Source organism: Pristiophorus japonicus, chromosome 11 (genome assembly GCF_044704955.1).
Source record: "Pristiophorus japonicus isolate sPriJap1 chromosome 11, sPriJap1.hap1, whole genome shotgun sequence".
Taxonomy (NCBI): Eukaryota; Metazoa; Chordata; class Chondrichthyes; family Pristiophoridae; genus Pristiophorus; species Pristiophorus japonicus.
The window spans coordinates 189,230,134-189,489,225 of NC_091987.1; the positions used below are offsets into that span (position 1 = coordinate 189,230,134).

At 43.6% G+C, this 259,092-nt stretch overlaps 3 protein-coding genes across 4 annotated transcripts; 2 read left to right on the top strand and 1 right to left on the bottom strand.

Moving 5' to 3' along the window:
- Positions 1–38,802: 38,802 nt before the first annotated feature.
- lim2.1 (lens intrinsic membrane protein 2.1) lies at positions 38,803–46,518 on the top strand. Its single transcript, XM_070893115.1, has 5 exons — positions 38,803–38,850; positions 39,115–39,289; positions 44,131–44,280; positions 44,389–44,523; positions 46,457–46,518. Exons 2-5 carry the CDS (start codon positions 39,115–39,117, stop codon positions 46,516–46,518), a joined length of 522 nt encoding a protein of 173 aa, XP_070749216.1. The 5' UTR covers positions 38,803–38,850.
- Positions 46,519–65,073: 18,555 nt separating this feature from the next.
- On the top strand, positions 65,074–70,396 carry bsx (brain-specific homeobox). The gene is made up of 3 exons (XM_070893116.1): positions 65,074–65,335; positions 68,459–68,649; positions 70,139–70,396. The coding sequence occupies exons 1-3, from the start codon at positions 65,074–65,076 to the stop codon at positions 70,394–70,396; spliced, it is 711 nt and encodes a 236-aa protein (XP_070749217.1).
- Positions 70,397–117,683: 47,287 nt separating this feature from the next.
- jhy (junctional cadherin complex regulator) lies at positions 117,684–236,214 on the bottom strand. 2 transcript variants are annotated; one of them, XM_070894365.1, is made up of 10 exons: positions 236,177–236,214; positions 225,515–226,058; positions 194,864–195,944; positions 141,735–141,851; positions 139,375–140,210; positions 130,585–130,876; positions 123,562–123,652; positions 121,435–121,571; positions 119,935–120,016; positions 117,684–118,577 (listed from the first exon to the last, which is right to left on the bottom strand). In XM_070894365.1, the coding sequence occupies exons 2-10, from the start codon at positions 225,880–225,882 to the stop codon at positions 118,534–118,536; spliced, it is 3,048 nt and encodes a 1,015-aa protein (XP_070750466.1). In that variant the 5' UTR covers positions 225,883–226,058; positions 236,177–236,214; the 3' UTR covers positions 117,684–118,533. The 2 variants fall into 2 exon arrangements, with proteins under 2 accessions (XP_070750466.1, XP_070750465.1); XM_070894364.1 differs by having other exon boundaries at positions 117,684–120,016.
- Between the last annotated feature and the right edge of the window lie 22,878 nt (positions 236,215–259,092).

Genomic DNA, 259,092 nt, shown 5'->3' on the forward strand with positions numbered 1-259,092 from the left:
TGTGCTCAACTCGCTGGAGTGGGACTTGAACCAACAACCTTCTGACTCGGAGGCAAGACTGAGCCACAGCTGACACAAGTACAAGTATAGCATGAGTACATTTGTTCTCTCTTTTACCAATTCTCTTTTTAGAAATTTGGAATAAAGTTACGGGCAATGTAAATTTCAAGGATGGCTTATTCAATTCCTTACTTTGGCTGTGTTAATAATTCATCAATCATCATCACCATAGGTAGTCCTTTGAAACAAGGATGACCTGCTTCTACGCCAAAAAAGGATGAGTTCACAGGTATTTCTATGAAGGACCTAATATTCCAGGTCCTGAAGGGTGGAAGACGCCTGAGCGTGGATTTTTTTAACGTGGGGTGGCCGTTGCACACCAACCACCACACGGGCTTGACAGAGCTCGGTCTTGGTCCAGTGACAAGGATTAACCAAGATGACTGGACACCTGCTTTGCTGCACGGACTGAGCGTGCACACATATCGCAGTGTGGGCTGGCCCATGCTGCCCCTGGGCCCTCACCTCTTCTGGTCCGGACTCACGCCTCTCCTGGGCTCCGATTACGTCCCTCTAACTATCAATAACTAAGTTTGCAGCTGCTGTAGATTGTGCCCTACTTATATGGTTTTGTTGGCTTTTGTGGGATATATTAATCTTTAAAGAAAAAAGCTTAAATCTAGCAAAAAGGGTTTCTAACGGCAACAGCTCAGACACTCGATATGAACTAGACCTCTTTGGGTCAGTGCGGAGTTCTGGCCCAGAAGTTCAGTTGTTCTACTGTCCAGAGTCAATGCCCATTTTCTCTGATGTTCAGGTTGGGCTGTTTTGTGTTCTTTCAGAAACTGGAGGTGACAAATTTTCTACAGGGCTGCAAACATGTGATTTGACAGACTCAATAAAGTAACATCAGAAACGACGAAGAGAAAACATGTCGCCTCAATATGCAGCTCCTCCTCTTTTGCCACTGATTTCCTCATTTTCTATTGAGCTGGATTGAGAACTGGCTGGCAAGACTCAGGCAAAAAGTAGTAATTGATGGATTTGGATCTGTTTGGAGACCAGTCACCAGTGATGCCCCACAGGGATCGTTGTTGGGACCATTGCTGTTCACGATTTTCATCAATGATCTTGATGTAGGTGTTGGGGGGACACGAGCTGCAAATTTGCAAATGATACTAAAATCTGTGCAAGTGTTAGAACTGTAGATGCTGCTCATCTAATTCAAGTGGATCTTAATGTTTCAGGAAATTGGACTCATGACTGGCAAATGATGTTTAACTTGGATAAGTGCAGTGTTATGTGTGCAGGTAGGGTGAGTGTTCAAAATTGATAGAGCCTTCAGGGAAAAGCATTAAAGAGATGGAGAAAGAATTCTAGGAGATACATCTCTAAAGTTAGATGAGCAATGCCTTGAAATAATAGCACGAGCAAATAGGATGTTGGGGTGCACTCAGAGGACAATTAAGAACAAGACAAAGCATTCTATTTTGTTCTTGTGCAAGACCTCGGTCAGGATTCACTTAGAAGACTGACTCCAGTTTTGTTCTCCTCACATGATGGGTGATATTGAGGCTTTGGAAAGGGTGCAGAGGAGGGCCATTAGACCAATTCCCAGTAAAACTGCATCTTAGTTACCAAGATAGGCTAAAAAATTGCAACTCTGCACATTAGGGAAGTGTAGTCTTAGGGGTAATCTGATTGAGGTTTATAAGGTGAGCAAGGGGAAAGATTATGTTCTAGTTGACAGTTTCTTCCAACTAAATAGGTTAGCAAGGACCAAGGGTTACAGTTTTAAGTTGTATAAGGCCAGATCTAAGTTAGATGTCAGGAGGTGGTTCTTTTCCCAGAGAATAGTGGGCTTCTTGAACAGACTGACATCTCGTGCGTTGGATGCTGACTCGCTAATTTCTTCAAGGGAGAGCTGGACCTGCTTCATTACCTTTTACAAAAGATAGGTACTTCAGGGAATTCAGGACCAGAGTGAACTAGTTTTGATCGCTTATATGGGTCAGAGAGGAATTTCCCAGATTTTTTTCACCCAAATTGGCATGAGTTTTTAATCTGTTTTTTTGCCTCTCCCAAGAGATCAAATGGTTTCAGGTGTGGTGGGAAGTGGCTATATGTGATACACAAGCTACCAATTGTGTGGGACAGGCTGGATGGACCAGAGGGTCTTTATCTGTCCGTCATTGTTCGTATTCTTCCACCCTTCAAAACTACTATCATCGCCCTTGTCTCAAAGAGCACATTCTTGATTCCATCTTCTCTAACTATTAGCTTTTCTCTAACCTCAATTGCTCTTTCAGATCCTCAAACATGTTATTACCATGTAACTCCATGCTCTGCTCTCCGACCACTGTTGGTTTAAATCCCTTTAGTCCAGGTTCCAACCTGCCTGTAATGGTATTGCTCTGGTCAGTGTCAGCAATGACATACTTTGTGACTATGACCAAAGTGCACCATCCCTCCTTGTCCTTGTCAACTTCTCCATAGTGCTTGACATGGTCAACCATTCCAACCTCCTCGGCAGTCTCTCTTCTGTGGTCAGCCTCTAAGGCACTGCCCTCAGCTGATTCAATCTGCCTAACGTAGCCAGCACGTCTCCTGTGCATTGGCTTCTCCACTAGCACCCACGAGGTTGCTTTGGGAGTGATCCAAGGATGCAGTTTTGACCTCCTCCTATTCGTTATCTGTATGCTGTCCCTTGATGATAGGTATGGAGCCAACTACCATATGTATGCCAATGACAGCCAGTTTTGGCACCATACTTGCCTGCATGCCTGTCGCTGTGCTGTCTGATTGTTAGTGCAACATCAAACCATAGATGAACCAAAGCTTTTTCCAACTTAACGTTGGTAAGACTGAAGCCTTCCTGTTCATCTTCTGCCAAAAATTCTGCACTTAACTCCTGTTGTTGAGAAAAAAGGAAATATCGAGAAACATTTTTTGAGTTAACATATGCCGCCTTCCCAAAGTTTGCATTGGAAGAACTGATACCTGATAGATCAAAGCATTAAAGTAACGTGCAGAGTGGGAGAGAATAGTGTGCCACGATACCAGTGAATTTTAGATTAAACATCCATGTTTCACCATTTGACATTACAAAGTTGAAGACTAAGACTTGGTAAAAGTACTGAAGCCAATTAATTCAGCAGCAAAGTACTGTACCTCAAAATATACTCAGTTTAGCAAAGCTCCATTAATAACAATCTAGAATACTAACTCAAAATAAGCCATTAATCTTAGGGCTAGACTTTTTGTTATAGGCACAAAAACATACAGACAAAACAAAGTAATTTTAGATTTTAAAACTTTATTTGAAAATACATTTGGCAAATGCAGCATAGTCAAAGTGTAGTTCAATTGCAAGTTGTTTGACCTAGAATCCGGAAGTATAGGCTAAGCTGAAAATAAAAGAAAAAGAAAAGCAATAGAGTATAAAATGTTTTGAGATAAGTATGTCTACTGACTAACTCACATTTTCTTTTTGTTCCCTTTTTTCCGGCTTCTATTGGCCTCCACATCTCTGCCTAATGCATCTAATGGACCTGCTCCTTCACTTTGATCTTCAGGATGGTTACTGTTGAAAAAAAAATTGTCCATCTGGTAACAGAGGCCCAACAACACAGGCATGAAAGAGAGAAGGAGCTCCTTAATTATTTGACAGAGCAAAATGTTCATTTCCCTTTCTGAATTAAACCAACATATAGAGTTCTGCCCACTTGACGGTGACCTCAAATCACGGTGAGTCTCTCATTGCACCATCTGGTTCATTCCCGCTTTTAATTGAAAAACTCTCAGATTAACTGTTTTGGTGTTAAATTTTCTTTGATTAGAGTTGTACACCTTCAATTAAATACTGTGCAATTTTTACAATATAAATAATAAAAGAGCATTCCTTAGGGGGAATGGGTGATGCAGTACATTAGATTTGGGCTTTGAGCCTCTGGGAACGCAGTTCAAAACTAGTTGAATCCGATGGGTTGAAAGTTTCCTCTTCCATTGGCTAGGATTTTCTCATTCACTCTATACAGTCTATAAGCTGATGGGTCCAATTTCATCATAGTCAGTCATCTTGGTGTTAAGTAAGATTGGGGTAGATCCTGCCATTGTGCGATAGTGAAAATGGGTGACAACGAATCGGCAGCACGTTTTACATCGCTCCTGATTTTTATTTCAATTGAAGTAATATTACACATAGAAAACACACTGGGCCTGAAAAAAATCGACAGATTTACGTAATGGTTCCAGAGGTCCAGGTAACTCAGGGGCGCAAACGGTTCACAAGCCCCAGCCCAACCAATGAACGAAGGTGGATCTCATTCATACTTATGGGGATTCCATATGTACAGAACACCCATAAGTATGAATGGGAATACCCTCAAAAATACATATACACTTTAAATATATATATTTTTAAATCACATATTTAAAATTAATCAAAAGGGCATTTAATTAAATATGTAAGACAAAACTTTAAGTTACATTTTTTTTCCATATTTTAAAGGTCTAAAAATAAACTTACCTTATTTCACAGGTTTATAAATGTATAAAATTGTTAAAAAAAATGTATTTTTCTGTCCTTTAAAAGTCGTACACTGGTAAAAGCAAGCCTTACGCCTCTATTTACCAGGCGTAAGAATTTCACAGCCATTCGCTAGGCAGAAGTTAGCCCAATTCTCCGCCTGCAGAGGCCCTTTTCCTGGGATTCGCAAGTTCTGGATTTTAGCGCATGCGCTTCACATGCCTATAGCCGGAATGTGTGTGGCCCCTACAGGCCCATGCGCACCTCGTACACACCCGTAGGGGCTGCGCATTATGGCCCAAAGTTCAGAGGTGCAGCAGTCGCCCAGTTTGAAGTCTGTGATGGCTTAAACACATAAGAGGTAGCAGAATAGGCTGCATTTTCAGTATACAAAATATCTATGTGTAGATATACACAATAGTACTTGTGAAGATATTTTTGGATTGCTTAGTTCGCCCATTGCCTGCTAACATTCGATTTGTGGATCCACTAGGAGTGTGGATCAGAAAGCTCATTGCCCACTTATTTTTCTAGTTCAAACCAAGAGGCAACTATATCCAAGTGTCTGCAGCCACCACTTGATGTGTGATTTGGTAATCATACAATGAACAGGCTATGAAGCCAGCAATGTGCAGCTAAATAAAACTGACTTTGTGTGTGCCTTGGGGTGGGGCGGTGGCGGGGGTAGTAGATAGCTCTCAGCGGTATTTGTAAAAGTCCTGTGCTCAATTTAATGCACTTGTTAACACATGTAATTCAGATGGATCAACAAATCCATTAAAATAGCACACACAGGAATATTGTATGAATAAAGTATCTGTAACAAATATAGCTGAAAGCAATCTGACTCCACATGTGTACACTGCAGACACACACTATGCAAGGATGAAACAGGAGAAATGACCATTGAGTTGGAACCTCCCAACAGACTATATACAACTAACATTGTCACGAAATCTCCTTATCATCCGAAAAGATTTCAGACCAAAGAGAAGAAAACTCAAAAATGTCATCCTGATTCTCTGAATAGCAATCAGGCAAAAACTCCAAGATATCAATATAATTTACAATCTGCATCATTCAAACCAACAGTATCTCATACCAACCTTAACTTTTATCGAGCTAGCAATAATAAGATTATATTGATAGATATTTGCAAAGTTGCTTATAGATCTACCAAACTATGTTTGAATGCGTTCATGTCCAGGACTAACGATACAAAGTTCATCAAGTCATGCAGCTAGAACTTACTCTGTGCAATAATACAGGAATACTTAATATATTTTGAATAGATTAACTCCACCATTTAAAATAGTGGCCAGAGCAATGTGATTTGAACATATTCAGCATCCATCCGCTATTATTTCCAATTGTATTTTCTAGCTTCTCATTTTTATACAGAACCCTTATAGACAGAGGAGTAAGGAGGCTTCATTTCAATCATGCTAAGGAAGATGAAACAACAACAACTTGTATTTATATAGCATCTTTAACGTAGTAAAACGTCCCAAGGTGCTTCACAGGAGTATTATAAGACAAAATGTTTGACACCAAGCCACATAAGGAGATATTAGAGTAGATAACTAAAAGCTTGGTCAAAGAGGTAGATTTTAATGAGCAACTTAAAGGAGGAAAGAGAGGTAGAGAGGCGGAGGAGTTTAGGTAGGGAATTCTAGAGCTTAGTTCCTAGGCAACAGAAGGCACTGCCACAATGGTTGAGTGATTATAATCAGAGATGCTCAAGAGGGCAGAATTAGATGAGCTCAGAAATCTCGGGGGCTGGAGGAAATTACAGAGATAGGGAGGGGTGAGGCCATAGAGAGATTTGAAAACAAGGATGAGAATTTTGAAATCGAGGCGGTGCTTAACCGGGAACCAAGGGGTGATGGGTGAGCGGGATTTGGTGCGAGTTAGGAGAAAGGACAATTTGCTAATCTATTCAGAACACCAAAGGGCAAAAAACGTTAGTGGGAGTTGTGTACAGACCTCCAAACAGCAGTAGTGATGTTGGGGAGGGCATCAAACAGGAAATTAGGGGTGCATGCAATAAAGGTGCAGCAGTGATAATGGGTGACTTTAATATGCACATGGATTGGGCTAACCAAACTGGAAGCAATACAGTGGAGGAGGATTTCCTGGAGTGCATAAGGGATGGTTTTCTAGACCAATATGTCGAGGAACCAACTAGGGGGGAGACCATCTTAGACTGGGTGTTGTGTAATGAGAGAGGATTAATTAGCAATCTGGTTGTGCGAGGCCCCTTGGGGAAGAGTGACCATAATATGGTGGAATTGTGCATTAGGATGGGGAATGAAACAGTTAATTCAGAGACCATGGTCCAGAACTTAATGAAGGCTAACTTTGAAGGTATGAGGCGTGAATTGGCTAGGATAGATTGGCGAATGATACTTAAGGGGTTGACTGTGGATAGGCAATGGCAGACATTTAGAGACCGCATGGATGAACTACACCTATTGTACATTCCTGTCTGGCGTAAAAATAAAAAAGGGAAGGTGGCTCAACCGTGGCTATCAAGGGAAATCAGGGATAGTATTAAAGCCAAGGAAGTGGCATACAAATTGGCCAGAAATAGCAGCGAACCCGGGGACTGGGAGAAATTTAGAACTCAGCAGAGGAGGGCAGGGAAAATGGAGTACGAGAAGAAGCTTGCAGGGAACATTAAGACGGATTGCAAAAGTTTCTATAGATATGTAAAGAGAGAAAGGTTAGTAAAGACAAACCTTGCAGTCAGAATCAGGGGAAGTCATAACGGGGAACAAAGAAATGGCGGACCAATTGAACAAATACTTTGGTTCGGTATTCACTAAGGAGGACACAAACAACCTTCCGGATATAAAAGGGGTCAGAGGGTCCAGTAAGGAGGAGGAACTGAGGGAAATCCTTATTAGTCGGGAAATTGCGTTGGGGAAATTAATGGGATTGAAGGCCGATAAATCCCCAGGGCCTGATGGACTGCATCCCAGAGTACTTAAGGAGGTGGCCTTGGAAATAACGGATGCATTGACAGTCATTTTCCAACATTCCATTGACTCTGGATCAATTCCTATCGAGTGGAGGGTAGCCAATGTAACCCCACTTTTTAAAAAAGGAGGGGGAGAGAAAACAGGGAATTATAGACCGGTCAGCCTGACCTCAGTAGTGGGTAAAATGATGGAATCAATTATTAAGGATATCATAGCAGCGCATTTGGAAAGAGGTGACATGATAGGTCCAAGTCAGCATGGATTTGTGAAAGGGAAATCATGCTTGACAAATCTTCTGGAATTTTTTGAGGATGTTTCCAGTAGAGTGGACAAGGGAGAACCAGTTGATGTGGTATATTTGGACTTTCAGAAGGCTTTCGACTTGGGTCCCACACAAGAGATTAATGTGCAAAGTTAAAGCACATGGGATTGGGGGTAGTGTGCTGACATGGATTGAGAACTGGTTGTCAGACAGGAAGCAAAGAGTAGGAGTAAATGGGGACTTTCAGAATGGCAGGCAGTGACTAGTGGGGTACCGCAAAGTTCTGTGCTGGGGCCCCAGCTGTTTACACTGTACATTAATGATTTAGACGAGGGGATTAAATGTAGTACCTCCAAATTTGCGGATGACACTAAGTTGGGTGGCAGTGTGAGCTGCGAGGAGGATGCTCTGAGGCTGCAGAGTGACTTGGATAGGTTAGGTGAGTGGGCAAATGCATGGCAGAGGAAGTATAATGTGGATAAATGTGAGGTTATCCACTTTGGTGGTAAAAACAGAGAGATAGACTATTATCTGAATGGTGACAGATTAGGAAAAGGGGAGGTGCAACAAGACCTGGGTGTCATGGTACATCAGTCATTGAAGTTGGCATGCAGTTACAGCAGGTGGTTAAGAAAGCAAATGGCATGTTGGCCTTCATAGCGAGGGGATTTGAGTACAGGGGCAGGGAGGTGTTGCTACCGTTGTACAGGGCCTTGGTGAGGCCACATCTGGAGTATTGTGTACAGTTTTGGTCTCCTAACCTGAGGAAGGACATTCTTGCTATTGAGGGAGTGCAGCGAAGGTTCACCAGACTGATTCCCGGGATGGCGGGACTGACCTATCAAGAAAGACTGGATCAACTGGGCTTGTATTCACTGGAGTTCAGAAGAATGAGAGGGGACCTCATCGAAACATTTAAAATTCTAATGGGTTTAGACAGATTAGATGCAGGAAGAATGTTCCCAATGTTGGGGAAGTCCAGAACCAGAGGTCACAGTCTAAGGATAAGGGGTAAGCCATTTAGGACCGAGATGAGGAGAAACTTCTTCACCCAGAGAGTGGTGAACCTGTGGAATTCTCTACCACAGAAAGGCCAATTCACTAAATATATTCAAAAAGGAGTTAGATGTAGTCCTTACTACTAGGGGGATCAAGGGGTATGGCGAGAAAGCAGGAATGGGGTACTGAAGTTGCATGTTCAGCCATGAACTCATTGAATGGTGGTGCAGACTAGAAGGGCCGAATGGCCTACTCCCGCACCTATTTTCTATGTTTCTATGTTTCTATTGTACCACTCAGTTCCCTTTGCAGTGACTATTTTATTGTATAAAATCATAATATACTGTGTGAAAAATGACAATCCATTATATTATGTGTTTGCTGTTATATTTCAGTGCCTATGTTTGAAAATAGATATTGAGGAATTTGTAGCTTAACTGCTGCAAAGTGTGGAAATATACCAATAATGGAAGACTAGTGAATCTCCTTAACTGAAGTTGGATGTTCAGCCATGAACTCATTGAATGGCGGTGCAGGCTAGAAGGGCCGAATGGCCTACTCCTGCACCTATTTTCTATGTTTCTATGTTTCTAAACTAGTATGATGCACAAGAATATAGTCCACTATCCAGGTTAATGCAATGTTGCAGTCAGTTATTCCAATTAATTAATACTAGGATCTTATTTTACAACCTTTTCCCAATGTTGAGTTTGGTGACCGAGAACTGGAAAGAAAATCTGCATTGTTTCTTGTTTTTGCTGACACTATGTTTGGAATCTGTTCATCCCTGAGTATGAGTTTGGCTGAGATTAGGGATAGCTCAAAATCACCATTGTATTAAGGATTAACAGATATTTACTGTGTCATTCACACTGGTTTCAGTCAGGTAGATAATCACTTGGTCGTCATTTGGTGATAAGGGCCACTACGATGGTTTGGGTGGGGAAAGTGGGAAATGATGGGGAGGCTTCGAGAAGGGGCAAGGTGTTGCCACCCACGAGCCAAGTTTCACTCAAAGTGAGGATGTGAATGCAATCATCCACAATAAGGTTGTCGATGGCAAGTGCCTTGCTCATGTGTGAATGGAGGGAAATGTGGTCGGGCCAGTGATTGTTTAACTATGAAGTGGTTTCTGAGGTTAGCCCCCAGTGCACCAGGTGTCAGTCTCAAGTGCTTGCAGTATGATATCCTGATACTAATTCAGGTCTAACGTAGATTCCTTCTCCGGTTCAGTGGCGTCAGTCGTCCTGTAAACAGTCTGTGGGGCAGATTTTCGGCTCCTCACCGCTCCGTTTTGCGCCCCGGAGCGGTGAAAATGGTAGCGGTGAGGTGGCAGTCAGCGTCCAGCGCCCCGCAACGACCCTCGGGTCCGGTTTTGCGGTGGCGGGTAGCAGTACCGCCCGGAAGAGCAGCGCAACGCTCCTGGTTGTGACACCGTCATGAGTTGTGACTCTTGCCCGACCCGTATGCCACAAAGCGCGTCCCACAGTGAACGTCTGGGAAATCAGGCAGTCCAATGATACCGACAGCGGAGAGGTAAGGAATGGACTCCTAAGGTAAGTGTGATTGTTTTTTCTTTAATTTTTGGAGGGATTTGAGTTGTGGTGGTGTGGTCAATGTTTTGGGAATGTTTCTGCGGCTTTTGTTTTAGGTTTCCACCACCAGCACCCCCACCCCCCCCCCCCCCCCCCCCACCGCCAGCCCCCAACCCCCACCCCCAGGTGTCTCTTGGAGCGCTCCTGGCCCGGCTCCTTAGCTCAGGAATTTCCCTCCCTAACGCCCCAAGAGAGGTGTACAACGCCTACCTTCGCGCTGCGACCCCTGAATCAGAGCCCAGCTGCCCAATGTAACTTACTGAGGCGCAAACTGTTCCCGTGCGCAAACTTTACCGCACCATCACCACTACCGCCCCAAAAGAATCAAAGCCGAAAATACAGCCCATATATATGTGTTTTACTTTTATGGGCGTTGACCCATGCTGCCTTACGTTTACATGCTCAATAACTTAACCATCAATCATGTCCCCTTGTGACCTTCAGAAAGAGGTGGAATGAGCAAACATTTGGTGAGACTATGCTTGATATGAATTGCTTATTCGCAGTAAGGTGAACATGATCAGAATCACTTCATTCAATCTTTACAATTTATCTTCACCAAATGATACAAAATAAAGAAGACGCCACACTACCCCTCATCAGTAGACCGTCTTACATTAATTAATTAAGATAGCTTCTAAAGACTGTCCAGCATTTTTACTGTCTGTAAAAGCCCTCGCATCTTTCCCTTTAACAAAGCTGACTGGCTTCACAGCCTTTTGGGTTTTTTTTGCTGTCTTCTCTGAATATGGCAGCCGATCTAAAGAGGGGAGTTTCAGGGTAATTTGAACCTAACCCACCCAGTGGGAAAAGAGCAAATTCAGGTTGGCCTGTTTACACCCCACTCGATTTAACTCTCCGTTAAAGTCAATGGAGAACAAGGGTGGTAAAACGGGCAACCAAACCCGAACCTGTCCAGTTCCCATTCAGTTGCCTAAGTTTCTTGCTGCTGTTGGGTGAGGTCTGTAGATATACTGCTGGTGGACTGAACCGCCCTGCACTCATGGCCAGAACACAACTGGCAGCATCTCGCACGCAGTGTCTTGTAAAATGGCTCTCAGTGCCTCCAGTGGTATTCTTTATTGATGAAGCAGCAGAGGCCGAGCGATCTCCATGCTCAGCGCCGTGCTATGGGTCACATAGCATTAACCCCATTTTGGGTTAAGACTGTCGGAACATTTTTAACTCCCAGGAAGCCAACGGGAGCAGACAGCAAGCTCCCCGAGCGAGAGTGTGAGTCGGAGGCCAGGCAGACTTTAACTGCCGAGCCTCATTTGGATCCCGCCAGTCAGTTGCCAGTGGAAAGCCGCAGTTGGTTGGCGGAGAAGAATGAAAATCAGGTAGCCCAGAGGCTACCTGCCGGCATTAATAGAAACCCCATGACAGCAAGGTAGGTACGGGAAGGGGACTGTTGCCAGGGTCCCACACACTAGGGGTAAGGAGAGCCTGGGGCCCAGAAGAGTACTCCTGCTCCTTCAGGCCACACTGAGGTTTGTTATTTTAAGCTTACCCTACCGGGCCTAACTGGCTTACTGACAAATTTATCCGTCAAGTTAGCCACAGTGGGCACCGGTCATGAGAAACCAATTTCCCATCCGCTATCTAAAACAAACGTCATTAAAACCGCAGATTGGAGGGAAATGGAGCCATTCCATTTTAACTGCTCCCCACGTCCGTTCCCACCGACTGAAGAGATCACGCAGGTTTGCGGTGTCATGTAATCATTTCATCCCCCCATCCTAATGGGATTACTGTCATGTAATCCCTTTGCAGGTGTTCATTATCATCTGTTTAATCAATGACTGCTTCATTTAGCCCCGTGTATGTTTATTGTTGTTTTATCTGCCACGAGAGGATTAAATGATCTTACACTGTGCGATGAGCGCGTTCCATGTTTACTTGAATGTGCAATCTTAATTGGTTCATGAAAGCGAATACAAAGGAATAATGAATAATTATAGTTTTAATACCTCGGCAGCATGAATAAAATACATAACATTTGACAATAATTTATCACTTAAATTGTATTTTCTGGTCTTCCCTCTGAAACAATGGTTGAAAGCATGTTATTTCATACAACTCAATTTACAAATGCAATTAGTGGCATTATATTTAATGTTATTTTCAGTCATCTCCTGTCAATACATCTTTGAAGGCTGAAGAAGTTGGCACTAATTAGTTTAATAAAATAATGCAACATGTGATGGTTAATAAGTGATGTGGCTCATTGTACTGTCCTGGAGCCTAAGATACTACTGAGAGACATGACAAGGGCTCTTGTCAGCCTTTGATGCAGAAATAAGCTAGATTTCCCATACAAAGCCCTGTGTTCATCATTTTGAAAAGATGCTAAATTTCATTATAGAGTTGAAGCCAGACGGAAACATGTTATTCAGTGAAAGGTATATCAAATGAGTTACGACTGACAGCATTTTGTTGCAGTTTCTACTTTTTTAGCCAGAATATTTAAATACAGGCTTAAATGTAACATTTACTTGGTCATGAGTAAGGACTTGCAATATATAGCACACACAGTGTAAAAAACACTACTGATTGTAGTGCATTCAGAGACTGCACCTGTATTATGGCATCAGGGGTGGCAGCATACACATATTATTTGTCAACACCTAAGATTTTCCCAGTAGTGTACGTACAGTTCATATCTTTTCTACAAGGACTGTTATGCATCATGTGACCTCTCCTGTATAACTGCAGTTAGTATACTTACCCTGTGCAAATAGCAATGGTTATGTATATCTAAACCCATAATAATTTTCATATTGTGTATGCTATATATTGGCCCGGATTTTGCGGGGTCAATGACAGCGTGCACTAAGTGTACACCATCCGCTATCTAAAACCAAAATCAAGGCCCCTTGTACAAGGCCCCGCAAGTTCCGGGTTTCCGCATGTGCTGCATATGTGCGAAAATCCGGAACTTACAATCTGTCAAAGTTTGCCTTGACAAATCATAGGAATCCATCCAAAAATCACTTTCGCTGGTGCAGAGTTGAGCTATTTGCCCAGCAAATGCCCATGAAACCCTTATGCCTAGTAAAAGCAGGCATAGGGCCTGTTTTCACCAATGTAAGGGTTAATATAAATGTTAAATTAAAAATTAAAAATCTTCCACAAACATTTTAAATTAGTTTATATAAATTTTGCCCAGATTAAAATGTTTGAAATTATTTTTCAAAAATGCTTCATTAAAGGGACTTTTAATTACATTTGAAAATGGGAAAATTAATTTTTATTCCAGTTGTGTAAATTATTTAATTATTTAGGGATTCCTCATATGCTTATGGGAATTCCGTTCGTAAATGGAATGCCCACAAGCATAAGAGGAATGCTCCTTACTGATAGAAGGACCTGGCCCACGTGATCTCAGGGACATTTGCGAACCACCTGCATCCCTGAGAACTGTGGACTTTTTACGCAGGTGTACAACCGGCCCAGGACCAGAGGTCTCCCAAGCCCGGGGGCCAGCAGGTAAGTTCTGATTTTTTTTGTTGGGTCGGAGGCATATTCCCCTGACTGCACATTCTGGTCAAATATCTACACAACTTCTGCAGGCATCAGAGATACAATAACATTAATACCAGAATCTTTTTACTTCCAGAATAACTTGCCTGCTCTCAAGTAACAAATTATCTAATATAACTATCAAAACTGACCTTAGTTTACTGCATAAATCAATGAATGCCAACACCAATGGCTCAGTCGATACTGAGCATATCTTGAGCATCCCCGATTTTAATCGCTCCACTGTCGGTGGCCATGCGTTTACCTGCCATGGTCCTAAGCTCTGGAATTCACTTCCGAAACCTCTCTGCCTCTCTACCTCTTAAGATGCTCCTCCTTTAAGACACTCCTGAAAACCTACCTCTTTGACCAAGCTTTTGGTCATCTGCGCTAATATCTCCTTAGGTGGCTCAGTGTCAAATTTTGTTTTACAATGCTCCTGTGAAGCACCGTGGGATGTTTTAGTACATTAAAGGAGTTAAAGAAATACAAGTTGTTCTTGTTGACATTCACATCGGAAGGTCCCAGGTTCAATTCCCGTGCCTGCTCAGTTAGTTGATGCAGCAATTGGGAAGCTACAATTGGCCTCAGGATCCTGGGGCTAGGGGGGGAAATAAACTGGGGCTCCTGCTCCTGTCACCTGGCTAATCATGCAGGGGCTCCTCCTGGAACTCCATGTACATGGACATTGGATGAGGACAGGATGGACTTAGTGCTGATGCTTCCTATGGATAAATAACTTGTGGATTTTAAGGTTTAGAAATTGGATCACACTGTGCCTGTTTTTCAGGTGTGAAACGGCCACCTCCCTTTCAGTTAGATTATGGCTGATCTGTACCCCAACTCCATTTACCTTCCTTTGCTCCATATCTGTTGATACCCTTACCTAACAAAAATCTTCCGATCTCCATCTTGAAAATTTCAATTTTTTAAAATTTATTCATTCATGGGATATGGGATGTCGCTAGCAATGCCAGCCTTTATTACCCATCCCTAATTGCCCTTGAGTGGTTTGCTAGGCCATTTCAGAGGGCATTTAAGAGTCAACCACATTGCTGTGGGTCTGGAGTCACATATCGGCCAGACCGGGTAAGGACGGCATCTTTCCTTCCCTAAAGGACATTAGTGAACCAGATGGGTTTTACAACAATCCGGAAGTTTCTTGAACACCAATTAACTAAGCAGCCACAGCCTTTCAGGGAACACGTTCCAGATTTCTTCCACCCTTTGAGTGAACAAGTGCTTCCTCATTTTATTCTTAAATGGCCGAGATCTAATGTTAGGATTATGACCCCCTTATTCTGGATTCCCCAGAGGAAATACTTTCTCTGCATCTACTCGATAAAATCCCTTTATCATTTTAAACACATCAATTAGATCACCCCTCAACCTTTTAAACTCAAGGGAAGGCAAACCATGTTTATACAAACTGTTCTCATAATTTAACCTTTTAAGCCAATATCACTGTGCACAATGTTAGATCAGGCATCCAGGAAGTGAGGTCACAATTATCTGGTGTGCACAAATCTCACCATGAACAATGCCATGGGAGATTTATAAGTTATCTATCTAACATATTCAAGAAATCAAATTTTAAAGTGTCAAAGGTAAAAGAAAAGGAAAAAACAAACACCATCATTTCTTTCTGGTTTCTTCTGACCCGGAGCTGAAAAGTTTCTGAAATTTACAAGCATCTGGCAATCTGTTATCCTCTCTCACCAAAAGCAATTAACCTGCAATTGACCTAAGGATGTGCCTTTTAACAATTTAACTTTGTGACCTGCGTGGTAGTTGGTACATCAGCAGAATAAAACATTAGAATAGTACAGCACAGAAGGAGGCCATTCAGCCCATCGAGTCTGCACTTGCACTTTCGAAAAGCATACCAGTTAGTCCCACTCTCCCGTTCTTTCCCCATATCCCTGAAATTCTTCCTCCTTAAAGTACTTATTCAATTCTCTTTTGAAAGCTATGATTGAATCTGTCTCCACCATACTATTAGGCAGTGCATTCCAAACTGTAACCCCTCGTTGCATAAAACATTTTTCCTTACGTCACCTCTGCTTCTTTTACCAATCACCTTAAATCTGTGCCAGTGGTTATCGACCGTTCCGCCATTAGAAACAGTTTCTCCTTATTTATTCTGTCTGAACCATCATGAACAGCATAACATCCTGGCCATTGTACCCTGATGCCTCAATTTATAAAACATAATGGACTAGAATTTCCTAACAACCCGCCAGCACCCGATTGCTGCCCAAAAGACCGCTAAGGTTCCCAAGATTATGCCGGCGAAAACTTCCCAAAAAAAAAGAAAAAAATCCACCCAGCAAAAAAAATGGGAGTTTCACCCCGATTCTCAGCGAAAAAGTGAAATTTAGGCGGTTCTTAAATAAAATGGGCGATAAATAAAACATTCACTAAATATTTACCCCGAGGCTGTGGGTTGGGAGGAGAAAAACACGAAAAATATTTTTTCAAACAACAGAACATAAAAAAATCATAAAAACATTCTCAAGCCCCTTTTAACCTACATCACCACAACTGAATTTTCAAATAATGAGTAAAATACCAATTACGAACCTTTGTCTTGCAGAGCTTCTCACCTACCGCCCAGCCCCGCTGATTCCTGTGGGCATTTTGTTTTTATACTCACCTGTCGGTCACCACTGAGCCAAATATCACGCCAGGACGATCCGAGGACGGTGCACGCCGCCGGCCCGCTCCCCAGCGGTACCTCGAAATTGCCGACGTAACTCAGCTGGGGAATTTCTCGCCGACTTGGTTATCGCCCAAAATGGCCAATACCGCCCAGAAACCGGGAGGTAAGGCAATGCAATTTCTAGCCCAGTATCCTTTATGCCTTATTAACTACTTTGTTAACCTGTCTTGCCACCTTCAAAGATTTGTGCACAAGCACCCCAGGTCTATCCTCTTCTTGCAACCCCTTTAAAATTGTACATTGTATAAGAACATAAGAACATAAGAAATAGGAGCAGGTGTAGCCCATTTGGCCCCTCGAGCCTGCTCCACCATTCAATAAGATCATGGCTGATCTAATCCTGGCCTCAACTCCACTTTCCCTGCCTGCTCCCCATAACCCTTGGACCCCTTATCATTCAAAAGTCTGTCTATCTCCACCTTAAACATATTCAAAGACCCAGCCTCCACAGTTCCCGGGGGTAGAGAATTCCAAAGATTCACGACCCTCCGAGAGAAGAAATTCCTCCTCATTTCTGTCTTAAATGGGCGACCCCTTATTCTGAAACTATGCCCCCTAGTTCTAGATTCCCCCATGAGGGGAACATCCTCTCTGCATCTACCCTGTCAAGCCCCGTCAGAATCTTATTTGTTTCAATGAAATCGCCTCTCATTCTTCTCAACTCCAATAAGTGTCGGCTGAACCTTCCTTCATATGATAACCCCTTCATCTTAGGAATCAACCTCGTGAACCTTCTCTGAACTACCTCCAATGGAAGTATATCCTTCCTTAAATAAGGAGACCAAAACTGTGCATGTTTGCATGGCATAACAATCCTGTTGTTCTAAAAGAGAGCAGTTCTCACTTACCACGAGAATCATCATAAGAGATCTGTTAAGTCTTTATAAACGTAGTGTCATAGGGCCCAAATTTCCCCATGAGTTGCACCGTTTTTTTGGGTGTAACTTGATTTTTCTGGTGTATTTTTTTAGTTGCAAATATGGCCATTTAATTTGCGCCAGTGTAAGTGAGTTAGTTAGGTTTTTTGTTAGATCAGATTTTTTTTCAAAAGGAGGCGTTCCCAGCCACTTACACCATTGATGCCAATTTGGCCAGAAAAAAGTTGGACTAAATTAACTTAGGACAGTGTATGTGTCCACTTTTGTTCGCAGAGAAAGACCTTACTTACAGTAATGGAATCGGCGCAAGTAACTACATTTAAAGCACCACCAAGCACCAAACAAAGCACAAAAAGTAATGAGCAATTAATTAACAAATAAGATAGAAGAACATAAGAACATAAGAATTAGGAACAGGAGTAGGCCATCTAGCCCCTCGAGCCTGCTCCGCAATTCAACAAGATCATGGCTGATCTGGCCGTGGACTCAGCTCCACTTACCCGCCCGCTCCCCATAACCCTTAATTCCCTTATTGGTGTAAAATCTATCTATCTGTGATTTGAATACATTCAATGAGCTAGCCTCAACTGCTTCCTTGGGCAGAGAATTCCACAGATTCACAACTCTCTGGGAGAAGAAATTCCTTCTCAACTCGGTTTTAAATTGGCTCCCCCATATTTTGAGGCTGTGCCCCCTAGTTCTAGTTTCCCCGACCAGTGGAAACAACCTCTCTACCTCTATCTTGTCTATCCCTTTCATTATTTTAAATGTTTCTGTAAGATCACCCCTTATCCTTCTGAACTCCAACGAGTAAAGACCCAGTCTACTCAATCTATCATCTTAAGGTAACCCCCTCATCTCCGGAATACGCCTAGTGAATCGTCTCTGTACCCTCTCCAAAGCTAGTATATCCTTCCTTAAGAAAGGTGACCAAAACTGCATGCAGTACTCCAGGTGCGGCCTCACCAATACCCTATAAAGTTGCAGCAGGACCTCCCTGCTTTTGTACTCTATCCCTCTCGCAATGAAGGCCAACATTCCATTCGCCTTCCTGATTACCTGCTGCACCTGCAAACTAACTTTTTGGGATTCATGCACAAGGACCCCCAGGTCCCTCTGCACCGCAGCATGTTGTAATTTCTCCCCATTCAAATAATATTCCCTTTTACTGTTTTTTTTTCCAAGGTGGATGACCTCACACTTTCCGACATTGTATTCCATCTGCCAAACCTTAGCCCATTCGCTTAACCTATCTAAATCTATTTGCAGCCTCCCTGTGTCCTCTACACAACCCGCTTTCCCACTAATCTTTGTGTCATCTGCAAATTTTGTTACACTACACTCTGTCCCCTCTTCCAGGTCATCTATGCATAATGTAAACAGTTGTGGTCCCAGCACCGATCCCTGTGGCACATCACTAACCACCAATTTCCAACCCGAAAAAGACCCATTTATCCCGACCCTCTGCTTTCTGTTAGCTAGCCAATTCTCTATCCATGCAAATACATTTCCTCTGACTCCACGTACCTTTAACTTCTGCAGTAACCTTTTGTGTGGCACCTTATCGAATGCCTTTTGGAAATCTAAATACACCACATCCATCGGTACACCTCTATCCACCATGCTCGTTATATCCTCACAGAATTCCAGTAAATTAAACATGATTTCCCCTTCATGAATCCATGTTGCGTCTGCTTGATTGCACTATTCCTATCTAGATGTCCCGCTATTTCTTCCTTAATGATAGCTTCAAGCATTTTCCCCACTACAGATGTTAAACTAACCGGCCTATAGTTACCTGCCTTTTGTCTGCCCCCTTTTTTAAACAGAGGCGTTACATTAGCTGCTTTCCAATCCGCTGGTACCTGCCTAGAGTCCAGAGAATTTTGGTAGATTATAACGAATGCATCTGCTATAACTTTCGCCATCTCTTTTAATACCCTAGTATGCATTTCATCAGGATCAGGGGACTTGTCTACCTTGAGTCCCATTAGCCTGTCCAGCACTACCCCCTTGTGATAGTGATTGTCTCAAGGTCCTCCCTTCCCACATTCCCGTGACCAGCAATTTTTGGCATGGAACCCTGCCCCTAAAGCACCAAGACCAAAGTAATAAGCAATCAATAAATAACACATAAAAAAATAGAAGGAATCCTGCACCTAAAGCACCAAAATCAATCAGTAAATAACAAATAAAAAAATAGACGTTCTACCTTAGGGAACGCAGCGGGCCACCGATAAGGGAGCCCATTCGGTCAGGGCTAGGAGGGGAGAGAGGGGGGGGGAGGGAGGGAGAGGAGAAGAGGGGGAGAGGAGAGGGTCGGAAGGGGGGGAGAGGAGTGGGGAGGTGGAAGTACCCTCTTGCGAAGCATGTCTCAACTGATGTCCGGCATGGCATCAAACACCCGCATGAATCCCAGGTTCATCTGGTCGAGAGTTACAAACCCAGACCCCCAGAAACTCTTCAGGAGTTTTACAATCAGGTCAGAGGTGTCGCCACTGGTGGATTCAAGAACCATCACCACGGACCCCTCCCAGGCCAAAATTCCATCTTGATTTTCTTAAAGTGTTTCTAATCTGTAAATCCCCTAATCCAAGGCTGAAAGGAATCAAATCATCTTTTGACATGAAGGGAAGAAAATAATCAGGTGACACAGCCTGCAGAGCACATTCTGGCCGCCGATAAGGAAGCCCATTCGGCCAGGGCTAAGGATGGCGTGCTTTGGCCCCTCCCACACAGCCTGCAGCGCTCGTTTGCAGAAACGGCCTGCCAGGAGCTACTGCACATGCGCACAGACTCTAGCGTGCATATAGAGAGGTCCCGGCACTATTTTCAGCGCCGGAACCTGGCTCCGCCCCCAATCCATTGGGCCATGCTGCGCCACGATGGAGGAGAGACTGGGGAGTGGCCAGAATACGGAGGTCTTTTTTCGGCGCGCTTGGAGGTGGACAAAAGCGGCGCAGCTCGAATGAGGGCGCCAGAAAAACCGGTGAGGGAAATTTCCATATTAGGCCCATATTTCCCAAAATTGTTAAACTAAAATCTTTGCAGAAGTATAAACTCAGAGCAGTGTGACTGGGTGGAAGCCTGAGTGGAGAAGGAGATAGAAATAGTTAAAGGCACCACTTGGTGGGGAGTGAGACAAATGGCTTTTCTTTACTCATGGTTTTCTAACAACAGAAATGCAATGTAATTGTGCGATGTGTTATTCTGCTGCTAAGGGGTGGAGATGACTAAATTAGAGCACAGTTGAATGAAGAGGAAATGCAGTGAGATGATCAGCCATGCAGTGACATGCCATGGAGTCAGAAAGTCTTTCTTTCAGTATCAAGGCCAGAAAACTTAGCTGAAAGCTGAGTGCCATATTTGAAATAATTTCAGCACAGCAGTTCTCCAATATTATAATTGAAATAGAGTCAATTTGGAGCAGCTCTCAAGACCCCATTCGCAAGTCTGTAGTGAGGTTGATGGATTAATTCCTAACACCATGCCAGTAATGTTTAAAGCTGGTGTTCTCATTCTAACCACGGAAAGTATTCAACATCTTGTCGTCATCACATGCTTCTATCTAATCAACACAACCCATCCTATACTACAAAGACAGCATGGAAGCTTTCCATACATTGTTGAGATGTTGGAATTACAGTGTAAAATGGTCATTTTTCATGAGTGGAGGACTGGGCATGACACTGATTGTGGTTCGTGCCAATCCTCTTTTTGACTTCCCCAGCTCAGACTTTGTGCTGTGCTTTACAAATTCACAACAGTGCAATGCACTTAACACGGCACCACCTACTGCTTTACTTTTCACTTCGTTAATTGATTGACAGTGCCAGTGTTGAGGCTATAGGGAATGAGAGCACTGATAATGGCTCTGAAAACTGTGAAGAACAGCAACATAATGGGAGTAATCACTGACGCTCTCCGCACTCCTTCCCGTGTGTGCTATTTATACAATTCCACAAAGAATAAAATTTAATGTGCCTGAAATTCAGTAACACTGGAAAGCTGGTGCTCCACTCATCTTTTTGGGGCCATGAGCAGCAACAATTTTTTGTGGCTCGGCCACCCCATATTCAGCTCCAAAAGTGAACAAATGGATTCCAGCGCTAATGAACCCTTCCAAAGTGGATTTTTCAATGGTGTGGTTGTCTTAATTTGAGCGTTACCACCACTAAGAAATTCAACATGCTGGTAATGGTTTCTAATGAGCCAACTGCTCCCTGGCCTTTTTAAATGGTTTTCAGCAGGGCCCTAAGGGCCTCCTTAGGTTGGAAGGATGGCTGGTGTAAGAGGTTCAGTGATATGGAGCTGGAGATACTGATGGACAGTGTGAGGGACAGAAGAAGAATACTTCCTGACGTGGGGAGACCTGGCAGTACATACTGCATGGAGAGAGATTGCAGGGGAGGTGTCATGCACCTCCATATATATGAGGACGCATCCTCCCAGGAGGGTGTTGGCAAGTCTGTACCCGGCCCTTTCAGGGTGGCGATGGGTCGACTCCTGCTAGCTCTGGGATGACGGGGATCCTCTTCCTCCTCCTCTTCCTGCGCCTCCTCCTCCTCCCCCCTTCCTCCTCCTCAGGTGGTACTGCTGGCTCGACATCCAGCGGCTGTCCCCTCATGATGACCAGGTTGTGCAGCATGCAGCAGACCACGACAATGATGGAGACTCGTTGAGGAGAGTACTGCAAGGTGCCGCCAGAGTGGTCCAGGCACCGGAACCTCTACTTCAGGATGCCTATGCACTGCTCAATGATGCACCTGGTGGCACATGAGCGTCATTGTATGCATGCCCTGGCGCTATCCTGCGGTTCCGCAGTGGAATGAGCAGCCAAGTGGACAGGGGATATCCCTTGTTCCCAAGCAGCCAACCGCAATCCTGATTTGGGCCGGTGAAGACAGCGGGCACACTGGTCTGGCGCAGAATGAACAAATCATGGCTGCTGCCTCCCTTGCCCGTTGCCTCTCTGCACGGTGCTGACAGCGATGCCTTCTCCTGCGTGCTGCCCTGCTTCTGAGCATGTGTACCAACACTCTCCCTCCCAACACTCCTCCCATCCTCAGGGTGAATCCTGACAAGAAGGTCTCTGCAGCCCACAGGACTCCACTAAATAGTCAGACCTGAAAATTGTACAAAAGTATGTGCAAACCTCTGAGCAGCACTCAGCAGGTTGAATGGAGCCAAAACAATTAATAAAACTATATGAAAAGATAAATACAGTGGATGATATAATCTGACATTAAAAACACTAATAATTAATAAAATTGTATGAAAAGATAAATACAGCGGATGCTGGAATCTAAAATAAAAATACAAAAATTAATAAAACTATTTCCCTACCAAAGGGCCCCGATCGCGGCAACACTCCAGCAGTGTCCCGTTCGAGCACCGTATTGAATACCTCACGGGAGCACTGCCGAGAAAAGTCTTACCTTTTTGCAGCAGAAAATCCCTGTCCTAGCCGCTTTTCAGTGGCCTGCACGCTGCAGAGCTCACCACTGGAAAGTTACTTCTACAGCGGCTTCACCCTGCCGTTCCTGGCGGAAGTGCGCACCGCTCAAATCCCCCACCCCCCACCTCCCCCCCGCAACCCAAGCTGAATATGATTGTAGCACCAACTTTTTAAATGATTGGCTGCCCTGTTGTTACAAGCGCTAAAATGTACCTAGGGAAAATAGCAAGATCACGCCTTCAACAATGCACGTAACCATGTTCCTAAATCGAAACCTAGGCACCATTAATTCCTACTTAGTAGACCCGGCAGTAAGTTCTAGGCTTAGGTAGTATTCCATAGAATCATAGAATCCTGGAAAAATTAGAACAGAGAAGGAGGCCATTCAGCCCATCGTGTCCGTGCTGATCGAAAAAGAACTGCCCAGCCTAATCCCACCTTCCAGCACTAGGTCCGTAGCCCTGTAGATTACGGTTCTTTAAATGCATATCCAAGTACTTTTTGTGATGAGGGTTTCTGCCTCTACCACCCTTTCAGGCAGTGACTTCCAGCCCACACCACCCTCTGGGTGAAGACATTTTTCCTCATCTCTCCTCTAATCCTTCTACCAACTACTTTAAATCTATGCCCCCTGGTTATTGACCCCTCTGCTAAGGGAAATAGGTCCTTCCTATCCATTCTATCTAGGCCCCTCATAATTTTATACATGTCAATAAGATCTCCCCTCAGCCTTTCTGTTCCAAGGAAAACAACCCCAGCCTATCCAATCTTTCCTCAAAGCTAAAGTTTTCCAGTCCAGGCAACATCCTCGTAAATCTCCTGTGTACCCTTTCCAGTGCATTCACGTCCTTTCTGTAATGTGTTGACCAGAACTGCAATAGGGAAGCAGAGAGCAACTTGCATGAGAATCAGTCCAGCCGCTATTGTCCGCTACCCAGCACCTGGATCAAAATTAAATGCAGAAAATAGATCTCCCACAATTAGGGAAATGTCACTTTCCTTTAACTCTGAGTATGTAATTCACGTGCACAAGTCAAATTGAATTGCATAGCGTAATGTTGCACAGATTATCTGCTTCTGTTTTATATGGTGTTTACAAAACCTTTTTGCCTTTGTGTAATGGTAATTGATATTTTTCAGTATCCAATACCGGCTCCTTTCTCGGGGACTACAGCCACAGTAGGAATCAACTGTATGCAGTAAATAGCTTTTTGTGCAGATTCTGATATATGCAGGCTCTCTTGTTCGTGCCTCATCTGCATACCTATTCAGCTGACAATTACTGTCCATTTGTCTCTTTACTGAAATAAGAAACAAGGACATCTGTGCCCAATTACTGATGGTGTTATCAAAACATGCCAAAGTGCACATAATTTGTCCAATTTGCTGCTTATTTATGTAATTAATAGCCATCTTTATGACTTTCACTTCCAGCAAACTTTACCCGTGGAACTGCACAAACCGATTGCTGTGCATTGTGCAAGCACCTTACCAAAACATTCTCAAACTAATTACTATGCTGTGTAATCCCTGAATTAAATTCAATGCCAATATTTTTACTTATTTACGTGTTTTGTCAAATTAATACATTAAACTTGCACTGGAGATTTAAAGATGAGTGATTATTGTTCAGTGTGCCTGACAGTGACAAGATACAGAGAAACAGCAGTGCTAAACGTGATAATTCCAGTTAAACGGAGAATATTGAAAGAGCAAAATGTTGCCATTTAATAAACTGTTTGATTTTTTAATGTCCAGAATACATTATTTTACTGACAATAGGGCTGTCAGTTGAAGTGAGACTCATTCACTTTGATTACTTATATCACCGACTGTATTTCTCCAAATCTCAATCTAAAAACAAAAACAGCTCCATTTATTTAAATGGTTTTCCAATATCTTACACTTTTTAATCATTAATTGCACTCCAAACATTTCATAAATGTTAATAGTTCTGCTCTGTCAATCACGGCTCAGTGGATAGCACACTTGCCTCTGAGTCAGAAGGTTGTGAGGTCAGGTTCCACTCCATAGGCTTGAGCACATAATCTAGGCTGACAATCCAGTGTAGTAGTGAGGAAGGGCTGCACTGTAGGAGCTGGGGCTGAAATTCAGCCTCCCGGAAAGGCCTCTTACCGCCAGAAAGCGGCGGCCGCCAGCAAAATTCACCTCGGGGGGTGGGGGGGGGGTTTCCGCCGGACCCCACTTCCACCTCACTGCTGCCGACCCCTCCTAAGTGCGTCATCAAAGCACGCACTTCCGATCTCCCGCACCTCCATACAAATTCACCTGCAAAAATCTTCGTCCCGCCGAGCGGTGCCCCCGACAGCTTTTTCCATCAGTGCGCTGTGCTTTCAGTGTGTGTGGCATGGCTGTGCGGCGCTCAGTCAAGGGGAGGTCACACTGCCGCGGCCCCCATGTTTTTTTTGTCAGCCGACTGCCAGGTCGGGCCAACAATTATGCCCCTAGGTTCAGCCAGGCCGCCGACAGGCAGCCTAGCACACCCACTTGGAGAAACCCTCCCTAGTAGCCCAGTAGGCCGAAGTTTAAAAGTGGTGAGGGCTCTCCCCTTTAATTGAAGGGGAGAGACATGGTGACGCACACACGTAATGACGTGATCAGCGCCAGGCTGATGACTGACCGCGGAGGAGACGCAGTCCCGCCTCCACTTCCGCCCCTCTAGAGTGCTCACCGAAGCACTTCCGCCCCCATTATGACCGGCTTTCGGACAGCTCCAACAAAATTGCCAAAGCACTGAATTTCACGAGAGGCCACCTCATCCACAGCGGTGGAAAAAACACGTCATAAGCGGTAGGTGCGATCCGTTTCGGGCAAACCTGAATTTCGACCTTAATGTCTTTCAGATGAGATGTTCAATCGAGGCCCCATCTGCCCTTTCAGGATAAAGAGCAGGGGAGTTCTCCCCAGTATCCTGGCCAATATTTATCCCTCAACCATCGTTATTAAAGTGGATTATCTGGTCATTATCACATTGCTATTTGTAGGATATTGCTGTGTTCAAATTGGCTGTCATGTCTCCTGCATTGCAACAATGACTACATTTCACATGTAATTGCCTGTAACGTACTTTGTGATGTTCTGAGGTTGTGAAAGCACTATATACTTACAAGTATTTCTAATTTACTGCACACTGATCAATGCAGAAGTAATAGCATCTGGCTATTCCTGTGCTGCTCCATTCTCCTCACGATGCCCACAGAGATCTCAGAATCTTCCCCTTGTAGGTGTTTGTAAACATTCCCCAGGCAAGTGGAAGACAGCAATGATTACAGCATGGAGTTTGGATCTCAAAGCATTTATGAGCAGTGTGAGTATTCAAGGGAAATGCTGCTACTGTGTGTTATGTATGTAATAACTCGATAAACTGAATACTGTAAGCTAACACAGGTACAAACCTGGCTCTGTTTTATTCAGACCCAAAGTGCTTACATTATATGATGGCTTGCTTTTTATACCTGGGCCACGCACACGTGCGTACAGCCCAATGACCTCTGACACTGGCGCCACCTGGTGGGTAGTAACCCCAAGCATACATACATGACAATATCCCCCTTTAAGATATTAGTAACAGTCTTTTTACAAATTGAGATGGTCCGGGGCTTTCCGCTCCCAATTTGATCATCTCAGTTCAACTCCAGCCTTGTGCGAGCATTCTGAGTCTGTTATGACTGGAGGCTGGGAAGTCAATCTGATGGGAGTGGCAATGACCATGTCAGGAATTGAAAGTCCAGATTCATTGATGACAGCGGAGTCCTCTGATGACTGAGGGTAGGTTGGTTGGTCACTGATCGTATCTTCCTCAGACTGTTCCGGTTCATCCGGGTGCCGCAGCTTTATCTGATCCACATGTTTCCTGCATGTTTGCCCATTCTTGAGCTTGACGATAAACACTCTGTTACCCTCCTTGGCCGTAACTGTACCGGCGATCCACTTGGGCCCTTGACCATAATTTAGTACATACACAGGATCGTTAACAGAAATGTCGCGTGACACAGCAGCGCGATCATGATACCACTGCTGACTTTGATATCTGTATTCAACATGATCGTTCAAGTCAGGGTGGACAAGAGAGAGCCTGGTCTTGAGACCTCTCTTCCTCAATAGTTCAGCAGGGGATCCCCTGTAAGCATGTGGGGTCTTGACCTGTAACGAAACAATATGCATGACAAGTGAGTCTGCTGTGTAACTTAAATTACACGTTTCATACTCTGCTTGATGGTTTGGACAGCATGCTCTGCTTGACCATTTGATGCGGGTTTGAATGGTGCTGACCTTACATGTTTGATGTCATTGAGTTTCATGAAGTCTTGAAACTTCAGACTAGTGAAGCAAGATCTGTTGTCACTTACAACGATGTCGGGCAGACCATGAGTGGCAAGCATGACACGAAGGCTCTCAATTGTAGCTGTGGATGTACTGGATGACATGATTATACACTCTATCCACTTGGAATATGCATCCACCACCTAACAAGATCTTTCCCAGGAAGGAACCTGCAAAGTCGATGTGGATCCTGGACCATGGTTTAGAAGGCCATGACTACCGACTCAGTGGTGATTCCGCTGGTGCTTTACTTAGCTGCATGCAAGTGTTGCACTGATGCACACATGATTCCAGATCAGAGTCAATTCCAGGCCACCATACATGAGACCTGGCTATGGCTTTCATCATGACAATACCGGGATGAGTGCTATGTAGATCATGTACAAATTTCTCTCTGCCTTTCTGAGGCATAACAACACGGTTACCCCACAGTAACCAATCTGACTGAATGGATAGTTTGTCTTTGTGACGGTTTTAAGGTTTGGTCTCCTCACACATTTGCTTGGGTATGGTAGACTAATCACCAGTAAGGACACAATGTTTCACAACCGATAATATCGGGTCCTGGCTGGTCCAGGTCTTAACTTGTTGAGCCGTGACAGGGGTTCCTTCACTTTCAAAAGCATCCATAACTAACAGTAGGTCTGCAGGTTGTGGCGTCTCCAACTCCATTGTGGGCAACGGCAGATGGCTCAGTACATCGGCACAATTCTCGGTGCCAAGTCTATGGCGAATAACATAATCATAGGCAGATAATGTCAGCGCCCACCTCTGGATGCGGGATGATGCATTTGTATTGATACCTTTGTTTTCCGAAAACAATGAAACGAGTGGCTTGTGATCTGTTTCCAGTTCAAACCAAAGACCAAACAGGTACTGATGCATCTTTTTAACCCCATACACACAGGCTAATGCTTCTTTTCTGCCATGCTGTAGGCTCTTTCCGCCTTTGACAAACTTTTAGAAGCATACGCAACAGGTTCAAGTTTACCCGACTCATTAGCTTGTTGGAGCACGCAGCCAACTCCATATGACGAAGCATCACAGGCCAATACTAGACGCTTACACAGATTATAATGTACCAGCAGCTTGTTAAAGCAAAGCAGATTAGTAGCTTTCTCAAAAGCTCTATCTTGAGATGCATCCGAAACCCAGTTGTCGCCTTTTCTTAGCAGCATGTGCAGTGGCTCTAATGAAGTGCTCAATCTAGGTAGAAAATTACCAAAGTGGTTGAGTAGACCCAGGAACAAATGCAGCTCCATCACATTCTGGGGCTTGGGTGCATTTTTGATGGCCTTGGTTTTCGAGTCCGTAGGCCTGATGCCGTCAGCAGCAATTTTCCTCCCCAGGAATTCGACTTCCGGTGCCATGAAGACGCACTTCGAATGTTTCAGTATGAGTCCCACTTTATCCAAACAATGTAGAACCTCTTCTAGGTTGTTCAGATGTTCGGAGGTGTCACGATCGTGACCAGGATGTCATCTTGGACCACGATGGTTCGAGGGACGGACTTCAGTAGACTCTCCATGTTCCTCCGAAATATGGATGCAGCCGAGCGAATTCCGAAAGGACACCTGTTGTAGATAAAGAGTCCTTTATGAGTGTTGATGCACGTAAGTTTCTTCAACGTCTCGACCAGCTCCTGTGTCATGTAGACTGATGTCAGATCCAGGTTAGTGAACACCTTCCCCCGGCTAGCGTTGAAAACAGGTCATCAGCCTTCAGTAACGGGTATTGATCCTGTTTTGAAACTCGGTTGATCGTAACCTTGTAGTCTCCACAAATTCTGACAGTGCCATCACTCTTCAACAAAGGAACAATGGGATTGGCCCATTCGTTAAATTCGACCGGTGATATGACCCCTTCAAGCTAGAATCTGTCCAGTTCGATTTCAACCTTCTCCCTCATCATGTACGGAACCACCCAAGCTTTATGATGGATGGGTCTTGCATCTGAGTCCACGTGGATCTGCATCTTGGCTCCCGTGAAATTGCTGATGCCTGGTTCAAACAGTGAGGGGAACTTACTCAGCACTTGAGCACATGGAGTATCATCCGACGACGACAACGCTTTGATATCGTTCCAATTCCATTTGATTTTTTCTAGCCAATTCCTGCCTAACAGGGTTGGACCATTTCCTGGAACAATCCATAACGATAAATCACGAACCGCACTATCATACGACACCTTGACTATTGCACTGCCAATCACCGTTATGAGTTCTTCAGTGTACATACGCAAATTGGCATTGACTGGACTCAGCTTAGGCCTCACAGCCTTAGTATCCCAGCTTGTCGAATGTCCTCTGGCTCATTATTGATTGACTCGCACCCGTGTCCAATTCCATCGTTACCGGCACACCGTTAAGTTTCACATTAATCATTATCGGTTGGCTCTTTGTTAGGAACGAATACACTTCCTCCTCTGATATCTCGGATTGCATATCCGGATCCGTACTATACTGATCCATCCTCCACGTGGTGTGTCGCAGCACGCTTGCTCAGTTGCGGACACATACGCTGGTGATGCCCCCGTCTCGATCAGCCTTTACAAATTTACTGTTTAAACCAACACTGATGAGGCCGATGATTGCCCCCACAACGCCAACACGGTGAAATCGGATTCTTTCCTGTTGGTGGACTTTGAGCATCCACAGGTTTCGCATACGCAGTTGAGTAGGCCTGCCATATGCAGCTCTGCAAAACGATGATACAATCTTGTTTACAGTACTTGCCCAGTTCCAATTTTTCGATGATATCTGATTTAAGTTTTTGTCCGTCATCATGCATGCCTGGGCAATCATGATGGCCTTGCTCAAATCCAGCATCTCCGCCGCCAGTATCTTACACTGGATCACCTCGTGGTTGATGCCGATTACAAAGAAGTCCCGCAGCATGTCGCCCAATGCTTTTTCGAACTTACACGGTCCAGCTAAACTTCTTAGGTCAGCAACGAATTCTGACACATCCTGGCCCTCAGAACGAACATGCATGTAGAATCGATATCATGAGATGATGATGCCGTCTTCTGGTTTGAGATGGTCATGTACAAGAGCGCACAATTCCTCGTAGTCCTTGTCCATTGGATTTGCAGGTGAGAGAAGATTCTTTATGAGTCCATAGATTTTCGGACCGCAAACCGTGAGGAAGACCACCCTGTGCCGAACTGCATCAGTGGGTTCCTCCATTTTGTTGGCCACGAAATACTAGTCCAGGCCAGCGACAAAATATGCCCAGTCCTCTCCCTCCACGAATCTCTCCAGAATTCCAATTTTGCTCATTTTTGCATGTGAAGTTAATTTCTTAAGTTACCTCGTCGCCAAATGTTATGTATGTAATAACTCGATAAACTGAATACTGTAAACTAACACAGGTGCAAACCTGGCTCTGCTTTATTAGGGCCCAAAGTGATTACATTACATGTTGGCTTACCTTTTATACCTGGGCCACACACACGCCTCCGACAGTGGCGCCACCTGGTGGCTAGTAACCCCAAGCACAAATACATGACATTGTGGCTATTACCTGCCTAAGTGAGGTCTCTTCTGCAGATGCAAATAACCATACAACATAAACTCCATGTTGTAACAGTCTCTTATGGAGCATGAAGGTCCTTATTGCTGTACAGCAGAGAGACAGCAGGGTCTTTCTCTCCAAAGTGTTCACTTTTCATTACCCAAAATGAGGTTTCTCTCAGGATTTGCAAATCAAATAAACTCTCTTTCTCTCCTCTCCCCAAGTAGGATCTCTTTATTTTTCCATCAGCCCAACGGAACGCTTTCTCTCACACTGCCCGTTTCCCCATATATCAAATAGGACATTAAACTGAGGTCTTTCAGTTGCATGTAAAATATCCTATGGCAGGAGGGATCTCCTAATGTCCTGGCCAACATTTATCCCTTTAACAACATCACTAAAACAGATTCTTGATCATTTATCTCACTGCCAATTGTGGGGCCTTGCTATATGCAGCATTTCCCTACAACAGTTATCTTATTGGCTTTGAAGTGCTTTGGGATATGTTGAGTACATGAAAGGTGCTATATAAATCCAAGTTCATTCTTTCTTCTTTCTCTCTCTCCCTCAGTGGACTCTCTCTCACTATACTTTCTATCCTCAACCTCAAGAAGAGGTCTCTCCTTGTCACTCCTCTTCTCCCTCTCATTCCTCTTCTCCCTTTCATTCCTCCACTCTCTCTCTACCTCTATTCCTCGGGCCACAGAAGAAATAAATATGTAAAGTTTATGTGTGAAGAAAGATGGCCATTCCTTCTTGTATACGTTGGAGGAGCAGCTGTCTGATAGCTCTTAGGAACTGTGATCTTTTACTTCAGAGACAGATTACTGCACATATATCTTTGCTTTGTTTATATTTGGGTCATTACATCAGGCCTCGGAACAGGGAAGAATCAGCTAGCCAGACAGAGATTGTGAAGTAGAATTTATTTACATAGAATGTGATTGTGAAGTTATTTTAATTATTCACCAATTAGAAAGGAGTAAAACACATTGTGGGAGAAATTGGCCTCCCGTTAGCGCTTCGGGGCGGGGTGGGGGGGTGGGGGTGTAACAGGGAGAAAATCGGCTTGCGACTGGACACGGCAAATTGAGCAACGTCCGCGAAATTCACTGCCGTTTTTGCGCTGGCACTAAGATTTAGCGCCTCTGCCCCTCATTGATCATGATGTCATCCGGTGCACAGCACCCCTTTACCACCCCGGATCAGAAATTCCCTCTCACCCCCTGTCTGAGTGCCTGCCGGTAACAGCGGCAGGTAGAGGAGGCGGCATGCAGTCGGATGGCCCTTGGGGGAACGGTATTTAAAGGTGTCAGCATCCAGCTTGTTTTTAAATCGGCAAAGAATGCTGCCTTGTCAGGTTGGGATAGGTGAGATTTAAAAGTGCCACACTTCCATCCTTTAATGGGGGCTGTACTGGCATTGGACCTCGTCCTCCAGTGTCAACAGAGGCAGAGAGAAAGATTGCAAACTGTGGCAAGAGGGAGGAGGGCCAACAAGGCTCTCAACAGGAGGCCTTACCCTCCCAGCGTATTCTGGCAGCAGTTCTACATCAATTCCACTGAGGAACAGTATCTTAGAAGGCTCCTCTTCACCAAGGGTGTGGTCACAGAGCTCTGCCACCTCCTGCAACCAGACCTGCAGCCTCAGAGCAGGGTGACCCCGGCTCTCTCAGTGGCAGTCAAGGTCACCATCGCGCTCAATTTCTTCCAGTGTGCAACAGGAAACAGGTCTAGCATATCGCAGTTCGTCATCCATTGCTGCATCCGCAAGGTCACAGATGCTCTCTACAGAAGAAGAAGGAACCACATTTTCTTCCCCATGACCAGAGAAAAGCAGCATAAATGTGCATGGGGCTTTGCCAGGAGAGCGGGCTTCCCCTTGGACAGGGCGCCATTGACTGCATCCCACTTCGCTTTGCGGACACCGCATAACAATCCTGAGGTAAACTGTAACCACAAAGGCTACCACTCACTTAATGTGCAGTTGGTGTGCGACCACACATGCCGAATTCTCACCGGCAATGCCCGTTATCCTGCCCGATGCCTTCATCCTGCGCCAGACCGGTATGCCTGCTCTGATCCAGCCACCCCATCAGGCTCTGGTTGGCTGCTGGGAAACAAGGGCTATCCCTCTCTACCTGGCTCATGATTCCTTTCCACAACCCCAACACCCGTGCCCAGCACTCATATAATGACAGCTGTACGGCTGCCAGGAACATCATTGAGCAGACCATCAGAGCGCTCAAGCAACAGGTCCATCATTAGGACCCTCATAATTTTATACAGCTCAATTAAATCTCCCCTCAGTCTCCTCTGTTCCAAGGAAAACAACCCCAGCCTATCCAATCTTTCCTCATGGTTAAAGTTTTCCAGTCCTGGCAACATCTTTGTAAATCTCCTCTGCACCTTTTGTAGTCCAATCACATCCTTTCTGCAATGTGGTGACCAGAATTGCACACAGTGCTCAAGCTAACTAATGTTGTATACAGTTCTAGCATAACTTCCCTGCTCTTGTATTCTATGCCTCGGCTAATAAAGGAAAGTATTCCGCATGCCTTTTGAACTATCTTATCAACCTGTCCTGCTACCTTTAAGGATCTGTGGACGTATATTCCAAGGTCCCTCTGTTCCTCCACACCTCTCAGAATCCTCCCATTTACTGTGTATTCCCTTGCCTTGTTGCTCCTCCCCAAATGCATTACCTCACACCTTTCCAGATTGAATTTAATTTGCCACTTTTCTGCCCAAATACCCAGTTCATCGATATCTACCTTCAGTCTGGAGCTTGCCTCCTCACAAAAATTGGTCGTGTGGTTGTCAGCATCATCTGCAAATTTCTTTATCATTCTCCCTACATTTAAGTCTAAGGGACCGAAATTCATCACCACACCACCCGTTGCCTCTGACTGCCGCCCACTGCCACCAACATTGCTCTTCTTGATCCGCCCAGTGCCACTTTGGAGATGGCCTGGAGCGGGCGGGAGGGGAGAGCTGCCAGGAACCGCCCGCTGACATCAGCAGACGGCCGAGTGACGCAACTGACCTTCGGCCCACCAAGCTCCCTTATTCCTGCGGGCTGGAGTCAATGGGACTTGGTGGCAGACCAGGGGTAGACCGCTGCGAGGAGGCTGGTCTGTCCCTGGAGGTGAGTATGAAGAAGCTGATAAAAAGGTAAGTGAACATTTTTTTTTTATTTCCACAGCATGGGGACCCCTGGAGGTCTTCTGATAGTTTTTTTATTTTTTACTGCTGCATTTTTTTTTTCCAGGTCTTCGACTCTCCGTGGGCCAGGCTCCATCCTCGGCAGCACTTGAGCGACAAGCGCCTCTGCCACCGAGAATGAGACATCCCGCCCGCTGCCACCCAGATTGGTGGCATGCATTATCCAGTTGCCGCCCATCTACCTTCGAGGGACCTCGGCCATGAATATCCCGCCGAAAGTACCGTCCGGTACCTCGGTGGCCATTGGCGGCACTTTGATGATGATGATGATGATTTGGGTGGTACTTGGGCGGGCAGAGGCCTTGATGAAAATTGGCCTCTCAATCATTAATATATACTACAAAAAGTAAGGGACCGAGTGCTGACCTCTGTGGAACCCCACTGGAAACAACCTTCCAGTCACAAAAACTCTCCTCAACCATTACCCTTTGCTTCCTGCCACTGAGCCAATTTTGGATTCAATTTGCCACTCTCCCATGGATCCCATGGGCTTTTACCATTTTGATCAGCCTACCATGTGGGATCTTGTCAAAAAGCCTTGCTAAAATCCATGTAAATTACATCAATCGACCCTCCTAGTTACCTCCTCAAAGAACTCAATCATATTAGTCAGACTCGATCTTCCCTTAACAAAGGCTGACTATCCTTACTTAATCTCTGGCTTTCTAAATGAAGGTTTATACTGTCCCTCAGAGTTGATTCCAGTAATTTGCCCACCACCGAGGTTAAAATAACTGGCCTGTAATTGCTCAGTTTAGCCCTTCCTCCCTTTTTAAACAATGGTACAACGTTAGCAGTTCTCCAATCCTCTGGCACAATTGTAGCCAGAGAGGATTAAAAAAATGATGGTCAGAGCCTCCACAATTTCCTCCCTTGCTTCTTTTAGTAGCCTCGGATATATTTCGTCCGATCCTGGCGATTTATCTATTTTCAAGGTTGCTAAACGCCTTAAAACTTCCACTCTTACAATGTTCATCAATATTTCAGTATCTTCCTCCTGAACTTCAATGTCGGCACGGTCCCCTCTTTTGTTATGCCGACGGAGGGGGATGATGCTGGAAAATCCCATGAGCTCAGCTCTGTGAGAAGTCAGCGAGCATAATGTTCACCACGCTCTGGACTTATTGCTTTCGTGCTGGAAAATATAACCTATCATTTTCACATTAAATAAACACAATCTGTTGAGTGAAACGGTTTCACGAGGCATTACAAAATGGCACCAAGGGCATTATTTCCAAAGCATACACCCGCTTCTATCTGCAATTAGACAATGATCCAGTTTGAATGGAAACTTTCCTCATCATCAGCTGATTTAACGCACATGGCCCAAATTTTCAATGGCTATGTATGTTCAGCAAATTCCTGCCTTTTCACAAACCCAGCTCCAGCTAATCGCCTGTTTTTATGGCCACTTATTGTAGCCAACAAATCGTTTCATGTGATGCATTTCTTTCTGTCTTTTTTGTTTTAGCTCCACTGACCAAACTCTGCTGAGGAGTTACCCTGCAAATCTGCCTGCTCTGGGTTTGTGGGATGTGGCTGGGCTGCAGCAGATTTGTCTCAGAGACCAGAGCAACACAAACAGCAGAAGGCGAAAGGTAGGAGTTTCTCATCCATTTTCTCATTAAATTGGTGACAGAGAATATTTAGATTTTTTTTAAAAACTCTAGTGTCAAATTTTAATTTTCCAATTACATTTTAAAAAATCAAGCATTTAGAGGCAAAGCAAAAGTTTGATGAAAATAGATTTTTAATCTGGGTTCCATCATATGATTTAAAAGTGAATGTAAGAGAGTATTGCTTCTGTCTGCTACACTCAACACCACTGTGAAAACTCAAATGTGGCACTGAGGCAAGGTACATATAACACATAGTAATAGTACGGCAAGAATAGCTATAACTGCAATTTGGAATATAAGTTCAACATTAATTGTATGAATCTGATCGCTAACTCTGTACGTACATTACTGCTAAGTAGAAGTATTTTTTAAAAGTATTCACTCCAGATCCTGTCTCACTTGGAGTCTGTTCTATTCAGTGTACAATATAAGGAAATGTATTTCTAAGTTTGTAACAACTCCACAATCAGCTTTATGAAGACTGATCTGTTAGTGTCAGGCCTTTGCATGACGTTTCAGTCTTACATTGTCCTATTTTTGAAACATTTTCTGAACAGCATTTTTAAAAAATAGTGCAGCATATTTGCTAGCTCCTGCTTTTCACATTACAGTTCTGATAAATTATTTTCCAAGTGTTTTTGTATTATATTTAACAAACGTGCTCTATACCAATGAAGAAAAAGGGGTGAAAAGGAACAATTCTATTTTAATGAAAGTCACTTAGATTGTAATACTTCAGTTAATCTACTTGATTCCATAGTTACAATATTATTTTAAACTGTTAGAATGACACTATATCTATGCTATTACCTTTTTATGTTTGACATTTGTTTCTCAAATGCAATTGTTTTGTCATTTGTCAATTTGTAACTAAGCTGTTTAAATTGTTATGTCTACCTTTGATTTTTTGTGTGAAATGTGATTTTACCCCATTATTTTATACCCTAAACAGTGTATTATTTATAACTTGGCTTCTAGAGGAACAGAATGTTGTTTTAAAACTGTAAAATAAAATCCACCATACCTGGTGACAAAACAATCTTTGAGACAATGGGAAGGAAAGAGGTTTCCTCTGCCCGCAATGTAGCAAAACCATAAACCTTATAAACAGATTTACTATTACATAACAGAGGAAATCTCCTAGCAATATTTAATGTGATAATGTTTTATGAAAAGATTACTTAAAGCACAATTTTAAAGAAAATAGGCATTAAAAAGACATTTATAAATAGAGTTTCAGCCAGCAAGTTAAATCATAGAAACATAGAAACATAGAAAATAGGTGCAGGAGTAGGCCATTCGGCCCTTCGAGCCTGCACCACCATTCAATAAGATCATGGCTGATCATTACCTCAGTACCCCTTTCCTGCTTGCTCTCCATACCCCTGGAAATCATATTGATGGGACTATCAATATACTGGGAGTATCAGAATGTTTCCTCTATTTAGATAATTTATTTGTCATTTAGTTTTGAATCTGTTCCACATACTCAGATATCCTTGAGGATATGTTTTATGTGTTTGCTCCAGGATATTGATTGCTTTCAAATTTTATGAATGTACTATTCTCAGCAGGGCTGAAAAAATACTATGCGTTATTTTATCAGAAAAAAAGGACAATATTCATATTTATGTCCCAACGAATTATGGATCAAAATACCACCATGAGCATTACCATCATCTCCACTATCACTATCATCAACAATATACACATCACTTTCAACATAACCATCATTACACCCGCATCTCCACCATCAATACCACCATCTCCACCTTCAATACCACTAACTGCACCTTCAATACCATCATCTCCACCATCAATATCATCATCACCACCATCAATACAAATAGCACACACACATCTCCACCATCAATACCACTATCTGAACCATCATCATTAGCAAAACCGCATCGCCACAATCAATACTACCATCTAAACCATCCATACCACCATCTTCACCATCAATACCACCATCTCCACCATCAATACAACCATCTCCACCATCAATAACATCACCTCCACCATCAATACCACCATCAATACCACCATCTTCACCATCAACACCACCACCTTCACCATTAATATCGGCATCTCCACATTCACGACCATCACCACATCCACATCACCACCATAAATCTCCATCATCAGCACACCCACATTTTCACAACACTACCACTATCTCTGCCAGCACTATTTGCACCATCTCCACCACTACCCTAGCATGACCACCATTGCTATGTCTCCATTACTTACACTAATACTTGATATTCTGCAAACATATTATTCTCCTTTGGCTGTCTGCTCTCCACAAAGGCAGCACTAATATCGCTGAAAAAGACAATTTATTAGGTCGCATTAAATTGATTTGTGCCATATATTATGATATATGTTTATTTTAACATCACCATAATACAGCAACATTCACCACCCCCCACCCCACCACCACCAAACCCCTTCCTTGATGTGAAAAAGGAATTTCTGTCAATGTTGGGTCCATAAGATCAGGCTTGGTTGTGATACCCTCCATGGTTGAGTAGTCTGCTAATGCTCATCTGCCAGGTTCTTGCGTAAAAAGTGATCCATTAGGCAAGTTACCAGAAGGTTCTTGGTGTTCACAAGACCATGCCGGGTATAAAGCACCATCTCCAGGAGAGGAAATAAAAGATCTCCAAGAATGCAGAATGTTTGTTTCCCCTGTGGGGTACCAGGAATTTGGGGCAGAACCAATTCAGACTGGGATTCCATCCCGTTTGCAGCAGCCCTTTAAATTCCACTGGGGGGATGGTGAGTGGATTTTCTGCCTGCATTCCAGAGAGGCTCACCAGGAATTATACCCTTTATTCCCTTAAAAGGCCTCAGCAGAACTCTCTCTGAGTTCTGCCGAGAGCAAACCCAAACCTTTACAATGGAAGGGTAATCGATACATTGGGAGCAAAAAATATGAAAAAGATTTGTGTCAATCCATTCCACGGTCTCCATTCTGCCATTGGAGAATAGGAATGCTCAGATATTCTGGCCAATGGTTCATGGTGGTGCTTCTGAAGCACTCTTATGGACATGATGCACCCACGCCAGCCACCTGAATGACCCCGCCCCTGCAATTTGGGAAAGGGTGTGTGGCCACACACTGGGTCCACTCTGCCACACTTGCACCAGTGGAGCAGGCCTCATGAATTTTAGGACCAATACGCCCTTTGAAAGTTGCAGAAAGCAATCAGTATACGAAGGGTTAACACTTGCTATGTTCTCCGCTCCAACTGTCGGCAAAGGAGGATATTATTCTATGAAATCTGGAGAAACAACATTTTTCTTCACAATCATGCACCAAACACCCAAAAAGAATTTGCTTTATGTACAGTTGTTGCTGTTTATAGAAATTGAATTAACTCAAAGTATCTAAAATGAATAATAATCTGTACCTTCCTTGTGCATTTCCTTTTATAGATTGCATCTCCAATAACAAGATGTACAGTTTTATGGGAGGAGGCTTGTTCTGTGCCGGTGTGGGCAATATCCTACTAGTTGTTTCCACGGCAACTGATTACTGGATGCAGTACCGCCATTCTGGCAGTTTTATGCACCAGGGACTATGGAGATATTGCTTGCCAGCAAAATGCTATCTACACACTGACAGTGTTGGTAAGGAGATTGAAAGCAGGCATGAATGGAGTTCATAGTATAGCGAATGAAGACAACAATTTAGAAATTTAATTAATCCAATTCACAAACTTTATTGAGGATTTGAGTATAAGTAGAATAATCGTTCAAGATCATTAGCCGATATTAGGGATTTTGTTTATATATAAAAATGGCAGTTAGGGTGCAGAGGTACTTTTTCCCTCTCAAACAAAGGCAGGAAATTGTTAGACGGCAATTGTTCCTGTGATGTAAGATGACACAATCGTAGCTTCCCTGACGGTTTAGTTAGTAAAGGCTCCATGTGAGGGTCAACTCCAAGGCTGTGCTGAGTGAGCTGATCACAGATGAGGCAGTAATTGGGGTTATTGTTTTAAATGATTTCAAAGACTGAGTAGGAGGTGTACTTAGAGAGAGAGAGAGAGAGAGAGAGAGAAAGCACACACACGCACAGAGGGAACACGATAGGAACATAGAGAGAGGGCTAGAAAATACCATCTGGTTCATCAGGCCCACTGCCTCAGTCATGGTGCCACCGCATAGAGATTGTACTCAATAGGTATACAGAGAGATGAAAAACATACAGAAAAAGTAGTTGAAGACAAGCAGAAAGATACAGAGAAAACAAAGAAAGTGTGAGAAGAATACAGAGACGGGGGTAGACAAATAGAGTGCAAGATGAGAAAAAGAGGGGAAGGCAGAACAATTTCAAGAGAGAAAGCCAACACATGAGGAGAGACAATTAAAAATCATTTTTCTCTCACGAGCAACACCCCAAGAGATTAATTTGCGTGATAAATATTTATATCTGTAAATGCATGGTGTCCTTTTTCCAGGTATCCCAACATTCAAACCTCAATTCTCAAGTCACAGACACTGGCAATGAAAGCAAAGTCAGTTGTTTGTTCTGGTCCACATGAAACAAACATATCTGCACAGAAACAAAATTAAATCGTGGTGGGGACATATCGGGGAATAATTTGGATGTGACTCTTCATCAGAAATGGGCTCCACCCAAAATATTATTCTTTCCTGTTCAGATACTGACCAACCGTTTCCAGCATTTCTTGATTTTCAGCAATTGTGGACTTTTTATTCTCAATATATCTGTGCAGTCCTGACCGTTCACATTTTCAGTCTGCCCTTTGCATTTCGAACAATGAACAGTGCTTTGAATAAAAAGGTGTATGTTGAAATATTGAGAACTGTCCCACTATTCAGTATTGTGTTAACATGTGTCTTTATTTCAACAGAATGGAGTAATTCTAGTGTAGATTGTAACAGCTTCAATAGACAAAGAACGTACAAAAGAAAAATTCACATGAATATTCACTGCTCTGCCTTTAGCAGATAACAATCAATTTACCTAATTTTATAATTTACCTTATTTAATATGTGTATTAACAGAATATTTCCACTAATGAATCAGAGTAAATTAATATTTACCCTCATTAATGGTATTCCAAATCATTAAATCATTTTTGCTGTAATTTCTCACCATGTTATGTTTATGTCCTAGATTAGAACATAAGAATTAGGAGCAGGAGGAGGCCATAAGGCCCTTCAAGCCTGCATCGTCATTCAAAAAGATCATGGCTGATCACCGACCTCAACTTTACTTTCCTGCCCGATCCCCATATCCCTTGATTCCCCTAGACTCCAAAAATCTATTTATCTCAGCCTTGACTGTAGTTGATTCAGCATCCACAGCCCTTTGGGGTAGAGAATTCCAAAGATTTACAACCCTCTGAGTGAAGAAATTCCTTCTAATCTCAGTTATAAAAGCAGAGAAGTCCTGCGACAAATGTACAGGGTATTGGTGAGGACACATCTAGAGTACTGCATACAGTTTTGGTCTCCGTATTTAAGGAAGGATATACTTGTATTGGAGGCTGTTCAGAGAAGGTTCACGAGGTTCATTCCGGAGATGAGGGGGTTGACTTATGAAAATGGGTTGAGTAGGTTGGGCTTATTCTCACTGGAGTTCAGAAGAATGAGAGGTGATCTTATCGAAGAATATGAGATGATGAGAGGGCTCGACAAGGTGGATACAGAGAGGACATACCCTTATGCTGAGACTGTGCCCCCTCGTTCTAGACTCTCCAGCCAGGGGAAACAACCCTGTCAATCCCACTCAGTGTCTGATATATTTCCTTGAGATCACCTCTCATTCTTCTGAACGTCAGAGAGTATAGGCCCAATCTACTCAATCTTTCCTCATAGGACAACCCTCTCATTCCAGGGATCAATCTAGTGAATCATTGTTGCACCATCTCTAACGCATCTATGTCCTTTAGACAATAACCTTCTCTGGAATGGTGCTTGGTGTAATCAGGGACTTTTAACTTTCCATCAAAATAAAGGCAGCAAATTAAAGCCCTGGTGTTATCAGGGATGTCTCACTTGCACTGTTTATCCTGTGAGAGGCACACAATACTAACAGTATGGTAACATTTCTAATCTGGACTACAATGGTCATCAGCTCACATAAGAAAATAAGAACATAAGAAATAGGAGCAGGAGTAGGCCATCTGGCCCCTCGAGCCTGCTCCACCATTTATTAAGATCATGGCTGATCTGATCATGGACTAAGCTTCACTTCCCTGACCGCTCCCCATAACCCTTTATTCCCTTACTCAAAAATCTGTCTTCCGCCTTAAATATATTCAATGACCCAGCCTCCACAGCTCTCTGGGGCAGATAATTCCATTGATTTACAACCCTCTGAGAGAAGAAATTCCTCCTCATCTCAGTTTTAAATGAGCGGCCCTTATTCTGAGGGTATGTCCTCTCTGTATCCACCTTGTCGCGCCCTCTCGTCATCTTATATTCTTCGATAAGATCACCTCTCATTCTTCTGAACTCCAGTGAGAATAAGCCCAACCTACTCAACCCATTTTCATAAGTCAACCCCCTCATCTCCGGAATGAACCTCGTGAACCTTCTCTGAACAGCCTCCAATACAAGTATATCCTTCCTTAAATACGGAGACCAAAACTGTATGCAGTACTCTAGATGTGTCCTCACCAATACCCTGTACATTTGTCGCAGGACTTCTCTGCTTTTATAATCTATCCTCCTTGCAATAAAGGCCAACATTCCATTTGCCTTCCTGATTACTTGCTGTACCTGCATACTAACGTTTTGTGTTTCATACACAAGGACCCCCAGGTCTCTCTGTACTGCAGTACTTTGCAATTTTTCTCCATTTAAATTATAATTTGCTTTTCTATTTTTCTGCCAAGGTGGATAACCTCACATTTTCCCACATTATACTCCATCTGTAAAATATTTGTCCTTTCACTTAGCCTGTCTTTGCAGATTTTGTGTGTCCTCCTCACAATTTGCTTTCCTACCCATCTTTGTATCATCAGCAAACTTGGCTACATTACACTCGGTCCCTTCATCCAAATCATTAATATAGATTGTAAATAGTTGAGGACACAGCACCGATCCTTGCGGCACCCCACTAGTCATTGTTTGCCAACTGGAAAATGACCCATTTATCCCAACTTTCTGTATTCTCTTAGTTAGCCAATCCTCTATCCATGCGAATATATTACCCACAACCCCGTGAACTTTCATCTTGTGCAGTAACCTTTTATGTGGCACCTTATCGAATGCCTTCTAGAAATCCAAATACACCACATCCACTGATTCCCCCTTATCCACCCTACCTGTTACATCCTCAAAGAACTCCATCAAATTAGTCAAACATGATTTCCCTTCCATAAAACCATGTTGACTCTGCTTGATTGAATTATGCTTTTCCAAATGCCCCGCTATTGTTTCCTTAATAATGGACTCCAGCATTTTCCCAACAACAGATGTTAGGCTAACTGGGCTATAGTTTCCTGCTTGTTGTCTGCCTTCTTTTGCAAATAGGGGCATTACATTTGTGATTTTCCAATCCGCTGGGACTGTCCCAGAATCCAGGGAATTTTGATAGATTACAACCAATGTATCCACTATCTCTACAGCCACTTCTCTCAAGACCAGAGGATGTAAGCCATCAGGTCCAGGGGACTTGTCTGCCTTTAGTCCCATTTTGAGGGGAGAAAAAAACAACCCAATTTATTTGAAACTATTCAGTAGGTTTATAACCAGCCTGTCTTTATGGCTTAATATAATACTTTGGGGTGACAATTGGGTTGGAGACTACTTAGGGTGCTAATGGCGACGAGGCGGTAAATGTTGCACGGGAAACGGTTTGCGTCTGCAGCCACAAAATTCAGCAGCTGGGCCCTGAGTGTGGAGCGGAATGCTAAAGGAGACATTCCACACCTCTGTTAGGGTGTTAGACTGGCTGAGCAACTGAAATTCCGGAGCTAAAGAGCTAGTCTCGGAGCAACCTGAGAGCGGCTTCCCTGGAAAAAAAATCCACAAAAAAATCCACAAAAATCATTCCAATTCCTTGCTCTCCTCACATGCAGATAAATCGCAAAAATAAAAAAAAAAACAATCACACGTACCTCATGTAATCATTTCTTCCCTTACCATAGCTGGAACAGCTCGGACCGCTCGCTTTCCCAGGCGGTCCCACTATGGCACGCTATGGAGCGCTACAGGGTCAGTGCGAAACAAAAATCATAGTGCTGTCTAAACCAGGGTCGTTGCACACTTGCTTGACGCTCCTGAGTGTTACTGGTTAGCGCAACGACCCCTTTAGCGCCCCTGTTCCAACTCTTTCCAGGGGCACTAAGCGACAGAATTTCTGTCCCTTTGTCTATTTCTCAGTTTTCCTATATTGTCTTTTGCCACTAGTTAGAGCAGAATTTAAATTGATTTTGTTCTGATGTATAACGATAAGTAACTAATGCTTTGTTTCTCCTGACCTGTTCCAGCATACTGGGATGCCACACGAGCATTCATGATCCTATCCCTATTGGCATGCTTCATTGGCTTAATTATTGGCATCATGGCATTTATGCATTACTCATCCTTCAACAAATTTGATAAAACGTTCGCCGCAGGCATCTTGTACTTTATCTCATGTAAGTAATGTGAATGCTTTCAAACATCACAGAGGCCGTGACACCATTCATTTTTTCCAATATGTCTTAACTTTTATTCTTAATATACATATTCTTTTTATTTTGCAGGTTTGTTTGTGTTGATTGCCATGGCTATTTATACAGCGGTCACAGTAAACTATTATGGTAAGCGGTATGGCAATTGGCGCTTCTCCTGGTCCTATATCGTTGGTTGGGTGTCCGTGGTGCTCACCTTCTTTGCAGGTAAGACATTATCTTAAAAAAAGAGATGAATTCCTTTACGGTCTATACGGTCTCTCTCTGCCTGCGCTCCTCTTATTCTGCTCTCTTGAGCACCTCTGATTATAATCGCTCAACCATTGGTGGCCATGCCTTCTGTTGCCTAGGCCCCAAGCACTGGAACTCTCTGCCTAAACCTCCCCGCCTCTCAACCTCTCTTTCCTCCTTCAACACGCTCCTTAAAACCTATCTCTTTGACCAAGCTTTTGGTCACCTGCGCTAATTTCTACTTATGCAGCTCGGTGTTAATTTTTTAAATCTCATAATACTCCTGTGAAGCGCCTTGGGATGTTTGACTATGTTAAAGATAAATATTTGTTGTTGTTGTTGTCTCTGGACAATTGGCATTACAATGGATTATCAAAAGCTAATTTCCCCACTCTCCTGAAAGTGCTGGGGCACAATTCCACATTACACCTATATCCTAGTACAATTTTTTTTCATGCGTGAGCTGTCATGGTGAGCATTTGCAAATTATTTTACCTGTTAGGGGATATCACATAATCGTCTTCTCACCAAAATTTCTCTGCAGACAGACACACACGCACACACATAGATCACTGGAGAGCCATCAGGAGCAGAAGCCCTGCCCGATTTTTCTCTCCCAAGCCCAGGGACACTGAGATCAATTATGCCAACCTAGTTGAGATCAATTAACCTGACAAAATCCAGGGATTGAAGCTGGAGCCTTCCTGATGTGTATGGCTCACAATGTGTTGGACATATAATGAACCATCAGGCGAGCTTCAACAGTGAACTTTTTAGACAAAAGATTCTCAGCATCAGATCTTTTTCAAAACATATATAAAGAAATATTAATTCTAATTTAATTTTTCTCCCCTCTTCTACTACTTTTTAAAATATACTTTGTTAAACAGTAGGGCGCTGATGAGTACAGTGGCAATAACATATAAAAAATAAACTATTTCCACTGGTTGGGGAGCCCAGAACTAGAGGGAATAGTCGAAAAATTAGAGCCAGGCCTTTCAGGAGTGAAATTAAGAAACACACAAAGGTTGGTAGAAGTTTGGAGCTCTCTTCTGCAAATGGCAATTGATGCTAGATCAATTGTTAATTTTAAATCTGAGACTGATAGATTTTTGTTAACCAAAGGTATTAAGGGATATGGGGCAAAGATGAATATGTGGAGTTAGATCACAGATCAGCCATGATCTCATTCAATGGCAGAACTGGCTCGAGGGGCTCAATGGCCTACTCCTGTTCCTATGTTCCTATAAAAAGGGATGAGGGGCGGTGACAGGACAATCTGTTGCTTTCTATCTTGAAAATCTGATTGGCCAACAGGAAGAGCTGTGAAAATATGTTAAATCCTTGCATATTCATCTCTGCTTTACTTTTTTAGTAAAACTGAAATGCAATAAGACCATTCCTTCCTCAATGGAGCAGTTAGGCCGCCACTGCAATGGATGTGAAGGCTGTGTTAATTTCACCCAATATGATTGACAGAGACCTGGCAAGAACACAAGAAAGAACGGAATGATCTTACAGTTAGCTTATGATCTATAACTTCCTTCCTTTCAGTCATCAGACGTCCTTTTACAGGGATACCTGGCTTCTTTTACACACTGTGCAACTCTCTTCAGTGCTCCAATGCCTGCTTTTATCAGGCATCTTCTATGCACATTATAAGCCAGCTCGTTCTCTGAAGGATATTAATGATCACTTTCAGATTCATTGAATTCAGTTTCACAACTTGCTGTGGTGAACTCATAACCTCTGCGTTGCTGGTCTTGCATCATAACCACTTGGCTACCGTACATGTACATGTTGTAATTGTACATGTTTTTGGTTCATTATTGTGTCATTTTGCAATTGATCGCTCTGCTATGCTGATTTGTTGAAAGAACACAAATATATTATTTCATTTCTTTCCTAGGTATCTTCTACATGTGTGCCTATCGTATGCATGAGAGTCCACAAAGCTCAAATTCTCGCTAGACTACATCTAAAGAAATTGAATTATATAACTGACCATCATTATGCAAGGAGTCCCATATTATGAAGTGGTATTTTTTCATTCTCCTTAGAAAGTTAGTTTGAAATTGAAACAAATCGTAGCTATGTTTTCAGGACTTGGTTGTAGATTTTCTAATTACAGCATCAGAGAAATAAAGTTTTAAAAAGGCACGAAAATGTTCTCAAGTACTTTCAGGAATGTTGTGTGAATTTCTCCACAAAGTAATAAAATAATGGAGAGACAGTTATCCAGTTTCCAGTGTTATGTACAAGTAAAGAATCTATTTATTAGCTTATTTTGATGTATTGGAAATGGCAAAACCTGAAACTAAACTGAATTCATTGCACTCACTTTATTTTACTTAATAAATGTTCCTTGAACAACTACTAACGATAAGCAAACCTAAACTCCTACTGCAGTGTCATTAAATAATCTTTGTGGAGGTTTTTTAAAATATAATCATTCTAAAGATGCAGGCAAGCTGGCAAGGTCGGCATTTATTGCCCATTCCTAGTTGCCCTGCAAAGATGGTGTAGCGGTTTGACACAACTGAGTGGCTCACCAGGCCACTTCAGATGGCAGTTAAAAGTCAATCATATTGGCATAGGGCTGGAATCACATATAGGCCAGACCAGGTAAGGACGACAGATTTACTTCCCTCAAGGACATTTGCGAACCAGTTGGATTTTATTGACAATCTGACAGTTTCATGGTCACTTTTACTGATACCAGCTTTTTTTCTTAAATGCATTTTTTTTTAATTCAAATTCTCAAACTGCCATGGTGGGACATGTACTCACGTCCTCTGGATTTTTTGTCCAGGCCTCTGATTTACAATGTGCCGACTCAGACCACTGCCTCCTGCTCTGCAGTGTGCACCTGAGCTAGTTTTCCCTTACAGGTGACAGAATAATAGAGATGACTACATTTTATGTCTTAAAATGCAGGATTCCGTTACAAATTATATCTGAATTTAGTTCACGTCACTTGAATTCAGAAAAACAAGTCCAGTATCCAAAATAATTTTCCGTAATGTAAAATTTGAAAGGACCAAGCCACTTCCCTTTTGCTACCATTGTATAAAATTTCTGCAGACTCCAAACTACCTTCCACTTTATAGAATTCCATCCATTTAATTGAATTTCAATGAGCCCAACTGCTTCCAGTCCATTCCCATTATATAGATATCCATGGGGACCAAAGCTCCTGCTATTCACTCCTACTGTATAGCATTGCAGTGGACTAAGCCATTCTCATTCACTCTCGTGAATAGAATTCCTGATTCATTTCAATACAGAATCCTGATCTAAGCATAAAATGTTCCCTGATTATCAAAATGTTAATGCTCAGCAGATTAAATCCATTGCCTCACTGTTTTCTATATGTGTTTGTGTTAAGCAGTTTCTGTTACATTTGTTTTGGTTGAATGGCTAAACAACTAGCTGAGCTGTGATTAAAAACAAAGATCTGCAAATAGACTGTTTCCTAGATTTGCTTTTGTTGTACTGGCTGCCTGCGGACTATGCTGTCAGAAATTTTCCCAGTATTGGTGCAGTATAACTGAGGCTTGAGGCTGTAAGAACACTGGGGTCGATCCCCCGACAATATTCATCAGGGGGACCAGAATAGCTCACCACAGACCTGTCCCAGAGCACTGCAGAGGAAAGCACAGCACGCCTACTATCTGAGGAGAAACATTACATACTTCTGTGTAAACACTGGAAGAGTATCAATGCTTCAATATAGTCTGTGAAGTAATTTAATGCTGATAGTAAACAATTTCCTGTTATTAAGTGAAGCCCAGCTAATGTTAACATATTGATCCAGATTTTGTGGTGGTAATGTCAGCAAAACTATAAGCGTTCGCTGTCATTACCACTCTGAAACTGGCCCCAAATTCAGGGTTTAGTGCGAGCGCAGATAAATGCGGTCAGTCATTCCTTGCTCCACCACAAAAATCCCCAGAGCCCGCAATCAATTCAAATCACTTGCACTAACGAAAACATCCCCTTTTACGATGGAATATCACTGTTAAAAAACCCGAAATTATTAAGCCTTGTTAAAGAGGTATAACTGGGTTTTTAACGGTGTACTGACTGCTAAACACCCGTTCTGGTCCTGAAACACTAATTTTATATTTGTGGAGTTTGTGGAATTTTTCCATTAATATGATTAAGAATTACAAGTTTTTAATATTTTTTTAATATGTTTATGATATTTCAGCTTCTCCCTTAATCCTTTGTGTATGCCGCAATCTTTCTTTCCCTTTCTGTAAAATCTATTAAAAGTAAATTATAATCTGTGCATTTTACTTCCTGGTTTGCTGTCTGTGAGAATTCGTCAATGTGACTGGCTGCTTAGCCAACTCGATTACATCACTGCTGCGGGACGCTGGTGATCCGTTTGATTTCACCCCAGATAGGGAGAGCTGAAATCAACACCCCAGAGATTGCTTGATCTTTGTGGGCTGACTGCAAATTCCAGGCCAATGTAATACTTACACTTAAATGTATTATTGTGCGTACAATGATTTAGATCCTGCCAATTTTAAAAGTATCAGTTTCCTTCAGTGTAATCGCTGATATCGAACCTTATGATGATGTCAACTGTGGCGTGGTAGGTGCAGTTACATCAAGTAGTCAAGAACATATAAGAACATAAGAATATAAGAAATAGGAACAGGAGTAGGCCATATGGCCCCGTGAGCCTGCTCTGCCATTCAATATGATCATGGCTGATCTGATCATGGATTCAGCTCCACTTCCCCACCCGCTCCCCATAACATAGAAACATAGAAAATAGATGCAGGAGTCGGCCATTCAGCCCATTCAACCCTTTACCCCCTTATCATTCAAGAAACTGTCTATTTCTGTCCTAAATTTATTCAATGTCCCATCTTCTACAGCTCTCTGAGGCAGCAAATTCCACAGATTTACAACCCTCAGAGAAGAAATTCCTCCTCATCTCTGTTTTAAATGGGCGGCCCCTTATTCTAAGATCATGCCCTCTAGTTCTAGCGCCCCCTCATCAGTGGAAATATCCTCTCTGCACCACCTTGTCAAGCCCCCTCATAATCTTATACGTTTTGATAAGATTACCTCTCATTCTTCTGAATTCCAATGAGTAGAGGCCCAACCTACTCAACCTTTCCTCATAAATCAACCCCTCATCCCCGTAATCAACCTAGTGAACCTTCTCTGAACTGCCTCCAAAGCAAGTATATCTTTTCGTAAATATGGAAACCAAAACTGCACGCAGTATTCCAGGTGTGGCCTCACTAATATCTTGTATAGCTGTAGCAAGACTTCCCTGCTTTTATACTCCATCCCCTTTGCAATAAAGGCCAAGATACTATTGGCCTTCCTGATCACTTGCTGTACCTACATACTATCCTTTTGTGTTTCATGCACAAGTACCCACAGGATCGCTGTACTGCAGCACTTTGCAATCTTTCTCCATTTTAATAAAAACTTGCTCTTTGATTTTTTTCCGCCAAAGTGCTTGACCTCACACTTTCCAACATTATACTCCATCTGCAAAATTTTTGCCCACTCACTGGATATCTCTATATCCAGCTCAATTCTTGATACTGTGGGCACATTCGAGTTATTGTGAACTTCAGTCAGTGTTGTATGCTAGTTCTGTTGCTGAAATTACAGGGCTTCATCAAAATTAATCGGATTAGTTTAAGTAAGACAATTGAAAGGGATCAAGGTAGGCACCATTTATGAAGCCATATACACAAATATAAAGCCCAATCCATTTTTCCATAAATTGATGAATGGTGGGCTTGCCTGAGACCCTTAAGCTAACATAGGTCACATATTAGAATTGTCAACTTGCTTTTCCTTCGCAGCGAGTAGGCATCGTCTGGGATTTGATTTGAACATACACTTGTTCTACAAACTAATTTGCCATTAGAGGCAGAGAAATCATAAATGATAAAATCGTTCTCTGCTCATTTCTAACAAATATCTAAATAGTGAAATAATTATATAAAAGTTTGTGCAAAAAGAATTACAGAAAATATATTTACGTCTCATTCTAACATAAGATCTCATGTTTGTCTCGTATTGAAATACAAAATGACTGCAAAAAGTGGGGAGCAGCGCCCTCTAGCACGATCCTTGTGCTATGACAATACTGGATGAATTGGCGAGGTCCGCCTCACAGACCATCTGGTTATTTGTTTCTTAACATTATGCCAAATAGCATAGGAGACAGCTATAACAAGGTCAGGTGCCCTAATAACTTAACCCTGATGTTTTCAGAATGCAAAGAAAAACTACAAGACAGTTTTACCATAGGAGCATAATGTCGTTATATATACCATATGAAATTTCTATGTAATCTATTGAAAAATGAGTGGGCAAAAATTTTGCAGATGGAGTATAATGTTGGAAAGTGTGAGGTCAAGCACTTTGGAGTAGTGCTGTTACCAAAGGCATGAAAGTGATTTTTCATAAATCTATCTTTCTCTAAATAATATGAATGTCATAAAAATAAAGTTATGAACTTAACTTTTAAGAACATCAGAAGTCACTTGGTTCATTCAAAACTCTGATGGTCTAGCGATACATCACAGACCTGGAGGACTATCTATAAAGCTACTGGATTATGGAAAACCCTTGACAATAATTCTTTCAAAGCTACTACACAGGAACAAGACATGGTGGATTCAAATGGAAACAATAATGACATTGTGGCCTCATGACAGCACCTCCAAAACCTGTGATCTCTATCAACTAGAAGGACAAGGGCAACAGGCACATGGGAACACGACCACCAGCAAGTTCCTCTCCATGTCACACTCCATCCTGACTTGGCAATATATCACCATTCCTTCATCGTCGCTGAGTCAAAACCCTGGAACTCCCTCCCAAACAACACTGTGGGAGTTCCTTCATCACAAGGACTGCAGAGGTTCAAGAAGGCAGCTCAGAACCACCTTCTCAAGGATAATTCAAGGTGGGCAATAAATGCTAGCCTTGCCAGCAATGCCCACATTCCATGAATAATAAGAAGTAACACACACAGATTCTGAAGAATGCTTTCAGCTTCACATGTTTTCCTTAAACTGATCAATGCAACTCCACTAGAAGATTATTGTCCTCATCGGTTCCTGGCAGCACTGCTAAATACTGTGGCTCCCTCAATGGCTCAGTGAGTTTATTCAGTGAGTAAGTGAGACATACAGATTAGGAGGCCAGCAGGTGCCTGTGGAACCAGGTGATAAAAAGCAATCAACTTCTTCAGGGAATGAATAGCAGGGCGAGAAGCAGTATAAAACAGGTCTTCTAAAAATGTTATTTAATCTAGTAGATATAGTTAGAGAGTCAAACATGTCCAGACGCCTAGTTTGATGTCAGGCAAGATGAGTTTGAATACCAGAGGAATGAGTTGGACAGGTCAAATGACCTTGTCTCATCTTTCATTTTTACTTATTTTCTAAAATTACACATGTCCTACGTTCCCAAATTCAAAGCTGCATTCCTAATGGCCATGGATCAGAGCACAAAACTGTACATAATTTAGCACTAAGGGCTACAAGAAGAGCTGCTGTGGGAAATAGATAGGTAAGTGTCATACTGGTGAAGTAGGGGCGGTGCTCTACCTAGGTTAAAGTCTACTGCTGGATCAGGGCATGAATGATACAGCAAATAATGGCTAACTGCTTGGGTATCAGTTTGGCTCAGTGATAATATTCTTTGAGTCAGAAGGTCGATGGTTCAAGCCTGCGCTTGAACACATAATTTAGACTGACACTTCAGTGCAATCTTCAGACGAGATATTAAACTATGGTTGTGTTTGCCTGCTCAGTGATGGAAAAATCCCATTGTACAATTTTTTAAAAATTCGTTCCGGGATGTGGACGTCACTGGCAAGGCCAGCAGTTATTGCTCATCCCTAATTTCCCTTGAGCCGCCTTCTTGAACCACTGCAGTCCATGTGGTGAAGGTACTCCCACAGTGCTGTTAGGGAGGGAGTTCCAGGATTTTGACCCAGCAACAATGAAGGAACAGTGATATATGACCTGTGACCTTTATCGACCAGAAGAACAAGGGCAACAGGTACATGGGAACACGACCACCGGCAAGTTCCTCTCCAAGTCACACGCCATCCTGATTTGGAAGTAAATCGCCGTTCCTTCATCATCACTGAGTCAAAACCCTGGAGCTCCCTCCCTAACAGCGCATTGGGAGTTCCTTCACCACAAGGACTGCAGCATTCAAGAAAGCAGCTCACCACCACCTTCTCAAGGGCAATTAGCGATGGGCAATAAATGCTGGCCTTGCCAATGACACCCACATCCTGGAATGAATAAAAATAAAAGATTAGTTGGCTATTTTTCTCATTTGCTGCTTGTGGAACCTTGTCATGGAGAGTTGGCTGTGCATTGGTATCTCTTGAGGATGTGAAAGGTGCTATATTAATGCAAATTCTTTCTTAATCCAACAGTTGAAGTTCTGCATAGTCAGTCTGAGTTCCAGGTGAAGACATGGACCGGGAGAAAATTTCACAAGCAGGAGAAACACTGAATGATCCTGAACTGCTGGGTATATGTCACAGACTTATTGGATTGATGCAGGTCGTTGAGGTCTAACTGTAGGACTTACTTTATTCCTGGCATAAAAATGAAGGCAAGTCTTAAACTCTTGCAATAGAAAAGGCAATATGCATGACCTTGGACTGTACTCTATTCCACTACACTACAGTACGCGGACGACGCTTGCGTCTGTGCAAATTCAGAGGCTGAACTCGAAGTCATCGGCAACATCTTCACCAAGACGTATGAAAGCATGGGTCTCTTCTCAATCTTCCTCACTGCAATGCTCCACCTCACATTCAACTAGCTCCCTGCTGGAGTGGAACTAAACTACAGAATCAGTGGGAACCTGTTCAACCTTCATCGTCTCCAAGCCAGATCCAAGACCATCCCAACCTCTGTCGTCAAGCTACAGTACGCGGACGATGCATGTGTCTGTGCACATTCAGAGACTGAACTCCAAGTCATAGTCAACATCTTCACTGAGGCATACGAAAGCATGGGCCTCACATTAAACATCCGTAAGACAAAGGTCCTCCACCAACCTAATTCCACCACACAGCACTGCCCCCCCCCAGTCATCAAGATCCAGGGCGCGGCTCTGGACAACGTGGACCACTTTCCATACCTTGGGAGCCTATTATCAGCAAGGGCAGACATCGATGACGAGGTTCAACACCGCCTCCAGTGAACCAGTGCAGCCTTCGGCTGCCTGAGGAAGAGTGTGTTCGAAGATCAGGCCATCAAATCTGGCACCAAGCTTAAGGTCTATAGGGCTGTAGTGATATCCGCCCTCCTGTATGGCTCGGAGATGTGAACCATATATAGTAGATATCTCAAATCACTGGAGAAATATCACCAACGATTTCTCCGCAAGATCTTGCAAATAACCTGAGAGGACAGATGCATCAATGTCAATGTTCTCGATCAGGTCAACATCCCCAGCAACAAAACACTGACCACACTCGACCAGCTCCGTTGAGCGAGCCACATTGTTCACATGCCCAACACGAGACTCCCAAAGCAAATGCTCTACTTGGAACTCCTACGCGGCAAGCGAGCCCCAGGTGTGCAGAGGAAATGTTTAAAGGACACCCTCAAAGCCTCCTTGAACAGCACTCCATCAGTGCTACACTGAAGGGTCGGCCTGGATTATGTGCTCAACTATCCTTGAGATTAGGATAAAAATTTAGAGAACAGAGATTCTCCTCTCCCCATACTTTAAACAGTTACCTGTCTACATGCATGCAGGATTCACAAAGCTCTCTCCTAACCAGGAGGCAGGAGCCGAGCACTGTTGAATAAGGTTCTACTTGGCTGTCAGCTCTAGCTCAGTGGGTAGCACCCTCATCTCTGAGTCAGAAGGTTGTGGTTTAAGCCCCACTCCAGGAACTTGAGCACATAAAAAAAATTTAGGCTGACACTCCAGTGCAGTGCTAAGCACGTGCTGCACTGTCGGAAGTGCTATCTTTCGGATGAGACGTTAAATGTCTGCTCTCTCAGGTGGACGTTAAAGACTTGAAATAAGCATCTTTTGTTGCATAATTTAGGTAAAGATTAAGAGCGAAATCAAAATCAATCTTCTGCCAAAGAAAAACCCGAAAGAGGGAGAGGGGGAGATATTCCTGATGTCCACTGTGACTGTTCAGGCCACGCTTGGTGTAGTTAGCCCACATCCCACTAACTCATTTATTGATGTTGGAATTTCTGAAGTTTGGCCTTTGGAAGAGAAGGAGCTATGGAACGGCAAATTTCATCCCATAACGAATAAAATAAAGTTAATTTGGGCAGACACACTTGGGATTTACCAAATCTAACCTTTCTTACACCCACTCCACAGGTCTGTCACTCACTCACTTCCTTCCTTGTCTATCCCACTCTGCACTCAGCGTTTCTAGAGGAGGGTACAGCTCACATCCTTCGTATTATAGCATAACCCACTTTGTCTCACTGCAGAGATTCGAAACCATTAGAAATATTTTCATTGACTTTACGTTTTCCTAGTTTCTGACCCTTTTTTAAGGCAATAGTTTTACGCGAATCACCCTATAGTACACCTGGAGAGTTTAAAATGCGTTGTCTAATTTCTCTTCGCAGTAACAACATTATTGCAATCGTGTAGAATCCCCGAGAAGTGTCGGTGTCGCTTCTGATTTTCCTGTAGCTGGGATGTGGGACTGGGCAGCTCCAGATCAATCCCTTTCTCATGTTGTGTAAATCGTTCTTGAGGGGAAACAGTCCGAATATTTTGAGGGATTAAAAATGTGGTGTTACGCAGAACTGGTGACTATAACTGGAAATAATCTTTGTTGTTAAGATCTGGACAGAAAATCATGTCCTGCCTTTATACCGATTAAAAATAGATATTTCTTTAAATACTCAATTAGTTCGGTTTCAAGTTGGGTCTGTTGTTCGGGACAACACGGTAATATCGTGGATAGAATGCAATGCATGTAAAAGTATGGAACATTAAATAGAATTCGATCGTTAAAGTAGAATTCCAATAAGGTAGATTAGATCACGCATATCTATGATAATAAACTAGCAATTCAGATGTTATTTTCGTTAAGAGCACATTTAAAACAATAAATGAGTGTCTAAGGGTTAGGGTTAGGGTTCGGGTTAGAATAAATTAGTAAAATAAATGATTAAACCGCTGTTTAAGTATCAATTCTTTAAAATTAAGAACATAAACGTGCATACTGACAACATTCACAGAGACTCAGGATGTGTACACAGCACCTGCGATACTATACAGGAAAATATTGCCATTTAGATATGACAGACAATACTGGTAAAGCTGATTAGCATTTATAACTGTGATAAAATGGCCTTCTTGCCTGCTTTGCAAATTACAACCGTTTAAAGTAACATAGGTGACACACGTTTGAAGAGCAACATTTTTAAAGCAAAATACATAAATTGATTGTTTAATCTGTAATCTTAAACCGTTATCATGCAAGGTGGGTGTACTTCACACTTCAGATACACCCTGGGGCGCGCATACACAGACTCACACATATACACACTCACTTACACACACAGACTCACCCACCCACACACACACACACACACACACACTCTCTCTCACACACACACACACATATACACATACACACTTACACAGACACACAGACTCACACACACAGACTCACCCACTCACACACACACACACAGACTCACCCACACTCTCACACACACTCATACACATATACACTTACAGACACACACACAAACACACACACACTTACACATACACAAACACTCACACTCACACATACTCACGCATAAACATAGACACACTTACACAGACACACACACAAACACAAATACTCATATACACACACACATACTCACACTCACACATACTCACGCATAAACATAGACACACTTACACAGACACACACACAAACACAAATACTCATATACACACACACATACTCACACTCACACACTGTTACTAGTCTGTGCCAAACGACCCAGTACAGTTTTTGTTGCCTTCGATTTCTTGAAACATAGGTGACGTGAAATTCTGATACATTTTCCGATCAACAAAGTCGTATTCATTCGATCAAATGTTTAATATGTTTCTCAATGAGAAATGCGGCCGGGTATTCGGTTAGTTTCAGTCCATTTGCATTGATTGGTTGCGATCAATAATGTTAGTTCACATGACTCAACAAGTAATCATTTCATGTTTACTTCTCTTATTATTCCCGTCCCTCCCTCTTGTGTTCTGCTTGCAGATGTCTGGTGATCTGTTCGAAATCCCCCTGGAGCTGCATTTATTTCTCAGCCTCTTTATCTGTCCCGAAAACCCCTCTTCTCGGAGTTAAAGTGCTCGAGTAATGACACAAACCCCACTCTGAGCACAACCGAGATGTGGATTGGCAATTCTTTGCCTGACCATGTTTCATGCTGAGTGCGGCCTTGGTCTGCTGTGCGCCGCTGTCTGAGTTGTGGCAAAGCTTGACAAGTCACAATAGGGAACACCAGCCCAGCTTTGTTTCCTCCTTAATCCAATACCTGGTAACTGGGCATTTCTATTCATTTAAGAGAAACAAAAACACACACACACACTCATGGCCTTGTGAATCATTTTAACTGTTAATTCTGTGTTGGCAATATTCTGTTCATAGGTTGTAGGTACATTAATGTAATCCGGATCACACAATTGCACAAAAACAATGTATGAAGTACGTTTTAATTGTATCTATACCCTGTTATAAAGTAGTTCATGTTCATAAGTTTTCTAATTGTATTCAGCAGTACAATAAGTAATTTATAGAAAAAAATAAAATTAACCAAACATTTTTCCATTGATATATAAATATATGCAAGTATACACACCCATTTATACACACACACAATATATATATATATATATGTGTGTGAATATATATATATATATATATATGTGTGTGTGTATATATACTCATTTACGTGTGTGTGTTATGGTATACGCAGACGACGCCTGCGTCTGCGCATATTCTGAGGCTGAATTCCAGGATACAGTGGATGTATTTACTGAGGCATATGAAAGCATGGGCCTTACGCTAAATATCCGTAAGAAAAAGGTCCTCCACCAGCCTGTCCTCACCGCATAGCACTGCCCCCCAATCATCAAGATCCACGGCGCGGCCTTCGACAACGTGGACCGTTTCCCATCCCTCGGGAGCCTCTTGATAACAAAAGCAGACATTGATGCGGAGATTCAACACTGCCTTCAGTGCGCCAGTGCAGCCTTCAGCCGCCTGAGGAACAGAGTGTTCGAAGACCAGACCCTCAAATCTACCACGAAGCTCATGGTCTACAGGGCTGAAGTAATACCCAGCCTCCTGTATGGCTCAGAGGCATGGACGATGTACAGAAGACACCTCAAGTCGCTGGAGATATATTACCAATGACGTCTCCGCAAGATCCTGCAAATCCCCTGGGAGGACAGACACACCAACATCAGTGTCCTCGTCCAGGCTAACAACCCCAACATTGAAGCGCTGACCACACTCGATCAGCTTCGCTGGGCAGGCCACATAGTTTGCATGCCAGACATGAGACTCCCAAATCAAGTGCTCTATGTGGAGCTCCTTCACAGCAAATGAGCCAAAGGTGGGCAGTGGAAGCATTACAAAGACACCCTCAAAGCCTCCCTGATAAAGTGCGACATCACCACTGACACCTGGGAGTCCCTGGCCAAAGACCGCCTTAAGTGGAGAAAGTGCATCCGGGAGGGTGCTGAGCACTTTGAGTCTCATCGCCGAGAGCGTGCAGAGGTCAAGCGCAGGCAGCGGAAGGAGCGTGCGGCAAACCAATCCCACCCACCCCTTTCCTCAACGACTGTCTGTCCCACCTGTGACAGAGTCTGTGGCTCTCGTATTGGACTGTTCAGCCACCAAAGAACTCATTCAGGAATGGAAGCAAGTCTTCCTCGATTCCGCGGGACTGCCTATGATTATGATATATATATATATATATTAAATGCAGTTTGCAGTAAATGCAGCATGTAGTATATATATATATATACTGCTGGAGTTAAGTCTAATACATATTCCTATAACATTAACTATCAGAATTTCCTCCTAAATTCATTTAGAAAACGAAGTATATACAGTGGCTGGAAATGATACTTGTGAGGTTTTCAGATTCTAATCACCTGTGGAAAACAAGATGATAAATGACTTTCTTCAGCTTTGTAACCGATTGGGGTTTAAATAACAAAACATGATGTACACATGCTATCCTCTCGAGATTCAAATGTCAAATATAAGTATGTATAATACGCCAATAGATGCGGGAGCAGGGGAGAGATAGGATCCTCTCCTTTATTGAATGCACGCTGAATTCTTATAATAAAACTTCCTATTTTATAACGTGTGTCGCACGTGTTCATAAACTCGTCCGAAAGTCACGTTGAGTGCTTGCTAAATGAGGTATTTGTGCAATGTTGCAAGTGTAACATTTCGGCCAACAGTGAATGAACATGCTGCATTGACTGTACGCAGCAGTCTGCAAACACTGCTCAAGCTCCGGTGGTGAGCTCTTGGTTCTGCCGCTGACACGTGGCACTATCCTCTTTCGCTGTAAATACCGGGAGGTGGCACGGAATTATAAACAGGCAGCAACAGTATTATTCAGAAATGTTATTCGTTATCGGGCCGATTACATTCTGACAAGGGTTTAATCCTGGCCTTTTAATAATGACGGAGCCCATCTTACCGCAAGTGAAGAATTCGCCCTTCACAGGGAAATGTGGCAATTAGAGGTTGAAGGGATCGCGGTGCCACTTCAAGTTCAATTTAGAATGCCATTCGGTTACTGCCTTTTCTTTGACTCCTAATCGTGTTTTCAGAAGTTACAGATGGTCGCGACCTCCCCCATTGTTGTTTATAACCCTGTTTGCTCCGATTGCGTGCAGATATCTTTTCAGCTAAATCCGTTGCAATTAGTATCGTTGCACAAAGTACATGTTTTTGATTTTCGAAGTGTGGACTCTGAACAGCTGTGAGTCTTGCAGTGCCTCCTACACTGTGTCAAATGGCAGACTAGATTATTTACAGGGGGCTTGTGGAAAACAAAACATTGACTTCAAAAGGAAGTGAGAACCTTAGATTTTTTTCTTCCAAGTTACAAAACGCACAGAAGAGATATTAAATAATAGGGCGACCCGGTGAGTTTACGGCAATGCTGCTAACAGAGAATTTACAAATTCGATGAACTGAAGAATTGAAAGGGATGTATATTATTTCATCTGATATACTATAATCGATTTAGTGCCACTTTTTTGCAAAGCTAAAAGCAGCACTACCATCTAAATGGCCCAGGTACATTGCAAAAACACCTTATAATAACTGGGTTGTGTCCGTTTCACAATATACAATAAGTATGTGAGCATGTAAGTATTGTAACGATTCTGTACGAAAACGCAGATCTATATTCCGAGTGACTGCGATGAAGGAATCAGTCCTGATTGTGGCTGCAATAGACATATACCGAGTTGTCACTAATCTCAGAAGCTGCTTAGAAGCATGTGAGGCTCCAGAGAAAAGGAGATGTGCTCTGAAAGCTCAATAACAGGCCTTCCACTTTATGAGATGGGCAATAAAGCGGCTTAGCTCTTGTTCTCTGCTCTGACGGCATCGACAAGTTGTACATTAGGACAATTTCATCGCCATTAATTCATTTACCTTCCCAATTGCCTCTAACAGCAACTAGTTACCGTGTGTGTTTTTTAAATCAGTCTCGCCGTATTGTATTTATGCTCAGGTCTGCCTGTGTAAAAAAAATGCTTGCATTTATATAGCGCCTTTCATGACCACCGCTTTCTAGCCAATGAAGTGCTTTTGGAGAGTAGCCGCTGTCGTAATGTAGGAAAGGCCAATTTGCACACAAACAGCAATGTGATAATGACCAGATAATCTCTTTTTGTTATGTTGATTGAGGGATAGGGGGATAACTCGCCTGCTCTTCTTCGAAAAAGTACCGTGGGATCTTTTACATCCACCTGAGAGGACAGACGGGGCCTCGGTTTAACGTCTCATCCGAAAGACGACACCTCCGACAGCGTTGCACTTCCTCAGCACTGCACTGGAGTGTCAGCCTAGCTTTTTGTGGATAGTGGGACTCGAACCCACAACTTCTAACTCAGAGGCGAGTGTGCTACCCATTGAGCCACAGCTGACTGTGTACAGAATAATAACAGTCTGGTCTGGCAGGAACATGAAAGGACAGAGAGAAAATGACACATATATGCATTTATATGTATATCTGTGTGTGTGTGAGGTGTGAGAAATTAATTTCTCCTGCCTGCCTGATGTGACAGGGACACAATTTATTCTGGTTCACCTGAATTTCAGACCTGGTGAAGTATTTTCTCCAACCTCCACTCACACAAAACAACATCCAAAACTTGCCTGCGCTGTACTTGCTGCCAACTTGGCGTGTATTTATTAAAATATTCTTGTTTGCCAGCACTGTGGTCTCTTAAACCTTCATCATTTCTCCTTGGCCCCGGCTCATACATATGGAAACCGTGACTCGCACTTGGCGAAGTAATGTTCTTTTAACGCTAATTGATTCCAGAAATTAATTTCTCCGAGCTGCCTGATCGGATGGAACGGCTGTCCCCATGCCCAAGGATTAGCTCTCCCCTCTCTAACATCTTCCCTAATTATCTAATAGCATGGGCTGCGAGAATTCTGCCTCTGTTCAATCACTTTCCGCATTAATAAGAAATGATTGAAACTGTGATGGCAACTCGATTTCAACAAATTAGCGCGGGCACTGGGAGACGGAACACAAGTAGCTTCTTGTAATTTTCCCGAGTTTAATGTCAATAATTACACCAATTTGATGGGAAATGAACTGAAATTATCTGCCGCTCTATTTAGTCCTGCGGTGAAGGAGGAAAACATGAATGCGAGAGACAGAAGAGTAAATAGAATAGATGTGAGAGGAAGGTGAAATAAATCATTGAGGTTAAAGGTTAAGTTTTTGATGAAAATATAAATTCATAATTTTCTCATCGCTTCAATGGAAACCACGTATAATTGCACGGATCTAATATCCATCTAAATATGTATTGAGCAGCATAGGATTAAGAGGTAGAAACACATATTCAGGGAAATTAAACGGAGCAAGGTCTAATGAATAGGATAGAAAAGACAACAGATATCTTGGAGCAAAATAAGGCACTTCAAGTTAAATGTAAGACATCACAAGGCATGCGGGTAACATAGCACAGATATATTTGAACTGTGTGGGTCTCATGTGTGCAGCACTGCAACCAAGGAGGAGGCGGAGAACGGGTAAAATAAAAATAGTTACATCATTCAGAATGATTTCCTCTAAATACAGAATTAGACTTTTATGATCCATGTTAAGAATTTATATATTAAATATCGTTCTGAAAAACTAAATGTGTTTTACTCGACACACTTACAGCCCAGATCATTGGTAAAAGTTTTAATAAATGAGAAGTTATGTTAAAATCTGCGAAATGTCTCAATTGATTTGCCTCACGTTCTTAGATAGAGGTCCGAACGATTCCTGCTTCTAATTAGTTTATCGTCTTGAAAGTGTCCGAAGATAATGTGGCCCAGATACACTCCTTTTGACATTAAATGTGAATTCACCTATTAAAACTTTAATTATAAGACTCAGAAAGTTCCTCGCAGGCTTACACGTCCCTTTTGTGTCGATGTGACAAGATTTCAGATGCACATCGCGAGCAAAGCAACAGCAGAAGTGAACAAACCAGGTTGGTTGATCTGCCTCCCCCCACCACCAACAACTAAGGGTGTTTACAAGCCTGCAACGCTCAGCCTATAGATCACAGTTACCCTGCTCGCGATATCTTGCACTGTGTGGCAAAAAGACTCCAGCTCCCGTTCCACTCCTGGGATGCTTATTTGTTTAATGCTAGCAAAAATCGTAAATTAATGCGAGCTCTCTCCTAATATTAAATTAATTCAAGTGTAGTTCCTACATTACAACAGTGACTATTCTTCAAAAAGTACCTCATTGGCCGTAAAGCGCTTCAGGGCGTTTGGAGGTCGTGAAAGGTGCTATATAAATGCAAGTCTTTCTTGCTTTCTAACTTTAAAGTATGCAGGTGACCCAATGCACTATCCGAGCATATTTAAGCTTAGCGTCGCAGTAGGCTGAAGTTATACTGCACCCGGTGTGAAGCTTAAGTGGTATGATGCTACCTGCTAGAATTCACTTCCTGTCACTTGTGTTCAGTACAGTCAGGATGGGCGCACTCAAGTTGATGCACATTGTAAACTAACCGAAGGTTACATTGAACTGTACAGAGGATTGAAGTCATTGAGTCCACCTAGGGCAAACTTTATACCGACATACGAAAATTGTGGGCAGAAGACCAACTGGTCCATCAAACCTGCCACACACTACTAGTCACTTGTTCCCTTCCCCCCAGCAGCCGTGTAATCTCCTGGGAGAGGCAAAAAAATAGGGCTAATAAAGCAGTAACACTAGGAAATTCCTCTCTGACCCCCTCGGCCAATGTAAACCAGTCCAGGAGACAATTCTATAGAATTCTAGGATCCCACAATCACAAGGTCCAACACCTCCCCTAGCTATGCAAACATACAAAGCACGTAAATATGCAAGAACTGTGAAACCATCTTTAGGATATATTCTCACACTGTCTAGACTTTACACAGACACAGAATAGCTGCAGTCTAGTGTAAAGCCATATCAAATATGGCCACAGATAGTCCATTAAAACAGGAATAGGCTAGGAAGGAAACTGGACATAAATGCAAATATCCAAAGCCTTTATCATTAAGGAGGACTTGGCAAAACTGAGATCTTCTGGCTGTGAGGCTGTACAGATAAGTAATTTAATCATAACTGCCTGAATCGGATCACGATTATTACACCTTCCCTCACACAGCCCCGCCAGGTGACAAGTAGAATGATATGCTCAAACACTTCTTACCTGCAGATGTTGCATATCATGATCGTTAACAAGCGGATCGTTTTAACACATGCAAAGTATTGAACTACATTTAGTAAATGCCGATCACCAGTATTGCGGGTTTAAATAACATTGTTACTCCTGCAAATGATTGCATTCGTCAGCAGTACTAACACAAGGACAATTCGCATCCACATATTAACATGTTACATCATAAATGGAACGAATTATTTTATGATTGTTACATTCTGGTGTAGTCAGCCACTATCTTCTGTAATGCCCATGCACCGTACAACGCAAAACGCCCAAATATGACAAGTGTTGCAATCCCATGTTTTTAATTATCTAGGGATTTAATTGGAAACAATTTTAACAAAGACAAATAGCTCTTCAATCTGAACAAAAAAGCAGAGAACTACAGAAGCTGGAAATCATAAACAGAAAACGCTCAATAGGTCAGCATCTGTAGAGGGAACAGACTAAAAAAAGAAAGACGTGCATTTATCTAGCATTTTCACGACCACCGGACATCCCAAAGCACTTTACAGCCAATGTAGTACTTTTTGAAGTGTAGTCACTGTTGTAATGTAGGAAACGCGGTAGCCAAGTTGCGCACAGCAAGCTCCCGCAAACAACAATGTGATTGTGACCAGATAATCTGTTTTAGTGATGTTGATCGAGTGTTAAATATTGGCCAGGACACCGGGATAACTCCCCTGCTCTTCTTCAAATTAGTGCCATGGGATCTTTCACGTCCACTTGAGAGAGCAGAGGGACCTCGGTTTAACATCTCATTCGAAAGGCAGCACCTCACAGTGCAGCACTCCCTCAGCACTGCACTGGAGTGAGAGTCAGCCTAGGTTTCTGTGCTCAAGTCCCTGGACCTGGCCTTGAACCCACAAGCTTCTCACTCAGAGGCGAGGGTGTTACCCACTGAGGAAGTTAGCCTGTCAGATGTGTACTGCCAGGAATGCCTATCCTCTCCACAGATGCTGAGTGACCTGCTGAGTTTACCCAGGGGTTTGTGTTCCCTCTTAAACTTGCCCCTGTTTGCCGGAGCACAGGTAGACTTGGAAGGTTTGAGCAGGTACACAACGGGCAGGAGGTATTTCTTATGGCTGGAGGGCGGAGCTCATTTTAGAAATTGACGACAGACGCAATTTAGTTCAGGAAAACAAATGCCTTTTAAAAAAAGCGATTAAAGCGTTCAAAGTGTATCTCACTGAAATGGCCCCTTTCAGCACTTGGGTCAGTTCCCGACAACCAGCGCTACCTGCGCCACCATCTCCAGCCAGCTCGCTGATTGAGTCCCAGCCTCCGCCCTGCCGCTTCCCCATTGGCTGATCGCAGTCCTATTTCATGCTGAAGTGCAGATCTTTTACTTCGGTAAATAGTCTCCCAACCTCCAACAAACCTGTGGCATCTAAAATAAGACATTCCGCAGAGTCTCGGCAATAAGAGATTGTTGGAGGACTTTCGGTAACAACAAGAAAACAAACGAAAGAAAGAAAACCCCTTTGGACTGAGAGCACCCAGCGAAGTGGAGAGATGAACCTGAATTTCACGTCCCCGTTACATCAAGTGTCTGCCCAGCGGCCAACCTCCTTCTTCATCGAAGATATTTTACTGCACAAACCCAAGCCTCTGAGGGAAGCCCCTCCCGTTTCTTTTGCCAGTTCCTTGGCATCCAGAGTGCCATTGCTCGAGTATGGATACCCTATAATGCCAACCCCAACCATACTGGCACCTCACCCTCATCACCCACTCCACAAGCCGGAGCACCATCACCCTTACTTCCTCACCTCCCCTGGTAAGTCTACCTGTCGGTTACTGCATGAGAACTGGACAGCGAAAGGCAGCACCTATGGGCGCTAGGAAAAGGAACGCGATTTGAACTTAAATGGGCATTTCTCAGTGTGCGCATAACGACATCTGTACTGAATCTGTGGAGACCGCCGCGTTAAGAGGGAGTACTCATATTTCCAAATTTCACATTTCTAAATATTTTCAAAGGTTTAATCGAGTACATTATACTATTTAATAATTCTCGCACCATGCAAACTTTTCACAAATGTGCTCGAGACATCAGAAATCTGCGCAATTTAGGAATATATGAATTCGTGAAACAATGCAATTTAATAAACGCTTTGGACACTTCATGTAGCAATAAAACGCTCAGGCCCAGAAACAGGGCGCAGTAACTGGTGCTGGTCCATTGCACAATTGCGGCTGCGATTCCTGTCAGGGACAATACACAGAAATAATGCGCCATATAAGGAAATAGGGGATCTTAGTTATACACAAAACTTTTATTTCGAACTAGGAGACAAAGATGAATTTGTTTTTTTTAAAAGGACGCCTGTTTCAAAGTGGAATTGTTGCTAAAGTTTGTTATCTGTTGTACAGTTTGAAAGTAATCTGATCCCAGACAAATACAATGCTGACGGTATGTATAAATATAATTGACAGCGATTAAATCTCTTTCATTTTATGAATGAAAGCTCGCATACAGACACGTTTGTTTACACAGACGCGAGGGGCACGACATTCAAGATTTTAAAGTGCTTTAATCACCGTTTTAAAATCCCTTGTCTTGTGGTGTAAAGAAATCGCAAGGCAATGGTCTCTGCAATATTTTAAGACAATTAATTTTAAATATTTCAAATGTATTTCAAATGAAATGGCTATATTTGCAGTTGTTTGAATGGCCCCTGTGTATTTCTGTTTAGAAAGCTTCTCTCAGATTGTTCTATTTTGCTTCAAACTTCAATAATAACTGGAATTTTTGCCACGCGCCTTTTTCCTTGATTACTTCGCAACATTGAACTGTTTTTTTTGAGAGTTAGGGAGAATCCAGCTTCCCCTGAACCCGACATTCAGCTCTCCAAACACCCTGTTCCCCGGACTCTAGATAAAACAATCACCGCTGTATTCGGGTAAGATGAACGCGGACATCGGATAAACTGCATCCTTTCGCCAGGGTGGAATCGAAAATCTATGTCCCAAACTTCGTTCTGAAGCCAAACTCTTGTTTTTATTCTATATAAAGTTAATATTAGCGTGTTTGCTACAAGCATTGAAACTATCTAAACTGAACGATATATTTAAAATATTACTATTCAAAAGAGAAACAAAATCACATATTATAATTTATATTTTATAATCTGAAATATAGCTCCCACAAATTGTGTTTTTTTTCATTGAATTTTAAATGTCATATTCATACCAATATTAGCTTTGCTTATTTAATTACTACTAACTATACCGGACTTAGACCACAGGCCATGCAGCAAATCATGTCAATACTTTGAAAGAGATATCTAGGGGACTGCAGAGTGCAAAATACCTGTAGTATTATTCAGCTGGCGAGAGTGAGTCTGTACAAGAGCAAACACTGATGGGTGCATCTATTAGTAGACTATTTTTTAACTGAAGTGCAATAATTCCTATAATATTCCTGCACATTGAGGGAGTTAGTAACCATAAATATGCAGATTAACGCACTAACTAACGCGAACTGTTAAGGGAGGGAACGTAATGGGACACGCACTCACCTCCGCTACCATAAATTGACTTCCAGTCTTTAGTGAAATAGAGTTTGACCTATTCTGGAATCTAGGGTGTATTTCAAAGGGATTCTCCGGTTCTCATTTGTGTTTTATTTTAACACTGAATTTTGTACGGCACGAAGACTGCTCGAAGCACAAAAACCCACAATAACATTTCATAACGGCAACCAATGAGCAACTATGATTCTAGGAGAGACATGAAAGAAAACAGCAATTGTTCAAAATATAGCTATTAGTGCTATGTCTGTTTATAATTTAACTGACCAGCTACTAACTTGTAACAAAACCAATCTTTAATAAAACGATATACACTATTCGAAACTTCGTAAAAAGTGTTACAGACGGTGGGACTTAGTGGGCAGGTTGAGGAGAGATATCGATATCTGTTTACCAAAGTTATTATGAGAATTTAATTTTACCACATCACGCTTCATTATTTGAAAAAAAAACTAAATAACACTAAATAATTAGACACGAGTTCAACTCTAGCCAACAGCTCTACTACTCATTGCAATAGCCAGTAGTGCCCTGTTCTACAGGGCTAACACAGCGGGTCTTACAGATAAAACACGCGTTTTATTTCACTGACATACAAAACCCACAAACACTCCAAGATGGACGCCAAGTGGTTCAAAAAAATCAGTGAATGTGGAAAATGAACCCGGAGCGTTTTACTGGCGATGGTTTGGTAATTCTTTAAACAACAAACAGATAATGCCTCTAATTGGCTAGCGAGTTAATAAACCGAAGTAACAGAACCGGCGAATCCATCTGAAATACATCTTAGTTTCTAGAATAGGCCAAATTCTATTTCACTAAAGGCTGGAAGTCAATTTATGATAGCGGGGGCGAGTGCGTTTCCCAGTCACGCTCCCCCCCTTAACCGTTCGCACTAGTTAGTGGGATTACTAACTCCCTCAATTGTGCTACTTTTCAAATGTATCATTGTCTTGTAACAGAAAGGTATTTTAGCAGAAATTATTAGACAAGTAAAGGGTCAAATATTGTCAGATACACGTTATCTCCTTGTTGCTTTCGTTTGATTTAAAGCCTAATTTAATAGTCATTGTTGTTATTGTCTTGTTCTAAAGATATTTATAAAATCTGTGCAGAAAGAATATTTAAAAGGTGACAGCATTCCTGGGGGCTGTTGCAGGATTTGTTGCCGCCCATGGTGATGTAGTGAGTGGCAAATTTCAGAATATCTTGCGAATCTTGGAGCAGGACAGTCACAATAGGCCATAAGACTCTTGTGAGCCAAGTGAGTCAGGGTTAAATAGTTACATAAGGAATCTTTTACTGTGCCGAACACTGATTTGGGAAGGATATTCATAGCGAAGTATTGTCTCTTTGTTTATCAGTAGGTATGCATGTGCCCGCTCTCTTCCAACACCCGCCTGAGCTCCCAGGCAAGCACTGCCGGCGGCGCAAAGCCAGGACCGTCTTCTCCGACTCGCAGCTCTCAGGGCTGGAGAAACGCTTCGAGATTCAGCGCTACCTGTCCACCCCGGAGAGAGTGGAACTGGCGTCGGCGCTCAGCCTCTCAGAGACACAGGTACAGCCGGCGGGAGGGAGGGAGATGGAGGAGGCGAACGAAAGGATATAATGCAGCCCTCCAGACAACCGAATTCCACTTTCCCCCAATACAAACATGTCTTTAAGACTGCTATCAAAAATAATCTCAAAACACACATACACTGATTCCATCTGAGAGAAGTCAAACCAATTGAGATCTTTAAATACAAATCAACTGAGATAAAAACTGGTGGGAAGAAATTCGACCAAATATTCCTTGAGAATTTGGCCTCAGTACAATGAGGGGAGATATCAGTGAGCTGCTGGCTGCTGGTTCAATGTTAAGGCATGTTTCTTACTGTTGAGAGCGATTTCCAGACCCGGGATGGGCCGGGTACTTCTATCAGACAGAGCCCCGGCCCTGATCACTCACACGGCCTGGTAACCAGAAACACATTTAGAAAAGTTGTGTGGCCCCGAATGGAGTCCAATTCAGACAAGTTTTAATCCAGCCCTTTGTATTTTCCCCCCAGAAGTCAGAAGGCATAAACCCCACTTCTCCATTGGATTCTCCTTGGCTCCACACGATACCAATTCACAAATTGCTGCTCTCAATATAAGCCCCCACTCCCCCGCAAAACAAATACACAGAAACACCGTCACTGAAACTTGGGAGTACCCACACTTTTAAATTCCTCGTCGATATGTCCGGAAACTAAACCTAATTCTCAGAACGGGGGTGCTTTAAAATGTAACCTGTAGATTATGAAGCGATTATTCATGAAAATAGTGATAATTTATAAAGTAACGGCACATTATGGGATTTGAATGGAAATGACTGCGGTGAAAGTGGACTGGTAATCGATTTTTGAGATTGTCCTGATCGAAATATGTCTTTACATGTTCAACGGTTCGTTCACTACACATATTTTCACAGTTACTTTCAAAATTCTGAAATTAAATACTATGGGACTTTATACTCACATCTTTTCAGGAATATCTGACGCTGGGAATTTTAATCTCGAATTTTGAGTTATACATATTTAATATTACATGTATACCTTAATATTCATTGTGACGAGAAATCCACACTGAATGCAATCGGACAGTGAAATGCTTCCTGCAGTTTTTTAACCCACAATATCTTATATTTGCCAGCTAAAGGTTTCAGTCGCTGAGCATCTAGTGCGTTTCTTAACATGTGTAATTAAATGTTTGTTGCAAGACATTTAATATAATTCAATATTAAACAGAAATAAATCAAGTTAAATATTTCTACAAATATTGAAAGGAAAAACATTGGATTTGGTTATGAAAAATAATGTTGGAAACAAGAAGCAGTTCTATTTAAAGAATTTCTAAAATGTTTCTGCATCCCAAACTCTGTCCAATGTAATCGCTGCTAATTCCTCCCCTTCAACTGCGGAACCAATCCACATTCTCGACCAGGAGTAACATCTAAACTCACTGGGTCAATACTGATCCCGTCTCCTCCTATAATTTGAGCTTCTTGCTGGTTTGTTTTCCAGGTCAAAACGTGGTTTCAGAATCGAAGAATGAAACATAAAAAGCAGCTAAGGAAGACTCGGGATGATCACGGTCAGAAAAACTCACCCACCGATGACCAGCGTCTCGACTCTAGCGTCAGTGAGACGGAATTAAACCAGAAAAGTTCATCAGAGATGAAATCCTTAAGCAGCCAGAACGCATTTCTTTTAGAGGACCATGAAGATGATGTGGACATTATTGAAGATGACGATATTTGTACTGCTGATCATATAGTGTAAAATAAGATTCAAACTTAAGATCACGAAATAAATACTACATCGCCAAGAACTACTGTCCACATGGAAAGTACTGTGAAACTGCTGAGGTTGTGAGGGGTCTGGGAGGATCAATGCTGCAACACCGACCTGATGTGACGATCCCTGAACCATGTACTTCTGATAGTCTGTAAATCTGATGTTCTTTTCTGTATATAGTTAATTAACGCAAATCTAATATTTATTTCAAGTTTATTGTTGCAAATAAATTCGGCTGGAATGATGGCTGATTTTATCTGTACTATATTAACAGCTGTTAGTTTTTTGGGGGATAATTTTGTAGCACTTGTATTGTAGAACGTCTGCATCTTGTCAACATTTTAAATTATATTCATGTTAATAAAATATTAATTTACACGAAGTTAAAATGTAATTAATAACTCCTATATTAAAAGTTTTGCCGTCCAAAGAACCACAATGATAATATTTCCAACCATGTATTCGGTTTTAAAGGTGTGGATTTCAATGTTTTATACCTGTCTGTCCTTGAAGGGAATTTCAGTTCCATATTCTCAACCGATTTCCCCACCAAAACAAATAATTTATGTAAATACGATTTAATTAAAAAAAACACAATGCTAAGATTTTAAGCTAGAACAAATAAATGCAGTGTTGGATTTGTACATGTAGTCTGCATTTATTAATTTCACATTTCAATACAACTTTGCTTATTAATAATACAAATGATTTGACACGATACTGTATGTTATTTATTGTGTTTTCGGCATAAGTTGTGTAACTAGATAGCTTAATCCACCAACTAGACATTCAAACAGGGAGAAAAATCTAGTTTGTGTTATTCTCTCTATATTATATACTGTATATGGTATTTTCTATATAATATATGGTATATGTAATCTGTATAATATTTAGTGTATATGCTAGTCTAGTATACTGTATGTGTTATCCTATGTATAATATATACTGTATTTAATATTCTCTACATAACATATACAGTGTTGTACTCTATACTATATATACTGTGTGCGTGTTATTTGCCAAGAATCCACTGAAGAATACAAGGCTGTGCCTTAATACTTATTTGATACTTATAATCAGGTTGAATATAATCAACCATTTTGTCCACATAATGTCTCCCTGCACTCAGTTCCCTGATAGTATTGGTAAAGTTACTCCAAACACAATATTCAAACTGTGACTAAACAGCACACACTTCTTATAACAAGGAAACAGCCAAGCAGCCATTTAAAGGCAATAATACTGTACAGGCTTCAGAAGATGCGTTTAAATGCATTAAGCTTCATACTCAGTTGACTGATATCAATAGAAACCTTAATGGAATTAAATTACTGCATTTTAACATCACTCTTTGGAATCTATGATATCAAACTCAATTGCACTTCATTGAATGTGAAGCACTTTGGGACATCTGGAGGTCCTGAAAGATGTTATATAAATGCAATGTTATTCTTTTCTTTAACAATGACTATCATATACATGAACCCTGATTACAAATAATCATCAATTGAAACAAACCACATTACATCCATTTCCAAAATATCTGTTCCTTCACCTTGATCTGTTTATAAGATAAGGACCAGCATTCAATTTCAAGATAGGTTGTTCATCATTTCAGGCAAATTTCCATATATTTTGATAAGTGTGCATGCATGAAAAGGTAACATTGAATATACAATTATCGTAAACAAATAGTGAGCTATTCCACTCTTCTAAGCTCTAAAGTGATCTTCAGTTAAATCCTACTTACAAAATTGTAGTTTCTAAAGAAAATTTATGGTTGCATGACAATTACTCTTTAGTCAGGATTCTGATGGAATGGCAGTGAATTGGAGCGGTGTATTGGACATCTATACGAGAATGATGTATGCCTTTATCCAGTCTCCATTGTAAAATGATGGTGATATAAATTAAGAGCGACAGGAAAACAATTCATTGAGTATGGAACAGCCTTAACAGCTTTTCATTTGTACAGCCTACTTAAACACCATATGTCTTAATGATAATCATATTCTATTGTCAGCTGTGGCTCAGTGAGTAGCACACTCACCTCTAAGTCAGCAGATTGTGGGTTCAAGTCCCACTGTAGACTGGCATTCCAGTACAGTGCTGTGGGAGCATTGTACTGTTGGAGGTGCTTTCTTTTGGATGGTATGTTAAACTAAGGCCCCACCTGCTCTCTCAGGGGAATGTAAATTATCCCATGGTAATATTTCAAAGAAGAGCAAGGAACTTATCTCTGGTGTCCTGGTCAATATTTCTGCCTCAATCAACATAACAAAAGCAGATTATCTGGTCATTATCACATTGCTCTTTGTGGGAGCTTGCTGTGCACAAATTGGCTGCCACGTTGCCCACATTACAATAGTGACTACACTCCAAAAGTTCTTCATTGGCTGTAAAACGCTTTGAGACGTCTGGTGGTCGTGAAAGGCGCCATATAAATGCAAGTCTTTTTTTTACTCTGCAAATTTATCCACCTAGCTTTTTGATGTGGAACTACAATAGAACATCAATATGACATAAATTTTTAATTTCTTCACAAAATAGCAATAAATAATCGAATTAGTAATTTTATATTACTGCTATATATATTCCTTTTGGGATAGAAATGTTGCCACATGACCCAGTTCTGTAAGTACCTGCCTCCACAGCCATGAGCCCAAATCCAAGAGCTGCATTTAAGGTAATCTGTTGATGTCAGGAAACTGGACCAAGTTCATCACTTTCACAAATGGCCGCATTAGCCGAACACAGTACAAATCTGTCTGTCTCTCTCTCTCTCTCTCTCACACATACACACACATTTCATCTCTCATAACTTAAAATGGTAAAAGGATTCAATAGGGTAGATAGAGAAAATATTTCTTCTGGTGGTGGTATCAAGAATCAAGGGACAAAATATTAAAATTAGAGCCAGGCCATTTGGGAGCAAAATCAGGCGGCACCTCTTCACACAAAGGGCAGTATAAATCTGGAACTCATCTAGGGGAGGACGAAAACCCCATATTTTACCCAGAAGGAAAAGTGCTGTGGGATCTGTCTGTGCTACAATAAAACAGCAGGCCAGTGTCCTGGAAGGAACAGGGAACCCAGAACCAGATGTGGATTGAAACCGAGATGGTGTGGCCTTGGCAGAGCAGTGATTGGATGGGGGAGGACACCGGAGGGCCAATGGTGGGACAGAGTCAGCCCAAAGCAAGGGACTCCAAGCCAATGGAAGTGCTCTTGATCGAAAACTCGGGACTGACTCATCACCGATGCCGGGCTATTGTCTCCCCCACGTTTACACTATGGAGGGATATTATGCAGGCCTTAAGAAAACTAGGGAACCCAAAACAAACCGAGGGCCTACACAATGGCTACATGAGGCCCACACCCTGCCAACCCAATTAACACCTACTCAACCCTTGATTAGGTTAACATAAGAGATGGCCAGTGGAAAAACCCCGCGAAATCCAACACTGCTGCATTTTTCAAAAATCACAAGCCCACCAGTGGGAAGGATTTATTTCAGCACGAAAGTCTGGCTGGCTAACTGGATATAAGAAGGGGTTTCTGCGCCAACAAGTGGTTCCGTTCTCGTGTTCCAGCAAGCAGTCAGCCTTTCGACACAGAAGGAAGACCAGTGTCCGAAGCCACCGAAGACGGAAAAAGCAAACCACCATCCCGAGACGGCATCAGTTCAGCCTCCTTTCACTACTGGAGACTGAACCTTTTCTTTTTCCACAAGGATCTTCCCCTGAGAGCTGGACTCAGGTAGACGCAACAACAACCAAGTTTCCAAGAAAATCACAACCAAAAAAGTAACTTCAAGATCCTGAAGATAGCAAAAAGAGAACCCGAAACCGCATTTTGACCTGGAAAGACTGTAAAGGCTGTGGTGAGTATAATCTCTGGTCCCCAGAACTCCCAATACAGTTAGGTCAGGAAGATGGGAGGTTGGACATTGCGCTGCTGTTAAACTTGTGTAAAAATTTTCATTGTGTCCATTTAGTGGGATTTAGGGGGATTGTTTTGTTGGTGTATTGCTGTTTGTCAAATAAATTGGAAGCTTAAAGTTCCTCTTGGAATCGCCTTGTCTCAGTTCTGTTGTATTACATCTCCTGATCGTGAGTCTTGGGTCAGAACAGTGTAAGGGAAGCCAGGAGTGCTTCGAAAATGCTCAGTGCCACAGGCTAAGGAAGAAAGGGGTTAGGAGTGTTTGACACTCACAGATGCCTCACAGGCTAGTCATAAGCTGTAGGGATGCACAAATCTCAAAAGCCCCTTCATAAGCTGTGGCCAGTCTCTCCAGGAGTGCTCTTGCAGCACTCAGGGTACCTCACAGGTCAGGCATAAGCTGTGAGGGCAGAAGCCCAGAGAGAGACACACAAGGCACAACACTCCCCAGAACCCTCTATAGAACATGGCGACCGCGGCAGGACACAAGCAAACAGGAGATGTCAATATAACAGATGAGGTGATAAGAGAGGAAACTAAAATGGAGGAGAGAATTTCCTCATACATTTTTGGCAAGGTGAACCTCACCAAACATTGGGTGCAAGCCCTCACATGGACAGAGTGCCCAGTGGATGCTACTGCTCAGTGAACAGCAGGGAAGGACCACAACCGCAGGGTGGAAAAGGTCATCTGGCTTATCTGTCTCACCCGCCAAGTCTGAAAGCTCGACAGCGAGTGAAGGACTTGGAACAGAGTCTTCAGAAATCAGAGGAGCTCTCTGCTATCTGGGCTGCGTTTGGGGACAACCTGCTGGCCGAATTAGCTGAGGAGCAGCAAAGGAAGAGGCAGTTGGAGGAGATTTTCCGAAATAGCCAGGACTATCTTCAGTGTCAGGTCACTGAGGCCAAGGGTAGTGAGGGGTCCCTCCAGGAATGGAACTCTCGGTACGCCCAGAAAATTAGGGAACTGGAGAATAAATTAAAAGACGTGCAGGCAGCTTATAAGTTGGCCAGTAACAGTGAGTTTCAAAAGGCAGATCACAGTCCCTGCCAGGAGAGGATTAAAACTCTCACCCACGCTCTATCCCAGCCAAAGGGGATGGTCGCCCTGATAGGACCTAGAGGGTCCACAGGAGACAAAGGAGAGTATTGGGGGGTAGAGGAGAATCCAAAGGCAAGGGACGCCTGACCACCTCCTGAGGCACCGATGGTTTGTCCGGTGGGGTACCAGGAGGAGCGGGGCACGCAGGTAGTAACATACCCAGGGCTGGGGCAGGACCAATATGTCCTGTTTGGCAGTAGGGATGTGGGGTGCCTGCCGAGGGTCAGTTAAGGGCGGGATCAGGCGGCCAGGTACTGTCTGCTGCACCGGGTATGGTGGGACAGCCGGAGGTGGAGGGACCAGCGCAGAAAGATCCTGAACCGGGGCAGATGTGCCCGGTCAGGTAGTGCAAGTACGGTCCTCCACAGGCAGGTGGCCAAGGTCGGGGAGCGTGGGAGAGTGACTTTATTATTCCCCATGGAGTTCAATCACTCAGGGCCATGGTGGCCCATTTGGCCAAACTCACTCGCACTGGGGATCCGTCTATCCACTTCATGGAGGTGGTGCAGGCAGGGAAAATTAATGGGTGCAACGAGGAAGAGACAGCCAAGCTGCTGCTCTTCTCTCTTGACAGCAAATTGTACCAGGCCCTCCCGGCAGAATGCCGGAGGGGGCAGCGCACATTTGCTGAGGTCCAGAGGGCCGTCCTTGAAGCTATCGGCTTCGAAATGGGTCGAAAGGACAAGGTAGCTTGCAGGGGAAACCCTGCAGGCATTTGCGGACAGGCTGTGGGTGGTATACCACGCAGCCTATGGGGAGCTCCTCGACCGGGCAAATCTTTCCCCAGTGCAGACCGGCCGCTGGCTGAGGATGCTGGTGGCGAACTGCTTGCCCTGGCTCAAGGCCAGGGCAGAGCTGTGGTTCTATTCCCGGGACCTCAACCTGACCGAGGAAGCAGTGGTCAGGCAACTGGCACTGAACCAACAAAATGGAGGAGGGGAGGAGGAGAAAACCTCCAAAGGTTGGGTAAATGAAGTAAAACCCAACTCAATTCCCAAAAGGGAATGGCACCAGGAGGGTGGCCGCTCGTCTGATAAGGAGGGAGTGTGCTAAGGGTGTGGGAAAGCTGGGCATTTTAAAAGGGATTGCAGGAGCCCAGCAAAGAGATATGCGGGGAGAACTCCTTCAGGAGCTGCCCAGAGTGGGGGAGGTGGAGGGAGCTCCTCATCATCCCGTGACGAGATAGTAGCTGCAGTGAGGACACCGCTGGAGGGGACTGGGAAGGTAGCCACGGCAACAGGCAGGGAAGCACCAGCAACCCTGCCAGTACAGAGGCCGTGACTAGCCCAGACACAGCCTGCATACCTGTGCCCACTAGAATACGACCCCTGGGGACGACCCTGGGTCAAGATGGAGGTTGAATGTGTACTGGATACTTACCTTCTGGACACCGGCGCTTCCAGCACCATAGTCCATTCGGAGGACCCTACAACCTCACCTCTATCAAAAACGGGGTGCCGTATCAACTAGGTGGGTTCACAGGAAATGAGAAGGCTGGGTTTTTCTCAGTCCCGCTCGCAGTTTGTTTAGGAGCACTCCAAACACAATGGAAGTGCAACCTGATGAACTGGGAACAGGTGGGAAAAGAGATCTTGGGGGTCGTTTTCAACATCGCTCGCCAGATCCTAGTAGACTTGAGGAATCACAGTCTATGGGGCACAGTGGACATGGGAGCAGAGGGAGAAGTCATGGTTATTGATAAGAAACAGGGAAAAGGGACTCTGTACTGTGAAGCCAAAAACGCTCAACTGTGTGCCACAGGCTAGGGAAGAAAGGAGTTAGGAGTGTTTGACACTCACAAGTGCCTCACAGGCTAGTCATAAGCTGTGGGGACGCACGAGTCTCAAAACCCCCTTCATAAGCTGTGGGCACAGTCTCTCCAGGGGTGCTCTTGCAGCACTAAGGGTACCTCACAGGCCAGGCATAAGCTGTGAGGGCAGAAGCCCAGAGAGAGACACCCAAGGCACAACACTCCCCAGAACCACCTACACTCTCTCCCAAGAGGTTTTGGATGCTGGGACCGTTGGAGCTCTCATGACTGAGATCGATAGATTTTTGTTTGGTAAAGGTATCAAGGGATATAGAATTACGGTGGGTAAATGGAGTTGAGGTACATATCATCAATGATTTAATTGCATGGCGGAGTAGGCTCTCAGGGCTGAATGGCCTGCTCCTGTTCCAATGTCCCTATGTTCACCTGCTTGGTTAATGGCATGAATTAATGACACAATTTCCCAGGCAACAAAGTACACAATACAATAAGACATGCAATTTGAAATATGCTGCAATGATAAAATACATTAGAAGCAGGCAGCATACTGTGTAGTACAGTTTAACCTTATAATTGGGAACATATTGGACTGTCCAGATAGTTACTTAATAAGGCTTGAGTTCCATTATTGGTTTTCAATGGAGCTTTAGCTGGGGCTAAATAAAAGGCTTTACAGAGTAAGACATTTTTAATAACCGAGTTCACTATAAGTAGATTTAAAAAGCACTATCCTCATCAAAAATTATTTGGCCAAACCTTTTACTGTGATGAAATTAATTACACTGAAATGCATTACGGTATCCTCATGAGATAAATGGTGCACATAATACAAAACATTTGGGGGAAGAATACACGTGTTAAGTTACTTAAGCTGTATGTTTTCTGCTAAAGTAAAATGAACAATTTCCAAACTTCTATAATTTAAATTTTTTAATAAGTAATTCTCTTTTCTGAAGTGCATAACATAATAAGGCCCTGATACAGTGTTGAGGGTATGGGTTCAAATCCACTCCCAAATGATCAGCCATGATCTTATTGAATGGTGGTGCACGCTTAAAGGGCCGAATGGCCTACTCCTGCATCTATTTTCTATGTTTCTATGACACAAGTTCTATCTGTCCATTGGCTACAAGGCCCTAGTTTAAGTTTTGGTAATTTCATTCTAGTTTTTCCTGGGTGTTGGTCCAAAGCACAAAACTGCCCATGATTTAGCATCGATGGGCAATTTCAATCATAAAGGAAAATGGAGAAACTTACATTAGTGCTTAGGCATATTACTGGGGGAATGAATTTCTCTCTGCTTCTAATTGTAAAGCATGATTTTATCATTGTGTGTTCTTGGCACAGAGCCTTGCTTTATTCAAATTAATGGCTGGAGAATCATGGGGAGTATGTCCATTCATAATATCAGCCCTCTAGTATACACCTAACCTGGAAAATACTCAATGCTGACACTGAGGGCAAAAAACAGAAAAACTTCATCTCCATCACTAACATCTCTTGCCTTCGTGAACATAAAAAGCCTTAAAAAATATATCAAATGAGGTGTTGGATCTTTCAAAATCTCTCTGGTATAGCTGATATGCTCAATGTATCTCCTCAGAGGAGGAAAGCCTATTCCCAACCACAGATTGTCGTGCTAAGACCAATGTCAAAAATAAAGAACGGTTGTGCTCACAGTAACGTCCATGTGACAATACACAGGACATTGGGGGCAAAATTGCCCTGCACCCTAATTGAGGGTGGTTAGCTTCTGGGGCTGGGACTTATAGCGCCCAGTGTGGAAGTCCTGCCCCTGCCATGGAATTGCCCTTACTGCCCCTCAAAGGAAGTGGAGCGCAATCTCCCAGGCTGCACTTCCTTTGGGAGTGGTAACCGGGGCGCAGAAGGAAGTGCTACACAGATACTTTGCGTAGCACTGATGCACTTCAGCGCCCCTCCCCTTCGATTAAAGGGGAGGGCCACTGCACACTCTGCAAGGCCTCTGATGGCCTCCACTAGACTACCAGGGCAGTGTGTGACCGGGCCAGCAGCCCAACACCAGCCGGGCTGCGGGATGGCACACGCTAGGGTCTCCATCGTTGAGCCGACCCAAGAGTCGGCCGACAAAAATTATGGCGCCGGGGGCGCTGGCACCGTCCCCTTTAAGCACCACCCGAAAGGGGTTGGCACAGTGCGGTGAGGGGTCGCTCCGCGCTGGCCCGGGGCACTAACTGCGGGGCGCGGCGCTGCAATGGCAGCACCTCTGCAAACTCTCGGGCAATTTCCGCCAAGCAAAATGTGTATTGCGTCCTGTTAGTGCCCCCCAGATGTGCTAACGAGGCTATAAAAAAGGACAATTTTGCCCCCATAGTTTGTTATCAAGTAAGGCAAGTTGGGCAGCATCACACAGAACTCTTCACTACTGAGTGGTGTATCCTTGAGTTGTGATCAAGGCACCCAACATATCAAGTGGACTTACAGTTGATGGGAACCAAATGCCTGAGCTTTAACATTACCAAATCATACAGTTAGATTATTTTCCAACATTTTCAAACTTCCAATCTCTTTTATTTTTCACCTTAATTGTTTGTCTGTCGGTTTCAACACTAATTTAAAGATGGTTAATTGCTAAATGAATAAACATTTGGTGCATTTTTGAATATTAGATGATTAATCTAGCACAAAGCGAGCAAATATTTAATCATTAGATCATTTATAATCTTCAGTTCGGAAATCTAATGATAGAAGTTTGAGCCGATCAACACTGTACTCATTTAAATTCATATGTAATTGTGATTGCTGCTCTGATCGTATCTGCTCTTGAAAGGTGCTATAAATTATATTTTTGTACATTTAAAATATGAGGAGACTGCCTTCCCTGAAAGAAACATAGAAATTTATAGTGCAGAATGGGTTAGATACAACAACAACAATTTTTATTTATATAGCACCTTTAAGATAGTAAAACATCCCAAGGCACTTCACAGCAGTGTTATAAGAAAAAACAGATACATTTGACACCGAGCCACATAAGAAGAAATTACGGCAGATGACCAAAAGCTAGGTTAAAGAGGTAGGTTTCAAGGAGCATCTTAAAGGAGGAAAGAGATGTGGAGAGGTGGAGAGGTTTAAGGAGGGAGTTCCAGAGCTTAAGGCTCAGGAAGCTGAAGGCATGGCCACCAATGGTGGAGCCGTCATAATCAGGGATGCTCAAGGGGACAGAATTTGAGGAGCGCAGACATTGCAGAAGGACGTTACAGAGATAGGGAGGGGTGAGGCTATGGAGGGATTTGTAAACAAGGATAAGAATTTTGAAATCGAGAAGTTGCTTAACTGGGAGCCAATGATAGGGCAGCGAGAACAGAGGTAATGGGAAGTGGAACTTAGTGCGAGTTAGGACATGGGCTGCTGCGTTTTGGAATGACCTCAAGTTTACATAGGGTAGAATGTGGGAGGCCAGCCAGGAGAGCATTGGAGTAGTCAAGTCTAGAGGTAACAATGGCATGAATGAGGGTTTCAGCAGCAGATGAGCTAAGGCAGGCAATGACATCTCCTCAGGGCTGGAGAGGAACTTGGAGTGGGAGGGGGTAGATCCAGTTGTCGTGGTCCATGTGGGTACCAACAACATAGATAAGACAAAGAAAGAGGTTCTGCTGAGGAATTATGAGCAGCTAGGGGCCAAATTAAAAAGCAGAACCACAAAGGTAATTGTTATGTCTTGAATAAAGAGTCAGATCAGAGACTGCAAGCTCAAAGTAAGGTGTGACCGTAGTCCTTTTCTACAGATCTCAGAGTGCCTCTCCAGCCTGTGAGGCCTCCTTATATACCGGTGCTCCCAAGGGATTGTGGGATCCATTGGGACTCCAAGGGATAAGCCCACTGGTGGTTAGACATGGTATTTACAGGTTTACATACATAACAACACTCCCCCCCCCAAAGTCAATAGTATAACTTTTTACAATATGAGTCAATCTGGGGCCTTTCTTTCCCTGGTTGATCGTCTCAGTGCAAATGCTGGTTTTGGTGAGTCGTTTGTTGAGCCCTCGCTGGGCTGGCCTTGCTGGGCTGCTGGGGGTGATGGGTTCTGCTTCGTGGTCAAACACTAGGTCAGTTGCCACTTGTGTGTGTTGGAGGGTCAAAAAAGATGGAATCTATTGTGGGTTGTTCTGGATAGTCTGTAAATCTGAGTTTGGTTTGGTCCAAGTGTTTCCTGCAGGTGAGTCCATTTGAGAGTTTGACCACAAACACCATACTCCCCTCTTTGGCCAAAACAGTGCCAGGAAGCCACTTGCGACCTTGTCCATAGTTCAACACAAATACAGGATCATTTATCTCAATTTCGCGTGACACATTTGCGCGATCATGATATGTATTCTGTTGAAGCCACCTGCTCTCTACCTGTTCGTGTAGATCAGGGTGTACTAACGAGAGCCTGGTCTTAAGTGCCATTTTCATGAGCAGTTCAGCGGGAGGGACCCCAGTGAACGAGTGGGGTCTTGTGCGGTAACTAAGCAGGAATCGGGATAAGCGAATCTGCAGTGAGCCTTCAGTTATCCTTTTTACTGCTCGTTCTGCCTGACCGTTGGACACTGGTTTAAACGGGGCAGATGTGACATGTTTGATCCCATTGCGGGTCATGAACTCCTTGAACTCGGCACTGGTAAAGCACGGCCCATTGTCACTTACAAGGACATCAGGCAGGTCGTGCATGGCAAACATGGCCTGTAGGCTTTCAATGGTGCAGTGGACGTGCTTGCCGACATTATCACACATTCAATCCATTTGGAATACGCATCTACAACCACTAAGAAAATTTTTCCCAAGAATAGGCCTGCATAGTCGACATGGACTCTGGACCAAAGTTTGGAGGGCCAATATCATAAACTTAGTGGTGCATCCCTGGGTGCATTGCTTAACTGTGAACACGTATTACATTTGTGCATGCAGGAATCTAAGTCTGCATCAATACCGGGCCACCACATGTGGGATCTGGCTATTGCTTTCATCATTACGATGCCTGGGTGGGTGTTGTGGTGATCACTAATGAAAGTGTCCCTGCCCTTTTTTGGCATCACTACCCGATTACACCATAGGAGGCAGTCTGCCTGTATAGACATTTCATCTTTGCTCCGCTGGTACGGCTTTATTTCCTCCTGCATCTCTAACGGGACACTAGATCAACTCCTGTGGAGCGCACAGTTTTTTGCTAAGAACAGTAAGGGGTCCTGGCTCGTCCAGGTTCTAATCTATCGGGCGGTAACAGGTGATTGCTCACTCTTGAATACTTCCATTACCATGACTAAATCTGCGGGCTGTGTCATCTCCACCCCTGTGGTGGGCAATGGCAGCCTACTGAGAACATCAGCACAGTTTTCTGTGCCTGGCCTGTGGCGGATGGCATAGTTGTATGCGGACAACGTGAGTTCCTATCTCTGGATGCGGGCTGATGCATTCATATTTATCCCCTTGCTTTCAGAAAAGAGGGATATAAGCGGCTTATGGTTGGTTTCCAATTCAAATTTTAGCCCAAACAGATATTGATGCATTTTCTTTACCCCATAAACAGACGCTAAGTCTTCTTTTTCGATCATACTGTAGGCCCTCTCGGCCTTAGACAGACTTCTGGATGCATAAGCAACCATTTGCAGTTTCCTACATTCATTAGCTTGTTGCAATACACACCCGACCCCGTACGATAACGTATCACATGCTAGTATCAAACGTTTACATGGATCGTACAACACAAGCAATTTGTTTGAACATAACAGCTTCCTAGCTTTCTCAAAGGCATTTTCTTGGCTTTTACACCATACCCATTCATCACCTTTACACAGTAAAAAGTGCAGGGGTTCTAACAATGTGCTAAGACCCGGTAAGAAGTTACCAAAATAGTTCAGGAATCCTAGAAACGACCACAGCTCCGTCACGTTCTGTGCTCTCGGTGCGTTCTTGATTGCCCCCATCTTTAAATCGGCGGGCCTGATGCCATCCACCACGATTCTTCTGCCCAGGAACTCCACTTCAGGAACCAGGAAAATGCACTTCGAGCATTTTAGCCTGAGCCCCACACGATTAAGCCGACTAAGAACCTCCTCCAGATTCTGCAGGTGCTCGACAGTGTCCCGACCTGTAACCAAGATGTCGTCCTGGAAGACCACGGTGCGGGGGACTGATTTCAGCAAGCTTTCCATGTTTCTCTGGAATATCGCCGCGGCCGATCGAATCCCAAATGGGCTTCTGTTGTAAATGAAGAGACCTTTGTGCGTGTTGATGAGGGTGAGGGCCTTTGATGGTTCCTCCAGCTCCTGCGTCATATAGGCCGAGGCCAAGTCCAGCTTCGTGAATGTTTTTCTTCCCGTCAGCGTCGCAAATAGGTCGTCTGCCTTCAGTAGCGGATATTGATCTTGCAGTGAGAAACGATTGGTAGTTACTTTGTAATCACCACAGATTCTGATAATGCCGTCTCCCTTGGGGACTGGAACAATTGCACTGGCCCATTCATTGAATTTGATCGACGAAATGATGCCTTCCCATTGCAGCCTGTCCAGTTCGATCTCCACCCTCTCTTTCATCATGTAAGGTACCGCTCTCACCTTGTGATGGATCGGTCACACCCCCGGAATCAAATGGATCTGCACTTTTGCTCCTTGCAACTTCCTGATGCCTGGTTCGAACAACAAGGAGAACTTGTTTAGGACCTGGGCACATGAGGTGTCGTCGATGGACGAAAGCGCTCGGACATCGTCCCAGTTCCAGCGTCTCTTTCCCAGCTAGCTCCTGCCGAACAACGTGGGGCCATCGCCCGGTACCATCCCGAGTGGTAACTCGTGCACCACTCCATCGTAGGACTGTACGATGGTAGCACTGCCGATTACCAGAATCAGTTCCTTTGTGTACGTTCACAGTTTAGTATGAATGGGAGTCAGGACTGGCCTTGAGGCCTTGCTGCACCACAATTTATCAAAAGTCTTTTTGCTCATTATGGACTGGCTTGCGCCCGTGTCCAGCTCCATGGACATTGGGAGTCCATTTAATTCAACCTTCAGCATTATCGGGGGACATTTTGTGGTAAATGTGTGCACCCGATATACCTCTGCCTCCTCGGTCTGCAACATGGTGGTTTGCAGGATTATCAGGGTTTGCAGCACGCCTGTACAAACATTGGAGGTGTCCCATTGTTCCACAGCTCTTGCAAACGTATCCTTTGAAGCAGCATGAATGGAAATGATGATCACTGCCGCAGCGCCAACAAAGTGTTAATGGCCTTGTATTCACCACCCTTGATGGTGGACTCTGAGTCATCTGTGGACGTGCAGCTGCAGGTGTGTAAGTCCTGCCCTGTACATTTCGATTCAAAAACAACATTACTTTGTTCGCAGTACTTGCAGCAGCAGCTGTGTGCTGAGAAATTTGTTTGGTATTGCCACTGGTGGCGATAAACGCCTGGGCTATCGCTATGGCTTTACTCAAGGTTTGTGAAGTATTACTTCATGGCCAATGCCAAGTACAAAGAAGTCCCTGAGCATGTGCTCCAAGTGTCCTTCAAATTCGCAATGTCCTGCAAGGCGCCTTAGCTCAGCGAGATAGCTCGCCACTTCCTGGCCTTCAGACCTCTTGTACATGTAGAACTAATACCTCGCCATCAGAATGCTTTCCTTTGGGTTTAGATGCTCCCGGATCAGTGTGCACAACTCATCGTATGACTTGTCTGTGAATTTCGCTGGAGCGAGCAGATTTTTCATGAGGCCATATGTTGGTGCCCCGCAAATTGTGAGGAAGATCGCCCTTAGTTTGGCAGCGCTCACTTCTCCTTCCAGCTCGTTGGCCATGAAGTATTGGTCGAGTCACTCCATGAAGGTTTCCCAATCATCTCCCTCCGAAAATTCCCCCAGGATGCCCACGGTTCTCTGCATTGTTGCGGTGCGGTTTGTCATTCATATCTCGTCGCTAGTTGATTTGTCTTGAATAAAGATTCAGACCAGATACTGCAAGCTCAAGGCAAGGTGTGACCATAGTCCTTTATTACAGATCTCAGAGTGACTCTCCAGCCTGTGAGGCCGCCTTATATACCGGTGCTCCCAAGGGATTGTGGGATCCCTTGGGACTCCAAGTGATAAGCCCTCTGCTGGTTTGACATGGTATTTACAGGTTTACATATCATAACAGTAATATCTGGATTACTACCTGAGCCACGAGAAAATTGGCATAGGGTCAATAAGATCAGAGAGTTAAACACGTGGCTCAAAGACTGGTGTGGGAGAAATGGGTTTTGGTTCATGGGACACTGGCACCAGTACTGGGGTAAGAGGGAGCTGTTCCATTCGGACGGACTCCACTTAAACTGTGCTGGGACTAGGGTCCTGGCGAATCAAATAACTAGGGCTGTAGAGAGGGTTTTAAACTAAGTAGTAGGGTGGATTCAGGTGAGCGAAAATTTAAGTCAAAGAATAACAAGAAGGCAATAGATCAGAGTAGCACAGGGGAAATGAAAACCAGAGTGTTATAGGAAGGGACAGAATGTATAAACATAAAAGTGAATCAGAAAGTGGGGTCAAAGCAGGAAAAAATGGTAAAAAAAAACAAATTTAAAAGCTCTTTATCTGAATGCACACAGCATTCACAACAAAATAGATGAGTTGACATCACAAATGTATACAAATGGGTATGATCTGATAGCCATTACAGGGACGTGGTTGCAAGGTGACCAGGACTGGGAACTAAATATTCAGGGGTATTTGACAATTCGGAAGGACAGAGAGAAAGGAAAAGGAGGTGGGGTAGCACTGTTAATAAAGGATGAGATCAGTGCATTAGTGAGAAACGATATTGGCTCAGAAGATCAAGATGTTGAATCAGTTTGGGTGGGGATAAGGAATAAGGGGAAAAAGTCACTGGTGGGCATAGTCTACAGGCCCCCTAACAATAGCTACACTGTTGGATGGAGTATAAATCAAGAAATAATGGAGACTTGTATTAAAGGAACGGCAATAATCATGTGGGAATTTAACCTTCATATTGATTGGACAAAGCAAATTGGCCAGGGTAGCTTTGAAGAAGAGTTCATAGAGCGTATCCGGGATAGTTTCCTTGAACAGTACGTTGCGGAACCAACCAGGGAGCAGGCTATCTTAGATCTGGTACTGTGTAATGAGACAGGATTAATAAATGATCTCCTCGTAAAGGATCCTCTAGGAATGAGTGACCATAACATGGTTGAATTTCAAATTCAGTTGGAAGATGAAAAAGTTGTTTCTCAAACCAGTGTCCTAAGTTTAAATAAAGGAGACTACAAAGGTATGAGGGCAGAGTTGGCTAAAGTAGACTGGGAAAATAGATTAAAGTATGGGATGGTTGATGAGCAATGGCAGACATCGAAGGAGATATGTCATAAGTCGCGACAAAAATATATCCCAATGAGAAGGAAAGGCTGTAAGAGAAGGGATAACCATCCGTGGCTACCTAAGAAAATAAGGGATGGTATCAAATTGAAAACTAGGACATACAATGTGGCCAAGACTAGTGGGAGGCCAGAGGATTGAGAAACTTTTAAAAACCAGCAAAGAACGACTAAAAAAATGATAAAGAGAGCAAAGATAGATTATGAAAGTAAACTAGCATGAAATATAAAAACAGATAGTAAGAGTTTCTACAGGTACATAAAAGGGAAAAGAGTGGCTAATGTATATATTGGTCCCTTAGAAGACGAGACTGGGGAATTAATAATGGGGAACAGGGAAATGACAGAGACTTTGAACAAATATTTTGTATCAATCTTCATGGTAGAAGAGACTAAAAACATCCCAACTGTGGATAATCAAGGGGCTATAAGGAAGAAGGAACTTAATACAATCACTACCATTAATGAATTAGTACTCGATAAAATAATGGGACGAAAGGCGGACAAGTCCGCTGGACCTGATAGCTTGTACCCTAAGGTCTTGGGAGAGGTGGCTGCAGAGATAGTGGATGCATTGGTTGTGATCTACCAAAATTTCCTGGATTCTGGGGAGGTCCCAGTGGATTGGAAAACAGCAAATGTAATGCCCCTATTTAAAAAAGGAGGCAGGCAAAAAGCAGGAAACTATAGACCAGTTAGCCTAACATCTGTCATTGGGAAAATGCTGGAGTCCATTATTAAAAAAGCAGCATCAGGACATTTGGAAAAGTATAATTCAATCAACCAGAGTCAGCATGGTTTTATGAAAGGGAAATCATGTTTGACAAATTTGCTGGAGTTCTTTGAGGATATAACGAGCAGGGTGGATAAGGGGGAAACCAGTGGATGTGGTCTATTTGGATTTCCAGAAGGCATTCGATAAGGTGCCACATAAAAGGTTACTGCACAAGATGAAAGTTCACGGGGTTGTGGGTAATATATTAGCTTGGATAAAGGATTAGCTAACTAACAGAAAATAGTGAGTCGGGATAAATGGGACATTTTCCGGTTGGCAAATGGTGACTAGTGGGGTGCCGCAGGGATCGGTGCTGGGGCCTCAACTATTTAGAATCTATATTAATGATTTGGATGAAGGGACCAAGTGTAATGTAACCAAGTTTGCCGATGATACAAAGATGGGTGGGAAAGCAAATTTTGAGGAGGACACAAAAAATCTGCAAAGGGATATAGACAGGCTAAGTTAGTGGGCAGATGGACTATAATGTGAGAAAATTTGAAGTTGTCCACTTTGGAAGAAAAAATAGAAAAGCAAATTATAATTTAAATGGAGCTATAAGGGAGTTAAGAGTTATGGGGAGCGGGCAGGGAAGTGGAGCTGAGTCCATGATCAGATCTTATTAAATGGCAGAGCAGGCTTGAGGGGCCAGCTGGTCTACTTCTGCTCCTATTTCTTATGTTCTTATAATTTGATGCATGTAATCAAGTGTGCCTTACATGGAAAACAGTACAAACTTAAATTTCATTGCCAATGCCCTTATAATGGATCTGAGAACAAAGCCTTGCTTATTGGTACAGACTGAGAATAAATTGATGGACCAAACCAAGTTCTGAGTGATTCACAAATACTCAAGCCAATCTTTGTGTGGCAATCAATTTCAAATCCTGAAGCTGGCCCAATTGCAACTTTGGTGCATTCAATCGGAGCCCTATCTTTGGAAACATGTCGTTTTCTGTTCCACTCAGTTGAGAAACGGTTTAAGGACTGCAATCAGGTGATCAACTCTTGGAATTAAATAAGTTAACTGTTGCATTTACACATCTTGCAAAGAGATAATCAAGAACAACTTACTGGGCCTGAAATTCCGGTTTCTTCTTCCCACGGGCATTCGACTAAAAATAGGAGAAAAGATGCGCACTTATCTTTTGGTCGTAGCTCACCTGAGATCCCAGACTCGAGGCCTCCTCTTCTTGCGCAACTGAGCATGTTCACGTTGGGACATCCGCAGGAGCTACGTGGGCCTGGGCACCTAATCACGGTAAAGTATTTTATCATTCATAGTAATAGGAGTTTCGTAAGTCCGAAACTCTTGTTGCTATGAATGAGAAACACCCCCAAACACCCAAACACTACATCAAAATTTTTTAAAAACAGTTCACATAAATACATTATCGGAATTAAAGTTGATAGAAATGTTTTTGAAAAAAAAGTGATGATTTAAAAAAATTGTTTTAATTATGTTTTAAAATAAAATTACCTGAGTGGGCAAGGTTTTTAACATAAATATGTATTTTAAAATTTTATTTTTATATGTTTTTGATATGTTTTAAAACTCTTATATTGGTAAAAGTAGGCTCCTCATCGTAGGCAGTCCCTCGGAATCGAGGAAGACTTAAAATGAGTCCCATACGAGAACAAGTGGGATAGATAGTCGTTGAGGGAAGGGCTGGGTGGGACTGGTTTGCCACACACTCTTTCCGCTGCCTGCACTTCATTTCTGCATGCTCTCGGCAATGAGACTTGAAGTGCTCAGCGCCCTCCCGGATACACTTCCTCCACCTAGGGTAATCTTTGGCCAGGGACTCCCAGGTGTCAGTGGGGATGTTGCACTTTTATCAGGGAGGTCTTGAGGGTGTCCTTGTAACGTTTCCTCTGCCCACCTTTGGCTCGTTTGCCGTGAAGGAGTTCCGAGTAGAGCGCTTGCTTTAGGGGTCTCGTGTCTGACATGCGAACAATGTGGTCTGCCCAGCGGAGCTGATCAAGTGTGGTCAATGCTTCAATGCTGGGGATGTTGGCCTGGACGAGGACGCTAATATTTGTGCATCTGTCCTCCCAGGGGATTTGTAGGATCTTGCAGGGACATCGTTGATGGTATTTCTCCAGCGACTTGAGGTGCCTACTGTACATGGTTCATATCTCTGAGCCATACAGGAGTGCGGGTATTACTACAGCCCTGTAGACCATGAGCTTTATGACACTTTTGAGGGCCTGGTCTTCAAACACTCTTTTCCTCAGGCAGCCAAAGGCTGCACTGGCGCACTGGAGGCGGTGTTGAATCTTGTCATCAATGTCTGCTCTTGTTGATAAGAGGTTCCTGAGGTATGGGAAATGGTCCATGTTGTCCAGGCCGCGCCATGGATCTTGATGACTGGGGGGCAGTGATGATTGGCGTGGACAGGCTGGTGGAGGACCTTTGTCTTACGGATGTTCAGCGTAAGGCCCGTGCTTTTGGAAGGCTCAATAAATACATCGACTATGTCCTGGATTTTAGCCTCTGTATGTGCACAGACGCAGATGTTGTCCGCATACTGTAGCTCGATGACAGAGGTTGGGGTGGTCTTGGACCTAGCCCGGAGATGGCGAAGGTTGAACAGGTTCCCACTGGTTCTGTAGTTTAGTTCCACTCCAGCAGGGAGCTTGTTGACTGTGAGGTGGAGCATGGCAGTGAGGAAGATTGAGAAGAGGGTTGGGGCGATGACACAGCCCTGTTTGACCTCGGTCCGGAGGTGGATTAGGCCTGTAATGGATCCGTTGGTAAGGATCACGGCCTGCATGTCGTCGTGGAGCAGGCGGAAGATGGTGACGAACTTTTGGGGTCATCCGAAACAGAGGAGGGCGCTCCATAGACCCTCACGGTTGCTTTTACCAGGCGCAAGAGTTTTAAGGACATTTGGAGAGCGAGAGATGGGCAAGTAGTGCAATCTCTGCCATGGTAATGTCCTGGCTGCCGAGATGCGTACGATCTGTCAATCCAAAAACTTGACAAATCGGAAAACCAGCTTTTGCGATGCCTTCCCGGGGACCCGGGGAGGTCGGAATTTTAGGGCCATTGTCACAACTGTGAATGGAATTTCCATTCATGCCATTTAGTGGTAATAAGTAATGCTGGATAAAGTCTAAATAATAACATAAATAAAAGAAAGAAAAACTTTCATTTATGTAGTGCCTTTCACGACTACTAGGCGTCTCGAAGTGCTTTTCAGCCAATTAAGTATTTTTGAAGAGAAGCCACTGATGTAATGTAGGAAATGTGGCAGCCAAATTATGCACAGCAAACTCCCACAAATAGCAATGTGATAATGATCAGATAATCTGTTTTAGTGATGTTGATTGAAGGATAAATATTGGCCAGGATGCTAGGAATAACTCCCCTGCTCTTCTTAGAAATAGTGCCATGGGACCTTTTACATCCACCTGAGAGAGCAGACGGGACGTCGGTTTAACGTCTCATCCGAAATTCCACACCTCCGACAGTGCAGCGCTCCCTCAGCACTGCACTGGAGTGTCAACCTAGACTTTTGTGCTTAAGTCTCTGGAGTGGGACCAAAATATCAAGCATTAAATCCTCACACAGTGGATTCCATAGGTTGAAAGCAGATTTGCACCGATTCGAATTGTCATTTAATAACTTGCATGCAATGATATATTCTGAGAATAAATTACTGTTGTTTTGAATGAATTTTTTAGATTCACAAATCTGTCAAATATACTAAATAATTGAGGGATAGATTTTTTGACTGAGCACAGGTTCTGGCGATGAAGCAAACGTACAACAAGGAACACATGTGGTGTTCATGGCATCTGACTAAATTACAAAAAAACCCAGCCCAGAGTCAGTTTGGCTCAGTTGGCAGCATTTTGAGTCAGAAGGTTGTGGGTTCAAACACCACTCAAGGAGTTGAGCACATAATCTAAGATGACACAGTACTGAGGAGTGCCATCCTGTTGTGTCATCCTTTGGATGAAATATTTAATTAACGATCGCATCTGCCTGCTCAGGACAGATGATAAGGATCCCATAAGAACATAAGAATTGGAGCAGAGGCAGGCACTGCATGCCACTATTTGGTCCTGGCCAACATTCTTCTTTCAGCCATCACTACCAACACCAACTCATTGCTGTTTGGCCTTGTAGAAATGGCATAATTCAAAAATAATTTATTGTCTGTGACGTGCTTTCAAACATCCCAAGGGACATGGTAAGTCACTATATAAATGCAAGTTCTTTCCTTCCTAGAACTATGTGATTTTAACTTTCCTGTTTGAGTCTGAAGGTCAAGAATATAGGTACTGTTTCTCCCACTGAAAACAATGATATTAAATTGAACCGTAAAGATCATTAATAGATTCTTCCTATTAGTCAAGGAAAGCATGTGCTTTAATGTATTGTAAAGTGCTTTCCCAGTATGATATCACCATATGTACACAATATTGACAGATTTTCTTTAACACAACTGAGAGAAATGAGTGCAGATTTTGAAAGTTGCTTGCAATTGTACTATTTAAATAACTACTTGTGAGCAAGGGTTCAAATGGCTGGAATGGTTCTTGCCTCAACCAGTCCTTTTAACCACTGCATGAATTCAGCTTTTTCTTCATTGGTCACTTATGATCTTTCAAGATTAGCAAAAGATTAAAACCTGTCTTTTGTGCATGCTCAGTCATTTGTGTGCCGATCTCGGTTCAGGTTTCTCTGCTTGATAAGTTGTGCTGTGGGGCCTTCCTGAGATTGGACTGAATAGTGAGGCAATGTGTAATCGTCCTGCGAGAGAGACCGGGTATTAGGGCTAGGTGGGGCCACACAGCTTGAGCAGGGAAGTTGAGATCTGGCACAGGAAGGAGGAATACAGTGTGATGCCCAGCCAGGTGGAGAAAGAGCCACCTGCAGAGCTATTAATGCTCGCTATTCAGATATTTTACCAGGGCAAGCTAAAGTATATGAAGGAAAGTTAGTTGAAATTGGATAGATAGAGAGAACGTGCATTGATATAGCGCCTTTCACAACATCGCAAAGTGCTTTACAGCCAATAAAGTACTTTTTGAAGTGTAATCACTGTTGTAATGTAGGAAATATAGCAGCAAATGTATGCACAGAAAATCCCATAAACAGCAATGAAATAAATGAGCAAATCATCTGTTTTAGACATTGGTTGAGGGATAAATATTGGCCAGGACACCGGAACTCCTCTCCACTCCCCCGGCTTTTTTTCAGTTAGTGTCATGGGATCACCTGAGAGGGAAGAAGGGCCCTCGGTTTAACATCTCCTCCGAAAGGCAGTGCTATGGCAGACACCTAATTAACCAACATATACCACTTTCACAATCAGAAATTAGCAAATTGTCCTCTGAATGTGGCAAAAGATGGAAAACAATGACTTAAAAAAAGGCACAACAAAGGTCACATTTTACTGAGTTTGAAATGTTTAGGAAAGCAACATGTGAAATGAAAAATGCAGTTGTTGGAAACATAAATATCCAAGAGGACCATCAAAAGAATTGAGCTATCATAGAAAATATTGCCCCCAAAAATAGAAAATAAATTAATAATTTGAAATGTATGGCTAGATTACAAATCGCAGAAAATCGAAAAAAAAAATAGCACAAAAAAAAACACTGCCTCTTCAGCCCCACCCAATACATAGGGCTCAATTTTCCCCAGTGATTTGCCCCGTTTTTTTGGCGCAGGCTGCTTTTTTTGGCCTAAGTTAAAAAACCAAAGTTTCCCCAATCAATTTGCACCAGTGTAACTCAGTTAGTTACAATTTTTTGAGGTAAGTTTCTTTTTCAGCCAAAGGGGGTGTAACCTGCCACCCATGCCAATCCTGGCCATTTAGGAAAGTTTGGCCAGCTGAGGGTACTCCAGTTCTTTTTAGGCCAGTGTATGTGGCCTCTGTAGAAAAACCTTCTAGAGAGTTAAGGGAATCAGTGCAGGTCAGGAAATTGGTGCAGGTAAGTGCAGCAGATGCCCGGACAGCAGCAGCAGGAGAGGTAAGAGAGAGGGGGAGAGAGGTGGGGGAAGCCTTTCGGGTATTGTTAGGTGCTGGGACCGGGAGGGAAGAGGCTATTTGGCCTGGGATAGGTGTGGGGGAGGAGACCGGGAGGCCATTCGGCCAGGGCTAGGTGTGGGGACCGGGAGGGAGGAGGCCACTCGGCCAGGGCTAGGCGCGGGAGAGCAGACCGGGAGGCCTTTTGGCCTGGGATAGGCGCGGGGATCGGCACCGGCATTGGAGGGGGGAAATCTTTAATAATTTAATGGAGGTAAGTTGATGCAATGTATTTTAAGGTTATTGTGAAGGTGATGCAATGTATTTTATACAGGTTGCGAGCTGGCTGTATGTTTCACTTTCCAGCCTCAGCCCGCATTGTGTCCCTAGTTACCGTGGCAACCCGATCTTTTTGGCGCAGATCAAGGCTCCACCACTAAAACTAAATGACAGGTTAGGCTCTGCCAAAATGAAGAAATCCAGCAGGAAAACTTGGAACATTTTTTTTTGGCATACTTGGGCCCCCCAAAAATGGGCATAACTCTTCAAGTACACCAAAAAAAAGTTTTGGGGAAAATTGAGCCCTTAGACTTATTGCAAATACTTACAATCTTCTGGGTGAGTTATATTAAGTAATTTTTATCAAGCTAATTAATATTTTCAAAACATTTTCTACAATAGATTATATCAATAATATTGATGACCAGGTAAATGGCCTTAAGTGTGTCATTCTCTTAGTTGGTGGCACCTCCCTCACAGAGCAGCTAATTCGCGATCTGAAAAACAAATAGAATCTTAATCACTGCAGGAAAATACAGGTTGCACTGTGCAATAGAAGAACAATTGTTATGTTATCTATAGCGGTGAGAAGGTCAAGTCAATAGTTCCAGTACAAAATATTACTAAGATGTTGTCCACCAACCTCCAAATCTAAGATTAGTGAGAGCTAAGAAAATATAAAAGTAATAAGCACTCATTATCTACAATCCAGCTTGTTGGCATGGTAATTATATTTAACCTATATAGGGGGGAATTTTCCAGGGATTAGCGGGGCGATCCATGGTGGGTCAAGTGGAAAATGTTTTTTTTGGACAGCGGGTCGGGACCCCACTGTCAACCCCTCCGCCATGCTCCTTTCCCAAATGTCAGATCTGTCGGTGCTAAACAGACCCGACACTCAGCTGCGGGGGAGGCAATTCAGGTCATTATGACCTAGTTAACAGAGGTTTAACAACTATTTTCAGCTCACCTTCAGAGTTGACCAGGTCGCCCACAGGGTCCACGCTGCTTGGGGATCACGTCAGGTAAGCAGGGTGGGACTTGAATGGCCATGGAATCATTTCATTATTTGACAGCGGCAAATGTGCTCTAAAAGCTCCCACCTCACAAGTGTTCACTTTCCAAGTTCAGAAGCTCTTGCTTACAGTATTTGGAAGACAGATTGAGCTTTATGCAGGCTGCAAGTGTTTGGAGCAAACTCTCTATCCAGGGTCAGTCACCACATTGGAACAACCTCTCACCATTGACAGTTTGCTTCTGTCATCTCAAGTTCACCTGCATCTATTACATTAGAATGGGTACAGTTTATACTGTCTCACCTTGGTGGTCAAAATCCCACCACGATCAGCAGCACCAGGCACACCAGCAGCACCAACAAAAACACACCAACCTTCTCCGCAATCAACTGATGCTGCACAGAACAGAGGGCATCAGCACTCAACCACATTGCTGCCCGGGAGGTCAGGGATGGCCTCACCATGGTCAGATTTACTTCACTTGATGCTGTACACCCTGGCTTCCACATTATGCGCCAGGTTGGCACCACCCCACACCACCACCGTAAAGCATCCCTACAATGCCCAAGCCATTGCTTCCACACTCATCAGCATTGCAGGGGGTACCATTATATCTCACCATTCACTGCAACTCACTACGCCACTTTCAAAGGTGCACACAAACCTGTCCAAGAATGCAAAGTATTGAAAATAAAGGTTTCAATGTTTGACAGTACATTAACAGATATTTCAAATGAACATTGGCTAAAACACACAAGTGCCTACCCTTATGTGTTGTCAGTTGTTATGATTGGACTAGGATGAGGGTGAGCGAGAGAGGTGGCTAGTGCGATGGGGATGTGAAAATGTAGATAGAGAGGGATGGTTGGAGGTGCAAGGTAAGTAGGTGTGAGAAAGGATGTGTAGGAATAGGTTGGGAAGGCAGCTTCATGAGGATGTGTTGAGAGGTTGAGTGTGGCTTTGCAGTAACGTTTCGTGATCCACTGAGATCATTGAAAGGTTTGCGCCACTGCAGCCAGGTCCTCCTGACGACATCCCTGCTTGTAACTAATAGAGTGGACAAGGGAGAACCAGTGGATGTGGTGTATTTGGACTTTCAAAAGGCTTTTGACAAGGTCTCACACAAGAGATTGGTGTGCAAAATCAAAGCACATGGTATTGGGAAAAATATACTGACGTGGATAGAGAACTGGTTGGCAGACAGGAAGCAGAGAGTCGGGATAAAGGGGTCCTTTTCAGAATGGCAGGCAGTGACTAGTGGGGTGCCGCAGGGCTCAGTGCTGGGACCCCAGCTCTTTACAATATACATTAATGATTTGGATGAAGAAATTAAGTGTAATATCTCCAAGTTTGCAAATGACACTAAACTGGATGGCAGTGTGAGCTGTGAGGGGGATGCTAAGAGGCTGCAGGGTGACTTAGACAGGTTAGGTGAATGGGCAGATGCATGGCCGATGCAGTATAACGTGGATAAATGTGAGGTTATCCACTTTGGTGGCAAAAACGCGAAGACAGAATATTATCTGAGTGGTGGCAGATTAGAAAAAGGGGAGGTGCAATGAGACCTGGGTGTCATGGTTCATCAGTCATTGAAAGTTGGCATGCAGGTACAGCAGGCGATGAAGAAGACAAATGTCATGTTGGCCTTCATAGCTAGGGAATTTGAGTATAGGAGCAGGGAGGTCTTACTGCAGTTGTACAGGGTCTTGGTGAGGCCTCACCTGGAAGTGTGTTCAGTTTTGGTCTCCTAATCTGAGGAAGGACGTTCTTGCTATTGAGGGAGTGCAGCGAAGGTTCACCAGATTGATTCCAGGGATGACTGGACTGACATATGAGGAGAGACTGGATCAACTGGGCCTTTATACACTGGAGTTTAGAAGGATGAGAGGGGATCTCATAGAAACGTATAAGATTCTGACGGGACGGGACAGGTTAGATGCGGGAAGAGTGTTCCCGATGTTGGGGGAGTCCAGAACCAGGGGACACAGTCTTAGGATAAAGGGGAGGCCATTTAGGACTGAGATGAGGAGAAACTTCTTTACGCAGAGAGTTGTTAACCTGTGGAATTCCCTGCCGCAGAGAGTCATTGATGCCAGTTCATTGGATATATTCAAGAGGGAATTAGATATGCCCCTTACAGCTAAGGGGATCAAGGGGTATGGAGAGAAAGCTGGAAAGGGGTACTGAGGTGAATGATCAGCCATGATCATATTAAATGGTGGTGCAGGCTCGAAGGGCCGAATGGCCTACTCCTGCAACTATTTTCTATGTTTCTATGTTTCTATGTTTAGAGCTCACCTGCAATATTTGATAAGTTTTCTTTCCAATAATGGGTTTACTTAAATGCTTGAACCTTTCACCAGATGAAGATTTGAGCACTGAACATCTGAAGGTAAATTGGTGGCTTTCCATTGTCCCAGCAATAAACACGGGCTGAGAAACTGCCAGTGCTGTTTTCTGGCAATACACAAAGACGGCTATTAAGTCCTAAAAAGCTTATAGCAATTAAGGACTAGTTCAAGACCATTTCCATCACAACCAGCAGCGAGGGAAGAAAATTACTGTAAATTATCTAATGTGACTTCAAAGGATCAAAAGGATAGTAACTGAGCCTAAACCAAATTGCACGTTACTGTACTTAAGAGGAAGCAAAAAGGCTTGGGAATATGGTCATCTGTGTGATTCATGGCTTTTAGTGTTCGGTTTTCAACTGCAGCAAAGGTGCCTACTGCCAGGGAGGCCATTTTACTCTTTAACCTCCAGCATAGCAATGCAACTCTCTTGCATTATAACTGATATCTAGGTTGCATTAGCTTGTGGTGCCCAGAGTCTAGGTGCTGCAGAAGCCAATTTTGGAGTTTGTGTGAATTATACTGGACCTTCAAAAATGCCATAACTTGGACATTGTCTTTGTTGATGAGTGAACAATCACCTCCAAAACGTCTGTTCACTCACGAGCAAGGCCCTTGACGTCAACGATCTTATTGTGGATGATTGTATTGACATCCTGGCTTTGACTGAAATTTGGCTGACAGGTGATGACACCTTGCCCCTCTAGCCACCTGGTTATATTTTCCACCAGCCACCCTGTCTAAACCACCACAGTGGTGGTATGGCACTAATCACCAAATCACACCTTTGTCTTTCCCCCACATTCGAGGACCTCATCTTCTTCTGTCTCACCTCCCCCTTAAAAATATTTGTTGTCTACCATCCACCCTGCGTTTCTCACTCTGCCTCTGTACTGAATTCAGTGATTCCAATCTCAGCTCCCTCTGTCCTCTCCATGAATTCACTGCCATTTTGTCTTCCCTACATTTCTCCCTTCATAAAACCTTTCCTACCCATATTCATGGTCGCCCATCGACTTTGCCACCTCCCATGGTTTCTCAACTCCCTTGGTCTCAATCACACAGAAGCCATCTCTGAGCACTTCTTTACGTACCTTACTGTCCATATTTCCCTTTGCATTTCCAACCTTACTTCCCTCTGCATCCACTCGTGGTAGGAATTTAAGTCACTTACAACTGTACTTTCAAACTACTAACTGCCTAGCCTTGGTTCCTCCATTCACCATTCTGTCACCTCCATTTTGATGCCCTCATCCCCAGTAAAACCTTTACTCCCTTTCATCCTGATCATTCCCTCTGGTATAGCGCCCATCTTCACAACCTCAAATCCAAGGAGCACAGACTTGAGCGTATCTGGTGCACAGCTGGGCTAGCCATCCATCAAGATATCTGGCAGGACCTTAGCATGTTATTGGGCCTCACCACCTTTTGCCAAAATCATCTACTACTCCACGATCATCCTGGAGTACAAAGATAACCCCCGGTTTCTCTGTCCAATTACCAACCATCTCACAAGACTTCTCTCCCTTGCCCCCTCTACCCTCACCTCCAATAACTAGAGCGAGGAACTCATGGACCCAAATGTTGCTGTAGCAGGCCATCGAATGGCATCAGCTGTTAGTTAGACTTGCCTTTGCAGGTTTAGGTTTTAAAATATTTTACAAGGCAAGTTACTGAAAGTATGAGCTGATTACTGCCCAGCGTGGGAAACAGGGCAATTGGGGCCTGAGTGAAGAAGAACCAGTAACTGTGTGTCTCCTTAACCAATCAGAAGAAATAAGCAATGCAAGGACTGAGAAGGATGCTTAAATTAGAGTGAATAGATTCAATGTCAAATCAGCTACAGAAATAGAGAAATGAAGAGAAAGAAAGATTGGAATAAGAGTGAAAAAAAGAAAAAGGAAAAGTTAAAAAAATATACAAATGTAAAATTTTACATTTTTTAAATCTCCAAGAACAATTAACGCCTAAAGGAATGAGACTCCACACCACAGTGCCAGAGAGATTGTTAGACTTGAAATGACAAGACTTAATTTTCTATGGCGAGTTTAGTTCTTATCCAGCATGCAAATACAGCAACTTCACCCCATTCAATACATTTCAATGGTGAGGCACATAGCGAGGTGTCATGGTTGCAAAGCTTACAGTGTAGCTCAGCAGCAAATTTTGGATAGTGGCATTTAAATGCACATCTGCTCTTCGTTGTACCATTGGTGTATAAATAAGAGTGCCATTAGCTTCACCATTATTTTGAGTGCGAAATCTGGGCTGTGGACATCTTTGCCATTGAGGTCGAGATCATTTGCTCAGCTGCCATGGCCCTGAATCCCTATCTCTCTCTAGTTGCTGTCTCATCTCCCCTTCTGTCCTCTACAAGATCATCTTGTTTGAGAGACTCACCTTCTGCTCCCTTGACACCATGGGGCTGAAATTGCCCACTGCTGGAAACGTGGCACACCTACCGTGTTTCGTCTGTTTTTACCGGCACAGTTGATGCAGTGGATCTCAAGCGAAATTCCACTCTTTGGCTTTTTTTTTTCAGCAGCCCAGTAGTCGGTCATAATGGGGGTGGATGTGCGGTGGTGAGTGGAAGTTTGCCCACTAGAGGGGTGGAAGTTGGTGGGGGGGGGGGGGGGGAAGTGTCCGTCGCTGTCAGTTATCAGCGTTGCAGTGATTATGTCATCAAAGTGCCACGTCACCACGGCTCGCCCCTTCACTTAAAGGGGAGATTGATGCAATTCTTTAAGTTCGGTCCACTGGACCACCAGGGAGTGTTTCGACAGGGCCAGCAGCCTGGCATCCAAGAGGGGGTGTTGCCTGTTGGTGGCCCGGCTGAACCTGGGGGCATAATCGTTGGCCCGACATGGCAGTCGGTCGACAAAAGAAAAAACATGGTGGCCGTGGCAGTAGGTCCTCCCCTTTAATGGCAGCCGCACTGCCATTTTAGAAGCACTACAAACACAGTGCACCTGCAGAAAAAGCTGGTGGTGGTACTGAGCGGCAGCAGCAAGATTTTTTCAGCGGAATTTTGCCATTGAGGGAGAACATCGATGGTGCAGGGGCGCCGCCAGGATACCACAAGAGTGGAATTTTCAAAATGGCAGCTATTCCCCGAAAAATCGGCAGCCATTGCACTCCGCAGTATGGCCGCCAATTTCTAGCAGTCACAGGCCTTAAGGGAAGGGGCAATTTCAGCCCCCATTTCCATTAGACTTGACCATCCAATTTCCCTTCCTAGGCCCCACGGTAGCTAACATTATAAATACTCTCTTCTCCTCAGATACTGTCAGAACTACCGTCACCACCCATGCATGCTTCAATAAAAACACCTTTTCTGTCTCTATCTTTATATCCATAGTAATATAGTAATTGCTAGACGAAAAAGGACCACGGTCCATCGGGTTTACCTTCTACCACCTTGGTAGTCGGAAAATACAACAGTAAGGGAGTTGTTGACTATCTGTAGCAATCAATTTCTATCAATTAGTATATCACAAACCTAGAAATTCCATGGGAAACCCCGGCGGAGAGCTTTGGGAACCATAGATCCAAAGTCAGCAGTTTCCTCCCAAGCATTCTATATTTTCCACATGTCATGTCTCAATATTACTCATCCCTTTACATCCCCAAATCCCAATCTCCAGTCGTAGTTGTAGTTCTAGTTCTGCTTAGGACTGTAATTCAGCTGAGGCATTTTCCCAATCTGTTATGATCTCCCCCACATTTTAATTGGTGAATACTGGCTGCTGTCTGATTACGCTTTGTGCCTTTGTAATAGCTTCACACCATTTTGCTTGAGTCTCTGCTTTATCAATGGTTAATTCAGATTCCAACTGTAATCTCCAAGACAGCAGCTTGTTTTCTAATCCTCCTCGAGTAACCCATCGTTTTCTCATGCAGTCAGTGTTCAGCCAGATCTTTACAGTTGTAGCAAAATTATTTGATTCCATTTCTAAACATTTCTTTGGTTGAATGTAGCTTTCTTAAAAAAATGGGTTACCATGCATGGCAAAATGTTTTTTTCTCAATAGTTTTCACGACAGTTAAAACGAGCATATAACTGATTACTAAACTCTTAGCTAGGACTGACCCATAACCCTAAATGCACCATCCAGACCCAAAGTATTCGAAAATATTATTACAGATCTCAAAATGCATCGTATAACAATGGAATGATCCACTAGAAATCATCTCATAACAGATTTGGAGGCCATGTAATCCAGGACTCAGTCGTTTACAGGGACACCAAAGAACATCGTTCTTTTAAGCTTGTTCAGTTTTCTTACCTATTGCTGCTAATTTTCTGGTTTTTTAAAAATTAACAGCTTTTGTTCAGCACTATGTTTCAACATTTATTTTGTAATCCTTTCTTTAACATATGTCACCTGTTTGCATTCTGTTCCGCTATCCTCATTTAAATATGTATTGAATTATGGGTTGTGTGTGTTGCCAACACGAAGTTTGGCACATTGCAAGTTAACATTGTAAAGCCAATGGCTGCAATTTTGTTAGAACAATTTCCAATTACCAGTGATCTTTGTAGTATTATCTGCTTACACAGTAATCATAGTTAATTATATTTTATGTGTTCATTATTATGGGCCAGTTAAGACAGAAGAGATAAGTGTTTTGTACACCTGCCTGTGAACTGAATCCTTCTACACATTGAACATGTCCGTGGATTCGATGTGCATATGTAATCTCTATTATGATAAAATTAGTAATACTTTACACTGCAATGATTGTTACATTTATTTAAATCAGCTCTTGTTGACCTTTCCACTAATAATCTGTGCGTATGTTTGTATGAAAGTGTAACCGACGCCTGACTTTGTATTTTCTGGGGTTTAACAAATAAAATGCTAATAGTTGCTATTTCAAATGTAGACATGGACTACAGTATTGAAACAAACCATTTTCTGTACTATAACAACATTAATAGTCATTTTGCTAAAAGCTGATTAGTTATTTACATCAGTAACATGACTAACATACAATTTGTAGAAGGATATGGAATTGGATAATGTAATGGCAGTTGAAAAGTCAAGTTGTAAATCCGAGTTTAACATTTCATGTCATTGATTAAATATCCCATGTGATATAAGATGGTTCCGTGCTGTGAGATGGGGAAATAGTTGTCCATTATGTTTCTATTCCCCTGCTTGATCCTGTAGCTCCTTAACACTAGTGTGGTGCCCAGAATTGGGCACAATACTCCAGCTGGGGCCTAACCAGTGACTTATAAAGGTTTCGCATAATTTCCTTGCTTTTGTACTCTAAGCCTCTGCTTATAAAGCCAAGGATACTGTATACCTTTTTAGTAGCCTTTGCAACTTGTCCTAGCACCATCAAAGATCTGTGTACATACACCACCAGGTCTCACTGATCCTGCACCCTCGTTAAAGTTGTACAATTTAGTTTATATTGCCTCTCCTCATTCTTCCTACCAAAATGAATCACTTTACAGTGTTCTGCGTTAAATTGCATCTGCTGTGTGTTTGCCCATTTCACCAGACTATGTCCTCCTGAAGTCTGTTACTATCCTCCTCATTGCTTACTACATTTCTGAGTTTCATGTCATCTGCAAACATTGAAACTATGCCCTGTATAGCCAATTCCTTCTTCTTAGGCAGTCGAGGATGACTTGCTTCCACACTAAAAATGAGTTCTTAGGTGACTGATGAGTCCACTGCAGGACCTACAGTCTCTGTCACAGGTGGGGCAGATGGTGGTTGAAGGAAAGGGTGGGTGAGGTGCTTGGGTTGCCAAGCGCTCCTTCCGCTGTCTACGCTTCAGCTTGCTCCTGGCGAAGAGACTCAAGGTGTTCGGCGCCATCCAGGATGCTCTTCCTCCACTTTGAGCGATCTTGGGACAGGGATTCCAGGTGTCGGTGGGGATGTTGCACTTTTCCAAGGAGGCTTTGAGTGTGTCCTTGAAGTGTTTCCTCTGTCCACTAGGGGCTTGTTTGCCGTGTTGAAGCTCCGAGTAGAGCACTTGTTTTGGGAGTCTCGTATCGGGCATGTGGACGATGTGGCCCGTCAATGCTTCGATGCTGGGGATGTTGGCCTGAGCGAGAACATTGACGTTGGTGAGCCTATCCTGCCAATGGATTTGCAGGATCTCGTGGAGGCAGCATTGGTGGTACTTCTCCAGTGCTTTGAGATGCCTGCTGTACATAGTCCATGTCTCTGATCCATATAAAAGGGCAGGTATCATTACTGCTCTGTAGACCATGAGCTTGGTGCCAGGTTTGAGGTCCTGGTCTTCAAACACTGTCTTCCTCAGGTGACCGAAGGCTGCACTGGCACACTGAAGGCGGTGTTGGACCTCGTCGTCGATGTCTGCCCTTGTTGACTGTAGGCTCCCGAGGTATGGAAAATTGTCCATGCTGTCCAAGGCCACGTTTTGATAATTGGGGGGCAGTTCTGTGTGGCGGGGGCAGTTTGGTAGCGGACCTTTGTCTTACGCATGTTAAGTGTAAGGCCCATGCTCTCATATGCTTTGGTAAAGGTGCTGACAAGGACTTGGAGTTCGGCCTCCGATTGTGCGCAGACACAAGCGTCGTCTGCATACTGTAATTCAATGGATCTGGCCTGGCCGCGGCAGAGGTTGAACAGTTTCCCATTTGTTCTGTAGATTAGTTCCACTCCAATGAAGAGTTTACTGAGGGTGAGATGGAGTATTGCAGCAAGGAAGATCGAGAAGCGCATTGGTGCGATGACACAGCTTTGTTTGACTCCAGTCCGAACGTGAATTGGGTCTGTGGTGGATCCGTTGGTCAGAATCACGACTTGCATGTCATTTGAAGCAGGCAAAGGATGGTGACAAACTTTTGAGGGCAGCTGAATTTGAGGACGCTGCTCCATAATCACTCATAGTTGACAGTTTCGAAGACCTTTGTGAGGTCAAAGGCGGCTAAGTACAGGGGTTGGTGCTGTTCCCTGCATTTCTTTTGGATTTGCCGTGTGGTGAAGATCATGTCCATTGTGCTCCTTAATGGGCAGAATCCGCATTGCGACTCAGGGAGGAGCTCTTCAGCCTCAGGGAGAAGGCGATTGAGGAGGATACTTGCGATGTCCTTCCCTGTGGCAGACAGCAGGAAAACTCTCTGTAATTACCGCAATTGGATTTGTCGCCTTTCTTGAAGATGGTCACGATTATGGCATCTCTGAGATCCCCTGGCATTCTTTCCTCCCAGATAAGAGAAATGAGATCATGTATACGCGCCAAAAGTGCTTCTCCACCATGTTTTAGTGCTTCGGTGGCGATTCCATCTGCTCCTGAAGCCTTGCTGTTCTTCAGTTGTTGGATGGCCTTTTCTACCTCATGTCGGGCTGGGGTTGTGCTGAGATGGTAGCATGCTGCGGGATGGAGTTGAGGACACTCATGTCGAAGACAGAGTCTCGGTTAAGGAGATCTTTGAAATGCTCCTTCCAGTGGGCACTAACTGCCTCTCTGTCCTTGATGAGTGCCTCTCTGTTCTTGGCCAACAGTGGGGTAAGGACCTTGGGTGCTTGGGCCGTAGGTGGTCTTGACTGCGCAAAAGAATCCTCGCACGTCGTGATTGTCGGTTAGTTGCTGGATCTCCTGCACTTTCTCCACCCACCATGTTCTTTAGGTCGCGAGTTTTTTGTTGGACCTCGGCCTTCAGATGTAGAACTGCTTTCTTGCTCTTGAGTTGTGTTGCAGTTTCCAGACCAAGAATGCCTTGCACATGCGACTTATTAGCTCCTAGGTCTCCTGGCCATTCTCGACGAACCAGTCTTTGTGTTTCCCGGTCGAGTGACCAAGCATCTCTTCACAGGTGCTAATTATGGAGGCCTTGAAGGTTGACCAGGTGCTGTGGACACTATGCATCTCTGGGCCACTGGGAGTCATCAGGTTGGCAGTGAGGCGTTGGCTGAATAAGGCTTTCTTAGCAGGATCGTTGAGTGCCCCAATGCTGATTTTCCTGCGGCATTGTTTCTGTTGCAGTCGCTGTTTTGGAGCTACATTGATGGTGACGACAGAGCAGATTAGGCGGTGGTCCATACAGCAGGCAGCGGAAAGAGCGCGTGGCAAAGCAGTCCCACCCACCCATTCCCTCAACGACTTTCTGCCCCACCTGTGACAGAGACTGTGGCTCTCGTATTGGACTGTACAGTCACCCAAGAACTCACGTTAAGGGTGGAAGCAAGTCTTCCTCGACTCCGAGGGACTGCCTATGATGATGATGATACACGCTATCAACTGCACTACCCTCATCAACCTTCTTCATCAAAGAACTCAATCAAGTTAGTCAATCATGATTTGCCTTTAACAAATCTGTGCTGGCTTTCATTTATTGACCCATATTTTTCCAAATGCCAATTAATTTTGTCCCGGTTTAATCACAAAAAGTTGCCCCATCACCGACATTAGGCGGACTGGCCTGTAGTTACTGAGTTTATTCCTCTCCCATTTTTTGAACAGGGGTATAACATTTGTAATCCTCTAGTCCTCTGGCACCACTCAAAGGAGGATTATGGTTGGAGCCTCTGCAATTTCCACCCTTACTTCCAATAGTAACAGGATGAATCCCATCTGGACTGGGTGACTTTTCTACTTTGAGCACTGCCAACCATTTACGTACCTACTCTTTATCTATTGCTATCCTATCTAATTTCTCTACGACCTCCTTCTTGCCTTCATGGTGAATAGCCTAACACTTATTAACTAGACTCAGGCATGAACAATTATTCTTCAACAAAAGAGGAGGAAAAGATAAACACTGGTGACTCCAAATCCACATTAGTACTTTCAATATTGTGAGGTAATCCCATTGGCCTTGAGAGAGTCCTTACTAGTATGAAACTCACCTTTGGCAGGTAGACTATTGTTGGGAGGGACTATGAAGTTGAGAGTATAAAGTTTGATCTAAACTTCAACCAATGTCAGATTCATTCTCAAACAAACTTTATGGTGTAATTGAGGGTACATTAGAAATGTAATAGCCATGTCAACTAATAACATCTCCCGTGCTGCCATTTTAAAAGGTTTATAACATTACAACTAATTAGTATTTCTGATTAATCCATCCCCGACTGCACAAGAACTTCTCTTTAAACTCTTCTAAAAAAATCTTTTATTTCTCTTGTTTTATATTATTTGTGCTTTCTGTTCTCCTACCTTTAGAAACATCCTGTGCTCTGCTCCATATTCTAACATCCCATCCTCTTCCCATCAGTTCTGTATGAAGGCTTAATGTCTGCATCATCATTTCTAACCATTTTATTGGTGTGCACCTCAGGACTACTGCAAGAGTAACATCAACAGATTAGAAAAGAGCCATTACAATGTGGTTTAATTAAACCTACTTTCTGTGGAATTAATTGTAATTTACCTGGTTCCTGCAGGTTGTCTGGGTAAACATTGCCAATTTCAGTCTTACCTAAGAAAAGGGTATACAGGGTTCAGCTTCCATCACCCCTCCGTTTGTTTTCTTAATTTATGAAATTGGCCCTTTCTTCTCACAGATGCATGTTAGTCATTTCCTTCTACAGTTCTTTTTGTGCAAATTGCACCTATTCAGTCAGGAAAAGCATTTGCATTATCATGTATCAGCATAAAGATCAAAAGATTCCCTTTCACTGCGAGGTACAGTTATAGCAAACATGACACCTTTTGAAATTTCGCTGATTGTGAAACTTCACAAATAATCTTGCCCCACCCCATTTAAAAATGGGGACGCTCGATATTTAATATGGACTTTATATGTGAAACATGAGAAGAGAAGTGGGTGTGTATTGGTAGATCTGGTAGGCCAAGGCAGTTCATTTTCCAAAATGTGACTTTGATATGCTGACAATTTAAAAGAAAAGCATTGGTGTATGGATAGTGTGGAAGGTGATCAATTAAGAGATTAAGTATTTTGCAGCACATGGGGTGCATTTGCATTTTATCCTAATAATAAGGCCATCAGCTCATTTTCAGAGTACTGCTGCCTACTTCAGTTCAGGCTTCGCTTCAAAGAGACAACGTCTGCCTGTGCTATTTAATCAGAAAGAGATGCTAATTTGGCCTCCTTAATGTGTGGTGGTAAGAGACTCCTTCAATTAACTGAATTCTACAGTCAAGGAATAAAGGGATGCAAACAGAGTCGAACTGGAAAGGCAGATTTCTCATTAAATCAAAAGGTCCAGCATTCATTACCTCTCGCATCTGAGGCTAAACACTAAATACACACAGAGCATCAAAGGGTCCGTGATGGGTTAAATAGGGAATGCAATCTAATTAAAATATTACATACGAGTAAATAGCTCTTTGATATTCATCTAAAGGTTCCATTAAAGAAATAGGTGCTTCAGATTTGTATTATGGGGGGATTATCACTTTTAAGTACAGACAACAAGTTTGTGCCTAATCAGAACCGCTTCAAAGTGTCATCATTTTGTGACCCATTTGCAGAACCAGCCGTGAATGAGAAAATATGCTGATATTTGGGCCTTGAAAGGCCATTTAATTCTTGCTCAATATAGCAGCAGGTGCACAAACTAGAGAGGCCAAGGAGGAGAGACAAGGCAGATAAAGAGAGGAAAGAATAATTCGGCAGTAGGAAGAGAGGAAAGGGTAGTTTCAATAACTTTATTAATATATATCCATTAAGATTTCAATAATTCGTACTGCTGTGATTACATTGGCTGAACCGGCAGGCTCGTGGTAAAAATGCTCCTTCCACCATTCTGTCATGATTTTGAACCTCCTACCACTTCTGATCCCCTTTGTGCCCTTGTTAGTAACTTACTGCATGTCACGCCTCTTGCAGCAGTGCTCTGTTTATACTGGATTCCGAATGGCGTGACCTGATGGGTTCCTGAACATCCAGAGTGGTTTGTGTAATGTGTCTGCTTTTGCAGGCCGCGAATTGTGCATTTGCTTGGATTGCTTGGCAAACCAACCTTAGTGTTTATGTGTGGGATGAAAGGAATTCTGCTCATCAGCAGGGGTGCCTCTGCTTTAAGTCAACTTGAGTAGATTGTGTGGGAAATTCAGGCATCCAGTTTTGTATTTGCAAAAGTCAATGCAATATTAAAACAATAGCTAATGGTGACCATCTTGTTCACACCCAGCATCCTCTTGGCTTCCCTTTTCCACACCAATATTGTTGTGTAATAAACCAACAGGTAGTTTTCTGTTCTGACGAAGGGTCTTCGACCTGAGACGTTAATTCTGTTTCTCTTTCCACAGATGCTGCCTGACCCATTGAGATTTCCAGCATTTTTTGTTTTTATTTCAGGTTCCAGCATCTGCAGTATTTTGCTTTTGAAGAGGTTGTTTTCTGTATTTTGATGTGCCAGCCACTGGTCAGTAACTGAATGCACTGTTCTTTCTCGGTATTAAGTTGCACAACAAGAATACATATGAAGCAACAGATATCTCACAAAATTAAACATGATGGTTCCTCGGTGATAGAAAGACTGGAACAAAGTATATTAGGGTCTAACCGATAGCCGGTTACCATTTCCCAATGGATCTTTTAGTAATCTTTCTTCAGTAAGTGATGGCAAACTCTATTTATAGGGCTAGATTTTTCACTAGGTGGCCAAGGCCCCAAAAAATGGGCCTTGTTCCAGCGATGTGGGACGTCTCAGCCTTGCTGATCGCTGGTACAAGGTCCATTTTTTAAAAATGATTTTCCACTTAACTTTAGCCCTGCGATGTGGAATGGGCGATGTGATTTTTTTAGCGATCTCATGATCGCCCACCAAAAACAGAAGTCAAAGAAAAAAAAAAGCTTCCCTAGCTACGCTATTCTGCGCATGTGTGGGATAATTATTTTCGGCTGACTGTCTTTCCCATGTTTTGGGAGGTCAGGGGTCATCACACGTGCTCAGAAGGCACAGGGAGGGTCAGAGAGAGAGAGAGAGTGGAGATAGAGAGAGAGGAGGAAGACAGAGTTGCAGAGGAGAGAGAATTGTTTATTTCAGAAAGTTTTGGACGTATAAAAGTTATATAAAAACTATATAAATCTAACTACATTGCAAAAAATATATTACTACTGTAATTTAATATAGTAAAATGTCATTGGAGGGTGATTCAGAAAGGAAAAGGGCAAAACCCTTCAGCGATGAGACGAATGAGGCCCTGGTCAACGTGGTGCATGCCAGGTGGGACGATTTGATCCGTGTCTACAGAAAAATTTGGCAGGAGATTGCAGACGTAGTAATGTCTGCATCCCACGAGGCGAGGACACCTGACCAGTGCCGGAAACGCTGGAATAGCTTGTTGGCAGCAGCAAGAGTAAGTTGCATTTTATATTTCAAATGTTATATCTAATATTCTAATGATGCATGCAAATTTTGATTAGAAAATTGAATTTCCTGCATTGAATTTAAGTTTGCCTTTTTTTTATGGTATTAATTAACCATGCTAACTGTGAGTTGCATTTTTCATTTCTAAAATATTTTACTGATGCATGCAAATTTGAATCGAACATTGAATCTCTTGCATTGAATTTAAGTTTGTCAATCTTAAATGTTAATTACCAAGTCCATTAGCTTATGCCATGCCATGCTCTCTTCTCATGTGCAGAAGAAGATATCTATCAACCGGGCAGAGCAGAGGAGGACGGGGGACAGCTCTGCTCAACTACAACCATGGTCGGAAATTGAGGAGCTTGCACTGGTGGGACACGACAGCCGTTCGGCTACCACCCGTGGTCTGGCCGAACCCAGCCTTGAGTCTTGTGAGGAATGTGAACTGTGTAATGTGTCAAACAGTATTAAAAACATTTTTAAAATCTTAAATAAGTTACATATGTAATGTCCTGTAATTATAATGCAATATGCAATATACTTGATGTACTCTTGATATACTAATGTCATGGCAGGCTATGCATGCATGCATGGAAGCAGCCCTGGTGCAGCCCTTGTGCATAAAAAGCAGGGTATGTAGCCGCTACAGCTTTATAGGGTAGTGAAAAGTATTGATATGTAACGTCTCCTGGTAATGATCACCGTTATGTTCTAATAATTTCTTTAAAAATGTCATTAGTGTTTTTAAGGTCAACCTGAGAAGCTAGTGGCACTGCAGCCGTCCAGTGCATCTTCAACAACCACCTCGGAGGAGGAAGAGGAGGAATATCAACATTCAAATGAAGAGGAAGAAAACTTTCCTCGCCTCCAGGAGGAGGACAAAGAGCAGGAGGAAGATGAAGATGAAGAATTATATCCAGAGCTGCTGGAATCGACCATTGTTGTGGGGGGGATGAACCTGCGGTCATTTCTATTGAGAGTGATGAGGCACCGGGACCAAGCGGTGTGCAGCTGGTAATGCCAAGGCACGACATTTTGAACACGCCGACCCCACGGAGGTCGGGTCAGCGAGGTGAGCAATCGCCTACCTCGGACGGGCAGACGGAGTGCTTGATCTTCCTGTGCAGGGAGACGGTCGCGATAGGTCGCGACCTTATCCACGGGTTCGATGGGTTCTCCATGAACTGGAGCCAGTTCTCCACGAACTGGAGCCAGTGCAACACGAACTTCTCCAACTGGTCTTCCGAGCAAACTGAGTTAGCAAGGCAGACCTTGGAGGCAATTCGGGAGCAGACCGCCGCAACCAATGCCCTTCGGCATGCGTTGCTGGCTGGACATGGCGCTGCACTCCAAGGTGTCGTGTCGGCTCAGAGTGCGACCCCTAGCACTCAAGCAATTACGGAGGACATAGTTCCTCCTGACTCGGAAGAGGAGCCTCAGGATTCGGCTTCCACTCCGTCACCTCCACCACGGCAGGAAGTCTTGTCGTCACACGCTGCACACCATGTTTGTGTTGGTCTGCGGAGTCCAAAACGGGCGGGTGGTGTAAAAACACGGGGTGGGAAAGGACCTGGAGGGAAATGTGGCCACAGGTAGGGAGGGGGGTTTGTTTGTAAAATTAATTGTTAATGTTTTTACAAGTTTGTTCATGGTTGTTTGGGGTGGGGAGGGGAGGGTGCTGATAAAAAAAATTCTGAAATTCGTTGTGTTAAATAAAAATTTTTATTGAGTTTAACAATTGTTGTGCCTTATCTCTTATTAAAGTTAAGCATAACGTTTTAACAATTATTCTGCGTTAGTTGAGCGTTGAATTATTGTTACAAAAGTTTACTTGAGTTAAGCATTAATGTACATGCCAGGCCATTGCAGGCAAGGCAGAAATGTAACTCTATGCAAATGCAACTTTTGCTTAACTATAAATGTAAATGTGACTATCCACAATAAAAGGTCATGAAAAGCGTTCGTAAATGAGCTGCTGATGCAACAGCTTAGCAGCCACGTAACTGCCACTGGGTATTGGTCTTCTGGGGGGGGTGTTGTACTGGGGCTAGATCGCCAGGCTGACTGTCCTCCCCGAGGTCCTCACATGACAGATATGACAGATATCGGCAGCTGAAGCCTGAAAAGATCCCGAAGCGTAGAAGGCTAGGGCTGCAGTAACCTTCACCTCAACGGACAGTGCGGTTCTGATGATGCTGGAAGGCTGAAGATCCCCCTTGATGAGGGAAGCCTCTTCTTCCACCTCTTCGGCTGGCTCTTTCATCTCCCCTCCTTCTGGAGATGGACCTGCAGCCCGATCTAGCATTACTTGTCCTCTCCGTGTAGCCAGGTTATGCAGCATGCAACACACCACAATAAACTCAGCGACCTGGTCAGGGTGGTACTATAGGCTGCCACCAGAATGGTCCAGGCATCTGAAGCGCTGCTTTAGGACTAATTGTCTTTTCGACAATGTTGCGTGTCGCTATGTGGCTTTCATTGTAACGCTTCTCTGCTTCAGTGATGGGATTACGCAGAGGTGTTATCAGTCAACTGGCAAGGCCATATCCCTTATCTCCCAGTATCCAATCTGGCTGATTGACAAACAGGTCAGGGATAGCACTCTCACGTAAGATGTGCACATCATGGATGCTTCCAGGAAATGTAGCATTTACTGTCATGATTATTTGCTTGTGATCGACAACAAGCTGCACATTTAGGGAGTGGAACCCCTTTTTGTTATGAAACACCTCCGCATTCTTTAAGGGGGCTTTCAGGGCAATGTGCGTGCAGTCTATTGCTCCTTGCACCTTGGAGAAGTGTGCTATTCTGTAGAAACCCAAAGCTCTCCCGGTCCGTGCCTCCCTGGTCATAGGGAAGCTTATGAAGCGTAAAGGGCTTCAGTCACCTGCCGAATACAGCAGTGTGTGGCGTGCTGAGAGATATGGCAGATGTTGCCAGCTGAAGCCTGAAAAGATCCAGAAGCATAGAAGGCTAGGGCTGCAGTAACCTTCACCTCAACGGACAATGCGGTTCTGATGGTGCTGGAAGGCTGAAGATCCCCCTCGATGAGCTGGCAGATCTCATCGATGACCTCCTTTCAGAAGCGTAGCCTCCTTAGACATGTGTTTCCTGTCAAGTTGAGGTAAGATTGCGTTTCTCTGTACCTTTGTTGGCTGTACGCTCGCCTCCTGTCTCTGTCTCTGCATTTCTCTGCCACCTCTTCGATTGATCCTTTCAGAAACCAGCTTGTGAGCAGTTACGAGTAATGGTGCAGAAAGCATAGGCCCCATCACTATCAATAATTATTTTCAATTGCTAGAAATGAACTTAAGAACGTGAATCTATTAAACTACTCTATGTATTCCATAAAAAATGCCTAATCCACTGTAATACTATTAAGAATATTAAAAAATCTGAGCAGATCTATCTATGCAGGACCCATAAATCACTCACAACCATCTAACATGTCTTTTTGACTGTCTCCTCCCTTTCTCCGATCTTCAAAATGGCACCCGTAGTGCCCATTCCCTTCTGTAAGACCCGGGAAAAGCAACTATTTCTCAGCGATGTTTTCGGCCTTATATCAGCCCAGCCTTGTGCCGGCGATGTGCCAAAAGTTGGGATGGGCCTTGTGTGGGCGATCAGCTCGGCGGTGAGCCGAAACTTGGGTGCCTATTCTTCCGGCGATATTTCTGGCCGAGTTTCCACTTTTTCCTCAAAATGGGCGATAGAGGTCCGTTTTGAGCGATAGATGGGCCTTAGATGGGCGATGTGAAGTGGAAACTCTAGCCCTATAATCTTCTAAAATGAGCTATTTTGCAGCGTTCTACATTGCTACCAGCTTTTCTGGTCATCTTTGCCACTTCAAGCTTGATGTGAGCTCTTTTACTGAAGGCTCATCAATAGCTTTTCTGTTCCACATATCTACTACTATGGGAAAACTAATCTTCTAAGCTCTCGTCTCACTTGAGGTGAATCAATTTGAAATCTGAGTCCTCTGGTTCTATGCTATCAAATCAAATAGACTTTCAAATCTACAACATCCATGGTTTTCAACATTTTAAAGATCTGAATCATTTTCCTTTCTAAAAAGTCTCTTCTCCAATAAAAATAAGTACAGCTCCCATCTCATAAATCAAAATTCCGCTCCAGAGTTGTTCTTGCTACTCTTCTATGGACTCATTCTAACTTGTCAATGACTTTTAGAAATCAGGAGGTCAAAAATTATACACAGTATTCCAAATATGGTCTCACATGTGGTATGTGCAAGTTTAGAATAGCATATTTCAATTTATGGTGAAATGCACTTGATTACCCTGCCTAATATTAAATTTGTTTTGCTCACATGATGGAAAATTTTCAGTGAATACTATTCACACCAAAATCCTTTTATATCTTTGCTAATGGACAAGCTTCCCCCCACCCCCACCCCCCCCCCCACCCAGCCATTTATGTTGGCAGGGAGTGCTGCTCAGCAGATGCAGTTTTCCTAATTTAGACTAATTTCCCCATTTGATCAGTAACTGAAGGTGTGTTTCTTACAAACATAAGAATCTGACCATCAGGGAAAGAATAGCTGGTCTGTCAAGGCCGTCACAGACTCAGGGGTCAGAATATTAATCTGGGTTGGGAGCGAGACTGCCAGAAAGTGGTCGGGAAATACGGCAGAAAGGGTTTCCCGCAGACCATGCCGAATTTAATGGCAAGGTCCTTTTGGATTTCAAAGCTCTGTTCCCGCCCGTAGCCAGTCAGCCCGCCTCCGCCCCTGCCCCCCACCGCCTCCATCTCCGTGAAAACCAGAAGTGGGCGGGTTGGAGGAAGGTTGGGATTAAGTTTGAACCTCTAACCTCCCACCTGACCCCGACCCACCTGTTATTTGGGGGTTAAAATTTCCCCCATAATACCGAGAGCACCCGCCAACCCCACCCTTGCAGCTATGTAATCTATTTGGAGAAGAAAAAGTTGGGAAAAAAACAGGGCCAATAAGAGAATAAAAGCACTAGAAAATTCCTCTGCCTCATCCAAGAACTGGTCCAGCTCGCTCTTGAAGGCATGCAGAGTCAGCACATAATGCACAAGCCAACAGCACACACCAGAGGGTCACTAAACTCTGTGAAAAGACAAACTACCTAATATCTAGCCTATTCCTACATTTGCGTAGTTTAAATTCAAGTACTCTGGTCCTCCCCAATCTGTCAAACTTGGCAGAGTTTGAAATCTCTACTCCTGCTCAAATATCAGGATACTTCTCCAACAAATAGAACATTCATGTCAAACTCTTCTACTTACTTTGATTTTGAAAATCATAGAACGAGTATACAGATCAGTGGGAAAGATACCCGATATTATATACATTTTAAAAGTAGGAGCCTGCAGTGATTGGAAGCTGAAGATGAATCAATGGATAGTAAGCAACGGGAATTAGGCCGAGTCATTACAATCAACTGCTGGGAACGTTTGCAGTAATGACTGAGCAAAAGTGAACTTTTAATAAAGATTATTCCTAAAACTGTTATTCCCAGCAAAACTGCACAGACTTACAATGAGGAAAAAGTATTTGCCAAATGCAGAACATTTATTTTGATGTGTATCAAGACTGGGAACAACAATGGGAACAAAAGAAATGTTTGGTTCAGAGCAAGTCCTTCTAAATAAAAATGAAATCAGGTAAGACATTTAACCAACATGTAAAGGGAGAGTGATCTCCTCAGCTGATTTTCTCTTCCTGCCACTGTAAATTCATGATAATTTTCTACATGAGTATGGAGTCTAACTGAATGTGAATGAATGGAAAATGTAGGATATCCATGAATGTTTCAAATATGTGAAATTAACTTAGTCAGAGACTGATTCCTTCTGGGAATGAACTCAAATTGCAAAAAGTGCCCTCTAATTTGTTACTAAATTTGGAATCTCCTGCAAGTGTTGTAGGATAGCTGATGTGGGAATTTGAAAAATATCACTTTAGAGCAGTAGAGATGTTCCTTTTGGGTTTGGTGCAGAGTAAGCTCCATCTATTCTGAACCAAGTTGGGTCAGAATAGATGGAGCTTACTCTGCACCCAACACTGCTATACCCAATTAGCAATTCACAATGATGATACTGGGAATCCGAAATGGCAATTTTTCCCAATACATCCTTCAACCTTGATAAGGTCAAATTCATACACATTAAAAGATAAAAAAGGATTAGCTTTGAATCCAGGAAGAGTGAGTTTTAAGCACCTTGTGGTTTTATTTAACATTGCTTAGTTAAGACGAGTAACTTGTTATAGTGAATTTCCTCAAAAAAAATCAACAGCCAATTACAAGTAAAAGTGCGAAAAACAAAAAGTACATTTAAGTTGCTTTAAGTTTACAAAAGAAAAATAAGTTTCAACACTACAATCAAGGCTTTCACAGAAAAACGGACAAAATCAGAATTTTGCCCCCAAACAAAATTCATAGAATCTCATGTCATGAAAATAGAATTTGATTTTATCAGTCATTGTAAACCAACACCCTGCTTATGATCACTACACCTTAAGGAGACATGGATCCTAATTCTCCACAACTCCTGTTGCTCCTGACTCTATTACAATTGCGTAATGGAAACGACATTATAAATCAGATTATGATTTAATCAAAATCAATGTGGTTTGTAACAGTCCAAATGATACACAAGATTAATAAGACAAATTATACTAAGAATCAGTTTGGAAAATTGAGTGCATTTCATTTTAATGGAAATCTTGAGAGTGGACTAATCATATACATTTTCCACCAGGAAAGGACACACATTTTGATTACAGTTTTGTTACTTACAATTAGCAGGCGAAAAGTATATTAAAAAAACAATTAATATATAAATATATACAATTATGAATAATTCACAAAAATAATTTATCAAAATTAACACGTCCCACCACACTCCAAACCTATTCAGCTGTGTTCAGGAAATAAATGCATTCCTTTGAAATGAATAAAATTAAAAATGAATCAAGTCAATCCATATAAAGGGCTTTATGGGTCATACTTCAAAGAGTCTTTCTGGAAAAAGGCTGGGCATACGGAGATTGCAGCCTGTAAATGATGAGCGAATTACACATCCTAAAATGCAAAACTGCTTTCAAAGATATTTCAATAAAATTTGAAAACCCGAGTTAAAAGTGGATACGTTTTCATACATATTTTCCCTCAGAGTCTGTTACTTTCTGTCATTGCATCATAGAGTCTCGAACACAAACAAGCCCTATTAGGCCACAATATGGTGATGGTTTTACACTTCTCTGAAATGTGTTGTTTTATACCGGTTCTACAGTTCAATGGTTTGAATCAATGAGGTTGCTTTGTTCCCATTATAAATACATACTTAAAAGAATAAATACAAGCTATAGGCTGAGCGTCAAAAATCTGGAGTTCCGGAATCTGTACTGTTCCGGAATCCGGACATCAGGACGATCTGTGGCAGGGTCATCCAGAATCCGTAAAACGTTCCGGAATCCAGACCCTGCCAAACTGCTTACCGCCGCCAGCCAGGCCCAGGGAAAATCCAAAAATCAAACTCACAGAACACTCCCAGAAATGAAAAAACAAAAACTCCAACCCTACCTCTTCTTCCAGGTCTTCACAGGCACCGCTGCTCCTGGGTCCGCAGGCAGGTCCCCTTCCCTCGGCCAGAACACGGGCGCGCCTAAAATGCAGACCACGGCACCCCAAGCCTTGCATGCCGGCTTCACAGGCACCCCAGGCATTTCTGGACTCGGGACGTCGGAGAGATATTTCAAAGTCCGGAAATACCCGGAATCCAGAATGGCCTCAGTCCCGAGGTATCCAGATTTTCGACGCTCAACCCTGTACTACAAAAACTCACTTTCAATAAAATACGTTCATTTACATAAATCAATTGACATGTTTTGGATGAGGTGAACATACTCTGCAGGGAATTACACTCAGGCCCCTGTGCTCTTTCACATGAAATGATAGGATGTGAGCTTATGCCCATGATCCTTTACACGGTGAGCCCCCAATCTCAGCTGTGCTGCCCTGGAGAAGCAACGTGGTGCTTTCCCAAAAGTTAGGTGGGGAAAAGGAAAAAGAATCAAAGGTACCCTTGGCCTTCACTCATGAGCATCTTAATGTTCCGTTTCAAAATGACACTGAAATAGCCCAGAAACTCTATGGAGATCCAAACAAGGAGGAGAAAATACTTCAACAGAAAGGCGTCCATCAGGAAAAATAGGGGTTGAGGATGATTAGACTGCCTAGATTAAATCAATCATTAAAACTTATGATTGACATTTGTAAAGTCAAAAACTAGCACGAGTTTGCTGATCAAATGTATATATTGTTTGTGATTGAACATTATGAAAATAAACAACATTTTTCAAAAAGCAGAAGAAAACTTGTTTGAAAAAAAATGATGCATCTAAATGGCATTTAGTACATATAGATATACATACAGAATAAACTTTACACAGTGTAAAAAGAGCTCATGTTTTATATCTAATACATAATGGGCAGTGATATTTCTTTAAGTGCATATTCAGATTATGTGGTCAATAGAATAAAAATCGTTTTTGTTGGTAATCTAACTTCATCTGCCCTGTATCCTCTCTGTGATTGTATTAGACCCAAGTATGTTTCCTGACTTCTGACTAGTTATGATGGTGGTTGGTGTAATTTTCAGCGATTTTTCCAGTGAATGGATGATATTTGGGGCTATTCATTGGGAGTATTGTCTGAAGGAAGGTGGAAGGATTGAAAGCAGCAATGTAAAATGTTAACTTGACTACATCAGGTGGTATGCCTTCGGATCTTTTCATAATAAATGAATAATTACATTTTAAAAATAAATGTAATAAAATAATTATTAGAAAATCTAATAGCAGAAATCTGGCAACATTAAAATCAGTTTGTGATCTCTGCTTGCACTGCACTGGTTCAGACACACTAGGTACTACTTTTATTCCAGTTCACTATTTTTAATTAATGTGGAGGTGAGTATAAGGTAAGGAACACTTATATTTAGATCTACCTTTTCACTAAAATTAGCAACAGAGGAAAATGTACCCCTGTATGAGCCAGGAGACATAAAGAACAAGTTGAGAATTAACCTCCCATTTTCCTTTAAAATATAATCAGATGGCAATCATGAACTTTCTGTTGTGCAGTAGATTCTATTTTGAGAACGGAGAGAGCAATTGTAGGACCGAACGTGCATTCTGATGTTTCAGTTAATGTTGCTGGAGCTCAGTTACAAACCCAGTGTATTCCTGTGCCTTCATCGTTATTTGTGCACATTCTCCTTGGCAGGCTTTATCTCTATCAATACTAAGATCAATCACAAAGAAGATTATTATTATGCAGACCACTTACCTAAATTAATATGCCAGACAAAGTGCTTTTAATAATCATCTGAGGTAATTTACTCAATATAGAAGCTACTTCCCATTTTTAGGCTTTTGTTTTTGTTGCACATTATAGAATCATAGAGTCATACAGCACAGAAGGAGGCTATTCGGCCCATCGTGCCTGTTCCAGATCTTTGAAAGAGCTATCCAATAGTCCCACTCCCCTGCTCTTCTCCCATAGCCCAGAAAATTTCTAATTAATAATGAACCCCGATAGACTTTCCTTATACATACTACGATTGCAGATGGCACAAGTATGTGACATGTCTATTTAACACTGTTGAACACAATGAGGGATCAGTAATGTGCAATATCTTTAATAGTTCTCCTGCAGTCATTCAGTGAAAATAGACCTTGAGCTTGCTGATAATGCAAGGCCATGATAACCTGTGGCTTTGAGTTGTTAATGTTGGACTTTAAACTTACTTTTCAACAGGGATGCAAAAGAGTTCTTAGTCTCTAAAAGAAATGTGCTACTATTAAAAGTACAGAATCACTCGTAAAGGTACATGCATTTCAGAATACTTATCATTTTTATTCACAAACAATTGGACTAACCCTTAATATTCAGAATTTCCAGATATTTCCTCAACATTGGATGGATGTTTTGGGCTTCTGCAGTTTCCCCACAGATGTCATATATCTTTCTTATGCACAGAATGTGTCTTATAAACTGACTTTTTACTTGCAAGGAGCTACAAGATCTCAGGGTGCAAGCATCAGTTTAGTTCTGGTGAGAAAGGAAACTTAAAAAAAATACGACCCAAAATATTATTTTAAGTCGAATTTAAATCGCCAGGTAACTCCATTCAAACCAGCACCAATAATGATGGTCAGTCATAATACCACCTCCAAAGAGTTTGAAATCCTGAACAGACAGACTGTAAAATATTTTAGAAAGAATTTATGCATACCTTCTCAGTCACAGTCTTTTTACAGAATGCAAAGAGAGTCCATCATTTACTATTTTTCAACAGTGGAATTATTGTTCTATGTTATGACAAATGCCATTGTTATATAAAATATGTAATGTATAAAAACTAGGACTCAAAGTGCTATTAACATGGCGTCATAAGACCTTTCAGTGTGATCCATACAGTATTGAATGTGATGTTCCTCTTGAAATACCAAAATCACTTCTCATCCTCAGGTCACATGCATTGCTTTGAAAGCTGCCACCATTTGTTTCTCCTTTTCATGTCGTTTCTGCATCATCTCAAGCAGTATATTTTGGGATGGGTCCAGTTGTGCATATTGACCATGTTCAGTAAACTCACCCCTTTCTGGTTTCTCATCAGCAGCCCTAGGTTTAGCTGCAAGTGGTTTTGGTTTCTGGATATTTTTAGCATATTCCATCGCCTAGAGTTGTGTAAAGAGAAAAGGGAAAAAGTCAATTTTAATGTATAGTATGATTCATTGTATTCTGGTTACAAAATAGAATTTTACAATAGGCAGAGGTAAGTTATCATTTACTGTTTTGATCAACTCTCAAAGGTGGTTCTTTTGTGCTTGTTCCCACATTGCAACAGTGACTACACTCCAAAAGTACTTCATTGGCTGTAAAGCGCTTTGAGATGTCCGGTGGTCATGAAAGGCGCTATATAAGGCGCTATATAAATGCAAGTCTTTCTTTTTTTTAAAAATTGATTTCTGAGACCTAGTATAGATGGCAGGGGGAAAAATACTGTTGCGTCCATGGAAGCATCCTTCTTGTTCTCCAGGACATCAAACAAGACTGATGACAGAAACCATGAACTAGTCTCCTTAAATAGTGCTTAGATAAGTAGCATAATAGTATTGCCCTTATGATGTCTATATCACAATGCTTGTAGAGCAGGCTCCAGTTACAGCCGCTGTAGAGACGGATCATTTGTGAAATATATTATTATTCATAGAAAGCTTTCTTCATCTGAGGAGTAAATGGAGATTCTACAGGTTCACTCCACAATAACATTTCATTGTGCAGGTTGAAGCACAATATAGAATTTAAGCTCGGATTTCTAAAGCAAAAACAAGTGAAGCACTAGAGGGCTTAAAATCGCAACACCTCATAGTTGGTAGAACTTTTCTATATATGTGTGGTGGAAGCAGATTCAATATTAACTTTCAAAAGAGAATTGGATAAATACTCGAAAGGGAGACAACTGCAGGGCTATGAGGAAAGAGCTGGGGAGTGGGACTAACTGGATAGTTCTTTCAAATAACCACCACAGGCATGATGGGCTGAACGGCCCCCTTCTGTGTTGTAAAATTTTATGTTTCGATATATAGATGATTTCTAGGAAAAATACAATAATTTGCAAAATAAATAGGCTTGCCTACCTCCTATCTGTAGGTCTGATCAAGTATTATTCTGACAGCAATGGGCCACTTTGCTTTAGAGGATAAAACAGAGATATACAAGGCAACATGTACAAAAATAATTGAATTTAAATGTAATTCTATAAACTGGACATCACCATCAAGAGTTCAGGTTAGATTTTATCCCTTTCTGGCTGAAAATAGCCCCTCGTAATCTTTTGTCAACAATATAACTTTTATTAAACTGAAATTTTCAAAATTTAAGAAAATTAATTAGGTTCAACAACTCAGTGTGAGAGTTTTTAATTACTGAACATACAATAATAGTACATTAATGTTTCATACATTCATAGACCTTTCCTTTGCTCGCTAGTTTAATTCCAAAATATTCTTTTCAATGTAATAACATTTTTCTTCATAAACTAATGAACATACTATGATAGTGATACAACATTGTTTTCTTATTTTTTACGCACCACTTTCCGCCGTGAAGTTATATCTTTGTTGTCGATGCTTGAGGATGGTTTAAGTAGGGTTGGGGATGATTTGGATCCAACTTTCAAGTTTTGTTCGTTAATTTGTTTTGCATATTCCTTTTGTCGTTTCATTTTCTCTGCCTTAACAGACAAACACACAAAAACAAATGTCAGCGACAGGAATTGAAGGAAATATATATTGCCCAGATTTGAAGTGAAGGAAGAAAAAAAAAGAAGTGGGTTGTGACTTTTTCATTCCCAATTTCAAGCAGTTCTTCCCTGATGTTGGGTCTTTTGTACCATGTACCCAGCACCACCAAAGAAACCAGGCAGTGACCTGGCTCCAGGCACTGTGCATAGGTATTGGCGCATCACGACAGTATGCAAGATTTGACCCGAACCCGAACCCGGCAGGGAGCGGGAATCTGGACAGTAGGAGCCACAGGGACCGTCAGCAGCACAAGGGGAGGCTCCAGGAGGGGAATATCCATCAGGTCGGGGGAAGCCTGCGGCAGAGGTGTCCAAGGTTTCATTGTGCGGCCCGTAGGAGCACTGCTACTTCTCCAGGCCCACGAGGACGCTAAAAAATAATGTAAAAGTCGCTGGGTGCCTTGTGGCTTGGCTGTTGTTCCCAGTATCTTTGACCTGGTGGGAAAGCCACCACTGCGACCTTGCTCAGGCCAAAGGTTAAAATGGCAGCTCGGGGCCTAATTACATCATCAGAGCTCCATATTTAAAGAGGACCCCGCCGGCTTGGGATGGGCAACATGTCATCAATAATTTAAAATTGGATTCTCCCAGTTTCTATTCCATTCTCCCAGTTTCTCCGTCTCCGTCACCTTCCACACCAGTGCTTCTGATATGTGTTCCTTTTTCCTCAAACGAGGATTTCCCATCACCGTGGTTGACATGGCCTTCGAACGAGTCCGTCCCATTTCCCGCACTTGTGCCCTCACCCCATCCCCTTTCCCAGAACCAACGGTAGGGTTCCCCTTGTCCTCGCCTTCCACCCCACCAGCCTCCACGTTCAACGGATCATCCTATGCCATTTTCACCACCTCCAGCATGATCCCTCCACCAAACACATCCTCCCCTCCCCTTTCAGCATTTCGAAGGGACCGTTCCCTCCATGACACCCTGATCCACTCCTCAATCACCCTCAACATCCCCATCCCTTCCCACGGCACCTTCCAGTGCAAGCACAGGAAATGCAACGCCTGTCCTTTTACATCCTCCCTTCCCACCGTCCAGGGCCCCATACACTCCTTCCAGATGAAATAATGATTTACTTGTACTTCGCTCAATTTAGTTTACTGTTTTCGCTGCTCACGATGCGGTCTCTATATTGGGGAGACCAAATTGGGTGACCGTTTTGCGGAACACCTCCGTTCATTCTGCAAGCGTGACCCCAAGCTTCCTGTCGCCTGTCACTTTAATTTTCTGCTCCATTCCCACTATGACTTCTCTGTCTTTGGCCTCTTACCAATGAAGTTCAACGTAAGCTCGTGAAACAGCACCTCATCTTTTGATTAGGCACTTTACAGCCTCTGGACTCAATTGAGTTCAGCAATTTCAGATCATAACCTCTGCCCCCATTTTTTCAGATGGCAGCTGTAGATGATTCTGCTATTCCCATTTACACCTGTTCTAGACCCATCTTTTATTTCTTTACTTGTCCCATTACCATCTCCTTTTGCCTTGCACCATCGTCCCTTTTGTCTTTTAATCTCTCCTGCCTTCCACTCTATCACAGACCTTCCCCTCTGTTCTTTCCTCCACTCCCCTCTTTCCCTGCCTCTGCACTTGCTTAAAACCTGTTATATCTCTAACTCTGTTCAGTTTTGATGAAAGGTCATCGACCTGAAACGTTAACTCTGTTTCTCTCTCCACAGATGCTGCCTGACCTGCTGAGTATTTCCAGCATTTTCTGTTTTTATTTAAAAATTGAAGTTATCCAGATCGGGTGGGAAATGAGTGGGTAAGTCCCCGCTCCATTTGAACTGTTCCTCTAGTCTAGGTCCTAACTCTCCATTCCCCTTTCAAGTACAATCAGTAACTCCTCTATCACGGACTGTTATTTAGCTGTCTAGGTGACTATGTTAATATGTATACAAAAGCTGAAAACACTTGCCTTTTCCTGAGCAGATTTAAAGTCTGGTCCCAAACCTCCGAGTTTCACATCCTGTTTTAGATCCTTGTAGTTTCTCAGTGTAGAATGCTAAACAGGAAGAAAATGGGATAAAGATCAAACAAGTTTACTTAAACTTATTTTATACCAATCAGAATTGGAAATAAAATGAATGCTATAAAGATTGCACTTGAAGTTTGTAGAGATTGAAGAACTAACTGCGAGGAAACAGAGAACGATCTGACATTCTCCATTAACTTCATACATAATTGATATAATGCAAAATAATGCTAAAAGCTAAGAAGGTAAGAACTCTTGCCTCCAGAGTTATGGCCAGCTGGGGTACAGCTTTCCCAAGTTGTTTGCCACCTTAAGCAATCAAACCAAGACGATAATGATGAAGCCATGAAAGTTGGGCTAAAATGTGGCTGCACCATGAAAGGATTAGTTTAACCTATCTGTAGCTTCTGGCTATAATGACATTGATTCTGATACTTAACCAGTTCATCTCTGCATATTGATCAGTTTAGAACAAATACAAATTGCATTCATATAGCACCTTTAGTGTAGAAAGCATCACAATGTGTTTTACAGAGTAGGGAGAAAAAAAAGGTTAGGAAAAGAGACAGATTTTGATTTATGTTTTTAAAGGTGATGAGAGAAGTGGAGGGCTTTAGGGAGGGAGTAGGGCCGGAGTGGCTGAAGCCTGTATCGCCAATGGTCGGGCGAAATGAAGGCGAGTTACTTAAAAGGAAAAATGTAGGAAGGGCTGTAAGGCTGGAAGAGGTTGCAGATAAAGATGTGGTGAGGTGAGGCTGAGGATGGATTTGAAGACTGAGACAAGGATTTTAAATTGGGGGTTATCTTATGTTTTATCTGCATATGTGCATCTCTGAGAAACCATTAGTTACACAAGAATTGGGGGAAAAATTTGTCCTGTTACAGGAGTATAAACACAATCCATGTATCAGTATTACCCTCTTTTTATGCCTAGAGCTGGTTGAAGGTGACAGTTTATTCCAGCAATAGCCAGTGATTGTATTGTTTGTTTCCAGGAGCATTACAAAAAATTAAAACAGAATGTAAAACTTGGAATTTTGGGTATAAATTTGCTCAGGAAAAGACAAGTGTTTTTAGATTTTATGCACATATTAGCATAGTCACCTAGAGAGCTAAATAACAATCCATGATAGAGGAGTTACTGATTGTACTTGAAAGGGGAGCAGAGATTTATCATCATCATAGGCAATCCCTCGAAATTGAGGAAGACTTGCTTCCACTTTAAAATTGAGTTCTTAGGTGACTGTACAGTCCAATGCGGGAATTACAGTCTCTGTCATAGGTGGGGCAGACAGTGGCTAAAGGAAAGGGTGGGTGGGTGGGGAGTCTGGTTTGCCGCACGCTCCTTCTGCTATATGCGGTCGTTTCCGCACGATCTTGGCGACGAGACTCAAGGTGTTCAGCGCCCTCCGGATGCTCTTCCTTCATTTAGGGCAGTCTTTGGCCAGGGACTCCCAGGTGCCAGTGGGGATGTTACACTTCATCAAGGAGGCTTTGAGGGAGTCCTTGAAACATTTCCTCTGCCCACCTGGGGCTCGTTTGCCGTGTCAGAGCACCGAGTAGAGCACTTGCTTAGCGAGTCTCGTGTCGGGCATGCGGACGATGTGGCCTGCCCAACAGAGCTGGTCGAGTGTAGTCAGTGCTTCAATGCTGGGGATGTTGGCCTGAGCGAGAACACTGACATTGGTGCATCTGTCCTCCCAGTGGATTTTTAGGATCTTGCGGAGGCAGCGCTGGTGATACTTCTCCAGTGCTTTGAGATGTCTGCTGTATATAGGTAGACCCAGGCTAGCTGGACTGTTTCCACTAGGTCCTAAAGTTTCTCCTCTTAAATTGTTGCAAGGTGAGAGTTGATATTATCAGCTAGCCCTTTTCAAATTTTGGTATGAGGAAAAGTTATGGAAGTTGGTTTTTCTTCCTTTGGAAGAATCTTCAAGGTGAGCTGATTAAATGTTTCAAGATTATGAAGGAGATTGAGAAAATTGATTCAGGGAAATTGTTCACTATGGTGAAGGGTTCAAATTCACGTTAGAAATGAAGAGGGTAGGAATAAAAAGAGAAGTCAGGCTGAGGAAAGTCAAGATGATCTTTTACATCCTGAGCATAATAGAACTGTAGAGTAATCTGCCAAAGATGACCATTGAAGCATAAAGAGATGACTAGATATATATCTGGAGAGAGATGGGATTGAGGATTATGGCCAGAAAATTGGGTCTTTTTTTCCAATTGTGTCATGTGAGTAAATTTTAAATGTCAGCTTGGAGGGTGGTGTGATATCATTTTTCCTTCCAGTATAAATGCTTAGCTTGCAGTGGAGATGCTGCTGGTGCAAACTTCTGCTTCTGGTACAATAGGTGTCAATAGGGAGAGTTTTGTGAAACTTCTACCCATACTTGCACCATTTAACAACAAGATTATCACATTTCGTTTGGTACAGAAATACCTCAGAGGCACAGGACTGACAAAATTAGTAAACACAAAGGGAAACAATTATTACAACACTGGGGGAATGGACGATTCAGACAGATTTGTGCTATAGCCAGTGGCTAATCCTCAAAGCCAGTCTGCAGGGCAGTCAGCCGCAATACACAAAATGCCCAGCTCAAAAATACAAAAACCATTACTTCAGTTTACCATGTCTGCATTGGGGCTTGAAGTTAACTTTTTACGTGCATGTTTGGTCAAGGTTCTGCTAATCACTTTAACCCTTTGCCTGCTGCTTCATTGGCTCAACCTACATCACAAATGTCCTCTCTTAATTGCCATCAAAGACAAAAAGGATGTTGATCCACACAAGTCATAGTTAACATCAGCAGAGTAGCTCTATCAGCTGCAATGTTGACGAGTCACTTCAAACTATACGAGAAGCAGACTTTTAATTTCTTTTAACATAAGTAGATTATTGATAATGATAAAAATGCTCCTTCTATACTTAACTTGATTAAAATAAAGAAGGAAATAAGAATACACCAACTGCATTTGTTTGTAAAAAAGGTGCATTTTTATGCCCATTGTTGAATATATACAAAGCTGATATCCTGTTGTTACAGTACAGACTCTAGACCACTCACAGGACTTGGTAGTGCACTCAAATCACTGCAAGAAGCGATTACAAAGCAGTAATCTCACCGAGGGGGTCAGACTATACTGCAAAAGCGAAGCTCGAATGGTTTGTAACTGTCAACTGAACTCGGATTACATACCTGAAAATCACCCGCTACCTATCTACATCGATAATCTCCAGAAACACTGCAGAGGCTGTGTATTCGCATGTGCAAAACTTGGATTTAGAAGTATAAAAGTATAAAATTTGATAACCATGCTATTAAAAAAAATTACATTTCAATTATAATTCTCAGTAATTTAATAAGAACATAAGAAATAGGAGCAGGAGTAGGCCATACAGCCCCTCGAGCCTGCTCCACCATTTAATAAGATCAAGGCTGATCTGATCATGGACTCAGCTCCGCTTCCCCGCCCGCTCCCCATAACCCCTTATCTCCTTATCATTTAAGAAACTGTCTACTTCTGTCTTAAATTTATTCAATGTCCCAGCTTCCACAGCTCCTAGCTTCCACAGCTTATCATTAAAAGTTAACTAATTCCTTAATGGAATTTTATCTTCGACAGTAAACCCAGACCTGATCATAGTACACAACTTGATGGGCTTCATTTTTATTAAGTACAAAAGCAGAATTCATTTAAGATTTCAATATTTTGAAAGAAAATCTATAATGGGAATTTTAAGCATTGCAAGGGATAGTATCACACAAAACACAGTGGGTCTGATTTTTCTCTACCATCCTGTTTATGACTATAATCAGTAGTGGAATGATAATTGTTTTAAAAAGCAAACTTACCGTTGTACTAAAATACTGAGATAGGAGTCAGATACAGTTAAGACTCTAAACACAATTTTCATGTCAATCAGCACTGATTATTTCCTCAACCCACCTACAAATCATGGGCAGTGCAGGTCAGGAGGTGGTCATTTCCGGTGGCACGTAAAGGGATTATCACCTGCTCATTTAAAATGCTGCCAAGGTGAGTTTATTGTGTTTTTAGGTAAATTACTTGATATTAAAATGCTTATAGTAGCTGGAGAACCTTCTGAAATCTTTAGGGGGCACTTTTCTCAAAATGGGCAGCCTCCTAACAATTCCAATCTGGCTAGAAGCAAAGGATTAGCAGGGAGAGGTGGAAGGAGCACTTGGAGCTGTAGCTGCAGGGAGATCAGCTCGAAGGAATCCTTACCCTCCCAACAGATTCTATAGGCTCAGGATAATACAGCTGTAGTTCTCTGAAAAGCAGTGCACAAAGAGCTACACTTCCCCATGGAGGCTCTCGCTTCCAGCAACAAGACCTACACCCCACTGCCACTGCATTGCTTCTTGCAGGTAAAGTGACTACAGCGCTGAGTTTCTTTGCCTCCAGCTTCTTTCAAGTTGCAAAAGAGCATATCAGCGACATCAATCAGTCTATAGTTCATGCTTGCATTAAACAGATGGATGTTGCCATGTTTTAGAGCAAACACTTTTAACAACAACAACTATGGCGCATTTAACGCAGTAAAACATCCGAAGGCGCTTAACAAGAGCGCTATCAATAAAAAACATTTTTGACACTGAGCCACGGAAGGAGATATCAGGTCAGATGACCCAAAGCGCGATCAAAGAGGTAGGTTTTAAGGAGCATCTTACAAAAGGAAAAAGAGGTAAAGAAGTGGAGAGGTTTAGAGGGTGAATTCCAAAGCCTATTAGTAATAATATTCTCGGTTGTGGAATGGAAGTGAAGAAACTTGCAGCAAGTCTAGACTAAAAGCGACTGATTTCAAATATACTCCATAATAATTGTCTTAGGAGAATACACCATTGAATGACAGCTAACCTAATCATTTCCCAGTAGCACCAGCACAAGAGTTTCAGTATTTCTGTTACAAATGGTTCATTTTTCATATCCCAAATCACCAGTATGTACTTTCCATGGACTGTTTATGAATTTTGTCATGAAAAATGTAAAAATATTTTAAAAGGCTAGCACACAAACACCATCTAGTGGACACTTTGTGAAGAGGAGCTACACTATTGTGAACTGTGATCTCACATGTAAAGACATAGGGGCTGAAATTCCGTTGCGTCCCGTTTGGGGCGGTAATATTCGCCCCCGAAAGGAAGTGGAGCGCAAAAGAATGCACCCCACTCCTTTTCTGGGGCCCAAGCGTAGGAGCGGCTCGTCTCTTCATTAAAGGAAAACTCTGCAGTGAAGAAACGGGCCTCCCTGGACCACCGGGGAGCAGGGATTCTGTGCCAACAGCCAGGCACTCAAGCACGGACACCGCGATCGAAGCGCCAACGGGACGTAGAAGTCGGGAGATTTTTTTGCAATGAGCGCCACCTCCCCTTTAAGTATCACCCTGCGAGTGTCCTGCGCCCGGTTCACATCCCCTGAAGCTGTCGCTGGCATCGCCCACGCAGCCAGCGGGGCACTATGGGTTTCCGCCACCGCTAAACTCCTGGGGAATTTAGCGGGAGTCATTAGTGGCGCGCGCCTGGACAGAAAGTCGTTTGCGCCCGCCGCTAACTGGAGGCACAAATGACCCCAATTTCTAGGCCATAATACCTAGAATTTCCTGGAAACCTGTGCCAAAACAATTGGGTAAGCACCAAAGTTCCCAATCATTTTTTTGGGGCGTTGCATGGCCCCTTTAAGGGGCTGCACAGGCCATACAGAGTACCGCGCATGCGTGGTTTTTACATTGAAAAGCTGGCAAGCCAGCTGCGTGGGATCCCTGGAGCACAGCTTAAAGGAACATTGGAAAGTACAATATAATATCGATTTTCAACGCAAAAGATCGAGCAAATTTGATTGTAAGTGACTTATGCTGGTTTTTACACATAGCCCCGTCCCAATATAAAAATCCAGCTCACACAAACATCCAGTATTTACTAACATAAATACAAAATACTGGAAATCGGAAATAAAAACAAAAAATGCTGAAAATGCTCAGCAGGTCAGATGATGCCTGACCAGCTGAGTGTTTCCAGAATTTTCTGTTTTTATTCTAGTACCTTGTATTTACAATAGTTATCTGTAGGCATAGTTTGAAGCCAAAATTTTTAAGCACAGTCAGGCCAATTTCACTATTTAAGGTTTGCAGCTTTTTTGGGGGGTATTTTTAATAATTATTTCTTACTGTGGTCTCCCTTGTATATTCTATATCTTTGAATTTTTTTATGGCATCAAAAAGTGTTGCATTAAAATTTAAAATCTTTCACAACCGCACTTTCTTGAACATGCTGTGCCTGGTGTACATGGCTGTAATTTTCACAGGTAAGGAGGGACTTAAAGAAGACCCAATTGTTTACACTAATTTCTGCTTGTTGATGCCAGTTTTTAAGTTCCAGTGTATGCCAATGAGATTGGCAGGTAATTTTGGAGTAACGGTCGGCAAGATCAGTGAAGAAACCGGCGTAAATTTTGGCATATCTTTCGACTTTTGCCAATTCCAGGAAATTCTGGGCCAATAAGAATGGAGTCATGGAAGCTTGGGGAACATAACTTACATCTAATTAAGAAGTTATATTCCATATGGATTTAAAGTGCATTCTATTTATATAGTATGCATCAAAATGGTTAGGTGAAGAAGTTTGCTTCAAACTATTTCATTGGATATGTTTTATGGTTCACGAGATTCTATAATTCACTTGGTCTATTGTTCTCTGTATAATTGAGAAGTTAAACACCTTTACAATTTTTTTGTATTGTTTTGCTTCAGATTTGCTTTATAAAAGTCAGCTGTTTTAAAGGTCTAACTTTTTTGGGGAGATTAGTGATAATTTGAGTAATAATTATGTCATTTAACTTTTTCCATAAAGTATTAAATATATCTCATGAAGGTACCGTTTTCATAACTCTATTATAGAAAACATCAGAAACTGTCAGCCATTTTGTTGTTTTTGTACCTTGCAGTTATTCTTTTCCTTGAGCTTATTAACCTTCTCCATTTGTGCCAGGTAGCCATCTGAGTTACAGCGTGTTATTGTTGCTGGGTGGCTCTTGTTTGGCCGAGTGTCCAGTTCAGAATCGCTCTCTGCCATGGGACCAATAGATGGCAGTACCACGTGAGAGCCAGGGTGCGTGTGAGCCAGACGTGGTGTGCCCTCATAAATGTGCTCCATTTGCTGAATGAGTCGTGTGCTCGGAGATTGAACCAAATATTGCTGATGAGAGGGCAGAAAGGGAAGTGTAGGGAACCTAGAAAAAAAAGAAAGGTGGTTAAATTTACTTTTATTGTATTGACTATTACTTGCCTGTAACATCTTTTTAAAATTAGAAATACAGTCAGTGCAGGTTCTAATCACACATAATAAGCCAGTGGGTGTGGTTCTAGCTCCATTCAATGCTGTTGAAAAACACAGCTGAGAATGTATATGCAGCAATAGAGTACCCATGGATAAGGCTTGCTGGTGTGTATGGTGACTCACTTTTAAAACTTTTTTGAAATCACTATTTTACCAATCATACCGAAGGAAGCAGAGTCCCCGGTAGATGTTATAGGGTCGTGGCTGCAATAGAAACGTAAAGGCAGTAAGCAGGTGTACTAATTGGTGCTAATTTAACTTGCAGGCGGTACCTCTCAATACTTACTTGCACTTTCTTAAAGTCAAATTATCAAATTGCATTTATTTGGTTCACAATGTTTTGATTGTCAGAAATTGGAGCTTTTGTGGTCAATTTGGTTTATATTTCTGCATAATAAACCAAGTGTAAAATTGTACAGAACCAACTTATGTACATCAATATGAAATTATAGTCAGAGGGATAATCTTTTATACCAGTATGATATGAGAATTGGAGAAGGGGAAGAAAGCGCCATCAAATTTGCTTGAAAGTAGAATATTTTATGGGTTTGTTTGTTTGAATCCAACAATGTACATTTCAATGGTCATCATTGCATAGAGACATGTCTCAGAGCACTTTACAGGATATTAAGCAGAAGAAAGGGAATAGATCAAGAGGTAACACAGCATAGTGAAAAAGGGAGTGACTAATGTCCAATTCTTGTTATTGTGACATTGGGGCCAAAATTCCAGTCTCACCGGGTCCGTACGATGCGCATGTGCTGAAAACCGGCTTTTCCGATCTGTCAAGATTTGCCTTGACAGATTCTCTGCATCCCTGGCAGAAGATCATTCATGCAGGTGAGTTTGGGCTATTTGCTCAACTCATGTCCAGCAAATGTCCTTCAAACTCTTACGCCTGGTGAAAGCAGGCGCATAGCCGACTTTTACCAGCGTTAAGAGCTTTAAAACATATAAAAATTAAATTTCAAAACATTTTTATGTTAAAAACCCTGTCCATTAAGGTAAGTTTATTCTAAACTGTACTAAAACACATTAAAAAAAATTTCAAAACATATTTTTTTTTGCTAAAACATTTAATTAACTTTAATTTCAATTCATTTTAAATATGTGAGGCGTCTTATTTATTTATTGTGTTTTTTGTTTTAGAGGTTTATTCTCATTGATAGTAATGGGAACTTGTAAAAATGGAGCTCCAATTATTATCAATGAGAATACTGCAGAGTGATTGGTGGTCCAGGCCCACGTGACTCCAGCTTTTTCGTGCGTACGGGAAAGTCCACTCGCCGTACACTATGCATCGAATAAAAGGCCTCCGACCAGAATCAAAGGCGCCTCTTGGACCATCAGGTACTTTTGCAAAAAAAATTTGGGTCACAGGCGTTCATCCGAAGAAAGCCTCCGACCGGAAATTTAGCCCATTATCTTTGCTTTGTATTTTGTCATGTTTGTTAGTGATAATAATTCAAACAATATACTATTCAATAAGGATGTTTCATGTGACTTTCTGTAAATGCAATGCACATGGTGTGAAGTTTGTTTATTGATTCATGGGTAATAGTACCACCATGGTTCTATTCTGATGAAACATTTAGCAATTTGTTCCATGTAGAAGAGGAAAGCATCTGAAGTGGGAAATTATATAAACAGATTGCTGACAACATGAATGGCAGACCAAAGTTAAAACATTCTACGTTTCCAGTACTGATATCCCTCCACTGATAAACAGCTAAATATATACATTTATCTGTAAGCAGTGCATTAAACACATTTTTTTTGAAGGACTCAGAATAATTATTATACAAAACAGAAAATATATTTTTAAACAAAGCAACAGAAACATAAATTATTCAATGACACAGATGTTAACACATTTGATAAGCATTTTTAATGATCTTTCATCTTTATGCATATTTGACAATGAGTTTAAACATTATTGTTTTTGTCTCAAATTTTTAATTGCTTGTTGCAGTTTTAAAGTAAAGAATAGACTCTGTCTTTTGACCCAAAGTTCAAAGTGGATCATTTAATTGTTTGATGGAAAATTGCAATGAAAAACATAAGGAATAGGAGCAGGGCTAGATCATTGAGCCCTTCGAGGCTGCTCTGCCATTCAATATCATGGCTGATCTTTGACCTCAACGCCACCTTCCCATACTATCTCCATATCCCTAGATTCACTTGGTATCCAAAAATATATCAATCTTGGTCTTGAATATACTCAATCACTAAGCATCAACAGCCATTGGGGTACAGAATTCCAAAGATTCACAATCCTTTGAGTGAAGAAATTTCTCCTGGTCTCAGTCCTAAATGGCCGATCCCTTATTCTGAGACTCCTAATTCTAGACTCCCCAACTAAAGGAAACATCCTCCCATCATCTACCCTGTCAAGCCCCTTAAGAATTTTAGATGTTTCAATGAGATCACCTCTCATTCTTCTAACCTCTAGGGAATATAGGCCTAGTCTACTCAATCTCTCTTCATAAGATAATTATGCCGTCCCAGGAATCAGTATAGTGAACCTTCTTTGCACTCCCTCTAAGGCAAGTATATCCTTGCTTAGGTAAGGAGACCAAAACTGCACACAGTACTCCAGGTGTGGCCTCACCAAAGCCCTATACAATTATAGTAAGACTTCTTTACTCTACTTCAATCCTTTTGTAATAAAGGCGAACTTACCATTTGCTTTCCTAATTGCTTGCTGCACCTGCATGTTAACTTTCTGTGATTCGTGTACAAGGGCACCCAGATCCCTCTGAATACCAACATTTTCCAGTCTCTCACCTTTAAAAAATATTCTGCTTTTCTATTTTTCCTACCAAAGTAGATAACTTCTCCACGTTATATTCTATCTGCCATGTAATTAACATGTCTATATTTCTTTGCAGCCTCCTCACAGCTAACTTTGTATTGTCAACAAACATGGATACATTACGCTAGACTCGGTCACCTCATCTAAGTCATGGATAGAGATTGTAAATAGCTGAGGCCCGAGCACTGATCCTTGCGGCACCCCACTAGTTACAGCCTGCCAACCTGAAAATAACCCGTTTATTTCTATTCTCTGTTTTCTGTCCATTAACCAATCCATAATATATTAACCCCAATCCTATAAGCCATAATTTTGTGTAATAACCTTTCGTGTGGCACCTTATCGAATGCTTTCTGAAAATCCAAATACATTACACCCACTGGTTTTCCCTTATCTACCCTGCTAATGATTTCTCTTTCATACATCAGTGTTGACTCGGCCCAATCATTATGATCTTCTAAGTGCCTTCTTACCATGTCCCTAATAATAGATTTTAGCATTTTTCTTACTACTGTCAGTAGTATATTATATACTGGATCATAGATAGAAAGGTATTTTCCTTCTGTATATAGTGTGAGTCCAATCTAGCTCCATACTTGCATAATGTATTTATTCATATATTTGTATATAACATTAAGTTCATCTCAAGACTTCACTTTAAAATAATTATCAGACATGTTAAGGGTAAATGTTGACAATTAATTCTTAAGAGGTTCAAAACTGGTTAGTCAGCATCTATTAATACATTTTTGCACATGATCAAATAGAGGACTACGTTTCATGCTATGGTTCAGATATTGCAGTATAAAATATTATGCTAGACCAATACCAAAAATGGTACAAGCTGAAACTAATTGAATTTACCTTGCTGGAAACCAGGACTTTATTTAGTGAGCCATCAGAAATCTCCCCATAAGGGGATCTTAATGGTGGAGCAAGCTCGAGGGGCCGTATGGCATACTCCTGCTCCTATTTCTTATATTCTTATGTTGGCACATGAATAAATAAAACGTAGTTTTAGTACCTGTCAAACATTTTGAGCTTCCTATCATTGTTTAATTGATAATAAATATTATTTGTTGTTTAGCTTTGTAAAAACTTTGATCTGTGTTTAATATACTTCAATTCTTCTGGTAGCATACCACAAGACTATATTAAACGCAGCAAGTAGATTACTTCATGCAAGTCATTTTTAATTCTCAGGTACTCATCTCTGTAACGGTAGATTATAGAAAAGATACAGCTTCTGGATCATACAGGATAAAATCAGATTACGGCAAGTGATTAAACAGCCCAATAACAGGGCAATTCTATAAAAATAAATTGAAATTGAAATTGTAACGGGATGTCTTACTTTAGATTGAAAAATGTCAAATTTCTCCTCCATTTTGGACAAATTGTCAAAATATTTGTTACATTAAAGGGGAAATCACATTGTAAATTACTTATAAATAACAGTCTGTCCTACTAATTTGGTGAAATGCTGCATTTATAATCTCATTACCCACAGCTTTCTTGACCGATCTGAAAGCCAGAGATGAGTTGCCCAATCAGCGTCACTGGCTGGCCCATCAATGAATAGCTGCCGTAACAATAGGACATATCAACATCCCTTTCAGTCCTGGTTACTGAACAGGAACTATCAGCCAGTTGAAAACTGAGTGCCAGCAAATAAATAGCAACAGTTTTTAAGTACATTCAAACTTGCTTGTAGAAAAAACAGATGTAGCCATAAAAGTGATAGTTATATCCGATTTCTGTTACAACAAGTATATGTCAGTTTCTACAAAATATTATAGTAACCAATGTACTTAATACTTGGAAAATAGTATTAAAATATTGCTAATAATGATACAATGCTGCACAAATAATTTATTTGACTTATACAATTAAGTATATTAAAAATAAATGGAATTTGAATAACGCAAAGTAATTGCTTTACGTACAAGACAAGAACAGTGCAAGACACTATCTTACTTAATAAGAACCTGCACAAGTTTGCCATAACCAAACAAAATAATCAACGACCAAGCAATAAACAGAGATACATCAAAACCACAAAAAATCAAAGTGTCAAATAAGATGTAAAAGCCTATTAGCATTTTTTGTTTATTTTTCGAGGACTTCTATCTCAATTCAGGCAAAGATAGCCAACTCCTACAAACCATCGCCACTGGTGCATTGTAGCAAGGAGTGAAGCGCCTCCATGCTGTCTAATGATTCATTGGTTGTTGGTGGATCAATCACAGGGCAGTCATCTTCAATGTCACCATATCCACTGAATTGATTTGTCCTGCAATCAGAGTTACCTCGTTGCTGATCATCTGGTCGTTGGCGGTCATATATGCTTCAAAAAACCCTTCAGCAGACATCCACTGCTTTCCAAGAGCTCTAGTTGGCAATATCCATAGCCAGCTCCTCAAGCTGCATGCTGATCATCCCCATACCCTCGATAATGCTCAATTTGCACCAGAAGCTGAGGTAACCAGGAGGCAGCAAATAAATCTATTGCTACCTTGAGGAATTGTGGCTCAAAGGGCATTATAGACCATCAGGTAGTGATGGGGAAAAGGGTGCGATACTTTGCCTTAAGAGAATGATGACCATGTTACGGTTGTAGTTTTGAGCTATTGTTGATTGGCAGAAAAGGAGTAGTGTACTAAACAGGCTCGACATCTCTAGAGAACGGGTTTTGCAATTATCAAGCATGAGAAGAATCCAATCACCTTCTGCATGTTCCTTATCATCCAGGTGATTCATCCAGGCCTTAAACAGCTTTGTTGCCTGCCATGTTTGTACACAGTGGCACAGTAACTCTACCTTACTTATTCTGCTACCCAATAACTTTCATTTATAGAATGCCTTTAATGTAGTAAAATGTCCCAGGGCGCTTCACAGGAGCGTCATCAACAAATTTTGACACCGAGCCACATAAGGAGATATGTGGCCGAAAGCTTGGTCAAAGAAGTAGAGTTTTAAGGAGCGTCTTAAAGGAGGAGAGAGAGGTAGAGAGGTGGAGAATTTTAGGGAGGGAATTCCAGAGTTTATGGCTTAGGCAGCTGAAGGTACGGCCATCAATGGTGGAGCAATTAAAATCTGAGATGTGCAAGATATTATGTATGCATGCCAATGATGTAATGATGTACTATAAACTAGACCTGAATGTACCTTCGCCCTGTATATACTTACCTGTACACCAGAGGGTGCTGCTGCTGGAGACCTAAGGGTCACCTGTACACTGCAGGCAACCCAGTATAAAAGGGAGCTCACCTCTGGGTGTCCTCACTCTAGGAGCTGCAATAAAGGACTACAGTCTGTACAGTTCAAGTGTCACACCCCTGTCTCGTGGAGTCATTAACAGAGTGCCTACATACACAATAAAGAAGCCAGAATTGGAGGAGCGTAGAGATCTCGGAGGGCTATAGGAGGTAACAGAGATAGGGAGGGGCATGTCCATTGAAAACAAACCTCTTTCAGAGAAGTGCAAGATCTTGTTAGTCAGGTTGAAAGTAGCCTGTTGTGTCAGCACTAAAATGTCAGACATTATCAGAAAGGAGAGAGTATCCTCTCAATCAACAAATCCTAAGTGCACAGCGCCTGCTTTACTGCAGATATCTTGTACTTTGATCTTGCAGTGTTTCTTCAATTTTTCCATCCAAACATTGGTAGCCAATTTGTTGGAATAAGGCAACTGCTTTTTCTGCTAGGAATAGATTACTGACCAGCAGAATTTGCACATAAAACCTGGTGAAACTAGCACAATGCTTGTCCACATTCATATGACTGGGCTTTTGAATGCCATCTCCTTGCAGAGCTTATGGTTGGATATTGTCTTCGGTCTTGAGCAAGATTGAGAGAAAAGTGATGATGGCTAAATTATTTTATGACTTTGCCCTATTTTTTCTTTTCCATCTGCCAATGTGTTGAATCTCCGTTTTCTTATTCACTGGTACATTCTTAAACCTCACCTTTCCCTTTGACACCATGGCCCCAATTTCGCCTGGCTCAGGAAATCCGGTGCGGCCGGGGTAGGTGGCGGGTCCCACCTCACTGCTAGCTCCAGCCTGCTCTGTAGAAATGATCTTATGTTGATTGGGCTTGTTAAGCCCGCCCAACGCATTTCCAGGGCCAATTGAAGGAATCGGGTTTGATGGCGCCATTTGATGACGCGTCATCAGCCGATTTCCTTCAAAGGACCATGTCCAAATTGATTTTGACAGTTGTGCTGTCAGTGTTCTACAGCATTTAAGTGCTGCCAACACTGACAAGCACTGCACAAAGGTTCAGGGCTGCACCCAGGCTCTCCCATGACTCCCTGCTTATGGAGGGAGTCACAACATGCAGGGAGGTTCTCTTCCCTTCCAATGGCCAGAAGAGACCTCCCTAGGAGATCAACGCAGCCTGGTTGCACATTGCACAGGAGGGAAAAAGCAGGGATATCGTCAGGAGGACCAGGCTGCAGTGCTGCAAACCTTTCAGTGATCTCAATGGATCACGAAATGTTATTGCAAAGCCTCGCCAACCTCATCCTGCTGTGCTACTCATTACATCCCCCTCACTCTGCCTTCCTACCGTATTCCTGCACATGCTTACTCAAATTAACGTACCTTGCACCTCCACCATTCCTCTCCATCTACATCATCATTTCCCCATCCCACTAGCCATCCCTCACACACTCACCCTCATCCTAGTCCAATCATACCAACTAACAACGCACAAGGGTAGGCACTTGGGTGTTTTAGCCAATGTTCATGTAAAGTTTCTGTTAATGTGCTGTCAAACATTGGACTAAACCTCTCCGCCTCTCTCTCCTTGCAACCTGCATAAGGCTCAATGTGCCTCCCAAATGCAGTGAGCAAGAGCTTTTTATCTTGGGAAGTGAACAGCTGTGAGATGGAAGCTTTTAGAGCACATTTTCAGCCGTCAGGTAAAGAAATGAATTCATGGTCACACAACTCCTGACGTCCTTACCTGATGTGATCCCCGAGCAGCGTGAACCTCATACAAAACCTGGTAAAATGGTAAGTTCAGCTCAAAATTAATTTTAAGTGGCTTTTAACAAGGTCATAATGACCTACATTGCCTCTCCCGCCGCTACGTGTCGGGTCTGTTTAGCGTTGACAGACCCAACATCTGGGAAAGCAGCGAGGTCTGCTGTCAATCATTTTAAGTTTAACAGTTGACCTGCCATTGATCCAGTCCTGAGCGCTGGAAAATTTCCAGCCCACCGGAAAAATTCCAGCACGTTTCATCAACATCAAAGGATCATAGAGCAAGTAGGTAAATATTCATTAGTTCGGATATCAAAATACTCTTTGGGTAACCACATCATATCTTTACTAAACGATGTCTCACCATAACCAACCTTATTTTAAGCAGATTTGAGCTAATACTAAATAATACAGAAAATGCTTATACATAGAAATTAGTTTGCTATGATTTTTTAAAAAAAGATTTTGTTATATACAGGTTTGACTATATCAGTATTTAAAATAAAAGATGATTGCAACTTCTATATGTAAGGCAAACTGTGTAAGTGACCATAGCATTTCTGTACAGTTACTTTCCTTGCTTACCCTGCATTCCCATAATCCTTTCCAAACTGGTTGTGATCCTCTTTCATCATTTTCTCTTGGTTTATGGAATAGAATAGTGGAGTTCCAGTACCAAAATCTGACCCTTGCAGACGGGGATGATTGTAACAATCTGGTGCTAATGTTCTAGTGTAAACAGCTTGGTGATAGTTAGGATTGACCATTTGGCCATGTTGGGTTTGTCCAAAGTGTGTATAGGAAGGGGCCTGTATGTCACACACAGTTTGATGTTGAGCATTTTCTGGGACATACAAAGTTGTGGAAAAGTGGGATGGGTTGGTGTTGAACTGATGTGGATAACGAGAGGTCCTTGATTCAGGGGTCTTCTGATACTCCTGAAAATATGGAACAGGATTTTGGTGCTGTGGTGCATTATAAACATTATGGTTTTTGTAAACTGAAGCAGCTTGATTCATTGAATGATGTGATGGGACAAGCTTAACAGTGGTTTGTGTGTTGTCACCAGATACAGTTGGGACAAAATCTGAAGCAGTATTTAAATGGATATTCAGATTCACTGTTGGCTGAGAATTGGGAATGAAGGCAGGGCCAATTTGATTGACAGATGATGAAGCAAATGTTCGGTCACTGCTGGGAGACAACAAGATACTGTTGTCATCTCTCTGAATTATTAGCAACTCCGATGTATTTTTATTCTGATGAACCACGTTGTCAAAATGTTGCGGCTTCTCCCCATGCAGCTGGGCTTTCTGCGTTTGCTGTTTAGTCGAAGGCTTATCAGGAGGTCGTGGAGGTCTTTCTCTCACTACATTCGTCAATTCTTTTTTCTTAGTAGATAGTTGTTTTGCTTTCCGGGTCTGGAAAAAAAATAATTAGCATAAAAATACGGTGTATTATTACTAAAATATTGTGGACAGCTGTCCATTTCCTGCCTGAAAAACGTCCGACCTGCAATTGAAAACAGGAGGGGGTGGGTTACCCTGGCAGCTCCATTAATGCCCTAGGCCCACCTGATGCAATTTTCAGGCAGGCCTGTAAATGGGGAAGCAGCCCGCCAATTTAGATATGCAAATACTGGTTGCAGGATGCCGATTGTAATTTTCATGTACAAACGATGGACAGTGCACCTTGCATGCTCTACCCAGTTGGACCAGGTGCTCAGCAGCCTAACCGGTCATTAAAGGGACCGGTGCAGGCCTCTCAATAAACGGCCCGGAAGCTTTCAATTTTTTTGGGTGGGCCAGGAATAGCAGCAGTGCTCTCCTGAGAACCACCTCTCCCCCCCCCCCCCAAAAAAAAAACACTCTGCCCACTGCAAGCCCATTTGATGCCACCCTCTGGGATTGTCACTCCCCACTCCCGGTCTTAATAAACGGGTGGTCAGAATGGCTACTCTACCAAATTCGCGCCTGTTTTGGGCGTTACTTGAAAATTGCCCCGTTGTATCTGAAAATCAAAATCTTGGAGTATATTTAAATATATAATTCAAAGGGAGAAAAGGAAACATTGGGATATAAGCAAATTCCTAGCACCAAGAAGGACTCAGCTACATCACAGAGAATGTAGAAATATAAAGGATTAGCTAGGGGCCATCAAAGCTGAATGAGGATATGACATTATGAATTTGCATCCTTCCCTTAATGCAATGTGGCTCCCTAAATGTTTGTCCACCCAATGTCTTGCTCAAAGGCCAATCTAAGGAATGTTGCACAAACATAGGCAAGAAAGGCCATAGTGTGATGGCATATGAATCTGCAATGGTGATTCTGCACCGAATGAACTTCTGATTTCAATCACGGCACTGCAGGCAGTGAGTGAGTGAAGAACTGGCATGTTCCCACAGGAAGTAAAAATAAACCATTTGACATCAAGCTGTTTCATTTTAGCAGAGCTGTTTTGCTTGATCAATGGAAGCTGGAAGAATCCAAATAGCATTCCTGTACCTTGTTTTTCGGCAGAATAAGCAGAGGGGGGAAATAAATTAATGCTAACTCCGTCAACGTTCCATTGTCCTGAAGCTTATGAATGGAGGCCCACAAAAACATGGAACAGCATGTCTGCAAAGACCACAACTGAAGGGACTGTAGTGTGCAAGGGGCCCTAAGACATCCCTGCTTTGATACCATACAAAATGCACCTACTCACTGTTCTAACTACAATGGACTGCAGACCACATATGTGATCAATGGAACATATTCTGTGCTCGAGGGCAGGCAATTATTAAAACTATTGCTGTACCACATTCAAAATATTACATTACATTAACAAAAACATTTGGACAATAGTGGCTAGTTTGATCAAAAGCTTTAACTCATTATATTGTGAATGACACTAGTCATATTTACTGCATAATAAATGGTCAGAATTGTAAATAATCTGACCTGTAACCTCTGTGCCTTTTGCTTCCACTTCATCTCAATACTGCAGTTCTCCTGACCATCCACAGTACTCTGGATAAACTCAGTAATCGTGGCCTTGGAACTTTTAGCAGTAGAAACCTATGAAAGTAATCAAGTGCCAGTATCATTAACCACATTTGAAAACATAGAATATAATATATTGTGAAAATGATTTGAAGATACCCAGTGCTTATCGCCATATTATTAAAATCAGCATATCTTGTCACCTGTAAATACTTCCTGTGGACATTTCAATGTTAATTGTGTCCACATCTACATTAAAGCTGGTGACGGGCCTTCCCTGATTGGTTTCTCCTAAGATTTTCCATTAAGACTGTCTGTGACGCCAGAAAACATTAGGACAAAAGCAAAATACTGTGGATGCTGGAAATCTGAAATAAAAACAGAAAATGCTAGAAATACTCAGCAGGTCAGGCAGCATCTGTGAAAAGAGAAACAAAGTTAATGTTGACTTGAAACACTAACTCTGTTTCTCACTCCACAGATGCTGCCTGACCTGCTGAGAAAATATTAGGAACTCTTTTCTGTTGGCATGTAGTCCCACGCTGTCAGGCATGGTGCAGTTCTTTTTAGTGTCTCAGCCTGCAGTGTGCTAACCACCTTGATAAAGGTAAGTAATGGCAGGTAAGTACTGCATTTTAATTATTTTAAAAATCTAATTGTTAACATTTATCTTAATGGTCTTCATCCTCTGCTGTTTTGTCATGCTTCGTGCTTTATTTTGCCTCTCAGCTGCTCCCAATACTTACTGCGTTTCCATTGTTTGCCACTACCAGGCCTCCCATTTTGCTCTGTAACAGGTGTCCACTTTGTCCAAAGAAAGTCCCACTGGATTCCTCTTTTCCCATTCTTGGCTTTTGTCAACCAGTTCTGCTGCACACAGCACTGTTCAGATATTCGGTCAGCCTCCGCTCAGTTCAACTCTGGCTGGCATTGCCATTCCCCATTGGCCACTCTGCAGGCCTTAGGCCTGTTAGCCCCTGGTGATAAGTGACCCTCTAACCATTCTACCATTTTTATCAGCCTTTCCCTTCAATTAGGTAGTTTTCAGAGTTCCGATCGCATCGTCACAAAGAGCTCATCAGAGTCCCCAATCCCCGTAGCCCTTTGAAAGTTCGTTATTATTCTCTCTTCAACTTCATTGACCCAATTGGGGAGAGATAAATATGAAGAAAAATTCCAGAGAAACAAACAGAGCAGCAAAAGAAATGTGATAGAAGTACAAAAAGAAGCGGGCACAGGTCTTAGAAAAGTTATGACAGAGGGGGCCATTCGGTCCATCGTGTCCGTGTTGGTCGAAAAAGAGTACCCAGCCTAATCCCACCTTCCAGCACTGGGTCTGCAGTCCTGTGGATTGTGGTTCTTTAAGTGCACATCCAAATACTTTCTAAATGCGAGGAAGATTTCTGCTTCTACCACCCTTTCAGGCAGCGAGTTCCAGACCCCCCCCCCCCCCCCCCACCCTCTGGGTGAAGACATTTTCCCTCATCTCCCCTCTAATCCTTCTACCAACTACTTCAAATCTATGCCCCCTGGTTATTGGCCCCTCTGCTAAGGGAGATAGGTCCTTCCTATCCACTCTATCTAGGCCCCTTATATTTTTAAAACACCTCAATTAATTCTCCTCTCAGCCTCCTCTGTTCCAAGGAAAACAATCCCAGCCTATCCAATCTTTCCTCATAGCTAAGGTTTTCCTGTCCCGACAAAATGCTCGTAAATCTCCTCTGCACTCTTTCTAGTGCAATCACATCCAGATGGCTGAACAAGATTGAGGAGAGCCAGAAATAGGCGAGGGAGAAGCAGCGAAAAACAATTCAGAGAATGACAGATATCTTCACTACCATCTCCCCATCTGACTTCCCTGCTCCCCCTTCCCTCTCCAGTTTCTCCTTGCCTCCTGCATTGCTCTTCCATCTCGGCCCGAGTCCAGTTATACCCCTTGCTCTCATCCCACTTTACCTGAAGACTACACTTGATGTTCAATCCCTGTCTGCAACGCCACAGGACATCAACTAGTCAGAGACAGAATAACATATTATCTACTCATTTTTAAAATTCAAACATCACCTAACCAGCACTTCTGACATCTTTTTTCTCTAATCTTTTCAACTTTGGCCCACTTTCCACCCCACATGTTGCGCTCAACATATCATCTCCTGCCATTTCCGTCACCTCCAATGCGATCCCACCAATGAAAAAAGTCATCCTTTCCCTCACCCCACCTCAGCTTTCCAAAGTGACTGTGCCCTCCATGATACACTGGTTTCACTACCTTAACAGGGACAACTGGAGGCCATCCAAGAAGAGGCAAGCATTTTGGTTTCCACTTATCTTGACGTGGAGGCTAGTGGAGCGAGTGTGCTCCACAGCAATACTGCGAACCGCTACCGGACTGTGCTCAACCCCTCCCGCGCATCTCCTCCCCGCTAAGGACTGACCCGCTGACCGGCTTGGCATCCCAGCCAGTTTTGGATGTGGAAGCTGCATCGCTACGTCTAACTGATGTCCGCAGCTTGCTGAAACTGCAGCTCACTGAAATGATGGAAATGAGGCTCGAGACCCAATTTGGGACGATTCTCTGTCTCCATATTCGGGTGCGCATTTTCAACGTGTCACCAAATTTTGTGCCGCTTCCCCGCTAGATTCTAATTTCTCCACCATATACTTCAAGTTGTACATTGAAGAAATTATACTGATGCATACTGAGTAATTCTACACAATGCATATACTCAACGACTTCAGTAGCTTAGGGATCGCAATAATGTTCCTTTTAACTATTTTTGGGTGCACGGCCCCTTTAAGGGGCTGCGTGACCCACTCAAAATACCGACCCTGCGCAGTTTTTCCTATGAGCCGGCTGCACGGAAGCTGCAGAGCCATGCAGCTTAAAGGGAACACTGGATTGCAGGCACTGATGTAGTTGACAACTCCCTTCTGCTGATAAGCTTTCGAGATAGGTTGAAGCAAGTACAAATCTTAATGAAGAGATTCAAAGACATGAAATCATTGGGCCAGATTTTGCTGGCAAAGTAACTGAGTTTAATGTGAACACGATTATTAGTGTGTAATTAGTCCAGCAATTTATGGCGAGGAAGAGATACACTGTAAGTTGTCACAGTATTTGCATGTTAAATAAAGTCGCCACAGAAAGTTAGAGCAAGTACTTAGCAGCACAAGGACCCTTTTAATGACGAGACATGTTCCTGCAATGGCATTCAACCTCTCCGGCCCAGAAAGGGAGCAATCAAATCCACGGATTCTCATTCCTGCAGGTAGCTAATTGTTCTTGGAGGTTTTTAAAATTTAAAATTTAAATTTTTTTGTAATTTTCCTTTCTGTCTCTTTTTTCTCCCTCAGTCTTTCTTTATGTACCTGATTTGACTGTAATTCAACCTATTTCCTTCTTTGTCGTTCCTCTGTTCCTTTCTCAATTCTTAAATTGAATCGGTTAAGGGGCTAGACGGTTGGTCCCGTTCTTCAGCAATGTCCCAGATGTCCCGTTGACCATGCTGAGCCGTATTCAACTCGAACTTCCAGCAACTTGCGGCACAAACTTTTTGAGCTGAAGAGTTTGGGGAAATGTCTAACTAATGGGGCATGTTGCAAGAAGCTACGTTCCAGCAAAAGCTGTGCCATTATTGTATAATGTGTAGTTTTAGTAACTTTATTACGCCAGAGACTTTATTTTGAGCTGTCAGCAAGCCGACAGGAAAAAATTGTATTTTGAAATTTTATTGAGCTATTTAATTGGTTTGCCTTCACCTTACTAAAAGAATTACATACAAATGAAGTGGAAGAAATTTGAATATGAAATTTGAATATCTCAATAAAAGTCTGAGACAGAAATGTGCATATATACAGATGCAATGCCTTGAGTGTGACAAAAGACATGTGATAGACAGCAATTACATAGAATTATGCCAATTTTATAGTATTATTCATGGATCTCTCTTTGGCAATGTTCAAGGTGAGTGGGAGCGTATACTATGTTACATAGATTATCAGTGTCGCTGCTTTATAGCAATTAACTGAAATTGCATATTTAATGTATGTCATCATCATCATAGGCGGTCCCTCGTATCGAGGTTGACTTGCTTCTACGCCAAAAAGGGATGAGTTCACAGGTATTAATAGGTGTTAAAATTCCAGGTCCGAAACTACATCCTGAAAGGTGGAAGATACCTGTGCGTAGATTTTTAATGTGTGGTGGCCGTTGCACACCAGCCACCATATGGACTTGACAGAGCTAGGTCTTGGTCCAGTGGCAAAGATTACCCAAGACGACTGGAGACCATCTCTGCTGCACGGACCTAGTGCGCACACATATCGCAGTATGGGCCCGTTCATGCTGCCCCTGGGCCCTCGCCTCTTCTGGTCCCAAACTCACGCCTCTCCTGGGAGGTCACGCCGCTCCACGATCACTCGCTACTCCTGCACCCCATTCTCGCCGTTCCTGCTGTACCTGCCCATGCTCCAATCACTGACCTGGGCCTTGATGACGTCCAAACCAGTCACCTTCTTTGCTGCCGTTGGGGTTCAAATTATGCGTTTATAGCCACAGTTTTGTGGAAATTGTAAATGAGTAGTTTTATTTATTTATTATTTGTTGCTTTAGGTAGTAATGGGGGTAGGTCCTGGGTTTGGTAGAACTGAGTTGACAGTGTTGGGGCTGACGTACAGTTAGGATTTATCAGGATGGTAGAAGGTGGTTCTTGCAGTTTAGATGCTTGGGGGCTGTAACCAGAATTTGAGAGTATTAGGGGGCGGAAGGGTATCAGTATGTTTTAACAATGGCGATTGGTGGGCTGTGGGTGCTCATTTGTGAAGGTTGCTGCAGTGAGCTAAAAGAGGGGGACCTGGTGTGGAAGTACTGTGGGGTGGGATTCTGGGATGTGGTAACATTGGGAAGGTGCATGTTTTCTTGGAGAATGAGGGAGAAGAGTCTCAGAGTTTGGGAGGACTGTGGGGTTATGCAATGTAAAAGTAATGGGGAATCTGTTTGTGGGCAAGGGTCATGACATGCTGGAGTACTGGGAGAGCTTGCGCTCTCCAGCTGTAAGAAAGTGCCGTCTCCTCAAGATCTCAATCCTTACCTATAACTGAATAATGTACTCTGATAAACAGTGCCAGAGAAGCTATACAAACTACTAACTGAAAACAACAGAGGTCCAAACAAATCTCACTGTACTACAAAGAACTAAAACACACGAAAGCAGCAATACAAAAAAACAACCTTCAACAAGAAAAACATGTTAAATTTACAAAGCACACATATCCCCTCATGTGAGTGTGAGCTGAGCATATGTCATCGGGTGGCTGCGGCAGCAGAGAATCAGAACAGGAGGACCTGCAAACGAGAAACTCAAACCAAACATCTTGTCAAGATCTAACAGAGTCATCAAGACCTGAATATATCATCGGCCTTTGAATGTGGAAGGAGAACTGTTTTTCTGTTCTGTCTGTGGGAAAAAATTTCAAAGATCAATGTGACTGGAAAAGCACCGAGACACACCCAGGTGAGAGTATTCCAGTGCTTCGGTCTTCACAGTGGAAGACACAGAAACCATGCCAGAAATTGCTGGTCACAGGAATGTGGGAAGGGAGGACCTGGAGACAATCACTATCACTAATGGGACTCAAGGTAGACAAGTCCCCTGGTCCTGATGAAATGCATCTCAGAGTATTAAAAGAGATGGCGGAAGTTATAGCAGATGCATTCGTTATAATCTACCAAAATTCTCTGGACTCTGGGGAGGTACCAGCGGATTGGAAAGCAGCTAATGTAACGCCTCTGTTTAAAAAAGGGGGCAGACAAAAGGCAGGTAACTATAGGCCGGTTAGTTTAACATCTGTAGTGGGGAAAATGCTTGAAACTATCATTAAGGAAGAAATAGCGGGACATCTAGATAGGAATAATGCAATCAAGCAGACGCAGCATGGATTCATGAAGGGGAAATTTACTGGAATTCTTTGAGGATATAACGAGCATGGTGGATAGAGGTGTACCGATGGATGTGGTGTATTTAGATTTTCAAAAGACATTCGATAAGGTGCCATACAAAAGGTTACTGCAGAAGATAAAGGTATGCGGGGTCAGTGGAAATGTATTAGCATGGATAGAGAATTGGCTGGCTAACAGAAAGCAGAGAGTCGGGATAAATGGGTCCTTTTCGGGTTGGAAATCGGTGGTTAGTGGTGTGCCACAGGGATTGGTGCTGGGACCACAACTGTTTACAATATACATAGATGACCTGGAAGAGGGGACAGAGTGTAGTGTAACAAAATTTGCGGATGACACAAAGATTAGTGGGAAAGCGGGTTGTGTAGAGGACACAGAGAGGCTACAAAGAGATTTAGATAGGTTAAGCGAATGGGCTAAGGTTTGGCAGATGGAATACAATGTCGGAAAGTGCGAGGTCATCCACCTTTGGAAAAAAAACAGAAAAAGGAAATATTATTTGAATGGGGAGAAATTACAACATGCTGCGGTGCAGAGGGACCTGGGGGTCCTTGTGCATGAATCCCAAAAAGTTAGTTTGCAGGTGCAGCAGGTAATCAGGAAGGCGAATGGAATGTTGGCCTTCATTGCGAGAGGGATGGAGTACAAAAGCAGGGAGGTCCTTCTGCAACTGTATAGGGTATTGGTAAGGCCGCACCTGGAGTACTGCGTGAAGTTTTGGTCACCTTACTTAAGGAAGGATATACTAGCTTTGGAGGGGATACAGAGACGATTCACTAGGCTGATTCCGGAAATGAGGGGGTTACCTTATGATGATAGATTGAGTAGACTGGGTCTTTACTCGTTGGAGTTCAGAAGGATGAGGGGTGATCTTATAGAAACATTTAAAATAATGAAAGGGATAGACAAGATAGAGGCAGAGAGGTTGTTTCCATTGGTCGGGGAGACTAGAACTAGGGGGCACAGCCTCAAAATACGGGGGAGCCAATTGAAAACCGAGTTGAGAAGGAATTTCTTCTCCCAGAGGGTTGTGAATCTGTGGAATTCTCTGCCCAAGGAAGCAGTTGAGGCTAGCTCATTGAATGTATTCAAGTCACAGATAGATAGATTTTTAACCAATAAGGGAATTAAGGGTTATGGGGAGCGAGCGGGTAAGTGGAGCTGAGTCCACGGCCAGATCAGCCATGATCTTGTTGAATAGCAGAGCAGGCTTGAGGGGCTAGATGGCCTACTCCTGTTCCTAATTCTTATGTTCTTATGTTCTTATGACTGTGGAAACAGACTTAGCCTGAAAAAACATCGCACCGTGACTCAGTTGGTAGCACACTCAGCTCTGAGTCAGAAGGTTGTGGGTTGAAGTCCCACTCCAGGGACTTGAGCATAAAAATCTAGGCTGACAATCCAGTGCAGTGCTGAGGGAGTGCCGTCTTTCGGATGGGACCTTAAACCGAGGCCCCGTCTGCCCTCTCAGATAGACGCAAAAGATCCCATGGCACTATTTCAAAGAAGAGCAGGGGAGTTATCCCCAGGTGTCCTGGCCAATATTTATCCCTCAATCAACATAACAAAAAAACAAATTATCTGGTCATTATCACACTGCTGTTTGTGGGAGCTTGCTGTACGCAATTGGCTGCCATGTTTCCTGCATTACAACAGTGACTACACTCCAAAAAGTACTTCATTGGCTGTAAAACACTTTGAGACATCCGATGGTCGTGAAAGGTGCTATATAAATGCAAGTCTTTCTTTCATACACATCACATATGAAGTCACTGATTACCTGCATAAATAAACAATTTAGTTTCACATATACATCACACAAACTACATCACTATTTACCGCTCCCACAGTCAAGCCATACCACTCTACAAAAATATTTAGGGCTAAACTTTGCTGTGAGCAGAGAATAAATGGCGGCAGCCATTCGTTAGACTTGAACCTGTGCATAGACTTGCTATGGGCTTTTGCATGGCAAATTGCTGTCAGCTGGACATTAAAATTGCATAGCGCCCTCTGCAGGGCATCTGGGACCTGTGTGAACAGGACAAGCAACTGTGTATCTCCTTAAACAATCAGATTGAAGGATTGTGAAATAAACAGAGCAAGGACTGAAAAGGAAATATTAATTAGAGTGGGTGAATTCAATGTCAAATCTGGAATATTTAACTTTTAGAAGAGATAGGCAAAATAGAAAAGGAGAAGGGGGAGTCCTGATAATAAAGGATGGATAAAGACAGTAGAGAGAAAGGATCTCGGTAGAATCAGGTTGGGTGGAGCTAAGAAACAGCAAGGGCAGAAAACATTGGTGGGGGTTGTTTATAGGCCCCCAAACAGTAGTTGTAATGTATGGCAGAGTATAAATCAGGAAAGTAGAGGTGCATGCAACAAGAGTAACACAGTAATCAAGGGGGACTTCAATCTACATATAGACTAGGCAAACCAAATTTGTAGTAATAATGTGGAGGGCGAATTCATGGAATGTATACAAAATAGTTTTCTAGATCTGTATGTTAGAAACCAACTCGGGAACAAGCTATTTTAGATCTCATATTGTTCAATGAGAAAGGGTTAATTAATAACCTTGTAGTAAAGGGCCCTTAGGAAAGAGTGACGATAATATGATAGAATTTTATATTAAGTTTGAAAGTGATTTAATTAAATCCAAAACTTGGGTCTTAATTCTAAACAAAGCAAACTTTGTAGGTATGAGGGGCAGGTTGGCTAAAGTAGATTGGGAAACTACATTAAAAGGTATGGCTAGCATTTAAAGAATTTTCAACAAATATACATTCCTTTAAAGCACAAAAAACCCACAGGAAAGTGGTCCAACGGTGTCCAACAAGAGAAATTAAAGATAGTATTCGATCAAAGGAAGAGGCTTACAATGCAGCCAAAAAGTTCAGTAAGCCTGAGGTTTGGGAGGATTTTAGAATTCAGCAAATGTAACTCCGCTATTTAAGAAAGGAGGGAGAGAGAAAATGGGGAACAACAGACCAGTTAGCCTGACATCAGTAGTAGGAAAAATGCTAGAATCTATTATTAAGGATGTGGTAACAGGATACTTAGAAAAGAATAATAGGATTGGGCAGAGTCCACACAAATTTATGAAAGGGAAATCATGTTTGACAAATCTGTTAGAGGTTTTTGAGGTTGTAACTAGCAGAATAGATAAGGGAGAAACCAGTGGATGTGGTGTATTTGGATTTTCAGAAGGCATTCGATAAGGTGTCACACAAGAGGTTATTAAACAAAATTAGGGCTCATGGGTTTGGGGGTAATATACTAGCATGGATTATAGATTGGTTAACAGACATAATATAGAAAGTAGGAATAAACGGGTCATTTTCAGGTTGGCAGACTGTAACTAGTGGGGTACCGCAAGGATCAGTGCTTCAGCTAGCCCTACAAAGCTAGGTGGGAATGTAAGTTGTGAGGAGGATGCAAAGAGGCTTCAAGAGGATATAGACAAGCTAAGTGAGTGGGCAAGAACATGGCAAATGGAATATAATGTGGAGAAATGTGAAGTTATCCACTTTAGTAGGAAAAATAGAAAAGCAGAGAATTTTTAAAAAATGGTGCGAGATTGGGAAATGTTGGTGCTCAGAGAGATCTGGGTGTCCTTGTACACGAATCACTGAAAGTTAACATGCAAGTACAGCAAGCAATTAAGAAAGCCTTTATTACAAGAGGATTTGAGTAGAAAAGTAAAGACGTCTTACTGCAATTATATAGGGCCCTGGTGAGACCATACCTGGAGTACCTTGTACAGTTTTAGTCTCTTTACCTAAGGAAGGATATACTAGTCATAGAGGGAGTGCAACAGAGGTTCACCAGACTAATTCCTGGGATGAGGTGTTTGTCCTATGAGGAGAGATTTAGCAGACTAGGCCTATATTCTCCAGAGTTTCGAGGAATGAGAGGTGATTTCATTGAAACATACAAAATTCTTAGGGGCTTGACAGGTTAGATGCAGGGAGGATGTTTCCCATGGTTGGGGAGTCTAGAACCAGGAGTCACAGTCTCAGAATAAGGAGTTAGCCATTTAGGACTGAGATGAGGAGAAATTTCCTTGGAATTTTCTACCCGAGGGTTGTGGAGGCTCAGTCGTTGAGTATATTCAAGACAGATCGATAGATTTTTGGATATTAAGGGAATCAAGGGATGTGGGGATAGTGTAGGAAAGTGGAGTTGAGGTAGAAGATCAGCCATGAACTTATTGAATGGTGGAGCAGGCTCGAGGGGCCGAATGGCCTACTCCTGCTCCTATTTTTTATGTTCTCATGTACAGAAAGAAAAATAAAGAAAGGGAAAGAAAGATTAGATTAATAGAAAGATAAAAGAAACAGAAGTAAAAAAATGTATTCACTTTACAAAGTACTCACATTTAAAAAAAAAATCTCCAATCATAATTAAAAGCTGTCGGAATGAGACTCTACACTGTAAAAGTTGATTTTCAGTGCCAGAGAGGTTGTTTGGCAATAATTAAGGCTTACCATGCCGTTAAAAGGGTACTTAGGCTGGAATGGACAACCCTTAACTTTCTGTGGTGAGTTTAGTCTATATCTATGATGTCAGAACAGGAACTTCTCGCCGTTCGATGATACACCATTTCCACGCAGCTTACGGAGGAGCGGCACATTTAGGACAGCAACTTCCGGATTTTCACCTTTAACTGTGCTTGTGTGCTCACTGGAAATTGCTGTCCGATTTGCACATTGTTTGCCTCCATGTTATTTTCACAGCAAAATCCGGTCCATTGTGAGGGAACTACATCAGCATTGAGTACAGTATAAAGACCCGAGAATAATACTACCATATTACATACAAGACATGTTTACTACATAACAATCAACAAAGGCAAATTAATTATCTGAAAGGTCATAGGGACATTCAATTTGGAGCATAAAGAGAGTCCTTAAATAAAGCACTTCAGGAATGAAGCAACAATGAGGTACTTTTAATCAGCCCTCAATGATTCCCATTGCCGAGATGAATGATGCACATCGCAATGATGTTTAATTGAAGCAAAAATACCGCTTTATAATGAAGATCCGACGACAAATCTCGCTCCAACATGAATGTAAGCTGCACCTGTTGTACCATTTGGATCTTAGACACAAATTGTGCAGCATTTAAACTTCAGAAAAAGAATATGGAAAAAATGTAATTTCCGCTGTCCCCTGCAGCCACCCCCTTCTCCAGTTCAACCATTTACTACAAATACCATAAAGGGGAATTTTAACTGACAGTGGGATTGGGTTTAGTGTGGTACGAGATGAGCCCTAAACACGCCTGACCTTGGCAGTGTGGCCCAGGCGATTTTAACTGCTGGGCTGCATCTGCATGCCGCCGGTCAGTTACCCGTCCGAAATGCATGTGAAGCGACAGCTAGCTGGTGAGTGGGAGCAGAGGTTCAAGTGGCAAGAAGCTGCTGACCGGCATCAAAGGGAGACTTGTTAGCAATAAAGTAAGTCACAGGGAGGGGGTTTTGGGAGGGTCATGTGGAAGGGAACGGGAGCCCGAGACAGGGGTGTCTAAACTTTTCTTGTGTAGCTCAGATGAGCACTTCTGCCCCTCCTGGCACCACAATGAAAGTTTTAAAAAGTAGCTTAAATGGCCTCTACTGTTCCCAGATCTTCTTGTCGTTACAAGGCGTCATTACAAGGTAGGAAAGCCACAGAGGTTTCCCCAGAGTTAAAATTGCAGTCAGAGTCCAAATCATCAGATGCCGATCGCGTATTTGAAGAAAAACACTGCAGCTTTAGCCAGATGCCATTGCCGCCTGCTTTGAAGAGCAGCTTACTAATACAATACACTGGATTCCGGGACATTGGCAGCTAAGTAACAGAGTCAATTTCCATTAGGTGAGTAGGGTTAAAATCGCGTCTCGTATGCCTTAGCAAAAAGAAATTACAACAAAATTATTCCATTATCAACAGCCAGAAAATCTGGACTCTAAATTCAGGGGACTCGAGTTGGGATCCATCTTTCACTGACATTCAAACTCGCTGCTCACAATGGACATGTTCGGTCATTTCTTGATAGGGCTTCTAAATGGAGAAGTTTTTCCCAAAGGCAGATTGTTTGGAAATGTACTATTAAGAATCCCATGCCTCACTATGCAAGTGTCTGTTACACACAGTCATAATATGGCACTGCCACAGCATGCAGCAAGAAGATCACAACATGGATACACAAGAGGAAAATACAACCATTCCAAACTTAAAGCTGCAATGCCTCATGATTTTATAGTTAAATAAAATATAACCATAAAAAGTAGTATTCTACATAAATGCATTTTCTAAAAGTTAATGTAGAAATTGTGGTCGGAGACTTCGAGCAAGCGGATGCCTCCAGCCTGCAAAAACTCTACGAATGGTGGTCCGGGAGGTTCGTAGATTCGCGGTCCTGGAGCTCTCCGGGTACCCGTGGGTAGAGGCCCACATATCCCAGGGGTGCACGTGGTTTGCAAGTGTCCCTGGGATCATGTAGGCTTTCCCAACCATAAAAGAAGGGAATCCCCATTCATACTGTTCCGTTTGTATGGAAAGCAATTAAGTACGAATGGGGATCACCTAAAAAATACACGAACACATGAAATAAATAAATAAATAAATAAATAACAATGCCATTTAATTAAATATTTTAAACAAACATTTAATTTTTTGAATTTTTGATATGTCTTAATGGGGCTAAAAATAAACTTACTTTATTGGACAGGGTTTTTAATGTATAAATGAGTGATAAAAATGTATTTCTCTATTTTAAAATTTTTTTTTACATTGGTAAAAGCAGGCCTTATTCCTGCTTTTATCAGGTATAGAATTTCAAGGACATTCGCTGGGCAGAAGTTGGACAAATAGTCCATGAGATCATAACATGGATACACAAGAGGAAAATGCAACCATTCCAAACTTAAAGCTGCAATGACCCATTTAAATAAAATCTAACCATAAAAAGTAGTATTCTACATAAATGTATTTTCTAAAAGTTAATATAGAAAATGCGGTCGAAGGCTTCCCACAGTTGTGTCAAATTATGGCATCAAAATCCGACATGAACACAGCTTTTCAAATGTCTTCTTTTGCCGAAAGAAAACTAATTTTCCCCAAGAGAGAGAACAAACAATTGTATTTATTTTACTATTACTTTAAATAAAAACAGTTGTAACAGGAAGACATTAAAATCAATCAAGTGAACCTCGTTGCCCTTTCTAATGCTACCTTCTACCAAAATAATCCACAATTTGTTATACTTTGTACTACAGTGCCAGCTGTTTATCAACTGAATTGGGTTTTGTGGGAATCAAAATCTGTTCGGCTAGATAATGTAAGCTTCTTTGTTGTCTCGTGTGTAAATTTTAGAAAGTTTGTCAAATTAAGTTGTCTCTGTTTGGACAGTAGTCCTGAGACTCACTCTCATCAATCGAATGGACAGGCCAACTTCTGTGGTCAGTAAAGGAGCGAAGGGACACTCCGCAGAGACATTATAAACTGTTGATTTATTAAATATTGTAGATCCTGGTACAAAACCAAGTTTAAAAAGTGGAATTGACTCACATTAGCAGAGAGCCCATGCTCTCACTGGCTCGCTCCCAATACTGTATTAAAATTAACTAGTTAACAAGCAGAGCTCTGCACATCACTGCTTCGACATACCATAGAGCTCGTCATTGGACCAAGTCTGGCACACAATCAACAGCAACTCAAATCTGCTGCCTGTGGACTGCACTCCGCAGGGACTGCTCAGAGACCAGCATCTGCAATACCTGTATAAATGGCACTTTAAGTTTTACATGCTGAATTATCATAACGTAAACTGACTATATTGGACCAGGATTTGCTGTAGGGCGTCTGGGACCTGAATGAACAAGTCAAGCAACTGTGTATTTCCTTAACCAATCAGATTGAAGGATTGTGAAATAAACAGCGTAAGGATTGAGAAAGAAGTGCTAATTAGAATTGGTGAATTCAATGTCAAATCAGATACAGCAATAAAAATAGAAAGGGAAAGAAAGCTTGGATAAAGAGAAAAAAATACAGAAAAAGTTTAAAATACATATATTTTTAAAATTTTATATTGTTAAAAATCTCCAACAATTAAAACCTGAAGGAATAAGACTCCACACATGTAATGGTTAATTTTCAGTGCCAGAGAGGTTGATTGGTAGTAATTAACACGTCATTAGTAGTTGGACTTTAAATGATTTGACTTAACTTTCAATGGCAAGTTTAGTTTGTAACTAATACGCAGATAAAGCAACTTCACGTCATTCGATGCATTTCAATGGTGAGGCAGTCAGCGAGATGATGTTTCCACGAGCTGTGCAGCTCACACAGTAACTTTTGGATATCTGTGTTTAACCTCGCATCTGCCCCTCGCCTGACGATGCTGTACCATTTGCGCATAAATAATCGTGAATTCTATTAGCCTCACTGTTATTTTGACACCGCTAGTTCAGGCCCAATATTTCCTGGGAATCAAATGATTAAAGGGGGTGCGAAAGCAGAAAGACTTGGGGTGTTAATGCATAAAGCTTTGAAGGTGGCAGAACAGATTAACAAAGCAGTTAATAAAGTATGTAGGATCCCCAGCTTTATAAACAGAGTTATAGAATATAAAAAACAGGAAGTTATGCTAACCACTAGTTTTGCCCCAGCTTGGACTAGTGTGTCTAATTCTGGGCACCACACTTTAGGAAGAACGTGAAGGCTTTGGAGAGGGAAAGATGGTGGAAATTTTTTTTTTCGCAATGAGTGGTTAGGATTTGGAATGCACTGCATGATAGGGTGGTGGAAACCGATTCAAAAGCAGGAATTGGATAAATACTTGAAGGAGAAAGAATTGCAGGGATATGGGGAAAGAGTGGGGGAGTGGGACTAGCTTGGTTGCTCTCCAAAAGAGCTAGTGCAGACTCGATGGGCCAAATGGCCTCCTCTGTGCTCTACTATTCTATGATTCTAATGACACTGCTGTCAGTAAAAATGTAATAAGAAACGTAATAACCCTTCTTACCTTCACCATCCCTATTTTAGAATATACTGGGTACCAGTGTGCACAGGTAGTTAAGACCAATCTGAATTTTCAGGTCCAGCGGGGTTAGAGAATTGGGGAAGGCAAAGAGTAAGAGGAAAGGGATGTGATAGAGGGGAAGGAGAAGACAGTGTGAGAGGAGGGAGAAAACAATGATAGCGTATAGGGGAGTCGGAAAGGGGAAGGGGGAGAAATAGGAAGAGGGTCGGGAGAAGCTCTGGTAAGTTGCTGCAGTGCATCCTGTAGATAGTACATACTATAGCCTTGTCATGCCGATGGTGGATAGAGTGTATTTTAAGGTTAGTGGATGAGGTGCCGATCAAGCATACTGCTTTGCACCGAGATGGTGTCAAGCTGCAACCATCCAGGTAAGTGCAGAGTATTTCATCACAGTCCTGATGTGTGCCTTGTAGGTGGTAGAGAGGCTTTGTGGAATCAGGAGGTAAGCCAAATGCTGCAGAATATTAACCACAGCATTTATGTAGTGGTCCAGTTGAGTCTGTGGTGACGCCCAGGATGTTAATTGGAGAGGGGGATGGGGGGGTGGGGGTGTGGGGGCACGGGGGGGGCGAGGGGAGATTTGGCAATGATAATACCACTGAATGTCAAGGGGAGGTGGTTAGGCTCTCCCTTGTTGGAGATGGTCATTGGCGCTTGTGTGGTGCGAATGTTACTTGCCACTTACCAGCTCCAGCCTGGATGTTGTTCAAGCCTTGCTGTATACGGGCATATATTTCATTAGCTAAGAAATTGTGAATGGAAATGAACACTGCATTATCAGTACATAGCCCTGCTTCTGACCTTGGGAGTACTTGATGTGACAATGTGTGTCTGTAGTGGATAAGTATTCAGCACACAAGCACTGACATCCCTTGTTCTGATGAGCACAAAAAAAAATCACCCAAAAAGTTTATTCACTCTTCACTACAGAAATTTAGGTTAAAACACAATTTTGAGAAACTTTTATCTTAGCACTTATATTGATACTTGTGCATAAAGCTTTGTAAGAGATCCCGTAACCCCTTACCAACAGTTCTTAGACTTCAGGATTTATAAGAACAAAATACGCATGGCACAGGGTTTTGGCTCAACCTTAGATTTGTATGGTTACTGAACTTGCGTTATTCCCCAGTACACAATCCCCCTGAGATTTGACTGGAGTAACACAGAACCCACAATACAAAACCCCTACATAAGGTTACCTGAAACCTAACACAAAATATCATTTGGAAACCTTTCCGCGATTCGACTGCGATTACCAAACTACTCAGCCAAATTCCCCTACGATTTGGCTGAAACTTACAGTCACCCACACAGCTGGTTGTTCCGGTGTCAATTGTAGGCTCGGACCAGGTGACCACCCTCGGTCATTCTTCCTGACTGCAGCCCCTAAACCCCTCTACAATTTGGCTGAAACTTACAATCACCCACACAGCTGGTTGTTCTGGTGTCAATTGTAGGCTCGGACCAGGTGACCATCCTCCGTCCTTCTTCACTGCAGTGCCCCACGCTCCTAAGTGGCCCTCTTTTTATGAGGGTTCATATCACAGCATCTCAAACATATTTCCTGTTGTTCTCCTGTTGACTCGTCCGATGGTTAACACCTTTTGATTATCAGTTTATTCCACGCCCTGGTCCAGACAGGACCGAGCGGACACAATCAGTTCTCCTGCTGTGTAGCACAATGCAAACCTTCCATGGTAACCGATCCCTGGCTCCAAAGTTAATGAATGTGTGAATGTCCCTCTTTCTTCTTAGCAGGAACCCCCATCATCATAGGCAGTGCCTCGAAATCGAGGAAAACTTGCTTCCACTCTAAATTGAGTTCTCAGGTGACTGTACAGGAATTACAGTCTCTGTCACAGGTGGGGAGGGACAAACAGTCATTGGAGGAAACGGTGGGTGGGGAGTCTGGTTTGCCGCACGCTCCTTCCGCTGTCTGTGCTTGGTTTCTGCTTGCTCTCGGCGATGAGACTCGAGGTGCACAGCGCCCTCCCAGATGCTCTTCCTCCACTTAGGGCGGTCTTTGGCCAGGGACTCCCAGGTGTCAGTGAGGATGTTGCACTTAATCAAGGAGGCTTTGAGGGTGTCCTTGAAATGTTTCCTCTGCCCACCTCGGGCTCGCTTGCCGTGTAAGAGTTCCGAATAGAGCGATTGCTTTGGGAGTCTTGTGTCAGGCATGCAAACAATGTGTCCCGCCCAACGGAGCTGGTCGAGTGTGGTCAGTGTTTCGATGCTGGGAATGTTGGCCTGATCGAGAACACTGACGTTGGTGCGTCTGTCCTCCCAGGGGATTTGCAGGATCTTGCAGAGACATCGTTGATGGTATTTCTCCAGCGATTTAAGGTGTCTACTGTATATGGTCCACGTCTCTGAGCCATACAGGAGGGCGGGTATCACTACTGCCCTTGCAGAAACCATTGAATGTTTGAATGGCTGCCGTCTGGTGCTATTGACTGTGCTGATTAAATCGATGGTAGTTATCCTGTATCATTGCAGATGATAATGTCCTTCCAGTCTCTTAATGAGCTACAGGTTTGTTGCAATGTTTGAATTAACCCCTTACTGGTTAGCCCACCTCTGGGTGTTGCACTGAGTTTAGCTTTTTATATTACACAGTCCCACCATGTCCGTGAGTTTTTATATTCCATTCTACAGTCCATTTTGCAGTTGAGGGGGGGGACAGATCCTAGAGCTTTAAGTTATAAGGAAAAATAATTTTTCATTCCCTTCTGTCACCCTGAACTTGAAAAATGAATAAAGTGAAAATTGATTGCATTGTATCAACATAACTCAGAGAGAGCAGTTTCTACTGAACAGATTATTTTCAGGCTTTAACTATTAATCCCTGGTCAATACCAATACAAACCCAGCAGTCGAATACTATGTTCAAAAGGACATTTTACACATTGATTTACTGTTATCCCCCCATTAATAATTACTGAAATAGATAACAAGTCTAACGTTTAAATAATTCTGTAGCTGTTTTAATGGATGTCTCTCATTTAATTGTTGATTCCTTGGCTTTAAACCACTTTAGTGCTTGTCAATAAGTAGAGGGTTCTTCACTTCATGCAGCTAATGTTAAAAGCTTTTCTGACTAACACAAGGTTACACAATATCTAACCTTAGTTGGTTAGTATACCGGTTTAAAAAGAATGATAAAATGCATCAAGTTTTCAAGTATCCTTCACTTATTTTATATCAATGGAAGATGGAAATACAGGAGTATTATGAGATTTTAAAAATTTGACACTGAGCTGCACAAGTAGAAATTAGGGCAGCTGACCAAAAGCTTTAAGGACCGTCTTGAAGGAGGAAAGAGAGGTAGAGAGGGAGAGGTTAGGCACAGAGTTCCAGAGCTTGGGGCCAAGGCAACAGAAGGCACGGCCACCAATAGTTGAGCGATTATAATCAGGGATGCTCAAGAGGGCAGAATTAGAGGAGTGCAGACATCTCTGGGGCGTTGTGGGGCTGGGGGAGATTACAGAGATAGGGAAGGGTGAGGCCATAGAGAGATTTGAAAACAAGGATGAGAGATTTGAAAACAAGGATGAGAATTTTGAAATTGAGGCATTGCTTAACAGGGAGTCAAATGTAGGTGATGGGTGAGCGGGACTTGGTGCGAGTTAGGACACGGCCAACCGAGTTTTGGATCATCTCTAGTTTACGTAGGCCAGAATGTGGGAGGCCAGCCAGAAATGCTTGGAATAGTCAAATCTAGAGGTAACAAAGGCATGGATGAGGGCTTCAGCAGTGGATGAGCTGAGGCAAGGGCGGAAACGGTTGATGTTACGGAGGTGGAAATAGGCGATTTTAGTTATGCTGCGGATATGTGGTCGAAAGCTCATTTCAGGGTTAACTATGACACCAAGGTTGCGAACAGCCTCAAACAGAAGTTGGGGAGAGGAATGGAGTCAGTGGATAGGAAACAGAGTTTGTGATGGGGACCGAAAACAATAGCTTCGGTGATCCTTTCTACTCATCCAGAACTGGATGTCGGACAAGCAATCTGACAATTTAGAGACCGTGGAGGGGTCGAGAGAAGTGGTAGTGAGGTAGAGCTGGGTGTCCTCAGCGTACATGTGGAAATGGACGCTATGTTTTTGGATGATGTTGCCAAGGGGCAACATGTAGATGAGAAATAGGAGGGGCCAAGGATAGATCCTTGGGGGACACCAGAGGCAACGTTGCTGGGGCAGGAAGAGAAGCCATTGCAGGTAATTTTCTGGTTACGATTTAGATAAGAATGGAACTAGGCAAGTGCAGTCCCACCCAGCTGGATTACAGTGCAGAGGCGTGGAGAAGGATCGAGTGGTCAACCATGTCAAAGGCTGCAGACAAGTCAAGAAGGACGAGGAGGGTTGATGTCTTTGTCACAGTCACAAAGGATGTCATTTGTGACTTTGATGAGAGCTGTTTCAGTACTGTGACAGGCGCGGAAACCAGATTGGAGGAATTCAAACATGGAATTGCGAGAAAGGTGGGCACAGATTTGGAAGGCGACAACACGTTCAAGGACTTTGGAGAGGCAGGGGAAGTTGGAGATGGGGCTGTACTTTGCAAAGACGGAGGGGTCGAGGGTCGTTTTTTTGAGGAAAGGGGTGATGACTGCAGATTTGAGGGAGAGGGGGACAGTACCTGAGGAGAGAGAACTGTTAACAATGTCAGTTAAAATGGGATCCAGAAAAGGAACCATCTTCCTTTGTGCGAAGTATGACTCCAGCCAGTGGACAGTTTTCACCCCGATTGCCATTGACTTCAATTTTACTCGAGCTCCTACGCAAGCTGTTATATTATTGCCTTGGTAACAACATGAAAACATGATCGCAAGTAATTTTTATAATTGCTCTACATGACAAGTTACCATTGTTGAAATAATTTTTAATAAAAAGCACTGGAATGACTCAACTGTTTAACCCATTCTATTGAATGAAACCTACACTACGTTCAACATTTCAAAATGCACTGTAGTCACAACACTGCTGGAAAGTACTGCAGAGGCTGCAGCTATTGTAGGTGTTGATTGCTCAGACACGATCACAACATAGTCCTCATTATCTCTTTCACTATGATGCAGGCCTCAACCTCTGACCATGTTCCTTACAGCATCTTTTATGAGCTATTCTAATAATACCAATCAAATTGAGAAAATCATCAAATGAAATTACATTTTGAGCATCATAAGCTGCGTAATGTTCTTTCTGTTAAATCGAGTCCGTAATTACTACTCTATAGAGAATATACAACAAAGCTAGCAATCATGGCATGTTATTATCCCAGGCGAGGTACAGAAGTCTGCAATAGGACTTCAAAGGCTCACTGTTGTTGAATTGCATTTGGCTGTTATTGTGGGAGCTTGGGCAATCTTGATTAGATGTTCATACTAAGGCGAAGTATACTGCACAGCGAGCCCAAGCCCTTTGGTCTAGAGCCAATGAGCCATTAATAAATTGTACATTATGTCTTCCCACTTTGAAGTGAGGGTTATTGGGAAGGGAAGGAACTAGTTTAAGTGCAGCTGAGGTAGATATGCAGCTACTTTGGTTATCAAAAGAAGTCAACAGGTTCTCCTAGACAAACATGACTGGCGAAAGTTGCTGCTTTAGCAAACACCAAATTCATTTTTCATAGATTGAATATCTTGTTCGTATATTGCTAACAAATCAGTGTTATAACCAGTTATCGTTCTTTTGAAATTAACTTCAAAAGCCAAATTAACTTATGTAAACTAAAGCAATACCTGTACCAGCAATCACATAGCAAAATTAAGTGTTTGCGCATTATGGATAACTTTAAAAGGAAAATCTGGAGAGACACAAAACAATTGTTTAATATAAGTAATTGGTACTGCAGTACAGGTACTTAAATATTACTGTTAATTTTATTCTGTTGCAAACAGCTCCTTAAAACAGGCATTAAAATAATGGCTGCCTATCGTGACACTACAAGTCTCCGGCTAGAATGGAGATGATTGGGTAATTCCCCCATAAATCATACTTGGAGAACACACTGGTGCAAGTGGCAGGAATTGAGTTCATGCACATTTGTATATATAACTAAGAAAGCAGCATCAACCTCTGTACATGGCTTTCTTTGACCTCACAAAAGCCTTCGACTCTTGTCAACCGTGAGGGATTATGGAGCGTCCTTCTCAAATTCGTCTGCTGAAATATTTGTCACCATCATCCGCCTGCTTCACAATGACATGCAAGCCATGATTCTTACCAACAGATCCACCACAGACCCAATACAAGTGCAGACCGGTATCAAGCTCCAATGCTCTTCTCAATCTTCCTCGCTGTAATTGTTCATCTCACCTTTAACAAGCTCCCCGCTGGAGTGGAGTTAATCTACAGGACAAGCGAGAAATTGTTCAACTTCCCGACGCCTCCACTCCAGATCCAACGTTGTTCCAACCGCTCACTGAATTATAGTATGCAGATGAGGCTTGCGTTTGTGCACACTCGGAGTATAAACTCCAAATCATCGGTGACACCTTCACTGAAGTGTACAAGAGAATGGCCTTACATTAAACATCAGTAAGACAAAGGTTCTCTACCAACCTGCCCCCGCCACACAGTACTGCTCCCCGGTTATCAAGATCCATGATGAGACCTTGGACAATGTGGACCACTTCTATACCTTGGGAGCCTACTATGAGCAAGGACAGACATTGATGATGAAGTCCAACACCGCCTTCAGTGTGCCAGTGCAGCCTTCAGCCGCCTGAGAAAAAGTGTTCGAGGATCAGGATCTCAAACTCGGCACCAAGCTCATGGTCTACAGGGCAGTAGTGATACCCACCCTCCTATATGACTCAGAGACATGGACTATGTACAGTAGGCACCTCAAAACACTAAAGAAGTACCACCAACGCTGCCTCCGCAAAATCCTGCAAATTCATTGGCAGGATAGGCGCACCAACGTCGGCATTCGCTCTCAGGCCAACATCCCCAGCATTGAGGCATTGACCATGCTCAATCAGGTCTGATGGACGGGTCACATTGTCCGCATGCCCGATACTAGACTCCCGAAACAAGCACTCTACTCCGAGCTACGTCACGGCAGGCGAGCCCCAGGAGGGCAGAGAAAACGCTTCAAGAACACCCTCAAAACCGCCTTGAAAAAATGTAACATCCCCACAGACTCTTGGGAATCTCTGGCCCAAGACCGCTCAAAGTGGAGGAGAAGCATCCGAGAAGGCGCTGAACACCTCGAGTCTCGTCGCCGGGAGCATGTGGAAGCTAAGCACAAACAGCGGAAGTAGAGTATGACAAATCAAGCAGCCCACCCACCCTTTCCACCAACCACCATCTGCCCCACCTGTGACAGAGACTGTAGATCCCGCATCGGTCTCATCAGTCATCTTAGAAATCATTTTAGTGTGGAAGCAAGTCATCCTCGAATTCGAGGGACTGCCTAAGAAGATTATGTAACTATCCTTCAATTTTGTACTATGTAACTCCATATCTTCCACTCTGCATTTTGCTGCAGAAATAATGCTGCTGTGCTCAGGATACTCTGCTGTACTTTCAGTTATGAGTTCAGAGACTCTGTTTTCTGTAGAGACGCTAGGGGAGAACTTGGTCAAGACCTGATAATGGGCGCAGAGCTTGCGGTGCGCAATTAACTCGCGCCCATTCATAGCATTGCAAGCAGCATGTCAAATTTGTGTTGCCTGCTCGCTTAAATGATTTTTGCATGCAGCCAGCGCTACCCGCATTGTTCCTTGGTTGCACGCATCAGCCTGATATCCTGATGGGCTGAAATTGCCCCACCAGATAAAGCCTCTGGCCGCCTGAAAACGGCGGCCACGGGTCAGCGCAGAATGGCCGCCGACTCTCCACGGACCGGGACCGCTCTGCCTATTTTCCCGCCATGGGCTGCACCTCTTACTGACTGGCGGGGACCCCCATCGCGAAATTACCGCTTGGAAATGGCGCCTTTCCTGGTATTGCCCCATAGGAGTGGCCCCGACGCCGATCGGTGCCTCCGACAGCTTTTTGTATTGGTGCATTCTCTGTGGCATGGCAGCCCGGCCGCCCTTAAAGGGGAGGGTGCACTGCCGTGGTCACCATGTTGTTTTATTATGTCGGCCGACTGCCACGTTGGCCCGACAATTATATCCCCGGGTTCGGCCGGGCTGCCAATAGGCAGCCTGTCATCCCCTCATGTGCCAGCCCGCTGGCCCAGCCGAAGCCCTCCCTAGTGACCCAGTAGACCTAACCTAACCGTGTGGTGCTGATGACTGGTCAGTGCAGCGGACCCACTGCAAGGGCACTTCCGCCCCATAGCCGCCACAACATCCACCCCGAACAAAAAAAAAAGCTTCCAAATGCCAAATGTCAATGGAATCTCCGCCGCATGGGTTGTGGCAGGGAAAAACTTTTAAAAACAGAGGCTGCGCCCCATTTCGGGCCGTGGGCAATTTCGGCCCCCGAGTGTCTAGTGCTACTTAAAGGTAGCCTGTACCTCTTAAAGAGGAGTTGCATTGTGGCTGCAACAAATGGTGGGAGCTTTTTCAAAACTGAATCAGTGCAGTGATTCTTTGAGGAATGGCTGAACATGCGAGAGAATGAGCACCATGTTTTCAGATACCACACTGGGGCTCTTGGTGGAAGAGTTGGAAAGGAGGAGCGATGTCCAGTATCTGTAGGGGAGCAGGAGGCCCTCCACACACATGCTCAGGAGGCAGTGGGAGATGTAGAAGCAGATGTCAATGCCAGGAGTGTTGCTCCAAGAACATGGATGCAGTGCAGGAAGCAGTTTAATGATCTCACACATTGTCAAGGGGAGTGAATTCATTTTCAAATGGCACATCCTACTCACTGGACCACTAGCCTCATCCAATGCTCAATTCACTACACCCCCATCACCCGTCTACCAAAAATCTTTATCAGGATGCAACCCTAACATTCATAAGCTTTACCACACCCTCACACACATCACTGTTGCAAGCCTAGCTCCCATAACTCACAGCTCACACACACCGGCAGCTACTCAACCACGACAGCCACATCATCCAAACATATTGCACCACACTCACTGACTCACTTCCCTCTTTTTGCAGAAGGTAGCACATACTACAAATGAGGAAAAGTCTGAAATGAATCAGACAACAGAATTTTCAGAGAGATCCAAAATGTTTTTGCATAAAACAACTAAAATAAAAGCAGTACTTCTTCAATAGGAAAGGGATTGAAGATTTCATGTACTGAAGCAGTAAACAGTTAATGCAAAGATGGGAAAAAAACTGGGAGAAAGTGCCTAATTATCACCAAAAGTGAAGTTTGAAGTGGGGTTCAGATGGAATTCAGAATAGGCAACTGCAATTGGTGGAGGCTCTGATTTTGACTTGTGACCTTTCTCTCTCTACACCCCCCCCTCCTCCCCTTCCCAAATCCTCACACTGAATTCATATTCCTGCTCAAAATCAATCATTCTGAGCAGACAGAATGGACAGCTTTAACAATTACATTAACTGGGCTTTATGACGAAAGTAGAAAATTCTATACTTTTCATTGTAAAGCACAAGAACATTTTTGCTGGAGGGGGAAGAGGGGAAGCTGTAGGTTAATTTTCTGACACACTTTAACTAGCTGCCTTGGTTAGGCCATACTTAAGAATACTGCGTACAGTTCTAGTCGCCATATTATAAAAAGATTATAGTGACACTGGAGAGAGTACAGAGAAGATTTACAAGGATGATACCAGAAATGCGAGGGTATACATATCAGGAAAGGAGCAACAGGCTAGGTCTCTTTTCTTTTGAAAAAAGAAGGCTGAGGGATGACTGAATTAAAATTATGAAAGATTTTGATAGAATGGATTTCCATTTGTGGGGAAGAGCATAACTAGAGGCCATCAATATAAGATAGTCACGAAGAAATCCAATCGGGAATTCAGCATAAACTTCTTTACCCAAAGAGTGATGAGAACGTGAAACGCGCTACCACAGGGAGTGGTTGAAGCGAATAGTATAGATGCAGTTAAGGGGAGGCTAGACAAGCATGAAGGAGAAGGGAATAGAGGGTAATGCTGATTTAGATGAGGAAAGATGGCAGGAAGCTCGAGTGGAGCATAAACGCCAGCATGGACTGGTTAGGCCGAATGGCCTGCTTCTGTGCCATATATCCTATGTAATCCTATGTCATGCATCAGCCCTTTGTAATGGGCTGGTGTAGGGATGGTCAGATTGCAAGCTATTAGAAGTAACCTCCTGTCCTACCTAACAAACATACTAGTTAGAATACCTGTTGCCATGATGAATGCAGTACAAACTATTTGCTCTTTCTTTTAAACTAGCATGCTGTTCACTGCTTCAATCATTTCTAACACAAACTAAAGGGTTATAAAGAAGCAGAGTAAAAATAGAAAGTATAAGGGAAAGCACTTAATGAATCCTCCTAAAAAGATTAATTTCTACACTAATTAAAGGCCAACCAATTGTTTATATATATGGATAAAGTAAGTGGAGGACATTGAAAATGTATTTTTACTTTATATATATATATTGTTAGTTGATTTGGCCTTATTTATACAAAATCACAGAATCATAGAAATTTACAGCACAGAGAGGTCAATATTCCCCAAAGCTGTTTTTTTGGCGTATTGCAAGAGTTACACCTGTTTTTTTTAGCCTTGACTACTCCAAAAAAAAAACCTAGAAAGTTTCCCCATTCTATTTTTTGAAATTGGCGCCACGCAACTTGTCCTTTAGCTTCGGGAGGGTGGGGGTGGAGCATAAGGTCTGCGCCAAAAAAAGATACACCCCCTTCTCCCATCTTCTGCGCATGCGCGGGAAAAAAAGGACATTTTTACGTGACTGCTATAGGCGTGCATGCCCAGCACAGCTCCCGGACTGCATTCGGCCATTTTTAATTCTCAGTGGAAAAATCAGAGCTGCAATACAATATGCAACGTGGCTCAAGGACCAAGAATTTCTCACAGGATGAAGTGGAGGCACTAGTAACTGTAAATGAGGCCAGATGACACAAGCTGGACACCAACAGAGGTCACGTAAAAGTTTCACCAAAAACAAATGAAGAAACGTTGGAACCAACTTGCAGAAGATTACTGTGCAATGTTGACCACCTCGAGGTCTGGAGGCCAGTGCAAAAAGAAGTGGCAGCACCTTGGTTAAGTAGTTCAAGTAGTTGATGTAAGTAATAATTTCATTTATTCACTGGAATTGCAATTGTAAATGTGACCAAGCAGAAAGACACCCTCTCTTAAAAAGTTATATTTTCATCTTTGCAGAGGAATGTGGCACACAAAGGGAAAGAACTCGAACAGGAGGAGGCCCGGCAAATCTGTACCCACTGACACCCTTAGAAGAGAGGGTCGCTGCTTTGATGGGTCCTGCCGAGAGAAAAGCAACCATCACTGCACAAGCTGGGCCCACACTCGAGGGAGAGGGTAAGTCCTGCAAATTCCACAGTCTGGCTTTGATAAATGTTAAGTACTGCGCGGGCTAGCTTCGCTTCGGTTCATGGGAATGTCTCAGTCAGCTATGTTTCGGTTGATGTAATGTGCTATCATTCATCGTGGTCCTTCAAAGGAGCCGGTTGCCTGCGCTGTGTGAGCCGACTCATGCCACCCTTCCCGCTCCTCTGCTGCTAACCATTTGTCTGTTCTGTTATATTTTGCAGAACTTGAAGTCAACCCTGACTAGGCTGAAGCCGATGCAGAAGTTTCAGATGCGGACGAGCCTGAAGAGGAGAACATCTTCCAATCCCACCTTCCAGACCAAGAGCATGGGGGTGAGGGGGAGGGGGGAGGGGGAGATGGATGAAGCCCACACTGTTATACTCACTCTGGAGGTGGTGCAGGTGCCGCCCATTGAGGGGCCAGGCCCTTTCCTGAGTGGTACGAATGTTGGGACATTCCATGGTTTCTCACAGTTCAAGGCTGGGGATTCCAGTGGGGTGCAGTGAGGCACACCCAAGGCCCCACCGTCCGAGACTGCGGGTCCCAATGGAATGCAGCGAAGCACACCCAGGGCCCCACTGTCCGAGACTGCGGGTCCCAGTGAGGCATACCCAGGGCCCCACTGTCCGAGACAGCGGGTCCCAGCGAGGCATACCCAGGGCCCCACCGTCCGAGGCTGCGGGTCCCACTGAGATGCAGCGAGGCACACCTAGGGTGAGGAGGGGAAGAAGAGCTCAACCGCACTCTCATGAGGTGCAGGATCTAACAGATATGGTTCAGATGATGGCAATGAGTGTGGAGAGCATTGACCTTACACGATCACTCCTGGACACCATCAGTGGGGTGGGTGATGAGGTATTGGGATTGTCAGGAGAAGTAACAACACTCTGACGAGAAATAGGAACACTGTCCGGGCACATGAGGGAGGGAATGTTGCAGGTAGTTGAGACACTGCCGGGGCACATGAGGGAGGGAATGTCGGAGTTAGCTGCTGCAATAAGGGAACACGCCCAGACTCCGCGGCCATTGATAGAATCAACTGCCAGTCCCACTCTAATCCCCAGACCAGCCTCTGAAGAGGCCCAAGCCGGGCCTTCCACATTACCGCCTGCACACCCCCCCATCAAGAAGTGCACATGTAGGATAACGGGCAGGAGGTCTTACCCATGTCGGGTATATCGAGACAGGCGTTCATCCCTGCACCTGAGTGATGCAGACTGTGTGAGAAGGCTGCGTTTTCAAAAAGTAGTTGTAACCAAGATCTGTGAGTTAGTAAAAGCAGACCTGCAACCTAGAAGTGTCAGGAGGACTGCTTCGTCAGTTGAAGTGAAGGTTACAGCGGTACTTTCATTCTATGCGTCGGGATCATTCCAGGCCACAACTGGGGATGTGTGCGCCATTTCTCAACATGCAACACGTATCTACATTCGACAGGTGACTGCTGCACTATATGCCCAAAGGAATGACTACATAAAGTTCCCCATGACCCCCAGGCAATGCATGAAAGGCTTCTCCAGGATTGCTGGCTTCCCAAAGGCACAGGGCTGCATTGATTGTACCCACATCGCCTTGCAAGCACCTTTAGAGGATTCCGAGATGTACAGGAACAGAAAAGGCTTCCACTCCGTTAATGTGCAGCTCATGTGTGACGACATGCATCACATCATGTCAGATGATGCAAGATACCCTGGGAGCACCCATGATGCGTTCATCCTAGGCAAGAGTGCAATATGTGCCATGTTTCAGCAGCACCCAGGACAGAGCTGGCTGCTGGGAGACAAAGGATACGGCTTCGCCACCTGGCTCACGATGCCCCTACGCATAACCTGGACGGAAGCTGACTGGGAATACAACATGTCACACATTGCGACGTGCAGCATAATAGTGTAAGATTTACACACTTTCACAAACTAAAAATGGTTTAAAACAAGCTTTTGGGACTGACTGGGCAAGGGAGGAAAAGGCGCCAGCCTGGGGCAGATGGTGACTCATCGCCAATTAAAAACAATCTCTGCGGTCAAGAGCCAGACCTATTTATGCATCAAAACAAAGGGATTGATACAATCCCACCGAGGAGCCCCTGGATTGATTGGCCAGAGAGGGAAAAACAGTTCCCTCTAGAGACTACAAGAAACCAGGACAACAAAGGATCCCACATGGTGTGCATTTTTGGAGAAAGGGGCACTTAAGATGAGGAGTTATCTTTTGCCCTGTCGACTCCGTGTGCAAATTGTGGAGATCCAGACTCATCACTGCCACCAGGCAAACAAATCGCCACAAACAATGGGAACCTCAGCTCAGCGGGATATTTATTCATAAAAAGGATATATATACACGAGCTGGAAACAGCTCGGGGCGAACGAAGAGGAATGGACGAACACGGAAGAAACGGAAGAGAAGAGATCGACCAGAAGAGGGAACATTGAAGAGGAACAACCGGTCACGGAACCAACGACCACGAATCTACGATAACTGCGCCGGCCGACAAAGCCTAATCCCACATTCCATGGGCTAGAACCTCCATTTTTGAGCTTATCGTCCAAAAATGGGCATTATTTCTGGCGTGGGTGGTAAAAAAGGATTTTCAGATCGCCGGCTTCTCGCCCATTCTCAAAACACATAGTTTACATTTTTGAAAATGGGCGTTACCATGACGCTATCAAATGGGCGGTAACGTTAAATTTTTTTGACCTTCTGCCGTAAAGTGTGGCCATCCTTAGCAACGGCATGGCAACGATTCCCACGATTCAGGGGGTCAAGGGTCATCATGACATGCGCAGAAGAGGAGAAGAGAGGGAGCTCAGAGGCACTGAAAGCGTGTGTGGCTGTAGTGTGCGCTTGTCTGGTTGTTGAGGCACCGCCTGAGGAGCTCTTCGGCCAGGCGCCGTGGAGCGAGGAGGGGAAGGGATAGAGTTGGGGAGAAGAAAGAGAGGGGGAAAGAAAAGTGAGGTGCACGTGCGCAGGTGATGGTTGTGTTATATCTCCATCTGGATGTATGCCATTTGTTGCAATGTATGGAGGCTAGGGACCATGCTCCTGCTTTGCCTTTGTATTCTGTGTTGCTGGACATGTTGACCATGTGATTTATGTCAATGGTGGAAAAAGTGGGATGTGAGCAGGGGTTGGGTGTTATTGGCTGTGTCACTTATGATTTCAGACCAATGTTGGTATTAAACATTTGTTATTGAACATAACCTTGTTGCGCATTGCCTCAGATAGCTGGACCGTTACACACTGGTGATTCCTTACCGTGAAAGGGTTAAATACAGCTTTACATCAATCAACGTAAACTTTAACTGGCACCAAGTTGATGGGCACCATTGATGTCTGAACTGCACATACACAGCAGTGCGTCAGTGTTCTCACTCACATCAACGCTCTTCCAGGCAAATTTTTCCGATATCAGCTCCTCACGTAAGAGTGGGATTTAACAAACGCCAGCCACACCGGTGGCGTCCGTCCCGATTAGTTCCACTTTTTGTGGGCGGTTTTTTAAGCGGCCGATATTTTGGGCGATTTTGTGTGTGCGAGGTGGTGAAATTGACGATGGGCGATCTCCATGGCCGCTAGTTTGAATAAATATGCTCTTTACGACAAAAATGTCGCCGAGCGTTATTATTGAATCTCGGCGTCAAGTCCGCGAGGAAAGTAACGCTAGGCAATAATATGGGCGTTGAAAACACTAGGCGATAATGTGGGCGTTGAAATCGCCCATTCAGCTGATTACGCCCCCAAAAAGTGGGCGGGCGGTAATATTTTTTCTCGCCGTTAAGCACATGGGGAAAATAACATTCGGCGATAAATCTCCTAAAAAAGCCCGTCAGTTTCCATTTTGTGCCAAAATGGGCGACATCTGAGCGTTATACATCATTTCAGCGGTTAAATGGGCGTTAAGCAGGTAAAATAAGTGGAGGTTCTAGCCCCAGATCTTGGTCCATAGTCCTGTAGGTTACGGCACTTTAAATGCACAAGCGAGTATATTTTAAATGTGGTGAGGCTTTCTGCCTCTACTACCCTTTCAGGCAATGAGTTCCAGACCCCCCCACCACCCTCTGGGTAAAGAGATTTCCCCTCATATCTCCTCTATGCCTTCCCCCAATGACTTTAAATTTAAGCCCCCTGGTTGTTGACCCTTCTGCCAAGGGAAACAGGTCCTTCCCATCCACTCTTTCCAGGCCCCTCATCATTTTATACAGCTCAATCAGGTCTCCCCTCAGCCTCCTCTGTTCCAAAGAAAACAGACCCAGCATCTCCAATCTTTCCGCATAGCCAAAATTCTCCAGTCCAGGCAACATTCTTGTAAATCTCCTCTGCACCCTTTCCAGTGCAATCACATCTTTCCTGTAATGTGGTGACTAGAACTGCACACAGTACTCCAGCTGCAGCCTAACCAGTGTTATATACAGTTCAAACATAACCTCCTTGCACTTGTATTCCATGCCTCGACTAATAAAGGCAAGTATTCCAAATGCCTTCTTAACCACCTTATCTACCTGGCCTGCTACCTTCAGGGAGTGGACCTGCACTCCAAGGTCCCTTTGTTCCTTTACACTTTTCAGTGTCATATCATTTAATGTGTATTCCCTTGCCTTGTTAGATCTCCCCAAATGCATTACCTCACACTTATCCGGATTGCATTCCATTTGCCACTGTTCTGCCCACCTGACTAGTATATTGATGTATTCCTGCAATCCGCAGCTTTCTTCTTCATTATCGACCACACAGCCTATTTTAGTGTCATCTGCAAATTTTTTAATCATACCCCCAACATTCAAGTCCAAGTCATTGATATATACCACAAAAAGCAACAGACCCAGCACTGAGCCTCACAGGATATAGCCATGCAGTCACAAAAACACCCATCAACCATTACCCTTTGCTACCTGTCTCTGAGCCAATTTTGGATCCAACTTGCCACTTTGCGCTGGATCCCATGGGCTTTTACTTTCGTCTGCCATGTGGAACCTTATCAAAAGCTTTGCAAGAATCTATATACACTATATCATACACACTGCCCTCGATCAATCTTTAAGTGACAAACTAACATGCTTGAGGTCTATAATTCTTAGAGGTCTCGTGTCACCTTGCAAAGAAAAGTCATACAAACACTAACAAAACATGCTGATTTACATATTAACATTATATGATATTGTAATCAATCCTGGCAACAGAAATTAATCAAGCAATCATATTTGGGACCAAATGGTGCGCTTTGCCCCATTTAAAAAAAAGACGAGTTGTAGTCAAATCAGAAGAGACTGCGGATGAGGGCGGAACCAAAAAAACGAGGAAAAGGGTGTATGCAGAATACTTAGTTCATGATCCGGCAGTCCCAGAGAAAATTGATAAATGGTCCAAGGAATTGCCCAATCCAAAGAAAGGGGGAGTAAAAACGTGGACCGCTTAAGAAATATATATCAACTTCATCCCTGGGACGGAGTGCAAATTTTGACCATAATGGTGCCAAAAACACAAGGAAGAAAATTGCACGACAAGGTAGAAGAAGCTTTGGGGCAGGATGAGCAAGGATTAAACACAGGATGGGAGGCGATTAAACACTGGCTGCAAGCCTTCAGTCCAGCCAAGACAGACTGGGGAAAAATTGCAGCCTGCCAACAGAAAGGAACAGAGGAGGTCCTGGAGTATGACGAGCGGTTGAGATGCACGTGGCTAGAACATTCGGGTATGAATAATACGGATGAGGAAATGGATGAACAAGTGTTTGGACCCCTGAAAGTAGTTTTCGTGGCAGGTCGAAAGCCAGAACTCTCCAAAATGCAAAAGGTAGTGTTACTGGACTGGGAAGGTAGAGGAACTACCTTTGCAGCATTGGTGGATCGATGTAACCAATTAGATCGGGATATAGGAGCTAAAGTCCGAGCTGTACAGGCTATGGGATGGAAATCCCAGGATTCCGATAAACAGTTATGAGGAAAATTACCCGGAAAATGTCATTATTGTGGAAAAGAAGGTCACTGGGCCAAGACGTGCAGGGCAAATCAGCAAGGTCGCGGCCGGGGAAGAGGCCGCAGCCAGGAATACAATTCAGCCAACAAACCAGGCTTGTCACAAGATAACGACGTCATAGAAGCATTTAAACGACTGACAATACAACAACAGAAGAAGTTACTTGGGATAGCAAAAAACTATTACACCCTGGCCCTGCTCCTCGCACTAATACAACAAAGGGGAGATAGGCTATATATAACTGTGAGGGTGGGCGATAAGGATGTGGACTGTCTTTTAGACACAGGGGCGGAATTAACATGCTTACCCCTACAATATGGAGACTTTTTGCCGTTGGATGATAGGGCACGTACAACCTATGGAGTTGGGGGCCATAAAATGGAAATTAAAAGGACAACAACGGTACGTATAGGGCTGGGTCCACATGAACTAACCACGCCGGTCTGGATAGGCCCAGTAGATCAACCCCTTTTGGGAATGGATGTTCTAATCCAAGTAGATTCATCATTGCATTTTGAGGATGGTCAGGTGACATGGTCAATTAGAACTTTGAAGAAAGAAGAATTGAAGGAACACCCGATATGGGCTAAAGATAAGAACGATTGTGGCCTACTCCAGATGAAGCCTGCGTCATTTACCGGGACCAAGCCTCCATGCACTAAACAGTATCCCATTAGTCCAACTGCCATCGTGGGAATCTTACCGGTTATTCAGCAATTGGAAAAACAAGGGATGCTTATTAAAACGCATAGCTCCTCCAATAGCCGGTACAGAAATCTAATGAGACTTGGCGTTTGACTGTCGATTATAGGAAAGCTAACCAGTGTATTGATCAAAAAGCTCCTTTGGTCGCAGATCCCTCCACCATTTTTAATGGCCTCAAAGCGGAACATAAATATTTCTCGGTTATAGATATGGCCAACGGATTTTGGTCGGTGCCTCTGGCACCGGAGGTTCGACAGTGGTTTGCTTTCACTATCCAAGGACAACAGTATACTTGGACCCGGTTACTGCAGGGTTTCCACAACAGCCCTACGGTATTCCACATGGCTTTACAAAGCCATTTGCGAGAATTACCTCCCCTGTCATCCACAGTCATCCAATATGTAGACGATATCCTGCTAGCTTCAAACACGGAAGAACAGCATGAACAAGATTTACGAGCTTTGCTGGACCACCTTTGGGCAAAGGGACATAAAGCCAGCATCGACAAAGCACAAATATCCCAAGAAGAGGTTGTATACCTGGGACAAAAGATTTCACAAGGAAAGAGAGAACTTACCCAGGGTAAAACTGCAGCCATTCGGGCTGCTAAAAAACCCACCACTATTCAGGAACTAAGGTCTTTTTTGGGATTGTGTAACTTTAACAGAAATTGGATTGACTCATTCACACAGCTTGCTCAGCCATTGAATGATATCTTAAAGGGGAAACGTGCCCCTAAAGAAGCCACCCTCACTAAGGAACAGCAAGAGGCCTTCCTGAGTTTGAAAAAGGCTTTGTGTTCGGCACCGGGTCTGGGAATCCCCGACAGTGGTAAGCCATTTACCCTGTTTGTCCATGAGCAAGAAGGATACATGACAGCTATAGTGACACAAGAACATGGGGATCGACAAATACCTATTGGCTATTATTCGGCAAATCTGGATGCGGTAGCCCTCGGATGGGGAAGTTGCCTAAGGGCCATGGAAACTACATGTCGAGCGGTAATGATCACTGCGGGTCTAGTCCTCGACCAAAAGCTGATTGTCAAGTGTCCCCACACCGTACATGCTTTGCTGTCTATGAATAGAATGTCTCAGGTGACGGCAGCGAGATGGACCCGCTGGACAGCAGTTTTGGAAGCTCCTAATCTCCATATCGTCCGGGCCAGCCCGGTTAATCCCGCAGCTATGCTCCCGATGTCAGAATCGAGGGAGCAAGAGGGGGGAGAATGTGAAGAGCATGACTGCGTGGAGATTTTAAAAGAAACAGAAGAAGCAGCCTTAGCAGCAGAGCAGCCTCTGCACAACCCAGACCTCATCCTGTTTACAGATGGTTCCTCCTTTGTTGACAATGGTACCAGAAAAGCAGGATGGGCAGTTACAACCTTATATGAGGTAGTGGCAAAAGGATGTTTACCTTCAGGAACGTCAGCACAACAAGCCGAGTTACGGGCCCTGTCAGAAGCATGTCGAATAGCAGAAGGACAGACCGCTAATGTCTACACAGATTCGCGTTATGCTTTTGGAGTCGCTCACGACTTTGGTCTGTTATGGCGGAAAAGAGGATTCCTCACTGCTGCTGGTACACCTATCCGAAATGGAAAAGAAGTCCGAGACTTACTAGAAGCCATACAATTACCTCAGGAAGTGTCCATGCTGAAGTGTAAGGCCCATACCAAGGAAAATACCACGGAAGCACAGGGAAATGCCAACCAGGCAGCTAAAGATGCCGCCTCACAGGGCGTTCCCCCAGAAGAACCGACACAGGTGTGCAGATTGAAAGCACTCAGGACTCTGACACAAGACCTTCAAACAATGCAAGGCGAGTGCTCCCGAGAGGAAAAATGGACATGGATTGAGGCAGGAATTAAGCTATGCGAAGATGGTGTCTGGAGACAAAGAGTTACCGACAAGCCAGTAGCGCCACAAGCACTTATGCCTTTTTTAGCCCAACAGATCCACTCGTGGGGACACTTGGCCTCACAACAGATGACGGCACGGTTCCAGAAAAGCTGATGGGGTCAGGATTTTAAAAACATGCCCAGCTGGTAGCAGACCGCTGTGTGGTCTGCCAGAAAAATAATTCTGGACCCATCACGGTAATGCCCCAACTGAGGCCCCCTGCCCCTGTCGGACCATTCCAGCATCTGCAGGTTGATTATATCTCTTCCTTCATGCCAAGGATACACTAACATTCTTGTCATGGTCAACAGATTCTTTAGATGGGTAGAAGCTGTCCCAACTAAAAGAGCCACAGCAAAGGTCTTGTGTAAGGATTACATTCCCCGATGGGGAGTCCCGAGTAGCATTGACTCAGACCAGGGAACACACTTCACAGGTGCTGTCTGCCAAGAAGTCTGTAGGTTACTGAACATTACATGGGATTTACACTATCCTTATCATCCACAATCATCAGGACAAGTAGAGCGAATGAATCGAACTCTGAAACAACAGCTTGCCAAATATCACCAAGAGGGAACACCATGGCCCCAGGCACTACCAATAGTGCTATGTAGCATTAGGGCAACCCCGAACAGAACTACAGGTCTAAGCCCATTTGAAATTATAACAGGAAGACCCATGTCGCTGCCAGGAACTATCGATTTACGGAAAGCTGATGTTCACTTAATGAGTGACACTTTGTTATCATACTGTCAGAACCTAACCAATGCTATTAGTTCTGTTTCCCGAAAGGTATCGGCAGCTTGGGGTAATCCACCCAAAGGAGGACACGACATCATCCCGGGAGTCTGGGTGTATGTGAAAAAGTTGCAGAAAGAACCTTTGGGTGCCAAGTCGGAGGGACCTTATCAAGTGTTATTGACCACCCAGGCAGCTGTTAAAGTCCAAGGAAAGAAAGCCTGGATCCACACTTCACACGTTAAACGAGCACCCGTAACTGAAGCTGTAATCTAATAAGGACAATTACTTTTTGCCAAAATGTATAAATTTACTGTATTACTGATTGTAGGTATTCTAGGCATTTGCCTACTTCTTACTAGCCGACCCTCTGCACCAAAGGGAATCCATTATCATGGCATCCGTTGTGGAACGGGTAGCCAATGATACCTCTGAGGCCCTAGTTAAAATCAATGCAGAAATGGTAGCAATCCGCACAGTAGCCCTACAGAATAGACTGGCCCTTGATTACACCCCGGCTGAAAAGGGAGGTACTTGCGCCCTACTCGGAACTGAGTGTTGCACATATATCCCAGATAGCTCCAAAGAAATTACCCACTTAGCGGAGCATATCCAAAAGGAGGTAGAAAAACTTAAGCAACCCCCATCATTCACTTTGTGGAGTGGAGCCACTGAATGGCTAGGTTCAATCGGAACTTCATTGGTGGAAGGCTTAATTCTATTTGTTGTAATTGTTTTACTTTTATATTGTTTGTTTATGTTAATTAAATGTTGTTGCAACTAGGCGGCTGCAGCTGCTGTCCCGCAGGTGAGACGCCTAGCAGGTCCCAGCAGACCGTCTGTATGTGGCACAGGGGTATGTAATGCTTAAGGGAAGGTTGTTTACTGGTTGAATTAAGATATTGATTTGGATTTAATTGGAATATGGTTAATTAACCTACTAAAACCAGACTTCCATTGTGGTCACGATGGAACTCGGGTTGGTGTAAATTTGTGTGGAAGCTACTAGTCCGGACATGTGGCGAAACACATCAACAAATTTTAGAAGGAAACTCTATTAACATGTATGAAATTATTTTGTAGAATGTTTAACCAGTGATAGCTGATGTTTTATGATTCAGTTTGTGAAAGAATCAAAGGGGGGATTGATAGAGAATTCAAGCTCTGCAGCCTGGCTGCAATTTTTGAGAAAACACAGACCACATTGCATTAAGTCATCAATCAACTTGACATTTTAGGACCTTGGGTAGCGAGCCAATTAAAAGGTTAACAGACTATCAATTGAGCCAATAAGGTCAAAGAAGGTGAGTTCTTTTCTGTAAATTGAACCAGGTATAAGTACAGCCATTTTGGCCATGTGGTCTCAGAAGGACAAAGGCCTGGCTTAAAGCCAGAAGCTTGTTGCTGCTGCCAGAATAAAGTTACATTAAAACTACAGCCGGAGTTCGTATTTCATTGGGAATTAAGAGATCTAACAAAATGTAAATGGAGGCTCTCGAAGCATTTTGTTAAACTGGCTGCAAAGTAGCAGTGATGAAGTCCTATATTGTACATGGTAGCTCTGATATGAATGAATGACAAGATGAAAGGCAATTTACTGAGTAACATCTGAGCTGGCCAATCTCAGCGAATACAATAGTCTATATATGGGCATCTTATTATGTGGATTCTAAACAGCAGCATATATAAAATCTATTGAAATCAATGTAATGCATTTTCTTTTGTACAGGGCATTGAGCTGGCAATTAGTTATTGCAACCCAGCAAGACAATTAATCTACAAAATGATTCATCTATAACAATGTGAAGTAGCTTTCATCGCTGCAAATACTGAAGCTTAGATACTGTGACTTGCTAAATAGCCTGAATGGCAGTAGTTTTGGTAGGAAATTAAGGATTGCACATCAATTAATATGTGCAGAACCACAGGCACACTGCGATGTTTTCTTACAACATTAGCCATAATTGGTACTTGAATATGCAAATATTGGTGATAGAGGACATTATCGCACTGCTGGGAACAGATGGAGGACAGAAACAATAACCTCAGCTCTTCAGCAATATAAATAACTGAAAATTCTCGTATTCCTTCATCTTCCGATAGAGATTATAACACCAATAATGAAGAACAGATATAGGAAAGAGGCCTCCAGTGACACAGTTCTGCTTCAATAAAAAGTCAGCTCTTCAACAAATTTCTCAAAGAAATCAATTGAAATTAAAATGGAACAGCTTCCATAACGGGCAAATGACACGCTCCAACCGTTTACCACTGAGGGTGAAACGTAGCCCCATATTTTTTAGTTGATTACTAAGGAAGGTTAAAAATAAAGACAGAAAATGCGCAGTGGTTCTGACAACAATTACAAAGAAAAAAAGTTTCTGATAGAGACCCTTTGTCAAACCCATTCTAATCAAAGGGAAATGTTTGCGTTTTTAAATATTTTAGATACTGATTGACCTACTCTGAATTTCCAGTTTTTATTTCAGGTTTCCAACACTTATTTCTTTTTCGTTCCACTAAATATAATTTTTTGCATTATGTTAACAATTTAGTGGAGACTCTATAAAATATAAATTAATGGCTTGGTGATGTGTCCACATCACACTGTCCCACAGAGATCTGAAAAGGAGGGCAATGAGAGAACACTTTCTAATGAAATATTTGCAGACAAAAATTCCTTTAAATCAAAGGGCTCAAATTTGGCCTCTGCCGATTTTTGGCGCACTCACCCGAGGTGCGTCGACTTCCTAGGATAAAAACGCCAAAAAGTTGGCCCCGCATTCTGGCCGCTCTGTGGCCTCTCCCATGGCTTGGCACGGCATGGCATTTCAATTAGGGGGCGGAGCTAGGGCCCTGTGCTCAAAAGAGTGCCGGCAACTCAACACATGCGCACTGGAGGTTTTGCGCATGCGCAGTAGCTCCTCTTTAACGTGGGACCCGATGTCCCACCCCGATCCCAGGCCGAGCTGTCATACGACACATGCCGGGCTGCTGCACGTCATAGAGAGAGTCCTGCATCTATCCCTGGCCGAGTGGCCTCCCGCACCAGCTGGCTGGCCCGCTGACTTCCGGGGCCGAGGTAGGACTTGAGTTTTATTTTGTATTTATTGATTGTTGTGCTTTGTTTAGTGAGGAGAGTTTTGATGGGGCGGTGGGGGGGAGGAGGAGAGTTTTGATTAGGGTGGGGGGGGAAGAGGGTGATAATTGTTTCTAAATATCCAAAGAAAAACATTTATGTAAATATGTTTTGTCTCTTTACTTCTTTTATTTTTGTAGTTTAAGCTTCCATGAATGCTTCTGATGTATAGAAAATTAACTGCGAAGTTTATCATATGTCCTGTATAGCTGTTTGATCCTATTCACATTCTTTAGTCAAGTCATTAAGTATCTACCTGCGCTGATTTCTTAACTCTCTGCAAGGGTTTTCTGTGCGGCCACAAGTGGCCACATACGCTGGCCTAAGTTAGTTTGGAGCAACTATTAGCTGTGCAAAGTGGCTTAAATGACCAAAACGGGAGTAGATAGCTGGTAAGGCCTTTTGAAAAAAAAACTAAACTAAAAAAAAAATCCTAACTAACTCTCTTACACTGGCACAAATTGAATGTGCAGATTGGGGATTTTTAAGATGCTCCAGAAAAATCAAGTTGCTCCAAAAAAAACGGAACAACTCCTGTGATAATTTGGGCCCAATGAAACCAGCAATATTTTCAGATCAGATGTGTTTTTTGAGATGTGCACCACTGGACTTATTAGTACAGTACACCCCTCCTGCTCATTGATTAGAGAAGTTTAGCAAGGTAGTAATTATCCATATATTTCTGCCAGAACCTAGCTACCCTCTTACAAAGCCAACCAACCTCCTCGTCAGCGTTCCTCATTTTTTGTAATAGTTAGTACCAAAATGTTAGTGTGCTATGTATTCTCCATTTTTACTCCTGATGACAATAGGTGGTTATTACCTGGTGTACACCGCTGAAGGTGAATTGTTCCAATACTAATTTAATCATTAAAAAACAGATTTACCACAGTAGAATCCTACTACTTTTTTTATACCAAAGTTTGGAAACTAAACTGCAGTACTTACAAACACATTCCTAATAAATGATTCAGTTCATTATTTTAGCTATTAACCTGTTTAAATCAGCTAATGCTTCGATAAAATCGGAGACAAATTTCATAAGAACACAAGTGTTAAGTGTTTGTATGCTAATATCACACAATGTAATTTTGAGGCTTAATTTTGCAGGTGATCCTCCATGGCATTGCTCACGAATAAAATCTCTTACTGTAATAGTTTTTTTAAACTCATCTGCCACCTCAATATTTTCTATCTCTCTTACTCTGTGCTTCTCTTTACTATGTTACCCTCTCTGTAAAGCTCTCACATTTTTTTCTTGATGCAGACGCTGTATTTATTTACCTCTCATTCCATTTCTCATTATTTCTCTCCTAGTCTTTCTTTCCTTTTCTTCTCACCCCTGCAGAGACTTCGAGTCAGATTCAGAACTCCAACCCTCTGATTTCTGCAGAAATGTCTCAGCTCTCCTTGGGTAACAAGGAGAGCATGGGGGAGTGAGAACTTTGACAGTTACATGGGGCTAGAACCTCCACTTTTGTGCTCATCGCCCAAAAATGGGCATTATTTCCGGCATGGGCATTAAAATAGGGTTTTCAGATCGCGGGCTTCTGAACCACCCTCAAAACACCTAGTTTCCACTTTTGAAAATAGGCGTTACCGCGAGCGAATATCAAATGGGCGATATCATTAAATTTTTTTGACCTTCTGCCATAAAGTGTGGCCGTCCTTAGCAAAGCCATGGCAACGCTCGATTCCCGCGATTCAGGAGGTCAAGAGCCATCATGACATGCGCAAAAGAGACACAGAGAGAGGGAGCTCAGAGGCACTGAAAGCGTGTGTGGCTGCGGTGTGTGCTTGTCTGGCTGTTGTGGGAGGCACAACGGAGATTCACCAGTAGCAAAAAGCCTACTAAGCACCAAGAACATAGTTGGCACCGAGTTTTTGTCCAACAAATAAGACATAACATGGAAGGGATGGAGGAGGCCCTGGAGCTGGTAGCCAGGAACACTGATGGCAAAGGGCTCCCAGTGATCCCTGAGCGCGGCACTGCACCCCAAGGTGCTGCATCCCCATTGCCAACCACACGAGAGCCAGCAGCAACATCTTGCTTCTGGGTCGGAGCACGTTCCCACCTCGGGACCGTCCTCTCACTTATCCATCCAAGCAGCGCTTCGGCCGTCACCTCCCCCCCCCCCCCAACCCCAATGAAGCATCGCCTGAGGGCCTCCTCGGCCAGGCGGCTTGGAGTCAGGAGAGTAAGGGGAAGGGGTAGAGGTGGGAAGGAGAAGCAGGGGGTTGGCGAGAGGAGAGAAAGGGTTGGCTTGTACAGAAATACTGATGATTTCAGACTAATATTCGGTTTAAATGTTTTTTATTTAACAAAACCTTGTAGCACATTGGCTCAGATAGTTGCACCATTACACGCTGGTGATTCCTTATCAAAGGGTATAATCACACTTAACTTCAATCAACTTAAACTTTAACTGTCACCAAAGGGATGCCCACCATTGATGTATGACCTGTACACCCAGCAGTGTGTCAGCCTTGTAAATAACACCAATGTTCTTTCAGGCAAAATGATCATTGATGAGCTCCTGATGGAAGGCTCTTGCATCTATCATGCCACTATGGGCCATTTCATGTGGTCTACGGGGGGGGGCGGGGGGAAGGCTTCAGCGGTAAAATGGGCTTTAAGTGGGCGTTAAGCATATAAAAAAAGTGGAGGTTCTAGCCCATAGTCTGCAAATTATATTAATTTATTCTTAATGCTATGCTGTCCAAAATCCAGCATTGATAGATTGTAAATCTACACATTTATATACTAACAGATGCAAAAACTCAGTAATATAAAGAAAATAGTTAAAGTGCTTGCAATCTCTTTGAGATAAGCGTAAAATGGAAAGCTGAAAGTCTCATAAGAATAAAAATATGGAGATACAATGAAATAATATATAGATAGCATCAAGACATATGTGGTATCTTTCTTCTATGCACTAGAATATTTACTATATAGAATATCATAAAGAGGTACAGCCCCAACATATTAATTTTACCTAGTTTATCATCATGTTCCAATGTCAGCACTAAGTGAATAGATTAGTGATATATAACAGACATTTCTATTCAACATTCATTTCCATAATTCTGTTCACCTAGGATCTTTTGTTTCTTCAGCCATTGAAAAACATGAGTGTCTGCTAGGTTATCAAGGGGAAAATTGTACCATTATTGTCATAGCGAGGCCAGATGCCGGGATTACCATATAATTGAGATAACAAATAATTATGGCAGACTGATCATCAAAAAACCTAGAAACAGCAGTGAGACTAGTACATCTGAAAGATCAAAGTACTGTTCATATCACAAGCGTGTTATAAAACATATATTGCATACTGTAGTTTGGATATGTGGTTACTAAAGACTTTTGAATTATCGTTATCAATTGCTATTCTTTTCAGTACATTTTTGATATGTAAAGTTAGAATCAGCCATTCCATTGTTTGGGTAATTTGTCCCATGCAATTCTTTAAGATATATAAATTTTGTGAGTAGATAAAAATAAATACAGTAAAATGATAATACATCCATGGATCAGTCTCTGAGAATCAGTATAAACAGGCCAGTTCCATTCAATGGACTCAAGTTTTGGACCCCCGCTAGAACGGCGCACATCAGAGAGGCCCACCTAATTTGTAGAACTGAAAAAGCGGCAAATACTTACCTCGCGATTCTCCGATATCTGTCGGGCCGTTTCCAGCTCAGCGCAGCGCAGCAGGAGTTGCTGGGGGCGGAGCTATAGCCCTGCGCCAAAAACAGTGCCAGCAGCTGCGTGCGTGCGCATGCGCAGTAGCTCCTGGCTCTTCCAGCGCGTCCTGTCTCTGGGCGTCAACCCTATCCCTGGCCGAAGGGACGTCGCCCCTATCCCAAGCCGAGTGGCCTGACAGTACTTACCTCATCCACAGCGGCCCGCCCGGCATCTCGCTGGGGGCGGGCCTCACCCGAATTCCTCGGCGTCAGCGGCGAGGCCCGTCCGAAGTCCTGGGCGGCGGTCCGTTGTCTGCTGGGACGGGCCTCACCCGAATTCCTCGGCGTCAGCGGCGAGGCCCGTCCGAAGTCCTGGGCGGCGGTCCGTTGTCTGCTGGGGCGGGCCTCGCCTGAAGATCTGGTCTGCGGCAGGGCCCGCCCGACCGGCATCTCCTCGGTGGGGGGGGGGGCCCGGTCCAGCACGCTGTTGGAGGGCTCCCGGTGCTGCAGTAGGTGAGTAGAGACTTAATTTTTTATTTATTGATTGATTTTTTAAAATTTTTAAAATTTTTTTGATTGATTTATTGGTTGATTTATTGATTTATTTATCATTTATTATTGATGATGGCTCTTTATTTGTAAAAGTGAAGTGTTTAATGTTTGTAAACTTCTCTTCCACACCCCCCCATCTCTCCTTCCCTGCGCCTAATTTATAAAGTGTAGGCAAGGTTTTTCGGAGCGTACAAAAATCTACACTTACTTCATTCTAAGTTAGAGTAAGTTTTTGCTGCCTAAACTTGCAAAACAGACGTAAGTGGCTGGTAACGCCCCCTTTTGAAAAAAAAAACTGTTCTAAAACAAAACTATTCTAACTCACTAGAATTGGAGCAAACTAAATGCCGAGAATTGCAATTTCTAAGATACTCCAATCTAAACTAGTTTCTCCAAAAAAATAGGAGCAACTCGAGCCGAAACTTGAGCCCAATAGGTCTACATGGATTGATTTAAATACTGGGTCTTAGTATTGACACGGCATTAGTCACTCGTAGGTTACAAGATCTTTACTTAAGGGCTGGTCTGGATATCTCACCTACTCTCTATTATGCATTCTCTGAAAGAAATAATGGCATTAAATGAGGAAACAGTCAGGAATTTATCTGGGGTCATCAACTCTGACAGCACTTAAAATAGTCTCTGCACTAACAATACTCAAAATTCTGCTGCTGATATGGGGAAGTCCCTGCAAATGGACCAGCATGAAAATGCTACCAGTGCTCCGCCCTGACATTAATTTGATTTTTAAAACAGCAGTAGTCTTGGACTGTCTTCTTTTATGTGCACTGATTTTTCCCCTATAGCAGTCAAAAGCGTATGGATTGGCTAAGTTAGTCCGTACTGACGCACATAATAAGAACATAATCTTTTATCAGCACTGTACCTGTGCCAATTACATACGTACTAACATTGCAAGCAATCTGAAAAGCAGGATACAGCTTTAGACTTCTAATATTGACATTCATTCAACAGATGACATTTGCTAGCATACAGTACAAAGAGCCTAGAATTCTCAACATTCCCCAATACTGTAACTACCTGCACTTTTGATTAGACTGTAAAATGTTTAAAAGCCACTCAAAAGGTTTATATTTTTTTTAAAGCGATTCCTATAGTAGAGTACATACAAGACATAGTATTTCTGGTGTAGCTCAATTTTGTTACCTGCAAATTAAATTTTTTCTGGCATCTTATTTTGATTTTATTGAAAAGCCAGTTTGGCTCAGTGATAACGATCTTGCTTCTTTAATGGGCCAAAATTTACAGTAACCAGCGAATGAACAGCACCCGCCGTGACTTAGACTTGCCCGTTTAATTTCCATGAGCAAGGTGCTGTTAGTGGGAGGTTTACAGGGCCTCTGGGACTTGTGTGAACAGGTCAAGCAACTGTGTATCTCCTTAACCAATCAGATTGCCGAATTGTTAATGAACAGTGCAGAGTCTGAACCAGGAAGTACAAGATGGAATAGTGAATCCAATGTCAAATCAGATGAGAAAGAGAAATAAAGAGAGGGAAATAAAGATTGGGTTAAGAAAGAAGAGAAAAAAAAGAAAAGTTAAAAGATAAATTTATTTAAATTTTAAAAAAAAATCTCTAACAGTTAATAGTCTCACTACTAACTTTACAATAAATTCTGTCCTATTATGTTACTTGAAGAGAAAGTCATTTCAGTGTTCTTCCCATTTGTAAGATATCTGCAAGAGTTTCTTGTGATATCTCATGTACTGCAGTGCTCTCTAGTGTTTGAAGGTTGTCATTGTACCCTATAACTTTCACTATTGCATATAAATATTAATAAAGATAACAGTAACATTAGGCCTGAAATTCTGGCCTCCCCGTATGGAGTGTGTACAGACCCGGGAAGGCATAGCAAACGGCAGTTTTTGGCACGCGATACTCATGCGCCGAAAACCGGCTTTTGAGATCTGTCAAGTTCTGGCTTGACAGATTGCACGCATCTCGGCAGCAAGGACACTTGCATGGGCAAGACTGCGCTATTTGCCCATCTCTTGCCCAGCGAATATCCTTAAAACTCTTGTGCCTGATAAAAGCAGGCGTATAGTCTACTTTTACCAGCGTAAGAGTTTTAAAACATATAAAAAACATTATAAAATTTAAAAACACGTTTTTATGTTAAAAATCTACGGTAAGTTTATTTTAAACCCTAATTACAAAAGAAAATCGGAAATATATATATTTCTAACACATTTATTAACTTTAATTTCAATTACTTTTAATTATGTGAGGTGTGTTTTTATTTTGTATGTTGTGTTTACTGTGTTTGGGGTCTTTTTTCTCATTAATATCAATGAGAACTCGTAGATACAGAGTTCTCATTGCTATCAATGAGAATAACTTCGTTAAAATTCTCACTCGTCGGAAAGAAGCCTCCGACCAGAATTTCAGGGATTGATTTAACAGTTTCAGAACAAATTCCCTTCAATATTCAATATTAAAGGTTACATTATTTTATCATTCTTCAGGATTTTTTTGAAAAATGTATGCAGCAAAGGAAGTGGCACTCCAAATACCTCCACCAAGTTCATTGCTTTCAATATAGGCAAGTTGACTATTCCCCATGAAGCAAATCCACCAGGGAAAGTGACAACAGGCTCACACCATGTGGCTGGTCAGAATGCCAATGCAATTGATTGCATTGAGAGTAAAAAATAGTTTGTCTTTTTATGGTTTTATGGTTTCTTTCATTTGTAACAATTTTGTTCTGTGTTACTCGCTATCTTAATTCAGATTATATCTCTGGCTGCCCGGCTTAGACTAAAAAGAGGTTACACAGGTCATCAATATAAAGACGAGGGGGCCTGTAGTAGCAAAAGGAATTAATCAGGGGAAAAGTAATTTAGCAAAGTTAAAATCTTAAGCAAGAAGGCTGAGAGAAAGGCTTAATGTGTTCATGGTGGAATAGCTGAGTCCCACATTCCAGCAATTAGGCTGAAACAAAGAACAACGGTTCTCACAAGGGGCTAGGACTTAGGTCAGAGAATTCTGTGAGGAGATAACACTCCTGAGAGACAAGACAAATGTAGACAGCTCACAGCTCACAGAAGCTGAGGCAGCCATATTCGAGTCACACGAGATAGCAGAAAACAAAGCCTCTTTGAAATGAGAATAGCCAGATACACTTGTCAAGGACACCAGTTTAAGCGTTAAAACCTGGGAATGAAGTTCACAGAAATGTAACACATAACCAAAGTGGCCGTAACTGAATGTACCAATGAAATCATTAGAGATTGAATGTACCAATGAAATTACTGTAACTGTATTAACCAATGTATTAGTAGTAGGTGGGCGGGGACTGGTGGCAAATAACCAATGGAACACATCCCCATGTAGTTTCATTATTTTGACTGTATTTTGAACGTATAAAATGTAACAGCACATAGCTGTTCCACGAGACTGGTAAGGATAGTATCCAGTATCGTTACTGATGCAACCGGATCTCCCTTGATTAATCAGGTTTTAATAAACAATTATTTTCTCTATATATGGACCTTGTGTCGAGTGTTATATTTTTAATACTCCACAACAGGGCCAATAATGTAGATCTGCAGAGCTCTGTTCCCAAGGTGCTCTGTGTGCTTGTGTCCCACTAAGCTGACATTGCCCACTAACGTAAGATCAAATCATGACTATTTTTTGGTGCCACTCCTACTGTATGACGTATAATGTGCTGGGAGTGCAAGGGGTCCACTTGGATGAGATTTCTGTCAGCAGCAGTAACTGTAAAGTTACACTTCTGATTTTATCAAGACTAGTGACTGAGGGCAGAATGACCCATTCAGTGATCAGGCTCTGGAGTACCTGGTGCAGGCGGCCAAATGCAAGTGGCATTGTATTGATGGAATGGTAGTTCTTTCTATTCATGAATGACATTACATGATGACCATGGCCACATGCATGCAGTAAATGATGCTGAGTACTTTTGGGAATTCTGTGCCATGCCAGAAGTGGAGGACTGTTCTTTCTGCTGACTGCTTTCCAGAGAAAATGTTTTGAAACCCCTGGCCATGTTACCTACTTGATGCAGCTGTAACAGCAATCTTCAAACTTGCTTGGAGGAAATCTACTGCATAATAGCTCAAAGCAGCTGTAACCTTCACAGCTGCTAGAAGGGTCATTTCTATACTCGAACAGATCTCCAAATCTGGCTGCAGGAGTTGCAGAGTTGGTGGAGAACGTCTTTTAGGTTTCGAGACAGGTGCAGGTAAGAGACCCTGGCATAACATTAGCCTAAATGGAGTGCCTAAAGTACAATCTCACTTGTCTAGCATGCGTCCTGTAATGGGCTTTGTATATAGTCTCCTGTGTAGTCTCCAAGCATTAAAAGTAGTTAAATGCCACATTATGGCACATTACGACACAGGCATGGTGAAGGCCTCAGGGTTCCTGTGCTGTGTAGCTTTGGGTAATTGATATTGCAATAATGGCCCGTAATTTGTGGTCAGCAGTGAAGCAAAGGCGTTTGCTGCTGGCCCCGAAATAAGCTTCGCACAAGGATCTTGAGATCTGTGTCAAGAAGTTCGGTTTTCCGACACGCAAATCAAATTCAACATAGTATAGTGTGAATCCCATAGTACAAGCTGCTTTGACGTCAACAGGCTGTCAAAGCAGCCAATCAAAATGCAGAATTCTCACAGATAGCGAACAAGGAGGTGAGTAAGCTCTTAAAATTCTAACTTTTTAAAAATGCTAGAGACAGCAAAACAAAGATTGTGGTTCTCACATGGGGAAACGGCAAACCTGAAATAAAGATAAACAAACTTTAAAAAAAAATTAAAGTTTCTTAATTTTAATTGGATAAATTTGACACTGCACAAAATTAAAATTAGTTTTTCAGGGCCATAACCTTTGTTTAGAAATCAATACGCTGTTAAAACCCCAGTTACAGCTAATCCCCTGCGGTCCAACGTTTAACGGGGTATTTAACAGCGTAATTACCGTGGAAGAGCCAACGTTTTCATCACTTTCCCTGATTTGCGAGATTGCACAGACTGCCTGGAGCGCACAGCACAGCCTGTGGAGGAGCAGTGAATGACAGACCGCAACTTCTGGATTTTCGCACGAGGCTGCACATGCGCTAAATCCTGAAGTTGCGGTCAGTTTCAAAGACAAAACAATGGTGAACGCTGCCAGCTCGCCGTCATCAGGACTGCAAGTTCCAGTCCATTGTCTCCTAATTCTTCAACTAATCAGAGGTCGTTCTCCAAAGCTCCACTGATCAAAATTTGACTGAAATTGAAAAGCATTTGGCAGAACATCAGCATTGCAAATATACATACGTAGCATACCATGTTCTTCATTACAATGTCCATATATCATTGAAAAGAAAGATACAAGGAGAGGGATGACACAGAGAATTTAGTCTTCCTGAATGACAATGCCAGAACACAATCAACCCCCATACTGAAATTATTATTCACAAAAATATCAATAGGTTTGTGATATTATACACGTGATACAAAAGAGGGCAGAATTTACCATAAACTTTCACATTGCGGAAAGCATATGCTATATTCTGTTTCAGCATTTGTTGAGAAATTCTTTTGCCAATGCAACTTTTGTGGAAAGAAAGGGAATCTATTAAAGATGCTTTCAGATACATCTTGTCGTAGAGTTACAGTGACACTTCTCAGACCTGCCCACCATTGTAGGGAGAATACGATTTGGTGTGGGAGTACCTAAAGATAGAGAAGGACCTTTATTTTTAAGACAAAGAAATAGAGAAAACTTACCAAAAACAGAGACAAGAAATACATTTTTAAAAGTCACGATACAGAAAAGGTGCAATAAAGTTTAGTAAAAGAGAGAAAGTTGGAGAGAACAACTGTGAAGGCAAAATCCAATAGATGAAGTAAGAGAGAGGAATAGAGTAAATGATGAAGCATGGGTCAGGAATAGAAAGGAGAAAGAGTAAACAGACAGTGGAAGAAGTGTGAAAATACAACTGATAACAATAAAAATGGGACAACAAACTTGGAATATATTTAAAAGGTAACATTAATGTAAAAGTAAATATTTTCATTGTGAAGTTTTTGCTTAGTTTAAAAAAAGGAAGGAAGGAAGAAGGAAAGATAGAGAGAAAGAAAGAACAGACAGGACAGACCTGGATTTATATAGCGCCTTTCATGACCACCGGACGTTTCAAAGTGCTTTACAGCATATGAAGTACATTTGGAGTGCAGTCACTGTTGTAATACAGGAAACATGACAGCCAATTTGCGTACAAGCAAGCTCCAACAAATAGCAATAGAAGGCGGCTTATATTTACCTCCTCAAGTCCTGGAGACACAGGACCTTACCTCTTAAAACTAGAAAACAATTGCTCAACTGTCGTCAGTAGCAAGTTGAGTTACCATCGCTTGGTTTTTGGACTGGACATTCTGGGTTTTGTGTGAATTGTCAGTAAATGTCTTAAATGAAAAACAGACTCTAAAGTGTTTTTAACATCAAACTCCAGATTTCCTATTTATTTCTTATGATATATGGTTATTATTAAGCTTAATACATTTTTAAAAGAATAATCCAGTTAGCAAAATAAAAAGCCACGATCCCACTCTCTGCCCCCATTCTGGATTTAGACTTAAAAGGTTGCAGCACTACGGGCCCAAGTTTCGGGCCGTGCCTAGAACGGCGCAGCCCCGACCTGGACGCCCGTTTCTCGCGCCACAAAGTGCACCTAAAAAAAACTTACAGATTCTCCAACTCCCTGTAGGTCCTCTGGAGTCGGGCGCGGCGCAGCACGAGCTGTGGGGGGCGGACCAGGTCCCTGCGATGAAAACAGTGCCGGGACCTCTGCACATGCGCGCTACAGTGGGCGCGCATGTGCAGTAGCTCCAGGCACCCAAAACTGTGTGGGAGGGGCCCGAAGCACGCAGTCCCTAGCCCTGGCCGAATGGCCTCACTGGGGCTGCGTGCATAAGGCTGCCTCCCACGCCCAGCTCCTGCTTCCTCCCGACCCAACTCGACTCCCGCTTCCCCCCCCCCCCCGCCCCCACCCCCGGACCGGACCTGACCCTAACACCGACACGACTCCCGCTTCCCCCCACCCCGCCCCCGGACCGGACCAGACCCGACCCTCCGGACTGGACCCGACCCGCGCTTCCCCACCCCCCCCCGACCCGAACCGAACTGACCCGACCCGCGCTCCCTCCCGCCGGCCCCCCCCCCACCCGAACCAACCCGACCTCCCTCCTCCACCCCCCGACCCGACCCGACCTCCCTCCGCCCCACCGACCCGACCCGCGCTCCAGACCCCGGACTCGACCCGACCCTGTAAATCTGGTGCTGGGGACGGGCCCTGCCTGAAGTCTTGGGCCCAGACGGGGCCGGCCCATTCAGCCTCCCTCCCCTTTCTCCTTCCCCTCCCCTACTCCTTTCCCCCCCCTTCTCCTTTCCCCCCTTCTCCTTCCCTGCCCTTCTCCTTTCCCTCCCCCTCCTTTCCTTCCCCCCACCTCTCCTTCCCTTCTCCCCCCCTTTTCTTTCCCCATCTCCTCTCCCCCCTTTCCCCTTCTCCTCTTCCCCCCCTTTCCCCTTCTCCCCGCCCCCTTTCCCCTTCCCCTCCCCCTTTCCCCTTCTCCTCCCCCTTCCCCTTCTCCCCCCTACCCTTCCCCTTCTCCTCCTCCCCCTTCCCTTTCCCCTGCTCCCCCCCTTCCCTTCTCCTCCCCCCTTCCCTTCTCCTCCCCCCTTCCCTTCTCCTCCCCCCCTTCCCTTCTCCTCCCCCCCTTCCCCTCTCCACCCCCCTTCCCCTTCTCCTCCCCCCCTTCTCTCCCCCCTCTTCTCTCCCACCTCCCCCTTCTCCCCCTTCCCTCCCTTCTCCCCCATCCCTCCCCCTTCCCTCCCTGCCCCTCTGCCTGCCCCCCTCTCTCCCTCTACCCCACTCCTCCCCCTCCCTTCGCTGTCAGAAACACAGACACTGACAGACAGAGAGTGAGAGACACACACAGACAGACAGGCAGAGAGATAGAGACACTGACAGAGACACACTGGGGGAGGGGGGGGCCATCCCAGCACGCTGTTGGAGGACTCCCGGTGCTGCAGTCGGTAAGTAGAAAATGTTTTATTTATTGATTTAAAAAAAAAATTATTTCGTATTAATTTTTTTTGATTGATTTATTGGTTGATTTATTGCTGTTATTAATGATGATGGCTCTTTATTTGTAAAACTGAAGTGTTTAATGTTTGTAAACTTCCCTTTAAACCGCCCCCCCCATTCCCTACGCCTGATTTGTAACCTACGCTTGATTTTCTAAAGTGTAAACAAGGTTTTTTCGAGCATACAAAAATCTTCACTTACTCCATTCTAAGTTAGTTTGGAGTAAGTTTTCACTGCCGAAACTTTGAAAACAGGCGTAAGTGGCCGGACACGCCCCCTTTTGAAAAATAAAAACTCTGTTCCAAAGTGAAACTGTTCTAGCTGACTAGAACTGGAGCAAACTAAATGCCGAGAATTTGAATTTTTAAGATACTCCGTTCTACACCAGTTGCTCCAAAAAATCAGGAGCAACTGACGCCGAAACTTGGGCCCTACAAGTGGGTCCACCAATGAGCAGATGCTACTGTTACTGCAGTCAGTCCTGAATGACAATTTGAAGATATCAGCAAATTTTTAGTTTTAGTAACTAAAACACAGAGCAGCAAGCTCCCACAAACAGCAATGTGATAAGGACCAGATAATCTGTTTTTTTGTTATGTTGATTGAGGAATAAATATTGGCCAGGACACCGGGGATAACTCCCCTGCTCTTCTTCGAAATAGTAACATAGGATCATTTACGTCCATCTGAGAGAGCAGACTTCAGTTTAACGTCTCATCTGAAAGACGGCACCTCCGACAGTGCAGCACTCCCTCAGCCTACACTTATGTGCTTAAGTCATGAAGTGGGACTTGAACCCACAACCTTCTGACTCAGAAGCAAGTGTGCTACCCACTGAGCACTGGCTGACACTAGCTGAAATTAAAGAAGGGAAAAACACAAACTTAGGCAAGAAATTCTGGAACAAAAGCAAAATGTAATAAAACCTCTGTCAAGATATACATTAACAAAAGGAAATAAAGATAGCGTTAAACCCCCAATATACGATGGTTTGGTCACCTTACCTTCAGTATAGTAACTAGTTTTCATACACTGGTAAGCACTTCAGCACTAAGGCCCAAATTTTCCCCAGCACTGGGCACCGTTTATTCAGTGCCCAGTGAGTTTTTTGGAACTGAAGGCCAGTTCAAAGAGTCCCCAGTGTTGAAGCACCAGCTTGTACTGCCAGCACCAGAGTGTTTGGCGCCATACATTCTGGCGCTGGTGTACCTGTGAAAGAGGTTCCCGCGCCCTTTCTGGGCTTAAGGCCAAGTTTCCACCCTACGAAAATTTTTAACCCAGCGCACAGACCCTATAATCACCGTAGGAAAAAACCTTACCTTCAGTTGGAGAAACCCGCGCTGGCCCACTCCTATACCCAGCTGAATGGACTCCCTCGCTAAAACTTTAATTATTAGCACAATTTAAAATACTATATTACCAGTAACTAAGTATAAAAATAAAACTGTTAAATGAAAACTTACCAAGAATGCTGTTCCTGCGATGTTAAACTGCATTCAGGCCAGTTTGTTTATTTTATTGTGTGCATGCGCCGTGCGGTTTTTTTCCTTTCTTTGCGCATGCGTGTTACTTGCCCTTTTTTTTTTCTAGATCGCTTGCGCTATGCGGTTCTAGTGCACACTTGAAGCCACGTCCTGCAAGTTCAACTCGGGTAGCGCTGGCGCCAGAAGGTGCACATGGTGGAAGCGGACTTCGGTTTTGTATTTTCAGCACTGAGGGGCCAAATAAAAACGGGCGTCCAGATCAGTGAGCGCCATTATTTTTTTTTAGGGAAACTTGGGCCCATCAACTCAGCATGGCTTCTGCCCTCATACAGCATATTCACTGCAGTCAAAAAGAAAATACTTCACTATCACACCTACCTGCTGTGTACGTTTAGTCTCCTTTTCACTATATAATTGTTGGTAGGAAGTTATTTTGCGTGTGCCCAGAGTTTGTTTATTACGTTCCACAATATTGTCCTGTGATTTTACTTTTGTTTGCAATTTCCTGTCACGAGAGATCACAGGGTCGTTGTGGTATGTCACACTACTTATGCTCACATCACTACATGTTGACTCATGCTCCCAGTACTGCTGGTATTCTTTCTGATAGTGATCATTCAAATTTTCATAGTTGTCGTCTTCATTGTGACATTTAATTTTCCCATGGTTATCCTGGGGTACGGTTTCTGTGATTTTGTCTGTTCTTTGTTTTCTGTGGATTTGTAAATCACTCTTATTGGTTTTATCATAAGATCCGGGAGAATCAAGAGATTCATGTTCTTCTTGAATGCTATCTTCAGATTTACAATAAGGAGAAGGTGGTCTTTTCCTTTTCGGTTGTTTCACTGTTACATGGTTAACATTTTCTCTCACACTAAATCTAACTCCTTGAGATTTATTTGTTGGCCTTTTCTGTTCCAATAACCCGAAGCGTTCATTTTCATAATCATTCAACTTTTCATAGTCATTTTCTTCATCGTGACATTTATTTTTCCCATGGTTATCCTGGGCTACGGTTTCTGTGATTTTGTCTGTTCTGGTTTTCCTGTGGTTTTGTAAATCACTCTTATTGGTCTCATCATAAGATGCGGGAGAGTCAAGAGATTCACGATCTTCTTGAGTGCTATCTTCAGATTTACAATAAGGAGAAGGCGGTTTTTTCCTTTTAGGTTGTTTCACTACACGGTTACTATTTTCTCTCAAATGAAATCCAACTCCTTGAGATTCATTTGTGGGCCTTTTCTGTTCTAGTAAGTCTCGGTGTTCATATTCACGGGATCTTCCAACATTTTTCTCCAACGGGTCATTCGACTCTTGGAGTGAGTTCTCAAGTGAATCATTAAGATGTGGGTTGTGTTGTTGCTGTGCCTGCTTGGACTTGAGAATCTCTGCTCCCACTCTGGTATTCCTCCAATTGGGATTATATCGCAGGCTGGCGTATATGTCACTGGATTGATGTCTGCAAGGATTTTCAAAAAATTCAATTATAGCATGAAAGATTGTTGACCAAGTAGCCAAAAATATAGAAAATATCTTATTAACAAGTCTAACTAGATTCTGATAAGCTGGATGTTGTGAGTGAATAAAATTGAGATCACTAAAATGTAAATCATGTTATATTTTAGTCATTAATTGTACAATACACCAATAGATGGAACAAGCTTTCCACCAACCCTCTTCCCAGTTACCCAAGTTGATGCCTAATGGACTCCCACTATTCGATGTGAGAAAACATACCAACTGAGAGTGTTTTGCGCTTTGCAAAAGTAAGTGCATGCATGACTCATCCTCATCCACGTGCTGCAAACCACATACAAATAGGTGCAGCTTATTTACTTTTCAGTAACCTAATGTGCCCTTACACGTCACATAGTAGGGCAGTTTGGCAACAAATGTGGAACAATAAAAGGATTGAGTGGGGAAGCTACTGTACTATCCCATTGCATTACTGTAGGTTAGGGCTGTCATGTATCCTTAAGTTCATGCACTGAACAATGCAGTAAGCTCTCTTCATTGGCAAGAATAGAACGGCAGCACAGGAGAACACCCTTACTTGTGGTTTTAAATATTGTCAATTAAATATAGACTTCTTACTCGAGGCATTTATACAATAACTCATATTTGTAAAAGCATTCATCCTGTCAAATGATGTCTCACAGCATTTCACAACAGGGAAAACTGGACACCGACCACGAAGTGAGGAATTTTGTGAAAAAGGTGACCCAAATGCACAGAGATTATTTTTTAATAGACTTTTGAACACGGAGAATTGGAGTGGTTTTGGAAAAGACTTTTAGAGAGCTGTGGTGGAAAGATCTGCATTTGATGGTGGACTAGAGGGAGCAAAGACCAAGCACATGGAATTGGAGGCAACTTATTGACTTGGATAGGGAATTCATTAGGAGATAGAGATAGGGATAATGGGTATGTACTCAAATTGGCAGGATGTGACAAGTGGTATCCCCAAGGATCTGGACAGGGGCCAAAGCTAGGTAAAAAACAGGATGAGGTCCTACGAGACGAATTTAGGGAGCTAGGAGCTAAGTTTAAAAAGTAGGACCTCAAAAGTAGTAATCTCAGGACTGCTATCAGTGCCACATGTTAGTCAGAGTAGGAATCGCAGGATAGCTCAGATGAATACGTGGCTTGAGAATTGGTGCAGAGGGGAGGGATTCAAATTCCTGGGGCATTGGAACCGGTTCTGGGGGAGGTGGGACCAGTACAAACCAGACGGTCTGCACCTGGGCAGGACCGGAACCAATGTCCGAGGGGGAGTGTTTGTTAGTGCTGTTGGGGAGGAGTTAAACTAATATGGCAGGGGGATGGGAACCTATGCAGGGAGGCAGAGGGAAATAAAAGGGAGACAGACGCAAAAGATAGAAAGGAGATAGTAAAAGTGGAGGGCAGAGAATCCCAAAGCAAAAAACAAAAAGGGCCACATTACAGCAAAATTCCAAAGGGGCAAGGTGTGTTAAAAAGACAAGCCTGAAGGCTCTGTGCCTCAATGCGAGAAGGATTCGGAATAAGATGGACGAATTAACTGCACGGATTGCAGTTCATGGATACGATGTAATTGGCATCACAGAGACATGGCTCCAGGGCGACCAAGGCTGGGAACTCAACATCCAGGGGTATTCAGCATTTAGGAAGGATAGACAGAGAGGAAAAGGAGGCGGGGTAGTGTTGCTTATCAAAGAAGAAATTAATGCATTAGTAAGGAAGGACCTTGGCTTAGATGATGTGGAATTGGTATGGGTGGAGCTGCGGAATACCAAAGGGCAGAAAATGTTGGTGGGAGTTGTGTACAGGCCACCAAATAGTAGGAGTGAAGTTGGAGAAAGCATGAAACAAGAAATAAGGGATGTGTGCAATAAAGGTACAGCAGTTATCATAGGTGACTTTAATTTACATATAGATTGGGTTAACCAAACTGGTAGCAATGCGGTTGCGGAGGATTTCCTGGTGTGTATTAGGGATAGTTTTCTTGACCAATATGTCGAGGAACCGACTAGAGAGCTGGCCATCCTAGACTGGGTGATGTGCAATGAGAAGGGACTAATTAACAATCTTGTTGTGCGAGGCCCCTTGGGGAAGAGTGACCATAATATGGTAAAATTCTTTATTAAGATTGAGAGTAACACAGTTAATTCAGAAACTAGGGTCCTAAACTTAAGGAAAGCTAACTTCGATGGCATGTGACGTGAACTGGCTAGAATAGACTGGCAAAGGATACTTAAAGGGTTGATGGTGGATAGGCAATGGCAAACATTTGTAGATCACATGGAAGAACTTCAACAGTTGTACATCCCTGTCTGGAGTAAAAATAAAACAGGGAAGGTGGCTCAATCGTGGCTAACAAGGGACATTAAGGATAGTGTTAGATCCAAGGAAGAGGCATATAAATTGGCCAGAAAAAGTAGCAAACCTGAGGACTGGGAGAAATTTAGAATTCAGCAGAGGAGGACAAAGGGTTTAAATCGGAGGGGGAAAATAGAGTACAAGAGGAAGCTTGCCGGGAACATAAAAACTGACTGCAAAAGCTTCTATAGATACGTGAAGAGAAAAAGATTAGTGAAAACAAACGTGGGTCCCTTGCAGTCGGACTCAGGTGAATTAATAATGGGGAACAAAGAAATGGCAAACCAATTGAACAGATACTTTGGTTTTGTCTTCACGAAGGAAGACACAAATGGCCTTCCGGATGTCCTAGGGGACCGAGGATCTCGTGAGAAGGAGGAACTGAAGGATATCCTTATTAGGCGGAAAATTGTGTTGGGGAAATTGATGGGATTGAAGGCCGATAAAGCCCCGGGACCTGATTGTCTGCATCCCAGAGTACTTAAGGTGGCCCTAGAAATAGTGGATGCATTGGTGATCATTTTCCAACAGGCTATCGACTCTGGATCAGTTCCTATGGACTGGAGGATAGCTAATGTAACCCCACTTTTTAAAAAAGGAGGGAGAGAGAAAACGGGTAATTATAGACCGGTTAGCCTGACATCAGTAGTGGGGAAAATGTTGGAATCTATTATTAAGGATGAAATAGCAGCGCATTTGGAAAGCGGTGACAGGATCGGTCCAAGTCAGCATGGATTTATGAAAGGGAAATCATGCTTGACCAATCTTCTAGAATTTTTTAAGGATATAACTAGTCGAGTGGACAAGGGAGAACCAGTGGATGTGGTGTATTTGAACTTTCAAAAGGCCTTTGACAAGGTCCCATATAAGAGATTGGTGTACAAGATCAAGGCACATGGTATTGGGGGTAACGTACTCGCGTGGATAGAGAATTGGTTGGCAGGCAGGAAGCAGAGAGTCGGCATAAACGGGTCCTTTTCGGAATGGGAGGCAGTGACTCGTGGAGTACCGCAGGGCTCAGTGCTGGGACCCCAGCTCTTCACAATATACATTAATGATTTGGATGAAGGAATTGAGTGTAATATCTCCAAGTTTGCAGATGACACTAAACTGGGTGGCGGTGTGAGCTGTGAGGAGGATGCTAAGAGGCTGCAGGGTGATTTGGACAGGTTAGGTGAGTGGGCAAATGCATGGCAGATGCAGTATAATGTGGATAAATGTGAGGTTATCCACTTTGGTGGCAAAAACAAGGCGGCAGAATATTATCTGAATGGCGGCAGATTAGGGAAAGGGGAGGTGCAACGAGACCTGGGTGTCATGGTTCATCAGTCATTGAAAGTTGGCATGCAGGTACAGCAGGCGGTGAAGAAGGCAAATGGCATGTTGGCCTTCATAGCTGGAGGATTTGAGTATAGGAGCAGGGAGGTCTTACTGCAATTGTACAGGGCCTTGGTGAGGCCTCACCTGGAATATTGTGTTCAGTTCTGGTCTCCTAATCTGAGGAAGGACGTTCTTGCTATTGAGGGAGTGCAGCAAAGGTTCACCAGACTGATTCCAGGGATGGCTGGATGGACATATGAGGAGAGACTGGATCAACTGGGCCTTTATACACTGGAGTTTAGAAGGATGAGAGGGGATCTCATAGAAACGTATAAGATCCTGATGGGACGGGACAGGTTAGATGCGGGAAGAATATTCCCGATGTTGGGGAAGTCCAGAACCGGAGACATAGTCTTAGGATAAGGGGTAGGCCATTTAGGACTGAGATGAGGAGAAACTTCTTCACTCAAAAAGTTGTTAACCTGCCGCAGAGTCGTTGATGCCAGTTCATTGGATATATTCAAGAGGGAGTTAGACGTGGCCGTTACGGTTAAAGGGATCAAAGGGTATGGAGAGAAAGCGGTAAAGGGGTACGGAGGTGAATGATCAGCCATGATCATATTGAATGGTGATGCAGGCTCGAAGGGCTGATTGGCCAACTCCTGCATCTATTTTCTAATGTTTCTATGTTTCACTATACTGTATTTAGAAATAACATGGATGAAGGAATAGAGAGCCATATATCTAAGTTTTGGAAAAGACTTTGGAAGTCTTTTCCAAAACCACTCCCAATCTCTGTGTTCAAAAGTCTATTAAAAAATAATCTATCTGCATTTGGGTCACCTTCTACAGATACGTGAAGAGAAAATGATTACAGTCAGAATCAGATGAATTTATAATGGGGAATAAAGAAATGGCAGACCAACTGAACAAATACTTTGGTTCTGTCTTCATTAAGGAAGACACAAATAAACTTCCGGAAATATTAGGGGACCAAGGGTCTAGCGAGAAGGAGGAACTAAAGGAAATCCTTATTAGTCAGCAAATTGTGTTAGGAAAATTGATGGGATTGAAGGCCGATAAATCCCCAGGGCCTGATAGTCTGCATCCCAGAGTACTTAAGGAAGTGGCCCTAGAAATAGTGGATGCATTGGTGGTCATTTTCCAACATTCTATAACTCTGAATCAGTTCCTATGGATTGGAGGGTAGCTAATGTAACCCCACTTTTTAAAAAAGGAGGGAGAAAGAAAACAGGGAATTATAGACCGGTCAGCACGACATAGGTGTTGGGGAAAATGTTGGAATCAATTATTAAAGATGTAATAGCAGCGCATTTGGAAAGCAGTGACAGGATCGGTCCAAGTCAGCATGGATTTATGAAAGGAAAATCATGCTTGACAAATCTTCTCGAATTTTTTGAGGATGTAACTAGTAGAGAAAACAAGGGGGAGCCAGCTAATGTGGTGTATTTAGACTTTCAAAAGGTTTCTGACAAGGTCACACACAAGAGATTAATGTGCAAAATTAAAGCACATGGTATTAGGGGTAATGTTCTGACATGGATAGAGAACTGGTTGGCAGACAGGAAGCAAAGAGTAGGAATAAATGGGTCCTTTTCAGAATGGCAAGCAGTGACTAGTAGGGTACCGCAAGGTTTAGTGCTGGGACCCCAGCTATTTACAATATACATTAATGATTTAGACGAAGGAATTGAATGTAATATCTCCAAGTTTGCAGATGACATTAAGCTGGGTGGCAGTGTGAGCTGTGAAGAGGATGCTAAGAGGCTGCAGGGTGACTTGGACAGGTTAGGTGAGTGGGCAAATGCATAGCAGATGCAGTATAATGTAGATAATTGTGAGATTATCCACTTTGGTGGTAAAAACAGGAAGGAAGATTATTATCTGAATGGTGACAGATTAGTAAAGGGGGAGGTGCAACGAGACCTAGTGTCATGGTACATCAGTCATTGAAAGTTGGCATACAGGTACAGCAGGCGGTGAAGAAGGCAAATGGCATGTTGGCCTTCATAGCGAGAGGATATGAGTATTGGAGCAGGGAGGTCTTACTACAGTTGTACAGGGCCTTGGTGAGGCCACACCTTGAATATTGTGTACAGTTTTGGTCTCCTAATCTGAGGAAGGACATTCTTGCTATTGAGGGAGTGCAGCAAAGGTTCACCAGGCTGATTCATGGGATGAAAGGACTGACCTATGAAGAAAGACTGGATCGACTAGGCTTATATTCAATGGAATTTAGATGAGAGGGGATCTCATAGAAACATATAAAATTCTGACGGGATTGGATAGGTTAGATGCAGGAAGAATGTTCCCGATGTTGGGGAAGTCCAGAACCAGGGGTCACAGTCTAAGGATAAGGACTGAGATGAGGAGAAACTTCTTCACTCAGAGAGTTGTGAGCATGTGGAATTCTCTACCACAGAAAGTTGTTGAGGCCAGTTTGTTCGATATAGTCAAAAGGGAGTTAGATGTGGCCCTTATGGCTAAAGGGATCAAGGGGTCTGGAGAGAAAGCAGGAATGGGGTACTGAAGTGCATGATCAGCCATGATCATATTGGATGGTGATGCAGGCTCGAAGGGCCGAATGGCCTACTCCTGCACCTATTTTCTATGTTTCTATGTTTGCTGATGACACTAAGTTATGTGGCACAGTAAATACTATAAATGGGAGCAGAAAGTTCCAAAGGGACATTGATAGATTAGATTAGTGGGCAAAACTATGGAAGACTGAGTTCAATGTGGGAAAGTGCAAAGTCATTCACTTGGACCCAAGAAAGATAAATCAGAGTATTGTCAAAATAACGAGAACCTAGGAACTATGGATGAGCGCAGCGATTTAGGGGGCCAAGCAGAGAAATCACTAATCATTGCTCGTCGACAGGTACAAAAAACAATTAGAAAGGCTATTGGAATGTTGGCCTTTATCTCAAGAGGGATGGAATTCAAAGAGGTAGAGGTTATGTTATAGCTGTACAGAGTTCTTGGTAGACCCCATCTGGAGTACTGCATCCAGTTCCAAAGAAAAGAAAGACTTGGATTTATAATCGCGCCTTTCACAACCACCAGATGTCTCAAAGCGCTTTACAGCCAATGAAATTCTTTAAAAAGTGTTTTCATTGTTGTAATGTAGGAAACGCGGCAGCCAATTTGCGCACCACACCTTAAGCTGTATATATTGGCCATGGAGCAGCGCAGTTGCACCAGAATGATACTGGAGTTAAAAAGGTTACATTATAAGTATGGGTTGCATACACTAGGCTTGTATTACCTTGAATGTAAACTATTAAGAGGTGATCTAGTTGAAGTGTTTAAGATAATTTAAAGAATTTGACAGGGTAGATAGAGAGCAACTATTTGCTCTTTTGGGAGAGTCTAGAACAAGGGGGCATAACTTTAAAATTAGAGCTAGACAGTTCAGGGATGATGTCAGGAAGCACTGCTGCACACAAAGGGTAGTGGACATTTGGAACCCTCTCCCCCAAAAAGCTGTTGAGTGTAGGTCCATGGAAAATTTCAAAATTGAGATTGATAGATTTTTGTTAGGTAAGGGTATTGAGAGCTATGGAATCAAGGCGGGTAGATGGAGTTAAGGTACAGATCAGCCATGATCGAAGTGAATGGTGGAACAGGTTCAAGGGGCTGAATGGCCTATTCCTGTTCCTATATTCCTAGTAATTCATATTCAGAGGAATGGAGTGAGCCGACTAGGACATATGAAGTTGATTCACTACGGCATGTCTAATCACATTTAATGACAGCATCCAAGAAAACCTTTTAGAAAAAAAAAGTGGTTGCAACGTTATAACCTAGCACGTCCTTATACTGTACTTAGTCGAGCAGTTTAGCAGAAATTGTAGAGTAATACAAGGATGCAGCTAGGAGAAGTGGGGGTGATGGCAGTGTAGGACTTTGTGCAGGAGGAGAGTCAAGCTGCAGAGTTCTGGATCAACTCAACTTTATGTAGGGTGTAGCTGGGGAGGGCATTTGAGAAATTGATCCTTGAAGTCATCGAGGCATTGATGAGCATTTCAGCCGCAGGCAAGGTTTTTTCCTATTCATTCTCAGGATGTGGTCGTCGCTGGCAAGGCTAGCATTTTATTGGTGAGGTGCAGACTGCTGCTGGTGCAAAACCAAAGAGATGCATGACCACTTCCTCACACTGCCTTCTTTTGTACTGCTAATGGCCCCCATGAGCAGTTCTGCATTGTATTTCAGTGCAGTATTAAAGATAGCATGAGATAAGCACTGCAGGCATAGTTACAAGATCTACCAGTCCCAGATGTACACAGCTTAGGGTTGAATATATTTTAAAATTTGAAAAATAATAAAAGCCTGATCACTAGAGTCCATTGTGCACTTTGGGTTTATCTGAATCACATGACTATGAATTGCTGTTCTGTGATACAAAAATAGCAAAATTCAAGACCTTGAAATTCTGTTCTGAGAATCTGGTCAAACAAATGCTAAATGTGTTCAAATGAAGTTCGGGTGGGTCTTCCGTTTTGAGAGGTTTTAAACCAATTGAAATAAATGGACCAGCATCTCTTAAAATAGAAAAGGCATTTCATATACATTTTATAAGTGTTCAAATGCTAATATTCAGAAGTAATTTCAAGGCCTAAATATAAATTTCCAAATATATATTGTTCATTAGTAAAACAATAGGAATGCAGTTATGACATAGTATTTAATATTAAAATAAATTCAAATGAACCTTAAATCACAAATTGTATAGTCGTAAATAAACGAGCAATAATTGTGAAAGAAAAGCAAATGGAAGCTAAATGTTTAATGACATGTTTCATTCGCATATGCAAAGAACAATGAGTCCCAATTACTGAAAATATTGTAATCTAAGTGCATGGGTTGTAATTATCGGGAAACTGTTCCAATTCAGCTCCTTGGACTGAATGGTGCAGTGTTTGTGAAGCTGTTATCTATTAAATGGATATTTTGTTTTATTTGATGTGATCATGATGAGCACTAATAATGTAAACCATTAACCTACGGAAATATCTTCGCAGATGGATTTGAGACCCTCGCGGTGACCCCATTAGTCACCCAGGAATTTGGAGCACTTGCCCAGCATCTGTTGTATGTCCATAAACAAAAAAGTGTTGTATATCTATTGTCTGCAGAACCTTTTATTTGGTTGGGAACAAAAAGAACCACGTTTATGCCATGATAGACTATGAAGGAGCACTTCATACTCGTTTTGTTTCAACACTGCGACTTGGGTCACGTTGAACAATGTGACCCATTTGGACATCGTGCAGCACAATAGACCTCTTGAGATTCATACTCAGAGAGCTGAATCATTAGGATCATTTTAAATGATCCATTCTGATACCTAGCTGTCTTTATGAGAAGGGTTTCAAACCCATAAACTACGACTGCTGTGTGAAATATATTACGTCATTTACATTTTGCATACTTTTATTGGATAATTAGTTCAGCTGCTTACCAAGCTGTTCGGTCACCTTTCACTGAAGATCTCCCTTTTAACAGGGTTTTTAAAAAAATACTTGATCCTCTTGCTTCTGAGCAACTTAATGATATAATGTAAGCCTCTGCAGAAAAGGGAGGACTTAATAAGATTATTTAGGGACGGCATGTTTTAAAATATGCAACAGATCAGTTAACATTTTGTAATGTATGCACCTGTGAGTATGTTCACCGGTTTGTAGAGCTGTTGACAACTTGAGCCTCCTCCGGGAAATCCTCTCCGTGCCCTTCAGTTCTGCGCGGAGGGGATTCCTGTACAGGCTGCTCCTGCACACTCTCAACCTTGCCATCCTCGTCTGCCGTCTGGACACGCCATGGCGTACCATCTTGTCATCCGGAGGAGGCGGGGGTCACCGATGGAGTGCACTCTACGCGGGAGTCCTCCCACTATTTATCGGGGACTTGGCCTGGAGGGTGGTGCACGGAGCAGTCCCGTGCAATAAACTTTTAAGCCGGTTCATGGGCTCCCAGGCCGCCTGCAATTTCTGCGGTCTGGAAGAGTCCGTGTTCCATGTTTTTACTGAATGTACGAGGTTGCAGGCCCTGTTCCACTATTTAAAGGGACTGCTCCTCAATTTCTGGTTGCACTTCAGTCCCACACTCCTGATCTTTGGGCACCCTGTGCGGAGGGGAGCGGGTAGGTCCGAGGGCCTCCTCGTAGGACTGCTCCTGGGCACGGCCAAGGGGTGCTATCAGCCGGTCCAGGCAGCGGGCGGTCGAGGGGGTCGTTCAGCCTGACTGCCTGCCTCTCTTCTGCGCGTACATCCGCGCCAGGGTGTCCTTGGAGATGGAGCACGCGGTGTCCACCGGTACGCTCGCGGCCTTCCGCGAGAGGTGGACACCGGAGGAACTGGAGTGCATTATAACCCCCGGAAACCAAATTTTAATTTGATTTTATTTATTTTACAGTTTAATTTGTTTTAATTGCCGGTTTTAGTGTCCCCCTCCCCTTTTATAGAGGGCACTTGGAAAATTCACGATTTTAATGCCCAAAAAAAACCCCAAAAAACTACAAAAATACAAAAAAAAATGGGCATTGGGAAATGTTTGGAGTGGCCCCCCCAGATTGGGGGGTACTTGATTTAAATGTTTTATTTTGTCTCTGAAAGAGTTGTAGAGCTGTTGACAACTTGAGCCTCCTCCGGGAAATCCTCTCCGTGCCCTTCAGTTCTGCACAGAGGGGATTCCTATACGGGCTGCTCCTGCACACTCTCAACCTTGCCATCCTCGTCTGCCGTCCGGACACGCCATGGCGTACCATCTTGTCATCCGAAGGAGGCAGGGTCCCCGATGGAGTGCACTCTACGCGGGAGTCCTCCCACTATTGAGCCTCCTCCGGGAAATCCTCTCTGTGCCCTTCAGTTCTGCGCAGAGGGGATTCCTATACGGGCTGCTCCTGCACACTCTCAACCTTGCCATCCTCGTCTGCCGTCCGGACACGCCATGGCGTACCATCTTGCCATCCGGAGGAGGCGGGGTCCCCGATGGAGTGCACTATTTATTGGGGACTTGGCCTGGAGGGTGGTGCACGGAGCAGTCCCGTGCAATAAATTTTTAAGCAGGTTCATGGGCTCCCAGGCCGCCTGCAACTTCTGCGGTCTGGAAGAGTCCGTGTTCTATGTTTTTACTGAATGTGCGAAGTTGCAGCCCCTGTTCAACCATTTAAAGGGGCTGCTCCTGAAATTCTGGCTGTACTTCAGTCCCATACTCATGATCAATGGGCACCCTGTGCGGAGGGGAGTGGGTAGGTTCGAAGGACTCCTCGTAGGACTGCTCCTGGGCACAGCCAAGGGTGCCATCAGCCAGTCCAGGCAGCGGGCGGTCGAGGGGGTCGTTCAGCCCAACTGCCTGCCTCTCTTCTGTGCATACATCTGCCCAAGGGTGTCCTTGGAGATGGAGCACGCAGTGCAGAGCACGGAGTGCAACAGCATAGAGTGGCATTTGTGAGTTTGGTAAGTGAGTGAGTTTTAAGGGTTGTTCTCTTTAAACCATTTGGAGGCTGGAGTAAATTGTTTGTGGCAATTGCCAGTAGCTTCTAAGTAGCAGTTTAATTTAAAGGGGAAAAGTTAAATAGTTGGGAATCTTTCAGGTTTAGGCAGAGAAAAACAAGGTAATCTCCAGTAGGAGGCAATTAGCAGCTAGTTAAAACCAGTTCTGTAAACGACTAACCAGCAGTGAGTCATCTGACCTAGATACAGTTTAAAAAGAGGCAGCTCGTGCAGAGCAGGGAGTGCAACAGCATAGAGTGGCATTTGTGAGTTTGGTAAGTGGGTGAGTTCAGGCAAGCGGGGATGGCAGGTGCTGTTTTGTCTTGTTTTTCCTACCACTAGAGCAGCTGATAAGGAGTGCAAGAGTAGGAGACGGAGGCCCAGAGACCAGCCCAACCAGTTGCAGACAAAGATAGAGGGGTGTGAAATCGAGAGGTGACGTCTGGAGAGGGAGGCAGCCAGTTGTCGTGGTACATGTAGGTACCAACGATATAGGTAAGAAGCGGAAAGAGGTCCTACAAGCTGAATTTAGGGAGCTTGGAGTTAAATTAAAAAGTAGGACCTCAAAGGTAGTAATCTCTGGATTGCTACCAGTGCCACGTGCTAATCAGAGTAGAGGGTGCAGGGTAGTTAGAATAAATACGTGGCTTAAGCAGTGGTGCAAAAGGGAGGGATTCAAATTCCTGGGACATTGGAACCAGTTCTGGGGGAAGTGGGACCTGTACAAAAGGGACGGTCTGCACTTCGGCAGGACTGGAACTGATGTCCTGGGGGTAACATTTGCTATTGCAGTTCGGGAGTGTTTAAACTAATATGGCAGGGGGATGGGAACCTATGCAGCGAGATAGGGCGAAGTAATATGGAGTCAGAAACAGATGGTAGAAAGGTAAAAAGCAATAGTGGAAGGCCGAGTAAACAAAGGCAAGAAACTAAAAGGACAAAGGGTGTTAAAAAAACAAGCCTGAAAGCTTTGTGTCTTAATGCAAGGAGTATCCGTAATAAAGTGGATGAATTAATTGTGCAAATAGATGGTAACAAATATGATGTGATTGGGATTACAGAGACGTGGCTCCAGGATGATCAGGGCTGGGAACTCAACATCCATGGGTATTCAACATTCAGGAAGGATAGAATAAAAGGAAAAGGAGGTGGGGTAGCATTGCTGGTTAAAGAGGAGATTAATGCAATAGTTAGGAAGGACATTAGCTTGGATGATGTGGAATCTATATGGGTAGAGCTGCAGAACACCAAAGGGCAAAAAACGTTAGTGGGAGTTGTGTACAGACCTCCAAACAGTAGTAGTGATGTTGGGGAGGGCATCAAACAGGAAATTAGGTATGCATGCAATAAAGGTGCAGCAGTTATAATGGGTGACTTTAATATGCATATAGATTGGGCTAACCAAATTGGAAGCAATACGGTGGAGGAGGATTTCCTGGAGTGCATAAGTGATGGCTTTCTAGACCAATATGTCGAGGAACCAACTAGGGGGGAGGCCATCTTAGACTGGGTGTTGTGTAATGAGAGAAGATTAATTAGCAATCTCGTTGTGCGAGGCCCCTTGGGGAAGAGTGACCATCCTAATGCAGAATTCCACCATATTATGGAGAATGAAACAGTTAATTCAGAGACCATGGTCCAGAACTTAAAGAAGGGTAACTTTGAAGGTATGAGGCGTGAATTGGCTAGGATAGATTGGCGAATGATACTTAAAGGGTTGACTGTGGATGGGCAATGGCAGACATTTAAGACCGCATGGATGAACTACAACAATTGTACATCCCTGTCTGGCGTAAAAATAAAAAAGGGAAGGTGGCTCAACCGTGGCTATCAAGGGAAATCAGTGATCGTATTAAAGCCAAGGAAGTGGCATACAAATTGGCCAGAAATAGCAGTGAACCCGGGGACTGGGAGACATTTAGAACTCAGCAGAGAAGGATAAAGGGTTTGATTAGGTCAGGGAAAATAGAATACGAGAGGAAGTTTTCAGGGAACATTATGTAAAAAGAAAAAGATTAGTAAAGACAAACGTAGGTCCTCTGCAGTCAGAATCAGGGGAAGTCACAACGGGGAACAAAGAAATGGCAGACCAATTGAAGAAGTACTTTGGTTCGGTATTCACTAAGGAGGACACAAACAACCTTCCGGATATAAAAGGGGTCAGAGGGTCTTGTGAGAAGGCGGAACTGAGGGAAATCCTTATTTGTCAGGAAATTGTGTTGGGGAAATTGATGGGATTGAAGGCCAATAAATCCCCAGGGCCTGATGGACTGCATCCCAGAGTACTTAAGGAAGTGGCCCTAGAAATAGCGGATGCATTGGTGATCATTTTCCAACAGTCTATTGACTCTGGATCAGTCCCTATGGAGTGGAGGGTAGCCAATGTAACCCCACTTTTTAAAAAGGGAGGGAGAGAGAAAACAGGGAATTATAGACCGGTCAGCCTGACATCGGTAGTGGGTAAAATGATGGAATCAATTATTAAGGATGTCATAGCAGCACATTTGGAAAGAGGTGACATGATAGGTCCAAGTCAGCATGGATTTGTGAAAGGGAAATCATGCTTGACAAATCTTCTGGAATTTTTTGAGGATGTTTCCAGTAGAGTGGACAAGGGAGAACCAGTTGATGTGGTGTTTTTGGACTTTTAGAAGGCTTTCGACAAGGTCCCACACAAGAGATTAATGTGCAAAGTTAAAGCACATGGGATTGTGGGGTAGTGTGCTGACGTGGATTGAGAACTGGTTGGCAGACAGGAAGCAAAGAGTAGGAGTAAATGGGTACTTTTTAGAATGGCAGGCAGTGACTAGTGGGGTACCGCAAGGTTCTGTGCTGGGGCCCCAGCTGTTTACATTGTACATTAATGATTTAGACGAGGGGATTAAATGTAGTATCTCCAAATTTGCGGATGACACTAAGTTGGGTGGCAGTGTGAGCTACGGGGAGGATGCAATGAGGCTGCAGAGTGACTTGGATAGGTTAGGTGAGTGGGCAAATGCATGGCAGATGAAGTATAATGTGGATAAATGTGAGGTTATTCACTTTGGTGGTAAAAACAGAGAGACAGACTATTATCTGAATGGTGACAGATTAGGAAAAGGGGAGGTGCAACGAGACCTGGGTGTCATGGTACATCAGTCATTGAAGGTTGGCATGCAGGTACAGCAGGCGGTTAAGAAAGCAAATGGCATGTTGGCCTTCATAGCGAGGGGATTTGAGTACGGGAGCTTTGTTACTACAGTTGTACAGGGCCTTGGTGAGGCCACACCTGGAGCATTGTGTAGAGTTTTGGTTTCCTAACTTGAGGAAGGACATTCTTGCTATTGAGGTTCACCAGACTGATTCCCGGGATGGCGGGACTGACATATCAAGAAAGACTGGATCAACTGGGCTTGTATTCACTGGAGTTCAGAAGAATGAGAGGGGACCTCATAGAAACGTTTAAAATTCTGACGGGTTTAGACAGGTTTGATGCAGGAAGAATGTTCCCAATGTTGGGGAAGTCCAGAACCAGGGGTCACAGTTTAAGGATAGGGGGTAAGCCATTTAGGACCGAGATGAGAAGAAACTTCTTCACCCAGAGAGTGGTGAACCTGTGGAATTCTCTACCACAGAAAATTGTTGAGGCCAATTCACTAAATATATTCAAAAAGGAGTTAGATATAGTCCTTACTACTAGGGAGATCAATGGGTATGGCGAGAAAGCAGGAATGGGGTACTGAAGTTGTATGTTCAACCATGAACTCATTGAATGGCGGTGCAGGCTCGAAGGGCCGAATGGCCTACTCCTACACCTATTTTCTATGTTCTATGGACCGGAGTGCATCATCACCACCGGCAACCAAATTTTAAATTGATTTTAGATGTTTTAAAGTTTAATTTGTTTTATTGCTGGTTTTAGTGTCCCCCTCCCCTTTTATTGGGGTCACTTGTAAATTATGATTTTAGAGCCAAAAAAAAAACCACAAAAAAAACCCCCAAAAATAAAAAAAAAACAAAAAAGGGCCTGGAAAAATGTTTGGAGTGTCCCCCAGATTGGGGGGCTCCGTGATTTAACTATTTATTTGTTCTCCAATCAAAATAGTTGTAGAGCTGTTGACAACTTGAGCCTCCTCCAGGAAATCCTCTCCGTGCCCTTCAGTTCTGCATGGAGCGGTTTCCTGTACGGGATGCTCTTGCACACTCTCAACCTTGCCATCCTCGTCTGCCATCCGAACATGCCATGGCACACCATCTTGCCGTCCGGAGGAGACGGGGGTCCCCAATGGAATGCTCTCTACGCGGGAGTCCTCCCTCTATTTATTGGAGACTTGGCCTGGAGGGTGGTGCACGGAGCAGTCCAGTGCAATAAGTTTTTATGTCGGTTCATGGGCTCCCAGGCAGTTTGCAATTTATGCAGACTGGAAGAGTCCGTGTTCCATGTTTTTATTGAATGTATGAGGTTGCAGCCCCTATTCCATTATTTGAAGGGGCTGTTCCTGAAATTCTGGTTGCACTTCAGTCCCACATTCCTGATCTTTGGGCACCCTATGCGGAGGGGAGTGGGTAGGTCCGAGGGCCTCCTCGTAGGGTGCCATCAGCCGGTCCAGGCAGCGGGCGGTCGAGGGGGTCGTTCAGCCCAACTGCCTGCCTCTCTTCCGCGGTTACATCTAAGTCAGGGTATCCCTGGAGATGGAGCACGCGGTGTCCACCGGTACACTCGCGGCCTTCTGCGAGAGGTGGGCGCTGGAGGAACTGAAGTGCATCATCACCCCCAGCAACAAAATTTTAATTTGATTTTATATGTTTTAAGTTTAATTGGTTTATTGTGTCGGGTGTTAGTGTCCCCCTCCCATTTTAGCCAGGGGGCACTTGTATAATTTGTGGTTTTAGTGCCCCAAACCCCCCCCCAAAGACAAAAAAAAAGGGCACTTGAACAGTGTTTGGAGTGCCCCCCCTCCCTTTAATCAGGGGACACTTGATTTAATTGTTTATTTTGTCTTCAACAAAAAGAGTTGTAGAGCTGTTGACAACGTGAGCCTCCTCCAGGAAATCCTCTCCGTGTCCTTCAGTTCTGCACGGAGGGGATTCCTGTACGGGATGCTCTTGTACACTCTTCACCTTGACACCCTCGTCTGCCGTTCGGACATGCCATGTCGCACCATCTTGCTGTCCGGAGGAGGCAGGGGTCCCCAATGGAATGCTCTCTACGCAGGAGTCCTCCCTCTATTTATTGGAGACTTGGCCTGGAGAGTGGTGCACGGAGCAGTCCCATGCAATAAGTTTTTAAGTCAGTTCACAGGCTCCCAGGCCGCTTGCAATTTCTGTGGTCTGGAAGAGTCCGTGTTCCATGTTTTTATTGAATGTGCGAGGTTGCAGCTCTGTTCCATTATTTGAAAGGGCTGCTCCTCAAATTCTGGTTGCACTTCAGTCCCACACTCCTGATCTTTGGGCACCCTGTGCGGAGGGGAGAGAGCAGGTCGAAAGGCTTCCTCATAGGACTGCTCCTGGGCACGGCTAAGGGGGCCATCAGCTGGTCCAGGCAGCGGGCGGTCGAGGGGGTCGTTCAGCCAACTGCCTGTCTCTCTTCCGTGGTTACATCCGAGCTAGGGTGTCCCTGGAGATGGAGCACGCAGTGTCCACCGGTACGCTCGCGGCCTTCCGTGAGAGGTGGGCGCTGGAGAGACTGGAGTGCATCATCACCACCGGTAACCAAATTTTAATTTTAATTTAATGGTTAAAGTTTAATTTGCTTGAATTTGCTGGTTTTAGTGCCCCCCCCCCCTCTTTTTAGCCAGGGGACACTTGTATATATTTGTGTTTTGGTGCCCTCAAAAAACACCTCCAAAAAAATAAGGGGGTACCGGAAAAGTTTTTTTTGGGGTGTGTGTCCCCCCCCCCTTTAATCAGGGGGCACTTGATTACTGATACAACTCAAAATATTGTAGAGCTGTTAACAACTTGAGCCTCCTCCGGGAAATCCTCTCCGTGCCCTTCAGTTCTGCGTGGAAGGGATTCCTGTACGGGATGCTCTTGCACACTCTCCACCTTGCCATCCTCATCTGCCGTCCAGACATGCCAAAGCGCACCATCTTGCCGTCTGAAGGAGCGGGGGTCCCCAATGAATTGCACTCTATACGGGAGTCCTCCCTCTATTTATTGGAGACTTGGCCTGCAGGGTGTTGTACGGAGCAGTCCCGTGCAATAAGTTTTTAAGTCAGTTCACGGGCTCCCATGCCGCCTGTAATTTCTGCAGTCTAGAGGAGTCCGTGTTCCACGTATATGTGGAATGTGCGAGGTTGCAGCCCCTCTTCCAATATTTGAAGGGGCTACTCCTCAAATTCTGGTTGCACTTCAGTCCCACACTCCTGATCCTTAGGCACGCTGTGCAGGGTGGGGGGGGGGGGGTGGGGGGGGCGGGGAGCGGGCAGGTTGGAAGACCTCCTTGTAGGACTGCTCCTGGGCACAGCCAAAGGGGCCATCAGCCGGTGCGGGCAGTCGAGGGGGTCGTTCAGCCCAACTGCCTGCCCCTCTTCCGTGGCTACATCCGAGCCAGGGTGTCCCTGGAGATGGAGCACGCGGTTTTCACCGGTACGCTTGCGGCCTTCCGCAAGGGGGGGGGCCGAAGGGACTGGAGTGCATCATCACCCTGGCAACCAAATTTTAATTTGATCCTTAATGTTTAAAGTTTAATTTGTCTATGTTTGTCGGTTTTAGTGCTCCCCCCGCCCCTCCTTTTAGTCAGGGGGCATTTGTATAATTTGTGTTTTTGGTGCCCTCAAAAAAAAAAACCAGGGGGGAATTGAAAAGTTTTTGGAGTGTGACCTACGCCCCCCCCCCCCCGCGCCCCATTAAATCAGGGGGCACTTGTTTAATGTTCACAACTAAAATGGTTGTAGAGCAGTTGCGTTGGGAGTGGCTTAGCCAGTCACGTGACGTTCACAAGACTCAATAAAACCCAGCCAGTTGGGTTCAGGGGATCCACGATGAGGCAGGTGGTTGTGAGCCTAGTGGATAAACTGGTAATGTGTCGTGTGATTGTTAAACCTTTGCTAATAAACCAACTAGTTCTTAATAACAATGTGTTACTATGAATTCTTAAGCAAAGAATGCATAAAGCAAATACATTATATATTTGAAAGAGAAAGACAAGTTAATGGAGACTATCAGAATTTTGATGAAGTTAATAAAGTTAATTACCTAAAGAGAAGTGGGATGCAACTTTATAAAACTTAATCAAAATTTTGATAACAAGTCTCATCCGAACCATTAACTTCACTTTCGCTTTCAGATGTTGACTGACCTGTTGGCAGATTTCCAAGATGACTCTGGTTTTAGTTCAGATTTGCAGCATTAATACTTTTTCCATGTTAAATCTTCTGTATTGCAGACTAAGTTGAATATACTTTTAGACCTAGAAACTGTTGTTGGTGCTCTTCAGCGGTTAACAGTGGATTACTAAAAGTTACTGGCAGAAATAGTGTATGTTTGTTAACCACCATTAATGCTGGCTTCTGTTGTACGAGTAAATTGTGCTCCAGAAAACCCACACGGCAGGCTTAATGCAGTGGCACAAACAAAGTTGAGCAGCAGTTAACTACATTAAGGAGCTATATTGCTGTAAATTACAGATTTACAAGACTCGTAAGAAATACTTTGACGACCAGGTACTAGAAGTACTGATACAGTAAGCAAGGGAAATGAGGACAATATTGAGCTGAAGAACATCCTATCCAGGTAGCAGCCGTGGCTCAGTGGGCAGCACTCTTGCCTCGGAATCAGAATATTATGGGTTCAAGACCCAGTCCAGAGACCTGAGCACAATAATTTAGGCTGACACTCCCAGTGTAGCGCCGAGGGATTGCTGCACTGTCCGAGGTGCAGTCTTTCGGATGAGACGTTAAACCGAGGCCCTGTCTGCCCCCTCAAGGTGGACGTTAAAGTTCCCATGGCACTATTTCTAAGAGCAGGGGAGCTCTATCCGGTGTCCTACCCAATATTTATTCCCTCAATCAGCATCACTAAAATGAATTAACTGACCATTATCACATTGCTGATTGTGGGAGTTTGCTGTGCGCAAATTGGCTGCCACGTTTCCTACATTACAACAGTAACTACACTTCAAAAGCGACTTCATTGGCTGGAAAGCGCTTTGGGACATCCTGAGGTCATGAAAGGTGCTTTAAAAAAGCAAATCTTTCTTTTTCTTTTTTTCTTTGTGCCAGATACAATAAGCTTGGGAACAAACAGCCAACATGGAAATAGTCTCCAGAACTCAGTAGAATTGGAGAGATGTAATGAAAACTGTGGCTGACCTCATGAAATCAGCTATGGCAAGACCAAATTACGGTTTGGAATGCCAAGTACCAATTCCCAAGCATTCATACCCTCACAACCTGCAAATCATTTTGTGTTCTACCATTAATAAAAGCTTATGCTGTGCAATACTGCCATGAAGGAATGGGTGGGATGTTCTTCGGTTCAGTCTTGTCCTCATGTCCCTTACTTACTGTGTCAGTACGTCCAGCACCTGGTCGCCAAAGTATTTCTTATGAGTCCAGAAAATCTGTAATCTGCCCTGAAGGCTTACCATGCATGGCCATATGGCACCAAGGGAGAAATGCAACAAGCAACTTTGTAAATCTAAATGTGGGAATCAAAGAAATCTTAAAGTGGCTTTTAGACAAGAATTCCTCGCAAGCCAACTTAGCTGAAGCATGCACTTCTATTTACGGTCAGACAGAATAGTCTGGAGGATGGATAACTATGTCAACTGTACTACTTAAACTTGCAAAATCTCAAGACTATCTGCTTACAGGACAAGATAGAAATATTTTATAATAGAAAAGAGCAGACAGAACCGGAGGCATTAAAAGCCTTTGGCTCCATCAGGAGGCCATCTTGCACATCATAAAGCACAAGTGTATCAAGGGGATACAGGAAAATGAAGCCAGAAACCTCCCCAAAGTTCAGATCTACTGCCATCTTGTTCTGATGTCTCATCACCCTATTGAGTCACTAACACAGACTTACACTCAGCTTCTCAGCTTCAGGAACATTACACATAATAGATTGCAATGCTAGGACTGATAAAAGATTCTTCTTTGAAGCAACATTTTGATCTATGCTTGTCGGTCTTCCTGACGCCATTATCCCCATAATGAGCAATTATGCCGACAAGGCGTGTGTTAACCCTGAGATCGCTGTTAAGTGCAGTAATATTCAACAGCTTCAACAGTTACAGCATTTTTCGAACAGGTGGAAACCAGGTGGCAAGTTATCACATACACACTCATCACCTGATGGCCACCAGCAGTATAGTTCACATCAACAACTACTTCCAGGCTTTATACTGGCCAATAGATTTTTATAGATTTATTTTTATACACTTTGTTTCTCAAGTGGTACTGCCTGAGTAACTATCCACCATTAAATGTATTCAACACTTTCTGATAGGACAGTGATTGCAGTCAATAAAGAGGATGCGTTTAATTCAATAGGTGAAATCTCCAATGATTTTAAAGGCATGCCATAAAATGGTCCATAACCTCAGCTTGCACAATTATACCAGTCACTAAATGTGTGTTCCTCTCACGCCTGATGGTTGCAAAGCCCATAAACTAAAGCTGCTTATATAATGAGTGTGTGTTGCTCATTCCTGACACGCACATTTCATGTACAAAATGGCCGCCGGGGTGGCAGCTCTCTAGGGAGCTCCCCTGCCAAAACAACTTTACCCTCGTCATCTCCTGCCATCCGACAACTTTTCGCCCTCACCCTCCCCACTCCCACTGTCTAAACTTCCCCTAGTCCTAATAGATCCTAATAGGGGGTCGATTTTCTTAATACTTCACTTTAAACCCTAATCCCACAAATTCGGACCTACCTCAAGCAAGAACCTCCCCTCCAAACATCCACGCCTCTCACCTGGCGACGACGACCGAAATACCAGTGACCGAACCTCCTGCAACGGCGACCTGGACCTCTCTCTTCATCGTCCTTAAACCGTATAATCTACAAATTCAGGCCTACCTCTTGCGCGAACCTTCCTCCTAAGCCCCACACCACTCCTTGACGACGACGACGACCGGACCGCCAACAATGACGACCGAACTTACTACTGCAGCAGCGAACTGGACCTGGACCTCTTCCCTCCTTCAGCAACCTTCTCTGGCGAACTGCTCCTTCGACGTCGACTCAACTGTCCCACCTGATCCTCGGCGACACCCTGCGAGCCAGGTGAGCCTCCAACGGCGACCGGACCTCCTCTAGTGACGATCAGGCCCTCCCCCTCACCCTCCAGCGGCGTCCGGGTCTCCTCTATCGACGAGGACTGGGCCTCTCCTCTTCAGCGACAACGACTGGCCTCTCCTTCTACCTCAACGACGGCTGGACCTCTCCTTCCCCACCGATGACCTGGCCACTTCTCCCCCATCACGTGGTGAGTACCATGGCTGTGACCACGCTGACCTCCCAACACTGAACTCCAGGGACCGCTGACCCCCTCAATGCCTGCCCCCAACCACCTACCATCAAGTGCGCTACCCAGCACCGAGCTTGCAGCCAACATCTCGCCAGAAGCAACTAAGCTCATATAGCAGTGCCTGGTCTCCAGAAGTCTCGGACCCCCTTGCCACTGGTCCAAGACCTTGCTCAGCTAAGCCCGTGTGGTGATCGGTGTGCAACGACCACCCCATGTTAAAAGAACTCACACACAGGCATCTTCCACTCATTTAATATGAAATTTGGGGCCTGGAACGTCAGGACCCTAATGGACAACTCGAACAGCGACAGGCCGGAGCACCGCACTGCCATAGTTGCCCGGGAGCTCAGACTCTTTGACATCGACATCGCCGCCCGAAGCAAGACCCAGCGGGCAGGGGCAGGCCAACTTAAAGAACATGGTGGAGGTTATACCTTTTTCTGGAAAGGAAAACCAGAGGAAGAACACCACCTTCATGGAGTCGGCTTCGCCGTCAAAAATGAACTGGTCGGCCGCCTCAAAGGCTTCCGCCTGCAGGATTAATGAACGCCTGATGACTCTTCGCCTTACCCTGTCCCGGAACCAATGCGCCACAGTCATCAGTGCATATGCCCCAACACTCGATGCAACAGAGGAGGCTAAAGAGGGATTCTATTCCAACTTGGAGTCATCCCTGTCCTTCATCCCCAAGGACGACAAATTGATCCTTCTAGGAGACTTTAATACTAGGGTCGGCAAAGACACAGACCTCTGGGGAGGCGTGATTAGCAGAGAGGGGGTAGGGAAAACCAACTCCAACGGCACCCTACTCCTGACAAAATGTCTAGAACACGACCTTCTCATCACCAACACCCTGTTCCGCCAGAGGGACAAATACAAGACATCGTGGCAACACCCTCGCTCCAAACACTGGCACCTGCTCGACTATGTCATCGTCCACGACAAGGATCGCAAGGATGTACGCATCACCGTACCATGATGGGAGCTGATGACTGCTGGATGGACCATCACCTAATCCGATCCATCATCAATATTAACATAGCCCCAAAGCAGAGAGGACAGCAGAAGCAGTGCCACAAAAAAATTAATACCGGGATACTTAAAGATCCAGCTAAGAGCCCTATACAATCAACGCCTCACAGCCAATCTGGCATGCCTTGATGGTCCTGAGATGCTGAATGCCACAGCGCTTGGTCTGCCCTCCAGGCCTCCATAACCAGTGCCTGTGAAAAGACACTTGGTCACTCAACCAGAAAACACCAGGACTGGTTTGATGAAAATGATCAGGAGATCCAAGAACTAAAAGACCGTAATAAGCGCAGAGCATTTTTGAGCCTCAAGCAACAGCCAAACTCGGGAGCTGCAAAGCAACGTTACAGGCGGCTCAAGGCTGAGGTCCAACAAAAAACCAAGACCTAAAGAACAGGTGGTGGATGGAGAAAGCGCAGGTAATACAACAATTAGCCGACAGCCATAACATACGAGGATTCTTCACTGCAGTCAAGGCCATCTACGGTCCAAACTCCCAAGGCCCCACCCCACTTCTGGCAAAGAACGGGGAAACACTCATCAAGGACACCGAAGCTATCAGGGCCCGCTGGAAGGAGCATTTTGAAGATCTCCTCAGTCAAGACTCTGCCTTTGACTCGAGTGTTCTCAACTCCATCCCGCAGCATGCGACTCGCCACCACCTCAGTGAAACTCCAACGCTGCAAGAAGTAGGCAAAGTCATAAAACAGCTCAAGAACAACAAGGCCACGGTTGCAGATGGAATTCCTGCTGAGAGGCGCTGTTGGAGCGGATACATGACCTCATCGCTCTCATTTGGAGGGAGGAAAGCATGCCGGGGGATGTGATCTTGTCCATTTTTTAAAAGGGGAACAAATCTGACTGTGGCAACTACAGGGGAACCTCCCTACTATCACCACTGGGAAGGTTGTCGCACCTCAACCCTCTTCTCCCTGTGGCCGAGGAGCTCCTCCCGGAGTCACAGTGCGGATTTCGTCCCCTATGGGGAACAACGGACATGATCTTTGCTGCACAACAACTTCAGGAAAAATGCAGGGAGCAGCGGCAGTCATTATACATGGCCTTTTTCGACCTTACAAAGGCCTTTGACACTGTTGACCACGAGGGCTTATGCAGCGTCCTCCTTTGTTTTGGATGCCCCCAAAAGTTTGTCAACTTCCTTCGCCTACTCCACGACGACATGCAGGATGTGATCCTTACCAGCGGATCCATTACAGACCCATTCCACGTCCGAACCGGGGTCAAACAGGGCTGCGTCATCGCTCCAACCCTCTTTTCAATCTTCCTCGCTGCCATACGCCACCTCACTGTCAACAAGCTCCTCGCCAAAGTGGAACTAAACTGCAGAACCAGTGGGAAGCTGTTTAACCTACGTTGCCTCCAGGCCAGGTCCAAGACCACCCCAACCTCTGTCGTTGAACTGCAGTACGCGGACGACGCCTGCGTCTGTGCACATTCGGAGACTGAACTCCAGGATATAGTAATGTATTCACCGAGGCATATGAAAGCATGGGCCTTATGCTTAACATCCGTAAGTCAAAGGTCCTACACCAACCTGTCGTCGCTGCACAGCACTGCCCCACAGTCATCAAGATTCACGGCACGGCTCTCGACAACGTGGACCACGTCCCATACCTCGGGAGCCTCTTGTCAACAAAGGCAGACATTGATGTGGAGATTCAACATCGCCTCCAGTGCACCAGTGCAGCCTTCGGCCGCCTGAGGAAAAGAGTGTTCAAAGACCAAGCCCTCAAATCTACCACCAAGCTCATGGTCTACAGGGCTGCACTAATTCCCGCCCTCCTGTATGGATCAGAGACATGGACGACTTATAGAAGATACATCAAGTCGCTGGAGATATATCACCAACGATGTCTCCGCAAGATCCTACAAATCCCCTGGGAGGATAGACGCACCAACAGTGTCCTCGCCCAGGCTAACATCCCCAGCATTGAAGCACTGACCACGCTAGATCAGCTTTGTTGGGCAGGCCACTTAATCCGCATGCCAGACACGAGACTCCCTAAACAACTGCTATATGCGGAGCTCCTTCATGGCAAACGAACCAAAGCTGGACAGCGGAAACGGTACAAGGACACCCTCAAAGACTCCCTGGTGAAATGCGACATCACCACTGATGCCTGGGAGACCCTGGCCGAAGACCGCCTAGGTGGAGAAAGTGCATCCAGGAGGGTGTTGAGCTCTTCGAATCTCAACGCTGCGAGAAGAGATCAGATACAGGCAGCGGAAGGAGCGTGTGGTAAATCAGTGCCACTCCCACCCCCTTCCCCCGATGACTTTCTGTCCCACCTGTGACAAGGTCTGTGGCTCTCGTGTTGGACTGTTCAGCCACCAAAGAACTCACTTTGTGAGTGGAAGCAAGTCTTCCTTGATTTTGAGGGACTGCCTATGATGCACATTTCATGCATTTAGAAATATTTGCATTTATAAAGTGACTTTCATGACTTAAGGATGCCGCATAGTGCTTTACAGTCAATGAAATACTCTTGAAGAGTAGTCACTTGTAGTACAGAAAACATCTCGTGGCTAAAGAGAAATTTGCCAGATTTTCCAGGAGTTTCATTACTGCACCAAGATTTTTCCCACTTCAAAAATCCTGGAAGTAAATGTTGGACTCCTGGAAATTGAGATGGTGTCTAAATGAACTCATAGTTTGGGAATTCTACACTTAACTGTGTACAGTATATTATTTAGCATGGCGAGGTTACAATGCTTGCTGTACTTCCTCACATGTTTATCTTTTATTAAATAAAACAAAAATGAGCACATTAAAATGTAAATTCATGCCGAAGGAATGTATTTTGTAATACCCTGTATCGTAAAAGCCAATAAAAGTGGCACAGCTTGCCCTTAACTGCTGCTCACTCTTCTGTGAAGAACAGAGACTAGCCCTGCCGCCCACTGTGTGAAAGAGGTACTGCATTGGTGTTCAAATAGATATGGACATTTAGCACACATCTCATTACTGTGCACCTGCCTTGTTCTGTATTGGAATGTATGCGCAGTCCCTCCACCGGTACGCTCGCGGCCTTCCGCGAGAGGTGGGCACCGGAGGGACTGGAGTGCATCATCACCCCCGGCAACCAAATTTTAATTTGATTTTATTTATTTTACAGTTTCATTTGTTTTAATTGCCGGTTTTAGTGTCCCCCTCCCCTTTTATAGGGGGCACTTGTAAATTATATGATTTTAATGCCCCAAAAAAATCACAAAAGGAAAAAAAAACACTAAAAAAAAACAAAAAAAAGAGGGCAGGTATAAGTGTCTGGAGTGTCCCCCAGATCGGGGGGCACTTCATTTTACTGTTTAATTTGTTCTCCAATCAAAAGAGTTGTATGCGCAATCCCTTGCAATAAGTTTTTAAGTCGGTTCACGGATTCCCAGGCCGCCTGCAATTTCTGCGGTCTGGAAAAATCCGTGTTCCACGTTTTTATGGAGTGTGCGAGGTTGCAGCCCCTGTTCCATTATTTAAAGGGGCTGCTCCTCAATTTCTGGTTGCACTTCAGTCCCACACTCCTGATCTTTGGGCACCCTGTGCGGAGGGGAGCGGGTAGGTCCGAGGGCCTCCTCGTAGGACTGCTCCTGGGCACGGCCAAGGGTGCCATCAGCTGGTCCAGGCGGCGGGCGGTCGTTCAGCCCGACTGCCTGCCTCTCTTCCACACGTACATCCGGGCCAGGGTGTCCTTAGAGATGGAGCACGCGGTGTCCACCAGTACGCTCGCGGCCTTCCGCGAGAGGAGGACGCCGGAGGGACTGGAGTGCATCGTCACCCCCGGCAACCAAATTTGAATTTGAATTTATATGTTTTAAAGTTTAATTTGTTTTAATTGCCGGGTTTTAGTGTCCCCCTCCCCTTTTATAGGGGGCACTTGTAAAATATACGATTTTAATGCCCAAAAAAAACTACAAAAATTCAACAAAAAAAAAGGGCATTGGAAAATGTTTGGAGTGGCCCCCCAGATTGGGGGGTACTTGATTTAAATGTTTTATTTTGTCTCCTATCAAAAGAGTTGTATGCGCAGTCCCTTGCAATAAGTTTTTAAGTCGGTTCACAGATTCCCAGGCTGCCTGCAATTTCTGCGGTCTGGAGGAGTCCGTATTCCATGTTTATATACAAAGTGCCAGGTTGCAGCCCCCTCTTTCATTATTTGAAGGGGCTGCTCCACGATTTCTTGCTGCACTTCAGTCCCACGCTCCTTGTCTTTGGGCACCCGGTGCAGAGGGGAGCGGGCAGGTCGGAAGGCCTCCTTGTAGGACTGCTCCTGGGCCTGGCCAAGGTGGCCATTAACAGGTCCAGGCAGCGGGTGGTCGAGGGGGTTGTTCAGCTTCCGCGGCTATGTTCACATCAGAGTGTCCCTGGAGATGGAGCACATGGTTTCCACCAGTACGCTCACGGCCTTCCACGAGAGGTGGGCATCGGAGGGACTGGAGTGCATTATCAGCCCCTGCAACCAAATTTTATTTTGATCTACGTTCCCAAAAAGTTTTATTGTTAATTTGTGGGTTCTAGTGTTCTTTTAATAAAGGAGCACTCAGCTGTATCTGTTAATTTAAAATAGTTGTAGAGCTGTTGCATTGTAAGTGGCTTAGTCAGTCACGTGATGTTCACAAGGCTCAATAAAACCCCAGGCAGTTGAGTCTAGGTCATCCACGATGAGGTATGCAGTTGAGAGCCTCGTGGTCCCAAGTGTGTGACGACTTTGAGGTGGGCGACTGGGTGACATCATCAAGACCCAGGTCGCCAGTTAGAACATCGGCGGGGCCCAGGTGCAGCGGAGGAGCAGGAAGGTCGTAGTGGAGATGCGGCAAATGAGGGTACGGGGCCCAGAAGAGCGAGGGCCCAGGGGCAGCATGGGCCAGCCCACACTGCGATTTGTGTGCGCACTAGGTCCTTGCAGTAGAGCAGGTCTCCAGTCGTCCTGGTTAAGCCTTGCCACTGGATAAAGGCATAGCTCTGTCAAGCCCGTGTGGTGGCTGATGAGTGTGTAATGTGTAGTGTGATTGTTAAACCTTTGTAAACCAACTAGTTCTAAATAGCAATGTGTTGTTATGAATTCGTAAGCAAAGAACCCATGAAGCGAATACATTACAAGTACTGTCTTAGATCACATCATGAGTGAGGCAATGGGAAGTTGAGACACTGAATGTGATGAGCCTGAAGGTATAATGGAAGAACAGAAGCTGGTTTTTAGCTGAAGAATAAGCAGATGATGTTGCCATTTTCACCACAATTTTCATTGCAGTCATGATGATTACAAAAGAGTCAAGAGTGCCTGGGGTTTAACACCTGGTGTGTGCTGAACTTGCTGATCCCAGCCATGTCAGGTATAGGGATGATATAATTACCCTGGGTTAGAGTGAGGGGGGGGGGGGGGAAATCAGTCATGTTTCTGACTGCTAACCAGTGATACATGGTGAAAAGTTGATTTCTGTGGACAGGTTTTGGCTCAGCTGTATGCCTAGCATGACTGAATAGCCTGCTGCACTGTGTCTAAATAACACTTGATTGAGGAACTGAGCGGTTGCAAAATACCATAGGATGAATCAGAGAGCATTTTCAGAAGGTAGGAAGGAAGGACATGATTGTGAAGGGGAGCGAGATGCTGAAGAAAGGCAATGTGGCTCAACATCAGCTTCCCAAACAACAAGATTATGCCCATTGAAAAAGCAGAACACTGCTCAGAAAGACTGGAGAACGTGGCCATTGATGATGACGAGGTGAAAACTGTAGAACCGTTTCCATACTTGAGAAGATGTACACCGAGCAAAGGAGGATGTGAGAGAAGTGAAAAGATCCATTGCTCTGGACAAAGTGCTTTGACAAACTTTGGAAACCAATCTGGAGGAGGAGAGATGTGTTATGGGATGTCAAAGGAGTGTATGAGGCCTGTGTCCAAGCAACGCTCTATATGATGCTGAGTGCTCGAATCCAAAGGCGGCTCAGGCACTCTGTAAGGAAGGTATTGGGTACAAGCCGGAAGGATACAGTGGCTAACATTTAAATAATGAGAAGAGGTATTAAAGAACAGAGCGTGTTATGGCAAAAGGATAGCTCTGAGTGGGGAAGTTAGGCAATACACAATTGGCTGTGCCTATGGCATGCACAATGATGATGAATGGCTACTTGGATGAGATAGCAAAGATCTATTGGTGCCAATGAAACCATAGATCTGCAAGAGTCAATACCTAGAATCATAGAAAGTTACAACATCGGAGGAGGCCATTCGACCCGTCGTGCTGAGGCTGGCTCTTAGAAAGAGCAGTCGTGCTCAGTCCCACATCCCGCTTTTTGTCAGTAACCCTCCAAGTTCCTCATCCTCAAGTAACCGTTCAACTCCCTTTTAAAATTATTTATGGAATCAGCTTCCACCATCTTTTCAGGTAGAGCGTTCCACATGCCGAGCAACTCAGCTATTTTTTTTTTCATCTCCCCTCTAGATCTTTGTCAATTATTTCAAATCTATGACCTCTGGTTTTTGACCCACTCACCAGATGGAATCGTCTTTCTTTAATTACTTTATCAAAACCTCTAATCATCTTAAACCTCTATTAGATCACCGCTTAACCTTCTCTGTTCCAAGAACAGTCCTAGCTTTTCCAATCTCTCCTCATAACTGAAGTCCCTCATCCCCAGTAACATCCTGGTGAACCTCCTCTCTGTACCCTTTCTAAGGCCTTTAAATCTTTCCTGAGGTGAGGTGTCCCGAATTGTCCACAATACTCCAGCTGAGGCCTAACCAGTGATTCAAGAGAGAAATTTGGGAGAGGTGACTTGGGGGAAGAAAAAAAAAGTGGTTTAAATACATGTTCAAATTTAATAATTACCTTGTGTTGTCATTGACCTTGTGCTCAGGTTCAATCTTGCCCCTATCCTGCTCACTTTCAGCTTCTGCTTCCTCCAGACTATCATAGAAATTCCATTCTTCTTCATCCCCATTCTTGGCATCAAATTCAATGTATTCTGAAGTCCGAGTTACCATTTCTTCATTCTCCTGAATGCGATGGTGCAGTTCCTGTTGGTACTGCCTCTCTTGAATTAAGCTGTCAGAATCAGACTCCAATGAGTCATATAAACTCAAGTGAAAATCTTCTTCCTCCAGTGGAAAAGGTCCCTCTGGCACCTCTTTCAGTTGGGTGTAAGCCCCAGGGTTAAACAGCTTTTTCCTCTGTGTGGGATTCTGATTTTTATCCATTGCTACAAGATGTTAAAAAGGTTTTATTGATTGTTCATTGCACAGTACTAGTTCAAACAAAAGAATGAGAAATGATATCTGTAACAATACGATGTCTTGACTTCATCACATGCATAGGAAATTCATGTTCTGCACGATGTGACAGCCCTATGGTTTAATTGTACTTGTATCAACAGCTAAAAAACAAAAAGATTCAATTATTACAATGCATTAAAAATCATGGAAAAGCTGACAAACTAAGATGCATGCTTTGTACCTATATAACATGGTAGAAATTATTTTGTCAAATATAACTATTTATAAAATGTTCTTCAGCAGAATAGATAATTTTAGATTTCAGAGAGCTAGAAATTCCCCAGTCTGTCATTATTTGATAAATAATGTCATTTTAGTGAATAAATAAGAATAAAAATTGCACCATTTTTTTTTTTAAAGAGGGTAAATTTGGCCACAAAATACGCCTGTCCTTAAAAAACGGCATTGCATAATTGGCGTTAAAAACCACAATCTCGCCAACTTTAGCCCGAGGCCTATCAACGCCAAAAATACAGGCCCTGGGAGGGGAGAAAACACAAAAAAAATTGCAAAAAACAAAATAATCAAAAATCTAAAAACATTTACAAGACCCTTAACTAAGTAATTGCTGCAAAATAATTTAAAAATAAAAACTTTAACTTACCTTTTTTGCAGGTCTTCCTACTTACCGATGTTTCTGAGGCTGCACGACTGCTTTTCTCGTGCTTTTTTTTTCATCGCAAAACAGGTTCGCCGAATGGCCAAACTTAGGCGGAGTGTTTTTTTTTCGCATTGCACTAGGGCGATTCGCTTTTTGTCGATATTTTCAAAACACCATTCTTAAGGTTTGGGGAATTTTGTGCACTTCATTTTAAGAACAAAAAATCGGGTTAAAACGTGCGTTAGGCTGGGGAAATTCTAGCCCAGTGTTTCTCAAGTTAGGACACACGTAACTTTTAATCTGCATATATTGCCTTTTTCATAAAATACAGAAGCTGAATATCACAAACAAGCATAAAATATGTGACAATAAATTTTCAATCATAGACACTAACAGCTTCTAGTTCTGACAAATGTTATACTTGAAATGTGAAGCTGTCTGTTGTCTTCATAGATACTAAGTGACTTATTTTCAGCATTCTCTGATTTTATTTCTACCATAAAGACTTCAGTTTTAGTTCCTTGATTTTCAAAATAACTATGAATACATTAAGAACTGACTCTGTAGTTCAGGTATTGTAATGGACTCTAACCGTACACTCTTTACAAGCTCCATTATCAAATTGTACCTCCTATAATTACATTTTTGGGGGAATTTTGAGCTCAAGATGAAGGATACAACAAAAAGAAAAGGAAGTCTTCTCTACATTTTACACCCAATACTAGTTGCTCAAGTATACCATTGCTGGATGAACAGTAAGGTTCTAACAATATATCTCAACACCAACCTTAGAAGACCTCACTCATCAGTGCACCAATATTTTTTTCCATTTCTTATACTCCTCAAATTCTGCCCTCTTGAGCATCTCTGATTATAATCACTTAACCATCAGTGGCCGTGCCTTCAGCTGCTTGGGCCCTAAGCTCTGGAACTCCCTCCCTAAACCTCTCCGCCTCTACCTCTCTTTCCTCCTTTAAGACGCTCCTTAAAACCTACCTCTTTAACCAAGGTTTTGGTCATCTGCCGTAATTTCTTTTCATGTGGCTTGGTGTCAAATGTATCTGTTTTGTCTTCTAACACTGATGTGAAGTACCTTGGGATGTTTTAGTACGTTAAAGGCACAATATAAATAAAAGTTCTTGTTGTTGGTCATCCTTATGGCCTCTCTGAATGAGATTGACAATTTGATGCAAATTCATGCCAAAACGTATGAGGTTTGTGTGGATGGGTTATAGCCACAAGGAACTGAGTCAAAGCTACCCAAAACTCTTAGGGCTGTCAGAGGAGGTTTTTAATCTGACATTGGATTCAAAACCTGGTCCTAACCTAATTTCCTCAACATCACATCTTTGTAATTTGCACAACTTATGCCAGATCTTGCACGGTATAATGTATTTTGGAACTTAACCAAAACATTGTGCTTCATTAGAAATTGTTTCTTCACCCAGGCAGTGCACCAACTTGAATGACGTAACTGAAATCAGGAACTTGCATTTCTGAAACACTTTGCTCCGGCGCAGTCTGAAGATATCGAAAGGGTTAAAAGTTGAAGATTCAAGATTGGATTAAAACAGGATCTGAGTTGTGTATAGTAATTCATGACATTGTCTGTATTTGAGTGTAACTTTTTACTATGTAAATAATAATTTGATGACATCGTCGGTATGTTAAAACGATCTGGTTTGTGTATAATAATTCAGAAAGCAGTTAGCCGTGATTTCAGGACAATGCCATTTTGATTCTACATCGTCTGCATGTTAATTGTCTAAATGCACTATGCAAAGAAAGAGAGTTCAAAGGCTTTTTTTGTATAAAGATGAGAGTTTGACAGACACTGGACACTAGAGACTGGAATTTCGGAAGGTGTGTGCCTCACAAGCAGCCACGGAAATCGGAGCAAGCAGAAAGTTAGCTTGTGAAGTGTTTGTGTCTCAGTAACTTTCATACTTGGTTTGTATAGTATGAATGTCTGAATAAAAGACCTAATCCTACATTTACTACAACTGAGTGTGTGTGTAATTCGACGTTTAAAGCAACAAAGTGAAAAGAGCAAGACAGCCATACAACAGGAATCACAGACACAAGCCCTCAAGTCAACCTATGACTACATTAAGTGGCTTACATTCACATTATGGAAAACGCATCAACAATTCTGCGATCTAATGATTTCCAGATCAGTAGATTCTGCAGACATTTTGAATTATAAATTTCCAGCCTCGAGTTAACTAAACTCCCCCAGCAAGTGAAGACGAGAGTTCCAGGATCTGAATACTGGGGTGACATCCACCCCGGTACTCGCATCCAATGGGTGTGGAGTACTCACGTCCGATGGGAGTCGAGTGGCGATCCCCCATCACATCTAGCCGGTTCTCCTGGTCAGGCTAAAGACCTGCTCACATAAAATGGGGCTGTTGTTATGAAAAAACCTAGAGCATGATCTGCTGGATGCAAGGAATGGAAGAAATGGGTTGTCTCATGTCCTTTTAGCATGTCCATGTCCTTTTAGGCATGTGAGTGAGAGAAGTTGATTAAACTAGTTAGTAGCATAAAAATTTAGGTGACAACTAACTTAAAACGAAAACAAAACTATTAATATTTGCAAATAAAAGCACCAGAAAGCTAAAATTTTAAATAGCATTTTCTAAGAAGCAAATATTACATTTATAGGCCCCAAATTTCCTCAGCCGCTTCGAGCGGCGTATCTTGATGTGGTGCGCCGACTTCTTGGAGGAAAAAAAGCGGCAAAAATCTACCTCTGAATTTGGCCGCTCCCTCATCGTCCTGATCCATCAGCGTCGTGCAGCAGAGTCGGGGGAGGGGGGGGGGGGGGGGGGGAGGAGCTTCGACCGCGTGGCAGGGGGGCAGGGCTTGGGCCCAGCGTGTCGTGCAGTGCTGGCAGGGGCACGCATGACCGCTTGAGCGGGTGTTTCAGCGTGCGCGCATGCACAGTGTAACAGGAAGCTTGCCAATCGGCCAATTAAAGGGAGAGCGTCTTCAGAATAAGTGACTATGGAGCATATATATAAAGGCGAGGTCTGAATAATGATTTTTGTGTGGCTGAGGGAGTGGAAAGGAGTGCTGGATAGGTGGAAGAGAGGTGTGAGTGTGATCTTTGAACATTACCTGTGTTTGAGTCCAATAGACGAATGGCGCAAGAGCGTTCAAGAAGAACCAAGAATTTCCTCCATGAGGAGGTGGAGAAATTAGTGACGGTTATTGAGGAGAAATGGCTGGAGCTGGATATCAGCAAGAGTGGTCCGTCAAAGGTCTCCCCCAAGGAAATGAGAAAAAGATGGAACCTCATTGCCGAAGAATTCTCCGCTGGGGTCAACACCGCAAGATTTGAAAGCCAGTGCAAGAAGAAATGGCAGGATGTTGGTCAAGTAGTGAGTGTAAGTAATATCTTCATCTCTAATTTGAATTGCAGTGGAAAATGTGAGCATCTGTATGTGTCCCACCCATCAGAAACGCACCATGTCTGACAATTAATATTTTCATCTTTGCAGAAGAAATTGGCCCACAAGAGGGAGAGAACTAGAACAAGAGGAGGTCCGCCAAAGCTGCACCAACTGACACCCCTGGAACAGAGGGTTGCTGACTTGCACTGGCAGAAAAAGAATAAGCTCTGCACAAACTGGACACACACGGGAGGGTGAGGGCGAGTCATTAAAATGCATCGTGGCTCTTCAAATCAACCTGCTGATTGGCCTGCTATACGTGAGACTACTCATGCCACCCATCCTGCCCCCTCCTGTGCTGCTAACCATTTGACTGTTGTGTTATCTTTTGCAAGAAGAAGACGACACTCCTCAAGATCCTGAGGATCCAGATGCGTGCACTCCAGACCAAGGCGGGTGGGGGGAGATGGGGTCCATGGAAATGTGTGCTCAGGAGAATTCTGACCGCGATATCGATCAGGATATAGAAACATAGAAAAATGGGTGCAGAAGTAAGCCATTCGGCCCTTCGAGCCTGCACCACCATTCAACAAGATCATGGCTGATCACCCACACCAGCACCTCCCCCCCACATCTCCCCGACCCCCCCAGCCGCAAGGACCACATCCAACTTCCTCCCAAACACATCAAATGAACTGGCATCAACAACCCCCCGCGGCAGGGAACCCTACAAGCCAACAACTCCCCAAGTGAAGAGGTCCCTCCAAATCCCAGCCCCAAACAGCCCACCCTCCATCCCAAGAGTGTGCCACCCCCCGGCTCCGGACCCACTCAACACCGGGAACATTCCCCCCGCACCCAACCCGCCCCGTCCCGTCAGAAACCTTCTCAAATGCCGAACACCACCGGATGTCGAGCCCCCAGCCCCCCTGGAGCCACGCCCCCGTGACGCCAACCACACCACATCCACCAACCACCATCTGCGCAGTCAACCCATCCACTCCACTCTGAACACTCCCCGCACCGAGGCACAGAGCCCCAGGCCCGCCCCTCCAACACACTTCGCACCCCCGCCCCCCCCAGACCTCCGCTGCAATGTGGCCCCTCCTGTCCCCTGCCCTGGGTTTCTCCGCCCACCCCCCACCTTCACCACACTCTCCTCCATCCCATGCTTTTGTGACACCAGACTCAGCTATGCCAATGCTCTCCTGGTAGGCTTCCCTCCTTCCACCCTCCGTAAAATTGAGTTCATCCAGAATTCTGCTGTCCATATCCTGACTCGCATCAAGTCCCGTTCATTTATCGTCCCTGTGCTCCCTCATCTATGTTGGCTCATCATCCAGCAATGCCTCTATTTTAAAATTCTCACCATTGTGTTCGAATCTCTCCATGACTTTGGCCCTCCCTATCTCTGTAACCAGTCCTACAACCTTTCGAGAACTCTGCGTTCCTCCAATTCTGGCCTCTTGAACATCCCTGAATTCTTTCGCCTTTCCATTGGCAGCCAATCCTTCATCTGTCTCGGCCCTTGGGGGTATAACTTAAAATTAAAACGAAGCCATTCAGGGTGATGTCAGAAAGCCCTTCTTCACACAAAGGGTAGTGGAGATCCAGAACTCGTTCCCCAAAAAGCTGTTGATGCTAGGTCAATTGAAAACGTCAAAACTGAAATTGATAGATTTTAGTTAGGTAAAGGAATTAAGGGGTATGGAACCAAGGTGAGTAGATGGACTTAAGATACAGATCAGTCATGATCTAATTGAATGGTGGAACAGGCTCAAGGGGCTGAATGGCCTACTCCTGTTCCTATGTTCCCTAAGCTCATAAATTCCATCCCTAAACCTCTTCGCCTCTTTCTCTTCCTTCGAGACATTCCTTAAAACCTACCTCTTTGACCAAGCTTTTGATCACCTGTCCTAAAATCTCCTTATGTGGCTCGATGTCAAATTTCTGATAACGGTCCAGTGAAGCACCTTAGGATGTTTTACTACATTAAAGGCGCTAAATAAGTAAGTGTAAGTTGTTGTTGAATGGTTAGGACCCTGCCCAGTATGACGGGATGAAAGTCTTCTCCCTTTGCTGTGTGTACAGGTTGTACGTGAAATGATTAAAGGAAGTCTACTGGACATTGACGCGAAGCTCAAAGCGAATTAAAAACTGGTACTATTCAACAATCCTATTACTCATTTACCGGTATAGTGAATTATGAAGACAGCACAATAACAAAAAAAGGACAGACAGATTAAGCGAGTAGGTGGAATGTTGGCAGAAGCAGTTAACATAAAAGTATGGTGTATTAACTTTGGATGAAAGAATGGCAGATGAAGTACAATCTCAATTGTGAAATACTGAGGAAGTGGATGAATAAAGGCATTTAGTGATCCGAGTACACAAGTTGTTAAAAGTTAGCCTGTAGGTGCAAGAAGTAATCAATAAGACTAATGAGTTTCTTAGCTTCCTTACATATAGTTTAGAATATAAAAGCAGGGAAGTACTACTGCAACGAACAGAGTGTTTGATAGATCTCATTTGGAATACTGTATTCAATATTGGCTGCCCAATTCTCAGGATATATTGGCCTTCGAAAAAGTCCAGCATTGATTTACCAGAATTAAAGCTCAGTTACGAAGAGAGATTGGGTTAATTTTGGTTGTGTTGCCTGGAGATGAGGTTAATGGATGAGGCGTTTAAAATGATGCTGTGAATAAGCAAGGTAGAGGGAACAACTCTTCCCTCTAGCCAGGGATTTCAGGACAAGGGACTTGATCTGACAATTCGAGCTAACAAAAACAATAACAGCCGCAATTTGTATCTATAAAGCGCCTTTAACGTAGTAAAACGTCCCAAGACACTTCATAAGAGTATTATAAGACAAAATAAATTGACACCAAGTCACATAAGGAGAAATTAGGGCAGATGAGCAAAAGCTTGGTCAAAGAGGTAGGTTTTAAGCAGCGTCTTAAAGATGGAAAGAGAGGTAGAGAGGTTTAGGGAAGGAATTTCAGAGCTTCCAGCAGCTGAAGGAGCGGCCACCAATGTTTGAGCGATTAAAATCAGGGATGCTCAAAAGGGCAGAATTTGAGGAGTGCAGATATATTGGGGGGTTGTGGGGCTGGAAAAAATTACAGAGATAGGGAGGGGTGAGACCATGGAGTGATTTGAAAACAAGGATGAGAATTTTAAAATTGAAGCGTTGCTTAATCAGGAGCCAATGTAGGTCAGGGAGCACAGGGGTGATGAACGGGACTTGGTACGAGTTAGGACACGGGCAGCCGAGTTTTGGATAACCTCAAGTTTACGTAGGGTAGAATGTTGGAGGCCAGCCAGGGGTTCATTGGGTTATGTCTATAGGTAACAAAGGCATGGATGAGGGTTTCAGCAGCAGATGAGCTGAGGCAGGGGCAGAGAAGGGTGATGTTACGGGGGTGGAAATAGGCGGTCTTAGCTGTGGCGCGGATGTGGTTGGAAACTCATTTCAGGGTCAAATAGGACACCAAGGTTGCGAACAGTTTGTTTCAGTCTCAGACAGATGCTAGAGAGAGGGATGGAGTCGGTGGCTAGGGAATGGAGTTTGTGGCGGGGACAAAGACAATAGCTAAGCTGATTAAAAGTGAATACAGGACAAATACCTTCACACAAAGAATTGAGAGATTGTGGAATATGCTGTCCCATAAGGCCATTGTTGCAAAGTTCATTGAGGGGCCTAAAAGGGAGATATGTATTTATTTGGGAAGTAAAGGTATTAAAGGATAGTTAAATCTCCAGCACTGACATCTCTGGCCTTGATAAGGTAATCAACTGCACATTATTACTCAAGGAGTGCTGCATTGACTGAGATGTCGTCTTTTGGATGTACGCATGAATTGCCCTCTCAGGTAGATGTAAAAAATTCCATGGCATTATTCGAAGGAGAGCAGGGATGTCCTAGCCAACATTTATCCCTCAACCAACATGACTAAAACAAATTATCTGTCCATTATCACATTGCTGTTTGTGGGACCTTGCTGTACACAAATTAGCTGCTGTGTTTCCCACATTACAACAGTGACAACATTGTAAAAGTACTCAATTAGCTGTAAAGCGCTTTGGTACGTGCTGGCATGTGCCAAGCCATTATATAAACACATATCTTTCTTTATATCCAAAAGGTCCCTAATCTTCTAAAGTCATTCAGAAAAAGTTGTCAAGAGATTACAAGTGCAAGCCCATACCAAAGAATTTCCCACATCATTTAAGTTAATTAAAAATAACAAATACACACATGAAACTATTTCTAAGATGTAATTTGCCCTTGGGACTCTGATGAAAGTTATAAACTGACGTTTCACCAGTCCTGTCAATGTTGGGGCAATGTTGGATCTGACATTAGTGATTAGAAAATGGCAGACAAATCTCTCAAACCATTTAATTACATGGGATATACAGCACAGAAGCAGGCCATTTGGCTCAACCAGTCCATGCCAGCGTTTATGCTCCACTCGAGCCTCCTCCAGTCTTTCCTCATCCAACTCTATCAGTATGACCCTCTATTCCCTTCTACCTCCTATGCTTATTTAGCCTCCCCTTAAATGCATCTATACTATTCGCTTCAACCACTCCCTGTGATAGCGAGTTCCACATTCTCCCCACGCTATAGGTAAAGAAGTTTCTTCTGAATTCCCCAATTGATTTATTGGTGACTATCTTATATTGATGGCCTCTAGTTTTGCTCTTCTCCACAAGTAGAAACACTCTTCTCAGTATCTACTCTATCAAAACTTTTCAATTTTAAAGATCTCTATTAGGTCACTCCTTAGCCCTCTTTTCAATAATATAAACAGAAAATGCTAGAAATACTCAGCAGGTCAGGCAGCACCTGTGAAGAGAGAAACAGAGTTAATGTTTCAGGACACTTCACTTTTGTTAGAACTGGAAAAGGTTAGAGATGTGACAGATTTTAAAGAAGTACAGAGACAGGGGGAGGTGAGGAAAGAACAAAAGGGAAGGTGTATGATAGGGTGGAAGGCAGGAGAGATTAAATGACAAAAGAGCAAATGGTGCAAGGCAAAAGGAGATGGTAATGTGTCAACTAAAGAAACAAAAGATGAGTCTAGAAGAGCTGTAAATGGGAATAACAGAATCATCAACAACTGCCATGTGAAAAAACAGGGCAGAGGTTATAGTCTGAAATTGTTGAACTCAATGTTGAGTCCAGAAAGCGGTCAAGTACCTCGTGGGCCGCCTCGACCTGTGTGAGAACACTACTGCAGGTCAGGGTTATAAATAGAGCTGGAGCACCAGGCCCTGGAACATCATGGGCGAAAGTGCAGCGAATGAGGGTACGGTGTCGAGAAGAGTCGAGGGCCCAGAGGCGCCGAAGGCCCAGAGGCAGCACGGGCCAGCCCACACTGCGATATGTGTGCGCACAAGGTCCGTGAAGCAGAGCAGGTCTCCAGTCGTCCTGGTTCAACCCTTGCCACTGGATAAAGGCCTAGCTCTGTCGAGCCCGTGTGGTGGCTGATGTGCAACGGTCACCATACGTTAAAAAAAATCCACGTGCAGGCATCTTCCACCCCTCAATTGGAGTTCAGGACTGGAACATCGGGTCCTTCATCGAAACATCTGCGAACTCTTGTGGAAGCAAGTCACCCGCGTCCGAGGGACCGCCTATGATGATGGTGATGTAAAGTGCCTAATCGAAAGATGAGGTGTTGTTCCTCGAGGATCAGCATAGGACGCCGAGGACAGAGTGGGGATGGAGCAGAGAATTAAAGCGACAGGCGACCCGAAGCTCGGGGTCACACTCGCAGACTGAACGGAGGTGTTCCACAAAGCGGTCATCCAATGTATATCTTTTCAATGTTTAAAATACATATTTGGGGAGCGACAGTATTTTCAAAGTGAGATTTTTTTTAAACCCAAGAAACAACGGAGTTGGACACTTGGAGCTTCCTGTGACCCCCTGGATGCAATGATTGCTCCTTTAATTGTCCCTTGCTCTTCCCATGCACCTGCAGCCAGCACCCAGGGTAGCTGGGGCGCAGGCGCAGCAAGCAGTGCTGGGGCAGTTGGAGTGTCAGTCTGCGGAGGCTTTCCCGAGTCCCGCCGCCGCTGACTTTTTAATAGATCAGGGCGGTTTATAAGCGGCGGGCTTGCGTTTTACCCCTAGCGATTTATATAATATATGTATTAACTCTCCAGTCTCCCGTTGCTACGGACTGTAACCACGCGCAGAACTCACCCGGACGAACGCGGCAGCCATGACGCTCGCCAACAGCGCGCTCCGACTACACAGCGTCGTCGCCACGGCAACAGCGCTGTCAAACGTCATTACGTCTGTATGTGAAAGCGTTCCAAGGTTTGTCCCGGGCCAGACTGTAGCAGACTTGTGAGCATCACGTGTGCTGCTCTGCCTGGTGCTGGGTTTTAAAGTGCAGCACCACTCAAGCTTGCAAATCATTTACCTACAGTTTCCCCCACCCACCGCAAAGTATCTGTATTTCCACATGCATTGGAGGAATTTGAAATAAATACTAATTACAATTAAGGAACAGCACCTCATCTTTCTCTAATACAAAAGCAAAATACTGCGGAAGCGGGAATCTGAAATAAAAGCAGAAAATGCTGGAAATCTCAGGGGCTCAGGCAGCATCTGTGGAGGGAAAAGTAGAGTTAACGTTTTGGGTCGATGACCCTTCGTCAGAACTGGCGAGTGTTTGGAAAGAACACATTCTCACAGGCGGTCCCTCGCAGCAAGGATGACTTGCTTCCACGCCAAAAAAGGATGAGTCCACAGGTGTTTAAATGAAGGACCTAAAATTCCAGGTTCTGAACTACATCCCGAAGGGTGGAAGATGTTTGTGCGTGGATTTTTTTAACGTGTGGTGACCGTTGCACACCAGCCACCACACGGGCTTGATAGAGTTAGGTCTTGGTCCACATTCTAAAGAATCACTGAAAGGGGAGGGGACGAAAGAACAAAATGGAAGGTCTGTGATAGGGTGGAAGGCAGGAGAGATTAGAGAGACAAAATGGATGATGGGCCGAATTGAAATGGTAATGGCCGGAGTTAGAAAAGGATTAGTCTAGATAGGGTGTGAATGTCGGAATAATGACCAACTGCTGTTGGAGACAAGGAGAAATAAAACATAGGCTCCTGTGGGGAAGGGAGCCAAAGATGGGCAGTGGTTAAAGAGGTGTAAATGGGAATAACAGAATCATCACAAAGTGCATACCATAATAGCGTAAATGTGTCACACGGGATTGAAATCAATAATCCTGTATTTGTATTAAATTATGGACAAGGTCCCAAGTGGCTTCCCGGCACTGTCGTGGCCAAAGAGGGGAGCAGGGTGTTTCGGGTCAAACTTTCAAATGGACTCATTCACCGGAAACACTTGGACCAAATCAAACTCAGATTCACGGACTATCCTGAGCAACCCACCTTGGACCCTATCTTTTTTGATCCCCCAACATACACGCCAGTGGCAACCGGCACCACGGTTGACCACGAAGCAGAACCCATCATCCACAGCAGCCCAGCAGGGCCCAATACGCCAGGCAGCCCAGCAAGGCCAGCAGCCCAACGAGGGCCCAACAAATGATTCAACAACATCAGCTTTCACACCAAGATGATCAACCAGGGCAAGAAGGGTCCCAGATCGACTCATATTGTAAATAGTTACACTATTGACTTTGGGGGGGGGGGGTGGTGGGGAGTGTTGTTATATATGTATACTTGTATTTGCTCATCCCCTGGGATCCCATAATCCCTTGGGAGCACAGGTATTTAAGGAGGCTTCACAGGTTGGAGAGGCACTCTGGAGACTTGCAATAAAAGACGACGGTCACACTTTATTTTGAGCTCACAGTGTTCAGTCTGACTCTTTCTCCATACACAACAATAATGATCAGATAATCTGTTTGTGTTATGTTGATTGAGGAATAAATATTGGCCTGGATACTGGGGATAACTCCCCTGCTCTTCTTCGAGATAGTGCCATGGGATCTTTTACATCCACCTGAGGGAGATTGAGTAGTTTGTGCCTATATACATTGGAGTTCAGAAGAATGAGAGGTGATCTTATTGAAACATATAAGATAATGAGGGGGCTTGACAAAGTGGATGCAGAGAGGATATTTCCACTGACAGGGGAGACTAGAACTAGAGGGCATAGTCTCAGAATAAGGGACCGCCCATTTAAAACTGAGATGAGGAAGAATTTCTTCTCTCAGAGGGTTGTAAATCTGTGGCATTCTCTGCCCCAGAGAGCCTTGGAGGCTGGGTCATTGAATATATTTAAGGTGGAGATAGACAGATTTTTAAGTGATAAAGGAATAAGAGGTTATGGGGAGCTGGCATGGAAATGGAGCTGAGTCCATGATCGGATCAGCCATGATCTTATTAAATGGTGGAGCAGGCTCAAGGGGCCAGCTGGCCTACTCCTGCTCCTATTTCTTATTTTCTTGTGTTCATAAATGGATTATTGTGAACAGTTGTGGTGACAGAGATAATGGGGACAAACAAGTCCAAGACGTAGCACAATGTAGATGAAGAAAGCTGGACCCATTTTTAGAGCAATGAGGAAAACCTACCAGTAGATAAGCTGAAGCAGTGGGCAATAGCAGACAATAGTGACCTCTTTCTGCGCTTCCAAGTCTCTTTCTCCACCTCCTCCTAAGCATACTGCATTACTGTCATACGGCATGGGTGCACATATGTGGCAAGCATTGCCTTCCTCCTAACTACCGTCTTATTCTGTACTACCTCCTCTTCACCGGACATTGTACAGGTTTTAGCATTGTGCCACTTTATTGTTTGACCACAAATTCTGTTTCTTGCATCTAAATTTAGTGTGCTGGGGTTTTGCCAAGCATTATTGTTACCCAAACAACCTTGACAAAGGTTGAAATATACATTTAAAATATCAGGAGTCTTTATAAAGGCTACCAACATTTAAGTTGTCATAATCCCTTTAAATTTTATGACTTGTTTTGGAGGGCTATTTTTCCCACTACTTTGATATCGGCCTTTGTGTCATTTGCAGTGTGGGCTGCCTTTGTTCTCTCCATTTCACACGGGGTACAATGGATTTCACATTGGGAATTCTCATGTATCTTTACTTTTTTAGAAGAAGAGGAGCGTTAAAGGATTGCCAGGCTGGTCAGGTAACACCGAAGGCCCTTGGCACCCTCTTGTTGGTATCCCAACAGCAGAATATATAAGCACAGCCACACATAACTGCATTAGTCAGGAGCAGTATCTGCGGAGGCTCTGCTTTGCAAAGGAGACTATCACTGTGTTATGTCGCATGCTGCCACAGAACCGAAATTTCTCCTCCAACGCAGACACTGCATTTTTGGTGGTTGTTTAGGGAATAGCTGCTTTTAATGTATATGCTACGAGGTCATTCCAGGCTGCTATTGTAGACATCACTAACAGTAGCCAGTCAAATGCATTAAGCAATTTAGCATGCATTATTAGAGCAAATAGTTTCACTTTTTAAAGTTAAAGCACATGGGATTGGGGGTAGTATGCTGACGTGGATTGAGAACTGGTTGGCAGACAGGAAACAAAGAGTAGGAGTAAATGGGTACTTTTCAGAATGGCAGGCAGTGACTAGTGGGGTACCGCAAGGTTCTATGCTGGGGCCCCAGCTGTTTAACATTGTAAATTAATGATTTAGATGAGGGGATTAAATGTAGTATCTCCAAATTTGCAGATGACACTAAGTTGGGTGGCAGTGTGAGCTGCGAGGAGGATGCTATGAGGCTGCAGAGTGATTTGGATAGGTTAGGTGAGTGGGTAAATGCATGGCAGATGAAGTATAATGTGGATAAATGTGAGGTTATCCACTTTGGTGGTAAAAACAGAGAGACAGACTATTATCTGAATGGTGACAGATTAGGAAAAGGGGAGGTGCAACGAGACCTGGGTGTCATGGTACATCAGTCATTGAAGGTTGGCATGCAGGTACAGCAGGTGGTTAAGAAAGCAAATGGCATGTTGGCTTTCATAGCAAGGGGATTTGAGTACGGGGGCAGGGAGGTGTTACTACAGTTGTACAGGGCCTTGGTGAGGCCACACCTGGAGTATTGTGTACAGTTTTGGTCTCCTAACTTGAGGAAGGACATTCTTGCTATTGAGGGAGTGCAGCGAAGGTTCACCAGACTGATTCCCGGGATGGTGGGACTGACATATCAAGAAAGACTGGATCAACTGGGCTTGTATTCACTGGAGTTCAGAAGAATGAGAGGGGATCTCATCGAAACATTTAAAATTCTGATGGGTTTAGACAGGTTAGATGCAGGAAGAATATTCCCAATGTTGGGGAAGTCCAGAACCAGAGGTCACAGTCTAAGGATAAGGGGTAAGCCATTTAGGACCGAGATGAGGAGAAACTTCTTCACCCAGAGAGTGGTGAACCTGTGGCATTCTCTACCGCAGAAAGTTGTTGAGGCCAATTCACGAAATATATTCAAAAAGGAGTTAGATGTAGTCCTTACTACTAGGGGGATCCAGGGGTATGGCGAGAAAGTAGGAATGGAGTACTGAAGTTGCATGTTCAGCCATGAACTCATTGAATGGCGATGCAGGCTCGAAGGGCCAAATGGCCTACTCCTGCACCTATTTTGTATGTTTCTATGTTTCTATCAACAACTGCCATGTGAAAAAATAGGGGCAGAGGTTATAGTCTGAAATTGTTGAACTCAATGTTGAATCCAGGCTGTAAAGTGCCTAAACGAAAGATGAGGTGCAGTTCCTTGAGCTTGCGTTGAGCTTCATTGGAACAGTGTAGGAGGCCAAGGATGGAGATATCAGGATGGGAGTGGAGTGGAGAATTAAAGTGAAAGACGACCGGAAGCTCAGGGTCACACTTATGAACTGAACGGAGGTGTTCTGCAAAGCAGTCACCTATTCTGCGCTTGTTCTCCCCAATGTAGAGGAGACCACATCATGAGCAGTGAATACAGTGTATTAATTTGAAAGAAGTATAAGTAAATCATTGTTTCACCTGGAAGGAGTGTTTGGGGCCCTGGACATTGGGAAGGGAGAAGGTGAAAGGGCAGGTGTTGCATCACCTGTACTTGCACGGGAAGGTGCCGTGGGAATGGGAGGGGTTGCTGGGGGGTGATTGAGGAGTGGACCAGGGTGTCACAGAGGGAGCGGTTCCTTCGGAATGCTAAAAAGGGAGGGAAGGGGAAGATGTGTTTGGTGGTGTGATCTGTTGAACATGGAGGCTGGTGGGGTGAAAGGTGAGGACAAGGGAACCCTGTCATGGTTCTGCGAGGGAGGAGAAGAGGTGAGAGCGGAAGTGCGGGAAATAGAATGGACAGAGTCGAGGACTATGTCAACCATGGTAGAGGGGAATCCTCGGTTGAGGAAAAAGGAAGACATATCGGAAACACTAGTATGGAAGTGGCGTCGTCAGAGCAGATTCGACAGAAACAGAGAAACTGGGAGAATGAAATTAAGTCCTTACAGGATGCAGAGTGGGAGAAAGTGTGGTCCAGGTAGCTGAGGGAATCAGTGGGCTTATAGTGAATTTTGGTCAATAATCTATCCCCAGAAATGGAGACAAAGAAGTTGAGGAAAGGAAGAGACGATTCGGAGATGGACCATGCGAAGGTGAGGGAAGGGTGGAAATTGGAAGTAAAGTAAATGAATTTTTCTAGTTCAGGGCAAGAGCAGGAAATGTACTGGAAAAAAAAGTGCAGGAGGGGACCTGAGTAGGACTGGAACAAAGAATGTTCCACATCCCCCACGAAAAGGCAGGCATAACTAGGACACATGTGGGTTCCCATAGCAACACCTTTAATTTGGAGGAAGTGAGCAGAGTCAACGTAGAAGTTGTTAAATGTGAGAACAAGTTCAGCCAGGCGGAGGAGGGTGGTGGGGGATGGGGACTGTTTGGGCCTCTGTTCAAGGAAGAAGCAGAGCGCCCTCAGGCCATCCTGGCACAGAATGGAAGTGTAGAGGGATTAGCTGTCCATGATGAAAAGGAGACAGTTGGAGCCAGGGAACTGGAAACTGTTAAAGTGGCAGAGGGCATCGGAAAAGTCGCGGATGTAGGTGGGACCTTCCCTTTTGTTCTTTCCAACCCTTCTCCCTTTCCCTGCCTCTGCACCTGCTTAAAATCTGTTACATCTCTAATTTTTCCCAGTTATGACGAAGGGTCATTGACCTGGAACTTTAAATCTGTTTGTCTCTCCACAGAAGCTGCCAGATCCGCTGAGTATTTCCAGTATTTTCTGTTTTTATTTCAGATTTCCAGCATCTGCAGTATTTTGCTTTTATACTTTCTACCCATGGTAGCTTCAGGTTGCATGCTCCAGATGTATGGGAGTCGTTTTTAAAAAGTTATTATAGATACATTATTGAGGGGAAGTATGTTGAATCATGTTAGGGGGAATTAAACATTTTGCTGAACTTTATTTTTGTAAAGCACGGATTTACTAACAACGGTAAATCTCAATAGTGACTTCTGCAGGCTATACAGCGGTAACTGCATAGATGTTAGCTCAGATTTTGCAGAATGCTCCTCCAGGATGGTATGTTGCCTCCCTGGTGCAAGGATCAAGGATGTCTCGGAGCGGGTGCAGGGCATTCTGAAAAGAGAGGGTGAACAGCCAGTTGTCGTGGTGCACATTGGTACCAATGATATAGGTAAAAAAAGGGATGAGGTCCTACGAGATGAATTTAAGGAGCTAGGAGCTAAATTAAAACGTAGGACCTCAAAAGTAGTAATCTCAGGATTGCTACCAGTGCCACGTGCTAGTCAGAGTAGGGAGAGGGGAGGAGAAAGAGATTGAGGAAGCAATAAAGAGATTGGGGATGTAGTGCAAGAGAGGGTGTGGGGGAACTACAAATGATTACGGGGACGGGAAGGGATGTGAAGTGATGCACTTTATCAGACCATGAGAGGCAGTATAATCTAAATGGTACTATTTTAAAGAAGAGACCTGAGGGTACATATTCACAAATCTTTGAAGGTGGCACCACAAGTTGATAAGGCAGTTAAGAAAGCATATGGGATACTTGGCTTTGCAAATAGGGGCATTGAATACCAAAACAAGGAAGTCATGCTAAAACTTTACAAATCACAGGTTAGGCTTCAGCTGGAGTACTGTGTACAATTCTGGGCATCACACTTTGGGAAGGATGTCAAGGTCTGGGAGATAGTGCAGAGGAGATTTACTAGAATGGTACCAGGGATGAAGGACTTCAGTTGTGAGGAAAGATTGGAAAAGCTAGAATTGCTCTCCATAGAGCAGGGAAGAGTAAGGGGAGATTTAATAGAGGTTTTCAAAATTAGGAGGGGTTGTGATAGCAAGTCGGGAGAAATTATTTCCTCTGGCAAATGGGTCAGCAACCTGAGGTCATAGGTTTAAAATAATTGTCTAAAGAACTAGAGGGGAAATGAGAAGACATTATTTTTCACACAGAGAATTGGTAAGATCTGGAACGCCCAACCGGAAAGGGTAGTGGAAGCAGATCCCAAGGGAACTTTCAAAAGGCAATTGGATGTGTAAATGAAGAGGACTAATTTGCAGGGGTATTAGTGTAAAAGCTGGGGTGTGGGACCGAACTAGACAGCTCCTTCAAGGAGCCGACACAGACACAACTAGCAGAATGGTGTCCTTCTGTGCTGTAAGATTCTAGGGTTCTATTCTGTGATCCTATCTGTTATGGTCTTGAGATCGTAAGTAATAGAAATTTTGGGTCTTTTCTTGAAGTTGCATTTCTCCTCCACTAGGTGGCATTTATAAGCCACTTGAGCCAAAAATAACAAATACATTAGTGGCTGGGTTTTGACAGAGTTCCAGTGGAAAATTGCAGTGACTGAATGTCAGGTCTGTGGGAAGACAGTGTGGTTCTGAATGAAGCAATAAAAACTGTTAGGAATTGGCCAAAGGTTCGTGTTCCTAAGTACCTTTCCTCTCTGCTGCATTGTGAGAAAGGAGAAACATGAAAAACCGAGAATATAAGAATTTATATCAGAATACCTGCCAGGGCTCAGTCAGTTTGGTTCCAAAATTTTGATGAATTATGATGTATTACGCTCTTGAAAAAAAACACAGCTCCAGAAGAAACAGGGGTTAGTAAGTAGAAATCAAGGAGGTCTTCCTGTGCTAAATAGTGTATACTTCAAAGCAAGGAGTATAGCAAATAAGGCGAATGAGCTGAGAGCACAGGTAGACATTTGGGAGTATGATATTATAGCCATTACAGAGACATAGCTGAAGGAGGGGCAGGTTTGGCAGCTCAATATTCCTGGTTACAGGATTTTTAGACAGGAGAGGGAGGAGGTTGAAAAGGTGGGGGGGGTCATGGTATCGACTAAAGAAACTATTACAGCTGTGAGGAGGGATGATATGTTAGAGGGATCATCAAATGAAACCATATGGGTTGAACTGATGGTCGATGTCTCAGCCTTACTGATCACTGGAACATTGCCCATTTTTTGGATCGCGATGTTCCACTCGGCGATAGGCCAGCGATGTGAAATGGGCGATGCAGAAGGTCAGTGATGTGACGTGCGCCCAGCGAACGGCCAGCGATGTGAAAGGCAAAAGCTTCCCTAGCAACGGCCTTCTGCACATGCAATTTTGTTTTCTTGGCGACTGTTTTTCCCTCATTTCGGGAGGTCAGGGGTCATCCACACATGTACAGAAGGCAAAGAGAGGGGCAGAGAGAGAGAGAGGGGATACTGAGAGAGGAGAAAGGGAGTGAATTAGAAGAGAAAGAGAGAAAAGAGGTTTACAGATAGCGATTTATATAATTTATACAGATTTATACAGGTTTACAGACTTATAAGATACAGATACAGTTCAGATAATAGAAAAAATGTCTGAATGTGATCATGATGCTAGGGGGGGAGAAAGAGGGCGAAACCCTTCAGTGACGAAGCCAATGAGGCCCTTGTTGATGAGGTGCAGTCCCGGTGGGCCAATTACGAGGGGTGCTCACGGGAATTCCCTTGTGTATCGGAAGATTTGGGCCGAGATCGCGAATGTGGTGTCCTCGGCTTCCCATGAGGCGAAGGGATCCGACCAGTGCCGGAAACACTGGTACAGTTTGGTAGCTGCAGCAAGAGTAAGTTGCATTTTATATTGCACTGATGCAAATTGTAATTATAATAATAATTATAATGAATCTCCTGGATTGAATTTAAGCTTGTTATTCATACATGTATTACATAAACTCCATGTAAAGATCCGGACAGGGCTCTGAACCTGGGACTATGTAGAGGGAGCTTTACTCTGTAAATAACCCCATGCTGTAGCTGCCCTGGGAGTGTTTGATGGGACAGTGTAGAAGGAGCTATAATCTATATTGAACCCGTGCTGTACCTGCCCTGGGAGTGTTTGAAGGGATGGAAGTCTCTCTGGCTGCTGCAGTATAGAGAGATATATATGTGTCGTGCTGTAGCTCCTAAGCAACCGTGCATGATCCTATTTGCAGGTAACCTTTTAAACTGTTGTGTCTCCATGATACTAGTCGCCAATTAGCTTATGCTATGGTCTTTTCTCGTTTGCAGAAGAAGCTATCTAACAACCACGCTGAGCAGAGGCACACCGGAGGGGGCTCTGCTCAGCTTCAACCACTGACTGACCTGGACGAGTGTGCAGCCGCTCTGGTGGGCTATGAAAGCCGTTCAGCCACCAGCCGCAGTCTGGCGGAGCCCAGCTATGCTATTAAAAGAATATTAAAAAGTAATGCAGCGTCCTGTAATTATAATGCAATATGCAATATACGAATGATGTCATGTCATGTCATGTATGCAGCCTTTGTGCATAAGAAGCAATAAGAGCAGGGGATACAGCCGTTACAGCTTTCTGTGGGACTGAAATGTATTGATATGTAACGTCTCGTTAATTTGTACTGTTATGTTCTAATAAGCTCTATAATAAGCTCAAATGTGCTTTTAAGGTCAACCTGAGATGCTGGTCGAGGTGCAACCAGCACCTGCACCTGGTGATGAGGAGGAGGAAGAGGAGCGCGACACCACCACCACTGAGCCCGAGGAGGAGGAGGAGGAGCAGAGCAGCAGCAGCAGTCAATTAAGGATGGGGATGAACCTGCGGTCATCTCAACTGAGATGGAAGAGGCACCGGGACCAAGCGGCGTGCAGCCGGCAATGCCAAGGTGCATTATATTGCGCACACCGACCCCATGGAGGCTGGGTCAGCAAGGTCAGCAATCGCCTCCCTCGGACGATCAGTTGGACGGCTTGATCTCCGTGTGCTTAGAGACGAGCTTCTCCAGGGGTTTTCTCAGTTCACGCGTGACTTTTCACAGGTGTCTGCTGTGCAAGTCAAGCTACTGGAGGTAGCACGGCAGACCCTGGAGGGGATAGAAACATACAAAATAGGAGCGGTAGTAGGCCATTCGGCCCCTCGAGTCTGCACCGCCGTTCAATATGATCATGGCTGATCCTCTATCTCAACACTATATTCCCGCTTTTCCCCATACCACTTGATGCCGTTTGTTTCTTGAAATCTATCTATTTCCTTCTTAAATATATTCAGTGACTTGGCCTCCACAGCCTTCTGTGGTAGAGAATTCCACAGGTTCACCACCCTCTGAGGGAAAAAAGTTCTCCTCATCTCGGTCCTAAATTTCCTACCCTGTATCCTGAGACTGTGACCCCTTGTTCTCGACTTCCCAGCCAGGGGAAACATCCTCCCCGCATCCAGTCTATCTAACCCAGTCAGAATTTTATACGTTTCAATGAGATCCCCTCTCATTCTTCTAAACTCTAGTGAATACAGGCCTAAGTCGATCCAATCTCTTCTCATACGACAGTCCTGCCATCCCAGGAATCAGTCTGGTGAACCTTCACTGCACTTCCTCTATGGCAAGTATATCCTTTCTTAGGTAAGGAGACCAAAACTGCACACAATACTTCAGGTACGGTCTCACCAAGGCCCTGTATAACTGTAGTATGACATCCTTGCTCCTGTACTCATGAAGGCCAACATACCATTTGCCTTCTTAACTGCTTGCTGCACCTTCATGTTTGCTTTCAATGACTGGTGTACATCAACACTTCCCAAGCCATCACCATTTAAATAATACTTTGTCCTTATGTTTTTCCTACCAAAGTGGATAACTTCACATTTATCCACATTATACTGCATCTGCCATGTGTGGTTTGCCCACTCACTTAACCTATCTAAATCGCCTTGTAGCATCTTTGCATCTTCCTCACAACTCACAATCCCACATAGTTTTGTGTCGTCAGCCAAATCATTTATATATATTGTGAATAGCTGGGGCCCCAGCACTGATCCCTGTGGTACCCCACTAGTCACTGCCCGCCTTGTTTATTCCTGCTCTCTGTTTCCTGTCAGTTAACCAATTTTCAATCCATGCCAATACATTACCCACAATCCTATGTGCTTTAATTTTGCACACCATGCGTATGCGTGAGCAGACCGCCGCGACCAATGCCCTTCGGCATGCGCTGCTGGCTGAACACGGCGCTGCACCCCAAGGTGTCGTGTTGGGTCGCTGTATCACCCCGAGCACTCAAGTGAGTACGGAGGAGCCACTTCCTCCTGACTCGGAAGACAAACCGCCAGCTTCGTCTGCCACTCCAACATCCCCACCACGGCCGGAAGTCTTTCCGTTGCCCGCTGCACGCCAGCTTCGTCTTGGTCTCCGGGTAAAAAAACGGGCGGGTGGGTCTAAGATACGGCAGGTGGGGGGGGGGGGGGGGCGGGGGGCGGGGGAGGAGGTGGGGAGAAGTACCTGGAGGGAAACGTGGTCGCAGGTCCAGGTCGGGTTGGGGTCCAGGTTGCTATGTTACCTTATTCTGTTACTGTTAAATTGTTTTAGTGTAAATGTTAAATTGTTACTGTTAATGTTCGTTTATAGTTGGGGGGGGCGGGTGGGTGAGTGGGGGAGGGCTGTTGATAAAAAAAAATTACAATTCTTTGTTGCAATAAATTTTTTTATTGAATTTAACAATTGTTGTGCATTGTCTTATAATGACATAAGTTTAGTTAAGTTAAGCATTAATGCAAATGTTGTACAACTAAGTACAGGTCAGGTCAGTGCAGGCAAGGCTAAAATGTAACTCAATGAAATGCAAGTTTTGTTTAATCGTAACTATAACTGTAACTGTGACTGTCCCCAATGTAAGTTCATGCAAGGCGTTCAGTTATGAGCTGCTGACGCAACAGCTTTGCAGCTGCGTAACTCCCACGGGGTATCTCTGGTCTTCTGGTGTGGGGGAGGAGGGGGCGGTGGTGGGACCATGGCTTCATCGCCAAGCTGCTTGTCCTCCCCGAGGTCCTCACCAGCCTCCTCCTCCTCCTCTTGCTCCTCTTCCGCCTCCCCTCCTTCTGGACGTGGACCTGCAGCCCCATCTGGCATTTGTTGTCCTCTCCTCATAGCTAGGTTATGCAACATGCAACACACCACAATAAATTCAGCGACCTGGTCAGGGTGGTACTGTAGGTTGCCACCAGAGTAGTTCAGGCATCTGAAGCGCTGCTTTAGGACTCCAGTTGTCTTTTCAACTATGTTATGTGTAGCTATATGGCTTTCGTTGTAACGTTTCTCATAGAAACATACAAAATAGGTGCAGGAATAGGCCATTCGGCCCTTCGAGCCTGCACCATCTTCAATAAGATCATGGCTGATCATTCACCTCAGTAACTCTTTCCTGCTTTTTCTCCATACCCCTTGATCCCTTTAGCCGAAAGGGCCATATCCAACTCCCTCTTGAATATATCTAACGAATTGGCATCAACAACTCTCTGCAGGAGAGAATTCCACAGGTTAACAACTCTCTGAGTGAAGAAGTTTCTCCTCATCTCGATCCTAAATGGCTTACCCCTTATCCTTAGACTGTGACCCCTGGTTCTGGACTTCCCCAACATCGGAAACATTCTTCCTGCATTTAACCTGTCCAGTCCTGTCAGAATTTTATATGTTTCTATGAGATCCCTGCTCATTCTTCTAAACTCCAGTGAATACAGGCCCAGTCTATCCATTAGTCTCTCCTCATATATCAGTCCTGCCATCCCGGGAATCAGTCTGGCAAACCTTCGCTGCACTCCCTCAATAGCAAGAACGTCCTTCCTCAGATTAGGGGACCAAAACTGATCACAATATTCCAGGTGAGGCCTCATCAAGGTCCTGTAAAGCTGCAGCAAGACCTCCTTGCTCCTATACATAAATCCTCTAGCTATGAAGGCCAACATGCCATTTGCCTTCTTCACCACCTGCTGCACCTGCATGCCAACCTTCAATGACTGATGTACCATGACACCCAGGTCTCGTTGCGCCTCCCCTTTTCCTAATCTGCCGCCATTCATATAATATTCTGCCTTCATGATTTGCCACTAAAGTGGATAACCTCACATTTATCCACATTATACTGCATCTGCCATGTATTTGCCCACTCACCTATCCTGTCCATTTCATCCAGCAGCCTCTTAGCATCCTTGTCACAGCTCACACTGCCACCCAGCTTAGTGTCATCTTCAAACTTGGAGATATTACTCTCAATTCCTTCATCTAAATCATTGATCATCTTGGCTTCAGTAACAGGATTATGCAGTGGGGTCATCAGCCAGCTATCAAGGCCATATCCTTTATTCCGTAGCATCCAACCGTGACCTTCTGGCTAATTGACAAACAGGTCAGGGTTAGCACTCCCACACAGAATGTGCGCATCATGCATGCTGCCAGGAAATGTAGCATTTACTGTCATAACAACAAAAATATATTCCAGTGAAAAAGAAGGGCGGTAAGAGAAGGGATAACCAGCCGTGGATAACCAAGGAAATAAAGGAGAGTATCAAATTAAAAACCAATGCGTATAAGATGGCCAAGGTTAGTGGGAAACTAGAAGATTGGGAAAATTTGAAACGACAGCAAAGAATGACATGAAAGCAATAAAGAAAGGAAAGATAGATTACGAAAGTAAACTTGCGCAAAACATAAAAACAGACAGTAAAAGCTTTTACCGATATATAAAACGGAAAAGAGTGACTAAAGTAAATGTTGGTCCCTTAGAAGATGAGAAGGAGGATTTAATAATGGGAAATGTGGAAATGGCTGAGACCTTAAACAATTATTTTGTTTCGTTCTTCACAGTGTAGGGTCTCTGTAAAGGGGCTTTCAGGGCGATGTGCGTGCAGTCTATTGCTCCCTGCATCTTGGGGAAGTTTGCTATTCTCGAGAAACCCAAAGCTCTCCCAGTCTGTGCCTCCCTGGTCATAGGGAAGTTTATAAAGTACATCCTGCGAGCATAAAGGGCTTCAGTCACCTGTCGAATGTGTGATGTGCTGAGAGATACCACAGATGTTGCCAGCTGAAGCCTGAAAGAATCCAGATGCGTAGAAGGATAGTGCCACAGTAACCTTTACCTCAACGGGCAGTGCGGTTCTGTTGATGCTGGAAGGCTGCAGAACCCCCTTGATGAGCTGGCATATCTCATCGATGACCTCCTTCCAGAAGCACAGCCTCCTAAGAGACGTGTTTTCAGTCAAGTTGAGGTAAGATTGCTTTGCCTTGAACCTTCGTTGGCTGTACGCTTGCCTCCTCTGTCTCCGTATTACTCTGCCACCTCTTCAATTGATCTTTTCAGAAACCAGCATGTGAGCAGTTACGAGTAATGACAGAGAAACCATAGGCCCCATCACTATCAATAATATTATTTTCACTTGCTATAAATGAACTTTTTAGTAAAAACATGTCTAATCTACTAAGCTAATATTAGTATAATGAAATATAAGTATAAATCTGAGTGGATCTATATGTAAAAGACCCTTAAATAACTCACAAATATCTTAGCTCGAATTTTTTAGCTGCCTCCTCCCTTCCTCCGAAATTCAAAATGGCGTCAGAAGTGCCCAGTTCTGTGAGGAAGGCCCTGGAAAAGTAACTATTATCCAGCGATGTTCTCGGCGAGCGATCAGCCTGGCAATGTGCCGGCGGTGTGCCGAAAGTTCCACTCGGCGATGTGCGGGCTATCACCTCAGCGATCAGCTCGGCGATGTGAGCCGAAACTTGGGGGGTTAATTTTCCGGCAACGTTCCAGCCTGAATTTCCACTTTTTGCTCAAAATGAACGATAGCCGGCCATTTTGGGCGATATATGGGCGATGTGGTGGGAAGTCTAGCCCATGGACTGCAGGAGGATATCAATCTACTGGTCGGATGGGCAGAACAGTGGCAAGTGGAATTTAATTTGGAGAAGTATGAGGCAATGCACTTGGGGAGGGCTAATCAGGAAAGGGCATACACATTAAACGGTGGGCCACTTAGAAGTGCAGATGAACAAAGGGACCTTGGAGTGCTTGTCCACAGATCCCTGAAAGTAGCAGACCAGGTGGATAAGGTGGTTAAGAAGGCATACAGAATGCTTGCCTTTATTGGCTGAGGCATAGAATATAAGAGCAGGGAGGTTATGCTTAAATTGTATAATACACTGGTTAGGCCACAGCTGGAGTACTGCGTGCAGTTCTGGTCGCCGTATTTTATGAAGGACGTGATTGCACTGGAGAGGGTGCAGAGGAAACCTCATTGAGGAGTATAACATTTTGAGGGGCCTGGACATAGTGGATAGCTAGGGCCTATTTCCCTTGGTGGAAGGGTCAATTATGAGGGTGCATAGATTTAAGGTGGTTGGTGGAAGATTTAGAAGGGATTTGAGGAGAGGCTTCTTCACGCAGAGGGTTGTGGGGGTCTGGAACTCACTGCCTGGAAAGGTGGTAGAGGCAGAAACCCTCACCATATTTAAAAGGTGCTTGGATGGACACTTGAAGTGTCATGACCTGCAGGGTTACGGACGTAGAGCTGGTAAGTGGGATTAGACGGGATAACCTCTTGTTGGCTGGCGCAGATACGATGGTAAGTACTTCAGGAAATCTAATACGGCCAGAGTGATCCCCTGGACTAGTTTCGATCGCCTGGATGGGTCGGAGAGAAATTTTCACAGATTTATTTTCCCAATTGGCCTGGATTTTTATGTTTTTTTGCCTCTCCCAGGAGATCACATGGCTCCGGGTGGGGTAGAGTGTAAAATGTTGTGATGCATGGGGTATCGTAGTTGTGTGGGGCGGACTGGTTGGGCTGGGTGCTCTTTACCTGTCCGCCATTGTTCATTGTTCATAGGTTTAAATGTAACCTTCAGGGCTGCTGACTGAGGGCCGTGTGGCTCTTTGTCGGCCGGCACGGGCACGATGGGCCGAAATAGCCTCCTTCTGCACTGTAAATTTCTATGTTTTTATGTTTCTATATGGTCAATTGGGTGTTTAATCTGCCCCATTCAATTTGAACATAAATCTCACTCATACAACGTCCTTTTTCCTGACAGCTATGTATCAGGGATTTTTAAACTAGTAAATGATCCTAACAAGAACACATTTGAAAGCATGTCAGCTTTATTGTACCATTCTGACGAAGGGTCATCGACCCGAAACGTTAACTCTGCTTCCTCTCCACAGATGCTGCCTGACCCGCTGAGATTTCCAGCATTTTCTGTTTTTATTCTAGATTCCAGCATCCGCAGTATTTTGCTTTTGTACTATTGTATCATTTTCTTGTTCAGTAAGGAAAGCTTGCTGCTCCTCAGAAATGGTAACAGAAATTAAGAAGTAGCCATTGTATAAAGGAACTGTATTGATAACTAAAGCTGTTTATGAGGTTGTAGGTTCCATCATTAATAAACATTGAGAATAATATCCTGCAGTGCAATTTATTGATTACCTGAGGTACCAGCTTCTGGTTTAAAATAGCCATTGATAAGTAAAAAAACAACTTAGTTCGGGCCAACAGCATTTATTTAAGTAGTGATTTTAGTTCACTGTTTACAGAAATAAAATGTAATTGTTTTGTTTCGATGCAAATGGAATGAATAGAAAGGATTTAAAGAGGCAGCACAACGATTCTCTAATATAATATTTACAGGATAAAATATTAAAAGCTGTGGAAGCTCTTTGAAGAACATTCTAATCTATTACTGGTTATTGGAATGAATTGCTTGCCTATTCCTGACCCTATTGGGTAAGATCTATTTAGAAGTCTTGCAACCTTTGCATCCAATTGAAAAGTGAATCGTCCTGTGCTTTGTGCTTCTCTTAAACACCATGCTTGAGATGGGGAACATGTCATTTGGAGGGTCACGAATTCCCTGCTCTCACACTCACTGGTTGATTTGGCATAAGAAAGCACTAATTCCAACTGAGGAGAAAATTCCATACCTTTAAAAAATGACATGGGGCTAGAAATTCGCCCCGGGCGGTGGCACAAAATGGGCAGTATCGGATCGGCCCCCCGTTATACACAGTGCCCACTGCAGTCAATGGAATGGAATATCAGGCGCTGTGTATAACGGGCGGCCGAACTGATACCGCCCGTTTTGCGCCACTACCCGAAACTAATTTCTCGGCCATGAATGCTTATCGAATCATGCATGTTTTACAGTAATGAAGTGTTAATGTTAGTAGATGGCTTAAAAAAAAATAAAGGAAAATAAGCTTAGAATAAGAGATGGAATGCAACAGCAGGATAAAATCTTTGCTGTGTTCGAGAAATAAAGAGCCTACAAGCCTTATGAAACAATGCATTCGTCACTTCCTGAATGTAGGTGGCCACCGTGACCTGGCTAATATCAACAACATAATTCTTGGTACCCAACACAAAGCAGCAACCAAGAAATTGACGCTTGCTGTCAATTTCAGAACCCTGGGCAGAACAGTTTCAGTCACTGTGAACCTTCCCCACTCCTGAAAACTAGGTGTCACAATTTAAGATAAGAGTTATTAATTCACTATTGAGCCTTTGAAAGCATTCAACCCACATATTTAGGTAACTGGGGCACAGCACTACAAAGGGTGTGGCCTGGTATTGGCTCTTCCCCAAAAACTGTTTAATTTTTCAACATTTTTTAAAATGTTAAATGTTTTGATTTAGATTTTTCAATACAACAACAACTTTTATTTATATAGCACCTTTAACGTAGTAAAATGTCCCAAGGCGCTTCACCGTGTTATAAGACAAAAACAGATAAATTTGACACCAAGCCACGTAAGAAGAAATATGATCAGCACCGCACAGGGTCCATTAATCCTGATTTACTCATGTGTAAGGGAACTTTAATCACTAGGTGTAGAAAATATTTGATTACGCAGATATTGGAAATGGATCTTATCATTGATCCTTCTCAACTGTTAAAACAGTGAGTCAATTATTAGGTGCCCACAAAGTAGTGTTAGCTTTCTTTCTGTTCTCTGCTCTTCTCAAGTTGCTTATTTGAAGTAGTGATTCCATTTGTAACATATCCCTTTCACAGAATCTCAGTTATTATATTGCCAAAGGAAGCTACTCAGTCCATCATACTTATGCACTGCCAAGTCTGCAACTGGAGCTATCTACTCTAATCCCATTTTCCATGCTTATCCCCATATCATTTTATCGTACATTTCAAGTACATTTTCAATTTCCTTTCAAATAATGCTCTAGTTCCTTCCTCAACATGCACTAGTGGCAAAACATTCAATGCTCTAATAACCCTTGTATCTTAAACTAGTAGATCTCCTATGGCATTGCCTTTGGTGAGTCAGAGGTTGTACTGTTGTGGCAGGAGAGGAAGTTGCAGTGGTTTGGAAATGAGAAAGAAATGTATGTGTGGAGATGTTGGGGAATTGAGAGAAGTAAAGGCAAACTTCCTTATTTAAAGGGCTCCATGGAGTTAAAGGACTGAGCAAGTTCTTGGATGAGTGGCTGAAATGGCTGGAGCTAAAAAAGAAGAAAGGTGAACTTCTAATTTTTCAGAGGTTGATGTGGAAGTGCCGCCAGCCCAAATTAGAGAATGAAGGGATGCCATTGTTGGAGTACCGGGGAAGAGGCCATCATAGACAGCAAAGCGGAACTATGTGGAAGGAGGTAGTTATGGCTGGGACTTCCATAACCCCTAAGAAACCCTTGCAATATCAAAAGTATAATGACCTCACCAGGTCAGCAAAGGTAAGATGTTGTAAATGAATAACAAAGAAGTACATGGGTATTCCCCAGAATAATAACCAAGTTTAGGGTGGCACAAAGCACCATGTCCTTTGTCTGAGAAGCGGTCACTTGGCAACATTCACGTTAAGTGTTTCGCATCCTATAATCCTATAGTACATGCTAGCACACTCAGGTCTTTGATCCCTGACACCTACCATTACTACCACTAATTCCATGAATCCTGACTGAATGTGACTGCAGCATGTGAGGACTTAATGCCAGGGAATATCAAGCTACTCGAGAAGGATATGCCAACATCCAATATTTGCCACGGCATGGAAGGGAAGCAATGGCCATAAATGACTTCCATTCTTGCTTTGCAGTTGGGTCAACATTTAGACCAGTGATCTGCCTGAAACAGAGTTCCACAAGTTCGTATACACTGATGACACTGCCTTTGCCATGCATAACATGAATCTGTCCATCACCGAGGAGACCCTGACCAGCGATATACAGAGGACGGAGGCCTACTTCCGCCGATGGTGACTTCGGCCAAACAGTATAAGACCGTTACCTCGACATTCCACCTTAACACCAATCAAGCAAACCAAGCTTTGAAACTCTCCTTTTAAAACAGGCCGCCCAACTTCCTTTTCTGGCTCCCATGTTAGCTGACATTGTTAACGGTTCTCAGGTACTGTTCCCCCTCTCCTTTAAATCTGTTGTCATCACCCCTTTCCTCAAAAAAACCCTTGACCCCACTGTGCTTGCAAGCTACCATCCCATCTCCAACCTCCCTTTCCTCTCCAAAGTTCTTGAACATGTTCTCGCCTACCTATTCCGTGCCCATCTTTCCTGCGACTCCATGTTTGAATCCCTTCAATCTGGTTTACGCCCTTGCCACAGTACCAAAACGGCTGTTCATCAAAGTCACAAATGGCATCCTTTGTGACTGTGACAAAGGCAAACTATCACTCCTCGTCCTTCTTGACTTGTCTGCAGCCTTTGACACAGTTGACCACTCTATCCTTCTCCATGCCTCTCCACCATCGTCCAGCTGGGTGGGACTGCACTTGCCTGGTTCCATTCTTATCTATCTAATCGTAGCCAGAAAATCACCTGCAATGGCTTTTCTTCTCACTCCCGCATCATTACCTCTGGTGTCCCCCAAGGATCTATCCTTGCCCCTCTCCTATTTCTCATCTATATGCTGCCCCTTGGCGACATCATCCAAAAACACGGCGTCAGTTTCCACATGTACGCTGACGGCACCCAGCTCTACCTCACCAACCCTTCTCTCGACCTCTCCAAGGTCTCTGAATTGTCTGACTACTTGTCTGACTACCAGTACTGGATGAGCAGAAATTTTCTCCATTTAAATACTGGGAAGACCGAAGCCATTGTCTTTGGTCCTCGCCATAAACGCGTTCCCTAGCCACTGACTCCATCCCTCTCCTTAGCATCTGTCTGAGGCTGAATCAGACTGTTTGCAACTTTGGTGTCATATTTGACCCGGAAATGAGCTTCCGGCCACATATCCGCAGTATAACTAAAATTGGCTATTTCCACCTCCGTAACATTGCCTGTCTCTGCCCTTGCCTCAGCTCATCTGCTGCTGAAACCCTCATCCATGCCTTTGTTACCTCTAGACTTGACTACTTCAATGAATCCTTGACTGGCCTCCCACATTCTACCTTACGTAAACTGGAAATCGTCCAAAACTCGGTAGCCCATGTCCTAACTCGCACCAAGTCTTGCTCACTGTGGAAATATGCAGGCTATGGCAACATAAAATGGAAAGACCCCCGAGAGTAAGGTTAAGGTGCCTTGAACATAAATTGAGTTACCAATTGAAATTTGATTAGTCATGCTTCCTTAGCATCGCCAGTAACTAGGATATACTAATCAGCAGGGTACAAACAAAATGTAATCAAGGAAATGGGACAGATTGTAACTAGAATAACCCAATCACCAGGGCAGAGACAAATGTGTAGTCAAAGGAGATGGGACAGATTATAGAATAGTATCAACCAGGAGGAGAAACCCCACCCAAGGTGCAAGAACCCAGGAACAACACTCGACAGAAGCAGGGAGTCCGGGACGTATTGAGTTAAACAGAGTTGAACAGAGTTAGTATTTTGAGTGGAAAGGAACACCTTTTGGAACGCCTTTTCTGCAGAGTTAAATAGAGTATAAGTAGTGAGTCTTGTACTTTTCCTGTATTAAACAAACATTAACAATACTGTCATTTGTCTAGTGTGTAATTTGATATTTAACTCAGGAACCATCGCAGGCAAATACTAGTCACACGACTAGTGAAATTGCCGCTTGCGCAACACTCACCCATTGCTCCTGTGCTCGCTGACCTACATTGGCTCCCGGTTAAGCAATGCCACAATTTCAAAATTCTCATCCTTGTTTACAAATCCCTCCATGGCTCACCACTCTCCATCTCTGTAATCTCCTTCAGCCTTACAACCCCCCCCGAGATGTCTGTGCTCCTCAAATTCTACTCTCTTGAGCATTCTTGATTATAACTGCTCAACCATTGGTGGCCATGCCATCAGCTGCCTAGGCCCCAAGCTCAGGAACTCCCTCCCTAAACCTCTCTGCTTCTCTTCCCTCCTTTAAGACGCTCCTTAAAACCTACCTATTTCATCTGCCGTAATTTCTTCTTATGTGGCTCAGTGTCAAATTTATTTGTTTTGTCTTATAACACACCTGTGAAGAGCCTTGTGACGTTTTCCTTTGTTAAAGGCACTATATAAATACAAGTTGTTGTTGTTTTGTAGCAAGAGGTAAACCATGCCAAAACCCTCTCCTATTTAAGAGTCACACTTGATCGCACCTTGTCATATAGACAACATCTCCAGAACCTTGGGAAGAAACTAAAATATAGGGTCAACTTGATCCAGAAACTTGCCGGATCCACATGGGGAGCAGACGCTCAAACTCTCTGTACGGCAGCACTCGCCCTGGTGTACTCTACAGCGGAGTGCTGCTCTCCGGCATGGCTATTAAGTTCGCATGTCAAATCCGTTGATGTCCAGCTGAATTCTACTATGAAAATTATCACCAGTATGCTTTTATCGACACCAATACCTTGGCTGCCCGTGCTTGCAAACATCGCACTACCATACGTACGCCATGAATATGCAGTCTCCAGAGAATACAACCACTATACCAGCAAAGACATGCCGATCCAGGCTGACTTGAACAACCTACCACCAGCCCCTCTCAAATCTCGAAGGCCATTTTGGACCATCGCCGAAGCCCTTCAGCAATCTCCCCTCAGCCTTGATGACCGATGACGAACTGCTTGGAAGAACTGCAACATACGGAATGGATTCCTGAGAGAGGACCCAACAGTACAAGCTGAAGGGTTGAACCTTCCTCTCAAACCATGGACAACCATCAACTGCCTCAGAACCGGTCATGGCAGATGCTGCCTCCTTCTCCATAGATAGAAGATTAAAGCATCCCCATCATGCGACTGTGGAGCTCCTAATCAGACCATGGAGCACATCATTGAGCACCACTCTCAGAGGAAATTCGCAGGCTGTCTACAAGATATCCACGCTGTTACACCGGAAGCTTTGGCCTAGGTATCCAACTTAGATATTGAAATTTGATTTGCTTTGCTACTACCATGCGAAAGAAGAAGAGTTGGGGATGGAGATGTGGGAGTCTTTGTGTCTCAGCGGATGTGAAAATATGCACCTTTTCTCATTTTCCAGTCCTCTTTGGATCTGGGCATGGTGCCGGAGGATTGGACTACTGCTAATGTAGTACCCTTGTTTAAGATGGGAAAAATGGATAGACCGAGTAATTACAGACCTGTCAGCCTAACCTCAGTGGTGGGAGAATTACTGGAAAACATCTTGAAAGACAGGATAAATCCGCATTTGGAAAGGCAAGGATTAATTAGGGACAGTCAGCATGAATTTGTTAAGAGAAGATCGTGTTTGACTAGCCTGAGGGGGTAACCAAGAGGGTCGATGAGGGTAGTGCATACAATGTAGTATATATGGACTTTAGCAAGACTTTTGATAAGGTCCCACATGGTAGACTGGTCATGAAGGTTAAAGCCCATGGGATACAGGTCAAAGTGGCAAGTTGGATCCAAAATTGGCTTGGAGGTAGGAAGCAAAGGGTAATGATTGATGGATGTTTTTGTGACTGGAAAGA

Excerpts from the sequence above, each read along its gene's own strand:
- lim2.1 (XM_070893115.1), top strand. The coding sequence starts at position 39,115 with ATGTACAGTTTTATGGGAGGAGGCTTGTTCTGTGCCGGTGTGGGCAAT. Across the intron at positions 44,281-44,388 it reads CATCTTGTACTTTATCTCAT|GTTTGTTTGTGTTGATTGCC; the intron begins GTAAGTAATGTG and ends TTTATTTTGCAG. Across the intron at positions 44,524-46,456 it reads GGTGCTCACCTTCTTTGCAG|GTATCTTCTACATGTGTGCC; the intron begins GTAAGACATTAT and ends TTTCTTTCCTAG.
- bsx (XM_070893116.1), top strand. The coding sequence starts at position 65,074 with ATGAACCTGAATTTCACGTCCCCGTTACATCAAGTGTCTGCCCAGCGG. Across the intron at positions 65,336-68,458 it reads TTACTTCCTCACCTCCCCTG|GTATGCATGTGCCCGCTCTC; the intron begins GTAAGTCTACCT and ends GTTTATCAGTAG. Across the intron at positions 68,650-70,138 it reads TCAGCCTCTCAGAGACACAG|GTCAAAACGTGGTTTCAGAA; the intron begins GTACAGCCGGCG and ends TTTGTTTTCCAG.
- jhy (XM_070894364.1), bottom strand. The coding sequence starts at position 225,882 with ATGGATAAAAATCAGAATCCCACACAGAGGAAAAAGCTGTTTAACCCT. Across the intron at positions 141,852-194,863 it reads AGACTAAACGTACACAGCAG|GTTTCTACTGCTAAAAGTTC; the intron begins GTAGGTGTGATA and ends TTACTTTCATAG. Across the intron at positions 130,877-139,374 it reads AAGGATTATGGGAATGCAGG|GTTCCCTACACTTCCCTTTC; the intron begins GTAAGCAAGGAA and ends TTTTTTTTCTAG.